The 236,408-nt window shown below is 41.6% G+C and overlaps 2 protein-coding genes across 2 annotated transcripts; both read right to left on the bottom strand.

Moving 5' to 3' along the window:
* Positions 1-5,760: 5,760 nt before the first annotated feature.
* Positions 5,761-130,759, bottom strand: LOC128834254 (nesprin-1-like). Its single transcript, XM_054022869.1, has 54 exons — positions 130,727-130,759; positions 129,578-129,805; positions 128,898-128,996; positions 125,629-125,816; positions 125,394-125,517; positions 124,138-124,304; positions 122,948-123,101; positions 122,026-122,654; positions 121,026-121,205; positions 117,086-117,236; positions 114,612-114,770; positions 113,178-113,360; positions 110,638-110,739; positions 109,656-109,859; positions 107,990-108,197; positions 107,312-107,424; positions 106,374-106,579; positions 105,288-105,443; positions 103,701-103,992; positions 103,057-103,229; positions 98,300-98,609; positions 95,304-95,468; positions 93,080-93,436; positions 90,118-90,254; positions 86,928-87,105; positions 84,524-84,706; positions 77,672-77,815; positions 77,167-77,322; positions 73,810-73,974; positions 71,847-72,019; positions 70,045-70,198; positions 68,730-68,873; positions 66,914-67,078; positions 62,713-63,030; positions 61,932-62,087; positions 60,508-60,678; positions 58,936-59,262; positions 55,665-55,817; positions 53,815-53,982; positions 52,366-52,542; positions 50,277-50,423; positions 41,822-41,947; positions 40,153-40,329; positions 33,945-34,210; positions 30,301-32,461; positions 29,524-29,861; positions 28,533-28,677; positions 25,590-25,808; positions 20,516-20,778; positions 19,515-19,680; positions 18,522-18,677; positions 18,157-18,309; positions 15,264-15,446; positions 5,761-5,910 (listed from the first exon to the last, which is right to left on the bottom strand). Exons 1-54 carry the CDS (start codon positions 130,757-130,759, stop codon positions 5,761-5,763), a joined length of 12,300 nt encoding a protein of 4,099 aa, XP_053878844.1.
* Positions 130,760-132,986: 2,227 nt separating this feature from the next.
* On the bottom strand, positions 132,987-220,082 carry LOC128833815 (nesprin-1-like). Its single transcript, XM_054021968.1, has 29 exons — positions 220,004-220,082; positions 216,497-216,580; positions 211,401-211,493; positions 202,733-202,911; positions 200,245-200,441; positions 200,003-200,109; positions 189,008-189,115; positions 186,674-186,811; positions 185,109-185,273; positions 181,302-181,414; positions 180,577-180,745; positions 178,139-178,235; positions 175,128-175,330; positions 170,347-170,511; positions 168,019-168,171; positions 167,414-167,557; positions 165,429-165,602; positions 163,572-163,730; positions 158,417-158,581; positions 157,757-157,891; positions 153,224-153,382; positions 152,651-152,859; positions 152,254-152,362; positions 147,568-147,732; positions 145,679-145,846; positions 142,878-143,054; positions 141,328-141,468; positions 139,892-140,052; positions 132,987-133,352 (listed from the first exon to the last, which is right to left on the bottom strand). The coding sequence occupies exons 1-29, from the start codon at positions 220,043-220,045 to the stop codon at positions 133,295-133,297; spliced, it is 4,137 nt and encodes a 1,378-aa protein (XP_053877943.1). The 5' UTR covers positions 220,046-220,082; the 3' UTR covers positions 132,987-133,294.
* Between the last annotated feature and the right edge of the window lie 16,326 nt (positions 220,083-236,408).

The following is a 236,408-nucleotide window of genomic DNA, read 5'->3' as shown; positions in this document are numbered from 1 at the left end:
TGACAGTATGAGGTACAGACACTCGTCCCTTTTCCCCTCTATTGTGCCCCCAGGGTTACGGCAATGGAACTGTGGTGATGGGCTAGGGGAAGACCCTGAAATCTGGGACACCTAATGTGTTGTGGGTTATTTTTCCTTTTATGAAGGAGGGTGAATGAACTAAAGGTCAGTGGTGCATACCTATTTCTTCTCTCTGGCCGGCTTTGAAGGGGAAAGCGCCACTTCTCTCGGGCCGCTGGCTGCGCGGCTGCCCCTGATCCTCCTGAGTCCTCCGGCCCATACTCGCAGGGCCGCATTCCAAAAGGAGCTTTAGAGCTGCAGGCCAGGGCCCCAGGTCCCCCTTAGCCCAGGGCCCTGCAGCCCCTAAACCCCCTGCGGTCTGGGTGGCCATGCCTGCCCGGGGGGGAGGGGGCAGCTTCCCTCCATCCCTCCCTGAAAGTCTGGGGAAAGTGCTGGGAGGGAGGGAGGAGGAGGAGGCGGAGAAGAGGAACTTGTGCAATGCTGTCTTGACGTTATAAGGGAGCACTGCACAACTTTAAACGAGTATGTTCCCTAATAGAGTAGTGACGTAACTTCGAAACAACGTTAAGCGGGAGGACGTTAAGTGAGGAGTTACTGTAGTGCCTTACTCCATAGGCAGCCCCACTGATTAGAGCTGCTCACTTCGCTTCTATGTTATCTTTGTAGCTTAACCCTTTTACCTGTCTGTGAGATAGCTGTTCTTTTAGACTCAAACGCCCAAGCTCTGGAGAGGTCAGGGTAGCTTGGGCTTGTTCCAAAGCAGCCTGTAGAGTTTTCACTTCAGCTTCAAATTTCTTCATATCCTGCAAAAAATAAAATTCAGGGACAAACAAGAAAGAAATGAACGCCATAGATGTCTCTGGCATTATAGTATCCACTATGTAATCCACACACAACACCAGTTTTTTTCCAATATAAACTACAATTTTAAGTTATTGAGAGTGTGAAAAATTTTTACTCTTATTACACCCTGGGATGGATTGGAAAAGGAGCTCTCCAAGACACAGATATCACTGACCGTATCTTCTCAAGCAAATTCAATCTGGACCTGATTAAAGTGATGCCATTCACTTCCACGATACTTCAGAAATCAGACCAGTGTCTGATTTCTACCATAAACAATAAAATCAGCCTTGACTTTATGAGCATTTGTGTTTTGACATGTTTTGTGCCTCAGATTTTATTTAAAAGTTCTGTATCACCTTCCTGTGCTTTATTACAGAACATCTGCTACACTGCAATATATGATCGCTGAGCTCAGATTACGTGATGGGTCAAGGACCGCATTTTAGCTTTAGCTAGAAAAAGCAGAGCTATCTGCCATACCTTTAACTGAATTTACATAACTTTCCCATATTTATCAATTTGTATCTTTTCTGTACAGCATCAGAAGAAATACCATAATTGCAATGGAAAACCCTCTCCAGCACCAAGAAAGCTGCATTATGATAGAGCAGTTTCTTGTTTGACTATTGGCTTAAAAAAAATAAATCTTTGAGCCATTTTCTGGCCATAAAAGTGATAGTTTTAAAAAAAAATTTCTAGTGGGTGCACTGAAAAACATTTCTGCCCTTTTGCACGTGCCCTTGCCGAACTGTGCAAATCCCTCATGCACATGCACTAGGTAGGGTTAACACACACATTGAGGAGTTTGCATATTAAAGCATGATACATGTGAAAGTGCACACTCTTTCGGGTACACCCATTTGGAAATGGGGACCTTACACTACAGTTTTGCCACAATCCAACTCCTAGTCAAATCAGCAGAAAGCCTCCCAGGGACTTCAGTAGGAGCTGGATGAGATCTTGTAGAAGGAAGAGCTAGGAAATGGCACAACATCAGTTCCATTTCTTTTTCTATGATAAACTCTTTATAAACCACAGATGACCTGTTCTACTGCTGCTCCTACAAACATGACGACATGAACAGTTACTTCAGTTATGAAGGGCACTTCAAGTACCTTGGCTGCATCCTGGAGATTTTGGAGCCGCAGTTTGATAATTTGCTGGAGCTCTTCCGTCTGCCGCCCCAATTCTGACACTTGCTGAGTCATCCCTTCAGTATAGTAAACACTTGAAAGATATTCTATCTTCTCATTCATGGACTCGAGATCACCATGAATCTCTCCAGACTCCTCAAGCATGGTCTGAATGGAAGAACCATATCACCAGAGTTAAGTTTCACCGTTTAGGCCCTGATTCAGCAAAACATGTAGGCATGTATTCGACTTTAAGCACACCTTTATTTAGCACAGCACTTAAAAACCTACTTATTCTTAAGCATGTGATTAAGTTCCATGGACTTCAATTAGACTTAAGCAAATCTTCACTTTGAGCATGAACTTCAGTGCTTTAGTTTATTGTGGCCATACAGCTCTAGCATAAAATTTATCATTTCAGAAGCTGTATCTCTCCATACACCAGTTTAAGAATTTCTCCATATACATTAGCATGTTGCTAGATAAATATAGAATACACATTAAGTATGGCCCTGATTCAGCCTGAACATCTGCTGGGCCTACGTAGCAACAGAAAGATCTCAGGTGGAGCAAACAGTGAGGTGGCAGAGCCAGTGGGTGTTAGCTCTGCCTAAAAAGTAGATGGCCTGCCCAAGAAGTAGGCAAACTCAGGGTGTCTTGGGGTGTGTTCTGAATCAGCACAACTCCTTAGTAGCCTGTAACAGCAGGGTGGGAAACTGTCACGGATGGCAGAAACAGCAGCTTCCTCAGGGTGAACTCCCTTGGAGCAGAGCAACTTCACTAATACAGGGAACTGTAACTTATACCTTCCTGCTCTAGTGAGAATTATACACCTGGGGCCAGATTCATCAATACATTATTTTCCTTTGGTCTTGGTCAGATGACAGCACCTGATGTTGGGTCGAATTCATTTTCTATTGACAGATTGGGATGGTCTGATTCTCAGAATCATGCAACACTCCACTATTCCCATGTATGCACAATCCACACTGACACACACACACACACACACACACACACACACAGTTCAGGGGACATCAAAACTTGTGGATAAGCAGAGATGTGGAATATTCAGGGAGCAACTAGGAAAGTGGCTACATTTCCCTAAGGATGGGTACCAGATAAGAGGTTCAGCAGGGCTTGGTAAACGGGTTTGCTGTATCATCATAACTGTTACATTTTTTAAAAATTGCACTAAAGCATGTTTACAAAATATGCAGTGGAATGCACATTTGCCTGCAGAGTCATTTAATTACACATATTTACTGTAACTCGTCAATCTGTCAAGAATTTTGGAACACTTAATATGAACGTTGCCATATGAGACCAAAGTCTCTTATTTTAGTTTACGCTAGAAAAATACATCAGTGCATGTGTTACCAAATATATAGAAAATGTTGCTCAGCATAACTAGAATTTATAATCTGCTGCTACATGTGCTGTAACATCTATCAACAGGAATCAGAGTGATCTGTTTCAAAGGTGAGCTGCCTGCCGTGAGCCAATCTCTATGTACTTCACACTATCCACTTACAGCATCATACCCAGACAAATGCTGTTAGTAAGCAAATATAAAAGCGAAGATGAGGCCAGAATCATATGGGGACCTACTGCATTGAACAATAAATATATTGTTTTTCCAATATCTGTTAACCCTGGAAAAAAAAATCATCTCTTGTGGCCACTGCAGTCACAAAAGCCTAACATTTTTTATTTGTTTTATTGAAATGGGGTGATCCTAATTGAGCCTCAGTGCCACCTGGTAGAGAGCCCACCATACTGTAACTCATCTCAGGACGGACACACTCACTACCCCCAACACATCAAAAGGTGTCATGTAACCTTTCCTATGTAAACTAATGATTCACTGGTCCCAAAAATCACTGTGTAGTTTCTGTATGGGTTATGTTCAAAGAGTTATGTGTGTGCTGGAAATATGTTCTTAAAAAGTGTGTTTGGGAGGCAATGCATACTCCACGCCTAACAAAGCCTAGACAAATGAATCTGGATTTACCTGTCTGACCAGCTTGATTACAATGAAATTATATTTACATATAAGGTAAACAAAGCCATCAAGCTAACAGGTCGTGGAGGAGACAACTTAGTAAGTATGCCAGGGGACATAGTCTACATCCCAGGAAGGCTTCTCAGCTCTTGAGACCAAGACAATGGACTTGGGGAAAATATAAGGGGAGCAAAAAGACATTTTAATTATCCATCTGTAGTGAGTCGGTGTGGCTCCCCGCCGCCCCAGAGGGGGAAGAGCCCATCCGGAGGCCGGAGTGGGCGGAGCTAGGGAGCCCACCCCTCAGGGGATCAGGCGGCAACCTGGAAGTACAAAGACTCGCCCTCAGAACTCAGTCAGGCCCCAGACGCCGGAGTGACCAGACGTCTCCAGCCTAGCTCGGTGCTGGGAAACCTTCGCGGCCCGGGGCACCCGCTACCCGGAGGAGCCGCCGGGCCTGCCCTGTGCCCGCTACCTGGAGGAGCCGCCGGGCCTGCCGAACGATCCCTGGCCTGCCGAACCCACGGTCCAGGATCTCCCAGAGGCCGACACCAGCCCCCAGGTAGGCCCCGAGGGGAGTGTGGAAGTAGCCCAGGGGCAGCTGACCCCAGTCTGGCTGCAGCACTGCCAGAGCCTATGTCAGTGTGTTGTGGCCAGGATCCCCACTGACTAAGCAGCGGGCCTTCTGCTGCTGCTAGGGCCCCGGGCTGGGATGCAGTGGAGTGGGAGGGCCTGCATCCCCCCTGCCACCCAACCCGTGAGTCTCCCCCTCTCCCAGGCCTTCTGAGGCTTAGGCCTACTACTGTTGCTCAACCCTGACTGAGGGTCTGAGCTCCTGATTCAGCGTTTGTTGCCCCATTCTGACCTAGGGCCTGGGCTAAATACTCCTGCTTGCTGCTCAGCCCTGACTGAGGGCCTGAGCCCTGACATAGCATTGGTGCCCACCCTGAGCCAGGGTCGGGCTTACAGTGTCTTCCAGGATTGCAAGGGCTGTCGAGGGAGACCCTGCAGCCGGACAAAGTACCCAAGCACCAGTGGGTAGTGAGTCGGTGTGGCCCCCCGCCGCCCCGGAGAAGGTCGAGCCCCGGCAAACTCTTGTACACCATCTCTTAGTGAACATGGGGTACAGCACTCTGAGCCTGTGAAAGGTGGATTCCCTATGCTGGTAGCTATATGTAAGTAAGAAAACTGCTTAGGCAAAGACTGTAACTTGCTAAAATGAAGTTTTAGTCACTAGAAAGCTAGTATTGTTTTGTTTATTACCATACCTGTCTCTTTCTCTTGCTTAGTAGCACTTAAATCTCTGTTCCTTGTTAGGGTTCAGAGTAGCAGCTGTGTTAGTCTGTATCCGCAAAAAAGTACTCCTGTTCTTGTTCCTTGTTGGTAAACTTATTCTTAATTTTACTTATTCTAAAGTTCAGTGCTGTTATAACTGAATTAAAGTGTGAGTCCTCAGTTAAACTAACAGGCTCGGTCTCTTTGGAAGCAGCAAACAATGATTTCTGTGAATGTCCAGTGAGAGGAACTGAACACTGCAGAGAGCTGTCTTTGGGAGAACTCGGGCTCACTGTATGTTACTTGCAAGGCAACGCTTAGACTGGCAGAGTCTCAGGGGGTTGCTGGTAAAGCAGATAGACACACACAGTTCAATCTCTCTCTTGCTGAGGCAGAGGGGTAACACAGTGGCTTATGGTTCTGGGTATCCTGAACAGAATGTCACAAATGGGCATTAAACTGTCCCTTGAAATCTGTAGCTCATATAGTCACCTGATATGCCATAAACTGGTCACGAAGCTGGGAGGCAGAATTCCATGTGATGCTACCATGCACTAGACTTTTAGCTTTCTCGATCCATTTCAGTATGAACTCCAGCATCTCACTGTATTCTTCCAAGTGTGAAGCAGCCTGAAAATAAAAAGATCAATTTTATAAACCTGCACAGGTGGTCTCTGAACATTTTTTAAAAGTGACAAAAGTAGATCAATCTACCTATTTTTTGGTGGGGAGGGTAATTTGTAATATTTTTCCAATCACTATTATTAATTATTATTATTACTGAATTTAGTAAAAATATTCCACATTATGAAGATAATGTATGTATGCCTCTAAAGGCTGGAGTAACTATTTTTTTTTTAATTCTTCCTAAAGAAACTAGGACACATTAGGAGTATGTGGGTGGATGTGCATGCCTGAGATTGTCACACATGAATGTATTCTCTCTTCTTGCTCATCTCAAGACTCCCACTTAAGTATAGTCACTTATCTTTGTGCCTTATCTTAGGCTGTCCCTTATGTCTCTCTTCCCCGCCTGTGATCCCACACATTTCCCCCCCTCCATTTAAAGCCTGCTTTCTCTTGTCTGTTACAGCTTTCCCCCTATTCCATTTTGTTTCTTACAGCTGTCCTCTTATTCCATTTTGTTTTTGTTCTCCTCCTGTGGCCGCCCCTCCCTGGCTGTTAAGTTGTTTACCAGGGCCACTGCCCTTCTCAAAGGGAGGGCCCCTTAAGTTGTTTACCAAGAGCCATTGCCCTTCTCAAAGGGATGGCTACCTATGCTGCGTGCTAAGTAGGACCACTGCCCTGTTCAAAGAGTTGGTTCTGTTATCACCTTGTTAAACCTGGGCTTGGTGTAGGGTAGGCAATGTCCAGAGCTGCAAGACCTAATGTGTTTTTGAGATCCTGGGCATGAGGCATAGGCCTCATGTGCTTTTGAGTCCTGAGGTGGGAACTCACACCTATGGTCCAGGACTCTGCCCAGGTACGTCTCTATGCTCACCTGCAGTTTTTCCCTGTATCTCCTACCCTGTGACAGAAGGAGCCTATCAGGGACAGGTGGAAACTGTCTGAGATTGCCTTTAAGAACAGGCATTGAAACAAACATCAGAAAGGTTTCTGCATTGCTACCTGGTATGATCAGCCAGGGGTTCTGGGGGGGTCCTTTCTCCGCTCTTGTTTTATTTTTGAGCGTACCCCCGTTTTTAACCCCCCCCCCCACGAAGAACGAATTGCTGCCTGAGAGACCTCCTGATTATCAAGACCGTACCGAGCCCTCCTTGCTTCTTCTGATGTTGTTGCTGCTTCTGCCTTTGCTGCTGCCTTGGGGACTGGTAAGAATCCCTCTGTGAAACTTTCTATACTTTTATTACTTTAGCTTCTGGCTCTGTTTCCCCAGCACACAGACTCAAGCTAAATCTTGGTCTGTGTCTTAAAACCGCTCTTAAAAGAACGGTTACTTACCTTCTGTAACTGTTGTTCTTCGAGATGTGTTGTTCACGTCCATTACACATTAGGTGTACGCGCGCCGCGTGCACGGACGTCGGAAACTTTTTCCCTTAGCGGCTCCCGTCGGGCCGGCGGGGCCCCCTCCTTCCCGCCAGAGCAGCGCCCCGCTCCAGGGTATATATATCCCTGCCGACCCGACCCCTCCGGTTCCTTCTTGCCGGAGACTCCGACAGAGGGGAAGGAGGGTGGGAAGTGTAATGGACGTGATCAACACATCTCGAAGAACAACAGTTACAGAAGGTAAGTAACCGTTCTTTCTTCTTCGAGTGATTGTTCACGTCCATTACACATTAGGTGATTCCCAAGCTTACCATTGGAGGTGGGTAGGAGTCAAGGTACAACTGACTGTAGCACAGCCCGACCGACCATCGCGTCCTCTCTGGTCTGATGATGGATCGCGTAGTGGGCTGTGAACGTATGAACGGACGACCAGGTGGCTGCCTTACAGATCTCCTGGATAGGGACCTGCGCCAAGTATGCCGTTGAGGACGCTTGGGCTCTAGTCGAATGGGCCCGGATCTCCGGGACCGGAACATTGGCGAGCTCATAACAAGTGCGTATACAATGCACAATCCATGCCGACAAGTGCTGTGTCGAGATAGGCAAGCCTTTCATATGTTCCGCAATAGCAATGAACAGCTGGGGTGTTCTGCGGAACGACCTGGTCCGTTCCAGGTAAAATGCCAACGCCCTTCGGACATCCAGGGTATGTAGGCTGCGGTGGTGAGGGTCCGTATGGGGTTTAGGAAAAAACACCGGTAGGCAAATGTCTTGCCCCATGTGAAACTGTGATACCACCTTTGGGAGGAATTTGGGGTGCGGCCTCAGTTGCACCTTATCTTTATGGAACACTGTATAGGGCGGTTCCGAAGAGAGGGCCCTCAATTCCGATACCCTTCTGGCCGACGTGATGGCCACGAGAAACGCCACCTTCCACGAGAGGTGCATGAGGGAGCAAGTGGCTAGGGGCTCAAAGGGAGGACTCATGAGTCTTGTTAGGACTAGGTTCAGGCTCCAGGCCGGGACAGGCGGGCGCGAGTAGGGAAACACCCTTTCCAGCCCCTTGAGGAATCGGGCCACTGTGGGGTTGGAGAATACTGACACTCCCAACTCTCCCAGATGGAAAGCCGAAATAGCGGCTAAGTGAACTCTTATTGAGGCGGGCGCAAGCCCTTGATTCTTGAGGTGCAGTAGGTAGTCCAAGATCGACGGAATTGAGGCTTGTAAAGGCTGTATGCGTTGAGGCTCACACCAGTGGGAGAACCTTTTCCATTTTGCCAGGTAGGTCGCTCTTGTAGAGGGCTTCCTACTATTAAGGAGGATTTGCTGAACTTGGTGAGAGCACCTGTGTTCTGCATCATTCAGCCAGAGAGATACCATGCCGTGAGGTGTAGCGAAGACAGGTTCGGGTGGAGTAGGCGACCTTTGTCTTGCGTGACTAGGTCGTGATGGAGGGGGAGGGTGATTGGATCGGCTATGGACAGTTCCAGCAGGGACGTGAACCAATGCTGGCGTGGCCAGGCCGGGGCAATAAGTATGATCGTCGCCCTGTCCCTGCGGGTCTTGAGGAGAACCTTGTGTATGAGTGGGAACGGAGGGAAGGCGTATCTTAGGCTCCCTCCCCATGGGATCATGAAAGCATCTGCTAATGATCCCCGGCTGAGGTTCTGGAACGAGCAGAACTGAGGGCATTGACTGTTGTCCCTGGTGGCGAATAGATCCACCCGGGGAAAGCCCCACCTCCGGAAGATCGAATGCAGGACGTCTCGTCTCAACGTCCATTCGTGCATTCGGTAGGATCGGCTGAGGCGGTCTGCTAAGCCATTTTGAATCCCCGGAAGATACGTCGCGATGAGGTGTATCGCATGGGCTATACAGAAGTTCCATAATTGGAGTGCCTCGTGACAGAGGGGAGAAGACCGGGACCCGCCCTGCTTGTTTATATAGAACATGGCGGTAGTGTTGTCCGTCAGGACTGCCACGCTGTGACCTTTTATGGAGGCGCGGAAGGTCTGACAGGCGAGGCGAACCGCTCTTAGCTCCTTCAGATTGATGTGAAGCAGCTTGTCTTCTCTGGACCACAGCCCTTGGGTCCGCAGTTCCCCCAGGTGCGCCCCCCAACCCAGGTCCGATGCATCTGTTACCAACGTCAGAGTGGGCTGTGGGGCAGCGAAGGGGATCCCTTCGCATACCTGTTGGCGATCGAGCCACCAGCGTAGCGAGCTGAGCACCTGGTTTGGGATCGTGACTACCTGATCCAACGGGTCTCTGTTGGGGCGATGCGTGTGGGCGAACCACAACTGTAAAGGCCGGAGCCTCAGGCGGGCATGTCTGATCACGTGTGTGCAAGCTGCCATATGCCCCAGAAGCTGCATGCAACACCTTGCCGTTGTCGTGGGGAATTTTTGGACCGAGCTTACGGCTCTGTGAATTGACATGAACCGTGCCTCTGGTAGGCTCGCTTGCGCGGTTACCGAGTCCAGGGTAGCACCTATGAAGTCCAGCCTCTGTGTGGGGACTAACGTGGATTTGGGCACATTGACCCGGAGGCCGAGCTTGTCGAACGTCTGCAAGGCCAGCGTCACGTGAGATCGGACCTCGGCCTCCGACCTGCCCGCGAGTAGCCAATCGTCCAGGTACGGGAACACACGCATCCTTCTTTTTCAAAGGAAGGCTGCTACCACGGACATGCACTTCGTAAACACCCATGGTGCTGACGCCAGGCCGAAGGGCAGGACCGTAAATTGGAAATGGCGCTGGCCGACAACGAAGCGCAGAAAACGTCTGTGGGCCGGATTGATTGCGATGTGAAAATAGACATCTTTCATATCGAGGGCAGCATACCAATCCCCCGGATCCAGGGATGGGATAATAGTTCCAAGGGAGACCATACGGAAGCGCGCTTTGATCAGAAACTTGTTTAGATCGCGCAGGTCCAAGATAGGACGGAGGCCCCCTTTCGCCTTGGGGATCAGGAAGTATCTGGAATAGAATCCTTTTCCCCTTAGGTCTGGTGGGACCTCTTCTACTGCTCCTGCAGCGAGAAGGATCTGTACCTCCTGTATGAGGAGTTGCTCGTGAGAAGGGTCCCTGAAGAGGGACGGGGAAGGAGGATGGCAGGGAGGGGGCGAGGAAAACTGGAGGGTATAGCCCGCCTTCACTGTGCGCAGGACCCAGCGGTCCGATGTTATGCGCAGCCAGGCCCGGTAGAAATGGGCCAGACGGTCCTTGAACCCCAGAGGAGGATCCGGTATATGAAGTGGTACGCTGTCCTCGGGCGTAGCTTCAAAAGCCTGGTTTATTACCCGGCTGTGGCTTGCCCTGGCCGTGACTCTGGCCCTGGTTAGGCGTGTTGTTACGTCTCCGCCTGTTATCCCTGCCCCGACGGCGGTACGGCTCGTGTCGGGGCCGAGGGTGGTATTGCCTTTGCGGCGGCTGAGGTTTAAAGGGCTTACGCTGCGTTACCGGCGTGTGCATGCCCAACGACTTAAGGGTCGCTCTTGAGTCCTTAAGGCTATGTAGTCTGGCGTCCGTCTGGTCGGAAAACAAGCCCGAACCTTCAAACGGGAGGTCCTGCAGCGTGGTCTGCACCTCTGGCGGGAGACCTGAAGCCTGCAACCACGCTGAACGCCTCATCACGACTCCCGATGCAATTGTTCTAGCCGCAGCGTCGGCTGAGTCTAGTGCGGCCTGTAAAGAGGTCTTGGCCACTGCCATTCCCTCATCCACCAGGGCCGGGAACTCCTGATGCGCGTCAGGTGGGAGGGAGTCCTTAAACTTGGTGACTGATGCCCAAGAGTTAAAATTGTGCCTGTTTAGAATCGCCTGCTGATTGGCGATCCTCAGTTGAAGGCCCCCCGATGAATAGACTTTCCTCCCGAATAAGTCCAATCTCTTAGCTTCCTTGCCCTTGGGGGCAGGAGCTTGCTGGCCATGCCGCTCCTTTTCGTTGACCGCCGAGACCACCAGCGAACAGGGGGACGGATGTAGAAAGAGGAAGTCAAACCCTCTAGATGGGGCGAAGTATTTCCTCTCCACGCCTTTTGCAGTTGGCGCACTGGAGGCCGGTGTTTGCCACACCGTCTTATAGTTGGACTGTACTGTCCGTATAATCGGGAGAGCGATTCTGGAGGGGCCCTCTGGGCTCAGGATATCGACCATGGGGTCGTCCTGCTCTACAGCCTCCTCCGCTTGCAGGCCCAGATTGAGGGCTACCCGGCGAAGCAGGTCTTGGTGTGCCCGATGGTCAATCGGGGGAGGGCCGGACACCAGTGTGCCCGCTACCGCCTCATCTGGCGAGGAGGAAGAGGTCGGGGCCTTCTGCCCATCCTCATTGTCTTGCAATCCGGCATCAGCCAATTGTTCCTCTGCGGCCTGACCCGCCGCGTGGGATTGGGACGGTACCGTACTCGGTGCCGAGTCCACTCCTTCCCGCTCCGGTGGTCTAGAGACCGTTGCCTCCCTATACGATGGCGGACGGTGCCGCGGGGAGCGGGATCGGTACCGGGATGGCCCGGATCTTGAGGCCCTCCATGGGGGCCCTTGTTGGTGGTAGGCCCAGGGTCTCCAGAATGGCCATTGGCTCGGCTGGCCCCATTGGGACTGACCGTAGTCCCTGCTGGCCTGTGACCTACGGGCATACCCGCCGTATTGGTCTGAGTCAGTCCCCGAGACCACGGATGGTGACCTGGAAGGCCACGGTGGAGCCGTAGGACGGTGCCGGTCCGGTCTTGGGGAGTAGCGCCTCCGCAACCAGGACCTGGAATAGCGCCTCGTCGACCTGGACCTGGAACGGTACCGGTGATCGCGGGACTGGGAACGGCTACGGCTGGTCGGCCTCGGGTAACGAGCCGCTGATGCTTCGCGGTGCCGACTCGTGCTCGGTTGCTGAGTCGGTGCCGATCGTTTGCTGAAGCCCGACTGCTGTGGTGCTTCTTGCGCCGAGGGCAACCGGGAGTCCACCGAGGCGGAGCTCGACTGGGACCGGTCCCTGGAACGGTGCCGAGACGGCGACCGTGATGGGCGCACCATCGCCGGCTTGCCTCTGCGCGGCAGCATAGGCGGGGCGCCTTCAGCGCGTGCCGGGGCCTCGACGGACAAGGCAATGAGGTCCTTAGCTGCCTCAAACGTGTCCGGAGTGGAGGGCTGTTCCACGAGCTCCTCCAGCCCTTCATCCTCGCTCGACGCGCTCATCCCGGGGCTCGACGGGCCTTTCGGCGCCGGAGCCACTACCGGGGCCCGTGTTGGGGCCATATCGGCCTTAGGGGCACTCGAGGTCTTTACCGGTGCCGCCTTCTTGTGCGGGGAGCGACCTCGGGCCTTAGGTTGGCCCTTCACTTTCGCCGGCGAAGACGATCGGCGTCGTGCGTTTCCCCGCTGGGTCGGTGCCGCGGTCTTCGAGTGACCCGCCGGCGCCGGTTCCTGCACCGAAGCCGGGGCGCTCCGCACGGAGGCGGACGGTGCCGTCGAAGTGGAGGGCTGTAACGCCGTCTCCATGAGCAGCTGCTTAAGGTGAAAGTCCCTCTCTTTTTTAGTTCTGGGCTTAAAGGCCTTGCAGATCTTGCAGCGCTCTTTCTGGTGAGCCTCCCCCAGGCAACGAAGACACGAAGCGTGGGGGTCGCTCAATGGCATAGGCCTGCGGCACGTGGCACAGGCCTTAAAACCTTGGGCGTGTGGCATACCCCACCGCCCGGGGCTGGTGCCGGGGCTGAATAAACAACCCCGGCAGGAACTTTAAGTACTCTAATGAGCCGTTAACTACTGACTAAACACTACAACAACTAACTGATAACTGCTAGATAACTCTAATGACTATTGCTAAGGGACACTCTCAGACGAGAGACAGAGTTGTTCCAACGCCGCCACGGACGGTAAGAAGGAACTGGAGGGGTCGGGTCGGCAGGGATATATATACCCTGGAGTGGGGCGCCGCTCTGGTGGGAAGGAGGGGGCCCCGCCGGCCCGACGGGAGCCGCTAAGGGAAAAAGTTTCCGACATCCGTGCACGCGGCGCGCGTACACCTAATGTGTAATGGACGTGAACAATCGCTCGAAGAAGAACTCCTTGGTCTGTATCTGTAATCTGTTTCTTGCTTTGCAGTGCCTTTGCACTGATTTTGCTGTGTTTTGTAGAATTGTCTCTCTGCTGTTTAAACTTGCAGCCTGTCTGTTATGTGTCTCCCTGAGTTTAAATCTCCCTCCACCACGTGCTCCTCTTCCCCCATCCCCACTTCTCTACCACTTTCTTTCTCTCTCTCTTCCACTCTGCTGTTTAAACTTACAGCCTGTCTGTTCTCTCTCTTTCTAGCATAAAACCTCATTGGTTACCCCTTTTCTCTCTAACACACCTCACATTTTACATTTACACCACTGAGACACATTTTTACCTAAAATTGTTGGTTATTTAACCCATTTTACCCATACTGTTAGTTGGTTATATGCTGCTGTGACACACTCTTTACATAGAAATTGTTAGCTACCTGTTACATTTATACTTCAGTGTTAATTGGTTACCAACTGTATTGTACCCCATTATTGAAACCCCCTATCCCATTTACTAGAAGAACCCCTCCATCATTGTCTATTGTAAACACCCTGTACACCCCATCCCATCGTATTCCATTGTTAAATTCCCACCACTTCCTTTTTCCTTTAAGAAAGAAATTAATTGGCACCCCACCTGTGTGGTAATTGCTCCCCAAGATCCCATATACCTGCTGGCAGGAACATCTCTGTCCAGCCTATCAATGTTAATTTTCCAAAAGAAGAAAAGTGGTATACTTATTTTAAAAATACAAAGCCAAAAACTGCACTGATTTCTGATACACCCACTTTTCTGGTTAGCAAGTACATTATAACTCTGATTCTCTACTCACTTAACAGGAATAACTCTGCTGAAATCAATGGATTTGCACTGTGAGAATGGAGACAGACCCTGTGTATCTGAATTGTATTGTTTGTCTAAAGCACTTAGACTGTAGGCTTCTTGGGATGGGGAATGGAGTTTCTTCTGTGTTTTGTACTCGACAACCCGACAACAAATAACTCTTTCACCAAGAACTTTTTGCTAAAAGTAACATTGATTGAAAATTATTCTGACAGATATTTCCGACCTTCTTTGGCGAAAAAACTTTCTTGCAGAGGCAATGGAAAAGCATACCATGAAACACTATCCACTTCAAGTTCTGTAATATCTTCTCAAAGCATTTTGAAAATGGGGCTCATGACGTATCAGGATTATGGATGGCAGAACCACAAAAAGTCCCTTCCCTCACTCTTATCTCAACTATTAAAAATACCAACATGCCAAGATGGTACCTCAATCTCCTTCCTTGTTAGCCCCTTTTTCTATGGCTAAATTGCTTGTACTGATCCAAATTTAACAAAGCATGTGCTCAATTAGACTTTGCATACTGAAGTCAATAGGACAAAGCATGTGCTTAAGTGCTTTGCTGAGTAGGAACAGACTGCTGAATTGGAGCCATTTTTAATAATTTTATTTCTAGACTTTTCTATTGCTGTATACAGGCTATGATCACCGTTCCCCCCTCATGTGCAGGACATTACAACTTCCATCCAAACGAATATGAAGGGGGAGCTGTACTAGCAAGATTTAACTCCAGAGGAGGAGGCAGTACTGCACTGGGCATGCTCTCTGTTTGAAGGCAGCTTTAAAACCTGGTTAGATCTCCATAGGAACTTTGCTGACACGTTTCCTGGCAAAGGTGCTGAATCAGCATCTCTCCAAGTTAGAATTATTCTGCCCTCCTGACTTGGCCACACTTCATTCAGCCAGACTTACATCTGCCTAACGCCCATCCACAAGGAGTGAATTTGGCCCTGAATATGCACATTACACATTATTCCAAGAGACAATAATGTTTTTATGTAACTATACAAAAAATAAGTAATTAATCAGAAATCGCCATTTTCTTGGAGCCTCTAAAAGGAAATAAATTAAATGATTTGACACCATACCTGGTTGAGTTTGGCTGCTCTGTACTCAGCCTGTCTAATGGTCTGTTGGTGTAACCCAGTCAGTTTCCCTATCCTATTAGCCAGCTGTTTAGCCAGCTGATTGTTCTGCTCTGCGAAATCTTGTACAGATGCGTCCAGTTCCACCAGCTTTATATTGCAGCTGTCCAATTCCTCACCTAGGATCTGGAACAGAGAGAGAACATTTTACTGACAAAATCAGTGAGTGGGGGTTGGTTTTTAACAGCCTTTTTGTGATTTTGACACAAAGTTTCCATAGTTTGTTCCATTTCTATTTTGGCTGCATACCAGTAATGTTTCTTTAAGCAAAAAGGCAGAGCAGGATGTGTGATCATCTCTTCAATGACTGTCATTGCTGTTTCTTCCCCGTGTTCCTGTACAAGATGGATAACATTTTCCCTCCCCCACCAGAAAAATGAGTCACTTAGTGTTACATCTACTAGTGTTGGCCGTGGTCCTATGTTTGTCCTCAAACTGAGAGGTCAACACATTGTTGTCATGATGAAGGTTTGGGTTGGTCATATGGAGTATGGATTGATTTAAAAAAACCTTTTCTGAAAAATTCAGAATGTGTCATTAAATATCAATGTGTCCAAACTATTTTGTTTTTGTTTCTATTAGCATCATCAGTTTGTGCTGTGCACTAGACAATTTGTTCTGGTCACTGGAGGAGTTTGGACAACATTTCAGTAGAAAAAAAGAAGACTTAATCAACAGAATCTCTTAGGTAGAAATAGACTTCATTGTGTATAATGAAGTGTGGTGTAATAACAAATATGTTATAAGAGTTTGGGAGGAATCTACTACAACAGGAAAAGCCATCAATTATGCAGTTCAACTTAAATGAGTAACAATAAAACTTTCTAACATACCAGACCTTAATGTATTTTGTCCTCTGTGGATGTATTTAAAAATATATTGGAAATGTTTTATATAATAGTGTTTTATGTACCCCACCACATGCAAAGGCAAGTGTCCTAGTTATCTATGATTCTTATTGCACAAATCTATGAAGGAGAGAAGAAATGTTAGCTATTCCATTTTAGAAAAGTTAATTTTTTAAAAAAGATCTAAAAGTTTTTCTTTACACAGTGACATATTACATCTTGGAATCTTTCAGGGCTGCAAGAATATTACATGTATTATGCTGGAAATCACTCACTTCTGGTGGCACAAAGTTCAAACAAAAAAAGTTCAAGGTACCCTTTACAATTATTATTACACAAATCAAACAAAGACTAAATCTGGTCCAGGACTGAACATTGTCCACGATGCATCTCAGAACAGTTTTATTGTGGGGGAAATTCTAGTTTGGATTGTTTTTCTATGATGGAGAAGAGTCTGGGAGGAAATTAAACATTTCTCTGGCAGGTTAATCTTTATTTTTAATAAGATCTGTTTCAAGCTATTCAGAGGTGCGGAATATTCTGGAAGTGATGGATTAGAGTGCAAATGGGATGGGTAAAGGTTCATGGTAAATCAGCATCACGAAAGTGACATAGCTAATCGATCTACCCATAGATATACATCTACCTATTGCAACACACACACTATTGTACTATAGGTGTGCATATGTTCATCTCTACATTGCAGTATTGAAAGCTGCAGAATTTATATTGATTAAAGTTCCAATTTTTAAAAATGGAGCAACTAGAAATAATTTGAAACTAGTTTGTATTCCACATACACTTCTACCTCGATATAACACTGTCCTCGGGAGCCAAAAAAATCTTACCGTGTTATAGGTGAAACCGTGTTATATCGAACTTGCTTTGATCCGCCGGAGTGCGCAGCCCCGCCCCTCCTCCCCCAGAGTGCTGCTTTACAGCGTTATATCAGAATTCGTGTTATATCGGGTCGCGTTATATCGAGGTAGAGGTGTATATTACAGCCATAGTTACATCATTAAAACAAAACTATTACTGCTGTGATAGAAGCCAACCTTGTCGCACAATTAACAGTGAAATGCAGTTGTGGAAATATTACTAGATGTCCAATGATGCAAGAACATTTCATCTAAAGTTGGAGATACAGGAAAACACATAAAATTGGTTTTACACCAACTTAACTGGGGCAATTATGAACCAGTTTCAGTGGGATGCATTTCAGTGACCCTATACAGCAGATAAATATACTTGGGAGGCAAAATTTTAAAGCAGCATACTGAGAGATTGGTGCTTTCTGTCACGTCAGTAAATTTTTCTCTGTGTGCAGCACTTTGCTCACTTCAGACTAGTGACCAAGTCCATCTTACCTTAGTGTAGTTTTAAAAAATATGTAATATTTTGTGACAAACTTAATAGCAACTCTTTCATACAAATGAGCATTTATGAGCACAATACATGTCTAATAGCCTCTGCAACCCAGCAAAAATCATGAAGGGCCAGATTGTGTCACCCTTAGTCAAACTGAGCAGCAAATTGAGCACTGATATCAATGGAACTACTTTCTGAGAAAGGTACTAATCAGCATGAACAAGGATGGCCCATTGGGATAACTCATGCTGTTTTGGTGCCGCCTGAATAAAGGGGCAGTGTGGTTGTCTCATGAGGCTCCCTAATTGCACTGGGTATGATGGGGATGATTTACCACACCCCTTTTTGGGGGGAGCAGGTGGGAGCATACTCTTCTACATATGGCCTGACAGCTCTGCCTGCTCCCTGTCCCTCTCACCCACTTCATATTTGTTCCCATGGGAAGCATTTGGGGGCAGCCCTGCATGTGCACATGTGCAGAAACCCTCAGACAGCCTGGTAAAAGGGAACCTTTACTCCTTCTAGCTGCATAAGGCAAAGTCACCATTCAGCCCTTTGTGAGCTGGAATGTGTCAATTCAGAACATTCCACCATATAAGCAGATAAAGTGTTTTTCTTACCTTTTGCTCTATTTTAGCTTGTGCTATATTATTGGTCTTCTCCTTCAGCTTGGACAGAATTACATTTAGTTCTTTTGCTATCACCTGGATTTTCTGACCAAACTCTTGGTTTAATGTTTTGCTCTGCTGGACTTCCTTCTCTTTGGCTTGAATCTGCCAAAAAGAGCAGCAGTAAGCAGCAAACCAATTAATCATACACTTTTCTTTCATAGGAGGATTCTCTTGCAAAACTAAGGAGATAACGCTTTAGAGAGTTTTAGTATGATCACACTTGGAATATCACAACATTTCATTCAGTTACTGTTCTTTTGAAGATTATCATAGTATCATGGATTTATATAGTGCCTTCTTCCAGTAGGTTTTACCTGGTCATGTATAGTTACCAGGGCCAGTCCCACTTCTGCTAACTGAAGAGACAGTTCAGAAGGTAAAATGGTGTAAAGCCCCAGGTACTTATTCTGCTGCTGTTCAGCCATTTTCTCAACAGCTTGGCGGTGAGTAGTTACTTCACTGAGGAGAGCCTAGAGGATAGAAAAAAAGGTGTCATTCAGGAATATTGTAAAAGAAAAACAATAACTTTGAGAAAAAATATATTTCTTAAGACTGAATAGAATTAGCTTGCAGGTATCAAGAGTAGAGGCATGAGAATTTTTGTAACAAAGCCTAGAATCACATGAAAATCCCCAGTTTTTGAGTTTCACTAAAAACTGAAAATTCAGACCAGTTCCATCTGAATGCTTGCTAGCTAAAGTAAACCAAACAATTTAGAATTTTGCATCAAAGCATCATGCAAATGTTTTCTGTTTCATAACATGGTTTTAATACAAAACCAGCAGTTTATACTGAGATTTTGGGTTCATTCATACATAAAATGTAAATCAATACTCAGGTAAACTGGTGCTGAGATTATTATTGTGAGCTCATCTATATTGAAACATTTTTGAGCATCTTGATTTCAAATGGTTCCCCCCCAGAAGAAAATACCTTATTATACTCTGTCCATACACTTTGAGCATCTTCATTTAAAATTTCCCCCCCCCCCCCAGAAGAAAATAAATACCTTATTATACTCTGCCATCCATATTCTAGAGTTTACTTTTATTTGAGATAGAATGAAGAAAGCTGCTAACTCCTATCCTAGGTATCTAGGAAGGGAGAATGTATCATAGCTCTCTTGCTACACACCATTTCTGAAGCTGATGGTATTGTTTTATACATTTGTCCAATCGCTAGTGCAAAGATTTCATTCTTATTGTATAATTCCAATTCATTATAATTTAATCTGATTTAGTGCTCATAAATAGAAAACACCAAAGATGTTTCACAAGGGGCATGAGAACATTACAAGTTTGATATACCTGCAACTCCTCAAGTTGAGCATCTATTTCCATGGTGGGGTTTGGCAAATATTCTCTAGTTTCCTGAATCCAAGACTTCACTATATTAATCTCTAGCTCCACCTCCTCACGCTCCTTGAGTTCCTGTTTCACCAACTTCCCACTTTTCTTCACCTTCTGTTGCATGCTGCAAAACATTAAAAAAAATGTATTTGTGAAGAACTACAGCTTGCTAAAAATTTCATTATATTTTGTCAAAAATTTTACTGAATGATACAAAGAACAAAGGGAGACTGTTGCACAACATTATGCATTTACAGCGTGACTAATAAAAAATGAAGTGGTGTTACAGAACACAAAAATACTAAGTTTCAGAAGTTTAACTCCACAGATTACCCATTTTACTTAGTGTGTCTTGACTGTATATATGCAGTCTTGTTTTAGGCGTAAGAGTCCCAGGATATTAGAAAGACACAGTGGGTGAGATAATCTCTTTTATTATACCATCTTCTGTTGATGAGAGAGACGAACTTACACAGAGCGCTTCTTCGGGTCTGGGAAACATAGTATGAGTGTCACAGGTAAATACAAGGTGGAATAGAACTACTTATGCTAAACAATCTGTTCCACCTTGTATTTAGCTGTGACACCCTGAGTACATTTCCCAGACTTGAAGACGAGCTCTTTGTAAGCGTGAAAGCTTGTCTCTCTCACTAACAGAAGTTGGCCCAATAAAAATTATCTCACTCACCTCTCTCTCATGACTGTATATTATTGACACACCCAGAGAGGGACTGGTATTGATAGAGTAGCTGTTATAAGACACAGTTTAGCCATTTGGACTTGCTACTTGATTAGGCTACCCTGACTTTAAATACATTTACCACACTCCCATTGAGGACTTGAGTCAGAAACTGGAGTTTCTGAACTTTTTATTGGTATGTTGCCAACAGTACACTAATGTAAAAAGAACATGACTTTTCTAGGAAATATACTTTATTTAAATACTGTTTTCTCCTTACTTGTGGCATCGGTCTTGCATTGCTTTGATTTCTTGCATGAATGGTAGATCCTCTTGAGAAGAAGTCTCCATTTCCACATCCTGGAGCATGCTCACTGCATGTTGCTTGAGCAGACCCAAAGATGACAGCTGCTGTTCCAGCTCCAGAATGAAAGTGCTGTGGTAACCCAGAAGATCCAGAAGCTCTGTCTTTGATGCCTTCTCAACTGAGCTCTCTGGTAAGCGACCTTGTAGCTGATCTATCATTATGGTGGCTTTTTGAATCTAAGGAAACGATACAGGTTTTGACAATAAAAGTAAAACAAAAGGTGGATACAGTTGATAGGAAAAGATCTAAACTTAGTGCTGCATCATTAGATCAGTAGCGCATTATGATTATACAGGACCTGGGGGATTCTAAAGCTATGTTATGGTCATTAAACCTGAGCACAACACCAGGCAGTGAGTTCAAATCCAACCTATAGCAGAAATCGGAAGTAAAAAAACCAAAAACCGTCATGTTGTTCCAATCTGCCTCTATCAAAGCTGGATTTTTTTTAATCGGTAAGGGAGGATACAGCTTGTTCAGGAAGGTCAGGCAGGAAAAAAAGGAGGAGGTGTTGTCTTGTATATCAAAGATGCGTTCACTTGTAGTGAAACTGAGATAGAAGTGGGAGACAGACCTGATGAAAGGCTCTGGGTAAGGATAAAAGGGGTAAAAACAAGGGTGATGTCATGTTAGGTGTCTGCTATAGACCACTAACTCATAGACTCATAGACTTTAAGGTCAGAAGGGACCATTATGATCATCTGGTCTGACCCCCTGCATGCTGCAGGCCACAAGACCCTTCCCTGGACTCTGCCGTTGAAGTCCCCAATCCTGTGTTTTAGTGACTTCAGTTGGCAGAGACCCTCCTGCTAGTGATCCCTGCCCCATGCTGCGGAGGAAGGCGAAAAACCTCCAGAGGCTCAGCCAATCTACCCTGGAGGAAAATTCCTTCCCGACCCCAAATATGGCGATCAGTAATACCCCAAGCATGTAGGCAAGAGTCTCTAGCCTGACCCTTGTTGGCCATTATGCTATTTACGTACCATTGCTTGGTTTTCCTTGGCTACTATGTTTTACCATTAAACCATTCCCTCCATAAACTTATCTAACTTAATCTTAAAACCAGACAGGTCCGTCGCCCCCACCGTTTCCCTCGGAAGGCCGTTCCAATATTTCACCCCTCTGACGGTCAGAAACCTTCGTCTAATTTCAAGCCTGAACTTCCCCACGGCCAGTTTATATCCATTCGTTCTCGTGTCCACATTAGTACTAAGCTGGAATAATTCCTCTCCCTCCCTTGTATTTACCCCTCTGATATATTTAAAGATAGCAATCATATCCCCCCTCAGCCTTCGCTCTGTCAGACTAAACAACCCAAGCTCCTCTAATCTCTTTTCATACGACAGGTTTTCCATTCCTCTGATCATCTTAGTCGCCCTTCTCTGCACCCGTTCCAGTTTGAGTTCATCTTTTTTAACCAGGAAGAAGAGATGGATGAGGCTTTTTTTAAACAACTAACAAAATCATCCAAAACAGGAGATAGTGATGAAGGGGGATGTCAACTATCCAGACATCTGTTGGGGAAACACTGCAGCATGGCAGATTATCCAACAAGTTCTTGGAATGCGTGGGAGACAACTTTTTATTACAGAAGGTGGAGAAAGGGACCATGGGTGAGGCTGTTCTAGATTTGATTCTGATCAACAGGGAGGAACTGGTTGAGAATTTGAAGCGGAAGGCAGCTTGAGTGAAAGTGATCATGAAATGATAGTGTTTATGATTCTAAGGAATGATAGGAGAGAAAACAGCAGATAAAAACAATGGACTGCAGGCAGACTTTAGCAAACTCAGAATTGTAGGTAAGATTTCATGGGAAGCATGTCTAAAGGAAAAAAGAATTAAAGAGAGTTGGAATTTTTCAGAGAGACATTATTAAAGGCACAAAAGCATGTTGCCAACAGTACACTAATGTAAAAATAGGAAAGACAGGGAGTATCTATGGCTTAAATAGGAGATCTTCAACGATCTGACATTCAAAGTCATATGATAAGTGGAAACTAGGTCAAATTATGAAGGATGAATATAAAAAAACCCAACACAAACATGTAGGGATAAAATTAGAAAGGCCAGCATATAAAACAAGATTAAACAGGCTAGGGACATAAAGGGTAACAAGAAAACATTTTTCAAATACATTAGAAGCAAGAGAAAGACCAAGGACAGGTGGGCCCATTACTCGGTGATGAGGGTAAGACACTAAAAGAAAATGCAGCAATGGCTGAAGTGTTAAATGCCTTTTATGTTTCAGTTCTCATCAAACAAGGTTAGTAGTGACTGGATAACTAACATAGTGAACATCAGTTTAAATGGGGTAGGATCAGAGGCTCAAATAGAAGAGTTACTTGGACAAATGAGATGTCTTCAAGGGCCTGATGAAATACATCCTAGAATACTTAAGGAACAGGCTGAAGAAATATCTAAGCCATCAGCAATCATCTTTGAGAACTTATGGAGGATGTGAGAGATTCCAGAGGACTGGAAAAGGGCAAATATTTCCCTTTTTATAGATAGGTACTGTAAGTACAATCCAGGGAATTAAAGACCAATCAGCTTAACGTTGGTACCCGGAAAGATAATGGAGCAAATAATCAAACTATCAATTTGTAAGCACCTAGGAAAAAATAAGGAGATAAATAACAGTCAATATGGATTTGCCAAGAACAAATCATATCAAAGCAACCTAATTGCCTTCTCTGACAGGCTAATAAGCCTTGTGGATGGGGGGGGGAGCGTTAGACGTGGTATATCTAGACTTTAATAAGGCTTTTGATACTGTCTCACATGACCTTCTCGTAAACAACCTAGAGAAATATAGCCTAGATGAATCTACTGATTGTAAAAGCATACTCCGAGAGTAGTTCGCAATGGCTCAAAAATCAAGCTGCAATGGCATATCAAGTGGGGGTCCCACAGGGTTCCATCCTCATCTGGGTCTGGTTCTATTAAATATTTTCATAAATGATTTGGATAATGGCATAGAGAGTACACATATACAGTTCACAGATGATATCAAGCTGGGGAGAGTCACAGGCGCTTTGGAGGACAGAATTAGAATTCAAAATGATCTTGTCAAACTGCAGAAATGGTCTGAAACAAATAGGAAGCAATTCAATAAGGACAAATGTAAAGTATTACACTTGGGAAGGAATAACCAATTGCACAAATACAATATGGGAAATCGATGCCTAGGAAGGAGTACTGCAGAAAAGGATCTGGGGGTTAAAGTAGATACAAACTAAGTAAAAGTCAATGTAATACTGTAAGCAAACATCATTCTGGGATGTATTAGCAGGAGTGTTGTAAGCAAGACACTAGAAGTACACCTCTATCTCGATATAACGCTGTCCTCGGGAGCCAAAAAAATCTTACTGCGTTATAGGTGAAACCGCATTACATTGAACTTGCTTTGATACACCAGAGTGTGCAGCCCCGCCCCCCCGAGCACTGCTTTACCGCATTATATCTGAATTTGTTTTATATCAGGGTAGAGGTGTAATTCTTCCACTCTACTCAGCACTGATAAGTAGGGATCATAGAAATCTTTTTGCCATGGAAAAATGCAGAATTTGTATTTTTACAGTGAATCTTTCATTTTTACATTTTGTAAATATATAAAAAATATATATTAACTACAGGGGACCCCCCATTTATCCGATCTAATTGGGACCAGGGTCAAATCGGATAAGCAAAAAATTCAGATAATCTGGAAAATGGGAAAAGAGCTTCAGCCCCAAACAGTGGGACTCCCTCTGTCAGACCCGGGCAGCAGAGCTCAGCTCAAGCCCCACTGCCTAGAGCTGAAGCTCTGTGCCCATTCTCTGGATTATCCAATTTTTTGCCTATCCGATCTGGACCCGGTCCCTATTCGATTGGATAAATGGGGTTTCGTTGCATATTGTGGGTAAGGAAACTAAAGTTCAGCATTTCATTTTAATTGTCGAAAAACAGATTTTTAATGTTTTTTTAAATCTGAGAATGTTGTGCTTTTTAATCACAAAAGAAGTAGGATCCCTGAAGATAAGGCCTCAGTTGTAGTACTGTGTCCATTTCTGAGAACCACACTTTGGGAAAGATATGGACTGGAGGGTAATCAATTGTTCTCCTTAACCATGGAGAACAGGACAAGAAGTAAAGGGCTTAACTTGTAGCAAGGACGATTTAGGTTAGATTTAAGAAAAACTTCCTAACTGGAAGGGTAGTTAAGCACGGGAACAAATTAACTAGGGAGGTTATGGATTCTCCGTCACTGCAAGTTTTAAAGAATAGGTCAGACAAACACCTGTCAGGGATGGTTTAGATAATATTTAGTCATGTCTCAGTACAGGGGATTGGACTAAATGACCTATTGAGATCCCTTCCAATCCTATATTTCTACGATTCTATGATACTGGGCTGACCCAGTAGTGATTGCGGGAGATCTCATTTGGGTTCAGAGACTGTACTTTCACTCTGGTAGTTGGTAGTGATGGGGAGGATGGTAAGGGAATGCCTTGCATTGCCATTGAGTATTGAGTGACATCTTGTTGTTGATTCAGGCATTGTACCCCATTCTCTATATTCAGAAGTAGTCAGCCTAGAGTTGGCCCTTTGGGAAGGCCAAGGAAAGAATGAGGGATTAGAGAGAACTACCAAAAGTATCAAAAACAAAAAAAGGATTGAATTTACTGTACAGAATATTATTTCCATTCCATTTCAGGAGTGCAATATGGTCTGGAGGAATAGGCATAGGTGTCAGGAATTCTGATTCTGCCATTGTTAATCCCTTGCTGTTTGGCCTTGGGCAAGTAGCTGGGCTTCTGAGTCTCAGTTTCCTCACACGTAAAACGGGGATGACAACATTAATGGACCTATGTAACTAATTCAGCCTTCAGCCCTGTGAGGTAGTGTCTGTACAATGCTCTGAATCTGTAACACAGATTTTTATATATTACAGGTAGCAAATATGTACAAACAATGAAGTAGAAAGGAGTTACCCAGCCCCTTATACCTTATCATTAAAGCATTTCCACTTCTGCACTGCATCTTCCAATATCTTCTCCTGCTCTTGGGCCATGCTCCGGAGCCGTGCCCAGCGCTGCCAGACAGTTGTCATTGACCTGCTTATGGTTGCCTTACTGGCATCATTTCCGATTTTTTCCAGCTGAGAGGCCTTTTCCTCCAGAGCTGTGATCTTCTCATGGAAGGCGTTTACCATAGACACCAGGGACTGAAAAAGCAAAACAAATGGCAGGGTTTTCCTTTATATAGCAATGCCTAACAGTACCAGAGTAAAAGATACATCAACATTTCCCTTGTGAAGTCTATAGCACAGCTATGGGCTGAAATGAGGCTTTAGCTTCAGGGCAATTATTTTCAAAATAGTTTTCTGCCATTATAATGTTTTACATACATAACAATTTTAAAAAGTGTATCCATTATCAATATTTGCATGTGAAGATTTATATTCAGTAACTTCAAATTGCAAGTTTGTCTAATGAGTAGCCAACTTAGCCAAATCAGTTTTGTATATTTTAAAGCACATTTAATTTATAAAATGCCTTGTGGGTATGCCTCAGACTGTAACTGCATTTTACAAACTTGGTTTAGCTCTGTGCAGTATTTATATAGGTCTTAATGAGTGAGGAGTCCATGAGCAGAATGCAAAAAGTTTTGCATACCAGCAGTAGCTTGAGTGGAAGCTGTGTGTGCACACTAATGAGTTTAAACACTGAATCTCCACTTGGTATGAACTTGGACATAATAGACACTAGTAGCCAAAAGGAGCCAGTTTCTGCTCCTCAATTCAGGGCCACCTGATTCCAGCAGAAGTCAGAGCAGAAGGAAATCAACTCTAATTTCTGTCCCAATCCCCAACCTACTGGGACGGTGCATTCACTTGGCAAAGGAGGCAGATATGTCACCAGTACCAGCTCTATGTCAGTGGAAATTCTCTGCTGGTAATCTCCAGCTGGTCTCCAATGCTAGCTTTAAGGAATCTGGAGAATCTGGCCCTACGCATAGTTCTCTACAGTGAGTAAACATCTGAAGCTCCATATGTACCTGCTTTCTTAAGCTATGTATGCGCTAAAGCTAGGGATGTAATTTCTTTGCTCGTGTATGTGTGCTCACATTATGCTCATATTAGTTTGATGAGAGGTAAATAGCAGCGTACCTGCAGTAGCACTGGTAGCTACAGCAGAGGCATGGTTAAGCCATGCCAAGCAGAAACCCACCTGAAACCACTGGATAAGTACTCGGCACAGCTCAGCCGTGCCTCCGCTGCCACTATCCATGCTACTGCAGCTACACTGCTATTTATACTCGCACTGGCTTGATGAAAGCTACCGTGAATAGGTGTATATGAGCAGGGAAATCACACCCTTAGCTCTGTGTGGACAATCTCACTCTCAAGAACACAAGGTAAAAAAGCGGTGGGTGTGACCAAATGCACCCCTGTATTTATACCTACGCACCACTGAAATAATCCTTGTGAGGTATCATTTGATAACTAATAACTTGCTGGTCAAGAATATCATGGTGAAATGTGTGAGGCAACATTACATGTAAACTTATGTTCATAAAATGAAATTATGACAGAAATGTGTTTACCAGACAAGTCTGGGGCAGGGGCAAACCTGTTCCTCAAAGACAAAGTACAAACTAATGCCTCTAACCAAATGTCAAAGTTACAGGGCAATTGCCTGTCAAGTGGCCATTCTTTGGCAACGAAGAAGGGCAGGAACAGATGGGTCTTCATTTTAGTAAATAACCACATGGGACCTCTTTCACCAAAAGACTCCATGTTTCCATCCCCCCAGCGGGAAGGAAATTTATCTCGGGATAATCCTCAGGAAAATTCATTTCAAAGGGTGACTGGACTATAAAAGTGAGGGGCAAAAACAACCCATGTTATATCTCTCTCTCTCTCTCTCTCATTTTCATCTAAGATGACAAAGGAACCAGCCTTTGGACTTTGGGAGGGGTTCTGACCAAAGAATTTGGGCAGCCCTGTTGCTGGGAATATATGGTAAGAATTTTACCTTGAACCAAGTAGGGTTTGTTAAGTTTTAGTTACTAGAAAGCATTTTATCTTTATTTCTCTTATAATCATTTCTGACTTTAATGCCTTATATTTGTACTCACTTAAAACCTCTCTCTTTGTAGTTTATTTAACTTGATTTATTGTTTTTAATCAAAACTATTCCAGTGTTGTGTTTAAACTGAACTCTTTGGGTAATTCCAGTTAAAGTATCAAACTGTTTGCATACTGACTCCTGTTTGCATACTGACTGACCTCTAATATCTGAACTGCCCAGGAGCATGCAGAACATACGTCTTTGAGAAAATTCAGGATTGGGAGTGTGTTGGGGTCACCCTGCAAGTGGTAACCAAAGCTGAGAAAAGCCTGAGTGTGACTGGAGTGTTCCTGACAGGCTGAAGCTACACACAGACACTTAGGGTGTGATCTGCATGCTGTTTGTAAGGGGGGCCCGGGTTGGGAGCTACAACTGCAAAGCACTGTAGGGAACCCAAGGTTGCAGGGCAGGTGATGACACAACCCCTCACCAGTCTGGATTGCATCCCAGACTGTGACAGTGGAACGCAAATGTTTAAGATATCCCTGCAATACCATGAACTCAACTCAGAATTTTTAACTTTTGTTTGTTTAAAATAGATCCATATGAATAATTCAGTGCAGTTATTTTATATTTAATTAAGCCTTTTCAGAGTCTACCTTGAAAACACTATGTATAGGAAGAAGTCTTTCTTATAAATCAACTGTTATTTCATTTAGCCTGTAAATAAAAGTCTACATTATAAATCTGACACCTCATCACCTTACATATCTATCTAGTGGAAAACAAACAACAATGCAAGTCATTGACTGTCCTTGGTATCCTGCATATGGCACAAGTTTTAACTGGATTCATATTGTTTTCAGTAACCTTACCTTATGTGCTAACAATTTCTCTTCTGCTTCATGACCAGAAGGAGCCTTGGCTATAGAGAATTCAGATAATTTCTCCTCAGCCTCATTCATCAATTCAATAACCTGCTGTCTTGCTGTTTGGTACTCCTGCCACTGAGATGTATGCCTTGGAAAATGAAACACCAGCAAGAAAGTTTTAATATAACACAAAATCATTTAGAATCAAACATTGTAACACTAAGGTCTACATTTCACATATTTTGATATTAGCAAATATCTCCAATGGCTGGACACGGGACGCTAGATGGGGAAGGCTCTGAGTTACTACCGATAATTCTTTCCTGGGTATCTGGCTGGTGGGTCTTGCCCACATGCTCAGGGTTTAATTGATTGCCAGATTTGGGGTCAAGAAGGCATTTTCCCCCACGTCAGATGGTCAGAGACCCTGGGTTTTTTGCTTTTTTTTTGCCTTCCTCTGCAGCATGGGACACAGGTCCCTTGCAGGTTTAAACTAGTGTAAATGGTGAATTCTGTGTAACTTTAAGTCTTTAAACCATGATTTGAGAACTTCAGTAACTCAGCCAGAGGTTATGAGTCTTTTTCAAGAGTGAGTGGACGAGATTCTGTGGCCTGCAATGTGCAGGAGGTCAGACTGGATGATCATGATGGACCTTTCTCGTCTTAAAGTCTATGAGTCTAATACCTTTCATGAGAGAAACTCAACATTTCCTACAATCATAAATCTCTCAAAATCATGAAGCCCTGTAAATAACATTGATGGGTACCACTATACTAATTTAAAAATTAGTAAATTGAAACTTAGAGAACTTCCTAATGGTCAGACAGCAAGTCAGCAGCACAGGAGGAAACAGAATCCAGGAGTTCTCAATCACAAGCTACTGCTCTATTCAACAGAATACACTCTTTAACAAACTCCAGTGAAGTTTCTGAAGTGTCCCCCTTTCTCTCATCAACAAAAGATGCTAAATTTTAAAAGTGAATAAAAAGGTACTTCTGCAGTTGATCCTGCTGGGTTTCAGATTCTTGCTTGGTTCCCTTGCCCTTTTCTTCTAAAACAGTTACAGAATGTAACAGCTCCTCTCTTGCTGTGGCCTGGATAAACGGTTCCATCTCAGACACCAGGGCTTGTAGCTCCTCCAGATGACCAAGGAATTGGTTTTCTGTGCTGAAAAATTCACTGTGATTCCTCAGGTTCTCCTCAGAGCTCTCCACATCCAGACCATTCCTTGCCAAATGTAGCAATTGCTGGGCATCCTCAAGCCAGTCACCAGCTGTTTGTATCACTTGGTAGTACCTTTGGCATAGGCTATAGAGTTTAGTCAAAACAGCCTGAAACAACAGTGAAAATACTGCACACAGTTACAGAGGCAACTATCTACAACAGCAACAAAAAATCCCAAACAAGGTGTGACAGCTCCACCCACTCCCCACCCCTTTCCATCCTCTTGCTCATTGGGGGGGAACGGCAGCTGTGGACAGCGTTCTTTCTGTGCCCACTACTGAGACTCAAGCTCTGAGGAGGCCACAAGGAGTATGTGTGTGTGCTGGGGTGGGTCTTACTCCTTTTCTGTCCCTATACCGCTTCATAGGGCTGGGCTATGAACTGTGCCTAGGACCTCAGAAAAGACAGCATGATTAGCAAAGCCAATCTGTTCATCATGATCACAGACAATAAGCCAAGGCAACCTTATAATTATGTTTGTTTTCGCAAGAAGCAAAATAAATAAATAAATAAATAAATAAAATACAGACTAAATGATGCACTAACCTGCCTCTCATGAATGGCTTCTTGAACTTCACCATCTAGTTCCGATAGCTCAGCGAGGCTGTTCTCCAAGTCGGCAGGTATCAGTTCTTTAGCCTTTATGTACTTCTCCTTTTCTTTACGGTTCAGCGCATTCATTATTCTCAGGCTTGACTGCACTTCTTCCTGATGAATCTGAACCTTTCGGATCTCTTCCTGAATGTTTTGTAGTTTTGGGTCCAAGCTTAATGTTCCATTAAGTTCTGCTTTCACCCATCTCAGCCAGTCAAGTGAACGGCAGATCTCAGTCTGGAAATCTATGCTTTGCACCAGCCTGTTTTCACACTCCATCACTGTGTCATCAATGGCAGCATGCAACAACTTCATTTTCTCTTGCCAAGACTGTACCTGATGATTTGCCATCTCATATGTGGATGGGTCAAGCTGAGGACAAAGTGCTTCCAGATGTTCAGTAACTCGCTTCAAAAGAATCCCTGTCTCTTGCAGGCTGCCAGCCAGAGAATGGTAGCTTTTCAGCTTCTCCTCTGCTGGGAGTGTTTCTTCATTCACTTTCATCTGCTCTCTCTTTACTGCCTCTAATTGTGTCTCAAGCTGCAGGCACATTTCCTCGTGTTCCTTGTAGGCCTCTATAGTGTCTTCCAAAAGATTAATTCTCTGTTCTATTTGCCTTTTCAGCTTGTGATACAGGGTGGTGAGTTTTAACATCTCTTCAGGTTTCCATGGTTGGCCAGTGCTTCGAAAAGCCTCCTTCTTCTGGTTCAATTCATCCATTGCTGCACCAAGGTTCACCACTTCACCTAAGAGAGCTTTGTAATCCTGCTGGAGTGACACACCCTCTTTGGATAAAAGGGCCACAGGAGCTTTGTTCATGCTTAAAAACTGATCTTCCAGTTCATTTAGAGCCTTAGTTGTCAACTCAATCAATAAAGCATATTCTTTGCGAGCATGAATTGCTTCCTGAACCTTATAGAACTTATCTTTGGCTAAGGCAATGACAGTATTAAATTGCTGTGGCAGGGCATTCAGTTTTTCATCCAGGTAAGAATGATCCACTTCATTAAGTGATGGCAAGATCTCCTGACCATCTCTTTCCAGTGTAAGTAAAAGATTTTCATATTCAGGAGACTGCTCAAGAATCTGCTGATACTTTGCCAGCTGTGAGTACAATTCAGAGTTACTATTCATTAAATTGATTTCTGGAAATGTGACAATATCAGCTTGTTTTATCCAATGAGAAGCTTTATCCAAATCTTCCTTGAAATATTTCCTGGAAACCATATTTTTCTCCAGTTCTACCAGTCGTTGGCTACACTTTTGTAAAACAGTGTCATACACATTCTGTAATTCCTGGAGTCTGTTTAACACCTCACTTTTTTCTTGTTCCATTGTTTCTTTCATTAAATCCCTTCCCTGAGCCCACAGCCCAGTTATTTCACTCTGATAGGCCTTCAGGCTAGCTTGGGCATTCTTACAAGTCCTGATCTGTTTGCTCACATCTTCTGGCAACAGACAGATATGTTCATGGAACATTACCTTTTTCTCATGTTGCTGAATTTGGTTTGTAGCTTGAAAAGCTGCCATGAGGAACTGAGTCTTTTCAGATAATGCCTTATTCAGGTATTTTCTCCTCTGGCCAACCAGATCACTAAGACAATCCATGTGATTCTGTGCATCTGAAAGGGACTTCTGGAGGATCTGCCTTTCATTGAGGCCAAGATTAGTCATCACCCTATCAGCATCCTTTATAAGTGCTTTGAGAACAACCTGTTTGGCTTCCAATGCACTGCAAATGGTGAGATGATCCATGAGATGGCTCTGAGCTAGGTCTGGAGGAGGGCTTTGTTTAAGAGCCTCAGAGAGGCTAGGCTGCTGCTCTTCTGCCCACTCCATTAGTTCCTGAAACTTAGAATGCACCAAACTCAGTTCCTCTAAGGTTGTGACAGAAACCTGGATTTTTTTCTTGACTAGGTCCTCCAGCTGAGACCAGCGTTGTTCAAAATGACCAGTTTGCTCTTTCACTAATTCTTTGTCATCTAGATTCAGATGTTCCAGCATTTTCTGTTTCTGGTCTTTCAGGTCTTCAAGGGCAAATCTCCTCTCCTGCAGAGCCAATGCTAAGTTTTTCAGTGCCTCAAGGTGTACAGTCGTACTCTCAGCATCTGATCTGTTGATAAAATGCACGGTACAAATGAAACACCAGATGATATCTCAGGGTATGTTTTCAAAGGAGCCAAAGACAGTTAGGTGCCCACATCATATTGAAGTTCATTGGGATCTGGGTGCCTAAATCCCTTAGCTCTTTTGAAGATAGCCACCTCAATCATTAACTACAAGTTTAATATTTCTACTATTCCTCCCCCTCCTCCACAAGGTGTTTGTCATTTGGTAAAACATTCAAATTAGCAATGTAAGTACTGGCAGTTCACACATGTAACATATTGTATATGTAAATAAATCAAATATTGCACTAGAGAAAATATTACAATAACAAAATATACCTTTGATTAGGACCCAATCCATTCAACTCAAAGGGAGTTTTACCAATTGACTTCAATGGGAGCAGAATTGGACTGTAACTCTTTTAAAATACAGTCTTGGGCAGTGCACAAAATATTATCTCAATGATGCAGGAGAAATTAAGCTTTCAATAATCTGACAATTAAAACTAACCATTATATAAAATACAATGGAATAGTTTAGACATGTGCTATTAATATCAAAGCATGCCTTTTGGAAGTGCATTCCTGATTAATTCTGTGATGTATTCATTTATGATCACAGAATTATACATGCATGAAATTTTGAATAGTTAAAAAACTATAACCTTGCAAGATTGGACAACCCTGCAGTTCTCAGTTATGTGTGAATATTAAAGGGCTTCTAAAGGGAAAAAGAAGAACAGGAGTACTTGTGGCACCTTAGAGACTAAAGGGAAAAAGGTATCACAGGTATAGGCCCAAATCCTCAGCTGGAGTTAGTGAACACCCCTTGAAGACAAGAGCTGAGGATCTCGTCTATTTAAAAAATACAAGCATTGTGTACTTCGACCTTCCACCTCAAAATAACGAATTCTGCTATTAGGAGTTTTTATTAAGCAAGGTATAGAAAAAGGATTTTAGTGGACATAGTCTCGTAAGACACTGTAAGAAGTAGGGTTGCCAGTTGTCTGGTTTTCTACTGAAAAGTCTGCTTGAAAGTGTCCTGTACGGTGTCCGGTCACATATACTGACCAGACACTAAGATTCCAGTTACCACGGAGGCAGGGTGGGGGAGGAGGCAAGAGAGGAGGCTCTGGGTCATCAATCCACGCCAGCCCCTGCTCAGCTGGGGCTACCTCCTACCTGCATCTCATGGGCAGGCAGGCTCCCATCCTAGCCTCAGAGCAGAGGGATCCCAGCAGGTGGGAGGGGAGAGAGGTGGATGGGATCGAGTGAGGAGAAAGGGGGAGAGCAGTGAGTGACAAGGGCAGGGCCTCAGAGGAAGAGGCGGATCATGGGCGGGGCCTAAGGGGAAGAGGTGGGGAGGGGAGAGGTTCCGGCTCTTCTGTTGTAGTGTCTGGTTTTCAGAAATCAGAACGTTGGTAACCCTAGTAAGGTTTCTTAACAAGTGTGGGATGTGTCAGCTTTGTGTGAGTCAGGCCTCTCTACCTGGCCAGGTTGTCCCATTCTTTTGTAAACTTTTGCAAGAAGATTTCTACTACATTCATGCGATCATGGTAATCCCTTGTCCTCTGAAGATCCTCCTCCCGCTGTGTGAGCAAATTGTTTGCCTGAAGGCAGAGGTCCAGCCACTGGTTGCTGAAGTGACCTATCTCCTTATGCTCAGGAGACTCCTGTCCTTGTGTTAGTCTATTCACCTTTTCAGTCACAGCGGTAAGAGCTGCCTCTTTAGAATGCAGCTTCTGACTGAATTCCTGTTAGAGACACAAAATAAAAATGAAATTGAGATGTTCCATTACAAATATAATCTGAGGTTTGAATGAAAACTCTGAAAACATCGTGCTTAGAGCTAGGCTGTGGCGCAGCTTTATGCAGCTGTGCAGGTATACAAGGGGGGATAAGATCCTTTCCCGACCCTGGCTTGCTGCTCCAAGTACCGGCTGGGGGAGGGGTGTAAGAGCAATCTCCAAAAAGCTGCAATTGGAAAGAGGCTAGTAGCAAATTACATCTTTCATGGGAGCAAGGGTGGACAAGAGGAGAAATTGTGACTGAGTTATAGTCCCTTCCCTGGACTTCTCCTGGGCACACACCTAACCCACCTCTCCCACAAGGCAGAACAGTCTAGCTTTTATTAGAGTCAATTCTGCCAGTACTATATATATCTATATCTATATATCTCACACTTTTTTTTAGGGCTGCCTATAAATCACAGTTAACTCATGTGATTAACAAAAAATAGTAATAATCACGATTAAAAAATTAATTGCGATTAATCGCACTGTTAAACAATAGAATACCAATTTAAGTTTATTATATATTTTGGAAGCTTTTCTATGTTTTCAAATATATCTATTTCAATTACAACACAGAATACAAAGTGTGCAGTGCTCACTTTATATTATTTTTGTTTATTAATATTTGCACTGTATAAATGATAAACAAAGAAATCGTATTTTCAGTTCACCTCATACAAGCACTGTAGTGCAATCTCTATCATGAAAGTGCAACTTAGAAATGTAGAATTTTTTGTTACATAACTGCACTCAAAAGCAAAACAATGTAAAACTTTAAAGCCTACAAGTCCACTCAGCCCTACTTCTTGTTTAGCCAATCGCTAAGACAAACAAGTTTGTTTATATTTACGGGAGAGAATGCTGCCTGCTTCTTATTTACAATCTCACCTGAAAGTGAGAACAGGTGTTTGCATGGCACTTTTGTAGCTGGCATTGCAAGGTATTTACATGCCAGATATGCTAAACGTTTGAATGCCTGTTCATGCTTCGGTCACCATTCCAGAGGACATGCTTCCATGCTGATGACGCTCATTAAAAAAAAATAATGTGTTAATTACATTTGTGACTGAACTTCTTGGGGGGAGAACTGTACATCTCCTGCTCTGTTTTACCCGCATTCTGCCATTCATTTCATGTTACAACAGCCTCAGATAATGACCCAGCACATGTTGTTCGTTCTAATAACTCTTTCACTGCAAATTTGACAAAATGCGAAGAAAATACAAATGTGAAATTTCTAAAGATAGCTACAGCACTCAACCCAAGATTTAAGAATTGGAAGTGCCTTCCAAAATCTGAGAGGGATGAGGTATGGAGCATGCTTTAAGAAGTCTTAAAAGCGCAACACTCTGATGCGGAAACTGCAGAACCTAAACCACCAAAAAAGAAAATCAACCTTCTGCTGGTGGCATCTAACTCAGATGATGAAAATGAACAGGTTTTGGTCCACACTGCTTTGGACTGTTATCGAACAGAACCTGTCAACAGCATGGATGCATGTCCCCTGAAATGGTGGTTGAAGTAATAAGGGACATATGAATCTTTAGCGCATTTGCCATGTAAATATATTGCGACACTGGCTACAACAATGCCATGCAAATGCCTGTTCTCAGGTAACATTGTAAACAAGAAGCAGGCAGCATTATCTCTTACAAATGTAAAGAGCTTGTTTGTCTGATAGACTGGCTGAACAAGAAGTAGGACTGATTGGACTTGTAGGCTCTAAAAAGTTTTACGTTGTTTTATTTTTGAATGCAAGTTTTTTTTGTACATAATTCTACATTTGTAAGTTTAACTGTCAGGATAAAGAGATTGCACTACAGTACTTGTATTAGGTGAATTGAAAAATACTGTTTCTTGTTTTTTACAGGGCAAATATTTGTAATAAAAATAAATATCAAGTGAGAACTGTACAGTGGTATTCAGTGTTGTAATTGAAATCAATATATTTGAAAATGTAGAAAACATCCAAAATATTTAAATAAATGGTATTATACTATTATTTAACAGCACAATTAATTTTTTTAATTTCTTGACAGCTCTAATTTTTTTCTCTTTTGTTTGTAATTATAAGAGATATTTGCCTGAACATAGGATGTAAATTCCTTAGGACTTCATCAGCTCCCACCTGGATGGACAATCACACTTTAATTAGTTCCCATCTTTCTAATAGGACATCAGAGCCATTGCTACTTATCAAGTCAAAGCGGACTATGAATTCATGCGGGGACTTTGCTGCAAGAGCTGATGAACTCCTAAATACTAAAGACACATTTTCATACAAATTTTCATAGTTAAAAAAAACATAATCAAAGGGGAATTGAATTGAAAATATACAAATATAGGCAAGTAAGCCTAACATGTTTCAATGGTTTTTGCGGTGCTTTAACACGCCCTGACACTTTGCACTGAACAGCAACCTTTTCCGATTCCAAGACATATGACTATCCACAGGAGGGCCCAAGTCCTGCATTCTTTTAGAACTAGGCATTTTCACTGAAGTCAGGGAGAGTTTTGCGTAATGGGGTCATGTAGCGGGGCGGTCACCTGCTCCAGCCCTGGAAGGGCTAAAGCCAGCCCTGTGAGAGGGGTGAAGCTGTGAAGGAAAGCCTGGGCTGATTGGGGAAGGCAGTAACAGATGGGGCCACGCCCCAATCAGGCCCAGATGGTCCCTATAAAAAGTTGCGAGCCAGAAGCCCAACCAGCCTCTCTCTGCTTGTAGAGAGAGATGGGCCTGGCTGCTGGGGAGCTGAGCAGGATACTGAGAGTGGAGCAGGGCTGGAGGAAGGCTAGAGGAGCTGGGGAGCTCCAGCCTGGAAAACCCCCAGGCTGCAGGCCTAACTGAAGGCCTAAGGCAGGTACTGGGATTGCAGAGGGGCAGCCCAAGCTTAGGCCGAGGCAGCAGGTCCAAACCCCCCTTGCCTGTGATGAGTGGCTTATACTGCCGTCTGCCCCAAGATGCAGGGGTGAGTTGGTGACTAGCAGTAGCCTACGACTGAGGCGAGGTGGGGGTAGTGGGTGGGGGTTCCCCTGAGTGGGGAGACCCGGAAAAACAGTGGGGGTACTGCCAGGGGGCAGCACCCAGTGAAAGTGTCACCCGGGGTCCCGGAGGGACACGGGGGCAAGCGGTAGCACGACACTGGCTGAGAAGGGGCGCTCCGGAGGCTGGAAGCTAATTTCCCGAGACGACCGGCAGGAGGCGCCGCCGGGTGAGTCTGCGCCCGGTTACAGGTCAGCTATGGCCTGGACTCTGCTTTACATGAGCTGCACTGCCCCAGAAGACACTGGACCTCTGACAGCTGAAGAGCACACATGGAAAGTGTAGACACTGTACCTCTCCTTCAGAGTGACTCCCATCCCTGGTCTATCAACATTGCTGACTGGAGCAGTGGGGGAGGAGAAATCCATGTTCTTGTCTTCTCCCCTCCTCTTTAGTGGTCACTAGTGCCATTATCCTCCTGTCACACTCAGAGAAGTGCAAGGACTGCAACTATGCTCAGCCCCTGCACTGGGACACAAGTGTGAGAAGAGTGCTCTGTACCTTCCATCTAACACATCAATGATGAGCTGGACAAAGTCTAGTCCAAAGAATGCAAGTTTGGGCTCTTCATGGTCGTGATGCGTCAATGGAAGATAGAACATATTTCTCTTTGTAATTTTAATGGTGTTTGGCTATTTAGAGATAATTACCACTGCAGCTTTCTATTTTCTAAAAGAACAGGAATGCATACTGCTTTGAAGGCTGCTTATCTAATCTCTCCATGTGTGTAAGCAAATCAGGTTTCTTTCTAATGGAATATTTCTGTTCTGTACAGAAATAGGGTTGAATAGGGTTGCCAATTTGGGTTGCCTGTATTCCTGGAGGTTTCATCACGAGGTAGCCTTTAACGAAGGATTAATCTTTAATTCCTGAGACTCCAGGACAATCCTGGAGGGTTGACAACCATAGCTCTGAATAATATTCAACATCAAATTTAGGGCTGTCAAGCGATTAAAAAAATTAATTGTGATTAATCGCTCTGTTAAATAATAGAATACCATTTATTTAAATATTTTGGCTGTTTTCTACATTTTCAAATATATTGACTTCAATTACAACACAGAATACAAAATATACAGTGCTCACTTGATATTTATTTTTTATTACAAATATCGGCACTGTAAAAAGAAAGTATTTTTCAATTCACCTAATATAAGTACTGTAGAGCAATCTCTATCATGAAAGTTGAACTTACAAATATAGAATTATGTACAAAAAAATAACTGCACTCAAAATGTAAAACTTTAGAGCCTTCAAGTCTTACTTCTTGTTCAGCCAATCGCTCAGACAAACAAGTGTTAATGCTTGCTTGCAAGTGGTAATGCTACCCGCTTCTTGTTTACAGTGTCATCTGAAAGTGAGAACAGGCATTCATTTGCATGGCACTGTTGTAGCCAGTGTTGCAAGATATTTATGTGCCAGATGCGGTAAAGATTCATATATCCCTTCATGCTTCGCCCACCATTCCAGAATACATGCTTACACCAGCAGAAGGTTGATTTTCTTTTTTGATGGTTCAGGTTCTGTAGTTTCCACATTGGAGTGTTGCTCTTTTAAGACTTCTGAAAACATGTTCCACATCTCATCCCTCTCAGATTTTGGAAGGTACTTCAGATTCTTAAACCATGGGTCAAGTGCTGTAGCTATCTTTAGAAATCTCACATTGTTATCCTCTTTGCGTTTTGTCATATCTGCAGTGAAAGTGTTCTTAAATCGAATAACATAATCTGTCATCCTCTGAGACTGCTATAACATGAAATATATGGCAGAATGCAGATAAGAGCAGGAGACATTCAATTTTTTCCCCCAGGAGTTCAGTCGTAAATTTAATTAATGCATTATTTTTTTAACGAGCATCATCAGCATGGAAGCATGTCCTCTAGAATGGTGGCCAAAGCATGAAGGCGTATAGGAATGTTTTGTGTGTCTGGCACATAAATACCTTGCAATGGTGGCTACAACAGTGCCATGCAAATACCTGCTCTCACTTTCTGGCAACATTGTAAACAAGAAGCAGGAAGCAGTATCTCCCGTAAATGTAAACAAACTTGTTTATCTGAGTGATTGGCTGAACAAGAAGTAGGACTGAGTGGACTTATAGGCACTAAAAAGTTTTACATTGTTTTGTTTTTGAGTGCAGTTATGTAACAAATCTGCATTTGTAAGTTGCACTTTCACAATAGAGATCACACTACGGTATTTGTATGAGCTGAATTGAAAACTACTATTTCTTTTGTTATTTTTACAGTGCAAATATTTGTAATAAAATAATATAAAGTGAGCACTGTATACTTTGTATTCTGTGTTGTAAATTGAAATAAAATATTTGAAAATGTAGAAAAACATCCAAAATATTTGATAAATTTCAATTGGTATTCTATTGTTTAACAGTGCGATTAAAACTGCGATTAATAGCAATTTTTTTATCACAATTAATTTTTTTTTACTTAATCACGTGAGTTAACTGCAATTAATCAACAACCCTAGTCAAATTCTATCTGATAATAGTTTAGACTGCTTTAGAAATAGTTACGTTATTTAGTTAGTTTTCATAGTATGTCACAGATTTTTAACTTCAGACCAAATGCAATAGGCAATTAGCCTCCTGAAAGCAAAGGGAACCTAGCACAGTAAAGATTTGACTATCTGCTCTAAAACCATAGGGAAGTATTAAAGTATTTCCCTTTTTGCTTTAGCTCTCTGTAGCACCAAAATAAGCAAAAACAGTCCCCTCTCATCCTTCCTTGCACGGTTGTTACAGAATTAATGCATCTACGCAGGGGATATAGCAAGTTCTATAATAAAATGAACTGTTGGATACATTTCCTCCTTTCTTTGCTTTTAGAACACAATGACTCCTTACCTTAACCTGCAAAACCATGTTCTGGGCAACGTTTAGTTCCAGTTCTGCCCATCTCCTCTTCATATTCTGTAGTTGGTGGTCTGCATCCTGGAAATATATCCAAAGCTCAGCCTTCATTTGTTTTATCTCTTCCCAACCCTGAGCCAGGTACTGTGAGTGCATTATCTGCTGCTCGATCTACAAAAAAAAAGAATAGTGATGGGGATATTTTAATGTAATTATTCATGTGCTGTGTGACATGTACAGTAGAACTGCGCAAAGAACAGATTTGAGGAGTAGATTCTTGAGGGGACTAAGTGGAGCTTGTAGACGGCATTACTGTCCAAAAAAAGCCTTAACCTTGGAAAGTCATAAAAAAGATAGTGTCAGAGGAAAGCAACAAGAAATTACTAGGAAAGCTAATACAAAGAAATGTATTATGATTCAATCATGAAAGAGGCTTAAAAAAGAAAAAGAATCTCACAATTATTTAGAGATAATTCAGGGCTCAATGATTTCTTTAAAAGCTCAAATCAACTATACAATTAAAGTCGCTTTACTCTCCTGCTTGCACTTCATGAATCATGCCAGATGGTGACATATATATAAACACCCTCTCACCGACTTAGTGAAAACTTAATTCAATGTGTGTGTTTCATTCTAATTTGCCTAACACAGTTCTTTTGCTTGTGTGTCTTTTAGGAGAATTCCGAGAATTCAGCAAGGAGAATGCTTACCAAATCTGAGTCCATCAGTCATGTTAAACCCATATTAACAGTGTCACTTGCTTCCAATGCAACAGTGAGATGCCTTTAAGACAGGTTCTCAAAAGGCTTAAAATGTCTTGGTGCTATCCTACTTACGTTTTTTTTTCCTCCTGCTTGTTATTTAACAAGCCATTCCCATCGCTAAGACTTGAAGCACCTTTTATCTATTCTGTATATATCTGTAGACTGTAGTTTATGGGTTGCTTGGATTTGGATTTTAACTTGCTTCTCTAATATGGAATTTGGTTACTGTATGCATTAGACTGTTACACTCAATGGAGTGAATTTTAAATGTTATCAGAATGTGATTTCTCCTGGTAAAGCGTATACTGCAGTGAGATGTTTTTATGGAAGAAAGTAAATGATGATTCTTCGTGGATAACTTAGGTGCATATATTTTTAAGTTAAAACTCTGATATAGTATATTTCTACACGTCCACACGTAAAAGTATATTTTATTTAAAAATTAAAAGTACCATTGTAGAAGATTTTATGGTATACCAATTTTAGTGATAAACAGGAAAATCAGCCTAGTGTTGCTTAGCGTTTAAGAAAATGTAAACTTATGAATTAGAAAATAGCCGAAGTCATGTTTGTGCAACTGAAAACAGTAATACATTGGCCCAGTTCTTCTTTTTCACACAGCCATAATATATACTATATACTGCTGCCCTGAAGCACTGTTCCTGAATATCCCCACTCCAGCAACCTTACTCTAAGATGCTTGTGTTGCATAGCAGGATGGCAACATGAAAGTATAATTTTAAAAAAAGTAAAATTTCTTCAGTGAGAAAGTTAAGAAGTAAGTACAGAAGATGTTTCTTTAAACCATTACCTAATATGAACCTTGTATAAGAGGATAGATCAAGACAATTAACACTCTAAGGAGGATTAGAGGTTGGCTGCTGTGGTTTATCTCCTACCGTTTGCTTTGTTTGCTGAATGTCTGTTGCTGTATTCTTCACTCTGGTGTCTGACAAATCACACATAGAGCACAAGAGATCCAAGTATGTGCTTGCCTGTTCCTGCAGAGCTCGGAAATGTTTAACCTGAAGGAAGACAATCCTCACATATATTCTGGAACTCATCACATTGCATTAAAAGTTTCATTTGTCATCATTTTCAGATGGATAGTAAATGTAAGAGACCAGCACTTCAGAGAAGGCGATTTTGTCTTAACCACAAATTACCTGGACTATTTACAAATAAGCGTATGTGAAATATATTGCTCACAATGCTAAAGAATGAGGACTATATCTTGTTTATTTTTTAGATCAAAGCATTGAGGGACATGCTGTCTCCTATATGGATTATTCCCTTATAAAGAACTGGATGCTCTGCATGTTTAAACAGGCAGAGTTTCATCTAGATCATTTCCTCAGTGGAAAAGGAAACAGGATTTGCTCCACTGTTGAGTTGAGAAGGGTGGCTGTCTAGACGTAGAAGCCCTCTACACCAATATTCCACACAAAGATGGACTACAAGCTATCAGGAACAGTATCCCTGATAATGTCACAGCTAACCTGGTGGCTGAACTTTGTGATTTTGTCCTCACCCACAACTATTTCACATTTGGGGACAATATATACCTTCAAGTCAGCGGCACTGCTATGGGTACCCGCATGGCCCCACAATATGCCAACATTTTTATGGCTGACTTAGAACAACGCTTCCTTAGCTCTCGTCCCCTAACGCCCCTACTCTACTTGCGCTACATTGATGACATCTTCATCATCTGGACCCATGGAAAAGAAGCCCTTGAGGAATTTCACCATGATTTCAATAATTTCCATCCCACCATCAACCTCAGCCTAGATCAATCCACACAAGCGGTCCATTTCCTGGACACTACTGTGCTAATAAGCGATGGTCACATCAATACCACCCTATACCGGAAACCTACTGACCGCTACACTTACCTACATGCCTCCAGCTTCCATCCAGGACACACCACACGATCCATTGTCTACAGCCAAGCTCTAAGATATAACCGCATTTGCTCCAATCCCTCGGATAGAGACAAGCACCTACAAGATCTCTATCAAGCATTCTTAAAACTACAATACCCACCTGCTGAAGTGAAAAAACAGATTGACAGAGCCAGACGAGTACCCAGAAGTCACCTCCTACAAGACAGGCCCAACAAAGAAAATAACAAAACACCACTAGCTGTCACCTTCAGCCCCCAACTAAAACCTCTCCAGCGCATCATCAGAGATCTACAACCTATCCTGAAAGATGATCCTTTACTCTCACAGATCTTGGGAGACAGACCTGTCCTCGCTTACAGACAACCCCCCAACCTAAAGCAAATACTCACCAGCAACCACACATCACTGAACAAAACCACTAACCCAGGAACCTATCCTTGTAACAAACCCCGATGCCAACTCTGTCCACATATCTATTCAAGTGACATCATCATAGGACCTAATCACATCAGCCATACCATCAGGGGCTCGTTCACCTGCACATCTACCAATGTGATATATGCCATCATGTGCCAGCAATGCCCCTCTGCCATGTACATTGGCCAAACCGGACAGTCTCTACGCAAAAGAATTAATGGACACAAATCTGACATCAGGAATCAAAATACTCAAAAACCAGTGGGAGAACACTTTAACCTGTCTGGTCATTCAGTGACAGACCTGCGGGTGGCTATATTACAACAGAAAAACTTCAAAAACAGACTCCAAAGAGAGACTGCAGAGCTAGAATTGATATGCAAACTAGACACAATCAACTCCGGTTTGAATAAGGACTGGGAATGGCTGAGCCATTACAAACGTTGACTCTATCTCCCCTTGTAAGTACTCTCACACTTCTTATCACACTGTCTGTACTCGGCTAGCTTGATTATCACTTCAAAAGTTTTTTTTTTCTCTTAATTAATTGGCCTCTCAGAGTTGGTAAGACAACTCCCACCTGTTTATGCTCTCTGTATGTGTGTATATATATCTCCTCATTATATGTTCCATTCTATATGCATCCGAAGAAGTGGGCTGTAGTCCACGAAAGCTTATGCTCTAATAAATTTGTTAGTCTCTAAGGTGCCACAAGTACTCCTGTTCTTCTTTTTGCGGATACAGACTAACACGGCTGTTACTCTGAAACTTGTCTAGACCTATGAATTCTCCAAGATCTGAATAGATTCTGGGGGGATTCAAGATGATCTGTGCAGAGGGCTGGTTTCTCCACATTCCCTTCAGAGCCCTCCCAAATCTCCTTTGCCTCCATGGCAGCACAACTCTGACAGGGTAAGGGGCTCTCCCTCCAGCTACTGTCCATGGGATGCCCCTTGAAGAAGGTTCCCCCTCAGATAGGAAGGGGTTACATTAATGTTGACAAGCACTGCACTAACTTACCTACTAAAGTCATGTGTGGCTGACAAGGAAACTGTATACTATAGAAAAGCCGTCTTCCATAACTAGCCCCACCATAGAGAATGGTGGGATGACTATGGAGGCCACCCTGCCACAACGCCAGTGTGATGGCTGCAAAGCATGTAGCTGTCTGGAGATGCGGAAATTCATACGGGAGCTCCCCAGTTTCTGCACTCCACTGTCTACCTGTCTTGTCATTTATATCATCATTATCACCACTGCTACCAAGGTCTTCTAGTCCTGATGGTTGGGACAGTCAGTATTCCTATGCAACAGCCAGCATTATTTTTGTTGGTCTAGGATCTGGGAGAACTTCCCTGTGCAGCTGTGGGTAGAGGAATTGATCAGCTTTGAACTTACCCTTGTGCACTTCAAAATAAAATAAAAAAATCCTGGAAGCATCTGGGGACAGATCTTCTCTACCAACTTCCAAGTGCTGATGTGCCATGAAAAGGAGAGTGTCTGCCACCCTCTATTGTTTGGTTTCTATTGGAGAATGTGGACGGGATGCATTTTTTCAAGTCCCATACTTCTGTGTGAGGTTCTGGGAAGCCTACATATCTCCTTGCTTCTTTTCCCTGGCAGAACTCCACAAGAAAGCGGTCAGCCAGGGACAACCCAATAACCTCAGGCTGAAACCTTTTAAAAATTTTCCCATGACACCACTGTGTGCCAATGACACCATTGTAATGGGGCTGGAACAAGAACATAAATAGACAGATGGATGGCTAGGCAGACCGGGAACCTCAGTGTTAAGCTCTTCAATGAAATCTCTGAGCATGTTTATTGAGTTGCTCAACTTTAATGTTCAAATATCTTATTTTCATAATTGATGCTGGGCTAGCAAGAGTCACAGTCTTAGGCCTGGTCTACACTACGAGTTTAGGTCGACTTTAGCAGCGTTAAATCGAATTAAGCCTGGACACGTCCACACGACGAAGCCCTTTTTTTTCGACTTAAAGGACCCTTTAAACCGGTTTCTTTACTCCACCTCCGACGAGGGGATTAGCGCTAAAATCGGCCTTTGCGGGTCAGATTTGGGGTAGTGTGGACGGAATTAGACGTTATTGGCCTCCGGGAGCTATCCCACAGTGCTTCATTGTGACCGCTCTGGACAGCACTCAACTCAGATGCACTGACCAGGTAGACAGGAAAAGCCCCGCGAACTTTTGAATTTCATTTCCTGTTTGCCCAGCGTGGAGAGCACAGGTGACCACGCAGAGCTCATCAGCACAGGTAACCATGATGGAGTCTCAGGATCGCAAAAGAGCTCCAGCATGGACAGAACAGGAGGTACGGGATCTGCTCGCCATATGGGGAGATGAATCAGTGCTAGCTGAACTCCGTAGCAGTAAACGAAATGGCAAAATATTAGAAAAAGTCTCAAAGGCCATGAAGGACAGAGGCCATAACAGGGACGCACAGCAGTGCCGCGTGAAAATTAAGGAGCTAAGGCAAGCCTACCACAAAGCCGGAGAGGCAAACGGAAGATCTGGGGCAGAGCTGCAAACATGCCGCTTCTACCAGAGCTGCATGCCATTGTAGGGGGTGCAGCCACCACTACCCCAACCGTGTGCTTTGACTCCATCAATGGAGAAACATGCAACAGAAAAGCAGGTTTGGGGTATGCGGAAGATGATGATGATGAAGACAATGAAGATAGCTCACAGCAAGGAAGCGGAGAAACCGGTTTCCCCAACAGCCAGGATATGTTTATCACCCTGGACCTGGAACCAGTAATCCCCAAACTCACCCAAGGTGTGCTCCCAGATCCGGAGGGCACACAAGGGACCTCTGGTGAGTGTACCTTTGTAAATATTACACATGGTTTAAAAGCAAGCGTGTTTAATGATTAATTTGCCCTGGCAATCGCGGCCAGTACAGCTACTGGAAAAGTCTGTTAACGTGTATGGGGATGGAGCGGAAATCCTCCAGGGACATCTCCAGAAAGCTCTCCATGTACTCCCAAAGCCTTTGCAAAAGGTTTCTGGGGAGGGCTGCCTTACCCCATCCGCCATGGTAGGACACTTTACCACGCCAGGCTAGTAGCACGTAGTCTAGAATCATTGCATAACAAAGCATGGCAGTGTATGGTCCCGGTGTTTGCTGGCATGCAGACAACATCCCTTCCTTATCTCCCTTTGTTATCCTCAGGAGAGTGATATCATTCATGGTCACCTGGTTGAAATGGGGTGATTTTATTAAGGGGACATTCAGAGGTGCCCGTTCCTGCTTGGCTGAACAGAAATGTTCCCTGCTGTTAGCCATGCGGTGTGCGGGAGGGGTGAAGTAATCATCCCAGAGAATTGGGTGTGTGTGGGGAGGGGGCGGGGGGTAGTTGGGTTTGTGCTGCATGTTAACCCGGAAACCCCAGCCCCTACTTTTACATTGCAAACCCATTTTAAATGGCCAACCCAATGGGTTCTTGGTATAGGAAATGAGGGCGCTGCTGTTGGAAACCATTCCCACATGTTATGAAGGTTAAAAAAGCCAAGACTGCGGTTTACCATGCCTACCTGCAAGCCGAATTCTGTTGTCTGGCATCGCGTGAGTGATCTCTCACACCAAACCGGCAGGCCCTCGATATAAGAGGAAAAATGCGACCTTGTAACGAAAGCACATGTGCTGTGTAATGTGAATAGCAAAATTTAACGTGTAGGTGTACCCATTGCTCTAAAAAATGAGTCTTTTTTAACCACCTCTCCCGTCTACTCCACCAGCTGCAAATGTTTCTCCTTCGCAGAAGCTAGCGAAGATTAGAAGGAGAAAACGGTGGACTCGGGATGATATGTTCACGGAGCTCCAGATGTCCTCCCACGCTGAAAGAGCACAGCAGAATGCGTGGAGGCAGTCAATGTCAGAGTGCAAAAAAGCACAATATGAACGAGAGGAGAGGTGGCGGGCTGAATCGCGGGATGAACAGAGCAAGTGGCGGGCTGAAGATGACAGGTGGCGTCAGCTTGCAGACAGAAGGCAAGAGTCGATGCTCCAGCTGTTGGAGCATCAAACTGATATGCTCCCGCATAAGGCAGCAGGAGCAGAGACTGCCGCTACAGCCCCTGTGTAACCAACAGCCCTCCTCCCCAAGTCCCATTCCCTCCTCACCCAGACGCCCAAGAACACGGTGGGAGGGCCTCCGGCCACCCAGTCACTCCACCCCAGATGATTGCCCAAGCATTGGAAGGCTGGCCTTCAATAAAAGTGTTAAAGTATTAAAGTTTTAAACTGCAGTGTGTCCTTTTCCTTCCCTCCTCCCCCACCCATCCCGGGCTACCTTGGCAATTATCCCCCTAGTTGTGTGATGAATTAATAAAGAATGCATGAATGAGAAGTAACAATGACTTTATTGCCTCTGCAAGCGGTGCTTGAAGGGGGGAGGGCAGGGTGGGGTGGTTGGTTTACAGGGAAGTAGAGTGAACCGGGGAGGGGGGCGGTGCGTGGAGGGTTCATCAAGGAGAAACAAAACAGAAGTTTCACACCATAGCCTGGCCAGTCACAAAACTGTTTTTCAAAGCTTCTCTGATGTGCACCGTGCCCTGCTGTACTCTAACCGCCCTGGTGTCTGGCTGCGCGTAATCAGTGGCCAGGCGATTTGCCTCAACCTCCCACCTGCCATAAATGTCTCCCTCTTACTCTCACAGATATTGTGGAGCACACAGAAAACAGCAACAACAATGGGGATATTGGTTTCGCGGAGGTCTATCCGAGTCAGTAAGCTGCGCCAGCGTGCTTTTAAACGTCCAAGTGCACATTCCACCACCATTCGGCACTTGCTCAGCCTATAGTTGAACAGGTCCTGACTACTGTCCAGGCTGCCTGTGTACGGCTTCATGAGCCATGGCATTAAGGGGTAGGCTGGGTCCCCAAGGATCACGATAGGCATTTCAACATCCCCAACGGTTATTTTCTGGTCCGGGAAGAAAGTCCCTTCCTCCAGCTTTCGAAACGGACCACAGTGCCTGAAGACGCGAGCATCATGTACCTTTCCCGACCATCCCACGTTGATGTTGGTGAAACATCCCTTGTGATCCACCAGGGCTTTCAGCAGCATTGAAAAGTACCCCTTGCGGTTTATGTATTCGGTGGCTTGGTGCTCCAGTGCCAAGATAGGGATATGGGTTCAGTCTATCGCCCCACCACAGTTTGGGAATCCCATTGCAGCAAAGCCATCCACTATGACCTGCACGTTTCCCCAGAGTCACTACCCTTGATATCACCAGGTCTTTGATTGCCCTGGCAACTTGGATCACAGCACTCCCCACAGTAGATTTGCCCACTCCAAATTGATTCCCGACTGACCAATAGCTGTCTGGCGTTGCAAGCTTCCACAGGGCTATCGCCACTTCCTTCTCAACTGTGAGGGCTGCTCTCATCCTGGTATTCTGGCACTTCAGGGCAGGGGAAAGCAAGTCAAAGTTCCATGAAAGTGCCCTTATGCATGCGAAAGTTTCGCAGCCACTGGGAATTGTCCCACACCTGCACGATGCGGTCCCATCAGTCTGTGCTTGTTTCCCGGGCCCAGAATCGGCGTTCCACGCCATGAACCTGCCCCAGTAACACCATGATTTGCACATTGCTGGGGCCTGTATTTTGTGAGAGGTCTACGTCCCTGTCAATTTCTTCATCACTCTCGTCGCCGCACTGCAATCGCCTCCTCGGCTGGTCCTGGTTTTGCTTTGGCATGTCCTGGCTCTTCATATACTCCAGGACAATGCGCGTGGTGTTCATAGTGCTCATAATTGCCGCGGAGATCTGAGCGGGCTCCATGATCCCAGTGCTATGGCGTCTGGTCTGAAAAAATGCGTGAAACTAGTGTCTGACGGAGGGAGGGAGGGAGGGGCGACTGACGACATGGCGTACAGGTACAGGAAATTAAAATCAACAAAGGTGGCTGTGCATCAGGGAGAAACACAAACAACTGTCACACAGAATGGCCACCCCAAAGATTGAACTCAAAACCCTGGGTTTAGCAAGCCGTTGATTTCACGGAGGGAGGGGGAAGCAAATGAATACAGAACAAATCTGGTCCATCTATTTTTTACATCTTAAGCTGGCAACAGATGGTACAGCATGACTGATAGCCATCGTCATCTTCTGGGTGCTTGGAAGAAAATGATGTACTACGACTAATAGCCATCATCGTCAAGAATCAGATGCCCAGAGTGGAAAGTTTGGTGCAGTATTTCTTAGAGAAATCTGCTGAAGAACTTTACCCAGTGCCTCTGATTGAACTCACTGAGGAGTATGATGATGACGGATACCAGTTGTAATACACCATCCACTGCCAAAAGGCAATTAGCTGCTGCTGTGTAGCAATGCAGTACCACGTGTGCCGGCACCCAGATGACATATGGTGACGGTGAGCTGAGCTGAACTGAGCGGGCTCCATGCTTGCCGTGGTATGTTGTCTGCACAGGTAACCCAGGTAAAAAGGCGCAAATCAATTGTCTGCCATTGCTCTGACGGAGGGGGAGGGGCCTGACAACATGTACCCAGAACCCACCGCGACACTGTTTTGCATGATCAGGCATTGGGATCTCAACCCAGAATTCCAATGGGTGGCGGAGACTGCAGGAACTGTGGGATAGCTACCCACAGTGCAATGCTCCGGAAGTCGACACTAGCCTCGGTACTGTGGACGCGGTCCGCCGACTTAATGCACTTAGAGCATTTTATGTGGGGGGGGACACAATCGACTGTATAAAACCGATATCTATAAAACCGGCTTCTATAAATTTGACCTAATTTCGTAGTGCAGACGTACCCTTAGAATGGAGTAGGTGCATGGTGCCTAAAACTGCATTATGCTGCCCCTAGTGCATGAACACTTGGAACTGGGAGTAGCCAGTGAGGCTCTGAAGTTTCCATGAGTGAAGAGCCACAGAGACAGTTTTCTGCTATATTAAGCACTTACTTGGATTCACACCAAAAAGGATAATTGAGTGTATAAACCCAGTTTGCTCAAAATGCCGCTCATGTGCAGAACTTTTACCTGCTTAACTGCATCTGCCAGGCTGAAAGGTGGCCACATGCTTGGTTTTAACTCTGGCTGAACTGTAGAGAGCCAAGCCTGACACTGTTGTAGAGTATCCTGATGGTTAACATGCTTCTGGAGTTCATGTTCCAAACTCTGGTACACCTAGAATAAAAAGGTCATTGACACTTCTGACACGGATATAAAAAACTGAAGATAATATAAAATACTGGTCTCTCAAACTCCAACCAAGCTGTATTTTTCAGACATTAGGTAAAATTTTCAAAAGAGACTAAGGGCTTGTCTACACGGTGCCTTAGTTTGAACCATGGTGCACTAACTGGCCCATGGTGGAACTTGCTGGCATGCACTAGAAGTTCCCTAGTGCATGTTAAATTCGTTAATCTTATTCATACTTCAGATGCTTTAAAAAACTCTAAATCAGTCTATTAAAATATCCATAATATCCTGTTTCTCTACTTCAACTTCATCACATTCTAGAAATATTTATTTTTTCAATGTAATATATCTTAATTGAATAGGATGAGGCAATTTCACATACTTTTCAGGGAGTTTAGGTTAATAACTCTGAATGGCGATGACTGTTGCTTATTTTGCATGTTAATATTCATTTTTCTTAATGGGAAAGCATTTGGCTAGTGTCAATTTGTTCAGTGATGTTTAATTATGTGTTGAAAATTTAAGCTCTGGACTTTTAATAGAGACATTTTCAAATAAAGGCTTGGTTATGCCCTGTAGATAAAACTCCATCTATGTGTGTGTGGACAATGCAGAGGTCTGGGGGGCATTATGCTTTCTGGAGCAACCTACCAGGCCATAGTTAGTTAAATCGAAGTATGGAGTGTATTGCACAATCCTTTTTATGATTGGTCAGATCTGCTGGGATGTATAGAGAGGCAGGACCATGGTTCTACTGCCTGTGGAGACTGGCAGCCCTAACACTGTAGAGTCTTGTGAGAGCAAACCCTGCAGTGGTGTCTCGTCCCGTGCAATCAGGGTGTAAGAGGGAGGAAAGCTCCTCATGCTCTCACCGTACCTTGGACACTTGAGGAGGAAACAGATACCGTATAGCCCAGAGATTTCAGGAGGAAAAAAACCAGAGATGGAATGAAGTGATTATTATCTTTATTCATTAATTTTCATTTTATGACAACTTTTCTGCATACACACACCTCTTTTTAAAGAAAATGGCCCTTTCTGCTAACTGGATCAACAGGATGGCCCAGTTAAGACTCCTCTATTGTGCCAGGGAAGATAGAATTTCCTAGCACATCATCAGTTGCTAGTGCTGGATGTTCCCAAAATGCTGGCACTAAGAATGAAGTTCACCCCAATGAAGGTAACCCCACACAGGGTTGTCTTCAGAGGGGTGAATTCACTCTAAAGAGTTGAAACAGACTTCACTACTGCCCCGATCCTGTGAAGAATTACCAACATGTTTCACTTTACACACTATGAACAATTCCATTGACTTCAGTGGGATAACTCATACTGCGTAAAGTGAAGCAAGTGGGCAAGTGTTTGCAGAATCTGGGTCTATATGACTGAATCTAAACCTAAGCTTGCTCAAAACAAATAAACTTCAATAGAACTTTGACCTCAGGTAATTTTTAACACCTTTTATTATGTACTGCATGGAGCTACACACATGGATTTTATTTATTTAGCCAAACTTAACCTTTATGCTTTAAAAATAAATATAGTCAAACGCTTTTTCTAAAATTTGATAAAAAAAAAAACACTCAGTCCCTTTCTGGATGGAGACCATGTTTCCCTGATTTTATATTAATAAATTTGTATACCCTTGTAAATAGGGATTTTAAGTCAATCCGGGGTTATGTGGAGTAGAAATTATGGCAAAAAAAATGGCCACTTTAATCAATTTATCTCTAGCATAAGGAATGGTGGCACAGTTACATTAGTAACCTGTAGAGTCAGTTTTTACACAATTTCATGAAACATCAAATTATTACAGAAATTCTAATACATTATTCTCATCAGGCACAGAATTATTACAATACTGTACATAGCCAGCATGTTGTTTATAGTTATATCTGATATACATTGTTGAAAAAAAAAGACTTACTCTCTGAGCTGTGCTACAAATGGCTGAATAACTGTCTCTTGTCCCCTGCAGATGGGTTTGTGTGTTTTGCCTAAATTTTGCTTGAAGATGTTCTGCACATTGATTGATCAAATAGTCACCTTTATTTTTAAGGCTGTTCAAATGGTCTTCAAATCCTGCAATCTCTTCCATCATTGCCTAAAAAAAGTTAAAGAACCCATAAAGAAATACTTTGATAGTCAAACCGCTTCTGAGTGATGACTTCTTAAAGTAATTCATTATATGCTTGAATATTTTTCTTAATTGTATTCGTCATTAGATTTAATCAGAAAACGGTTATGTTCCAGCTATTGGACCGTACAATCTGTCTTAAAGCCGTTTGTCACCCAAGAGATCCTAGGCTGTCACTTAATCAACAGAATCCAGCAAATTCACATACATAGGTATCCTCTAGACTTATTACAAACATCTTAAATGAACCAACATGATGTGAAGTATCAGAGGGGTAGCAGTGTTAGTCTGGATCTGTAAAAAGCAACAGTCTTAAAGGTGCCACAGGACTCTCTAACAGATGTATTGGAGCATGAGCTTTTGTGGGTGAATGCCCACTTCGTCAGATGCATGTCATGATGTGCTTTGTCCTAAATTGAGGAACTTTCATTTTTTCTTGTCAACAGTCCCTCTCTGTTGCTGCTTATCACCCCTTTTTCCAAGTCAAATCTAATATTAAGGTCAGATTTTGATGTTGACAGTAATTGATCCAAAAGTGGTCCCATTAAGAACAATGGATGAAATCCTGGCCCCATTGATGTAAATAAGAATTATGCCATTGACTTCAAGGGAACAAAGATTTCACACAATGAAACGACTTAAGGAGTAACATACTAACCAAAAAGTAAGTTAGGACATCACTATCTGGCCCATAGTTTGAAGGCATTTTGAGGTAAGGATTTTGACTAATCTTTAACGTCAGTGTGTACTAACCACAGCTGTGGGTTGCTAGCAATAATTATGCCTTCCATGAGAGTATTTGAGGGTATTTTACAACCTAATAACAAAAGAGAATTATAATACAAACTCTTCTAAAAACTAGGAGTTTTTTGTCCTCCCAAGAGTCAGGAATCAGTAGTGTCCCAGGGGTAGGAGGGCCCTACTCTGCCTCTTGTGGTCTATTTCTTCTCAGCATGCAAGAGAAACTCTAATACAAAATTCAGACACATATACATAACCTTCACATGTTGTCACTGCTGCTCACTGAAGGTGACATGAATCAGAAACACACTGATCTGGATGTAGACAGTGAGTGCATCAAGTGATTCTTGTTAACCCAGTCAATGTTACAGATATTCAAGTAAGTACAGAAAAGGATGATAAAAAAGTTACAGCTTCAGAACTGAGATGGGGAATTGCTGGAGTAATACTTTTTATTTTTACTGAGTAAATTACTTGTGTTCAAGCACAAAGACCTACCTTGTGGTTGGCTAGTTGCTGAGTTATTATTTCTACACTGCTACTTTCCATAAGGTCAGGAGTGACCAGCCTGCTGGACATCTGTAACAACCACTTTTCCACTTCTTGTAAGTCACTGTTATAATCTTCATGCTCTTTTACTTTCACCTCCAAGCTTTCAGCATGTGCCTGTGGGACCATATAAACCAAAATACAATTTTAGAGACACTTTCAAGAGAAAGGATGTCAAAAGTTGCTTTGAAACCTGAAAAGTTACTAAGAGACTGATCCTGCAAAATATTTATTTCATAGGAGTAGTGCTTATATGGCTAGACCACAATGAACACATCAGAAGAACTTCTTGCATCAGTATGGGTTGGGCCCAATTTTAAAAAAAAATGTACAAAAATATTAATGATAAAGAAAATTGAGTTTTTCTTTTTAAAGGGTGACAACTTGAAATGTAGTTAATCCTTGTCACTTTCAGTAATCGCACACGTTATTTTGTCTACTATAATTACAAGTAACAGACAAGAATGTTACTTTTAAATTGATGGTGTCCTTTTAAAATATATTTTACTGTGGATTTTTTCTATTAAAATTTATGTATACACGCTAGAGTTGAAATCATCCAGGTTGCCAAACAACAAATCTAACACAATAAAAATTATAACTCACACAACAAAAACAAAACAAAAAGACATCCACAAATTTGGTTCTCTCTTCGTCCGCCATGGGAAGGAGGAATAGCAATTAAAAGGGACACTACACAGTTTTACTGTAGCTTAGTACTGTTGGAGGCATCACCTGTTAAGAGCTTTAGGAATAATATATCAGCATTACATTTTCAAAATATTATATACTCATTAACTAATTAATTAAAATTACTTAAGTAAATTTTCCTTTGTGATCTCAGCCATGCCTAGCTTGTGAGTTCTGGCAGGAACACTGAAGAAGGTGATGCGATTCAAGGACATTTTTACTTTTGAAGTGTCATTTACTCAGGAAATTATTTTTATGCAATGAGATGATTAGACACAGGTCTGTGCCTTGTGCTTGTCTGAGAATTCCTTTGCTAAGTGGAGGCACTTCTAAGGTCATATGCTCGTTCCTGATAGAGTTGGCCCATTCTTCAAGTTCAGAGTGGTCACTGATATCTTTTAACAACTCTCCTTTAAGCTGTAAGTTTCAAGAGGAGACTTCTCCCCTAGTACCTCAATACTCATTTGAGCTTTCCTTGTAATATTTACGTAGGTAATCATAGGCACCGACTTCTACTGGTGCCAGTGGATGCTTGACCCCCTCTGCCCCTGACCCCGCCCCTCCCACCCCCATTCCAACCCCTTCCCCAAATTCCCCACCCCAACTCCGCCCCCTGCCTGCCCCTATTCCGACTCCTTCCCCAAATCCCCGCCTTGGCCCCGCGTCTTCCCCAGCAGGCCACGTTCCTGCTCCTCCCCCTTCCCTCCCGGAGCTTGCTACAGCTGTTTGGCAAGTGCTGGGAGGTAGGCGGAGGAGCAGAGATGCAGCGCACTCGGTGGAGAAGGCGGTGAGATGGGGCAGGGAGGGGAGCTTGGCTGCTGGTGGATGCAGAGCACCCACTAACTTTTCCCCATCGGTACTCCAGCCCCAGAGCACCCACGGAGTCGGCGCTATGTAGGTAATAATTCACCTCACTGCAGAGAGCACACATGAGACTCAATGAACCTTGTAAGCCCCACATAAAGGGGGCTTCTGCTAGCCCTCTGCCTTGGGATGAAATGTCACCCACAGGAAAAAAACCTCAACCCTTTAAACTGGAAAAAAAATTTCTCATATTGTACGTTAGTGACATGAAAGGATCCCACAGCCCCCTTGCTGATTCCTTTTACCTTTGCCGCATTGCAGAGTTCCTGGTAATTGGCCTGAAGTTTCTGAATTTTGTCCCCTAAAGTAACGTCATGCACAAGTTCAAGAAGGGCTTCTCCTTTTTCAGTCACTGATTTTATCGAAGGCTCATGGGACAGCACCGTCTGTTGTATTGACTACAAGTGCAAGCATTATAGTGAAAAAATATACTGTAAATAGAATATGGTAAGATCACGTCCCTTAAATTCCAGGCTCAGAGGGTCCCCTCTAATCATGGATCTCCCCCTTCTCATACAGTAGAGGACGCAGCCACCTCTGTGGCACCATCCTTCCTCAACCAGCCCCCAGGGCTGTATTATTTTTTTCTTGGAGCCCCCTCAGGAATTCTGCGGGCAGCTACAATAAGCTACTGAGCATGTGTGTGGAAGGGGGCAAGTGCTAGAGGCCAGAGCTGGTGCAGAGGCAGAGTGCCTCTGAGCACATGGCTATAATCTGCAGGTTTGGGGATCGACCTCACTGCCTTTTCCAGGAGATAAACTCCATCCCCCTTAATGGGATGATACAAGGGGAATCTCTACAAAGGGACACGATCTGGTCAACTGTCCCCTTATCCCTGCCTTTTTAGAAATAACAAATGACACAATCACAGTGTGTGCACGTGCTGTCAGATATTGGCTTCCTCATACGCATAGTGATGCCTGAGACTTGCAAGCAACATCTGCAGCCCTGTGGGGTGTGTTACAAAGACACTAATAAGGTGGGTGATTGGTATTGTTGTTGCAATTTTTATTTTTGGAGAGTTATTATTTTGGTACAATGGTAAATGTTAAAAAAACTATTTTTGTCTGCAATGTTATTGTAACCATGTTGTATATTAGAGACATAAGGTGAGATAATATCTTTTATTGGACCAACTTGGTGAGAAACTTTTGAGCTTACATAATGCTCTTCCTCAGGTCTGGGAAACATACTCAGACCCTGCCAGAACAACAGATGCAAAACCTGTAGACATCTCTCCGCTACGACAATGATCAAAAACCACCGACAACACACCATTCAAGATCCATGGGTCATACCTATCACAGCATGTGGTGCACATCATGCAGTGCCTGACATACCCCAGTAACTATGTGGGTGAAATCACATTCATTACACTCTTGAATAAACTCACACAGGAAAATGATAATAGACAAAAACACCCTTATCACCTGTGGGCAAACATTTTTCACAAAACTATCACTCTTTATCTGACCTCTTAGTCCTTCTTCTCAAAGAAAAACTGTACAACACTTTCAAAAGATGAGCCTGGGAGCTTAACTTTGTAACTTTGCTAGACATTAAAAATCATGGACTGAACATGATTTATGGCCCATTATAACAGTCTATAACCTACACCAACTGCCTTTTTTTCGCTCTCCCTTCCTTCCCTTCTTATGACTGAAGGGGTATTAACAAGCCACTTCTCCTGGAATGGTCTCTCGAAATATGTGTAACTACTGTGATAAACAATCTGTTCCACTACTTTATGGACTGATCAATAGTAGAAAATTAAATAGTAAAACCAATCTCGGTCAAGGATGTGAAAAATCCACACCCTAATGCGGCACTGTTAAACCTACCTAAGTCCTCATTTAGACAGTGCTAGGTAGATGGAAAAATGTTTCCATTAACCTAGCTCTTGCCTCTCAGGGAGGTGGATTATCTATACCGATAGGAGAATCCCTCTGTTCCACTGTAGCATTTTAAGTGTAGACATACCCTGAGTATGTTTCCCAGACCTGAAGAAGGGCTCTGGGTAAGCTCAAAACCTTGTGTCTCTCACCAACAGACACTGGTCCAATAAAAGATATTTCCTCACCCATCCTGTCTCTCTAAAACTATTATAAAAATATTAAGAATTAAAATGTTTTTTAAAATTAATTAAAAGCAATGGAGCCTACAATCTCCCATGTCAGCTGAACTGGAACTTTCAGGTTCAGGTTTAGTTTATTAAAAAAAAAAAAAACCCCACATCTCAGAAGAGTTCTGAATTGTGCATCTTTTATCTCAGACCAAAACAGGCTGGAATTTTTCAGACCATTTAATAAATCAACAGGTATTTTAAATTAGCCAAATGTGTGGCGTGGCCAAATTCTGCTTTCAGCTATATCAGCATAAATCCAGAGTAACCCCACTGACTTTAGTATATTGAAGAACAAAATTTGGCTCAATTCATTGTGTCATTACACCTATAAAGCTAGTAGACTGATGAGAAGGAGTTCTCATTCCTTCAATATTCAGAGTTAAAATCAGAGGCAATACAAATAACAGTATGCAGTACATTATCTATATTAGCATGTATTGCTAGCTGAAAACATATGCACTTTAGGAATACAAAGGAAAGATGCAACAGAAAGTGTGTAGTTTAGATGCTGAGTAGGGGAAGCTAAATTAGGAAAATGTGTAACTTACACATGTTATATGTGTAATTTACACACGGAGGTGGCACTGTGTAGTCAGAAAAGCACTAATTAGAGGTCTCTTGATTTCCTTTTCACCCTCCTATTAGTTGCTTTCACTGCTACATCCTTGCCCTTCCATTCCCCACAATGTTTAAAACTATAACAACTTCTATGAGTTACCACCATAAAATTTACACCATCATTTATGTCACCTCTGAATCTGGGCCTCAGTTTTCAGGTTAATTCTCATTATCTTTGTGGTAAATTGTACTATAAATACACCTCTACCCCGATATAACGCGAAGTCGGATAGAATGCGGTAAAGCAGCGCTCCGGGGGGGGCGGGGCTGTGCACTCCGGTGGATCAAAGCAAGTTCAATATAATGCGGTTTCACCTATAACGCGGTAAGATTTTTTGGCTCCCGAGGACAGCGTTATATTGGTAGAGGTGTAGTACTATAACCTATTTTCCATTATATAGAAAACTTAAATATAGCAAAAAAAACAAAAGCATAAGGAGGCAATGTCAGCAGAGACAGAAAAGTTCCAGAAGACTGCAGGTCAAATTCTATTGTCACTTAAACTAGTGTAGACCCAGAAGAACTGTTGCTATCAGTGGAGTTACTCCATACTTATTCTATTCTATGTAAATGAGAACAAAAATCGGCCCCGGGTGGGTAACCTTCAAACATGGAAGACTTATTATGGCACGGACACTATACATTTATGATTTGAGCATCCAGATGAGGGATCGCATGGAATCTATTAAGGCTCCCACAGCTGAAAACTGGACCTCAAGGACTTCTAGCTCAAAACTTCATTCATATGATGGAGTCACAGCATCAATTCTTACCTTGTATTTGGATAACTGGGCCTTCTTCTCATAGAATTCAGTTTTGGGCTCCACTTGTGTGCGCAATATGGCTTGGTACTCTGTAAGCCACTGAGTCTGTGCCTTGTACTTGTCTGAGAATTCCTTTGACAACTGTAGACACTTCTCTAAGGTCATATGCTCCTTCCTGATAGAGCTGGCCAGCTCTTCAAGCTGCTCCATGTAATCACTGATCTCTTTCCTTAACTGGTCAGCTTTATTTCCTTCCATGTATTTAATAGCCCGATCACCTTTCTCACGGGCAGATTTCAGCAAATTGTGGCCTACATCCATGTCACTCAAAAGAAGCTGTAAAGAAAAATATGGAGATTAACAGAGAAAGTAGATGGAGTCTTTATCCCTTTGACATCAAAATTAAAACAAAGGAAAACAAAGAGATGTTAGTAGCAATGTCTTTTTCAAACTACTGAGGCCAAGGAGATTGAGCAGGGAAGTGTGGAGAAGCTTGCACTTGTGCTGTTCATGCTGTAATTCAACACAATATTGTCAAGTGAGGATCTGGACTTCTCTCTCCAAGACTATCAGCTCATCACTTTTCATAAATCAAGAAATTCACTTTAAAATAGATAACTAAACAATTCAAATTCACTGTACTGTTTTATTGCAATACAATGAATGTGGACAGTAGATGTAGTGTGACTACTATATGTTTTATCACTTAGGTCAATATTTCAAAGGCTTGCTTAAGTGGAACAGATACAAGAAAATATAATTCTTCATTCTCCACTGCTTATTAAGTAGGGCTAGCTGGAAAAACAAAACAGTGTGCATCTCAGAAAGGAATTAAAGCTTTCATTAATTTAAAGAGACAATGTTTTAAAACCACAAAATAGAAATCAGCCAGTGGTGGTGAAATTTCAGGAGTTGAACTAGGAAATTTTATTTACGGAGTTTGTCAAATACAAAGTGCACAAGATAATGTGGAATAGTTGAAAACTGTTCTTTGTCACAGTAGGTTTAAATATTGCAAGGAGACAGAGGAATCCATTCACAACTCTGAGGTAAAGTGTGAGTTTTACTACTGGGTTAGTTCAGTGGGAGGAAAGGAAGAGATTTGCTCCCCGCAATCCATTTCTACAATAAAATGTATATCACATGATCGTTTGGGTGTCTTTTATTTTAAAGGTTTCAGAGTAGCAGCCGTGTTAGTCTGTATCCTCAAAAAGAACAGGAGTACTTGTGGCACCATAGAGACTAACAAATAAGTTACAAGTAATCCTGTTCTTTTTATTTTAAACTAAATCAAAATATAAACACCCTCTATTAGAAGAATGGGATTATACCATTTGGCATCATCCATGAATTTCACTATGAAGAGTTACCAAACTATTCATCCAATGTCATCGAACTCCACACACTAGGAGAACATCAAATTTTACACCCAATGCTCTCTATGCTGCTAACTACTCTGGACTGTTGGAATCAGAATTCTGAGTAATTGCGAGTATACCATTAAATGTGGACTAGTGTATGTGACTTAACTCATGAAGAAAAATGACTAACAAATCCCAAGTTCAGGTGTACTGTACATACCTCCAGTTTCTGCATTTTCTTCTCCATGGCTGTTTTATCCACTACATCAGTCTTGGTTATCACATTTTTAAAGTTCTGACTAGTGGCTCCATACCAATCTGTGTAAGTGCAGAAAGCTAATTCTGACTCCTCCATACTTCGAATCTCTTCTTCCAGGAACTTTATTTGTTCCTTCAAACAAATGTTGGAAACAGAAAGTGAAATGCGTATCATTGTGCATTTCTTGACAAAAGAATGTTTAATAAAAGCAACAAAATACTATTTTATGAAAGAATAATCAATTTACTAAGTTCATTGACTTGTAATTAATTCCTGTCATAGCCACCAGATAATTGTTCTCATGGGGGTTTTCTGTATTCTCTTCTCAATGTGTGTGTATAGCAATCACCAATGTTAAAATGGAGTAATATTTTAGCACTAAAGCAGGAAGGTACAGGTGATAAAATTCTATTTTATATTTTTAAGTGAATTTAGGCCTGATTTACACTAGGAAATTACGTAAGTGAAACATACACACCCTGAGCAATTACAGTTAAACCGACCTAACCCCCAGTGTAGACAGTTCTAGGTTGATGGGGGTAATTCTCCCACTGACATAGCTATCGCCTCTTGGGGTGCTGGGGTACCTATCCCTACAAGAGAAGCTCTCCTGTCGTAGGGTGACCAGATGTCCCGATTTTATAGGGACAGTCCCGATATTTCAGGCTTTTTCTTATATAGGTTCCTATTACCCCCTACCCCGTCCCGATTTTTCACACTTACTGTCTGGTCACCCTATCCTGTCGGCATAGGTAAATTCACTGAAGCGCTGAAGTGGTGCAGCTGTGCCGCTGCTACAGCGTTTTAAGTGTAGATGTACCCTTAGTGACTGTGAGAGGTGTCAGATTGAAAGTACCATAATCTGAAGTGATCTGCAGAATGGACCTTGCCAGTTCAAGTTTTCCCACAACGCCTCACCAATGTGCCTCCTCCATGACAACATGAAGGCACTTCTCTAAAATTCATTCAGTGTCCATGCACACTGAACCCTCAACTTGTCTGCTGGGACAGCCAAGAGAGGCATCAGTCGGTATCCCCTGTGATGATTTTTTGTGATGTAGATTTCTTATGGACAGTTTGTGTAAGTTAACAGAATATGACACCAACACATTTCACACAGATTGCTAAACACCCATGACATGGTGACAATTTATGATTACTGCAGAAGTTGGCTGAAAGGTCTGTTTCCTATTAACAATGCCCTGATCCATCTAGCCCACTGAAATCTAGAGAGGGGAGGGTTCTTGTATGTGCACATTATATGATTCAGGATTCTACATCAATGAATAATTTGTGCTAACCGTGCCCAATAAATAATACCTACCTGTGTCTCCCCCTTTGCTGACATTGCATAATATTATAATGAATTAATTTCCATTACTTACCAGTACATGAAGGATAAGAGCTTGGTACCGAGAGGTGAGCTGGGTAGCTTGATTTCCCATTCTACTGGTAGTATGACTTTCCTCCAGGATTTGCTGAGCTAATACCCCAACTTCCTCAACATCATCTTTGTAGATTGTTATTTCTTCATGCCACTTCTGAGACAAAGAAGACAGACATTATCAAGTGTATGTGATTACAACTATGTGTCTTAACACTGGAAATGTAGTCTGGTCAGCAAGGCAGAGACACTCAGCACAGCCATGAGAGAGTGCACTGGATTCAATTCTGGTTCCCTCATCAAGAAAAGGATTGAATAGATTCCAGGTCCAGGACCAAACTCTTTTCTCAGTTGTGCCTGTGCACTCCACAGGCCAATTGAATTTCAGATCCCACACTGAGATTACAGCTCTGGCAAAATCATCTCTTCACCTGTAAGCGGAGCAAGTTTGATTTGGACTCCCTAAAAGGCAATGGCAATGTCATATTTACCGTCATTTTTCATCGTAGAACTACACTGTAATATATAAACCATGTGTGATACACCTCTACCTCGATATAACACTGTCCTTGGGAACCAAAAAAAAAAAAAAAAAAAATCTTACTGTGTTATAGGTGAAACCGCGTTATATCAAACTTGCTTTGCTCTGCCGGAGTGCGCAGCCCTGCCCCCCCGGAGCACTGCTTTACCGCGTTATATCAGAAATCAAGTTATATCGGGTCGCGTTATATCGGGGTAGAGGTGTATATACAGGGTTTCTCAAACAGATGGACAGTGATTACCTTCATTTGCTGTAGTTGCATCTCCTTTGTTGCTCTGTCAGACTGCCGGCCAGTCCTGATATTAACTTTCTCCTCCAGGGTCTTAAGCCAGTCATCTACCTTCTGAAACTTTTTCTCCATTAACCTCAGTCTGTTTAGAGTAGTGTTTAGCTGGGTCCTGGCCTCAGAAAGCCTGTGCTGGTAAACTTGCCAATCCTGTCGCATGGACTCCAGTGCTCTGTCTTCTATCTGGGGTATGCCCCAAGGTATCACGTCCTCCCTGCCATGGAGCGCTGCATTTAGTAATGCCTGTCCCTCTGCACAATTGACCTGTAGTTCCTGCAAGTTTACAATTACAGGGATAACTTGTTTACATGTTTTACACTAACAGTGGTAATCATGTTTTGCAGAGTAGATAAAACCCTAGCTCCTTTGAAGTAAGTGGCAAAACTCCCTTTGACTTCAGTGGAGCCACAACATCATCCAGTGTATTTAAAGTTGAGTACCCTATACCACCTCAGTGGTAGTCTGGTCGTGAACACCTTAACACAGCCTGGCAGAGTGATTTTTTTTTCTAACATGATCACTAGTGTTGCTCAATGAATTAAGGGATATATTTATGGCCAAAATGTGCTGTATGTTCCTCCCTTAGCTGCTGAGCTTATCAGCACTTCCAAAACATATGTCATCTTTGCTGGCATGGGCACTTGGGATCCCTGAGCCAATTCAGCACATCCTTGAACTCAAGGCTTTCAGGCTGGCAGCCAGCACACTACTTGCTTGCAAATGTGGTAACTTTTAAAAAAAAATCTGTTTCATTAGATTCCTGGACCTGTTTTCCATTGCTCTTAGCTGGATGCTTATTTTTGCCCTCTGTAGCTAAAAGCCACAAAGGGAACCACATTTTAAATAGTTGATTAAAAAAAAAGGTATACAAAATCAGGAAACAGCTGGTTTGGAGGAGATTTATGGCCCAGATTTTTTAGTAATAAATATCCCTGTAAATATTTCACATACAATTACAAACAAATTCTCAGCATCCTTTATAGTTAAGCATTACAACGTGCTGGTTTTTACTCTGTTAGACTGTTGCCCGGTCCTGATATTAACTTTCTCCTCCAGGGTATGAAGCCAGTCTGGTTTTATTTTGAGACTGTGCAACTCAGGCTTGTCATAAATCCATTTGATACCAAAATGGACTAATCAAATTACAGAGTATGATGGTCCCAGTTCTGATGAAGATATTTGAAACAGAAGAGACACTTGGGTGTTTGCTGTTCATTCCAGAACAGAATGAAAATGGCTTTAATAAAAAAGCCAAGAAGGGACCATCTGTTCAAACACTGCACAAGAGAAGAGCACAGCAGCCTGAAACTTATACTTCTTTTCACATTTATTGCTATGGAACAAAGATCCCATCCTTAATTTTAAGAAACTTTCCTTCCATGTAAATATTTTTAAAAGTATAGTTTTGTAGAGAGATATATACGCATATCCACACCGACTTTAATCCTTTAAAAAAATCATGTGTAAGATAGTAGGTATTTCACATTTGCAGCCCTTCATCACAAATTGTCCCACCAACTTCATAAATATGTTATATTTGATTAATACTGTATAGCCCTTTTGTGTTATTGTTATGTCAAGAACAGGACTACAAAAAAAACCTCTCTCACTCAGTTGCTAAGTCATGAAAGACTTAGACTCAATGAACAAAATACTCTCTAATATGATACAACTTTTCTCTTAATCAGCTGAAATAAATCCATACTATCACGTTTCCTCTTCAGATCTCTTCAGTTCTGGCTTTTAGAACCTGACTATACTTTACTGTAATACTGTTGACTATATTGTAGACTGAGAGTTGTACAAAGTTTTCTTTTTAAAGACTTAAATTCAGGCCAGATTTACTGCAGTCTGCAAAACTGCAAAAGTTTTGTGTGACTGTGGTCTTATGGGCTGATATATGGGGTCAACTGGAAGTCACAAAACTCAATCCCTAAAAGTCAACAGGATTTTAAACAGGAGTTTAAAGGCACCAGGACTGAGTGCACTAGTTGGGCAGCAAAGACCTCATACAAGAGTCCTTGTGCAAAATATAAATCAATTAACAAGCCCAAAGCACACTATATCTAGAGCTCTACAAAACTTACCGGTTTCAGTTTGCAGTGGTTTGTGTGATCCACTTTGCCAGTTTTGGTTCATGAAGACATTGATTCTTTGAGTTCTGAGTTCAAACTACCCCTGAAACTCTAAAAATGACTCAGCTGAAAATACTAGGTTTTACCTGATATTTTTGCTCTACTTCCACTGCATATTTAAATAAAATAGTAGTACCAATAACAACAATAATATAGTCAGAGCCATAAAAAGGAACTGTAAGAAACTGAAGAAAGCCTTTGATGAATCACAATATGTTGGGGAAGAGTCAACATGGCTATTTTAAAGGAAAATCATGCCTCACCACTCTATAACAACATTATTTGAGGATGTCAATAAGCACGTGGACAAGGGGGATCCCCAGTGTACTTGAACCTTCAGAAAGCCTTTTACAAGGTCCCACACCAAAGGCTCTTCACCAAGCTAAGCAGTCATGGGATAAGAGGGAAGGTCCTCTCATCAATCAGTAACTGCTTAAAACATAAGAAACAAAGGGTAGGACTAAATGGTCAGTTTTCACAATGGAAAGAAGTAAGTAGTAGGGTCTCTCAAGGATCTAGGACTTGTGCTGGTCAACTTATTCATAAATAATATGGAAAAGGGGGTGACAGTGAGGTAACTCAATTTGCAGACCATACAAATTTACTAAAGATAGTTAAGTCCACAACTGATTACAAAGAGTTACAAAGGGATCACACAAAACTGGGTGACCGGGCAACAAAATGGCAGATGAAAGTCAATATTGAAAAGTGCAAATGTATATTGGAAAAAATAATCCGTACAATACGTACAAAATGATGGGGTCTAAACTAGATGTTACCACTCAAGAAAGAGATCTTGGAGTCATCATAAATAGTTCTCTGTAAACATCTGCTTAATGTGCAACAGTAGTCAAAAAAGCTAACAATGTTAGGAACTATTAGGAAAGGGATAGATGATAAAACAGAAAACATTGTAATGAGGCTATATAAATCCATGGTGTGCCCACATCTTGAATACTGCATGCAGTACTGGTTTCCCCATCTCAAAAAAGATATATTAGAATTAGAAAAGGGGCAGAATAGGACAATGAAAATGATGAGGGGTATTGAACACCTTCCATATGAGGAGAAATTAAAGAGACTGATAGTGTTCAGCTTAGAAAAAGAAACAGCTAAGGGAGATGGATATCATAAAGGTCTATAAAATCATGAATGGTGTGGAGAAACAGAAGAGTAAAGTGTTATTTACACCTTCCCGTAACACAAGAACTAAGGGTCACCCAATGAAATTGATAGGCATCAGGTTTACAAACAAACAAAAGGAAGTACTTGTTCACACAACACAGTCAACCTGTGGAACTCATTGCCATGGGATTCTGTGAAAGCCAAAAGTCTAACAGGGTTAAAAAAAAAATTAAATAAGTTCATTGTAGGATAGCCATTTGTGAACCTATTAGCCAAGATGGTCAAGGATGTGACCCCATGCTCTGGGCATCTCGAAACCTCCAACTGCCAGAAGCTGGGATTGGACAACAGAGGATGGATCACACGATAATTGCTCTGTTCTGTTCATTCACTCTCAAACACCTGGTATTGGCCACTGTCAGAAAACAGGATACTGGGTGAGATGGACCATTGGTCTGACCCAGTATGGCTGTTCTTATGTTCTTAAGATGAACTAGTAGGCTGGAGGTGAATTGCTTGTCCCTTTGAAGTGAATGGGATTTTTGCCATTGATTTCATTGCAGTCAGGATTTCACTCTCATTTTGCACCAAATGGGTGACATATAGACTTCTCATTTGTATCCAGAAATCAAGTTGTTGGACAAAGTAAATGTCATTATTTGTGCCTGCAAATGGGAGGACCTGATGAAGTCCACTTGTAAAATCAAGGTCTGTAAGTCTTTTGCATGTCTAGAACGTGTTTTAAAAAACAACAGCAAAATAACTGCATTACTGTGCATTAATTCCCCCCCCCCCAAGATAAACAAGGAAGACAACCTCTCTGTCATGCCATTATTGTTATTGTATTTTACAAGTGGGATTCATTTAGATTGGGTGCCATGCCACACATACTATACCTGTAGGTCCCGGAGTGTTGACTCATGTGTCTGAGCATCACCTTCAAGATATGATAAACATTCAAGTTTTTCCTGTTCTTTTTCCAGCCATATTTCAAAGGCCTTCAGTTTTCTTTGGTACTCATGATGTAAGTGAAGCAGTTTCTCAGATTTGCTTACAGCCTCCTGTTTGTTAAAAATACTTCATTAGAGCCACAGCCAGTTAAGAGATTACAGAATCATAGAAACATAGAACTGGAAGGGACCTCGAGCGGTCATCTAGTACAGTCCCCTGCACTCAAGTCAGGACTAAGTATTGTAAGTTATAAATCCTAGAAATGGAATACAAAGTTTGGATCTAGAGCTGCTTTCCCGAAGTTCAGGGGGTCTAGATTCAGGGGGATGGTTTGTGTAATTACAGAAAGAGGGGGACATCTATGAAGATAGAGATGTAGATTCAGATAGGAACTTTGGCTCAATTCGAGGCTATTTGGATCTGCTCTTTTGGTTTGAGACCATTTATAGTTAAAGCATTGATTAACAGTAACAATGGGCCTGATTTTTTTATTTCATTAACTTTGGTTTTTAAATTAGCACAACTCCAGTGACTTAATTGGAACTATTCCTGATTGCCATAAGTGTGAGCTCAGAATCTGGACCATTTTCTTTTCAGGAATTCAGACCCTTGTCAACTACATACAATAATAGTTCCACCTCTTATTTAGAGTATATAATAGTGTTCATTATGGAGAATCTCAGAGAGTGTTTTGCTATATCTAAAGATGACTTTGCTGATCACTAAGAACTAGACTGTGAACCTTATACTTACACTGATAAACAATCACTTTCATGAATAGTCCCTCTGATTTCACAATCTGGCCCAAAGGTACTGCCGTATCTGGGGCACACCACCATAGCCATCATATGGTCAGCAACATTACAGAATGGTGTTTTCAGGGGCAATACTAAAAGATTATCTGCAACTGAAACTGCAGGGGGAATTCTGTAATTACCAGCAGAGGAATTTCGTCAGGACACTAAGGTTAAGTCCCATGCTTACTAGATGTGGCATGAGATCTTTGCTGACTACAAGAGGGTTAGGCTTCATTTTTACATCTCATGTAAAAGATAATGACCCAAGCATTATGCTGGACTACTGCTTCAGGACTGATTGAGAATCTCAACACTATTATTGCACCTGGGTTTCCCATCCAAGTTTTGTCCAGGCCCTCACTGTTTTTTTTTTTTTTTTTAAAATCAGATGCCACAAAACCACAGCCCAATGTGGCACGACTGCAGAAGGGTTTCTGCAAGTACACATAATTTTAAAAAGTTCATGATTTTGTAAGATAGTGTATTAAAACTGCTTCAGCCTTCATCAGTCTGTGACATAAAACTTTCCAGAATCCTTTCTGGGCTAGTGCTGGAACCCACCAGCACTTACCACTGAGGGGTCATATGACATAGAAGTCAATGGGACTCAGCCCAGTAATAAGCACTATAGTAACTGTTTGTAAAATTAGGCCCTTGGTGAATTACTTAACAGTTTGTCTAGTGTTTACATTTGCTGTATGACATGCTTTCATGGTCAAACAAAAATCCTTCTTTGTATTTGCACTGATGTTTCTAAGCTTTTGGTCCTGTTGGGTGAAATCCTAGCTGTACTAAAGTCAATGAGAGTTTTGCTTTTGAATTCAAGATAGCCAGATATATTAAATCTGCCCCCCAAATTATACACATTAAAAAATTCTGAAATAAAACAAACACAAACAAGCCCTCTCTCCCTCCACCCCAAACTCAAAGAAAAACATTGGAGTACTGCCAAGATAAACTGTACCATTGTCCTGTCTTTGAGGAACCTGTATCGTTCTTGGAGGTCCTGGAGTTCAAGCTGGGTTACATAATGCTCAGTCATGCCAGTGCCTTTTGCTTCAATAGTCTCTAGTAGGCTGTTGTGACTCAACACTTCTTCACTGAGTAACTGCATAACAGAGAGTAAATGGACAGGTTTACTAATGATCAATATTCAAACAAGTCCAGAGGCAGCGTGTTTGTAAGGTAATTAGTGTGGTTTTTTTGGTCTGTTTGTTGCTTAGATATACTGCTCTTACAGATTCTGCTCTCAGTAGGTCTGCAGAGGCCTAAGTGATAGTGGAATTGTGCCCATTGAATTTATTATGGTTCAAGTTCCTCCAAGTGCAAGACTAATTTCTTCCACCTTACTATTTCTCTCAAACACATAGCAGTGTTTGCATTAGAAAAAAAAAACCAAAGCCAGAGATCACTATCAAAATAGAACTCTACTGCACATACCCCTCTCTCCATTCGGAGAGGATGAAAATGGGAATGAATCACAGTCAGATGTTAGCCACATTGCTTAATGCACTACTCAAAAGCACTCAGATATTAAAGTGGTTAAGGGTGTGCATGTGTGTAAGAAACTATCTAACATAACACTTCACTGGAGAAGTAACTGCAATAATGACACTGCATGGCAATTAATAACCACCTGGATCAAGCACCTGAGGCGTCACTTTGGGCCCTTAACTCCTTTAAATGGCTATTTACTTCAATCAAATGTCTGACTCAAAACACATTATTACTTAACTACATGCAATGTATGACTATAATGCAGAATGGGTCTGATTCATTGTTGCCCAGCACTCTGTGTAGTTATATACACCAGCACCGAAGCAATGCTGTGAAGTAAAACATATCCATTCTAATTTGGTAGCATATTGTGCCATTTTGCACAAGAATATGAGAGAATGATGAGACTATAAACTTGAAGATTTATCTCTATGGCCTTTTTTTTTTTTTTTTTTTTTTTTTTTAAGTCCGATGGCCAAAATTTGAACTTCACCCTATCATGGATAGATTTCCTGTCTAGTATGGTTTATAGTACTGTTCTCCCCCCCCCCACAAAATTAATGGCTGCTGCAGCAGATTTTAATGAGGAAACAGGACTTCAATCTGAACAGCTATCTGCCAGATTTCTAGTGCATACACCAGGGTAGCATCTAGGCATCAAACATTTATATCTGTCTGTTTAGACATCATCGTAATTTTTATTCCATTGTAACATACAATAAAACTATTACTCATACAACCAAGGAGGATTTTTCTTAAGAATATAGTAACAGTAAACAAACCCTTGCTTTGCTGAGGACAGCTGTTTTTTCCCTCAGTTCTGCACACTGTCTCTCAGAAGCATTCATGCTCGCTTCTACTTTGTCCATCCAGCTGGAAAATTTACGAACATCATCCTGGTAACTTGTCCACTTGGACAGTGCTCCGTCCAGCTGACTACAATTTAAAAATACATATCAGTTGATATTCAGTATCTCATGTTATTCTAGCAATGAGATAAGGCAATAAACAGTCATTCAAGCTTTATGTTTTTTAGGAGGACAGAACGAAAGGAGACATGTAATATGCTGAACTGCCCTACGAAAAATTGCAAGAAACTGTGGTCTGCTACAGATCTTGGCTGGCTAATATATAGAAGGGTACCAATGCTGAAGCTACTTGCTCACATCTGAAAAGGGACAGTAAAGGACATTAGTGGTGGACACAGGATGCTTGCAGTCCCAGCATATCCCTCATTCATGTGTTCATTAGCTGTAGTAAATATATGGGTAAAGCATGGTATAAAGGAATAGAGTCTTGACTCCAAGTACCCTACTTTATATCTTATCACATATTAGGGAGCAGACACTATCTACTGATAAATAGTCTTGGTTGTTTGAAACTTGGAAACGTTTGTATTTAGTGATGCTCACCATATCAGACCGCATTTTTCTGTATTTCCTATTTAAGTATTATCACCATGACTCTCATTGACAGTGATGGAATTACTATCATAACATTTTACATAACATTGTTCCAGCCTTTGAGGTCATGAGTACCTCCTGAGAAGTGCCCAGTGCCACACAGTTCTACTGAAGTCCGGATCTTGGAGGATTTTGCCCTTAATTTTCTTAATGTCCCTTTTATTTGGATTTCATACCATGATTTTCATACAGCAGAGCGATTAAAATAACTGAATGAAACTTAAAATATCTGAAAATAAAGCTTACAATCAAATTATTAATACAGAGTCCATTTTTAATGGTAACAATAACGGCCTGTTTACACAGTGAATTAGTGTGTGGCAAGCTAAGGTGTGAATCTACAGCACACCAGCTTGTCACATAATAACTCGCTGTATGGATACATGCAGTAAGAGTCCCAGAATGCCCTGCAGTAGTGTCCACATGGCAAGTTACAGCGTGGCAAGTTGGTGTGCTGTAGATTCACAACGTGGCTTGCCACGCACTAATTTGTTGCGTAGACAAGCCCTGAGATTAGAATTGTAGTAACTTTTAGTGGACCAACTTCTGTTGGTGAGAGAGAGCTACAAGGAGCTCTTCTTCAGGGCTGGGAAATGTACTAAGGGTGTCACAACTAAACACAAGCCATAAATACAGTGTCTTTATTAAGACCATGATTTTTATTCAACTATTACTTTTTAAAATATTATTTTTAATAAAAATCATGGTCTTAATAAAGACACTTGAGTTACGGCTTATTACAACAATCTGTATCTCACAACCCCCCTTTTTGTCCTATGACTACAGGGGTGTTAACTAGCCACTTCACTTTGAATGGTCCCTTAGAATTGTGCTCACTACTTAGGCTAAAATATCTGTTCCACTTTGCATTTAGCTGTGACACACACACACACACACACACACACACACACACACACACACACACACTACCTTTCCCAGACCTGAAGAAGAGCTCTGTGCAGCTTGAAAGATTGTCTCTCTCACCAACAGATTTTGGTCCAATGAAAGCTATTACCTCACCCGCCTTGCCTGTCTTGTAATCATACGACTTCTGGAGATAATGCTAATATTTTCAACTGTGTTGTCTTCTGTTACCTTTCCCCACTCACATCTCTTTTTACCTTTTACAGTGAATGCAAGAGGACAAGAGAGAAGCCCACGTTTCCTTAAGCGTCTGTAACTGTTGTTCAATGACAGGCACTCCCTCTGGAGAAGTGTTTTGCAGAACAGATTCTCCTCTTGTCAACATCATTTTCATCTCGATTTCCTTCTCCTGCTTCACCGATAACAGTCCCTAGAAAGCAAACCGATCTTGTTCTAGCCTCATTGTTGCAGCATGTATACAGTCCTTCTCCCACAAAAGAGAGGAAATGATTAATAAACATCATTAGAAAAGGAGTTGCTACACTACACCCTGAATGGATTGTACAAGCTGTTTATCGGGAGGATGGGCTTGACAGCTGGGCCTCCCTAGTGAAAGAGGCCTTTCAAAGGAAGAGTTTGGGCCATAAGAGAAACCCTAGCACTCAATGCTCCCCCCAACCGTGGTGTGGCAGTGTAGCACCCTCGATGCAAGATTCTATCTGAAAGCCACAATTAGGGTTACCATATTTGAACATTGAAAAAATGAGGACATTCCACGGGGGCTCCCGGCCCCGCCCAAACTCCGCCCCTTCCCCGCCCCCATTCCAACCCCTCCCCAAAGTCCCTATCCCATTGGACCACTTCCCCAAATCCACGCCCCGGCCCCACTTCCTCCCCTGAGCGCGCCACATTCTCCCTCCTCCCCCTTCCCTCCCAGCCACCCAAAACAGCTGCCTCCTCCACAGGCTCCAACTTTCCCGGCTCCTGCCACTCTCCAGCCCATGCGCCCCAAGCTGGGTGCTTCCCCTGCACAGCAGTAGCCAGAGCCCGGGGGGGGGGGGGAGGGGGGAAGTTGCTTCAGGCCCCGGGCCTGCCCCCGAGCTGGGCATCCCAGCCCCAACGCGCTCCCACCTGCAAGGCTGCATCCCAACCGCGGGCTCCCACTTTGGCCAGGCTGGAGCAGAGAAGTGCTGCGTGCGTGGCCTAGGCCTTGCCCCCTGGCTCAGGGGGGCCTCCACCCCGCTACCAGCTGGACTGGGCGAGGCTGTGGCAGCTCAGGCCGGGTGGCTGCGGGAGGCGCTGCAGCACGGGCCCTTCCCAGGGGAGAGGGCTTCCGGGAGCCACCGCCGCGCGCTGAGAAACTGTCCCCTGTGCCGGGACCCTCCCCCCGACCAGCGGCTCCGTGGGGGGGGGGGGAGGGGGAGGCAGCCCTGGCTGCATGGACCGCTGGCAGGGGGGCTCCTTGCACAGCCGGGGCGAAAGAGGGTGAGTAAGGCTCTGCCAGAGCCGCAGGGGATGCTCAGAGGAGGGAGAAGCAGCCACGGGTCCCCCCACCTGCAGCTGGCTGCAGAGATGCCACCGCTCCTAGCCGTGGGGTTGCAGCGCACTGGGGGGGGGGGGGGGGGCAGGGAAGTTGCAATCCACAGGCTGCAGCAAGCCTACACCCCAAGAGGAGAGGGTAGGGTTATCATAACATCCGGAAAATACGGATGTTTTTATATATTTAAAAAATCCTCCCGGATGGCGATTAACAACTAAAAAGCCGGACATGTCCGGGAAAATACAGACATATGGTAACCCTAGCCACAATCTACCCCGAATGAGCAATGCATTAGTTACTACAAAAAAACAACAAACTACGTGATCAGAACGTTATGGTTACACAATACAGCACTTAAGTCACTAGTAAAATTTGACAGAGTACGATTGTGTAACTAAAGAAAATATCATACTTTCTCCATAGCCTTAGTTAACCATGTATTATCTTGAAACTTTTTCTTCAATATTTACACCATTGTCCATGTCACAATGGTCCAGTATATCTTTATCTCATTTACAAAAGCCCATTTTACTCCAAAAGGCAACATTTTTCCAATTTTTTTTTTGACGTACATGAAAAATTGGTGTTTGAATTTTGCAAACGTACAGTGGTCACTATTTCATAGCAACTGAAATAATGGGTCCTATGTGTGTCATCTTTGTATCCATTTGTTTACATACCTCCAGCTTTAACATTCTGCTGTCTAGAACACTTTTGTCTGCTGTAGGGAGACAGTAAGATTCCAGCATATGAACTGCATCAGCCGTCCAGTCCTGGAGTTCTTTCATGCCATGAGAGAACTGATGGTGCTCTGCAACAATCCTATCCATTCTGGAAACTTTTTCCTGAAATTCATATGGAAATTAACACTCCCAATCATTTCAGTGAGTGCTCAGTATGCACTTAGAGCTTTAGATGCAGGTGGCTAAACTGTGTCTACCATATTTCATGAATATGTTGCATGCTCAAATGCGTATACGTGCAGTTATCTACTTTGCATATACAAACATGAGTGGTGCACACACTATATGCATGTGCCAATTTTACAAGTACACTCCATTTAGTCCCCCAAATTAGAAGATTTGGCTCTTCAAATGCTCCCTTTTTCAGTCTATTCAAAGTATCAACAGATCTAAAGTGTTTAAACAAATCAGTAAGTCTCCTAAAAAACGACATTAGCAAAACCATTTGAAGGACCTAGTTACAAGTGAGAATTTTTTTTTTACGTAAAGTGGCCATTTTCATTTACATTTTTTTGATTAATAGATTCCATGGTCAGGAGGGACCACTGTGATAATCTAATCTACCCACCTGTATAACACAGGCCATAGAACTTCCCCCAAATAATTACCAGAGCAGATCTTTTAGAAAAGCATCCAACCTTGATTTAAAAATTGTCAGTGGTGGAGAATCTACAACAACAATTGGTAAATTGTTCTAATGGTTAATTATTCTCACCATTAAAAAAGTATGTCTTATTTGCAGTCTAAATTTGTCTACATGCAATTTTCAGTCATTGGATCATATTATTAAACCTCTCAGATGCATTGAAAAGCCCATTATTAAATATCTGTTCCACATGCACATATCTATAGATTGTAATCAATTTACTCCTTAACACTCTCTTTGTTAAGTTAAATACATTGAGCTTTTAGAGTCTAATCACTGTAAGGCATGTTTTTTAATCCTTTAATCATTCTCGTGACTCTTCTCTGAGCCCTCTCCAAATTATCAACATCCTTCTTGAATTGTGGACACCAGAACTGGACATAGTATTCTAGCAGCAGTCACACAAATGCCAAATATACAGGTAAAATAATCTCTCTACCTCTACTCGAGATTCCCTGGCCAGAGCATCACAGTTGGAGCTCATGTTCAAGTAATTCTCTTCTCCCACCACAAAACTTTTTCACCGTTACTGCTCCCCAGTATAGAGTCCCCCATTCTGTAAGGATGGCCTATATTCTCTGTTCCTAATGAATACATTTACATTTAGCCATACTAAAACACGTAATGTTTGCTTGTGCCCAGTTTACCAAGTGATCTACATCTGAATCAATGACCTGTTTTCTTCATTATTTCCCACTCCCCAAATTTGTGTGTCATCCGCAAACTTTATCAGTGAGGATTTTATGTTTTCTTTCAGTTCACTGATAAAAATATTAAATAGCATAGGGCCAAGAACTGGTCCCTGAGGGATCCCACAGGAAACACAGCCACTCAATGATAATTCCCCATTTACAATTACATTTTGAGATCTATCAGTTAGCCACTTCAATATATACTCTTTACAGAGCTAAATACAAAGAATGATTAAAATAATATTAGATACTAGCACTTAACTCTATAAAAATATGTATACTTCATAGTCTATCATCCTTCTAGAGGATGGACACAAAACCTGACCTTGTGGACAGTAAATTCACTCCTTAATTTTAGTTACTATCTTTAACTCAACCCATTGTGTCTATGTTCTGAAGTGTCATATGGCAGAGAGATTTAGAGTTGTTAATGGACCTCGAATTGCATATAATTTCTAATTTGAATTTGTCTCACTTCAGTTTCAAGCCATTGGTTTTTGTTAGACCTATTTCCATTTTCTTACATTTATATGTGGACCTTGCCCTACCTTACCAATGCCTTCATCATCTCAGGACTGACTTACTTCAATACACTCCGTACAGGGCTGCACCTGAAGATCACTTAGAAACTTCTGGTAGTACAGAATGTGAGAACACACTTTTGTAGAAGGCATCTCACAGCGCTGTGCAAGCAGTGGCACTCTGCTGATGCATTGGGTACAGATCTTTCGGATTGCCCCATATAGGAAAGCACATAGAGCCCGGAGTGCGTGACATTCCACAAACTCCAATTCTCTGACTTTAAGATGTACAAGGAATTCCATTAGTTTCAACTTGTGAGAATTTCCCCATATTCCTTTTCCTTTCCTGTGTTTATTTTTTTTTTTAAATCAAGAAGAGCGGGATATGGCCCTATAAACAATTTTTTTTACATTATATGACGATATGTTTCATGATTCTCTATTTGTATACACTTAGTTGACAAATTAAAAAAATTAGTAATTATTAATAATAGAAATGAGATACTTTAATTAAATGGTCTCAAATAACACTTCTAATATTCATAATTGTTTATATTACAGTAGTGCCTGTAGTCTCCAACTGAGATCAAGGCCCCACCACGATAGGAATCACAGGAATGATAGTCCTTGTCCTAAACAGCTTACAATCCAAATCAACAAGGAAGACAGAAGATAAGAGGGGAAAGGGAGGCACACAGTGATGAGCTGACTTGCCCGATGTCACAAAGCAGGTCAGTGGGATAGATGGGAATAGGATGCAGGTCTCCCAGTCTCAATCCAGTGCCCAAGCCACTGGAGAATGCTACTTCGCTCTGATAACTCAAAAGCACACTAACAGCTAACAAATGCTTTTTAAAAATGCTGAAACCAATCTACCAACTTCTAGACACAGAAATTCATAATGCAGATAATAAACTTTAAGATAAGGACTGGCTAAGTATTAGCAACATTTCAGTATTGTGACTCTGTATAAAATACCCCCAGGTTTTGAAAAATAATTACAGGTACCTTACATGCTCCTGGGGATACTAATTATCAAACTAAATTATCCTAAATGCTGTAAATCATGGCTTGCTTTTATTTCCATTCAAAACACCCAAATTTGTTTCATTTCAAACATAACTCCCTACAAATTATCACTTGGGGGGGAGGGGGTAGGAAGGAGGTAGGAGGAATTATATACCATGTATGTGGACACTCAGTTTCTCTTCTCAGACCAATGCATTGGAAAAAACAATTAGCTCAGCGTTCAATCAGGTAAACGATCCACACATACCTTTCCCCTCTATAGCACAAGCCTCAGACATAGGATAGAGCAGACATACCGTACAATACAGCAGCAAGACAGTTGCGATATTTCAGAATTCAACCATTCATTTTCACATCGGTCACATTCACAAGAACTGCCGGACAGCGCGCACGGGGGGAGCATTACCTTGGTTAGATTGCTTAGAGCTAGGTATTGAGAAGATAGCTGAGACACTCTGCGCATAAAGCTTTTGCTGGCAGCTTGCTCCTCCCACAGCTGCTGAGCTTTTTCTTTTAGCCTGTTGAGCTGAGGCTCGTGGCAGCTTATTTCCTCAAGGACAGACTGTAAAGCACAAGCATGTTACTATTAAGTGCGGGTGCGAAAGAGCAAGCAAAAAAGAAAGCAAGCAGCCCTGTTAACATGGAAATTCATGCCCTGGCCGTTAGTAAGCATCTTAAACAAAGGCAACAGTTGATCATTACGCACATGATACAGTCACAGAAAGGAAACAACACATGTCATCAAGAAGTGCTGCGACATAAAATCTGCCTGAGGATTGAAGTAGGCCCCAAAATTGGATGCAGCCTTTAGTTGATCATGCTGGCACCCTGATCTCCAAGCATTTATTAGGAATTCATGATACAGGAAACCAGGCTAGGGATGGCTTGATGTGTTTTTAGGCCCTTATCACCTGTAACTTTTGTTGTTCTCTCCTCTTTGCAGGGAGGTCATGAAGTCGACTACTGCTTTCTTGCACCATCTTCTCAGTTGTGTTCAGCCAGTCCTGGAGAGGCTCAGCATTTGCTTCAAAGTCCTTCATCTGGATCTTTAAGTTCTGTGGAGACATGTGATGTGCACATTTAAAAAAAAAAAAATCAATGCACCACTATGTTTGCTGCAATGTTATTATGCAATCTAAAATCCAAACACAGAGGTATGCATACACAGGTATGCTAAGGTGTGAAGGGTTCATTTCAGGTCTGCTTTCTCCCCTATCCTGAACAAATGCTCAGGGGAAAGGCTACGTTTGGTAGCCAGAGTGGGGAAAATGATTTGAAAATGGATGTCTTCACAGCCAAGAGCTGTAGGACTTGGACCATTACTTTCTGATTGTAATTTGCTTTACTTCCAAGTCCTTATAAATAAGCCTTAAAAAGCCCTTGCTGACTGCATTTTTTTCCCCATGGACTCATTCCATTGATTGTTTTAGATATGCTCCTCTCAGCCAATGTGGAGTAAAAGCTCTAACCAGCATAGTTCAAGTAATTTAGTTTTCCTCAAGATTTTTAGACCAATTTTCTTTTCTTTTCATCCCTATCACTTCAGAATGAAAGATTTAGAATGTGGATCTGAAACTTCTGGGTTTAGAAGGATTAATCCCAGTCCATGTGAAAACAGCACAGGATGTGTCCACTGTACTGTGTGACATCTCTCCACACATCCACTCTGAGACAAGGAAGGCCTAAAATCAGTATAGCTCCATTGTCTTCGGTGCTGATTTACATGAGGTGAGGATCTGGCCCAAAGAGTTTCTTACATTTCCTGTCAATGTAATTTAAAACTGACCTAAAAGGTATTTTCTATCTCAACTAGGGCCTTGTCTACACTACGAGAGTAGTTCGATTTTACTTAAATCGAATTTTTGGAATCGATATTGCAAAGTCGAACGTGTGTGTCCACACTAAGGACAGTAATTCGACTTTGTGAGTCCACACTAACGGGGAAAGCGTCGACATTGGAAGTGGTGCACTGTGGTCAGCTATCCCACAGTTCCCGGAGTCCCCGCTGCCCATTGGAATTCTGGGTGGAGCCGCAAATGCCTTCTGGGTAAAAAAAAGGTGTCCAGGGTGCTTTTGGGTAACTGTCGTCATCCGTCCATCACTCCCGCCCTCCCTCCCTGAAAGCGCCGGCGGGAAATCAGTTCGCGCACTTTTCTAGTCAGTGACAGCGCGGACGCCACAGCACTGCGAGCATGGAGCCTGCTGCAACCATCACTGCAGTTGTGGCCGCTCTCAACGCCTCGCAACTTATCATACACCTTTCCCTGAGGCAGATGCAGAAAAGTCAGGCGAGGAGGCTACGTCAACGCGGTGATGGCCTGAAGTCTGAGAGTAGCACAGACCTCTCAGAAAGCAGGGGACCCAGCGCCGAGAACATCACGGTGGCAATGGGTCATGTTGATGCCGTTGAAAGGAGATTCTGGGCACGGGAAACAAGCACTGAGTGGTGGGACCGCATAGTGCTGCAGGTCTGGGATGAATCCCAGTGGCTGCGAAACTTTCGCATGCGGAAGGGAACTTTCCTGGAACTTTGTGAGTTGCTGTCCCCTGCCCTGAAGCGCAATGACACCCGGATGCGAGCAGCCCTGACTGTCCAGAAGCGAGTGGCCATAGCCCTGTGGAAGCTTGCAACGCCAGACAGCTACCGGTCAGTCGCGAACCAGTTTGGGGTGGGCAAATCTACCGTGGGGGTTGTTGTGATGCAAGTAGCCAAGGCAATCGTTGATGTACTGCTGCCAAAGGTAGTCACCCTGGGAAACGTGGAGGCGATCATAGATGGCTTCGCAGCGATGGGATTCCCAAACTGCGGTGGGGCCATAGATGGAACTCACATCCCTATCCTGGCACCGGAACACCAGGCCAGCCAGTACATTAACAGAAAGGGCTACTTTTCCATGGTGCTGCAAGCACTGGTGGACCACAGGGGACGTTTTACCAACATCTACGTGGGATGGCCGGGCAAGGTTCATGACGCTCGTGTTTTCAGGAACTCTGGTCTGTTTAGACGGCTGCAGCAAGGTATTTACTTCCCGGACCACAAAATAACTCTTGGGGATGTGGAGATGCCTATAGTCATCCTCGGGGACCCAGCCTACCCGCTAATGCCCTGGCTCATGAAGCCCTATACTGGCGCCCTGGACACTGAAAAAGAACTCTTCAACTACCGGCTGAGCAAGTGCAGAATGGTGGTGGAGTGTGCTTTTGGACGTCTCAAGGGGAGATGGAGAAGCTTACTGACTCGCTGTGATCTCAGCGAAACCAATATCCCCATTGTTATTGCAGCTTGCTGTGTGCTCCACAATCTCTGTGAGAGCAAGGGGGAGACCTTTATGGCGGGGTGGGAGGTTGAGGAAAATAGCCTGGCTGCTGATTACTCACAGCCAGACAGCCGGGCGATTAGAAGAGACCAGCGGGAAGCGCTGTGCATCCGGGAGGCTTTGAAAGCAAAGTTCCTGAGTGAGCACGGTAACCTGTGACTTTAAAGTTTGTGTATTGAGAAGCTAAACCTGCCCCCATTTCTTTGCCCAGTTAATGTTGACTATCCTATCCAGTTACATACCCCCTTCACCCCACTTCCAACACACGTTTCAAAATAAAAATAGTTCTACTTTGTTAAAGCACACCGTTTTCTTTAATACTGTATTCGCGGGAATTTTTTAAAACTGGGACGCAGACTGTGGTGCGGAGCGGGTGTACTGTAGTGGCGCGAATGCAGCTTCTAAACTCAAGGATTGACAGGCTCCGCTGCGGTGGGATGGTTGTTTCAACGGAGCCTGTCACCCCTCCTGATAGGGACTGTGTGTATGGGGGGGTCTATGTGACTTTGTGGCAGGGGGAGGACGGTTACAGATCCCCTGCTGTGTGGCTCTGTGATCCTGCCTAAGTACCGCCTCTTAAGATCTGTAACTGCCCTCCCCTGCCACAAAGTCACAGAGCAACCCACCCCCCACCACATAACATGAAAACAACCTCCCAGACTAACCAGGGTAACTAGTCACTGCATCACTGCACTATGTATGTGCCCTGCTGCTGTGCCTGCCCCCGACTATATACCCTGCCAAAGGTGACTGTCCTGTCGAATTACCAACCCCCTATCCCCCCCTCCTGCAAAAGAACATGATGGAAACAGTAGTTAACAGAAACGTATTTTTTATTATCAACCAAACATGGAACTGGGAAAGTGAAACTTGGACGGGGGCTTGTGTCAGGCGGGAAGGAAAGAACTTGTCAAATTTTGGGGAATGAGAGCCTTCTGCTGCTCGAGCTCTCTGCAGGGGTGGAGTGAGAGTTAGCAGGGACTCTGCCGCCTCTCCTTCTGTGCACTTTGGGTGAGGGGAGTATGGGACTTGGTGGCGGGGGAGGGCGGTTAGAGATGGACTGCAGCGGGGCTCTGTCCTCCTGCCTCCGTTCCTGCAGAACATCCACAAGGCGCCGGAGCGTGTCCGTTTGCTCCCTCATTAGTCCAAGCAGGGTTTGAGTCGCCTGCTGGTCTTCCTGACGCCACCTCTCCTCCCGATCCATGTTGGCTTGGTGCATTCGGGTCAAGTTCTCCCGCCACTGGGTCTGCTGTGCTGCCTGGGCTCTGGAGCAGGCTATAAGCTCCGAGAACATGTCCTCCCGTGTCCTCTTCTTCTTATGCCTAATCCGCGCTAGCCTCTGGGAGTGTGATGACAGGCTAGGTTGTGAGACAGTCGCAGATGGGGCTGTGGGAATGGGAAAAAGGGAGTGAATTCCTCAGAAAGATAAATGTAGTTGTGAACAAAGAACATAGTCTTTCTCTGTTAACAAGACCATGCACAGCACCTCTCACATGCGCACTCAGCACAAGGTCGAATTCTCGGCCTTCGCATTCAGTGCCTGGGGTCTTCTACAGCACATTTGAGAAGCCTCTCAGGAGAACGGAATTTCTGTTGCAGGCAGACATGGTAAGCCGTAGACTTGTGGCAGCTTAAAACTTTAATATTAGCAATGGCCTCATTTCACATTGAAATCAATGTCGGTCCCTGCTGCCAGCAATTCGGCAAGCAGGAAGTCTGCTCCTGTCCCACACCCTCGCGGCTGTCCCCGGGAACGATCCCTTTCGGCTGCCCCTCTCCCGCCTCCACCGCGTGGCTGCAAACCAGCGGTTACAGTTCTGTAAAGGAACGGCAAAGCAGTCCCAACACTAACATTCCCCTACCTCATTCAAAGCAGGTCATCATGAGCGACATCACCCTCATGAGGATCTCTGACAGCGAGAAAGAGAGAATGCTCCGGGAAAGCCTGCAAAGACCAGGGCCGTATGCCGCCATGCTGTGCAGAGCAATGATTCCAGAGTACTTGATAGTCTCGTGGCGTGGCAACGTGTCCTACTACGGAGGACCCAATAAGGCCGCTCTCCCCAAGAACCTAATGCAGCGGATTTCCAATTACCTCCAGGAGAGCTTCCTCGAGATGTCACAGGAGGATTTCTGCTCCATCCCCGGACATATAGACCGCATTTTACTGTAGCTGCTGTAGCAGTGACTAACCAGTAGAGCGGCTTGGGCAGGACAATCATGCAAAACCGGACATTGCTAGATTTTTTTTCAATAGTTGCACTGCCCATGACTGAACCGTTAAGCTAATCAAACTAATCATGAGAAACCCATTTTTTAAATTGTTAATATTCCTGTTCTGTTACAAATAAATGTTTAGATTTTTACAACACTTACTGGCTGATCCTTCCCCAGATTCTGTGTCCGGGGTAACGGCTGGGGAGGGTTGGTAGGGGATCTCTGTAAGGGTGATGAAGAGATCCTGGCTGTCGGGGAAATCAGCGTTGTGAGCGCTGTCGACTGCCTCGTCCTCCTCATCTCCTTCCTCATCTTCCCCGTCCGCTAACATGTCCGAGGATCCAGCCGTGGACACTATCCCATCCTCAGAGTCCACGGTCACTGGTGGGGTAGTGGTGGCGGCCGCACCGAGGATGGAATGCAGTGCCTCGTAGAAACGGGATGTCTGGGGATGGGATCCGGAGCGTCCGTTTGCCTCTTTGGTCTTCTGGTAGCCTTGTCTCAGCTCCTTGATTTTCACGCGGCACTGCGTTACATCCCGGCTGTATCCTCTCTCTGCCATGTCTTTAGAGATCTTCTCGTAGATCTTTGCATTCCGTCTTTTGGATCGCAGCTCGGAAAGCACGGACTCATCGCCCCACACAGCGATGAGATCCAAGACTTCCCGATCAGTCCATGCTGGGGCCCTCTTTCTATTCTGAGATTGCACGGCCATCACTGCTGGAGAGCTCTGCATCGTTGCCAGTGCTGCTGAGCTCGCCACGATGTCCAGACAGGAAATGAGATTCAAACTGGCCAGACAGGAAAAGGAATTCAAATTCAAATTTTCCCGGGGCTTTTCCTGTGTGGCAGTTCAGAGCATCCGAGCTCGTACTGCTGTCCAGAGCGTCAACAGAGTGGTGCACTGTGGGATAGCTCCCGGAGCTATTAGCGTCGATTTCCATCCACACCTAGCGTAATTCGACATGGCCATGTCGAATTTAGCGCTACTCCCCTCGTCGGGGAGGAGTACAGAAGTCGAATTAAAGAGACCTCTATGTCGAACTAAATACCTTCGCGGTGTGGACGGGTGCAGGGTTAATTCGATGTAACGGCGCTAACTTCGACATAAACGCCTAGTGTAGACCAGGCCTAGAAGTTAGGGGCTTGAAACTGGAATTACTGGGAGAGATTTTATGGCCTATGTTATGTTCATCCAGTCTGAAGTTCTGTGTCATGGCCCCTTCTGGATTTGAAGTATACTGTGTAGTTTTAAAGATGTTTAATTTCCTATGCTACTTGAATTAGACATTTTGAAAGAAGCAGACTATGTGGTGTCACATTGTATCTATGATTAAAATTGGGTAATTCTTAGTTACATTTCAGTGGAACAAACTTGCATGAAGGCCCAGATTCTGATAGTCTTACTCGTGTTTAATAGTACCTTGCTATTTGAGCTGGCCCATTTAAATCAGTCGAACTACTCATGGAGCAAGGGTATCAGAGTCTTGCCCTAAAACAATGCATTTTCATGCACCTTGGCTATTTGGTGTATTGGATGAAGCTCAAGCAGCTGAGGTTGGGCCAGATTCCACCACCCTCTACCTTGACTATGTGAGCTATGCCATTTAAATTAATGAGATGACTTGTTTGGTAAAGAACTACTCAATGGGAGTAAGGGTGGCAGAATCTGACCCTCCCAGTTTAGCCATTTTCCAGTTGCATCAAAGGAGGGGCACTTAGAACTAGTTGTCATAAAGCCATAGATTTCAAGGCCAGAAGGGAGAACCATGTCATCTAGTCTGACCTACTATCTATCACAGGCCACCACCACCACCCAGCATCTGTTCACTAAACCTCAACCAAAATTAGGCCAAAATATTACAGCCCACAGGAGATTAATTATTATATGTGATAGGCAGAAAATAGGAGGGACCGAGACACAATAATACCCATTTAAACCCAGCAAGTGACCCACACTCCATGCTGCAGATAAAGGCGACTCCCCTTGTCCCCCACAAGCCACTGCCAATGTGACCTAGGGAAAAAATCCTTCCTGACCTCACATATGGGTGATCAATTAGACCTGGAGCATGTGAGCAAGAGCCAGACAGCAAAGCTGACCTAACTCAGTAACAAAAAATGTAAAGCACTCAGTCTATCAAGATGCTTACGATCAGAAAGGCAAAAGAAAAAAAATAAATAAAAAGCTTTCTAGACAATCCATTCCCCATTTGACTGGCTCCATACCTCCAAAGCATATTCCTTCTGGTGCAGGGTGGAGAGAAAATTTTTCCAGTCTTCTTTAGCAGTAACAACTTTAGCCTGGATAACTTTAGCCTTTTCTTGGGGCAGAATAGTGCTCACCAGTTCTCCCTTGAACACCACAATGTTTAGTTTATGCTGGCCATTTTCACTTTCAGATAAGGATTCCTTGGCAAAAGAAATTAGCCAATTAGTGATAGATAATGTGCAGAAAGAGCTTTCACAATCACACTAATTCATATTTGTTTAAATGCATTCCACTTTATACCCAGTAAAAATCAGAGGCTTTAGGGACAGCAACAACCTGGACCAGAGGTACCATGAGCCTAAACGAAAGGGATTCTAACAAGGTAGGACTGTGTGTGAATTCATAAAATGACCCATTCTTTACTGGGATAGGATACGTCTTTGAAAATTTCAGTGTGTTGTAAGAAGAAGCAATACTAGGGATTCAGTAGGTGACAGGTAGACTTTGCTCAGAGTAGATATTGAACCAACACCCAGGTATGGTGGTCTCAGTTACTTTGCTACTGAAGAGATCATCTTTTAGGTGACATACACAGTGTAACTCACTTGGAATCATCAATAACCACAGGCCTTTTAAAGCAAAACAAAACAAAAAACAAAAACCCAAGAGTGTCGGGTGTTAACCCTGGTATTCGGGACAAATGCTAATTGCGGTAGTTACATTCTGCTTAGTTACTTCCGCAATTCAAGGTATTCTTCACTTCATGGAGTTATTGCATAATGTGGATATGTCAATGAACAGATTTCAAAGTTCCACTTCAGAAGTACTGTATTTCAGTTATGGGTGAAATTTTATTTCTACGTATAATTTGTAAAAGTATTTTGTGAATCTCTGGATTGAAAGGAAATATATAACTAAAGATATTTATGATGATAATGATCAGAATTTCGATAATATAAAGCACCCCAACTCAGTGTTCGCGGGCACCATGGCATTTATGTGCGCCCACCTAGTGCCCAGTGGGAGAGAGAAGCCACGGCCCCGCACCTGCCAGAGACAGAGAACTCCGGGGCTGCAGGCTGCAGGCGCCAGTGTTCTCAGTCCCTGGCAGGCACGGTGCCCACCTAGTGCCCAGCAGGAGAGAGAAGACGGGGCCCCGCGCCTGCTAGGGATAGAGTACTCCAGGGCTGCGGGCACCAGTGTTCTCGGTCCTCGCAGCTTCTCTCCTCTCTGGATTCATATTTTATGTAATATTAAATATGATGTTTTTCATATTATTTAATGTACAAATACAAAATAAGCCTTGGAAAATTGTTGGCACCCACCACACTCTTCTGAAAACATGAATGTGTTACTGGTCACAAAATGGTTGGGGACCACTGATATATGCTTTTAGCCAGAAGGTGAGCAAATGGTTATTTTAATCATGCAAGGTTTTCATGATGAATAAAAATTTCTTGCCACTGCTTGAATGATAAACTTAAAATTTAATGGGCTGACATTTCTGTTATTCTCAAACATCGTTACCGGAAACAGCCAAAGAGTTTTCTCCTTCTAAAGTGGGCTTCCTTAGATGAAAAAGTGGAGATATTAATCCAACATTATGCAAAATTTTAAGTATAATTCCAAGGGGAAAACTATCTGTTTTGGGACTTGGAATCTGCAGATAAACTATTGGAGATGTATTAGTATTATCTTTAAATGAAAAATATACAAGTTAATTGCCTGCTGGCATGATTGTGGTCATTTACTTAGATTATAAAGATTATATTCATACATGATGAAAAGTTTGCAGAAACTATTACTTTCAAATAGTTTCAGGTACCACATAATGTTCCTGCCTTCCATTTTGTGTTGTTTTACAACCATTTTTAAAAAATACGTTTCCCCCCGTCACTGTGTGAAAGACCCAGATGAAGGGAGGAAACTGACTACGAGTATGTCTAAATTTAATCGCACGGCGTGACTGCGGTGCAAGCTGACATACCTGAGCTAACATTAATGTAGCTGGCTTGGGTCCCCAAGTGATGATGCTCTGGTAGAATGGGTTTCTGCGCAGACTGTACAAGCCTATCCAGAACCCTGGCTAGACCATGCCTGCGCTACTGAGACTTGAGCTAGCTAGAGTAAAGTTAGCTCAGGTATGTGAGTTTGGGCTGTAATCACACCTTGTGTTTACAGTATAGACATATCCTATAATGGGGAAAATAGTGAAAACGGCTATCCACAAAATGAACAAACCAAACAGAAAAAAAATAATTCTCTAGTCCTCTTCAGTTATAATCATCATTAGTCTTGCTGTAACAGTAAACTAAAAATAGTAAGTAAACAAAATTCAGATAGATGAGTTGGTTTTAAGCTAATCTTGTCTCAAGCTAATCTTGTCTCTCTTAAATCACTATCTGACTGCGGTACAATTACCTGTATTTTCTGTAGACTTGCCAGTGCTTCATTGATATTTTGAGGCATGTCAAAACATTTGGCGGTGGTGATTTTTGAACTGACCAGCCACTGTTGGAAATCCCTGAAAGCTGTCCGGAATCTCTGCTGCAAAACCTGCTCTTTAGTCTGACAGCCCTTTGAAGCTTGTAGACAGAGGCTGAGTTTGTCATTTTACAGAGTTAAATGAAAACAGGGGGGAATGGGAGATTCAGTTAGATACAATGAAATAGGCATTTCCACAGGTATTACACTAAGTTTGTGCATATATTAATTATATTATATTATATATAGTTTGAGACTAAAAGCAACTGAACAATCTGTTTAGGGTTAGATTGTGTTTTTATCTTACATGGCCATGGGGGAAAAAGCCACCATCTCCTTAAAAATCTAAGAGGTCTAGAGTGCATACTTCCCACCACCACAAGCAAGTAAGAGGGAGTGAGCAGAGGCTTGGCTCCACCCCGACACTGCACCAGCCAGCAGAGCTGAGCTGAAGTGATGGCAGTAGGGGAGGAGGGACTAAAATGAACACTGTCCTTTTTCACATAGATTTTTTTCAAAAAGGTTTATACTCCAGACTGATGCTTCGGAGGTAGGCCTTGGAGTGGTCCTGTCACAAGAGCATGATGGGGAGGAGCACCATATGCTTCATCTGAGTAGAAAGTTATTCCATCGAAAGACAAGGTACTCCACAATAGAAAAAGAGGCACTGGTTGTAAAATGGGCTGTTGAAGCCCTACGGTACTACCAGGTGGGGAATCACTTCCAACTTATCACAGGTCATGCACCCCTGCGATGGCTCCATTCTATGAAAGACACTAATGCCAGAATTATGAGATGGTACCTTGCCCTCCAACCATATGAACTTGAGACACTTCACTACTTGGGCCGAGCCCATGCAAATGCAAACTTCTTTTCCTGGGTAGTACTGGTAAAGGAGAGGAGGGGAGGCAACTGTCTTATCTGGACTTGAGGGGGAAGGTGTATGATGGGGTGTACCAATTCCACACTGGGCCACGGAGGTGGACCAATCATTGTGGGCCCAGGCAGCCATGCCCCCTTTCCCCTGCTGCACATGCTCCAGGTGGAGAAACCAGATAAAAGGAGGCAGCCCAGCTCAGTCAGGGCAGTTTGGACTGTCTCTCGCTTGGGTCCCTCCTGCGGTCCTCGGGACTCCCTGGTTTAGGAGCTGGAAGTTGGGGTCCCTCTGCGGCTAGGTAATCTTCCATCAAGGACACTGCCTCAGTGAGAGCTCTTGGCCGATGTCAACAAACCAGTATGATAGCCTCCGCCACTTGAGGCCTGGTCAACTTCTCAGGTTCCAACCATCTTCAGCAATAATCACGGAGTTGCTGAGCCACCGCCAAAGGTCAGAATGTTTCAGGGCTCACCCCAGTATGGCAGCCTTCACGTCAGCATAGTTGAGGGCTTCTGCAGGATTTAAGTTCTGGTAGGCCATTTGTGTGGGTCCGGTTAGGTATGGGGCCACAAGAGTAGCCCAGTGCTCTGGAGGGCAGCGGGCCACCATGGTGACCCACTCAAATGTGACCAAGAAGGCCTCGAGGTCATCTCCAGGTCCCATCTTGGCCAGTCTCACTGGTAACCCAGTAAGACTGTTCTCTGAACCCTGGCTCACCCCAGCAGGTCTGGGTGGGCCCCTAGGTTGCAGGAGCACCGCCATCTGCTGAACTAGCTGTTCTTGCTGGGATTGGTGTTGTGCAGCTAGCTCTGTAATCACCTACTGCTGCTGCTCTTGGTGGTGGGCCATCTGTTGTTTTGTTGAGCGGCCATGTGCTGTAGCAGCTGGGCTTGTTGTTATTGTTGCTGCTGGCTTTCCAGCATCCATTTTAATATCTTGTTGGTATCTATGGTGTCTGTGTGGCTCTTTCAAATAGCTCTCCTTGGGTTCGTACTCTTAGTAGGACCCGACCAGTGCCTACATTCTCCACCACATGTGACGGGGGCCCTGCATGTTGAACTGGGGTGCCCTCATCGGCCTAGTGCAGGCTTGGTACACCCCATCACCAGGTTGTCAGGATTCCCCGTTAAGTGGGTGATTTTGGCCAAGTGGGTCTCAGGTCCCCTGACGGGAGTCACTTAGCCGACTAATCCATGGTCTCGGGATGGACAAAACGAAACAACCAGTCTGGAGCCCTCTCCTGGCTGGGCCAGCAGTGGCACTTGGTGAATTAGCCCCCCGGACAGGGCAAAGCAGCGAGCAGGCTGCAGCCCTGGGGTAGGAAAAAGCAAGCAAACAACCTAGAACCCTGCAGCCTTCTGGCTGGAGCAGGCAGTATTACTTGGAGAATTAGCCCCTGGGCAGGACAAAACATCAATTAGTGTATGGCCCTGGGTGGGGCAAAACAAACAAACAGTCTGTAGGCCTTATTTCCCTCTGGACTGGGATGTAGAGCAGGCAGCAGCCTCCTTAGCAGGCTGTGGCTTGGCTTCCGCCGTCGGCGAGTCGCCTGGAGTGTAGTTGGGCTCTACCGCCAGCAGCATTGCAGGAACCAGCAGTGTACGTCCTACCTCCTCGGTCACCTGCCCAACTGAGCTGTGCTGCCTCCTTTTATCTGGCTTCTCCACCTGGAGCATGCGCAGCAGGGGAAAGGAGGTGTGGCTGCCTGCGCCCACAATGATTGGTCCCCAGCAGCCCAGTGCAAGGTTGGTACACCCCATCACACCCTCCTCTGCCTGATGTGAAAAAGGGATGCGAACTTGGGTCTCCTACACTGCAGGAAAGTGTCCTAGCCACTAGATTATGGGATAGTCTCTCAATCTTGCCTGTGGAAGCTTTTCCACTTTGTACAAAGAACTAAATAATCATTGAAGCAGGGATTTGAATTCAATTCTCCCACATCTTTGGTGAGTGTCCAAATCACCAGGCTATAGAGTTATTCTCACTCTCTCTCTCTCTGGCCCGCTCTCTATCTGTTGTCATTCACAGTGGCAATTCTTAACCATTCAAAGCTGAGTCTTATGGCTCAATCGAGGCCTTAAAAAACAAGTTGGCAATTTTTTCAACCTTTATTGCCATCGAGTTTAAGGCAATCGATAAATAATCGATCTACTGTTTACTTGTCAATTTCTAACTTATGATATCCTAGATCAAAATGTATATGTTATACACACAGAGTATTGTTTAACTGTATATAAGATGAATGCTTACCTATTGTACTCTTTAATTAACCCTGAAACTTTTGCAGAATAGGTACTCAAATCCCTGGAAAATCTACAAAGATCATTTAACTGAGTCTTGAGCTCTTCTGTCATAGTCTCTGCCTTTGTTAGAGCATCCAGAGTTTCCTGGTGGGGAAAAAAAAACAGCAGTGTGAAAAGAACTGAAATTGTGGCTGTTCAATACTGTTGTCACCAATTTAGATGAGGTGTGCTTTACACTGTTTGTGCTATGGTAAAGTGAGATTGTACCATTGCTCAGAAAAATGGGAGGTGTACAGTTCCTCAGCGCTGTAACTTTTAAATAAACAAATAAATAAAATCAACACAGAATATTTTAAATGTTATGATGGCAAAGTGTTTGGTCCTTCTGCAAGAAATACTGTCATATACAGTTCTTTTGTAAGATCTGGCCAATATTTTTAATTCTCAGGGCCTAAAAGAAGGCTCCCAAAATCAAATTTAGGTACCTAAACAGAAATTGCCTGATTTTTCAAAGGTGCTACGCACATCCTATTCCCATTAACTTGCAATAAGATATTTACTATCTTATTAGCTATCCCTTTCCTAAAGTTTCCTATCATTTTATCTTTTATGACTGCCGCTGCACATTGAGCAGGTGTTTTCAGAGAACTATTATTTATCATGATTCCAAGATCTCTTTCCTGAGTGGTAACAGCTAATTTAGATCCCATCATTTTGTATAGTTGGGATTATGTTTTCCAATGTGCATTACTTTGCATTTATCAACATTGAATTTCATCTGACATTTTGTTGCCCACTCACCCAGTTTTGAGAGATCCCTTTGTAACCCTTTGCAGTCTGCTTTGGGCTTAACTACCTTGAATGGTTTTGTATTGTCTGCAAATTTTGCCACCTCACTGTTTACTCTTTTTTCCAGATCATTTATGAATATGTTGAATAGGACTGGGCCCAGTACAGATCCTTGGGGGACTCCACTACTTACCTCTCTCCATTCAGAAAACTATTTATTCCTACCCTTGGTCATCTGTCTTTTATCCAGTTACTGATCCATAAGAGGACCTTCCCTGTTATCCCATGAGAGCTTACTTTGTTTAAGAGCCTTTGGTGTGGAACCTTGTCAAAGGCTTTCGGAAAGTCTAAGTTATAGACTTTATAGACATTATATCCACTGGTTCACCCTTGTCCACATTATTAATTTTCCTAAGGACTTAATTTTTAGTACTTCCTACTTTTTTACTATAAATTAGATTATAAAGTAGAGGCATACACAGTAAGACTTCTGTTTTTCTGCATTCTACATATTATAAGTCAGCATATTTGTTATTAAAATAGCAAGTATATTAGACAAGTACTACATTCAGCTACAATTTGTATTCAGTATAAATATTAACAAGCAACATTTTGAATTCTCTTGAGATTTTAAGGAGTTTAATATTTGTTTTTAAGTACAAAATCTCTGGTAATTACTGTATGTGTGTTGATAATAATACAGGCTTGGTCTACACTAACCCCCCAAATCGAACTAAGGTACGCAACTTCAGCTACGTGAATAACGTAGCTGAAGTTCGAAGTACCTTAGTTCGATCTTACCTCGATCCACACGCGGCAGGCAGGCTCCAACGTCGACTCCGCGGCTCCCCCGTCGACTCCGCGGTACTCCTCTCATCTAGCTGGAGTACCGCAGTCGACGGCGAGCACTTCCGGGTTCAACTTATCGCGTCCAGACAAGACGCGATAAGTCGAACCCAGAAGTTCGATTGCCAGCCGCCGAACTAGCAGCTGGGTATAGACGTACCCACAAGGTTAAAAATAGTATGAGCCAAGGGGAATTTTGCATATTCATTCCCATAATGTTTAAAGTGGTATTACAGCCTCATCAGACCTGCTGCGGTGTACTGAATGCTGCATACTGGTACTGTAAATCTGCGTATCAGAGAGGAATTCTGTGAAAGGGGAACTAACTAAGCAGGAGATGGAGATTAATAATCTCAGGTTAAAGGAAGAATACCTCGGGGAGTTTAGAACATTTCAGATCTTCAGTGAAGGAGTCATAGTGCAAACGTTACATGGCTCTCTCACTCTATTGGGACTGCTTTGGTGCAAAGCTAGCCGAAATTGAAACACTGGGGCATATACCAGGGCTTTGGAGCTGTGCTGCAGCTCCGCTCCAGTTCCAGGTAAAAACCTGCAGCTCCACTGCATCGGAACTGCTCCGCGCTCCAGGCTCCACTCCACAGCCCTGCATATAACATTCACAGTTATAATATTACAGGAATCTTTTTGCCTCTGCTGTGGAAGATCAGCTTGGAGAGAAGTAAGAAGGAGAAAGCATTTTGACTGCCTCTCTCTCTCTCTGTCTTGAAGTAGTACTGCTGAGCTAGTTAAGGGAACAGTTATCAAGTAGATAGTAGCTTCTAATTCCTCTTCTCTAAATGTACACCGATAGTTTATAATGCACAATGCCAAGATGTTCTGAGAAATGAGAAGAATAAACTGGCAAAAAGCAAGGATTAAATACAAGGAAACATGATGCCTATGATGGCTATCTGACCTTATGGAAAACCACAACATACAATATCCATTTCTGCAATCATGTGCTTTTGTGGCTTGAAATACTGAGGGAGTTGGAAGGAAAACTCAAAACTAGCATTCACTGGTGTCTGCCCCTGCTGAAAGGCCCTGTTTTCAGTGTCGGGAGAGCTGATAAACGTATATTATGCCTTGTACAATGGAGGCCAAAGAGAAATGTCTCCATAAAAACACTGCACATTGTGACTCCCTTTCAAAAAGTTTACAAAGTCATTACTAGAAATTTCAGCTTTGAATTTTACATTTAAAAACGTATTTCAAAGCTTTCTACTTTTCCTATGCCTGTGTATTACAGTCACTTGCTGGTAAGAAGTTTTCTTCGACAGAGTACTTGTATATTTACAACCAAAAAAGGATTAGAGAACAGAAAGTGGCCTTACTTTTTCTTGGTGCCAGCATTCAATTATTTCTTTATCAGTTTGCGTGCCGTCCAGAAGGGTCAGCTTTTGAGAACAGGCTGTAAGAAGCGTGGTGAACTGTTTCAGGGCTTTTTCCAGCTGAGCAGCCTGTGCTGTGAACTCCTGCTCCGAGGAGGCCATTTGGCTAACTATATCCTCCAAGTTGTTTTGGGTTTGAAATATGCTCTCTTCCCACTGCTTCCAGTCCGACTGCAGGGCCTGCATCTCCGCATCTAGCAGTTCACACCCACTGGGAGTTGTGTTCTGTTTCACTGCAGGAGCCAGTGTCTCAACTTTGCTTAGGCGGCTTGCACCAATCTGCCTGGAATCTATCAGCTCCTGCAATGGAACATTGCCATGGTAACTGAAAGTGCTGTGATTCACTACAGCTGGAAATCTGAACACTTACAAATGGAGGGCAGCACATTCTACTGGGAAGTAACAGCCAGCATTTTGTGGTGAACAAAGCAGCAGTTTCAACAAAAACATTTTCACGATACCCACACCATCTAAAAATGTAAGTGAAAGGTTAAAATAAAATTAAAATAACAAAGCAGACAGAATGCTTTAACCAGGGTGACTCTGAAGCTAGTATACTCTTAAATTTTCAGAAGAGTAGGAGAAAAACAACTTTCCTTAGACAATGCAAAGAAGCTTTTTTAGATTAAGACGGGAAAAAACATGTTATCTTTAATATAATAAATGCTAGTGTGTAGCTGATCTCAATTGTTTTAAGGACACGTAAACAGAAATGTGAAGTGCAGAAGGAGTGCTTTGCAATTCTGCCCATAATTTGTGATGCACCATTATTGGCTGCATAATTTCTTGCTTTCCACGAGACAGCATGTTGTGTCATATTTGATTTCATACATAAATGTGAGATCACATGCTGTCATAGGAACTATAAAAGACCTCTATAACCTGGGGGAATATAGCATGGAAGAAGAAGCTCTCTAAATAGCCATCTGTGCAGCATACGACCCTAATATCAGTAGTACTTTACTGCCTCTCAATCATTCATGTATTTATCTCTCAACAGCCCTGTAAGGTAGGGAAGAACTCTCCCCATTTTACAAATTGGGGAACTGAAGCACCTGATAGATTAAATGGCACAATAAGGCTATGACTGAGGTGGGAACTGAACCCAGGACTCTTTCGTGTCAGTCTAAAAACCTGCCTACCAGACCAGCTTCCTACACTTTGCCTTAATCTAAAACTCCTCTATGAACATCTGAAGTGAAATGTTTTCATTTCAAATATATGTGAACTCTGCTCTTATACTGCATGCAGGGATACATAATTTGCTCTGGAGTGTATAAACACAGTCAGTGACAGGGCCTCAGAGATTCAAGTGGGGCAGGGAGCGTGCAAGGAGACTCCCTCACTCTACGGGCCCCATGCATCAGCACTTCCCCAGTGCAAGGATTGATCTCTCTGTGCACCCCAGGGCACACATTGCCCTAACAGGACAGGAAGGGGTGTGGCAGAGGGGTGGCCCTGCCCTTGTCTCTGTTTCCTCTCCATATAGCTCTGCAGATGGGGCAGGCATACTCGGAGGACCAAGGTGATGCAGCCTGTGTATTGGCCCATTAAGACAGCGGTTCTTAACCAGGGGTCTGCAAGCAGGTTTCAGGGGGTCCACCAAGCATGTCCACTGTTAGACTCGCTAGGGCCCAGGGCAGAAAGCTGTGCAGGACTGCAGCCTGAGCCCCAACACCTGGGCCTGAAGCTGAAGCCTGAGCAACTTAGCTTCATGGTGCTCCTTGTGGTGTGGGGCCCTGGGCAATTGCCCTGCTTCTTACCCCTTAATGCTGGCCCTGGGTTTTATATTGAGAAAAACCGTTGTGGCACAGGTGGGCTGTGGAGTTTTTATAGCATGGGGGAGGAGGGGCGGCTCAGAAAGAAAAAAGTTGAGAACCCTGGCATTAAGGCACAATTGCTCTCTGAGCCCACTGAGATGCTGCTGCTTCCAGTGTGGACCTGTGACTGAAAGCCTCAGTTTTGGTTTTACTTAAACCACAGGCACAGCAGCTGAGAACAGAGTTTGGCATAGCAAGTGCACTCTCAGCTCAGTGAAAAGTAACAACCATTTCAAACAAATAAAGGGAAACAGTATCTTTAGATCCCACAGCACTTCTGGCCATGTCCTGTTTTAGTGCCCAGGGACAAAATTACAGGTAAAACCAGTCCAGTTGACTTTTCTTACCTTAATTTTGGCTAGTTTTTTCTGTATGGCTGATGTATCTCCAGATGCATCTGACCAGCGGTGCAGCTCTTCCTTTGCAGAATGGAGCCAGTCTGTGAATTCGTGGATGGCATCAAGGTATAGCAAATGGTCCTTCACAATGTCTTCTACTTTCCTCATTTTCTCCTGTCAATCACATGGAAAACAGACTCATTTGTGCGCTTAAGGAGTAGCATAATCTTTGGTCTCTCCTCCCCTTCAGTTTGCAGTGCTGTTTTGCACGCTGTTTGCAGGGCTGCCTCCAAAGTATTCATGTTAATAATTGCCTTATAAACTATCCACAGTAAAGAGTTATTTTTTGCCTGGTCCTCCTCTTCCCCATGATGCCTCAGCATTAAAGATGTGCACAGTTTGGCTGAGGAGAGGCGAAACTAGCTTCCCCAAAGTGCAGGAGAAGGGGAAAGTGTGAGAGCAGAGCCATGGCCCTGCTTCCCTTCTGCACCGGCCAATAGGGAGGCTGTAGGGGATGGGAGAACACTTGGTATATCCTTTAAAGGATGGCAAAGCTGCTGCTGTGCTGATGCAGCATGTGCTCCCTTGTAGACCCAGACAGCATTCTGGTAGAGTGAGCAAAAGTTGCCAACTTTCACGCTGTAAATAAGCAACCCGGCTTTCACAATAAGCCAAAAAACAAGCTTATCCCATTTCACTGGCTGTAGTTTAGATGCACAGCCTGGCCTATCCTCCAAAGTACTTGCAACCCCTCCCAACTTGGTATTGTCCACAAACTTTATAAGTGTACTCTCTGTGCCATTATCTAAATCATTGATGAAGATATTGAACAGAAACAGACCCAGAACTGATCCCAGCGGGACCCCACTCAATATACCCTTCCAGTTTGACTGAACCACTGATAACTATTCTCTGGGAATGATTTTCCAACCAGTTATTCACCCACCTTATAGTAGCTCTATCTAGGTTGTATTTCCCTAGTTAGTTTATGAAAAGGTCATGCGAGACAGTAACAAAAGCCTTACTAAAGTCAAGATATACCATATATAGGCTTTTATATAGGCTTTTATATTTTATATAGGCTTGCAGAATTCAATTTTTATTTATTTAAATTTTCAAAGTTGGGCAAAATTATGGTGTTTAAAGGATTTTTTATTTAAATTTTCAGTTGTGCGAAGTTATGGGGGGGTCAGACAATAACTATTTAAAAACAGTGGATGTTGAGATTCATCAAGTTAAAGCTTTATAACCATTAAAACACAAATTGTCAACTTCACATGTCAAAACATACAAAGTAAATATCCTTAAATCAAACTGTAACAAGTTCTCAGCCAGCATTTTTCTGATTTTGCCTATCTGTACATTTCTATTATTATTGGTGGAAACATTTTTTCATTGTGCCTGTGTCTGGTGAGTCTATCAACATTTACTAATAAATATCTAATCCTTCCAGGCCTAACCTTATGGAGAATATTATATTGCCGGCCCCTCCTTATTAAATGGAGTAAATTCCAGTTTGAGTACTTCTGCTGACCGCAGCTGAGGCATAATGGCATGGGGAGAGAGGTAGTCTCTCAGACAGGCAGGTCCCAACCCATTTAGGGTATACAGGGCAGAACGGAAACATACATAGGTTATTCACCTACCACTAAAAGCCCCTCAGGGATGAAACATGTCAGCTGTGCTGCAATGTTACATAGCTTCAGGACAGGAAGGAAAAACAAAGAAATATTGTATCCAATAAGAAATTAGTTCTGTGGCCTGTGTTACGGAGGAGGTCAGACTGGATGGTCACAGTGGTCCCTTTTGGCCTCATAATCTAGACATTTATGAATCTATTGCTTACAATCCAACTTTGCCTCCGGGACACTGCAAAGAAGGTGGGGAAAAACAGAAGACCTCCGAAAAATTGGTCTAATGCAAAGAAAATCCTCCCTGATCTAAAAACAGATGATTTGTCAGACCTGCAGCACCTTAAAAAAAACACAGCTCCTACACTACACCGGAGGGAGGGCAGCTAGCAGGAGCAGGAGGCTTTTGAAAGGACACAGAAAGTATAAATATGGTGTGGGGGGGGCATACAGGAGTCAATTAGCTAACCTGGGTACTCACCCTCAGCCAATGGGAAAGTGGCAGACCCTAGGGAGGGTGGGCTCCCCCCTTTGCCACATATGCCCCCTTGCGCGTGCACGCGCACACACACACTCTTTCTCTCTCTCTCTCTCTCTACTTGGGCACCAGGTTGCATCTCCTGCAGTCTGTCAAAGATCCCTCCCTCGGTGAGCTTGGGGGAGGACATTGGCAGAAGGGGTCCAAGAACAAACAGTTTGTATCCTCTTTCCTCAGAGACCATAAAGATGTGCCCTATGACATGTCTAATATTCAATGGCCCATAAAACAGATACTTTCATCTTCATCTTCTTTATAGAAATGTGTTTTCTGTTCATTAAAGCAATTTGTTCTTCTCTTGTGCTTGTGTAAAACACCCCCCCCTTCTTTCCCATACATACACAAGTGAAACATGATGGAAATAAATGAGAAAGAAATAAAGTTTTAAAAAAAGGAATTGCAGAAATATCATTGTATATAAGACCTCAAGCTTGAAATATATAGATCTCACTACTCAACATTCATAAATATTCCATCTGATAACCCCAATTTCCCAAGGGAAACAAATCGTTGCATCCCAGTGAATTACAGCAAATTAAATTAGACTCTATCTTAATAACTGAAGCAAAAAAGCCAAGAAAACGTCAACACTTACATGGCTTTTCATGCAAGTAAAATTATTGAAATTGAGTGCCAGGGCTGCCCTCTGATTATGTTTCAGCATAAATATGCAAACGGGATATTATTTAGGATGTGGTCCTTTAATGCCTTCTATGTTGGTTTTACAGAAGTGTGTGTAAATATGCTCATTACTTGAAATGGAACTGAAATCTTGGCACAAGCTCATTTATCAAAACAAGTATGTAAAAGTTTGCTTTCTCTTATGAGGCATTTACCTTGGCCACAGTGGTGATGTCACTAAACTGTGTTTTCAGTTCCTCTTCAGCTGCTTCCCTGATAGAAGCATCCTCAGTTTTCTCATATAGTTCCTTGGCTTGTTCAGTGAGTTGATGCAGGTCACTAGAGTGATCCTCTATATCAGAAACGATAGCCTGGAAGTGATCCAGTTGAGAAAACTTCTCTTTCAGACCTATCTGGGTCTGTAAAGGCTGTTCAATTTTGTGATCCACTGACTCCAACCACTGGTCGAGCTGGCTTTTCCTCTCCAGATGGTCATTCCACTGCCTAATCACAGACTCCAAACAGCTTACATTAAAGACACAGATACAGTACAGGTCAGAAGTCTTGCAGGCCTTAAGGAAAACCAATTCAGTGGCACTATAATACTCACCTGAGGAGCCCCATGGAATAAGTGCTGCCAAGGAGAGCAAGTGTTCTACAGCCTAGCACATTGACAGATGCTGTTCAGAATGTAACCCCTCTTTCACTAAAACTACTTTCACTAAAAAGTAGTATTTTGTAAGAGTCAAACTGCCTGAAATTCAATTGTGAAAATTTTCACAAACATATTTTCAGAATTTCACACAGCCCCAGAACAGTGAAGTGCAATCAAAAAGTTTTCATTCACCATTTTACTGGTAAGGTGATATTACCTGTTGTAGCCCAATTCCCTCTTCATAATTGTACTGAATACAGCAATTACACTTTAAAAAATTCTTCTGATTAGAAAGACTCTACTGGTCTGAGAGATATTTCATATATTTTAGTGCAGAATACAAACAGAACCAGTAAATGTCTGAAATCAACAGACATCTTTTAATCCACTGTACCTTTTCAAACTATCAGTATTTTACTTACTGGTAAAAAAACCCACCTTTTATAGTTCTTATTGTACACGTGTCTCATACATTTAGAATACATGTCTTCTTCCAGATATCTTCTATATCTCTCTTTAGCAAAACTGACCCTTTCCATTTATCAGTTCAAACTGTTGCTACTTCAGACCTCTTCACTATCATCTGAACTGTTACAGTAAAAGCTGTTTTATCCAGCATGTTGTGGGAATAGGGGATGCTGGTAAGTGAAAAATGCCGGTTAACTAAGAGGGAGGGAGTTTGGGTGTGGGTAGGTGTGGGGCTTGGGGCGCAGGAGGGGGTGTGGGGCACAGGTTCTGGGAGGGAGTTTGGGTGTGGACGGGGACTCGGGGTGCCGGATCCGGGGGCGCTCACCTCGGATGGCTCCCTGCAAGTGGCAACCTGTCCCGGCTGCTCCTAGGCAGAAGCGCGGCGGGCGGCTCTGTGTGCTGCCTCCACCCACAGGTGCCACCCCCAAGCTCCCACTGGCCACAATTCCCAGCCAATGGAAGCTGCGGAGCTACCGCTTGGGGCGGGGCGGGGGCAGCTTGCGGAGCCGCCTCTTATAGCCTTGGCCTTCACAATGCACAGTCAACCTGTGGAATTCTTTATCGGAGAATGTTGTGAAGGCCAAGACTATAACGAATTAGATAAGTTTATGGAAGATAGGTCCATCAGTGGCTATTAGCCAGCATGGGCAGGCATACAAAACCATGCTCTGCAGTGTCCTGAGCCTCTGTTTTCCAGAAGCTGGGTGTCGACAACAGGGGATGGATCACTTGATGATTTTCTGTTCTGTCCCTTCCCTCTGAAGCACCTAACATTGGCCACTATCAGAAAACAGGACACTTGACTAGATGGACCATTGATCTGACCCAGTATGGCTGTTCTTATGTAAAAGACCAGGATTTCACCCCAAGTTTCTGTCATAAACTGGCACAAACTGGGGTGAATTTAGCCACAGAATCAAGTGAAAATTTAGATAACATTTATCATTATAATCTTACACACACATCTCTATCAGAATTGTGGAATAGGGGTGGGGGGAAGTGCTAATAAATGAGATAGTTGGGTAACATTGACTAACTCCAGACAAGGAGGTGCTCTGCAGGTTTCACATGAAACTCCAGTGTACCTTAATCCTGACTCCTGAATAAAAAACAGCCCTTCTCTCATAACAATAATAAAAAGTGCAGCAGTTCAGTAATTATTGAAAAACTGACAATTTTTGACTGCTCAGTTCTAGTTCTCTCAGACTACCAAGCACACTGAACTGTGGTCGTTTTCTTATTGAGAGAAGTATTTTTGCAGTGACCATAGATTCATAGATTCTAGGACTGGAAGGGACCTTGAGAGGTCATCGAGTCCAGTCCCCTGCCTGCATGGCAGGACTAAGTACTGTCTAGACCATCCCTGATAGACATTTATCTAACCTACTCTTAAATATCTCCAGAGATGGAGATTCCACAACCTCCCTAGGCAATTTATTCCAGTGTTTAACCACCCTGACAGTTAGGAACTTTTTCCTAATGTCCAACCTAAACCTCCCTTGCTGCAGTTTAAGCCCATTGCTTCTTGTTCTATCCTTAGAGGCTAAGGTGAACGAGTTTTCTCCCTCCTCCTTATGACACCCTTTTATATACCTGAAAACTGCTATCATGTCCCCTCTCAGTCTTCTCTTTTCCAAACTAAACAAACCCAATGCTTTCAGCCTTCCTTCATAGGTCATGTTCTCAAGACCTTTAATCATTCTTGTTGCTCTTCTCTGGACCCTTTCCAATTTCTCCACATCTTTCTTGAAATGTGGTGCCCAGAACCGGACACAATACTCCAGCTGAGGCCTAACCAGAGCAGAGTAGAGCGGAAGAATGACTTCTCGTGTCTTGCTCATAACACACCTGTTAATACATCCCAGAATAATGTTTGCTTATTTTGCAACAGCATCACACTGTTGACTCATATTTAGCTTGTGATCCACTATAACCCCTAGATCCCTTTCTGCCGTACTCCTTCCTAGACAGTCTCTTCCCATTCTGTATGTGTGAAACTGATTTTTTCTTCCTAAGTGGAGCACTTTGCATTTGTCTTTGTTAAACTTCATCCTGTTTAACTCAGACCATTTCTCCAATTTGTCCAGATCATTTTGAATTATGACCCTGTCCTCCAAAGCAGTTGCAATCCCTCCCAGTTTGGTATCATCCGCAAACTTAATAAGCGTACTTTCTATGCCAATATCTAAGTCGTTAATGAAGATATTGAACAGAGCCGGTCCCAAAACAGACCCCTGCGGAACCCCACTCGTTATACCTTTCCAGCAGGATTGGGAACCATTAATAACAACTCTCTGAGTACGGTTATCCAGCCTGTTATGCACCCACCTTATAGTAGCCCCATCTAAATTGTATTTGCCTAGTTTATCGATAAGAATATCATGCGAGAACGTATCAAATGCCTTACTAAAGTCTAGGTGTACCACATCCACAGCTTCTCCCTTATCCACAAGACTCGTTATCCTATCAAAGAAAGCTATCAGATTGGTTTGACATGATTTGTTCTTTACAAATCCATGCTGGCTGTTCCCTATCACCTTACCACCTTCCAAGTGTTTGCAGATGATTTCCTTAATTACTTGCTCCATTATCTTCCCTGGCACAGAAGTTAAACTAACTGGTCTGTAGTTTCCTGGGTTGTTTTTATTTCCCTTTTTATAGATGGGCACTATATTTGCCAGTCTTCTGGAATCTCTCCCGTCTCCCATGACTTTCCAAAGATAAGAGCTAGAGGCTCAGATACCTCCTCTATTAGCTCCTTGAGTATTCTAGGATGCATTTCATCAGGCCCTGGTGACTTGCAGGCATCTAACTTTTCTAAGTGATTTTTAACTTGTTCTTTTTTTATTTTGTTTGCTAAACCTACCCCCTTCCCATTAGCATTCACTATGTTAGGCATTCCCCTTCAGACTTCTCGGTGAAGACCAAAACAAAGAAGTCATTAAGCATCTCTGCCATTTCCAAGTTTCCTGTTACTGTTTCTCCCTCTTCACTAAGCAGTGGGCCTACCCTGTCTTTGGTCTTCCTCTTGCTTCTAATGTATTGATAAAAAGTCTTCTTGTTTCCCTTTATTCCTGTAGCTAGTTTGAGCTCATTTTGTGCCTTTGCCTTTCTAATCTTGCCCCTGCATTCCGGTGTTGTTTGCCTATATTCATCCTTTGTAATCTGTCCTAGTTTCCATTTTTTATGACTCCTTTTTATTTTTTAGATCGTGCAAGATCTCGTGGTTAAGCCAAGGTGGTCTTTTGCCACATTTTCTATCTTTCCTAACCAGCGGAATAGCTTGCTTTTGGGCCCTTAATAGTGTCCCTTTGAAAAACTGTCAACTCTCCTCAGTTGTTTTTCCCCTCAGTCTTGATTCCCATGGGACCTTACCTATCAGCTCTCTGAGCTTACCAAAATCTGCCTTCCTGAAATCCATTGTCTCTATTTTGCTGTTCTCCCTTCTTCCTTAGAACTGCAAACTCTATGATTTCATGATCACTTTCACCCAAGCTGCCTTCTACTTTCAAATTCTCAACAAGTTCCTCCCTATTTGTTAAAATCAAGTCTAGAACAGCTTCCCCCCTAGTAGCTTTTTCAACCTTCTGACCAGTTCAGTTTACACTGAACTCTGAACTCAAGCAGAGGAATCACCACATTGTCTTTCTCCGTATTTTTTTTCTCAGATAAGCACTTCTAAATTACATTTCATTCTGGGCCAGATTCTGCCAGCATTACTTACTTCGAGGAGCACATTACATTTCAAGTAGTCATCAGTGGAACTACTTGCAGTGTAAGGTACTCATCACTGGGAGAAAGGATGTCAGAATCTGGCCCTATGTTTAAAGAGAAATACAGTGAGTTTACCTCTGATAGCTCATTGAAGTGTTGATGATATCATTCCATACATCCTTTAACGTTTGTAGTTGGGTCTGTATCATCTTCTGCCCTTCCTCATTACTGCTTCTAAGGGCTTGTTCGCCTTTACCAATGGCCATGTTCAATTTAACTTCACCTTCACCTTTCATTAAAAGGATCTCCTGTGCAGCAAAAAGGATCACATGTGTCAAATCCAACCATCCAGCAAACATAAAGGAAACCTCCAAGTTGTTACTCCTCTAGCAATATTCACCATTGTCATTTAGTTCATTTACCCCTTCTGCACCATACTCCTGTGCATCCCTAGTCAACCTGGACCATGCTTTCTCAGGACTGCCTCTATGTCAAAAGCTTGCTTCCTTCACCAAGAAAAGTTGGTCCAATGAAAAATATTACCTCGCCCATCTTGTCTCTCTATTTATATTTATGCAGAAGTTCTGTAGCAGCAAAGCATAAAGCCATATAAGTGTCACCTGGTGCCTCCTATGGCATTTACCTATTTTGCAGCAGCTAACGAATAGCTATGCCCTCAAGTTGTATGACTGTGGCAGGAAAAATCCCTCTGTTTCCATGAATTAAACTCTAATGCAATTTTGACCTGATGTGCTAGCTCATGTAGCCCTGTGCTTTACCTGAATTTGCATCAGCCGCCTCTCTAATGTGGCTTTGCTGCCGACAGTGCTCTTTGCAGAAGCCAGCTTATCTTGAACATCTTTCACCCAGGACCACATACTCTGCAGTGCTTCCTCCAAGGCTTGATGCTCCTGGAGGGCAACCTGACATGTTCGCAACTTCTCCTTGACAGTTTTGACTAGGTTTTGATAGCTGGTGAGGTTTTGCGAAGCCAGACGTACTTCCCTCCCAGCACCATGTCCTTCTTCATTTAAAGCTTGAGCCCTCTGGGAAAGTTTAGCAAAGGATTCTCTAAAAGAAAGATTTGGGATTGACAATTAATTTTAGAAACCACGTGAACTGTTATTGCCATAGTGAGGATGGAAAATTACTTAATGCTTCCAGCATAACCAAGTTTGACTGCAGTCAGACAACTCATAGTTGCTAGAAAAGTTATTTGAACAAAGCCAAATTTGAATGTATAATATGAAACTCATATATTGATTTAAAGTAACATAAATAACCTTAATGAGGGCCTACACTCTTGCTTTAACAATAACTGTTTGGTGGCAACAGTAATCAAGCTAAAAGCAGCGATCAGCACGTTCTAATTTTATTTCCCATGACATCCACCTCTACTGATATTGCCAATTCCCTCTCCAACATGTAATCTATCTTAAATATTTATCTGACTCCCATTACAGTAGTATCAGAGCACTTCACAACCTGTGAGGTAGGGAAGTATCATTATCCCCATTTAACGACCGGGGAAACCAAGACACAGGAAACCAGAGCTAAGTGACTTGCCCAAGGTCACATAGGAAGTCTGTACAGAACAGAAAACTGAACCCAGGTCTCCCAAGTCCTAAACTAATACCACTGGATTATCCTCCCTCTTGTTCCTGTATGTACTATGCTGAAGTCACATCAGACAAAAACCGTGCTGGAACAGCCCTGGAATGGATGGATGAGGATCGTGTAAGTACCTTCTTTTAGTATACTGTGAAGTTTAGCAAAACAATTGAATAATATTTTTTTTTTCTTCCTTTTCCAACAAACTATAAAATATTTGCACTACTACACAGTATACTAAAAATGGCAATTACCTCGTCCACTAGCTGATTCCCAACTCAAGTAGGATTCCATGGCTGAGAGGTTTCATGGGCACAGTGCTTGGAGGTCAGCATATGAGCGTGCAATCCAAGTGGAACTGGATGCCAGGGGGCAAAGCAAGAAAACAAAAGTTTTTAAATGGACAATGTGATAACTATTACTATCAGTGTGACTTTTGGGGGACATCTAAACCATATTGCTAAAGCTCAGGGTGCTGTGCTGTAGTGCTGTGCAGATCATCTTTACTAACAAAGTTACTTCAACTTCCCCTTGATAGAAATGAGCCTAAGCCATTAAGTTTGGATCCATATTCAAATTCAAATTTCCCCAAAGTCTGGAGCTGTTTGGACGCAGCCTCTTGTAAGCTGTTCCTTTGACAAACTGCATCCTCCAGCACCTCTCTCATATACTACCCAGTCAGTTCATTTTACTATGGCTGAACAGAAGAATTAAAGAACAGTGGCAACAGGACATTAGAAAACGTGTTTTTATACCTTGCAGCCAGTAACTCTTCAAGAAAATTTTCCACTTTCTGCACCTCATTTTTCTTCTCTGGGATGTGCTGTTTGCTCTCTCCTAGTGCTTCAGTACTTATCCTTTCCTCCATTTCATGGATCCACAGGGTCAGTTTCTTGTGCTGATCCTCAAAGCTACAGAACAGAAAAGTATCCCTTTAAAAGCAATTCCTAGGTGTGCAAAGATACTATTGAGTTTATACAGTATAATGCATACCCAGTAGAGCAGAAAAGCAGGCTGGATACCACTTTAACTTTTAGTGAATGAGAGCTCCACACACAGCATACTTCTGCAGTGACTACTAATCTAAAAATACTCAGCAAGGCTCTAAAAATGTTCAGCGAGATCATTCCAAAATTTAAAGTGACAATGCTTGTATTTATTACCATATTCAGTAAAGAAAAAGAGGCTAAAACAAAGTCTCTCCAAATCTTGCTTGTAATTAAAATTTAAACCAAGTTTGTTTTTGTTTTTTTTAAAAGATGTCTAAAATTAGGCTCTTAAAATCAAACTTAGGCACATAAACAAGTGATCAGATTTTAAAAAGTATTGTGCACCCAACAGATCCCACTGAGGTTAATAGGAGTTTCTGTATGATCAGCATTTCTGAAAAATAAGGCCATGGATTTAGGAGTCTACTTTAGTTTCCCTTTTCTGAAAATCTTACTTCAATGCACATGCAGGCACACACGAAATTTCCATCTGATCTCATCTTGCTGTTTCATCCAACTACCCATTAATACTATTCCTGTTACATTAGCAGTAAACATATTCTGAGCTAATAAATACCTTAGAGCCTTTGGCTTTTGAGTTTGTTTAATTTAACATACAGAGCCCAATTGTTTCCCCAAAATTATTAGCACAGAGATGAATCTCTGAACTTCTCTCCAGAGGAAGGGGTGAACTGGTCCATAGTTATTACTTCTTTAACTGCAAGTTTTAATCTCAAATCATCATCTATATCCTCACAGTCTGAAAATTTTAGCATCCACTGTACTGCCCCACCTCCAAGCCATTTTATAATAAAGTTCTGCAGCGCATCTGGTTCTACTGAAATAACCCACCTTCCCAGTTCTAAGGCACAGTCTTCCAGAGCCTCTTTATCTTTCAGGCATTGTTTCAGGAACCCCTGGAAGTCTTGGTGTGACTTTGCTATCTGCTCCTGGATACTGCTCACAACTGGTTTGGGTAAATAAGCATACACATTTTCTCCTTGCTTGGAGACAGCATCTAGTTTGTTCTGTCCCTCACTAATCGAGTCCAACACTCTCTGTGCGAGAAAAAAGTACAGATTAAACAAGCAGGATTAGCCAATAGCTAAGGAAGCACTGTATACACTAGGGATGGCCAGACTTCTCTAAGAAGTTCAGAGCCAATGTCTAGTAGTGGAACTGATTACAAGTGGACCATTTTATTAAAATCTATGATGGATGGAATGGACAATTCCCATCTGTTCCCAATACATAGCCAGCCCTCTCTGCTTGTTTTATGTAATCTCCAAGACTATGGGCAGACATTTTAGGGATTACGGTTATTTACAAGAATTGGAGCAGCGTTTGCCCTGTTTGCACTCTTTTCCATGACAGATCAGATCAAGGAAGTCCTAATATATCATATCATTGTATATATCATATCAATAAGGCAGTGAGCAATAAAGTGTGAAGGAGTGGGAAGAAGAAAGAAAGATATTGTAGGGAAAGATAGGAAAGGGATAAGGGACAGAGTGAGAGGAAGACAGAGACAAAGGAGAAAATAGGATATAGAAATTTGCAGACAGGAAGCAAGAAGAGTTTTAACAGAACAAAAAATCCCACAAGCTGAAATACATTTGGTTGACATCTTTTGGATGTGGTACAGTAATTTATTGCTATTTGGATCCATTTTTATATTTTCTTTCTAGAAAAAATGTATTTATCAGATTTCTGTAGATGTAAATTAGGTAAGACATGGATGCAAATTGCCAAAAGTAGCTAATTATCACCTCTTGATTTGATAACTCTACCTGCAAATCATGTAGCTTTGCTTCTATGGCTTTGCTGTCCCCAGACCTATCAGACGACTCTTTTACTGCTTCCTTCATCCCAGAAAACCACTCCTGGAATTCCTGCATCGAAGCTTTTAAAAAGAAACCGAAGATATGAACAAGTTTCCAAAAAAGGCGTTTTACGCTTGTACAATCCAAAATACCAGTGCAAATATCTTATCATCCCTCATTGGGGGCCTGATCCAAAGCCTGTTGGAGCTAAAGGAAAGACTCTTATTGACTTCAGTGGCCTTTGCATCAGGCACCATAAGACTGGCCTTGGTGATAGACTATATAGAGCATTTGTGTGCTATAAAGAGATGTTTTATAACAAGGGGGATTATAATGGGACTAAGTGGAAGATGAGAAACACAGGAGGATTTCATCAGAAAAGGCTGAATTGGAACTCCTGTCATGAGGACTGTGTGTATTAAATGAGGTTGAATTTTGTTTTTGTAAACCCTTCAGTTTGCAACAGAGATTGAAACTAGCATTTGGTGAAAGCACTTTTATGAAAGCCTCTATACAAGAACAAGAGTGTCACTGTAAATGATGTCAACGGAAACTTTCCACCAACACTCTCTGGCAGACTCTTCTGAGGCAGTCTGATTCATGGCTGTGGTCTAACAGCTCATCTTAACAAGCACTCAGACTCACTGAGGACGTGTTTCTCCAGGGACTCCTGCATGCTGGCCTGCGTTCTGGAACACAGTTGGGTCACAGCTTCATACTTCTGTATCAGTGAAGTGACAGTGCAAGCCAGAGTCTCCAGTTCCACTGTGTGGTACTTGCGGCACAGGCTATTGAGGTTCTCCTGAGTCGAATCGATGCTGCTCTGCTGGAGCTGAAGCTCTTTTTGTGTTTCCTAAAGGATAAGATTGCATTGTCAGTTCGACACGCCCAGCTAAACAAAACAGCTGCCTATTTCCTCTACTTTCCTACTCCTCTGCCCTTCATCCAGCCACTTGTTGCAGTTACCAAGAGCACTCTGCAGCAAGGAATTTGTGGAAGGAATTGAGGAACAGGGTACTAGATTATACAATTTCCTGATATTTCCCAACTGGCTCCTAGAGAATCTCAAATCAGCACAGAAAAATAGCTCTTTTTAGCAATCACTACTGTCATTTTTTTAAAATATATATTTTTAAAGCACAACTGAAAATAATGTTTATTTGCAGTCAACAGTGAGGGTTCATTTGGGGTACAATAGAGCTGTGTGGAGAAAGATAATTCCATTAATGGAGGATTTTGATATTTCTAAACTTGGTTTCATTCTGCTTTGGAACAATTTTTTTTGACATTTTCCATTAAACGAGATGGAGCCCCAGCTCCAGGGCAGTCCATCCGGTGGGCAGCCCCAGAGCCATGGACTCTGGAAGCACTGGAGTCTCTGACTCCAGCTACTGAAGAGCCAGATGGGCAAGCTGGCAGAAAAGCAGATCAGTTACTGATCAAAACCTGCCTGGCTGACAGGGTTTCACTGGCCCCAGCCTGTGTCCCATCAGAACTTTATAAAAATCAAACCATCTCTGGAAAACATTTCTATTTTGACAAATTGGCAAATTCCAGCAAAAAAAAAATGTTTTGTCGGCATTTTTCTGCCCAGTTCAAAGGTACCTTAGCAAAGCAATGTGAGTTGGGAGTTTGGGAGAGAGTGGGAGGATCATTAGCATTGCCTTTATCCATCTGGGGAACAGCATACAAAGCTAAATTTATATCAAAACTAAAGTTGAGAGTGGCTGTTTCATCAGAATTGCCATTTATTTACACCACAAAAACCTCCATGCTTTTTGTCACAATATGGCCATGTGTGGTAGTCAGTATTCACAAAGAGTCTAGGATTTAGATAGAGGAGCTGCTGTAGGTGACAACTGAGGTGCATTAGGGTAGAACCTAATATTATGCTGAGTTCTATCAGAGCTATTAGCCCTTAATTGCATGAGTTCCAAATTCACAACAATTAGAAGAGCAAAAAACAGGATAGCAAACATTCTAAAGCAATGTCTGAAAACAGTTAGATGAAACAACATTAGTTCCTGTCACAATAAAAAAGACTGCTATTCATTTCATTTCTCCAAAAGCTTTGCAATACAATGAGAAAAAATGAAGATCAGAAATGCCATTCATTTCTTTAAAAATATGACAGTGTGTTCTTCATTGATATCCTAAAGTATAAAAATAGATAGTTTTAATCTGATCAGATGAAAATTAACATGTACATTTTAATAAATTGACTGTCATTATGACCAATCACATAAAACAATGCTAGAATTAAATACAGGACCCACTATGCAATGGAAAGTATATCTTCTGTAACACTTACCTTCACTTTACCTAAACTCTTGGGATCTTGGTTACAAGCACAGTTTAACAGAGATTCTTCTACTTTTGTGAGCCAGTCTGTCATGTGATCTATAAACTTTAGTAACTGCATCTTCTGAGCACTGAAATCTTCCAGTGTCTCTTTTGCTGTCTCAGACATTTCTTTGGCATGTTCCAGTTTTTGCCTTAAATCTGCTTCTAGGAACTAAAACCAAAATTTCATACATTATAGCACTACAGTGAATCACTTGGGCCTAGTATTATAACTGATGGGCAGTTCACGTGGTATAACAAATGGAAAAAAGGGAAAGTGGGATGTAAGGCCCTTTTTTTTCTTTTTTATGTGAATGGATACAAATATTTAAAGTAAATGAAAATGGCAGACACTGAGGGTGAAATCCTGGCTTCACTGAAGTCAATGGAAGTTTTGTCATTGACTTCAGTAGAGCCAAAATTTAACCCTGAATGAATGGCTATCCAACTCTGAGAAAATTAAAAAGTTAGTCTCCCTCTCTGCAGATTCAACACTGGAGTCATTAAACAAAATGAGTCTTCATCTGAATCAGACCTCTAAAATAATAATAATAAAAAAAAACAGTAAATGGGGATTCAAGGTTCCTGTTTTGGCCAATTTCTAATAATAATTAGTTTGATGCACTGATTCTAATCCAATGTGCTGTTTCTTGGTTTTGTAAAGTAGGCCAACATAATTATGCTCCAGTGCAACATTACCTTTCAAATAAGAAGCTATCTCTAAATTCAGATGGTGGCAAGTGCTTATAAAACTTCAACCCCTCTGTATTCTACAGTATTTTGTTCAGAAACAATGTCAGTAACTAATTAAGAACTCTCTCAATAGGAAGAAAAATTATCAGAATAAGAGCAAGTGTAATATGCCCCCCCCCCCCCCAATAGACAAAGGCTATAGAAGGGGCACAATTTCAGAAGGATACAGATTGTGATGAGTGACACCTAACTCTTACCTGAAGATCTGCAGTTGACTCTTGACTATTGGTCAGTTCTTTGAGATCTGAAACTTTTGAACTAAGCTGCTCCAACTTCTGTCCTTTATTTAAAACTTCAGACTGTAAAACAGAATGTAATAAATATTTTATACTGATCATAAAAAGCTGAATGAAGCTATTGGTAGGTGCTCAATAAATAGAAAGAAAGAAAGAAAGAAAGAAAGAAAGAAGTTTTGCTATTCAAACGAAGTTAAACATCATTATCCCTTGGTTTCCTTGTCTCACAAAAATACTTCACTTCTTTCCTTTTGTATATTAAGTTCAGAAATTTTCCTCTTCACTAAAAAACCACACACAGATCATTTTAGAGTTTAAAATGTTTAACAGCTTGAGTCTCTGAAAAGTGGCTCAGTAAAAATGGGAATGTCTTTGTTTATGAGACTGGAAAAATTTACTATGGTCATTAGGCTCCACTTAATGGAATGCAGAGTATAGTGCACAACCCTCTGTTTTTTATTACTAAGCTCTGAAAAAAAGTCAAATGTAGAACTAAATTCTGTGTTGAAAAGAGTTGTAATATGACTACTACCCTTTATTCACTGACATGTCAGGATCTCTAGTTTACTGTATATATTTCAATGAAAATTCTAGAGAAACATTTTATTTGTTAAACATTACAGAGAAAGCTCATAACTTTCACTTTGTAGCTTCCTGAGATCTGAAATACTAAACAAATTTCTGATACAAATATGCATGCTATTGCAGGGAACATTAAATTAATACAGATCTCATTGATTAGAAGAGGTACATTAAGGGCTAAATTGTGGCATTAATGTGGTGCAGAACCACCTCAGCAAAAATTCCAGGACGCATTGTGCTTCAGGGATGCACAATGCCTTCCAGAGCTCCTGAGACATGCAGATGCTGTGGCACTTGCAAAGTAGGGGCAGTGTGTGCTTCTCTCTGTGCTGAGACTTTTCTATTGGCTGGTCCAGATGGCGGGGGGTGGGGGGGGGGGGTAATGGGCTACAGCTCTGCTCATTCCTTTGCAGAAGCCAATGCAGAGTAGTGGTAGCTGTGCAGAATTCTTGCAGTCCCTGAGTGTAAAGACATCCACTGTAATCAACTCCTGTACAGTTCTTGAGCTCAGTCTGTCCCTTGCACACCTGAGGCCTGGACACAGTCTGGTTCTATGCAAAACCAAACTGTTTAACACCAGTTTGTTTGGCTGGCCCCAGTGAGAAATGGAGACAATGGAATACAGTTTTAATGTAATCAAAGCAAATATGTTCCCTTTGAAGCATTTCATACTATTTACCTGTATTACTAATACAAACTCATTATCTGTTTAATTTACGATCACTTTTTTAAATTAATTCCAGAGGAAGTAGAAGAAGCCCATTCTACAATGGACCTGCTGTATATTTTTGACACAACACTATTTTCATAAATACCCATAGCAAGGGAGTGCTGTAGTACTACAGCTCCTTCACTTTTCTAGGATTTAGAGTCTAATATAGTGGCTCTCAAACTTTATTGGTTCACATCCCACCTTCTTAGAAAATTGTCGAGAAGTGAACTGATGGACCATCAAGCTCACATACCACCAATGGTCACATACCAGAATTTGGGAATCTCTGGTCTAATGTATTAAATCAACTCTTATTTAACAGCCCATTCTAGACAAAAGCCAAAGTAATGCATTAGAGTATTATTAATGAATGCGAATCTGCTGTAATTATTGTTAATGCAGAGTAATCATAGTGTCACAGAAATGAAGTACTAGTGAACTTCAACACTGGATCCACCACCTGCTGTGTGACTAAGCCATAGTTTGAAACATTCCAGATATGCAGAGAGATTTACCATGGAGTGAGACTTGCAAGAAAGGGTGCTGCATGGAATCAACAGCAAAAGGGATATAAGGCACTCTTAAACCAATTTAAGAGTGTCCACATAGGTGGGCTTGCTCTTATTTTACTAAATTAGTTTCTGAACATATTGGGTGAAATCAAACCAGGCCCAAATAATTTGCCCTTTACCTTTCAGCACACCATATCACCTTCATTGTATCTACAGGAACGTCTGACTTTTAAATTGGGATTTTCAAAAGTGCTCATCATTGACCTAACTCTATTCCTATTGAAGTTAATGGTAAAACTCCCATCAGCTCCAATGGGACTAGAGTAAAGCCAATGCTGACTGTCTCAAAATCCCATCCTTAATTTTTTGACAAGCCTCATATAAGGAGGCGTGGTTATAAGAAAGATAATGATGGAGTTAAATGCAGTTTAATGCCAGTATTAGTTCTGATACTAACAGACAGTTTCAAAAAGAGGGTGGGATATAGCTACTAGATTTTTACATTCTCCCTAATGGGTTGCTATGTTTGGTAATAGTGTAACTGAACAAAAGATCAAGAACAAAAAAAGCCAGATTCTCGGCTGATGTATATCGGCATAATTTCACTTACTTCTGTGAAGCTATGCTGATTTACACCAGCTGAGACTCTGAATTAAAGCATTTCAAACATTTGTATCATTTTTTTTGGTAAGCACCTGAAATTCCTTCAGGAAGGCCTCCATTTTCTGGCTGCTGTTCAGGTTGCTGATACCTTCATTCAATTGAGAGATGGCATTACTGCACCATGCATCAATTTCATCTCCAATGGTGAGCACATCATCCCATAGAGACACGCTTACACTCAACTTTTCTACATTGTCTTCAGTCCTCTCTGACACCTGTTGGAGTGGGACAGACATCAATATCCTTAATAATTAATTTCACATTTCTTTAAGCTTGATCCAATTGCAAGAAAAGTAGCTCAGAAACAACTGGAAAACCTAACCTCAGGTCTCTTATTTTACAAACAGAAACACATTCAGAACAGCAAGACTATTATCTGCATTTCAGGTTTATTCATGGTAAAACTAACATAAACCACTACATGCCGATGCCTCTGAATGTGTATACTTTGACTAGGAAAAGAGTCGCAAGTGGAATTAGCTGAACAAATGTTCATTGACTTTAAAATGTGTTATATTGCTAGGATCCCACCAAACATTGAAAATTCACCTTAGAGCCAATTTTGATGCATCAAAACTAGTTCATTAGTAGTGAGGGATGAAATGGGTCCAAAAAATCCAAGTCTCAAACCAAACATGAACCTTCTTTTAGATTAACTCTCTGCATACATACACTCCCCCTACACTCTCTCTCTCTCTCTCTCTCTCTCCCCTTCCCGGTTTCCCTTCTTTGACTTCAAATAAGCATCATACCTCTGCTTAAACCCATCTAGGGACCTCAAATGGCTTAGCCGTCTCAGCTAAATAGGCTGCAGTTTTCAAAACTCATGAGGCTTGCAACTAACCTGGGGTCAGGAGGTAAGTAGGGAGCAGTTCATCATGCACGCTAAGGAATTTCTCATCTGCGCAAACCCCAAATGTATGGTACAAGAACAGAAAAGAGCAGCTCACTAAGAGCTTCAGAAGGATTTCAAACCATAAAGGGATTTGCAAATAAAGTTCTATAGATATGAAATCTTAAAATATTATGTTTTGTAATATACGATGGGCCACATACTCAGTTGGTGTAAATCAATGTACCTGCATTGACTTTAAAGAAGCATCACTGATTTACAGCAGACGAGGATCTGGTCCAAATTTACACATCCCTGTATTTCAGACACCAACAGAAGTGTGCACTGGTCTGGTTTATAGTAAATTACATCCAAATAGTCAGTTTCTCAAAAAATGCCTTTTTTTAAATCTAGCAAATGTACCTGATATATATTTCTATGAGCACATACTGTAGGTACAAACCAATCCCAAAATATTTATGATTTAGCTCTCTGAGATTTATTCCAAAGTCACCTTTAGTTAAAAAAAAAAAAAAGTATTTTCAGTTCCTAAGAGAAGCACACACATTGCAACGTATTCTCGGACTGTAAACTGAGTCTGCCGTATAAGGAAAACATCATTCATTGTCCTTACATCCAGCCATTTGTCCACAGTACTGTTCATATCTGTTTTCACCAGCATGGGATCACAGTTATGAATTCTCTTCAGCTCTGCTAGCAAGTGTTTTCCTTTATTAGTGAAGGCATCCAGCTCTTTCTGTCTGTCATTTAGTTCATTCTTGACAGCTTCATGCTGTAAACATAAATGTTTGCTTGTTTAATACAGTCATAAATAAATACATAAAAATTCAGCTCCCCAGCCATCCACCTCTAGAGACCTAAAGTCACTGAACATATGGAATGTGTTTTATAGTTATTCTAGTTTCTTACTAACAGTTGTCGATGTCACTAAAGACAAGGCAATCTGTAGTTCTTAGAATAAGTGGAATAAGAAAATAATGTTCTGACAGTTAAAGTACATGAGTGGTTATGCAATAAGAGGTTATGGGCCTATTACAGGACTGAGTGGGTGAGTTCTGTGGCTGTGATGAGCAGAAGGTCAGACTAGATCAGGGGTTCTCAAACTGGGGGTCGCAAGTTTATTATGTGGGGGGTCCCGAGCTGTCAGCCTCCACCCCCAAATCCCACTTCACCTCCAGCATTTATAATCGTGTTAAATACAAAAAAGTATTTTTAATTTATAAGCGGGGGGGGGGGTCGCACTCATAGGTTTGCTGTGTGGAAGGGGTCACAATACAAAAGTTTGAGAACCATTGAACTAGATGATCATGATGGTCCCTTCTGGCCATAAAATCTGAGTGGGAGTAACAAGACCTGGGTTGTTTTCCCACTCTGCAATAACTTGCTGTGGGACCTTGGGCTAATAATTTACAAACTTTCCAAGCCGCCATTTTCCCACCTGCAAAATGGGGATAACAGAAACACATAACAGTCATGCAGCATAATTCACTAATGTTTGAAAAGTGCTTTGAGAGCCTCAGACAGACGTGCATGCAGAATGTGCTGCAAGTGAGGGTTGACACATGCTGGCATGGCTGTATGAGGGATCTTGCAAACTCCTGCATATGTTCTTTTGGCCAATGTTGTCAGGAGGTCACTGTCATAAGGCTTATATTAAAAAATGTTACCAGCAACATCAAAATAAACTAAATAGAAATAAAAGAAACCCTTTGTAAAACAGACATTGTAGCATTATGGACTAAAAGTCTTCTATGCAACAGTTTGTGAAGTTATAATTCAGAGAACTTCACTTTAACAGGATGATTATCTGAATTATAATTCCAGATATTATGATTTTTATAAAACATAGCCCATAAAGAGACATGTTTTAATACTGTGTGTTTTATGGTGCTGACTACTGAATATTAATGAGGATTTTGCAATAAACCCACTACAGGCTTCCCATCAACATTACCACTTTCTAATGAATGGAGAGAGTTTAACTCAAAACTTACTCTCAAGGCGGGTTGAGTCTTAAGAGTGACTTCAGGCCAGCAGAACTTGGAAATGTAATAAATGTAATTCATGAAGTGTATGGAATATAGGGAACCAAAGTCCTTGACACTTTTCCGTGTCCAGTACTGTATCAAAGTAACCACTTTGGATAAACTAATCCACAGGCACCGTCTTCTGATCCCCGGTTCTGACCCAGGCTCCGTCCCCCCTCCACACAAGCCCTCACCCACCCCGCCTTTTCCCACTCCACCCCACCCCTTCCCACCCAATTCCTCCCTCGAGAGTACCGCGTTCTTGCTCCTCCCCCTCCCTCCCAGCCTCTTGCACACCACAAAACAGCCGTTCATGGTGGGTGGGAGGGAGGGAGAGGTGCTGCTCCACGGGGCTCACCAGCGGGCGGGAGGCGCTGGGGGTTGGTGGGGGGAGCTGATAGGAGGGCTGCCGCTGGATGCTCAGCACCCACCATTTTTTCCCCAGGTGTGCTCCAGCCCTGGAGTGGGCACCTATGAACTAATCCCATTGCTGGGGGAAGGAGACAGAGAATGTGTCATGTTTCAGAAGCAGAGGCTAATTTGCTGATGTTGCAGCATCAATGCCATGCACTGTCATGGAAGAGACTGAAGTTCAGTTATTGGCTTGTCCTTTCATTTTGTTTTCAGATGAACAAAAATCATCCAAGAGGTTATTATGGTAAAGCATTAGAAACATGTTAGGCATTTTCTTTCTCAGTGCCTTTGAGTAGAGTATCCATCTCCAGTATCTATGCACAGCTTCTCCTTGAATACAAATGTACATTTAAAATCACTAAAGGAATGTACAATATACTTAAAACAATAGAAAAGGAGATTGAAATTGAAAGGTTTCCCTGCAAAATGTGCAGAGTGCACACTAATGGCCAGATTCTTCCCCCATCAAAGCCAATGGGAGATTTACCATTGATTTCAGAGGGAGATGATTTGGCCCCCAATACTGCAAGGAACTTTAAGCAAGGATCAGACCAACTTCTCGTCAAACACAAAAAGAAATGATTCACCAAATTTGTTGAAACCGAAGATCCATTCAGTTATTTTTAAATGAAAATATCGGAATTACCTTTGATAAAGCTCTTCTGATATCCTCCTGATCCTTCAAAATTGATTTGGTCATAGTCACATTGTCACCATTCTCTATGACTTTAGTTACTGCCGATTTCAAACTCTGATATTCTTTCATCAAATCAACCAGGACGCGGCACTGCTCCTGTCTGTAATGGAAAATAGCTGTGTTGAAAGAATGGTGTTCATTCTGACATTTGTGAATCCAGGGGATGTGACACAGGCATTTGTCAGGGAGAACTTCCCCCGGAGTGGCCCAGGGGAATCAGGTTAGAATGTTAAAGCAGCAGGATCTATGTGGTTATGTACATAATCATCCTTATCACTTATACAGCACTCTTGATTCATCAATCTCAAAGCACTTCACAAAGGAAGGGTCTCTCACTGCTATTGTACAGGCGGGGTATCTGAGCAAAGTGACTTGCCAAAGGCTACACAGCATGTCAGAGCTGGTAGTACAACCCAGGTTTCTTGATTTCCAGTTCAGTGTCTTACTTACTGGACCATGCTGTCTGAAAACCACAGTGCCATGTAGCTGGCTTCTGATTGTGCATTTTCAACCTCTTGTATCAACTAAATTAAATTCAGTGAAGGATTTCAAGCTTCTTGGTTAAAAAGGAAAAAGTAGAAATGAAGGCTGAAGAAGAGGGAGACCTGTCTGGTGTCGCTGATTTTTCAGTCAAAATATTTTCTTTCTTAAGTTTAAAATATTGTTTCAAACCCCTCTGGCTTGAGACCATTCACCTGGAAAAGGGAACAGTTTGCTGCTGAAGCCAGATCTTATGATTTTATTTTGGATTTCCCTGCCTAGACAGAGAACTTCAGGTTCAATAGAAGTTTTCAACCAATTCAAGCTCTTCACGAGGAGGAGTCAGACAGAACAGAAAGCCCATATTTTCTTTATATAATGTACTTTGTTATAAACAGTGTTCCATTGACAAAAGGAATTTGAGAGCCACAGATGGCCAAGTGTGAACGTCGGTCATTTCTGAGTTCATCTCCTTCTCAGGAGCACACCAGAGAAATAACCATGCACAGCAAGATTCCCTCTGGCTTACAGGAAAACAGCTTAAAATAAATAATTATATTTGTTAAAAACCGAAAGTTAAAATTACATTTCTTCAGGTCAGAAAGACTCACTATGAAACTGACTTTCAGGTACTTATATGGTTCCCCCTACCATAGTATCTGAGCAACTCATAGTCTTTACTGTATTCATCCTCACAACACCCCTGTGAGATAGGGAAGTGCTGTTATCTCCATTGTACAGATGGAGAGCTCAGGCACTCAGTGACTAATGACTTCCCATATAGCAAGTCTGACACAACAGGGAATTCAACCCAGGTCTCCTGAGTCCCAGTCTAGTGCCCGAGCCACCAAATCATTCTTCTTCACTGCCATAGCTGGGCTGTAGCTGGGTGAGTTAAAGGGAGCTAAATAACCCAGTTACATAACTCTTAAAACTGCATGTTTTATTCTTGGCTCTACCTCTGACTTGCTGTTTTGTGTGTCCCTGCGTAGGTCATTTTGCTGTTCTGACTCAATTTCCCCATATGTAAAATAGGGATAAATATACTTCCACAAAGGGATATTATGTGGATTAGTTAGGTAATGTCTTTTCATTGCTTTGAACATGTACGTGCTATTATTAATTATTGTTTATTATTAAGCAAGCAGGTATGGCTTTATATACGTATGGTATCTTCAGTTCCCAGGCGGTTATGTCTGGCCTCGAGACATCTGAGGAACTGGGGGGCACTGGGGCTAGTGCCTCCACAATGGAAATACTGTGGATGCTGATCTATATTTCCATTTCCGTGTGTCATTCTTAAGTGAGTTGTTTTATGCACTTAGGCTGAGTGGGGCTCCACGGCTTCTGGGAGTGGAGGTGAGAGCAGGACCCAGAGCAGCTGTCATAGCGGGAGCAGGCAGGAACTGGGATGTTCAGGTCCACCCAAAACTGGAGCTGGCTGCCCCCTCCCAAAGGACCCCAAGTCTTTGTAGCTCTCCTCACTCCCCATACAGAGCACCCACCCTGACTCCCCTTCCTATTCCTCAAACCCCAACCTCCCCCACTATCCCTGACTCTTCCCACTCCCCAGGTCGATCAGCCATGCTGACTTCCTCCCACTCCACAGGTTTAATACAATGCTTTGTGTGTTTAGATCTCACTATTCACCTCTATCCCCCCATTCAAAGTGAGCTTCCGCTGCCTGAACCATGCCTTTGCAGCACATAAAATAAAGATGAGGAGCAGGTAGTGACCTTGACAGAATAGGTATAAGAGCCTGGTAAATTAAGTCCTCCTCCTCCCCTTTGTTCAGATCTGCACACCTCATTACCAGATAGATATTGGGAAACTAGAGTGAATTCAAATGAACATAACACCTGTGGTGACTGTGATAAAGGGACTGACAGAGGATGAAATCTATAGAAGTGAAATACACATAGCTTGGCTAAGTGCCAGCATGTATACAAATATTTGAAGGGTGTCAGTACTAAGGAGAGAGAGGAATTTTATAGTGTAACCCAGAGTCATGTTTGAAAGAGCCTACCGCTTATTTCAGCAAAAAAACAAAATGTACAAGCAAAAAAACCTTAAAAGAATGTTAGTTTTCTTTTCAAACAAATGCAAATGCAGTTAAGACTGAGAAAAAAATACTGGAATATATATCAAGAGAATATATATCACTATATTCTTATATAGACGGATAGACCCCCACCATGCCCTACTGAGTATTATCTAACAAAAGGGTGGGCAAACTTTTTGGCCCGAGGTCCACATCGGGTTTGCGAAACTGTATGGTGGTCCAGGTAGGGAAGGCTGCACCTTCCCAAACAGCCTGGCCCCCACCCCCTATCCACTCCCTGACTGCCTCCCTCAGAACCCCCAACCCATCCAACCCCACCTGCTCCTTGTCCCCTGACCGCCCCCTCCCGGGAACCCACTCCCTATCCAACCCTCCCTGCTCCCTGTCCCCTGACTGCCCTGCCCCCTATCCACACCCCCGCACTCTGACAGCCTCCCTTCCCAAATCCCACACCTATCCAACCACTCCCTGCTCCCTGACTACCCCCCGGAACCTCCTGCCCCTTATCCAACCCCTTCCCCCCCCCCGCTCCCTATACCACACCCCCTTACCACGTTGCCCAGAGCAGGCGTCGCGTCGCGCTGAGGCTGCAGGGGAGAGGGGACAGCAGGGGAGGGGCCAGGGACTAGCTGGGCAGGACGGTCCCACAGGCCGCATGTGGCCCGCGGGCCATAGTTTGCCCACCTCTGATCTAACAAATGGCTTGAGTTATGATTTTACTCAAAACAATCTTGAGCTGGGCTGACTGCCTAGAGGGTGGTGCTACATGCAGACATAGAGGAGACTTAAGCTCAGGAGTAGTTTCAAGCCAGTGGAAGATTGGCATGTAGCAGAGGTAGCATGCAGGGAAACAGTGCATTATGTACATTCTAATTATATAGTATTCATGTAGTCTTAATGGACATTTCCAAACTTTCCAACCACAGGGTAAGTTCAGAAAAGCACAAAAGAGCACATAATTAATATGGATTTATTAATTTAAGATACCCTATCTCCCAGAACTGGAAGGGACCTTGAAAGATCATTGAGTCCAGCCCCCTGCCTTCACTAGCAGGACCAAGTACTGATTTTGCCCCAGACCCCTAAGGGGCCCCCTCAAGGATTGAATTCACAACCCTGGGTTTAGCAGGCCAATGCGCAAACCACTGAGCTATCCCTCCCCCCAATTATGTCATGTTTGTACAGTGCTTTTAAGATATCAAACAGTATATGACTGCGAGGTGGTATTATTGTATATTGGAGTTGATGTGGCAAAAGAAATAATATACAAATACCTAAGCTCTCTTCCTCTACCAAAAGAAAGGTACTCATTCTCCTTCATTTTAAGTATATCCAAAATCTACTTACTTTTCATGGATTAGTTTCTTGGTATCCTCCCAGGTAGCTTCCAAACGATTTATCTCTTTGTCAATTTCAGGCGCTAATGTTATATCCTTTTGGGCCATTTGTTTTGCTTTGTCCATCAACCACTGCAGTTCATGCTGGTATGAATTCAGTTCATCCTCTAGTTGGTTAAAGATCTTTAATCTGCAAATTGAAAGAGTGGATACACATTTACTTCTTAGCTTCACTGAAAATGAAATGAGAGCGAGAAAGAGAGAGATTGTATATAAAATATGTCTGAGGGTCAGTTTTTGACTTTAGATGTAACAGTGTGAATCTGGGACAACTCTACTGAAGACGAAGTTACACTGGACTGATGCTGGTGAAACTAAGATCAGAATCTAGTCCTCTGTGTTTCTATAACCATACATGCATACGCCCCTTCTCCTCAATTCTCACACAAAGTGTACTTGGAAATATTCTTCTAGAATTTTAGAATCCCTTTTAAATCAGTCTCCTTTATAATCTGACAGTTTATTACAGTTAATGGGTTCCATTCATGTCTTGCTAATTTGTGAATACACAATCTGCAATGTCTGTGCTAATGGAGGCAGCTGTGCCCCAAGAAAGGGCTAGCAGTTTTTGTACTGTCACTTTACAGTATGGATTCTCTCAGGACAAAGCAACTTTTAGTGGCTGGGATTTCACCATCTGCTTTGCCAGAGAAAGAGATCTGAGGGATGTGCTGAAACAGAGCATCTGCCATGCCCTCTCTTCTGCCAGACTGCTCACTTTTGGAACTGTGCTGGCTGGCTCCACAGATTGTGTGTAACTTGCACCACTGCAACCTTTTCCTTTGCAGACTTTCTACCACTGGAGACCTAGATTTCCCAGGAGTGAATTTAACCCAAGGAATAAAATGATTATGGAGTAGTCTGTCATCAAAACATCTAATACTATGGAATACAAGCAAAAAAACAAAAAGGCACCAAAGATCAAGTACTTCCTAATATTTTTGTTTTACCTTTGTTGTAATGCCTGAAGTGTTGGCTCCTTCAATCCTTCTTTGTCAGCTCTTTCCTCAATATCTTCAATGCTCTTTAACATCTGTTCTTTACGCTCCATGAAAGACTTCTGTAAGGCTCCAAGGGCTTCTGCTTCACTCTGTTTGGTTCCCAACAGATTTTGGACTGACTCCAGTTCTAAGCACAGATTATCAGCCATAGCCCTACAGGATGACCTCTGCTCAGAACTTCCATGTCTTAGATGATATTGTGCTTTTGTAAGGGCTCCATCCAAAGTGATTGCTGCAGGTGCTAATTTGTTAATATCTTGAACAACATCCCTCAGTTCTTTCTCCAGCAGTTCCGATTTAGCCTTATCCATGTTTCCAGTAGTCTCTACTGTCTGCCTCAGGTGATGAAGCACACTTGATGCAGCAGCATGTAACTCTAGGAACACCCCAAGCTGATTCAGAGCCTCTTGTCTTCGGCTGGTTATTTGACTGGCCTCCTGGAATAGCAGGATGCAGTCTTCAGCCTTCCCCTGTAGCATGTGGTGCTCCTCTGGGCGACTAAAAGAACACAGCTTTTCTACATGTTCCCTCAGACTTTGAAGTTCCTGTTTCTTGCTTTCCACTTCCATAGAGTGGTCCTTTTGGAAAGAAAGGAAACAAACTGATTTTCCATACAAAGGTTCAAAGAGAAGTCTTGACAAAAGAAATTAAGCTCATCAGTACGATTATCACTAAATAGAACCCAGTAAGAACAATGCTGCATTGCTGATTTGCATTAACCCAATCAAAAAAGTGAACTGTGTACTACAGACAATCAGATTTCCAACAGGTTAAGCAGCTTCATCATAATTTTAGCTACATGGTCTTTGGAATGCACTGTGCATAGGATGCTTTTCTTTATATTTTTTAATATTTCAACTGGATAGCTTACCTGATTGCGGCATACAGCTGGGTGCTGATCAGCTGTGTTTATCTCAGAAGTATTTTGCAATTCACCAAGAAACTGGTTAATCCATTCTGAAAAACTGAGCAGCAGTTCATCAAACTCCCCATGTTCAGCAACAAGAGACTGAAGGAAACTGATCCTACAGGATATCAAGTATAAAAATAAAAAGTTAACTTTTCAGTGTGAGTGAGTCACTTTGATTAATCAAAACTGCAGCTGACTAGACAGTATTAAAATACATTCCAGGTGAGAAAGAAAGAAAGAAAGAAAGAAAGAAAGAAAGAAAGAAAGAAAGAAAGAAAGAAAGAGACTCATGGGAGCAAAGGTTGCAGGAGTGGGCCCATGATCTTAAACTTGAATTTTCAGACATAACAATTCTGTTTAAAGTAACTTCAAGCAAGTGCACTTTGGGCTCCATCCTGAAAGGTGCTGAGCAATCCAGATAGATGCTCATCCTTTCACAGGAGTACTCAAGATTAAGCCATTACAGACTAAACTAAAAAAAAAAAAAAAACTGCTATATCATTTCCTATGCAGGAGAAGACTGAAGGGGGACAAGAAATGCTGCAAGATTTCCCTTGCAGAATTCCATACATATTCGCCCCGAGAGAGTTGGCATTTTCTTTGAAGAAGTAAAATGTTTAGGCTCCAAAATCAGGGGATACTTGAGATCCATATGGATCTTGAGGAATCCATGGAGACAAGAATATCTGAGTGGATTCTAACTCACAGCTGCTATCAGCATGGTTCTTGCAGAGGTCAAGATGGTAAGGGCTCCCTCACCAGCTGCTAGACCTGGGCCTCCCCACAAAAGGAAGGTTCCATCGTACCGAGCAGGAAAGCACGGTAAGTTAATGCCAATGTTAACTTACATGAGGAAGTTCCATGGTATTTGTGTGGGGACAATACTACCTCCACTGCCTGCCCACCCTCCTCCTAGCACAAAGATCCTCAACACTTCCACTGGAGAAGGTGAAGAATGATTTCACAGAGGCAGCATACTGGATCTGTTGGATTCCCATACTCTCCACTTTTGCGAGCATATGGCCCATAAAACCTAACATTTCCAGCGTCACACTGTAAAGCTGTTACTGGGGCAGGGTATTCTTCATCTGCATTGTTGATTACTATTTTTGAGCATGTAAACCATGTTAGACACACCCTGAAACACAAACCTCTTGATAACAGTCTGTGGTAAAGCTTTCCATCTCCCATCCAGCTCTTTGAACTCTTGTTTCATGGCTTTCACGCTTTCTTCAGAAGCTGTTGTGAACAGTGACTCATTTAACTGTAATAGGCTGGTATACAGTGAAGCATGGGATGTAATATCAGCTTGCAAATCCTGGGGAACAGTAGATTGCACATTTTAGGGTAAATACGGTATCATAGTATGTAAGTAAACATGTCAGACTGTAGTCAGCTGGGGAGCTCCAACACACTACTCTCAGTCAAGACTCAGGTATGACCAAATCCTTACAGGTGTTCAGGGTTTTTAGAACATCTAGACACTCAGCAAGTGCTCAGTAACTCTTGAAGGGCAAAGCTTTGCAATCATTTCTCATGTTTGTGGGCACTTATTCAAACAAGTAGACAATGAAACTGCTTGTGAGATTAAGTGCTCACACATCAGTAAATGGCTGAAAAATCTAGCTCAGAATTTGGTCCTTGTCACCAGTGCTAGAGCTGTGTGAAAAAAATCACACTTTGGCCTGAACATAGAAAAACCTCTCCATTCTCTTCAGTGCTGAAATTAAATTATGTCTTCATTGGATTTGTAAAAAAGAGCTGCTTTTGCCCAAATGTTTCCCATTAGTCCACTACAACACAGGGCATTTGTTCACGGGGGAAAAGTGCCTTAGACTTGTGTGAAATTTTACATTCAAAAACTCAGTGGAAGTGCTGCAAAATCACCATTTCCATTCTGAATGCAAAATCCCTGCAAGCGTTGCTCTCTGAAAAGTCTTCTCATACAATAAAAAAATACACAAGTGTATTACCTAAAGAAAATACAGCCCTGCAGTCTGAAGATCCTGTGGCACTCACCCTGAAGCCCCTCAGTCTCTGGTGGGTGGTAGGGTATCCTGTAGCACTCTTCCCCAGGAAACAGCATATACTAATTGCAAAATAAAAATGTTCCTTAAACCCCCCACCTCCGATTTTGCCTGCACTTTCATAAACACTAATATCTTTTCTTTTGTACAGCACCTATCACACCGAGGTCCTAGTCCCTGAGTGGGGCTCCTAGGCACTATGATAATAAATGAATCAATAAGTAATAATGTAAGCGCTTTCAGTTGAGTGAATCTCTACAATTCAACTTCAGTCAGATTGTCAGAGGTCAAATGACCAGATCCATTCCTATAAAGCTACAGAAAAGGCAGTTCATAAAAGCAGGTACACTTCTGGGCTAACTTTCAATCCCAAAATTTACCTGTACTGACTGTAATTCACCTTCCAGTTTGACTCTATCAGCGGAAACATACTGGTCTGGAGGTCTGGCTGCAGTTTCACATCTCTCTAACCAGGTCAGGAAGATAGATAGGTCCTTCTCCTGCCTAACAAAAGCATGGCATAGAACATTACCAACACAAGCGCTCCATGTTCTCTTGGACAATCTGCAGAAAAGTCTCCGTATTTGTCAAAATAAAGGCGAGCGGGTTACTCACCTCTGCCACTGTGCTAGCAGAGTCTCTAGTAAGGTTTGTTTCTCTTTAGCTCTTCCTAGCAGCTTTTCATATCTCTCCTGTAACACTGTAACCTCCTGAATAGCTTTTTCTTTGTTGGTGACCTTATGAGCAGAGGCTAAGAGGGAGGTCACAGTGTTGTTCAATTTCCCCACAGCCTGGCAGAGATCCTGTTGATGGTGATAAGGAAATACAAGACACAAATAGAATAAACAAACAATAATACCCATGAACCAACTCCTATTCCTCTACAGGAGCTCAAAGAAGGCCGTGGAATTGGTAAGGTTTCTCAACACATGAAGGGAAAAGCCATGCACAGAGAGGACTCCTCGCTCCCTGAATGGCATGGAGCATTACTCCATAAATGCTTGGATTTGATCCATGTTACTCTTTGGGAGGCAGGCCAGGGAAGTGGCAGGAGTGTGCCAGGGCATCAATAACTACCAAGATCCAGTGGCACAAATCCTGCTGAAAGAAGCACAGTATCTGCAGCACTGCTGCAGCCCAAGGATCATGGAATTCCTGCATAGGTGTTCCATGACCTCAGAGAAAGGATTCCAACACCTCTGTCCCCCAACAAAGGTCCACTGCACAATGCTCCTTTTCTCATTAGGTTGGAGAATTTGTCTTCTATTAGAAACAAACAACATGAACACATCAGACACAGAAGGTATATAATACTTGGGGTAAGAATCTCCTTGTAAACAACTTTAGGGAAAAAACCCACTCAACTATGAAATGGTGAGATCCTCTGGAGTGGACAGGCTGTGCCTGGCACAGGCTTGGTTGGGGGCCAAAGTTCCAGACTCCCTAACAGCTGTCTAAGGCTGTTCTAATTTATTTTGGCAGCTTATAGCCCTACGAGGTCATTCCAGCAGCCGAGGATAGCTACAGAGTAGGGACCCTCAGCCATGCCCTATGTGCTGGAGTGGGGGAAGGCATGAGAACAGTTACAGTGGATACACACTAACTTAGGCAAAGGGAATCGTGCACTAAACAGCTCTGCCAGTCTTAAGCAAGCCTTGTAATGTGCCATCTCAGGAGAACTGGGGCTACAATGTCTACATGAAAACAAACCAGAAACAATAAAAATGATTTAAAAAAGGGAAGACTGAACCCCCCACCCCAGAATCCTAAGCTTGCAATAGCAAAGCACTTCTACCAAATGAATTACAAGGTGTAGAAAAGGATGCAATTATAATACATCACAGAAGAATCAATCTACAGTGAGTATCTCAAAAAGAAACAAGAACGGCAGAGAAAGGAACGCTAATATTTTAAGGTAAATAAGGATGCAGAATTTGTTCTCAAAAGATAATAAATTGTCATGGTACAGTATTCATTAGTAACGCTTAAGCAGCAAGCCCATTATGGCTGCTTAACAAGCAATAATAGTAGAAACAATTTCACCTGGTGTATGGCTACATATTCTACATGCAACAATAATTTTTCCTCATTAAACCTGTTGTTGCTACTATCTACAACTATTTGCAGTTTAAGGGGTTAGATTGTCCTTGCAGATGGCTTTTCCAAGCAGCTGTCATTGACATCAGTAAGAATTATGCACACATATCTGCAAGGGCATTCTGACCAAAGATTTGTATTTATTTTCCTAGAGGAAATAAAAGAGAAGTAATGATGAATGTGTATGTAATATATAGAGAGAGGTGAACCAAAACCCTGGAGGAAACTCCCCTGAACTTTGGCTTTTTGAAATCTGAATCCAAATCCATATTTTGCTAATTATCTGTATCTTTATAATGGATGACATCAAAACCCAAAATGGAAACAGCCCCAGAGTCCTAGAAGCTAGAAATCTGGTTCTAGATCTGAATTTTCCAGCTTAAGGCCATGTCTAGTGTGAATAGTCAGTGCGATAAAGGGAAAATAAACAAAAGAAAATCCATTCCTAATCATAGATTTCTCTAAACCAGAGGTCACCAACCTGTCAATCACAATCGACTGGTCGATCCTGGAGCCTCTGCCAGTCGATCATGATCTCCGGACGCTAAAAGTCCAGGGGTGCAGCGGGGCTAAGGCAGTCTCCCTGCCTGCCCTGGCCACGCGGCGCTCCCAGAAGCAGCCAGCATGCCCCTGAGGTCCCGGAGAAGAAGGGGAGGGGCAGGGGTCTCCGCGCGCTGTTCCTGCCTGCAAGCACCACCCCCCACAGCTCCCATTGGCCAGGAATGGGGAACTGCGGAAAAAAAGAGAGCTGCGGGGATGGTGCCTGCAGAGAAGGGCAGTGTGCAGAGTCATGTGCTCCTCCGCCCCCCAAGTGGCCGCATGGACATGCTGGCTGCTTCTGGGAGCAGCGTGGGGCCGGGGCAGGCAGGGAGCCTGCCTTAGCCCTCCTGCACCACTGCCTGGGAGCCATCCGAGGTAAGTGCCACCCAGTGGGGGGCCCACACCCCTCCAATCCCCAACTGCCAGCCCTGAGTCCCCTCCTGGAGCCAACACCCCATACTCTCTCTCCTGCACCCCAAAATCCCTCCTGCACCCCAACCCCCTGCTCCAGCCCTGAGCCAACACCCCATACTCCCTCTTGCACCCCACACCCCCTCTCGCACCCCAACCCCCTGCCCCAGCCCGGTAAAAGCAAGTGAGGGTGGGGGAGAGCAAGTGACAGAAGGAGGGGGGATAGAGGGAGGAAGGGGGCAGGGCCTCAGGGAAGGGGCAAAGAAGATCCTGAGTTGCACTTAAATTCAAAAAGTGATCTTGTGCATAAAAAGGTTGGAAACCACTGTGTAAACGAAGACAAAAATTCTTGTAATTTCTCAACAGGAACATTCATAACTGTGCATTTCTTATCTTTTATGACAACGTTTTAAAATGCAGACGAATTTATAAGTTCTCAAGGCTTGCTTCACTCCTTTATCTGTGCCCTCTAGGAGCAGGAAAGTCTGCCCGAAGGGATGGGGAGATGTAGTGACAAATCCCACTTGGTTATGGGACTGGGCTGTCTGGGGACATGTGTAGATTTTGTGTATTTGCCAAGGAGTCTCCTGTGGAACACTGGCCCAAATTTAAAAGCTGTGCCTTCAGGCAGAACCCCTCAGAAGGCATGGCAGGGTAGGGGTTGGTAGCAGTAACTTGCATGCTCCTCCCCAGGTCCAGTTGCTCCATAGCCCATGGAGGTAAATCAGTCCCTCATCTGTAAGTTATTTCTGTTTTCTGTAAGAAGATCAATATAATACATATTCCCTCAATTAGTAAATAAATATACAAGCAACAATTATGGAGCATGTTTTTACCATGTGATCTTGAAGAGCTTTGTAAGTATCTGCTGATGAAAAACATGAAGTAGCTGGCTCAGCCAGTTTAGCTTCAAATCTAGACACAGCCTGCTGCACCTATGACATATATACAAAAGAGAGGTTTAAAAAAACTGCAAAAAACAAATTCAATGACACATTTTAAAATTATATATTTACTAATAAATTAAGTATCCAGAGCCAACTACAGTTTGAAGGGCTGACCCTGTGAGGTTCTCTGTGCTTCCTGAAGTTAATAGCAGTCTAGGGCACTCAGCTGCTCTCAGGAGATGCTTAAGCACCTCACAGGACTGGCCCTTTATGCAAACAATATTCATTCCAACCTGGTACTGAAGATGGACAATTTCATATGTCAAGTGTCTGGACTTGATTTACTGTTGTAGCATCCAAAAGAATTGTTCTCTGTTATTTTAAAGACATATAACACTATGGTTCTGCATTATGATTTCTCTGTTTCATTACCTTTTAAATCATTTTAAACAAAATTTACCAGTGGAGGATTTGAAACTGCTTAGCTAACTAAAAATAGACCTTAATACAATCTCTTGTATAATATAATACGGTACTGTATGTGTAATTTTAGGGTTCTACTGGGAAACTATAGACATTCTATAAATTGTCTGTGAATAAATAGTCTATTGAGAATTTGCAATGTTTACCTGATTGAGATTTTCTTCATATTTCTGCTGCTGTGATGCGTTCCCTGCAATTATTCCTTCCAGACAGTGTGCATGATCTCGAAGCTCTTCCCAGTACCTTCTGATCTGTGTTAACTTGGCTCTAATATGCGCAGATTCTCCAGAAGTAACAAACTGAGAAAAAGACTGAGCTTCCTCTTCTAAACTTGGGATTCCATTTATTTTACCATCTATTTCTTTACTAATAACCTAAAATGTAAATAATAATAAATCAGTAGCCACAATAGATTTTCAATTGATCAGAATAATCACTTTCAATTTTCTTTCTATTAGTGCTAATAGTAGTCACAGTAATTTTCTTATAAATCAATGTTCAGGACAACTCAGAGACCATCCTACACATATGGTTATAAAAATCCTTATTATATTATCTAAGCTCCCTTTCCTTCTTGGATTTAATGTTGGAAAGCTGATTTAAAAAACATTATCTACGAAAACCAACTAGTGCAGGCTAAATGAAATGTACATTAGTATAAGCAGACAGGATGATATTTAGAATCTTCTGCCCCTTAAAATTGGTTGAATAATTCTGGTTGAGATTCAAGAAGGAAAAATAAATGTAACTTAGTCAGCAATTGACATTTAAAAAAGGCTTGACAAATAAACTTAGTAAATGTACAATGAAAAACAAACTATATCAATCAGGAGATAGAAAATAAGCAAATATAAATGTAATTTAACAGTTTGCAAGCATGTGCCCTACAGTGTAAATAGGAGCACTTTATACATTGGAAAATAGGTATTTTCCATCTCAATTTTATGATCTCTCAGTATAAATCAGATTAGAAATTTAACTTGGGTGATTCTGCCTCTCAAGCACAGGGTTAAATGGAAAGCCAGATTGGAGTTCAAGATGACATTCTCCTCCAACTTGCTCTGGGTCATTGAGCAGAGGTCTGGGATAATCTAGCATTGGCTTTTGATTTCATTAACTGCTTTGCAGATAGGCACTAGCTGATCATAGTTTAACCTATTTTATATGTTTCTATGCTTATTTTCATTGGCAATTAGAGATAAGCATGAGACCTTCACACATGTTGGAAACTTGTGACACCTACACATATTTACTCATTAAACTTCTGTGCACATGGAAAACTACGTTTTCTTCACCAGGGAAGACTGTTCACTTAGACCATGTGGCATGTTCGTGAAGCTTTGCTCACAAGTAGTGAAATATAGTTATCAGAACTGGCTGGCAATGGGGAGAGAGAAGCCCTCTTTTACTAATGTTAGGAAATGCTCTATCATCCTCATAAATGGTTCTGTAAAGGTATATGTGAATGGAAGAATTCCAAAATTGTCATGAAACTGTACCATTCTAGGCATTAGATCTACTCAACCACTGTCATCATGATGATAACAAAAATACTAATGATATTTTACTTGCTATTCAAAAATAATTACTCAATTTTGGATGAATAGAATTTTGCAAGGTTAATATCTAGAACAGCAAAGTTATATAGTATAGCTAGAATGCACTATAGTAAATCAGTAGTTATAAAATCTGTGTGTAATGTTTTGAATTAATTCAGATTATGAAATAACTTTTTTTGCATGAGAATACAATGCTAATGAGAGGTACTAGATTGACAGCACTGAAGCTGTAGTATTTTTTTAAAAATATAATATATGGAGATATACCTATCTCATAGAACTGGAAGGGACCTTGAAAGGTCATTGAGTCCAGTCTCCTGCCTTCACTAGCAAGACCAAGTACTGTCCCTAACAGTTGTTTTTTTGCCCCAGAGCCCTAAATGCCCCCTCAAGGATTGAATTTACAACCCCAGGTTTAGCAGGTCAATTTGCAAACCACTGAGTTATCCCTTCCCCCTCTCTCAGCAGAACAGTAGCACCTACAGTGCACCTAAGAGGAGATGGATAACGGAGTCTGCCAACAGTGGTACCATTTAGTGATAACTGTAGTAGTAATTTCTGTGGAATTAGGAATTACAGTGAAATCGTCAAGGGTGAAACCCTAGCTCTACTGAAAGCAGTGGGAGTTCTGCCACTGACGACAAGGCCAACATGTGAACCTCATTAGACTTTTCACATAGGGGTTAGTGAACAGTCATGCAATGATAATTATATTCATCTGTTCTGGTGATCTAGAGATGAGAAAGTGTGTATCACACAATTTTTCCACTGAGCCACTCAGATTGTGACATTGTTTAATACTGTCTACTACACTATAAGCACGATTAGGAATGTGACACAAAGCAGCAAATACACTACAATACACAACACAAGTTCTTCAAATGTAGACAGAACTATAAACATTATGAAAGCAACTGAGGTGGCATCTATTTATGTCTCGATGTTGAGGGACACATGGCTAGTTTCACACTTCCTCGTGCATCGCCTTGCTTTTGTTCATTAGAAACACACTCATCTTTATTTCATGTAGCTTCATGTTGAAGAACTTTCTTTATTTTATGGTAATTCACTCAAATGTTTATCTATTTAAAATAATTTTCAGTCTGATAACTGGCATTTAGTTGAAGTGTTATACTGAATTTCTCATAAATTTACACTGGGATGGAATGTAATCACTGCTAATCTGTTCAAGCACAGCACACAAATAGGTATCAATTCTCCAATCAGATCTGCATGGATGAACCACTATGTATTTGCATAAGTCAGTTAAGCTTCATGCAGAAGAACCAGTTCAGGGACGTATTTCTAAATTATAACATAATGTCATGTGTAATTCAGATGTGCTCAATTTCCTGCATCAGAGTCACTGGGGTTCTATCTAGTAGCTGCTAACAAATAGGGATGTATGATTTAATGTGTCTCTGTGAAAAACACAGAAATATTAATTTTACTCAGAGTTTTTTAGAAGCATGGATTTAACGACAAGGCAAGAATTCAAGCAGTGTTTTATTTTTCACTGCCGCAACCAAGAGATAGATGATTTCATTTATTTAGTATATGTTAATATGATCACACCTTCAGAAATTAATATTCTGCCAAGAAACTCTTCCAGTCACCTGAATCAAATCAGACTTGGGACCCTTTCAAAATATATTGTAACAGCCTGCAGCAGCCGAACTGCAAGCCATTGCAGAGTTAAAGGGTTTATAGAAAACTCTACAGTTTGGGAACTTTGGACCCATGAGCACACGAAGGTTGAGGAGACATACCATTATTTTTTGCAGGGGGATGTAAAGTAATCCTTGGAACTGACAGCGTATTTTTGACTAAATGCAACTTTTGGAGGTACTAGGCATCTCTGAGGCCAATAAATGAATTAGGAGAAAATGTGTACCTACAATACTGTACAGATCATTTGGAATTCTGTAAATACTGTAGCAATAAAGGTCTATGGGTGCACAAGCTAGTGAGCACACTAGTTCCTTTATTATTTCAGCATAAAAGATACACAGAACATCAGGTGCTATAAAATAAGGTGCTATAGCCACTGACTGATGTACATTTTACAATACAAAGGCTTTCGACACTCTGTATAAATATACCACATGACTATTTTGTAAGCCAGTGAGCTTCATTCAAAAAAAGAAAAAAACTATTCATTAATTAAAATGTTTTAATATTACATACAATGAAGGTTTTGTAGGTATAAATAGCCACTAACAGAGAAACCAGCCTATAATGTTTTTCCTTTAGCTCTTGAAAAATCTTTGAGCTTGGTATCTTTGTATACAAAGTGTAACATCTTTACATCATTGTAGCTCTGAAACTTGAGTCAAATGTCTGTTCCTCGCCCTTGCAGCCACTAGCAAAAAAAAAAAAAAAAAAAAAAAGAAAGAAAGAGAGAGAGAGAGAGAGAGAGAGAAACAAGGTTTTAATGCTCAATGTAACATGTGAACCAATCACCTTCATTTGGCTGGTTTGCATATCCAAGGGAGATGATGATGTTTCCAAGGCATCCAGTTCTTTTTCTTTTTCAGTTATCCAGATGGACAGAGCTTCAAAATTATTGCCAAAATGATCCCACTTGCTTTTCACCATTTCCATGGTTTTAATACTAAAATTAACCAAATTAAGTAGAGAAAATAAACAGTTTAATATAATGAAACTTTTCTTTCGAGGTCTAATTAAAAAAATACTTCTTACCTAAATTACAGGCAGTTTGTATTTTCAAAAGAATGTTTTTAGAGAATGTAGATGTGTGTTTTGGACCAAGGTCATATCGGACTTTGAACAATTCCATTAATTTCAATAGTGGTACATACAATATGAGTAAGTGTAAAATCTGTGTATCAAGGAACATATGAAAGCAGGAAATAACAAAGAGAAGCAATCCAGGCACCATATACACACAATATTGTGTGGAATATGAACATTATATGGCTGTACCAGATCCCTAAAAATAAAGGGGTCTGAATTCATTTTACAGCAAAATGACTAAGACCAGTATACTGTAGCTCTGCATGTGATCAATGAGGACTGACTGCTTTATTCTCTTGTGCTATAAACAACAATCTGCCAGCCTTGCAAGTAGCTGCTTTTTTCGCAAGCAAAGAGTTAACACCGAGTGAAAGAACAGAAAACTGATGACTCCTGAGCTTGGTCCAAAATATTTTTTTGTCCATAAATGTACATTTTAGATGTGTTAAAACAGGAAGAGATTCTGCTTGATCTTGCTTTGGGTCCAAGGCTTCACACAAGAAGTACCCTTCTCCTTTCTCTCATATGCCCCCAATTGGGTATATCAAAATTAACTCCTTGGCCATAGCTTTAACTCTTCTCAAAAAATATGACACTGATTATGAAACCCAGACCTGCTTGGTGTGGCACTCTATCTCCTCTAATGGCAGCTAGACCAGCTAGTGAGTAATGAACCTGCTACTGTTTTGGCTAAGAGAGGTTTGTCTTTTAGCTCAGGCAATAGAAGGTCATGCATTAAGCTCCAGAGGTCCCAGGTTTGATCCCAGCTGATGATGACCAGAGTCTGTCAGTGTTACAAGTGGGGGAGTCTCTGAAGCTCAGGATGTGCTTCCCCAGCTAGAAGAAGTACATAATCCATGTTTGCTTGATGTGGCACTCTGTCCCCTGCAAGTGGCGGCTAGACCAGCTTGAGATTGATGAGCCTGCTACAGACTTAGCTAAGGGATATGCATTTTTTAGCTCAGGCAGGAAAGAGTCATGCATTAAACTCTAGATTTACCAGGTTTGATCCCAACCAACGACAGGGGTCTGTCGGCATTACACTCAGATAAGGTGGCAATACGTATCCTAAGTGTATCATGATGCCAGGAGGAAGTGGGCTGGGGATCAGAATACAGGAATCAAAACACTGAGCAACTGGGATCTGATTTCCTTATGATTCCTTGGACTCTGCAGTATTTCAAGGACACTCTGTGTCCCCTCTGATCAGCTACAAATCCATGTGCACAAAAAGAATGTGTGTCAGTTTTGCTGTGTAGCTGACCATGCAGAACTGTGGTTATTTTTTCTCCTCCTGAAGGTTTTCCCATAGAAGAGCAGTGTGTGAGACCTGCTGCATTTAGGTGGACATCTTCAATACAAATCTCTGGGACCACATTTCTAACCACTGGCACTGCTATTCTGCAGTGTGCATGAGCCACTCCATGACCATATGTGCAAAATATTCACTTCAATGTAAAATACGTTTTGCAGGTTCATCTGGTTCTAATGTCCAGTTATACAGGCATGCATCTTTTGCAGGAAGAAGTTATGGACTATTGGGTAAAGATGCCCTGTTCTATCACAGTACCACAGATATATTACTTGATTTTACTTCCAAATGAAAATCTATTCCAAACCTAGGCTGCATGGGAATATGGCCAAACTTTCTAGCTTTCCACAAGGCTTTATAAAATGATACCACATTATTAAAAACAAAAATGAATATATATCACTGGCAATAAGGGGCTACTCAGAATCTGTTGAATCAAAGGACAGTGGTGGCGTGCTCAATGATGGTGGGAAAAATCACACTAGCAAGTCAATTATTAAGTTGAAAATGATAAAATATTTGATAGTAAATGAATATAGTATTTCACACATTTTAGTGAGGGAGTGTGTAAAGATTGAAACTGCCAATAGCCAAATACATGCTATAGTAGCTGTTGGGATCAGGATTCACATTGAGAAGAAAAAGTGGTTGAACTATAATCAAGCTCTTTCCAAAATTTCAGAGTAGCTGGATAATGATCAATAATGAAATAGTCAACAATGTTGGCATTTGAGTTGCCTTTGGTTAGGCAACTACTGAGATGGACAGGAACATATCTTACTTCTTGGAACTATTGGGGCAAATTCAACCCAAGGGTAACTCCAATAAGGCAGCATGGGACTGGGATATCCTTGGAAGTTTATCTTACAACCAGTGGATCAGATCCCCAACTGGATAAATCATCATAGTTCCACTGAAGTAAATGGAGCAACACAGATTTGAACTAGCTGAGAATCTGGTCCACTATGCTCGGAAATGTATATGTTTAATGAAAGGTTAAATGTAGGGCTGTTGATTAATTACAGTTAACTCACGCGATTAACTAAAAAAAATGAATCGCGATTAATCGCAGTTTTAATTGCACTGTTAAACATAGAATACCAATTGAAATTTATTAAATATTTTTCATGGTTTTCTACATTTTCAAATATATTGATTTCAATTACAACACAGAATGCCAAGTGTATAGTGCTCACTTTATATTATTACTTTTGATTACAAATATTTGCACTGTAAAAATGATAAACAAAAGAAACAGTATTTTTCAATTCACCTCATATAAGTAGTGTAGTACAATCTCTTTATCGTGAAAGTGTAACTTACACATGTAGATTTTTTTTTGGTTACATGTCTGCACTCAAAAACAAAACAATGAAAACTTAAGAGCCTACAAGTCCACTCAGTCCTTCTTCTCGTTCAGCCAATCGCTCAGAAAAACAAGTTTGTTTACATTTACGGGAGATAATGCTGCCCACTTCTTACGTATGATGTCACCAGAAAGTGAGAACAGGTGTTTTCATGGAGCTTTTGTAGGGGCATTGCAAAGTATTTATGTGCCAGATATGGTAAACATTCATATGCCCCTTCATACTTGGGACACTGTTCCAGAGCACATGCTTCCATGCTGATGACCCGCATTGAAAAAATAATGCGTTAATTAAATTTGTGACTGGACTCCTTGGGGGAGAATTGTATGTCTCCGGCTCTATTTTTCCTGCATTCTGCCATTTATTTCATGTTATAGTAGGTTTGGATAATGACTTAGCACATGTTTGTTCATTTTAAAAACACTTTTGCTGCAGATTTGACAAAACGCAAAGAAGGTACCAGTGTGAGATTTCTAAATATAGCTACAGCTCTCGACACAAGGTTTAAGAATCTGAAGTGCCTTCCAAAACCTGAGAGGGATGAGATGTAGAGTATGATTTCAGAAGTCTTAAAAAAGAGAAACACTCCAATGTGGAAACTACAGAACCCAAACCACCAAAAAACTGGTGGCATCTTACTCAGATGATGATGAAAATGAACATGCTTCGGTCCACACTGCTTTGGATTGTTATTGAGCAGAACCCATCATCAGCATGGACACATGTCCCCTGGAATGGTGGTTAAAGTATGAAGGAAAATATAAATCTTTAGCACATCTGGCATGTAAATATCTTGCGACACCGGCTACACCAGTTCTCACTTTCGGGTTAAACTGTGAACAAGAAGCGGGCAACATAGGAAATAAAAACAACCCAGGAAACTACAGACTAGTTAGTTTAACTTCTGTGCCAGGGAAGATAATGAAGCAAGTAATTAAGGAAATCATCTGCAAACACTTGGAAGGTGGTAAGGTGATAGGGAACAGCCAGCATGGATTTGTAAAGAACAAATCATGTCAAACTAATCTGATAGCTTTCTTTGATAGGATAACGAGTCTTGTGGATAAGGGAGAAGCGGTGGATGTGGTATACCTAGACATTAGTAAGGCATTCGATACGGTCTCGCATGATATTCTTATTGATAAACTAGGCAAATACAACTTAGATGGGGCTACTATAAGGTGGGTGCATAACTGGCTGGATAACCGTACTCAGAGAGTTGTTATTAATGGTTCCCAATCCTGCTGGAAAGGTATAACGAGTGGGGTTCCGCAGGGGTCTGTTTTGGGACTGGCTCTGTTCAATACTTTCATCAACGACTTAGATATTGGCATAGAAAGTACGCTTATTAAATTTGCAGATGATACCAAACTGGGAGAGATTGCAACTACTTTGGAGGACAGGGTCAACATTCAAAATGATCTGGACAAATTGGAGAAATGGTCTGAGGTAAACAGGATGAAGTTTAACAAAGACAAATGCAAAGTGCTCCACTTAGGAAGGAATAATCAGTTTCACACATACAGAATGGGAAGAGACTGTCTAGGAAGGAGTATGGCAGAAAGGGATCTAGGGGTTATAGTGGACCACAAGCTAAATATGAGTCAACAGTGTGATGCTGTTGCAAACAAAGGAAACGTGATTCTGGGATGTATTAACAGGTGTGTGGTGAGCAAGACATGAGAAGTCATTCTTCCGCTCTACTCTGCTCTGGTTAGGCCTCAGCTGGAGTATTGTGTCCAGTTCTGGGCACCACATTTCAAGAAAGATGTGGAGAAACTAGAGAGCATCCAGAGAAGAGCAACAAGAATGATTAAAGGTCTTGAGAACATGACCTATGAAGGAAGGCTGAAAGAATTGGGTTTGTTTAGTTTGGAAAAAAGATTGAGAGGGGACATGATAGCAGTTTTCAGGTATCTAAGAGGGTGTCATAAGGAGGAGGGAGAAAACTTGTTCACCTTAGCCTCTAAGGATAGAACAAGAAGCAATGGGCTTAAACTGCAGCAAGGGAGGTTTAGCTTGGACATTAGGAAAAAGTTCCTAACTGTCAGGTGGTTAAACATTGGAATAAACTGCCTAGGGAGGTTGTGGAATCTCCATCTCTGGAGATATTTAAGAGTAGATTAGATAAATGTCTATCAGGGATGGTCTAGACAGTATTTAGTCCTGCCATGAGGGCAGGGGACTGGACTCGATGACCTCTTGAGGTCCCTTCCAGTCCTAGAGTCTATGAATCTATTAATCTATTAACATTATCTCCTGCAAATGGAAACAAATTTGTTTTTCTGAGCAATTGGCTGAACAAGAAATATGACTGAGTGGACTTGTCATTGTTTTATTTCTGAATGCAGTTATTTTCTGTACATAAGACTACATTTGTAAGTTCAACTTCCATGATAAAGAGATTGTACTACAGTACTTGTATTAAGTGAATTGAAAAATACTATTTATTTTGTTTTTTTACAGTGCAAATATTTGTAATAAAAAATAAATATAAAGTGAGTGCTGTACGCTTTGTATTCTGTGTTATAATTCAAATCAATATGTTTGAAAATGTAGAAAACATCCAAAAATATTTAAATAAATGGTATTCCATTATTGTTTAACAGTGTGATTAATCGCATGATTAATTGCGCGTTTAATTTTTGAATCGCGTGATTAATCATGATTAATTTTTTAATTGCTTGACAGCCCTACTTAAATTCTAAAGAAATTGTTGAGATCACAACATGGTGCAACCAATATTTTTTGACACTGAATGCCAGCTTCACCTGCACTCAGGCCTTTATAGCTGGGCTTGATAAGAGTTTTTGGTACTAACAGCCAGAACTATGTGAATCTACCAACAGTTTCACTATATGTCACTGCCCAAGCTGAAATATTCACAAACTTGTAAAAATGCATTATATTTTTACAAATGCAAAATGTCACATTTATTTTTCAGGATTTGCTCAATATTTCCATGGATCTTGATCTTTCCATTGTTACACGAATTTTGACAAACCTTTTCTTATTTTCACCAGCAGAAATACTTATTGCATTGCCAGTGAAAATCAAATTGGGACATTCACTAAGATAAAGGCACTTCTTGACATATTCCTGTGGAGAAAGTGGGAAAATGTAAAACAAACATGGTAATTGTGTAGCTTTCAAAAGGCTCTAGTACCTAGAGAACATGACTAATTCACAAGATTGTGCCTGCGGCTTAGAAATAAAAAAAAATCGATTGGTTAAATATGCCTGGAATCATTGTAGTTATTTTGTATTATCAAGCAACTATTTTCTTTATTGGTAGGTATTTGTGTTCTCAGCAATGTTTAGTGCTATTCTCCTGGTTATTATCCCATGGCAAGCTGAAATTTACAGTGCCCTTTGAGACTTAACATGAAATGTTGACAATGTAATGTAAAAATCGGATATATTCTTATAGCAGAGAGGAAATACTAGGACTTGTTAAGAACATACTCTTCTTCAAGGGTAACTTCCACTTTTTTCACTTGTTCCTGGATTGACTTTGCCTGCTGTTGAAGGGATTGCTTGTTCTTCGAGCCCAGCTGTATCTCAGAGGAGTTCTTCACAAGATTCTCAGCCTGTGCTGCAATGGCTATAGTCTGTTTAGAAAGTTCCTGTAAAGAGGCATCATAGTTATTATAAAAAAATGTTTTACATTTCCTGATCCTAAAATTATTGTTTTTTCTTCCCCTGTGGGGAGAGACGGTGTTTCCATGATTATTCATATTTATTTGTGGTATATGTAAAAACTCAGGACCTTTTTATTTTCACATTTCTATTCACAAATGCTCATTTTAGTTAACTATGCCGATCAAATTAAGGCAAGAAACTACTATGAAATGACAATATTTCAATGTACTCAGTTAAAAATCAGTGTACTGGATGGATTGTGAAGCAGTTTTATTAATGAAATTGCAGAGGTCAGTGTGTCTAGAATATTCATTACATTTAATATATTTTAGGTGCTATAACTCCTGCATATACAGTGGATTTATAGCTTCATGTAGCTTTTAGTTTCATGTTTTTCTATGTTTAGCATTATTTCCTTTCATACAAGATAATGGTGGATTGCTAGATTGACCAGATTTAGATACAATTTGCTATCATAGTCAACAGGGAAAGGTATAAGCATTGAGAAAAACAATACACTTAGCTAGGGAAAAAAGCATGCACTATGGGCCCAAACCTGCCCCGATTTAAAGTCAGTACCAAAGCTCTGATTGACATCAATATAGGAAAAGGATCAGACTTTAGATAATATGAGTTGTGTTGTCAACACCAGAGGAAGAGCAGAAAGAAAACAGAAAGAGGATTTAGAGAAAGAAAAAAGGAATTAACTAGTGTAGTTTGTTATGCTGAATGTGAGAAAAAAAATCAACTTATTTGGTCTCCTGACTTCAAAATTACTTGCAATAACAGGCTGTTGCTGTGCACGCTGTAAAGAAGAAACACATATCAGATACATGATCTCCAGACAGCGTGGTAGGGAAGTGAATATTTTTGTTCATATCTACCCTTATATTTATAATACTTGTATTGAGTAAAATAGTAAAGCTCAGGCAATTACTTTACTCTCCATATATGTGCTTCATTGACAGATATATTCATTTCAGTGGTGAAATTATCATTTAACTGCTGAAGGCACTATAATGTCTCCAACCTGCATTCACAGCTTCCACAGACATTAACGGGAGCTTGAAAGCGGTGTAGCTTGAAAGTTTGTCCCTTCCACCAACAGAAGTAGATCCAATATAAGATATGACCTCACCTACATTCTCTCTCTCATTAATGGAGAACCATATAGAGATCAAAAGACAACTTTTGGCACTACTTGTTAACAAATAAGAACAGTGTCACAATTCTACTAATTTACACAGTGGTATTTATACCTTTGTCTGATCCAGTTCTGATGAGAGGCTCTCTAAACTGCTAAAGCTTAAGATGCGTTCAAGTGCAGAGCTTGCTTGCTTAAGATATTTGACTACTGTTTCTTTGTCTCTTTCAAACTGTTCCCATTTGTTTACTGTGACCTACACACACACACACACACACACAAAGACAATAACAGAAAAGAGTTTGGTTGTAAATTACTGAAGAAGGTCAAAGGTTACAGACCTAAATGCAAAATACAGCCATAATTTTTTTTTCCTCTCAGAACCCCAGCTACAGTGCAGACACAACCATCTAGAAGACAGTTAAGGTCTGGTTGGTCCCTGGCACATCTTCTGTTTTGTTGCATAGAAAAGCACAGTTCTCTCTAGTACGTTTCTCTCTGGATTTTAAGCATGTATCTGAACCTACTAAACCTCAAGGCTATATAAGTAAAGGCGGAAGGACTGGATCTCTACTCAATGATACCTATAGAATTAGAAATAAATTTGGTTAAAAAAAACCTAAACAGGCAAAATGGTAATTATATTAATACCAAGCTGAATATAGAGAGCTATCTGTTCTGTTTATCTAATGTAAATTTTGGTTAACATGTGGCATTTGATTATTAGCTCCTCCAAGTTTGGAACCCAACCTAGTATCATCAGTGTAATGAACATATCCTTGAAATGTCAAGTTTCTGAAATAAACTGAAGCCCCTATTAAGACTTGGCAGAAGGTAAGCCCTTTTAGAAATATCCAAATTTGCTTCCACCAATAATTACAATTAAGATGTCTTCTAATACTCTGTAATGTCAATCATATAGTTTTAACCTATCGTAACAGGAAATAACTGTGGTGTCTTCAAACCTCTAAGCAAAATGACAAATCCAATGGCACAATCACCCTTGAGCAGCAAAAATTGAAGGGCGGGTGTAGTCTGGTGAATTGAGCTTAGGGTTGTGAATCAGGAGGGAGTCAGTGATTTGCTCTGTGCCTCTGTTTTCCCATCTGTGAAATTCGGATATTTCATATAGCAGTTGTGAGGCTTAATTGTTTGCACAGTGCTGTATATATGGTAGGTATTATTATTGAATGCCACCTAAATAATTTCACTATTGTACAGTGAATAAATATGCCACATAATCCCCATCTAAAAATGAATTCATAGGCATTTTGTTTATTAAATGAGAATTATCACAGTCAATTAGGACTGAGTAAGAAGCTAATAAAAAAGTAAATGATGTACTATAATCCAAAAGGGTTCACACATTTGGCTCAAACGAGGAAAGAAAAGTATCAGGAGGGATGGCTGGGTTCTGACCGTGAAGTTCCCACATACCAAGTTTCAAAGGTGAGAAACTGATCACAGGTTTGTTAAAAATGTTAAAATGTAGAGTAAATGCAACTCTCATCAGACGGATACAAGAGCAAGTTAAAGAAAAGGGCATTGACCTGTTACCACTGGAAGAAGTAGCAAGTTGTCAATCCTATAACTAAATTACATGAAAAAATGGGAAAACAGAATACAGGATATTCATTTCTGTAATGTTACATGCAGAACACTCACCTGTAATTTTTCTTCCCGTTTCTCCATATTCTGCTGCATGTTTTCTAATGTACCTTCCAGCTTCTGTAAATCTTCTTGCACTGTGCTAGGCAGTCCTCCTTCGATCTGCAGCTGCTTAGCTCGTGCAATCTGCTGTTGAACATCTTGCCTCTTTGCACAGAGCCTCTTTGTCCTTTGCTAGAAGCATTTATTCAAGAGGATTGATACAAATTTAAATGTTTCTTAGTTCAGTGTTGAAAACAGGCACACCAGAAACACACGCACAGCTTTCTGTATGTGTATATCTATACAAAGGGAATAATAGACAAAGGGCTACACTATCTCCTCCCTGAACAGAAATACAGTCAGAAGGCGAGGACACATGGAGCCCTTTTGCCCTGCTTGTGCACCCACACAGGAGGCAGGCATAAGCTGGCTACCAAGTAGTGAGTAATGGCTGGAGGCTGGCTCACGTTGCTTCACTATCCCCTGGCTCCAGAGCACCTTTGGTTGTGTTGTGGACATGGCAGTAGCTCTGCTCCTTCCCTGTGTCACTCGCCAGATGCAGAGCAGCACTGAGGGAAGCACACTGTACAGCTACACAGCAAGCAAACAGCAAATGCGAAAGCTCCACCCCTTTGCATGTGGGTGTCCCACCCACCTCCAGCCCTGCCTCGGACATGTCCCTTTGCTGGGGTTTGTGAAGGAATCCTCAGAAAGCAGCCTGCAGCTGTGTGTCTCAGTTCTCTTCTGGCCAGTTCCAGGGCTTTTAAAGACTCCTTTTGTACCACTGCCCCCATCTGCCATACAGGGGCCAGGACAGGGTGAGAATTCCACCCATAACTCTTCCTGGCTTATGCAAGGATAAACCTGCCAAGTCTCTGTGAGTAGTGCTCCTCTTCCTGCCTCTCTCAGATTGGCTCAGGTTTGCGGAGCCTTAAAACCCCAGCAGATACAGCAACTATAACACAGATGTAGTTTTTACAAATATGACACATGCTGTATAGAAACAGAGCTACAACACAGCATCCTCCAGTTACACAACAAGGCACATCCAACTGTGCAGAAACACAGGTTAATAAACACCATTTACACCATGCACCGACACTGACAATAATGTGATTCTTATTAAGGAAGTATTTGTTAGTATGATTGAAGTGATCAGGAACAGTCAGCATGGATTCACCACGGGCAAGTCATACCTGACTAACCTAATTCACTTCTATGACGAGATAACTGGCTCTGTGGATGAGGGGAAAGCAGTGGACATGTTATTCCTTGACTTTAGCAAAGCTTCTGATACCGTCTCCCACAGTATTCTTGCCAGAAAGTTAAAGAAGTATGGGCTGGATGAATGGACTGTAAGGTGGATAGAAAGCTGGCTAGATCGTCGGGCTCAACGGGTAGTGATCAATGGCTCCATGTCTAGTTGGCAGCCAGTATCAAGTGGAGTGCCCCAAGGGTCAGTGCTAATAATAATATATTGAGATATACCTATCTCATAGAACTGGAAGGGACCTTGAAAGATCATTGAGTCCAGCCCCCTGCCTTCACTAGCAGGACCAAGTACTGATTTTGCCCCATATCCCTAAGTGGTCCCCTTAAGGATTGAACCTATTACTGCGGTAGCTGAGCATCTGATTTGGTGAAAATATGACATCTTGCATTACGTATCAATTAATGTAAACTACACAAAACAGCTTTTTATAGTTTTACATACTCAACCAGAATATTAAGGACAAATTCTGCCTTCAGTTACATACACTCGTGTAACTGAAGGCAGAATCTGGCCCTCAATATTAAAAATATTAATTGTGCAAATTGAAACATTGGGTTAATTGAACCATGGCAATATAATATCATCAAACCAAATTCTGTTACTGGAGGCACAGTACTGGAAAAAATGACTGCTGTAAATAATTCCTCCAATTACGCTAAAATCAATCAGATCAGAATCTTAGCCTTTAAAAATGGTAATACTTGTAGGGTACGTCTTCACTTACCAGAGGGTCCAGCGGCAGGCAATCGATGTTCTGGGATCGATCCCGGAAGTGCTCGCCGTCGACGCCGGTACTCCAGCTCGGCGAGAGGAGTACGCGGCATCGACGGGGGAGCCTCCGTGCCACGTCTGGACCCGCGGTAAGTTCGGACTAAGGTACTTCGAATTCAGCTACGTTAATAACTTAGCTGAATTTGCGTACCTTAGTCCGAAGTGGGGACTTAGTGGGGACCAGGCCGTAGAGTGCACCTTGTCAAAAATTTCAAACTTTGGCACCTAAATAAAAATGGTCTGATTTTCAGAGGGTCTGGAACGCAAGTGAATTCAGTGAGAGCTGCTAGTGCTCATCTCCACTGAAAATCTGGCTATTTTTATTTAGGGCACCCAGGTTTGAAAATCTTGGTCTTTTTATTTCAAAACAAAGTAAATGCCACATTATAAACTAGTATCACTTAGGTCATGTCTACACTAGCACTTATGTCGGCAAAACTTTTGTCGCTCCAGGGTCTGACAAAAAAACCCACCCCCTTGAGCGACATAAGTTTTGCCAGCATAAGCACTCGTGTGCACAGCACTATGTCGCTCACTGAGCTGATTTTATTATGTCAATGGAAGAGCTCTCTCCCATCAGCATAGCATGGCTACATGAGCACTCTTACAGAGGCACTATTTCCCTATGCTGGGGCTATACTTTTTACCTGACATTGTCATATTAAATACACTGCAGTACACCATAGGAGAAGCCACACAAACCCTCTAGCTTGTCAATGACACAAACTCCACATAACAAGTACATCAAATCTGGTATGACCAGTTGTCCTACCTGATGATGCAGAAGCAGTTGTTGAGCTTGTAATAAGCTTTCTGTATCTAAGATTTTTTCAGCCTCTACTTGGGCTTCTTTTGAGTTGGTAATTAGTTCTTCTAGGGCACTTTTTACTTCTTCTTTGTATTGGACACAATCCCCAACAGTGCTTAACATCTTCTCAATCTATATTTATGGACAAAATTGAAATATGCAATAGCTGAACAGGGTTAATTTACATTTGGGGTATTTTTTGTAACACATGATAATTGTCTGTAATGCAAAACCCATACATCTCCAGGTCGTTTAGGACCTTCTTTTTGCTTTGTATTTAAAGAAAAACTAAAAACATTCATAGCCCTAAAACATGACTACCCTACCCTAATTTCTATCTGTTTGCAATGTCTTTGCAATACTTTATGGGTCATATCTTCAAGTGGTATAAATTGTCATAACTCCATTTATTTCAGATCAGTTATGACAATTTACACAATTTGAGGATCTCTCTCAGTATATTATTTGTACTTCCTATTAGCCTAGCATTCATCAACAATTCTACAATAATATACCAGTGGAAGAAAATACAAATACAAAATGTAGTTAGTCAGAAAACAGATTTCAGTTTTTAGGAATGTGTGAAATATTTCAGGCAGATTAAGGATCAACAGAACCTTCACTCTAAATTTGAGGACAACATAAAGCCAAACCATATTTAGGTTCTGAAAAAGTTTAGTAACCATTTCCTGTTTTTGTTTTAAATGTTCATGGATCTCTGCTTTTCTTGGCTCTTGCTTTTGGATGTGACAAGAGGTAAATTCACTTAAATACCATGAACAGTTATATTATGCTGTATTTCCAACCCATTCTTCCTGTTCTTCAGCTCTCTCCTCAGGGGGCTCTGAAGGTGCAGCAATGGAGAGTGATGGGGGAGATCTAAGCCTCTCTCTGTATAGGCTCGGGGGTCTGAGATAATGTCTCCTGTATGCCCTCAGGGGTCCCAGTAGGGTCACTGAGTGGGGAATGGCATAAGCAGTGGCATTCATGGGAAGCCCTACCAGGTCTGGATGTCAGCCCTGTGACGGGTTTTAGGCTATACAGGTGGACCCAGAGTAGATTCTATGGGAGAGGAATGCTGAGATAAGAAGACACCTTCCTCCTCAGTATCTTCTTCCTCACTAGAGAATGGAGGGGTCAGAGGTGAAGTGGGCTGACGTGGTGCCATGTGTTCTGGGGAAACATCGGTGCCCAAAAGATGTGATTCAGGCGTTGATGAACCATGCAAAACAGTTCTGTTTACAATGACTCATCAATAACCCTTTTCTCAGGCCAGAAAGTAGTGTTCTAGTATGCTGTCTCTTAGGGGCCAAAAACTCCCACTGACTTCAGTGGTACCAGAATTTGGTTGCAGATCAGCCAGTAAAAATGGCAGGGGGCCCAATCACTTAGAGCCTGATTCTGCCAATCTAATTCATGTTAGATGTTCTTACTTTGGAGAGCAAGGGTGTGATTTAGCCTAGTGGTTGCAACAACTGAATCCTGAGACTTCCAAACCTGAGACACCCACATCACCAGGCTGTCAATGTAAAATGCTTGATAGTATTTAATTATAGCAAACTAATGTTCCTCTTTTTTTTAGATAAAAACTCCTAAAGCACTGCAGATATTCAGGATTCAGAAATGTTCATCTGAAGCAGAGAAAGATTCAGGAGTCTGCTGATCAGCTCTGTCAATATTTTTGTTTGTTAGACTCAAGGCTTTGTTGCATCTGGAACCTGAATGAATTTGGGTTGCTGTGTGCTTCTAGTGTAATTAAAAAAAACAGCAGGTCACTTAGTCTTGTGCAGCATGGCTGATGTCACTACATATGATGCTGTAAATGTAGTGGCATTGTGTTTCTCATATTTTACCTCAGCCAGCAAATGTAGGAGTCCCTTGAAGTCACTAGAAAGTTTAGATAGCTCATTCTCTTTCTTTCTGGCTTCATCCTCAGCAGAAACCTCAGTCAGGACAGCAAGTCTAGATTTCAGCCAGTTGACATTTTCTCCTTGTTTGCTGATATCTTGTTGGATTAACTACAAAAGAATCACAAATGTACAAGCTTAGAATCAATTAAATATATCAGCGAATAATATTCATGGGCAATTTGCCAGCAATCCTATGGTTAGCAGCACAAAAGTATGTGTGTAAGAATCTGTGTACTTTCCTTTGAAGACTGCAGGATAGTATTTTTCTCTAATTCCCATGGAGTCTGTCATGTTCTACATAGGGCTGAATCCTGCATTCCTTCCACAAGCAATACAGGATTGTCCCCTACTGATTACATTGCTGAAGCCTGTTTTTTTTCCCTACAGGCTGGCATTTTTGGTGCTCATTATCCACATGGTATATACTATTGTATATATTTTGTCATATATTGACCATACAATATCCTGCATATATGTATCTAAAATAGGATTACACTGCATATTTTAAAGCAGGGATCGGCAACCTTTGGCACTCGGCCCTCCAGGGTAAGCCCCCTGGCGGGCTGGGCTGGTTTGTTTACCTGCTGTGTCCGCAGGTTTGGCTGATCGCGACTCCCACTGGCCGCGGTTTGCCATCCCAGGCCAATGGGGGCTGCGGGAAGTGGCGCGGGCCGAGGGATGTGCTGGCAGCCGCTTCCCGCCGCCCCCATTGGCCTGGAGTGGCAAACCACGGAGAGTGGGAGCCGCGATTGGCCGAACCTGCGGACGCGGCAGGTAAACAAACCGGCCCAGACTGCCAGGGGGCTTACCCTGGTGGGCTGCAGGCCAAAGGTTGCCGATCCCTGTTTTAAAGAGTATTGGGATTAGCCAAATTAGCAACATTTTATTATGTTTTCATCTGTTTTCAGATACTTAGGCCAGAGTTACAAAGAAACTTTTTTAGAGCACTCACGGGTTCAAATCCCTTCTCCCTCTCAGGTGGCAGGCTCTCCCACATCTCAGGTGAATACGCTAACCACTAAAAGTTAAGAGGGAGGTTCACCCCTCCATTTTGTGTCAGTTTGTCTATAAGTGCCGAATTTGGAAGGTGAGGACTGAACACGCTTCCCGGGTGGGCAATTTAGGAGGAGGAACACTGATCTTGTCCTGGATTGTGCATTGCTCTGAGGCTTAGGCATCCAGACCCTTGGAGTGGAGCTGCTGTGATCTTGCTCAAAGGCAGAAACATAGGCACCCAGGGAACTTTTACTGCACAAATGTAGGTGCCTACAGGGTTGGAGGAGGGGGTTTTGTGAATCCCAGTGGTGCCTGATTTTGGGAGCTAGGTGCCTAAAGTGGCAATTAGGCACCTAAGTCCTTCTCTGTATTAGCACTCACAGTACAAAAGGTAAATGAAGCACATTTTCCCTACATATAAAAACCCATGCTTTTAAAAAAATATTGATGTGGTCATTTTAGGGACCAATGGTAAAGCCTTTCCACATGTGAGAAGTCCCATTGACTAAAATGGAACTGCTCAGAGGTGTAAGAGCTGAAAGGCTATTTACCAAAAACACCACTATTTTGCCATTTTTACAGATATGGCGTGTATACCTTCTCATCACATCACAATGAAGTCATTCAATGAGATATTAACACCTCAGTGCAGTGTTAATAAACTGGTACTTAAACCAGTCAAACCTTGCCTTCTATGGCATGTAGAAATCACCTGCGAAATCAATGGGGAGTTCCGAATAAAACTGGATGGCATGGTATGCAAAGCATTGCATTAGCTTTAACTGGTTTTTATTAAGTACCAAAAAAATGGCTTTTATCTATAGGTGACCGCACCAGCTCTTCTATTCAACATAGCAGATGTGGAAATTAGGAATGACCCGAATAGAAACAAAATGTTTCTGATTACACCTTCACATTTTTTACAAGGTGAAGAATGTTAACAGCACAAGAAATCTCCCTGCTGCTTGTTAAAGAAGCCATAGTTATTTATAGAATGTAATAAAGATTTTAATTATAATTTTTAATTAATAATTTATTTTTTATTGTTAACTCTGATTTTCTCTAGAGTGTTATTTGTTGAATAATATTTCAAATTATATAAGCATCTATATCCTTTTTAAAATTTCTAAAATAGCAATTTTTTCCAATTTCACTCACTTTTTCCCAACTGTTTATGTCTCTAAGCCAGTGCTAATAAGAGGATATAGCAGAGTCATGCCATTAATCCTCTGACTTGTGTGCTTTTTCAAGGTCACTCAAATTCCTTTTCTCTGCATAGGTAAGCCTTATAATCCGTTAATGACTTTCATGAACCTCGATAAACTGTACTAATTTGTAGTCCTGTTCTCCCTTCTACTGTAAAAAAGAAAAAGGGTCAAATTCTGTCCCGATATACACCCTGAGTTATTAACCTCAATGAATTTAGTCAAAGGTTCAGCTCCTCAATCAGCGCTCTCCTCTTAAAGAGCTTAATGCTCTAAAGGGGGGAGGGGGGAGGAAGAGACTGGATAATTTCCATCCCAAAACACTGAAAGAACTGGCATGATAGCTTGCTAGCCTAATAGTAAGGATTTTTAATACTTCTATCTATTCAGGGGTAGTGCCATAAAATGGCACAACAGCTAACGTTGTAGGTATATTTAAGAAAAGGAAAAAAAGTGATTCTGGCAATTACAGATCTGTTAGTCTGACCTCAGTTGTTTGCAAGGCTTTAGAACAAATTGTGAAGAAAAGAATAATTAAATTCATGGAGGCAAATGGAAAAGGGGATATAATGCAATATGGGTTTACCAAAGACAGACTATGCCTAACTAACCTGATTTCCTTGTTTGAGAAAATAACTGATTTTTGGATAAGGGAAGTGGAGTAAAACTAATATTTTTGGACTTTAGGAAAGCATTTGACATGATACCACATAGGAAATTATTAGTTAAATTAGGGAAGGTAGGGATCAAGAGAAGTATTGTAAGGTGGAAAAGGAACTGGCTAATGGGGATAAGGCAACAGGTTCTGCTGAAAGGTGAATTACCAGACTGGAGGGAGGTTACTAGTGGAGATCCTCAAGAATCAGTCTTGGGCCCAATCTTATTTAATATTTTTGTTAATGACCTTGGCATAAAAAGTAAGTCTGCGCTAATGAAATGTGCCGATGATACAAAGTTGGGAGGCACCATCAATCCAGAAGAGGGTGGGAATATTGTACAGGAAGAGCTGGATGACGCTGAAGCCTGGAATAACAGAAATGGGATGAAATTCAGTACTACAAAGTGCAAGGTCTTAGGCTCTAATAAGAATTTCTGCTACAAGCTGATGGCTCATCAGTTGGAAGTCACAGAAAAGAAGAGAGCCTAGGTGTGTGGGTCTATCACAGGATGACTATGAGCCACCAATGTGATGCACCTGTGAAAAAGACAAATGCAGTCCTAAGTTTATCAGGCCAGGCATTTCCAATAGGGATAGAGGAGTATTAATGCCATTGTACCAGGCCAGGGTAAGAACTCATGTGGAATACTGTGTACAGTTCTGGTTACCCATGTTCAAGAAAGATGAATTTAAACTGGAACAGGTGCAGAGAAGGGCTATTAGGATGATCAGGGATATGGAGGGCCTGTCTTATGGGAGGAGACTGGAAGAGTTTGTAAAGGACAATGTTGGCACAAGAACAAATGGATACAAATTGGCCATGAACAAATCCCAGCTGGAAATTACAAGAAAAATTTCTAACCACCAGAGAGGAGAGGTTCTGGAACCACCTCCCATTAGGAATTGCGGGGGCAAACAACTTAATTAGTTTTAAGAGCGAGCTGGACAAATTTATGAGTGCAATTGTATGAAGGGGCCGTTTGTGATGGTGGAGGGCAGGCTTGGCATCCCTTCCAGTTTATGTCCTATGCTCCTAAAATCTCATGTTTTGGGGGTTCAGCCAGTCACACACAGGGGTCAGGAAGGGACTCCCCCACCCAATATGTATTCTAGGGTCTTTTGTCTCCTTCTTCTGAAGGCCACTGCTGAAGATGGGACACTGGCCAGGGTGGGATGTTGCACTGAGGTGGTGCCCAACTTTCTCTCTTTCAGGCTGGCTGGTTCTTGTTCACATGCTCAGGGTCCAACTGATGGCCATATGTGGGGTTTGGAAGGATTTTTCTCCTAGATCAGGTTGGCAGTGACCTTTGGGGGGTTGTCCCAGTATGGGGTGTGGTTAACTGTCCAGGATCATTAGGGTATGCCTCACTATATTCCCTGCCATTGCAGGGGTCTTGGGCATTAGTGCACCTTGGTCTCTCCTATTCTCTGCTTGTGGCAAACAACAGTTTAGTCTTCTGGGGGCTGTAACACTTTGGTCTAATTTTGGTTGTTGGGTTTAGTGTGCAGGTGCTGGGTGATGTTGCTGTGATATATAGGAGGTCAGACTAGATATTCTGGTTGTCTCTTCTGGCCTTAAACGCGATGCCTCTGTGTTGCCAGCCAGGTCTGCTCACTGATGTGAAGGTAGGTGGTGAGATGGACCCTGCCTCCAGCTTCTCTTTTTGTATAGGCCCTAGGTGCCGACTCTGTGCAGTTGAACTGGGGAACATCGTTGAAGTCCAGGGAAGAAATCACTCTCCTTTAGTTGAATATAAGCTAAGAACTAACCTCCGTGGCTGTTTTAAATTGTTTGTATTTGGCAGTATCATTGACATCATGCTTCATCTTCTTTAGCTCACTCTCCTTTGATGAAATCCAACTTGCTAATTCAGAAATTCTGAAATCAAAGACCACACAACAGAAAACAAGTTAAAAGTTAGCTGTAAACTAGCCTTTATCAAGCCACAGCAGATAATTATTAGCTTAAATAAAAAACAACAAGGAGAAGAAAAACAGATTATTTTGGACCTACTATATAAAATAGAGTTTTCTGTTTGTGAACAAAAAAAGCATTTACTATTCCTTGAATTGTATTTTTCTATGACTGGAAGTTTTAAAGAAGAGCACATATACTAATTGTTCTGACCAAGGTTCTGTCATACCCAGCTAACAACAGAACTAGTACCTATTATTGTACTCCTTCCATTTGTCAGGATTCTCTTTTAGCTTCACATAGGTGCTATCAATCTGGGATTTAAGTTCCTTGAGGGTTTCTTGGCTGCTTTCTGATGTAGTCTTAAGTTGATACCATTCTGGGAGTTTTAGGCACAGTTCTTCAATCAGCTGCAGCCTTTTCTCACACAACTGATAGGGTCCCTTATCACTGAAGAAAAACTGAAAAGGGGGAAAAAGCAACAATAATACAAACTGGCAAAGCCACAAATCACATTTATTTTTTATATAAAATTAAGTAGGCTCCCAGCTTTTGCATATCAGTACAAAAGTAAATCAAATTCACCTTTCCTTTCAAGTTTCAAATCTTAATACACTTAAAAGTTGTTCAGAGAACTTATAGAACCTCCATCCAGGGGTCCAATTTACTGCCATGTTACACCAGTTTCACATGGCTGAAATCAATAGAGTTGCATTAGTGTGAATCTGGAGTAACTTGATTGTGGTCAATGAGACCTTGGTTTTTATATCCTTTGTATTTGAATGCATTTACACACATATCCACTTGGTGGCACATGGTGCATACCTTGTGCTCTTTGATGATCTTTTCACTGCCCTTGCTGGATACCAGCTTGTTCTCTCTAGCAAGTTCAGATCTACACTCTTCCACTGTGCCTAGGAGTTTGCTTTTCTCCACTTCAATCTTCAGATGGACCAAATGATATGGGGCTTCTGCCTGGAGATCCTATACTCCATAGGGAAAAAAACAAAAACAGAAAGCAAGCATGATTCTCATTCATCCAATGTAAGGCTACTAAATGAGAATTATAGAACAATTTTTAAAGTGCAACAGAAATCACATACATGCTATAACACACACAGAACAGATGTTTTTCAGCATTCATGTATGAAGGGAAATAAAATAAATCTATTACACAGAATTATTAGTTATATACTTAGATCACAAGCTCTTTAGGACAGGTACCTTCTTTCACAATATTGACAGGTTTCAGAGTGGTAGCCATGTTAGTCTGTATGAGCAAAAACAATGAGGTGGTACCTTAGAGACTAACAGATTTATTTGGGCATAAGACTGTCCAGTTTGGCCAACGTACATTGCAGAGGGGTATTGCAGGCACTTAATGGTATGTGGACAGTCTCTATGCAAAAGAATAAATGGACACAAATCTGACATCAGGAATCATAACATTCAAAAATCAGTAGGAGAACACTTCAATCTCTCTGGTCAATAACAGACCTCAAAGTGGCAATTCTCCAACAAAAAAACTTAAAAAACAGACTCCAACATGAAACTACAGAACTGGAATTAATTTGCAAACTGGACACCATCAGATTAGGCCTGAATAAAGACTGGGAGTGATTGAGTCATTACAAAACCTAAACCTAAAATCCCCAATACTAATTTCTCCCTACTGTTACTCACACCTTCTTGTCAACTGTCTGAAATGGGCCACTCTCATTACCACTTCAAAAGTTATTTTCCTCCTTGGTATCCTGCTGTTAATTGATTTGTCTCGTTAGACTGACCTCACACTTGGTAAGGCAACTCACATCTTTTCATGTATTTATAGCTGCTCCTGTATTTTCCACTCCATGCATCTGATGAAGTGGGTTCCAGCCCACGAAAGCTTATGCCCAAATAAATGTGTTAGTCTCTAAGGTGCCACAAGGACTCCTTGTTGTTTTCACAATAGTGTGTACAGTGCCTAGCACAGTGAGGTTCTGATCTATGACTGGGGCTTCTCATAGACTCATAGACACATAGACTTTAAGGTCAGAAGGGACCATTATGATCATCTGGTCTGACCCCCTGCATGATGCAGGCCACAAAGCCGTCCTCACCCTTTCCCTTGACTCTGCTGTTGAAGTCCCCAAATCCTGTGGCTTAGAGACTTCAATTAGCAGAGAATCCTCCTGCTAGCGATCCCTGCCCTATGCTGCGGAGGAAGGCGAAAAACCTCCAGGGCCTCTGCCAATTCACCCTGGAGAAAAATTCCTTCCCGACCCCAAATATGGCAATCAGTAAAACCCCGAGCATGTAGGCAAGATTCTCCAGCCTGACCCTCGTTAGCCATTATACTATTTACCTGCCATGGCACAGTATTCTAGGTGCTACCTAGAATGATAATGAAGATAATAGTAGTGTGGCTACATTAGCAACAGCCCCCCAAGGGCACCTGCTTTTGTGTATATGAAAAGCCACAAGCTCACACAAAATGTGACTTATTAGGGGCAGGATTTTCCAAAATGGCCAGTGTTGGCCTAATATTGCTTGCATTGCAGTCAATGGTAAAATTCCCAGAGAATTACGCCAATGCTGCATGCTTTTGAAAACCCCACTCTAGATATTTAGCTCCCCCAATGATGTATGCAAGATGAACTCAAATGGAGAGCTTTGTGCTTCCCCAGATGTTGAACCTGAATATTCTGTAGGCATATTCTGAGAGGACTATTTGAAAACTTGGCCCATAAAGTATAATAAAATTATTCCGTGACTTATTATCAGTCTTTGCTCAGTCACTTTAGTCTTTGGCAGTAAGCACTGTTTAAACTGTTTAAACTGAAAGCCTAATCTATTAAAAATCTGTTTTATTAGTGTTACTACAGTAACTACAGGCAGCTCTGCTTCAGTGTAAAGCATGAAAAGATTAGGTGATATTAAAGGCAGCACTAGTAGCAGCACTGGTACCACCTCTTATTGCTCGACACTTCCCATTATAAAACTCAGTTTTCAGCTGCTTTCAACTTTTCCAGACTTTAACTGTTCTGGCTGAAATTTTCCATGTGAGATGTCTGTCTCAGGCTGATGGTGGGTTTTTTTTTTTTAATTTCAGCCAAAACAGTTCAGCCATTTCCAAGAATGATACTAGGGAAAAAACAAAGTCTGGGCATTAGAAATGAGAGTTGGGACGGGTTCAGCAAGGAGACTGGAAATGCGGGATGTGAGACTGGGAGCAAATAGATGGAGTGGAAAGACTGAGATTGGATGAGGACCCTGGGAAGAGACTGGGACTGGCTGGGCAGTGGGAAGAAGGTTGAGTGGAGGGGAGACACATCTGACAAGAAGCTAGGATGTAAGGGGAGAACTGGGACAAGGAGATGGCTGGTTCAGAGACACTGAAATTGGAGTTCAGGGAGGGAGGGAGACTGAGACTGGGAGCCAATGGCGAGGGGGAATGTGGGCAGGGGATGACTGGAGGCTGGGGGAAGAGGACTACTTCAATGAGGAGTTGAGAGGGGGAAACTGGTACTGGCTAGGCAAGGAAACTGGGACTAAAAACCTGGGGAAAGAACTGGAAATAACAGGGAAAGGAGACCGAATCATGGACACGGGGGGAGGGAGACTGGGACTGGTATTCCAGTGGGGTAGACTACAACTGGGTGGGAACGGAGACTGGGACTGAGATTAGAAATCTGAGGAGTGGAGATTGGGTAGGTGAGGAGAATGAGATTGTGATGAGGAGTCAGGGAAGGGAAAGAGATAGGACTGGAACAAGAAGAAGTTGGAAGGGATCAAGCTAGGGAGGAAACAGGCAGAAGAGTCTCTACCCACTAAAACACACATCCCTCCTGAACCTGAAATGGAGCCCAAGATTCCTGGGTCTCACCATTCTTCTTCTGTCAGGAAATATCTGTGAAACCCACTGACAAAATGTGTGTCTCTTCCCCCTGTTGTGCTGGTCCATATAGAGGAGGATAACCTACTATTGCTATCAGTTAGTCCATTAGCTCAAGTAGCAGAGGATTGTGTGGTGGAATCTAAAGGTTCCAACTCTGCTGATGATCCATGTGGGTGTCAACACGATGCCACATGATGGAATTTTTTTTTCAGTTTGCTTTTTAAAAAAAAACTAGGAAATTACACACAAAAATCTACATTAAAAGAACAAAGTCAAGTACTCAAAAGTAGAAAGTGCCAGAATTAAATATGTCTTAGAAATCTTACTTTAACCCCACTGTGTATATACATTATGATACAGTCCTTAAATACATGACCACATACTGTGTTTTCCACATGACCCCTGCATCATTCAGTGCACAGGATGGACCTGCTCTGGGAGATGAATCAGGGCTGCATAGCAAAGGAGATTGTCATCTGTAGGACACCTATCTCATTTGTTTCAGAAGTTGGAAGGTGTGTAGTGAATGAGGCAGAGGATTGCAGGAAGAGAAAGGTGGGTCTCATGATTTAGGAAGCTGAATGTTGCCCTGGAAAACTGGCCACCAAGTTTCTATATGACAGTGGGCAACTCACTTACACTAAATTCTTCACAGGTGGTCACTAGCTGTGTGTTCCTCATTCTCTGGGTGCCCAACTTGGGTTTGATTTGCAGAAGTGCTAAGTACTCACAGGTGCAAATGAAGACAATGGGAACTGTGTTCAAATATATAAAGATATAAAGCAATATACTACTAAATACTCTGAAAAATCAAGTCCTCAGTGTTTCAAATTGAGCAATATGTTTGACCTAATCCTCAGTTGTGCCTCAGTTCCCCATTTCTCTAATGGGGATAACTTCCCTCACCTCACAGAGGTATTGTGAAGATTAACTCATTAATGTCTACGAAGCACTCAGATACTATAGTGATGGGTGACACAAGAATGCCCATGAAGAAATTAATAATTCTGTCTGTGTTTGAATAGTACAATAACTAAGGTCTAGAGCCACACATTAAACAATGAGGGGAAAAGAAAATATTGACTAGCTGCTATTTAAGTGAACACTGTCCATCCTGTGTTCTGAATGATACAGGCATCCTATGGAAAAAGTAGTTTGTGACCATGTAATTAATGACTGTATCATAATGCATATTCACAGGGGGACCAAATTAAACTTGCACTGGCAAGCTTAATTCTGGCATTTCCATTACTTTTGAGTGCTCAACTTTGCAACTGTAATAATATTCTTTTAACATAGTTTTGTGTAATTTGTATTTGATTTTACAGTCAATGGGTCTTTTTCTCTTATTCAGAAAGAGGAAAAAGGAAGAAGAGGGACAAGATGTCCCCAGTTTCCATCCACAACATATTGCTTGGACAGTTGGGCCTCTGGAGCTATTCAGTTTACAATTCCAGAGTTCTAATTTAAATACTAACCTTCCACTGCTTATGGAGTTTCCTAACAGCTTCCTGCAGGCTGTGTTGTTCTTGCTCAGGAAGGATGTCAGTAAGTTCATCACAAGCTTTCAGGAAGGCATTAAGCACTCTTTGGTCCAACTGGCTGAAAAACTCCTGATATTGAAAGTAAAGGTTAGAAGATTAAGTTGCTTAATGTTATTGCTATGGAAAGCAGCAGGAATGAAGTTCAGAATTACATATTTTATACCACCACATACAAGCTCTCTGCAAGTTTGGAAGATAGCTGCATTAAAAAGACTGAATTCAAGTTAAGAAATGGTACAATATTTAGCAGGGGAGGAGTTAGCAGGAGATATTCCTGAATAATTTCTAAAGTAGAGTATCAACTAACTCTTGTACATTTCAGCAACTGTACAGAATTGGTAGCTTATACACATAGGATTCTGCACTGAAACAGTATTTTTAAAGAAGAATAAAAGTAGTAATATTACCAATGAGCTCATTTACTTAATAAGAACTCCGATATTTTTTCTTGCCACTACGTCCTCCTGAACAGTATCATTCTAACATCAGATTCCATGTCATTTATAAGATTAAATAGACTTTGTACTAGTGTAACATATGTCTATTGTTAAAGCCTACATAGTGACTGCAATGAATGTCAGAGAATCTACTCACAGTATGTTTCCTGAGAAGTTCTTCAGGATTTCCTTTTTCTTCTAGGCATCCATTGGCAATCTGTAGCACTTTCTCTAGTTCTGCCCTGGACTCCTCAAATTTTTTCATCAAACGGCTATTTGCTTCTACATTTTTTCTCCAGTCACCAGTCTTCTTGACCATATCCTAAATTACAAGTGAAGAAAAAATGATCTTGTATTTTTTCCCCAGATTATTTTCTGAATTATGATCTTTATTGACTATACTATCCACAGTCCTTCATTAAAATGTTTCCTGCTGCCCTTTGGGTTTATGGTGTTCACAGCTTCTCCTCTGGTACCTATAAATGTCCATGTTAATCTCATTCTCCCATTAAAATAAAATAAAACTAATGTAATGAATCTGGGGGATTTCCATATGACCTATCATTGTGACCTTTTTTAGACCTTTTTTATGCAAAGCAAGTCTTGAAATGTAAACTGGCTGGTACTGTAGGAAGTTTGTCACTGGGATTTTTCTAAAGATCACAAGTTATTCATGGTCCCCTCCTATCAGAGACACCCTGGTTTGGCATTTGAGACCCATGAACTACAGGTCTCTTGATTTTTGAGGGTCCTAAACCAACCTCCAGATGTGGAGGTTGGCAAAAAACTTATTTCCATCTAGCTGCCTGCATCTGAGCATTGTGAATACTGCTCAGTACTGTGAAAGGCAGTCACTGTTATTGTTTAATCCCAACTCTAACACTCAATCCTTCTGTGGTCTTAGTCAAATCACTTAACTTTTTTGCTTTAGTTTCCTAATCTGCAAAATGAGAGGAACAATACTTACTGATGAGAAGAAGAGAATGGAGAATATATTGTGTTTGTGTTAGCTAATGTTTCTAGAGTTCAAATACACAAGTTCTCTTATTCACCAAGTTGCATAAAAAACACACAAAGGGCTCGAAGCGATAAGCCCCCACAGAAAACCAACAATCAAAAAAACTTTTCTATAGCGTACCTAGCTGCACTTCTCTTGCAGCAAGAAGCCTGAAGATACCAACAATGGCAACAACCCCTGCTTACCATAGACACTTTAAAGAACAGTGGTTTTCAAACTTTTGGAGCAGAGACCCCCCCTCTGAATTACAATTTTTGGTTGTGTCCTCCCCCAACCCAGACAAAAACAGACACATGCTTGATAGCCTATTCATAAATCTAACAGAGATCTTAGCACAACTTTAATTAAATTACAAATACACCGATATTTTAATGTGAAGGGTGTGCCTGTTTCTCTGTGGACAGTTTATCAATTTGTAAGGATTTTTTTGAAACTGACATTCTGAGGTTGTCCTCCACTTCCAATCTCAGATGGTACTTTGTCTTTAGCATAGCCAACACAGAGAATCTGATCTCACACAAATAAGATGAACCAAACAATAAAAGGGCTTCGATCACACACTTTGACAAAGCAGGATATTATGAGCAAACTTTCAACCAAAAATCCCCTAAAGACTTTTTTTTAAATTGACAGTCCAGGGTGCTATCACTCTGAAGTTCAATCAGCTTGTCCTGAATGTCATTTGAGAGATGGGACAAGGTCACTGCTTCAGCTACAAAACTGGCTCTGAGAGAAGTCAAGTGATTCTCAATTGGCTCCACAACACTGAATAGTTCAGATTCTGTTTCGTCGATAACATCAGTTAACAACAGAACTGGAATGCTTAAACCAGTTTTGATTTTTGTTTTCCAGAGATCTAGTTTTCTCTTGAATGCCGATATTTTGTTGTGCAAGTAAAAAATTGTACTTTCTGCTCCTTGCAAAAAGACAATGCAAAAAGAATTCATTTTATCAAAAAATATCAGCAAGGTAAGCCAAAAGCACAAGCCAGCAGGGATTACAGCAGGACAGTGTCTCTGCACTGGTGAAATTCAAATCCATCAGAAAAAGTCAAATTTCGTTTCGCAGTTCATAAACACGTTGCAACACTTTCCCACTGATAGCCAACTGACTTCCATGTGAAACAACAAAGCATCATGCTCCACTTCCATTTCTTCAAAAAGCATTGCAAAGAGAAGTACCTTTATGGGCTGTGTCTTGATAAAGTTCACGATTTTAACAGCAGAACTATAAGTACGTGATCCGCGTTTCGACTTGCAAGGGCTTTGCAGTGTATCACACAATGAGTCCACAAAATATGTGGCACAATTTCAAACATTTTGGCCTTTAAACCTGCCCTACCTTCAGACTTAGAAGGGGCTCTATCCATGCAGAGTTCCATGCAGGCTTCCCACTTCAACTCGTGAGAAGTTAGAAAGTCATTTAAAATGTTAAACAGTTCAGATCCAGTTGTATGAATCTTAATTGGCTTCCAGAACAAAAAAAATCTCCCAATATTGATGTTCCGTGAGAGTACCAAACGTAAGCAATTAAATGAGCTTTGGATATATGCGTTGCTTCATCCAACTGGATTTCAAATAAACTGGTTTGCAATCAAGAGATCAGCTGTGCCGTTATATTTTCTGACATGTCAAAGATTTGGCAGCTGACTGTGTTGTCTGACAGCAGGATCATTTTTAACTTCTCTGCCACACTGTCACCAAGCCTAGTCCTGCCAACGTCAATTGCTGCTGGGAGAATCAGTTTTTCCCTAATTGCATAAGGCTTTTTATTCTTGGCAATGTGGTATGCAACTGGATATGATGCTTTTAAATCACTTGCAGGGATGGATACCACATTTTTCACTGTGTTTTTTTGTTGGTTAATTTCTTGTAGCTTTCGTTCGAAAAAATCTCTGTTCTTAACTACCAGATTCCATGTTTTGTTTCTAAATGGCATCTTAATTCTGTTGGCTTCAGGCTATTGTTTGCTAAAGTTACTGCACACACTACACATTTGAGGCCTGATTTCTCTGCTAACAGCAATGGAAGTGAAACGAAAATGCAAATATGCTTCATCATATTTTTTTGTTTTTGCAGATTTTTTGTTTGTAATGACTTTAGCCATTTCAGTTTCTGCCTTTCGTTTCGGAACACTACCATCCTTTGGCAATAACTACCAATCCATTTTTCACCAGCAGAATAAGCACGGCATAACTGCTTGCTGTAATGACAGGATACGATATACTGAACCGGAAGGTGGGAAAGGTAATTATTGATATAGAAATGATCACCGGCTTATAATTAAATACAGGGCAACACTTTCCTGTGTACTGCATAAGCAGCCTTGTATTGTCCAAAAAAGTCCGTCTGATTAAATCAGTTGCAAAATGTTTACTCCTACTTAAGGCCACACTTAATTTGCAATATTGCAGAAATTGCAGATCCCACAATATTAGGACTCCACCGCAAATTTGCCAGCCGGGTGGCTGACAGCGCGAGTTCTACTTCAAATGTAAACTGAGATAAAACGAACTACTCACTCTTATAAGATTGGAATAATGTATAACATGAGCTACTTATCAAGCTCCATCAACTGAACCTGCCTTTTAACACTTTTAAAATGATAAGTCATAAAACGACATCTACAGATCTTTGCTGAGAATCCAGATGTTCAGAAACGCTCAATGATAGCATTTAGACCAGTGGTTCTCAAACTTTTGTACTGGTGACCCTTTTCACATAGTAAGCCTCTGAGTGTGACTCCCCTTATAAATTAAAAACACTTTTTGAAATATTTAACACCATTATAAATGCTGGAGGCAAAGTGGGGTTTGGGGTGGAGGCTGACAGCTTGCAAGCCCCCATGTAATAACCTCGCAACCCCCTGAGGAGTCCCGACCCCCAGTTTAAGAACCCCTGATTTAGACAATCAGCATTTCAGTGTAGCTTAAAATTCAAGACACTACATTTCATAGAGTAATTAAGAGTCCAATTATGCCACCCTTATATTGAATAGTACATTAAAAGGAGTGTCGTTGAAACCAACATTTGGAAAATCTGACCCTAAAACCATACTGGATAATTATGTGCCAGACTTTGTTACACTTACTAAAGTTGTATAAGTACTCTACTACTCAAATAGTCCAGAAAATATCAATGAAACTATTGACAGAGTAAAATACTACTTCAAGTGAGTAAGTGAGACAGATTTTGGCACTAAATGTGGAGTACTATATAAACCAACTGTAACTGTGATTTATTTCCAGTGGAAAAACAAACCCAGCAACACTGAGTTTTGCAAAGATCGCCATGCTCCATTCCTTGAGTGGGGTGGGGTGCATGAACAGATGGTTGCCAATGAGAGCCGGGATAACACATGTTGATAGAGAGGTCTGGGCAGTAACACAGAAGGGCAGTCCCTATGTGTGGATCTTCAAACCCCGTGAACAGATGGCCTGAAATCTGTGGGATTTCTCTGTTGATCTCAGGTAATCAGAGGGGTGCAGAGAACTTCTGACACCTCTAGGTCATTACATGGAGAAGCAGACCCCAAGCTCCCTGAGCACAGGACACTGTGAAAACCTGAGAGTCTCAATTCACAGAGCTTTGTGAAGTATCTCCTCCCCTCCCACTGATCTAGTCTTTATTTCTACTGCAACTTCAAATTCTAAAAAAGGGGAATTATCCCACTGCATCATGGCACTGTTGGTACAGATGGGAGTAAGGGAAAGATTTCAATGAGAATGAGCATCTGTGGCTGTGTATAAGTATCTTGTATTAAAGTATTAAAAGTATATTAGATTTTAAAGTAATTTAGTTACATCAGTGCAAGTTTTATAATACAGATAAGCTCCGTGTTTGGTTTAAAGAGTATGTGGGTGTCAGGAGAAGAGAAAAACAAAGGAAACTTCTTTGTGCTCCCTGTGGCAACAGCTGAAGACTGATAGAAAGCGAAGAGAACACAGTAACAAGTGCATACTAAGGGTATGTATGTATACACAGCAACTAGACCCCTGTGGCTGGCCCATGTCAGCAGACTCAGGCTCGCAGAGCTCAGGCTGCAATGTTGTTTCACTGCTATGTAGATGTCGGGGCTCGGGCTGGAGCCTGGGCTCTAGGACCCTGTGAGGTTGGAGGGTTCCAGAGCTCGGGTTCCAGCCCGAGCCCAGAAGTCTACAAAGCAATGAAACACCCCTGCAGCCCGAGCTCCAGGAGTCTGAGTCAGCTGGCACAGTCCAGCCGCAGGTTTTTCTTTGCTGTGTAGACATACTCTAAGAAATTCTCAAAAATATACTAAGAAGCAACAAAACTACCTGAAAAGCAACCTGGATCTCTGTGACCTTCTTCTGAAGCATCAATGGATTGAAATGTTGTAACACCTTACTCGAAGCCACAAACTTCAGAATGCCCTGACTGTTTCTCTCAATCAGGGACAGAGCTTTCTTGCAGTTTTCTTGGTATGCTACCAAATCCTGAAAGAAAGAAACACAATTCTGTTCTGGCCAGAAACAAAGGAAGGAAAAGTTCAAGAAAAAAACCTAGAGGGGCCATTTGTGGCAATAAGAAAATGGAAGTGGTCAGGCTCCATTAAGAACAATTTAAACAAGACATTAGAGAGAGAATAATATAGATCCTGCAAACTTTTTCCAGGGGTCTCAGCCCCATCCACAGGGATTCAATCATACAGCTTTCAGGACAGGATCCATCCGGGTAGTTTCACAAAATGCCAAGGTCTTTTCTGGCTGTGTGATTCTGTCATTTACTCTTGATTTGGGTATTATTAATATCTGTACCCACAGTATCGATTGCAAAACAGATGCCTTCATTTATTCAGTGAGTAGATAAAAGAGTGACAACTCTCCGTAGCTTGCTAAAATGCTTACACATATGGTCCTTGCCGTCTATCAGTCCCGTTATTGGAATTTAAATGACCACAACAAATCATTAGACAAGAGAATCAGTAACTACAACTACACAAATAAGAAGAAAAATTTCATTAATTCTCATGAGAGGAAAGCACAGTGTGTCCCTTTACTATTTAATGAACTATCTATTCCATGATCTACTCAGCAGAAATCAGCAGCCTCTGTATAATCTGGCAGACTGCCATGGATCTCAGTTCCATGGTTGGTAAATCCTTTTAGAAGAAATAAGCCATTTACTTAAATTACGAAGTCTGGGCTATGGTAATCTAAAAGCTGGAGACTCCATGATAATGCACTCTCCTCATTCTGCAGCTCTGACACCTGTTTCATTTGGTGTCTATGCTCAGACAGGACAGGATTTGTTCAGGACAGTGAGGGAGTTTAGATCAAGGCTGGACTGGCTCACATGCACAGTCAAGCTCAGCAGCCCAATATTATTTTTCTTCCAAAAACAAAGACGTAGCTTCAAGTCACTAGTGGAGCACAGGCCCTCCCTGACTGAAGTGTGGCTCACATCTCCATAGTCATTGCAATTATAAAATAATTTCTAATTGTTCTTTCATATACTGCACTAAGTCCATTATTTTGCTAACAATATTATCTCCTTGTACTTGATTCTAAACAGCCCTTTAACATTCCAGCCTTACATTACAGATGCAAGACATTTTCTTCTGGATCCAATATGTCCTTCCATTGTCTAACACTGAGTTCCTGCATTTCTTCCTGCAGGACAGGTGGAAATTTAAGGCTCCATTACATTATATCTCCCCACCCCCAATGACTTCAAAGAAAACTCTTGTCAAACACATGGGAAGCCCACCAATGTCCATGAAAATCAATGGGAGTTCCTAAGCATTCTCAAGGAAATCCCAGTGTTCACTGATGCTGTGTGCAATTGTATAGGGGCCTGATGTAGTTTCCGTTGAAATCAAAAGAAAGTCTCCCACTGATTTCAGTGAGAGATGAAACAGGGCCCATATAAAGAGAAATCCACTTTCAGTTTATGTGAGTTTGTGGGAAAGTTGGTGGGCAGAGGTGAATTGTAGAGCTGGCATCTGTAGCCCAAAGAAAGTGTTTAAATATTATTAAATGAAGATTAAGAAATTGCCACTCAATTAAGAATTGTTCCTCAATTCTTGCTGCTGCAATCCAGAGTCCTAACAATCTAATGTGTTGCATAAATGCTTACAGGGAGTCTCTTATATTTTCCAGATAGGGTTTTGGGTGGGTTTTTTTTAAACTTACCTGGTGGTTTTGTTTAAAAACAGCTGCAGGTTGCACTTCAGGATCTAGGGCAGAAATTATTTCATTGACTTTCTCAAGAGACTCATAAAAATATGTAATTTGCTTTTCTAATTCTTCCAGAGGAGACAGCAGCTGCTGAGCTTCATAGAGCAGGACAGGACAACGCTCCTTAGTCTTTTGGCAACATAAAGAAAAAATCTCATTACAACAGAAAGTTACTGAAATGCAATAAACAATAAATAACCTTTCCATGTACACTGCTTTACATAAGCCCCCTCCCTCTTTTAAAGGTAAATGGACCTGATCTTTAGTTCTTATTCAAGCAAAAATTACCATTAATATCAAGTACTTCAGGATCTGGTAATATCTTCTTGCTACTATATTCTACCCATAGTTATTTTAACATCTATGCACTGAATAGCATTTGAACTTTTGTGTGGGAGATCTTTTATTCTCCGTTCATTATTTGCTATCTTCTACCTCATGGTCTCTCTCCTGCATTTCTCTTCCTCCCCTTCCAACTCCCTCCTTCTCTCTTCCATCCCATCCTTCCATTCTTAATTTTTCTACATACCCATTCCTTTTTCCATTTCTTTTGATTCTCTTTCTCTACATTGTCTCTGGCCCAATCCTGCATCCCTTACACAGGAGTGTTGCATATATATGATTTGCAAGATCATCTATCTCTCCCCACTGTACCTCTTCAGTTCTCCATCACTACTTCCCACTCAGCTTCTGTCTTTCACTACTCCATCCCCTTTATTGAGGTGAGTTTGAACTATTGTATTGGTTAAGAAGACAATGTTGACAAAGGGTTGTTGCTGTTGGGGTGTGCGTGTTTTGTTTGGATTTTTACACCTATATATTTCTCTGTATTTCCCAACAATAGAGCAATCAGGGTGGGGCTCTCTTTTGAGTTGGACAAAAACACTCACCCTTTCACAATAGAAGTGTGGGTGTGTTTTTGGGGACAGCCTGTCAGTTTAGAAGTAGTGCAATGGTAGTGACACAAGCTGAGGTTCCATGCTCAGGCTTAAGCTCCAAGAGATGATAAGGTAAGAAACAACAGAGGGTCCTGTGGCACCTTTAAGACTAACAGAAGTATTGGGAGCATAAGCTTTCGTGGGTAAGAACCTCACTTCTTCAGATGCAAGTCTTGCATCTGAAGAAGTGAGGTTCTTACCCACGAAAGCTTATGCTCCCAATACTTCTGTTAGTCTTGCATCTGAAGAAGTGAGGTTCTTACCCACAAAAGCTTATGCTCCCAATACTTCTGTTAGTCTTAAAGATGCCACAGGACCCTCTGTTGCTTTTTACAGATTCAGACTAACAAGGCTACCCCTCTGAAGGGTAAGAAAGAGTATCTCATATATAATAAAACCATCTATTCAACTCAGGAGGAGTGTTAATGACTTCAGAAAAAAGCTGCATACAACACTCTCTGACTGTAAGGACAGGTCTGACTAATGCAGAGCATTTGGTGTGGAGAGGAACTTGCATATGAAAAGTGTGCACTGGTCTATTGTATATATGTACTGACATCCTGGTATGGGAGCTAGCACTCAGTCTAAATCCATACACCTGAAACATTATAATATATATAACTTCAATGATTTTTTCCAAGTTTATGCATTAGCTCTAATACTTCAGTTATACCCAAAACAAACAAACCCGATTTTATCTAACCCCCTAAGGTCTGGAAGGGGAGAAGAGATGTTTAACATAAATAGTTTAGGTTTTAGCTCATGTCCATTGGAAATAAAGAGGGGTCAAAACCAGAGTGTAGGTTTGGCTTTATACAAACTCATTGTGTGAAACAAATCATAAGCAACCAACACAAGGCCTGGTTCAGATATGGGTCCCATTTTATTGAGTCCCCTGAGCTTGGGGTTGGTGTGACACTTGGCTAAATGCCTGTTTGGGCTCATCTTTAATTACTAGTCCAACAGTAAACAAACTGCACAGCAGAAAAGATATTCCAGGACCTTGCTTATCTGTGCTTTGATCCCTGTCATAGTTGCAAGCATTTCATTGACTTCTTCTTGGGGAATTTCCTTTGTAACAAGCTGTGCTGTCCTTGTAATTATCTTGTACTGAGCTTCCATCACAGGCACCTTCTGTTTAATATCCTGCAACAAATATTTTAACAGGTACTGTTATGAATTCATGTGGCACATTAGCTTGTTCTCACAACAGCTGTAGGCAATAGATTCAACTCCCATTGACATCAATGGGATTTTTTCCATTGACTTCAACGAGTGTTGGACCAGGTCCAGAATGTAATTGATATATACTAAGTGGAGGAGTTCATCTGCAAAGCTCTGTATTAAAGTTCAGCATTCAGACGAAAATCTAGTGACACCCCTGCTTGTTGCATTAGAAATGTGTTCCTGAAATGTCACTCATAGAATGCAATCTTTTAGATTACCTAAAACACAAAATGCACCATTGTAGTATAAAAATGCTGATAATGGCTATGTAAATAAATAACCTTCTGATCCTTTCATAAAATTAAATAGTTAAATAATTCTCTCTTCTGGGAAGAAAAAAGAGAAAAAGAGAGACAGACAGACAGAAGGAAGAAACTCACCTCCAAATCTTGGACAAACATCTTGACATTTAGAAAGGACACTTCTACAGGCACAGAAATTTTTCCATTAGTGCCATCAGCAAAGGTAGACAACGTGGCAACACCATCCAAGTATTCCTTCCTCATTCTGTCAAATTCATCTGCCCGAGCATACTATGAAAAATGGAAAATAAAAACAGAGAACATGTCAAAATATGCAATGTTGCTGTCATGAGGGCAGGGGACTGGACTCGTTGACCTCTGAAGGTCCCTTCCAGTCCTAGAATCTATGAATCTATAAGGAAACTAATAGGTTCTTGGGTTTAACTGTTTAATTTTTCTTTTCTTTTTATTCAGTGTGATTTGCTAGTGATCTTTTACGCTAAGGATCCAGCAAGTCATTGGTTGGTTGTTTTTTTAAATTTTAGTATTGATTAATGAAGCACATAGTTCTTTTTAGAAATGGGAAACCTTGTTTCCAATCCCCCAAAAGGCCCTCACTTCAATTCCATCCATGAAAGAAAACCCAAACATATTTTAAAATTTGGATCACTTTGAGAACTCCTTTCTCTCTCCAGTTTCTGAAGTGGACCTAACTCCCCAACTCACTACTCCTGACCTACCAGTAGCCTTCCTTTTGAGGCTTCATATTTTACTCTTTACTCGGTTTTGGCCCTAGACCGGGACACATCCCACCTGAGCATCTAGGTTCTCTCAAACTGTGATTTGCTAGTTTATCAGTTCAGTGGGTAAAATGCAAATAGTCTCCTAGTATTCTCAGTCACTGCAACCCTCTAACAGTGTCTTTGGGGATCTGATTTTAATGATACAGCAAATATGGCAGCCTCTCCACTAAGGTCCTGGTGCCAGTCCATTCACATTCTCTGCATTGTTGACAGCATTTGACTGTGAAGCTATTAACATCAGGAAATATAAATGCATCAGCATCTGCAGCTCAGCAGGGAGAGAGGCAGCCAAACAAAATTGGGGGAGGCTGGGCGGACTGAGGAGAGAGAGAGAAGTCAGGGAATTAGTTGAGTGCTGGGGTGAAGGAAGAACTGAGGAACTGTTGGATGGCACAAAATATACTGGAAAGAACTGAGTGGGAGAATTGTTAGGTTTCAGAGTAGCAGCCGTGTTAGTCTGTATCCGCAAAAAGAAGAACAGGAGTACTTGTGGCACCTTAGAGACTAACAAATGTATTAGAGCATAAGCTTTCGTGGACTACAGCCCACTTCTTCTATATGCATCCGAAGAAGTGGGCTGTAGTCCATGAAAGCTTATGCTCTAATAAATTTGTTAGTCTCTAAGGTGCCACAAGTACTCCTGTTCTTCTTTTTTTGGAGAATTGTTAGAAGGTCATGGAGAGGGATGGGGAATTCTCAAAATGTGCAGGGGAGCATTCAAACTCTGGGTATTAGTGTTTGCAAAGTAAACTACTCTGCCCATCACTAGTAAATAATAAAGCTGTGACTATGCTACAAGTAACAGTTTGAAAGGTTTAAAAAAATAAGATCCAAACGATGACCGCTTTACTTATGTGATATATTGACAGCAATGGGAATACTCATGAGAGTAAGAAGAACAGGATTTGGCCTCAGGTGAGTAGTCAAAAGTAATTAAATAAAAAAAATTAATTAGCCATATGATTACTTCAATGCAGCTATTTTTAAATGTGTATATAAAGCTGTCAAATACTTTGGTACAAGTTATATCTCTCATCTTCCCTCACGCCATTTCGAATAACTTCTTAAAATAACATTTCTTTTCCAACCAGGTGAGTCTCTTTCCTGAAGCGAAGTTTTTTGTTCTCTGTGCCTTGTAGAGCACAAGACAACAATGATGTCAGAATAGCTTTGGGAATGGGATTGGTTGATTAATGTGTGCTGCCTCTACTGCTGACTGGCTTTAGCCCTATGATAAGTAGGTGCAACTCCCATTAAAAAGCATTAGATGAATCCACTTACACTAGGGCTAAATTTGGCTCTATAGATTCTACATAAACAATGGCTATTTTTTTGAAAATGATTTTAATTTCTCAACTATAGAGAATGTGCATTTTTTTAAAAAGTCAAGGTCAAATATTATGGAGATAAGCTACAAAGTATGTTTGCTGATGAACTTGAACAAACCATCTCTATCCATCTTTTTAAAAAGGAACAAATGCAACCAACTATTCTGGTGGCATATATTGATTTACAATTTACATATTATATACATTTACATTAGACATGGCCCTTGGGCTCCTGGTAAATTGTCCGTGCAGGCTTTAGTGGTGCAAACCTTAGGCAGCCTTGCTGCACTGCAATGGTAAAATAATTATTTAAATATAACCATAACAACACATACTTGCTTAACTTTCATAAACAACTCTCTCCATCTTCCATTTAGTAGCAGCAGCTGTTGTTTAAGATCTCTGGAAATAGTCTCATCACAAGTTTCAATAAGAAAGTTACCAGCATCATTCATGGCTGTGTGCTGCTGGATCCAATGAGGTAAATGTCGGAAAAAATCCTAAACACAATATAAGCAACATTGCTAAACATTTTGCAAAAGTCAGTATGTTACACAATAAAATATAAACCTAATCACCAACTAAGAACATGGATAAACCTTTTCCCTACAAGGCACATTATCCTCTGAAGCATCCAACATTGGGTACTCTGGTAAATTCTTATATTCCAAACTAATATTTTAAAATAGAGCTATCAAGATAACCTGCTGTGTTAATGGAGGGGACTCTATATTGTATATCTATAATATAGATATAAACAATCAGTGCCTTCTCAATTTAATCAAGTAGGTAGCACTACTGAGGTCAATGGGACTACTCTCCTGAGTAAGATAAAAGGATTTGAGTCTTAATTTATAATATTGTCACTGCTTCATCTAATTTCTGTTTAATTTATACACACTTGAGGATTACTTTTGTTCATCTGAAGCCAATGAACTACTAATTCACTATGGGCTGAATTGCAACTTGGACTTCCTGCCAGCACAGTAGTAAGAATCCCCCTTGTAAACCCAGGGCAGGTAATTGTGGGCCTCAGAGCAGAGGGGAAAACAAGTGCTTCATGGCTGCTTACTCTCACCTCAGAGCGGGTGAGTGAGGAGGGAGAAGAGACTGGATGGAGCCTTGGTTCTGTCCCACTCCAGTATTCTAGGCTGCACAGCTGAGCTGGGGTGGAGGGGAGGGGAGGTGTGTATGTGTGAGAGAGAGAGAGAGAGAGGTGTGTGTGTGTGTGTGTGTGTGTGTGTGTGTGTGTGTGTGTGTGTGTGTGTGTGAAAGAGAGAGAGAGAGAGAGCATGTATGTGTTTGTGTTAATTTTCTGCTGTGAGAGGTCCCCAACAAATGATTCCCCACCTTCCTCTTTATTCTGCCCCAGGAGCAAGGGGGAACCAGGGAGGAACTGTGCTTCAAATGGCTGTCTGAAGTACAATTCTTCCCAGCACTGCTCCAGGCATGGTGCCGTTTACACATTCCCTCTTGCTCATGGCTGTACCAAAAAGCGCAATCTCAAGGTTTCAGAAAGTCTTGTGACAACACAATAATTGATGCAGATGTCATAACTTATCCACATTTAAAACACCTCCCATATAGCTACAAAGAAAATGTCAAATGAAGGTATATTGCTTAAATGTGCTGGACAGATAATTGAACACAATGTTATTTAAATCCCTAAAGAAGACATGAGTAAAGAGCACTTGTACTATGTACATAGACATATTAGTGAATAAGCTTCATCTTCTCTGAGTAGACTGGGTGTCATCTTCCATCTTCTTTGAGTTTAAGAATAGTATTGCTTTCCCCGGGTGCCCAAGATAACAATATTGATTTGTCAGGAAATACCAACAGCATCCCAGATATATTATATAAACATTTCCTTGTTGTTTTTTTAAACTGCTGTACACATGCCAGGTATGCTAGAAGGAAAACAAAAACAGCAGTCCTGTTCCTATTGTTCACAACAAAATAACCCCATCAGAACAGGCACTGACCAGTTCTCTTGTTGGCAGACTTAGCAAAGAGGTCAAAGAAGAAATGAGATGGGAGAATGAATTACTCTGCAGAGGCAGACGTTCTTCATTCCAGGTGGGAATCTCTTCTCCAACAATGGGAAGCAGGGCCCGGATGCCTCTGAGTCACCGTTTTCCACCCCAGACCCTGCAGAAGTTTCTCTGCAGAGACCCTTCAGCATGAAGGAGGAAGCAGAGTCAGGGCAGGCTGGGGGGAGGGGCACATATTGTCCCTGACCCAAAGGAAGACTTAAAAAAATGAAAACCGTCCCACGCTATACTATTTTCAGATTCCCCCCACAATCCCTATTGGGGCCTTGAATGAAACTGCCAGGTCAGAGGCCCTGGGAGCATGGCTCCAATGGAGCTGTGCTGGGAGGGATCTGAGAGGGACTGCTGGGGTTGAAAGGGTGTGGGGTTTCTCTGTGAATGGCTGAGGCTATCTTCAGATCCTCAGGAATCCACTAAGTTGGAAGGCAGGTCTCAGCAGGTGACAAACCCTGCTCCTCCTGACAGCATGGTGCAGGGGCATCACAGATATTTCCCAGTAAATAGCATCCTTGTGCAACTTTGAAATTACTGGGCCAAATTTATATTTAGTTAAAGTTCCTGGTAGTTGATGGAGTTACCAAAAAAAATCGATTTGTTCAGTGATGAATTTGTTCTGTTGTATTTCAATTATTTGTATGAGAAATATGAGAGTCAAGGATGGTCACTTCTGGCAAGTTTCAAAATTATTTAGGTTAATGAGTTCATGGTAGAATCCCTTAAACTGGGGTAACCAATGGAAAACAGGAAAGACCCTTACATTTTAGCATTGCAAACACAGAAATTACATAGAACTTGTAATCAGACAGGGAGATAAAAGAGAGTGAACGCATTATGGTGTGGTATGAAGATTTTATGGCCTACATTTGGGATGCACCATAATTCTCATGAGTGATGAACTTAAGAGTGAGTTATGTAGGTCATTCCATGTGAGTGCCACAATATCATGCCACAGCATCGGGGATTTTATATGTGACACATAAATTACAGAACAAATATTTTGGAAATATTTCAGTAAGTTTTACTTTATGTTACTGATGCTATTTAATTACCTCTATCCATCTAGAAGCCAGAATGCCTTTGTTAACATTAGTTGAACTGTACAAACCCCAGTGAGAGTGAAAGTTATAACTGATAAATTATAAAAGCCTCTCAAATGACCTAAAATAGATTTGCCATACATGATGATGTCACTCTCTTAAGGTCTAGTACAGCATCTTGAAAACACCTAGGACCAGAAGCAAATTCTGTTACCTTCTCATAATTGGGAACAATTCTGATTCTTGAGCCAGTGTAATATGAGGGAGAAATTGCACATTCTGGGGGAAAGGGAGTAATATTCCTGTGTCAGAGTGCTGTATGTATTTATTTATTTATTTATTTACTTACTTACTTATTTAAACTGGCTATTTGAAGCTGCTGAGAGATTTGGAATAGGATTGCCAACCCTCCAGAATTGCCCTGGAGTCTCCAGAAATTAAAGATTAATCCTTAATTAAATATTATATCATGTGATGAAAACTCCAGGAATATGACCAACCCTAGCAGTCAAAGAGTCCCAGTGAAGACAGATTAGTGGAGTGAACAGAGTGCAGATGGGATGGTCAAAGTTGCATAATGAACACAATTCATCACATGGATATCAGTAGCGCATGCGGCACTATACACACATGTTCATAATCTGCTTTAAGGTGAAACTGTAGAACAGACTCGACACACAGATGTTGACTTAAATGTTCATATACAAAGAATATATCAATATTTAATTTTAAACAATATATACACACAAACATAAACCACATGTATAAACCACTGACACCCATGTGCATTTATCATGTGTATGACCATCTCACTTGCCCATTAGTCTACCATTGACAGGACAATTTATAAGATGCCAAACCACTGAGACAACTTTTACAGCCACAAATTTTGTTTAAACATAAGAAACACTCCTTTCATTCCCCCCAACTCAAAGTACTGAATTTCTAAAAAAAAAATTAAATTGGCTTGTGGCCCACAATGTGCAATATTCTGTCCTTAGCTAGTGTCAGGATTAAAGTCCGATATTTTTTAAATGGGAGATATTTATTATTGGTAGCCCCAAAGATAATAGATATTAAAATTGTGCCATTAAAATTGTAGTGTTATCATTGATATGTGTGAAAAACTATTTTAGGTCATTTAAAGACGTTTCTAAAATGTATTTGTCATAATTTTTCACCCCCTCTGAGGTCAGAGCACAACTCATGATACCAAGGCAGATGGCCTTATGGTGAAATATATAAATGCTCACAATAGTGGGAACAACTTTTAGAACTATTTAAATCATTTCTAAAATAGTTTTTAAAACATCCTTATTTTTTAATTTGCTGGACAAACAACTACATATATACGTAGATAAACTGGCTGTAGGCAGAGTGGTTATTCAGAGAATAACCTAAGTGGTAAACAAAAAGGTAAAAGCATCATATTTACTCTACATAAATGCTTGTATAAGCAGACCTTATTAAAACATCTCACTTAAACTCCTAAACTGTTGCAAAGAAGAAAAGGGATTAAACCAGTTTTACTATAAAATATGTGGCATATACAGAACACATAATGATGCAGTGTGATATGGCACTTGTTTTGAGTCAGCTGCATAACAACACATTCTTGGTTTTGCCATTTGTGAACAATGCAGCCATCCTAAATTCATGCAAATAAAGCCTTTACGCTATAACATCATAAATGTGCTCATTCTCTTTCCATATTTATACATGCATACAGGAGTGCACACATGGGCACACACACAAACCTAAGACAAATATGCTCAGATAGAAAGTGTACTATTCATCTGTGAAGGTTTCTGATAGTGAAGAGAGTAAGGTAGGAATTATTCCATGCATAAATCTCAACCTGCCACAACTCTTATCATCAAGGTCTTCTCCCCAGTCTTCTGCAAACAGCCCCCTACCTGGTCACTGATGGGTTTTTTAAACTTGTTTCCTGTAGGTTGAAAACTTTTACTGAATTGTCATAAAAGCCATATGCAGGGGTTGGATGAAGTAGCTAATATTCCTTACCTTTTTGGCATGTTCAGGCTGATTCAGCATTTTTTCCGCATCCTCCAGCCAGGCCTGCAGACTGGCCACAGTGCTGCTATATCGATCCCAGTTAGCAATCACTTCTTCTAACATGCTCCTCACACTTCTCACCTCTACCGACAGGTTCCTCCACTGGGCTGTTGTTTCATTCATGAATTTCATCACATTCTCTGCTTCTTCCACTAAGACACAGAAAGCATATTGAATTTTTAAACACAACTTAAAGTCTTGGAGCTGCTGGAAGTATTTATGCAAGTATTTAGCATGTGTTTCTTTTATTACAAATATTATTAAATCTCTTTTATTATTCTTGTTAAGTAATTCTATTTTATATTCTTTTCAGCATCAGTAGGTTTGTTTAAACATATATGAAATGCACAACCTAATCACAGAATCATAAAACCATAGGGGTTAGAAGGGACTGCAAGGTCATCTAGTTTAACCTCCTGCCAAGATGGAGGATTTGTTGTGTCTAAACCATCCAAGACAGATGGCTATCCAGCCTCCCCTTTTGAAAAACCTCCAGTGAAGGAGCTTCCACACCCTCCCTAGGCAGTCTGTTCCATTGTCCTACTGTTCTTACAGTTAGGAAGTTTTTCCTGAGGTTTAATTTAAATCTGCTATGCTGTAATTTGAATCCATTGCCTCTTGTCCGGCCCTCTGTGGCAAGAGAGAACAATTTTTCTCCATCTTTTTGTAGCAGCCTTTCAAGTATCTAATGACTGCTATCATGTCCCCATCCCTCCTTAATCTCATCTTTTCTAAACTAAACATACCTAGTTCCTTCAGCCTTTGCTCACATGGCTTGCATTCCATCCTTTTGAGCATCTTTGTCACTCGCCTCTGCAACCTTTCCAGTTTCTCTACATCCTTTCTAGACAGTGGTGACCAAAATTGGACCCAGTACTCCAACTGAGGCTTAACTAGTGCCAAGTAGAGCGGTACTATCACCTCCCATGACTTGCATGCTTTGCCTCCGTTAATGCAACTTAAAATTATATTTGCTTTTTTTGAAACAGCATCTCATTGCTGACTCATGTTGAGGTTGCGATCCACCACAACACCCAGATGCTTCTCAGCAGTGCGGCTGCCAAGCCAGTTTTCCCCCGTCTGTATTTATGCATTTCGTTTTTCTTCTCTAAGGGGAGCACCTTACTCCTCTGTCTTTGTAGAATTTCATTTTATCTATAACCCAGTTCTGAATTTTAGCTTTATCCTCCAAAGTATTGGCAATCCCCCCAAGCTCTATGTCATCTGCAACATTAAGGTTGAGAAATTAAGCATACATGGTAAAAAATAAAGTATACAACGAATGTCACATTAACTCAGTCATGTTGCATATCTTGCATGTTATTGGTGTATGCATCTAATAACAAAAAAGTAACATAGGAAGGGTTATATTTAACAAGGAAAGAGAAATAGAAAACTATATGTGTGGCTGATTCAGTGCTGAGTTTGCATTAAAATATTAAGTGAAAATCTATTCTCATTTACAACTATATAAATCCAGATTAATGACATTGGATTTTTGTCATCTACTTTTTTAATTTTCTGTAGGTGGTGTACTTGATTTCTAGGCCATACCATTGCAGTTGATTCCCTCTTTTTAAGGAAAAAAGATAATGCATCTGCAATGCAGGATCCTTTAAGAAATGAATTCATAGCTTAGGTGTCCTTAGTTTGCACTATTTATGCTGCAAATAACTCAGGTGAATATTTATTTGTTGGAAAATGACTTATTGTTGGGTTTTTTAAAAAATCATGGAATAGTTTATATTGCTCTTACATTTTGTAAAGTGTATTTTTACAAAAATCTAACTTTGGGGACAAATTTGAGTTGAAAGTGTCACTTTAAATGGGTAAGATATTCCTTTTCACTCCCTATCCATAAACCATTTTAACAACTGCAGCATCTCACCCCAGAGATTTCTGCACTATTATTTGACAGTGTTTAAAGTAGTCCCTATCAGATGCCTCCAGAGCCATCCATGCAACCTCACTGTACCCAGTGGGGTTGTATAGGTGTAACAGAGAGTAGCCGATCCATCCATAGGTCATCGTATACTGCATCTATCATTGTGTTCATTCTTTGTCATTCTGGAAGGCTTGTGAAAGGTACTTCAGTGAATACTGTGCTGCTAATGATGATACTGGATGAGACTGCTTTGCATGTAGGTTCAGAGGCAGAGTAATACAAAAGATCCTTCCACAGCTTGCACCCCAGGAATAAAAGGCCACTCCTTGAGCCTGGAGATAACAGGATGGTGCAGCTTCCCGCTGTGTACTGGGGAGTTTAGCGAGGGCTAACAATCCTTCTACAACTTCCCCCTGGATAGCTGCTGCTCTGAACTGCCCCAACACAAGGCTGTTCAAAATAGCACAAATTGCATCATCATTATTATTATTGTTGTGACTGTCGTTAAATCCCCATTCCAGATATTTTGAGAGGAGGTTGTTGCTTTTTTACACCGCCCTCCTCCCTCCCTCCCCCAAAAGCACAGATGACCTATGTTACTCAGTTCTCAGATATTATCATTTCATAACTCCTTCAAGTTATTCAAAGTGGGTGAAATTCACCCCAGTGCAGAGGGCCCGTACAAAGTATGTGAGACTTATTTGGTGCATGGGCATTGTACTAGCCCTCTGCACTGGAGTGAATTTCACACTTTGTGAATCAAAATCATCTTCAGTTACAACCAGGGCCGATTTTCTACAAGTCAAAAGTAGAAGAACACTTTTACAATTAACACTTAGATTTCCTCATGTTCCAGTAGCATATTCTAACAATCACACAGTCAACACACACTGGCAGAAATCCACTGGATTCTAGTTTTGTCAGATCCCACGTGGTTAATTACAGATCCAGTACAACTGTATTGCACAGAAGGAATTGGCTTCTAAATATACTCTGAGGAACTAATTTAAAAAGGATATTAAAATCAACAGGACTAAAATGCCTTCAGAATTGCAACAGATACAGAGGTATTTACCTGAGCCATTAGCTTTGGCATACATCTCAGCTGCCCTTTTCAAGATCTGGTATGTAACTTCATACTGCTCAAAGAATTTACTGTTTTCAATAACAGACTGAAAAGGAAAAAATGGTTATAAGAGGCAAAAGTAAATGTCACATGGAATAATGATAATTCCTTTGAATTACAATTGCATTAAGATACGATTTCTCAAATTTCACCAAACCATCCCCCACTTAATTTACAATGTGCTATCCAGAGCTCCCTTTGACAATGACAGGACAGGATAGTCTCCTCCCATAGGAGGCTCTTTTCAAGAGTACATTTTGGATGAATATTTTTAACATGCTCATAAGGCAACCTGTTAATTGCTCTTTCTTGCTGGAATTCTTCGGACTTCTTCATACTTAGAATTCAGCAGAAGCCAAAGAATTGCCTGAAGAGTCACTATTTATTAGATAACTCCTCCTCTGCTGAGATCTAAGTGAAAACAATTCAGTAAGGGCAAAATTCATCTTCATGCAGACAGCTACCACAAAACCTATGCACTATTTAAATCTCACTTAAGCCTTCAGAATAGCCCTTGTACTGACCCTCTGCAAAGGGACAGATTTCATTCAAAGAAAAGAAATATATTCCATCAAACTTCAGTTTGCATTCACATCTTCCAGAAGAGATGGAACAAGATGTTAAAGAAATCCTACATTAAGTGATCCTGCTTTACAAAGTGTTGCATAGGTTTTTACCTTCGTGGTTAATGCTAAAACTCTATATTCTGCTTTGAACATTTGCTCTTAAACAGAGCTGGGTAAATAATTTATAGGGAATACTTATTCAACAAATGTTGCCCCTTTTTTTGTTCATGGATGGTCAGTCACTTTGATTTTTTTTTTTCAAATGTAATTGTTTTTCAAAATTATTTGTTGAAGTTGTTAATGTGCTTAAGAGTTTTCAAGGTTGAGTTCTTAGTTAGGCCAACTGTCAAATGGAAATAATGTTCTCCTACCTTTGTAAATTCCTTTCAGATATGTAAGTGCAAGAAATATTAGCCCGGTTTTTCTGATAGGCTAACCAGGCTCACTGCTTTGTCACTGACAGTGGCACCAAAAGACTTGGCTCCCAGTTTTGTATTGGACACATAATTTGTTATGATTTTTAAACACTTTTTGCCAACATTTTGAGAGAGCATATATTGTACAATGAAGGCATGTTGGGCTAACTTAGCTATGCAGTATACAAGCATACTTTATGTCATCAGATACATACTGAAGCCCCACCCCAATCTAGCAAAGCATTAAGCACATTAGTAAACTTTAGGAATGTGAGTAATCCTACTAAAGTAAATGGGAACACACATTCTCCAAAGTTAAGCACATGATTATTGAGTATACTCTACTCTAAAAAGTTTGCCCATTCCAAATTAGCATTAAAAGTATGGAATTCTTGATGTGCAATGGCTAGAGAACTATAATAATTAATACCATCAGTGAGCTGCTTTGATGAGCACTAAAAACATAATGGAAGTGAAATAATTGAGAGAAAGATGCTTTTGGATCATTATTTTATAGTAAGCAGGAAAAAATCTTATTTTTAACTATTAAATGAAAAGTTATCTCAGGTAGTGAATTTGTGTTTTATTTTGAATTACTGATCTGTTGCTCTGTAAATTGAGTTTGGCATGTGTATGCATTCCAAAAACAAACAAAACAAGAAGTTATTGAAAAGGAACAGTTCATATTGCTAACAACAGTAATGTGGGGAACTATCACATCATTTACAAAACTGAAACACATCAAAGCAAGGGAATAAATATGTGAGGACTTCATAAATCTTACATGGACACATAATAAATACATTGGGCAAGAACCTCAGCTAATGAATGTTCAGCTCAGCTGAGGGGGGCTCAAATGTGCCTTATGTGTTTCCCCATTCTTAGAGCTGCTCTGCCCAGGGTGAAGCCCCCAACACAGGTTAGACTGACCTGAAAGCTGCTTTATTCTCCATAAGCCACCAGTGGTCTCAAGGAGCCAAGTGTCAGCTGGGCACTACGGTGTGAGAGATCCCTGACCACACCCTCTTCCCCAATTCCCTGGGCAGCTGTCTGCAAGGAGCAATGATGTGGAAGTCCCCAAAGTAGTTCTGCACCACCCAAAGAGCCTCCAATTTGAGAGGCTGGATCTGCTGGGTTTAGAAGAACTTTGTACCATAGGAGCACCATGAACCAGCTGGAGCGCAGCCAGGATGGGGGCCATCTGCTGGATTCTCTGTTGTCTTATACATTCTGTGGTCCTTTACACCTCTTCAAATTGGGTGCAAAGTAGATGTAAAATGCGTCCCTTCTCTTATGGTAGCATTTTACACTGTCTTTACATAAGTGTGAATCACAACACAAGGGGCAAGGCACTGGAGTTCAGATGTAGATGCAACAAAATTAAACAAAGAACAAAAAAGCTTACAATATAATTTTGTAGAAGTAGTTCTACCGACTCTCGTCTTCCATATTTGATAATCCATGATTTTAACTTGGATTCTGCAAGGACTAACAGTGACAGCAGACGGTATTTCAGTTCCAGAAACTCCATTTTCAACAGATGGAGTTCAGACGTAGATGCAACAAAATTAAACCTAGGAATGAATCACACTATAGTAAAAAAGTGCAACATTCAATATGTAGGAGGAACGGAAGGATTTTTCTATAGGTTCAAGCTACCTTGTTATGTGTGAGATATATCTCTATTTTTGATCTAATGCAAAGCCCAAAGGCATATTTAATTTTGTATGATAGCCACTCTGAAAGCTGCTCATTAAAATAAAGCATGTTATAATTCTGTTTATACACAGAAGTAAATCATCAGTTTAGGTCTGAGACTAAGTTTTTTTCATTACCAAAGCATCCCTCTTCCAGTTTGTTCATAAGCATTATGTTGTTACATAATGTCCCTTCCTGTGCCGAGTCTGTCTGCAAAATTATTCCTTTTTGAAAATCAATTGCTTGTTCAAATTGACCATTATCAATTATTAATATCAGGCTTTTCAATATATTTCTCATTTGTTGCTGCTCCCATTCTTTTTAACTAAGAACCAAATGTAAAATCTGATTTTTACATGAAAACATTATAAAGCAAACAGGTTCTCTGTCATTCACAGAGGAGGTTTCATTTAAGATTGAAATTCTTCTTACCTCTCTGCCATATCGTCTAATTGCTCCAGTGGAACAGGGACTCCATTAACAGACCTAGCCCGGTGGATCCCTTGGAATGCCTTTTTGTGACCATCTAGGTTTTTAAGCAGGTCCTGGTTTGATTCAAAGAGAGAGAAAAGGCTCACAGTAGACTAATAAGCATGATTTTAAGGCTGCAATGATGAGTCAATGTAGTTAAGTATTTGAACATGCTGTCACATTTGCATGCAAGTTAATGCCTAATATAAAAGCATTATATAGCAGCTTGAGCATCTGCACAGCGAAAGTACCTTATGAGATGTTCTGCTAAAGCTGTGTCTTATAATTCTGGCAGTTTTTAAAATAGATGGCACTTGCACTGCCTCAAATAAATCTTTCAGAGATTTAAAGAAACACGATGAACTCTGGTTATATGTGACTAATCTGAGATAAAGTCTGCAATTGCTGAAATTTCATGAGTACATAATTTTGCTAAATTTACTGTTTATGTCTTTAATACAAATACCAGCTTTTATTAATTGCTATTTCAAATATTACACAATTAGTCTAATCCCGCCCGCCCCCCGCTACAAAGCAGCAGATTCAGGGTTCCTGATGTTGTTGCATATTCAATGTGAAGTGAACTCCTGACTCTCGGCATCAGAAGCTTCAGTGATTATATGCTATATATTACTCAAACCTACACTGAATGCAGTACCTAAACCTGTAGGCTTATGATAAGATACGAACAAGCATAAGCCTCATAATAACAGCTCATTACTATAGTAACCAAGCAACACTACTTCAAAGGATTTCCTGGAGATTACTTATTAAAATGAATGACTGGCAACGGTTTCCAAAGCGGTAACCATAACGATGTCAAGTCTTCAGAAGGCTGCCAGAATGTGAGGGAGTAGATAGCTTATTGTACAGTCCCTTGCTGAACCTGATTAGTACTGTACTGACAAAGAAAATCATGCATAGCTCCTCCTCTCCCCAGGCTGAGGGAGCTGGGTTAACAAAATGCAAACTAGTAAATTTATCTCAAATGTCTATTTTTTCAATGTATTAAAATATCACCTCTCCACAGACTGCTCTGACTGAGCACTTGTGCAACAGCAGAGATAAATATACAATTCTATCGGCTCAATTCACAAAATTGTACCCAATATCCCCCATGATCCTCCACCAACCCTCCTGACTCTACTCAACCCTCCCCTTTGGAAGAAAGTTTGAAAGAAGAGATAAAACTCTCAGGCTTTGTAAGGCAAAGGGGATAAATGAGTTTAAGAATCAAGAAACCCTTGCTGAGAATTCCCTGCAGCTAGCCCTCTCGCATTTAAATGAGGGATGTTACAACACAGCACTTCCGTGTGCACTTCTATTCCCACCCCCATAGTCCAAACTGTAGGCATAGCCTGAGATCCTTAGACAGAAACAAGTTTTTTAGATCCTTATTAGTCAAAACCAGTACTTGAAACTTCACCCACTAATCTAGTAGACGCCAGTAAAAACTCTGACTTTCACATGCAATTCGCTCCCCAAGTGAATTACTAATTATTAAGGTCCTGAACCTTCAAAGACTAATATACGTGTTTAACTTTGAGTTAAACAACTGTGAGTAGTCCCACTGACTTCAATAGGACTACTTATGGATGTGAAGTTGAACAAAGCAAAGTTTGTGCAGGATGGTGCCTAAGAAGACAAAATACACTTTGAAATATACTGATAAAAAGCACTGTATAAAAGCTAGATGTTATTATTAATAATAATGTATTCTGCATTAGTTGGAAGTTCAGAATAACCTTAAGGGGCCATATAATATGCAATGTCATGTAACAACTTCTGGAGGTGATAAAGGTATGGATAATGTGGCGAGGTTCCCAGCAGAGAGAAATAAAAAAAAATTGTAAAGCACAGCTGGAAAAAACACATTGAGCCATTGCTGCTACCTAAGTAGCTGAGGATCTTCATGACCCCTGCGTCACGAACCTGAGTGACAAAGATGAGCAAACTCATACAATACAGGGAGCTGATTTCTACTAATTCTTCTGATGCTTTCTCCATCCCACATGCACGACATATAGGGCAGTGGTTCTCAACCTGCGGCTCGAGGGCCGCTTGCAATCCATCAACACACAGCTGCAGCTCATGTGATATCCTCAGGGCCACACAGATAGTATTGGATGTGGCCCACATAACACAAATATGCATCCTACAGTGTTAAATAGGTTGAGAACCACTGATACAGGGCTTGAAAAATTTACCTGACATCTACTAACCTAAGGATTAAGTTTACTTGTCAGGGTGATTAATTAAGATGTGAGAGCTCAAAATACATATCTCTAAGACATCCAGGAATTGTTCTAGCAAAAAACAAGGGCTGACATTCATGATATTGCCAAGATTAACAAAAACTTTTTTTTAAGAAACCTTTCAGGCCTTCATTATACTGTACACCATAAAGAAGCTAAAAGGACTACAAATATAATTTTAAATAAATCCTTGCCAGATTATTTTTGCAGCAATAAAACAGTTGTGCCTTGTATTTCTTTATATCATGCTGTCAAGTATCAGGGGGTAGCCATGTGAATCTGTTTCTACAAAAACAACAAGGAGTCTGGTGGCACCTTAAAGACTAACAGATTTATTTGGGCATAAGCTTTCGTGGGTAAAAACCTCACTTCTTCTATGCATCTGAAGAAGTGAGCTTTTTTACCCACGAAAGCTTATGCCCAAATAAATCTTTATATCATGCTGTCAATCAAATTTCAATATAAAACATTTTAAAATATAACTTACTACAAACATCTCTCTTGCTTCTGTTATACCTTCTTTCCCTTGCTGGTTCCACTCCAATTTTTCTTTCTTTTCTATCCCTATATTTTCAGTCTCTGTTCTCTCTTTTCTTCCTCTCTTTCCCAGGTTATATACCCTTTTTTTCTTTCCCTACATTGTGTTCTTTACTTCATCCTCTATATTTCCTGTCTCAGCTTTCTTCTCCTACTCCGCCCCAAAGATTTTTATCTGCCTGTCTCTCTATATACAACTTACTTTTAAATGAGAGCTTAGAATCTGCAGAAATTGATGGCACTAATATTCAAATTTGCCTATGAAAGCTTCTTATTAACCATAGGAAAGTGGATTTTTCAAGCCCTGTTCAGGCGCAAAATGATCTAGGTTCACCTCATTCTCTTCCAAGCCTCAATCTTGGTTAGGCATTGGTTAAGACCAACTGCAATGCGGGTTATCAGCATATTTAAAGTATTGTAGTCTCTCCATTACCTCACTATTTCACTTGGCTTCCATACAGGTTGAGTAACAGAATGGTACAGTGTGGAGCTCTGTAGGAGAGAGCTCCTGGAGCAGATGAACAGCTATGGAATATTACACTCTGGGACCTCTCAAAAAGAAAGGAATAAGAGCCATTCAAAAATAATTCGAACTACTTCTTCTAGGATCTGCAGATGTGTTAATAAAACCTCATAGTCAAAGGTATCATCTGATAGATCTAAAAGAATAGGCACGGACACTTGAGCTTCATCTACCACCACGAGGAGATTATCTACCAATATAACTAGTACATGTAGCCTCCTAACTACAGCATGTCAAAACCCCAATTTGTATGGCATCAAGGAAATCTTAGGACTCCATATGTTGTCCAAGTTTCCGCATCGTCACAACTCACTTTCAGAACAAACCCATTAACAACAACCACGAAAATTTGTTGTTCATACAGCATGAGTTCTCGGTCACCCACAATCCTAGGAACAGTGGCCCCACTGAAACTGGAAATGTCATGCATAGAGATGTCTCATACAGAGTTACCTTATGCTGTTCAAGCTTCCGATGTATCGTATTTGCTGTTTCCTCATGAGCTTGCTGGACAATTATTTCTTCCCTAACGGCAGCCTCTGCTCTGTAAAGCCAGGCACCTATGGTACCCAAAGGCGCAGGAAGAGATTTATCAAGATATTTGTGCCAATCTAGTAGCTGGAAAACAAAATTAAGAATACTGAATATCCTTCCAGGATTAATTGCACAAGTAACTATCCTGAAAATCAGACTCCTAACAAACCTGGCGCTGGATAGTTACAAGGCCAAAAAGAAATTAAAAGAACAATAAGTGATGTATAAAATGTAAATGTTAATATTCAGTTTATGGCATTACAATATTAAGTATGGTAATTTATAATTTTCTATTACAACAATTTGTTCTGGATAAACTATGCATGGCATCATTACTCATTAATGGTGCAGGTTACCCTAAATGTACATTAGTAAAACTTGTCCACCACCAAAAGCAATCAGATGTTCTATATTTATACCACAGATGTGGTGATGACAGGTTTGTGAAAAAAAATTGAAACCATGTCATAAATTGAACTTCTCATACATGTTAGATAGTTTCATCTGCCCTCTGCTCATTACCCCATTTCAGAGGAGACAAATGTCAACATTCCAGGGATCTCAGCAGTTTCAGACAGATGCTTACAAGTTGTTCTTGAGAAATGCAACTTTCTTCCACCTATTTCCACCATGTCTCCCCAAATTATAATTGTCTGGCATTATGCAGACTTGAACCTGACAAGCTTAAGCTCCAAATGTCATCAGTTATCAGGGATAGTAACACTTTCCTTATCCCACTGAATGCCAAGAATGCTTTTTCCAATGGGATTCAGCACTTGTTTCTTACCCTGGTAGACTGTGAAAGTTCAGATCTGAAGATTTAATATTAACTATACAAAGAAGCTATTTTCAGTAATACTGAAAGGCCTCTATTAATTTTTCTCTTCCTCAGAAGCCTATACATTTGGATCTATAGAAGTAAAGTAGCCTGTCTTACTGGAAGAGTCCCAATTAAGAAAGAGGAAAATAATGTCAATAAAAATTATAAAGCTTCAAAATATTTCCATTATAGTTTATTTTAAATACATGACATAGAAAAATTCATGACAGCATGGTCATTTATAAAGGTTTCATTGACTCTCATTTGGAATGACCTACATAACTCATTTGTTGCTTCACCACTCATAAATAATGTGTCCATGCCAAATGAATACCATTACACTTTTACAACACACTGCAACATTTAGTAGTTGGTAGGCGGACACAAATTGTTCTGTAAATGAACAGATGTAGAATTTTACAGGGCATTCAATATTGTTTAAAACCTGTTCTGTCAATCCAGTTTGAGGGGAGCTGTGAATTGTACTATTAGTTGTGTTTTCAAAATACTCAATACTACTATGTTTTTATCAACATATTTTCTAAGAAAGGGCAGTTCAAGGTGGGTGCCCTATCCTAAAGACCTTATTCAATCTTTGCTTCATCAAAACTTAAAGATTTATGTCTAATAAAATGTATTTAGTGTATTAATTTTTTTAACTTACCCTGGAAGAAACCCTGTCCCAAGCTTGCTTCACCATAGCTTGATCAAGTGACAATTTACCATCTTTACGTGAAGACTGGATTACAAGTTCAATCTGTTTCCTCTTTATTTCATACTGGACTCGGAAGTGTTTAAATGACTGCATGAAAAGAAAATCAGTACAATGAGGCATGGAAGGAAAGAACAGGACATGTGTGGGGCAAGGTTGGCCATTTTACAATTCTGAATTGATAAAAGATTCTATCCTTCCCAAGTGGGAATATATATTTAATTATGAACTTCCTTGAAATACATTTTTATTAAACGTTTTAACAGGGTAAGAGACTCAAGGGACCTCTGTAGGGAGACAGGACTCCTCTGTTTTCCTCCAGTTATTAGGTACCTGAACCCTACATGAAAGGCAGAAATTACTGTTGAGCAAAACTTGCAACTACATTCAATTAGCTTTTAGCAGGTTAAAAGAGGGGTTGGAGCCTCTCTCAGGCAGAGAAAACTAGGTTTTGGTACAGAGATGGCCTGCATGGAAACTCCTATGAATAACCATATTTGAAGTTTAGGTTGAAGTTTATGATGTGGTGTTACTAATAATGCCAAACCCCAGGAAGGAGCAGTACTCTGATACTGCAAACATTTATGTATTTGAGTAATTTTACACACAAGTAGCCCTAAATGCGCTGGGACTATTTGCTTGTGTGCCTTTACTTATATGCATAACTGTTTGCAGGATCAGGGCCTCCATTTGGAATTCAAACATTGTACATATAATCTGTTCAGCAGAGGATGGGAATTCCATCTGCTTCAAAGATCTACCATGATTTTTGAACCAGCATCTTACAATCAGGAGCTGGTCCTGAAGCAGTCCTATGTATGGCACTCCCACTGAAATCAACAGGTATTTTGGCTGTGGTAGGACTCTGAGAGGAAGACTTATGCAGGGCCGGCTCCAGGCACCAGCTTACCAAGCAGGTGCTTGGGGCGGCCACTTCGGAGAGGGGCGGCACGTCCAGCTGTTCGGCGGCAATTCGGCAGACGGTCCCTCACTCCTGCTCGGAGCGAAGGACCTCCCGCCGAATTGCTTTTTGTTTGTTTGTTTGTTTGGCTGCTTGGGGCGGCCAAAACCCTGGAGCCGGCCCTGGACTTATGGTATCAAAAACATACAATTGGGACTTCACTGCTGAACCTGACAAAATAAGAAGCTAGGCTGTGAGGTAAAAAAACCTATGATTTAACAAAAACTGCTGAAATCCACTCTTTAGAGTTAAAGCAGTTTAAATCCAGAGTCACACATGAAGTTCAACAGACTTCTTCAGGATTCACACCAACAACTGATTTCAGAGTAGCAGCCGTGTTAGTCTGTATCCGCAAAAAGAACAGGAGTACTTGTGGCACCTTAGAGACTAACAAATTTATTTGAGTTACTCCAAATTCACATGATTATAACTGAGCAGAATGTGACCCAAATACATATATTTAATGATAGAAGGAAAATACAGTAAAGTGCAGGCAAAGAAAACTGCCTCTTTATTTCAATGATTTTAGGACCGTTGTCAGGGCCTAGATCATCTCCACCCACAGCAAACCCCAGGGCAGGGTTTTCAGAGGAAGCAAATCTCTACAAACCTCCCTGACATCATCCTGTTAGAGGGGCAGAATTAACCGATCTAGAAAAGGTGGTAGGATCTGCACCCAAATTAGGCAGGGGAGACATATCCACTGGAGACAGATCCTATGCCTCCATATTGACTCTGGCTCTTATCACACCCACATATTCCCCCCCTCCCCCAGTGAGCCACACTGTCAAGGCCTCCCCTGGGGTATGACTGCCCCAGTGGAAGAAGGGTTTTCCATTAAAATATAATACAGGCCTATTCTGCATTAGCCATTTTGACTAATTTCTAGGACCTGGCTGGAGAGGAGTGAAATGTGACCTTCACCCCTGCCCAAGGCCTGCCAACTCTTCCTCTTGGCCCACCTCCCCTTCAATTATTCCCCATCACAGAACCTCTATCATACAGAGCAGCCTCTGCAGCATCCGGAATGTATGTTTGGGGAGAGAGGACTTAGCTGCCCCTAGCTGCCCACCTAAGGGCAACCTAGTCCTTGTTCCATCCTGCAGGAGGCAGATCTGTGTTAGACAAGTCCCCTTTATTTGAAGATCTAGGGGGCACAATGTGGGCATCTGCAGACTTAGATTTGTTTCAGCGGTGAAACACTGCATACTTTTATACAGTCAGCATACTGTATTAGTTATATGGAAGAAGGATACAAATTCAGGGGCACGTTACATCAAATCATGACAAAAATCTTCCACCATTTAAAGTTTTCCACGGCTTACCTGGTATTTTTCCTGTAAGCTTATTTCTGCCATCTGTGTCCTGGTCAGGTCCCTTTCGAACTGTTCGACCCAAACTTTGAGGTCTCTCAGCATCAGTCTATCTTCTTTCTGTGAGATGGGAAACCCAAACAGCATTGTAGATGGTTATTAGTCAGTGCCAAAAATAGGCAATATATTACTCTTTCCTAGCAGGCCAATTTCATTTACAGAGAAAGTCAATGTAGACATTTGGGTCAAATTCGACTGTCTATTATCTGCATGCAACCTGAATGAGTGGGGTTGCCTGGATGTGAGAGTAGAATTTAGACTCCTAGACATGAGGTTCATACTAGCAAGGGGTACTGCAGTCTCACATGGAACATAGTGTCACATGGAGTTCTCATTTAAAGCCAATTTAATGTGCAGCCACTGCAATAAATCACAACAACTAATTTTAATCTGCCACAGATTAAATCACAATTTGTTCACAGTGAATTTAAATGAAGGTCAGTTTGTTTGGAAAAGGGGATTATTATTCCTGATTTTATCATTTATTATCACGTATGGTATTGATGATAAACTGTGTCGTAATGACATCCTACATTACCAGACTATTGGCTCCCTGATTTAAGTGCACCATCTGGTATCAAATAGCAAGTTGGTATAAATGACAAATGCTTACATATTCTACCGTTTTAGTTAGGACAAAAAAAAAAAAAACATTGCAAGTTACTGATCGTCACAGTTTCTTTTGCTTATATACCACAACACACTGATCTTTCTACATTCAATAACAGTATACTGTTCTATTAGAGAACTTGTTTCAACATTGCTTTAGTACGGTGTACTGTCAATCACACAGTTCTTATTAATGTTGTGTCCGGAACAATGTGATCAGAGAGTCAGCAACAGAAAAATACCAACAGGAAATCACAGGTCTGTAAGCTTGTCATATCAGGATTTAGCATATGATAGAAGAGGCATTTGTGCAATGTGTAAACAGCCTAATCCTTAAGCGGGATGTAAGTGACTGATTGAGATTTGCACACAGTAGGCCACATGCACCTCTCACTAATACTAGTGTAACTCAGGAGTAACTCAATTGAAATGAATGAAGATACACTCCTGTAAAACCAGTCAGAGGAGAAGCACGCCCATTAGATTCAACTAAACCCATATTATCTAGTATCCTAAAGTATGTGAGTAAGTTTCAAACATCATACCAAATTAGTGGATTCATGCTTACAAAACCTAAAAAAATAGGTAGAGGAAATACCTATATGTTTTTAAAGCAACTGAAATGTACTAAGGAACAGTCATTTTAAACTTAAATATTTAAGGTTTAAGGTTCCCTCTTTTACCAAAATCCTCTCATTACAGAGGGTTGTCAGGGAGTCAGTTATAGCTCTCTAATTCTCAAGCTGCCCTCAGCCCAGAAGTAAATTAGAGCAACCCTGGGGAGGCTATTATTTTACAACCGTTAGCTATGGTCTCTTTGGACCATCCATGAGGTGAGAATTGCTGTATGGGAATGGAGCAACCCACTCCCTCCCCAGTCCCTCGGTGCTGAGGCGGCAGGATAGGCAAAACTAGCACAGGAGCCATTTCCACTGGCTGTATGCCTGATGAGAATTCCCTTCCAGATTACATTCACTTTGCATGCATCTTGTGGAATCATTTATAGCTGTGCAAAGTATGTACAAAGGGCTTGTCTACATGGTCTGGCAGTACACAGAAAACGGGTATAAATCTATAGCGCTCTGGTCTGCTGCACACTAAACAGCTATGTATACCCTGCTACCGCACACTGAAAGTTCCATTGTGTGCTGTGATCTACAGCAGTGGGTCAAAGTGAACTACGCAGGGCCGGCTCCAGGGTTTTGGCCGCCCCAAGCTGCCAAAAAAAAAAAAAAAAAGCCGTGATCGCGATCTGCGGCGGCAATTCAGCAGAAGGTCCTTCACTCCGAGTGGGAGTGAGGGACCGTCCGCCGAATAGCTGGACTTGCCGCCCCTCTCCGGAGTGGCCGCCCCAAGCACCTGCTTGCCAAGCTGGTGCCTGGAGCCGGCCCTGACACTATGGAACTTCTAGTGCACGATAGCAAGGTCCACACAGCAACTTAGTGCACAGCAGGCTAGTGATTTGTACCCCAGCTTGCAGCACACTAAGTGTTATAAAGACAAGTCTAAAATGGGTGTAAAACACTACCATTCTGACTTGGTGACTGACTCTATAAGCCACAAAGCCATGTGTGGGAATCAGGCTCAAGATTCTTTGAAACACAGAATCAGCAGCAGCAAGAACATGTCTACATTAGCTGAAAGTAGACTTAAGAGTTAAAATAAATCCTTCCATAATGTCCTTTGAAGTGTACAATCTTGTCATCTAACAGCAAAGAAAAAAAAGTAGCTACTTCTATATGTAGTAAGATTGATTTTTAAGACATTTCAGTTCTAAAAGAATGACAGGCATCAAGGTTTTGTATTATTCCTCAACTGGGCTTCCATACAGTCTGTATCTGATGTATAAATACCAATGGGTGGGAGATACTCAATAGGTTAGAAAACTTTATGTGATCTTGTGTGTAACACAGAAATGATATGCTCACTTATGAATATGAGAAGAAATAGTACCTCCCCTGCAGTCAATGGGAGTCTTGCCAGACGGCCAGGATTTAAGCCCTGAAGTTTAGCTCTTTACTCCATATAGCACATTGTATAGTGGCACACAACCTCTGGGTGAAATTCCTGATCCACTGAAATCAATGGAAGTTCTGCCACTGATTTCAATGAAGCCAAAATTTCACCCTATATGTGAAAAGAAGAACAGGAGTACTTGTGGCACCTTAGAGACTAACAAATTTATTAGAGCATAAGCTTTCGTGGACTACAGCCCACTTCTTCGGATATGCATCCGAAGAAGTGGGCTGTAGTCCACGAAAGCTTATGCTCTAATAAATTTGTTAGTCTCTAAGGTGCCACAAGTACTCCTGTTCTTCTTTTTGCGGATACAGACTAACATGGCTGTTACTCTGAAACCCTATATGTGTATATTCCAATACCGTATTTCATAGAAACCATAGAAATGAAGGAATAGAAGGGACTCAAGAGACCATCTAGCTCCCACATGCTGAGGCAGGTCTAAGCATACATAGACCATCCGAGACAGGTGTTTGTCTAATCTGCTCTTAAAAACTCCAATGACAGGGATTCCACAACCTCCCTTGGTAACCTGTTCCCGTACTTAATTATCCCTCACATATTTGAAGAGTGTCATCAGGTCCTGCTTCAGTCTTCTTTTCTCAAGACTAACCATGTCCAGTATTTTTAATCTTTCCTCATAGCTCATATTTCTTTTGAGCATTTTTGTTACTCTTTTCTGGACTTGCTCCAATTCGTCCACATTTTTCTTAAAGTGTGGCACCTAAAACTGGACACATTACTCAAGCTGGGGCCTCCTCACCAGTGCCAAGTAGAGGAGGACAATTACCTCCTATGTCTTATATATAATACTCTATTAACACACCCTGGTATATCTGCCTTTTTTGCAACTGCATCACATTGTTGACTCAGATTCAATTTGTTATCCACCAAAACCCCCAGCTTTTTTTCAACATTACTAGTGCCCAGCTAGTTATTCTCCATTTTGTATTTGTTCATTTGATTTTTTTCTTCCTAAGTGTAGTACTTTGCATTTGTCTTTATTGAATTTCAGACCAATTCTCCAATTTACCACACTATAAAAAAAATTATTCATGTTGATAGATATGGCCCCACTATAGAGAAGGGATCAAATTTATGCTGTAAAATCAGCCTAAAGTAAATGGATTTGTATTTACTTACACAAGTGTTGAATTTGGCCCAGAATGTTTTTGCTTAGGAATAATCGTTTGTTAATTTCTTAAACTTTTAGCCATGCTCCTATTTTACCACTCTGTTTTTGCAGCCTGCTTCACTGGACTCTTTTTTCTTTCTACACACATTGGAATATATCCTCAGTAACTGTATCTGAGGCATCAATATAGCTCTCTGTGTCTCAGCCCCACTTGTCAGATGAGAGGTTCCTTGGTTGATATATAAGCAGTTCGAAGACCCCCTTTTGATTATAATGGTTGCAAGTACAACTTCAGTGGTAGTAGATGGAAATGAATCACAGTTTCTTAAGCACCAAAGGACCTACCATTCATACCTCATGTCTGATGAACTATCATATTTAACACAAGGGATTTATCAATGCTTAGTGCTCTGCACGCTCAGTCAGAAACATCAAAAGGGTACATTTCTAAATAGGCAATTATATTCTGAAGACTAGCCATCTTGAACAGCATATGGACTGGAGTGTAAGCAACTATAAATATAGCTGGCTAGTGGAACTAAAATTATTCCTTTTAGGTAAGAGATCTGATCTCTGATCACATTTGCTTGACATTTAATTTTTCTAATTTTCTGCAGTTTATTCCCTGCATGTTAACCCTAAATGACATTTTAAAATAATAGCTTATCCTGTTATCTTTCCATAAATATTCATTGATTTTGCAGAGAAAAGCAACTGAATAAGAGCACAGTGCTAAACAGCCAATGACAGCTAAGGCATGTAATTAAACAATGGAAAAGTGTTTCTGGCTTCACCTATGACAAGAAGGTGAGGCAGTTTAAATTAATCCAGAATATTTTTGACCCAGCCAGAAAGTCAAAACAACTTATAACAGTTTTTAAATTGATGCCATTGAGGTTAATTTGAAAATTACAAAACCAAGACACTTTGCTAGACAGCTAAGTATATACATTTGTGTATCATAAGGAGTTTAATTACAGATCGAAAAAGGAGTACTTAGTTGGATTATCCAGTTTTCTGATATGTAATTATGAATTTGTTAGGCTATTCAAGTCCAGCAGCAAAATTTTCAAAGTTGGGCCCTTACAGGTCAGCTCTTAAATCCATATTTAGGCAAATAAATAAATGGCCTGATCTTCAGAAATGCTGATCTATGACAGATTCAAGAGCTCAGCTACTCTGAATATCAGGGCACTTGTTAAGGTGCCTAAATATGAATTTAGGTACTCAACTATGGTCTCTAGTTTGAAAAATATGAGCACATAAAATTTTTACAAAGACATAACACTCCTGAATTTTCTACACTCAAACATATGACTTTACAAAGCTATATACCATGAATACCATTGCAAGTAGAATCCTGAGAGGAGAGTTATGGGCCAGATTCTCTAGTCCCCTACAGACACTTTGCACTGCTCAAGCAGCACAAAGTAGTAATTTTTGGCAGTAGCTGGCCAAAGGGAGAATTCCCTTTACATAGAGGACCGTTACACTGACATAAAGCTGTCAATGTGGCAGAGTCACCTCCTGCACTAGCCACTTGCCACACTGACACAAGTGCGGGGAGGGGTCATGTCAGGCGGATTCTAGAGCACGGAAGCTCCTCTATACTATTCTGTTCAGCCTCTGGTGTGAGGTCAATGAAGGAGCTTACACCATTGGCAGTGTAACTTAGAGCTGCTCCTCAGTAACTCTAACTTACACCAGGGCTGGGCCATGCAGCACTGGGGAGTTGCAACAGATCCCTCATGGATCCTTTATCTACCTGCTCGGGTAGGGTGGAGAATCCAGCCCCTACCTATACTGATATACCTATTTTATCTCTAAGTCTAGTATATAAAGTACGGTATAATTACTTGGTTATATGTAGTATGAAAGCAATCCTGACTGATACTTAGTTGAAAATAGTCTTGTGTTGAGTTAAAAAAACCCTTAGAACATGTTCATTAATCAGATGACATAAGAAAATAAATGTATCCTGGTTGATTGCAGTGACCTTAGTGATAACCATTATTTACCACCAAATGGATTTTTTTCTGGACCCCTAATTTCATCTCTCATTTAGAATGTTCATTTCAAAACAAAACCATCTGTTAAACTTATAAATTCAGAATTTCAAAGCTGCCTGAAAGGCCCAATTCCCAATAGAAATTAATGAGCATTGGACACCCAAATGCTAGGCACCTTTGAAAATGGCACCCTCAAAATCATCACAGACATATGGTAATAAAAGCTTCATCAAACCTCACACTGTTATGCATATATTTTCTCTTTCAAACACATACAATATATACCACAGGTACGTGAAACAACCTAATAGCTACCCAGTGGTTTTCAAACTGTGGGCCTGAGCTCCACCCCCACCTGGGGGCAGCAGGGCTCGAACTCCAGCCCCCTCTCCCCTCCCTTCTCCCCCCACCCAGGGTCGTGTAGTAATTCATGGAGGATAGGTCCATCAATGGCTATAAGACAGAATGGGCAGGAATGGTGTCCCTAGCCTCTGTTTGCCAAATGTGGGAATTGGCAACAAGGGGATGGATCATCTGATGATTACCTGTTCTGTTCGTTCCCTATGAAGCACCTGGCATCGGCCACTGTCGGAAGACAGGATACTAGGCTAGATGGACCTTTGGTCTGACCCAGTATGGCCGTTCTTATGTTGTCAGAAGGGGGTCATGGTGCATGCTGAACTCTATCTATCTACAAACATAGATAGATAGATCTTTTCATCTATCTATCCAACCCTGTCTTTCTATATATAAACTTAGATTTAACAAAACCATAATGAAGCATGGCCTGAGATACCCTATGTATAAGTTGATCTGCTTTTCTACCATATCGCTATAGAATTATTTACTAAATTAAGTGTTAGTGAAAAAGTTTATAGGAGTAACTGGTGTGAAAAAGTAGCAAGCAGTAACACTCAGTTGAGGGATACGTTCTTATTCCAGAGTATTTAAACCTTACTTTTAATTTAGGAATAATAAGGGAAAAAGTTGGGATTGCTTGAAGTGTGTCCTGGCAGTATGAAGAAACAATGGCTAGCCAATTAAACCAAACCAAACCAAAAAGCAGAGCAGATACAAAGAAGTACAGAGAGAAGAAGTACATTAAAAAAGTCACTCATCTAAAGAAACAGAAGTGACCTTCTTGGAAAGAGAGGTTCATATTATCTGAAACTTCTCTGAGGCAAGTTATTAAATATTAATGTATTTTTGTTATCTCAGTAAATCCAATAAAGGAGTTTGGTTTGCAAACCAAACCAATGCTTTTGGTCTATTAGCTACTGCTAGTTTATGAACATATTTTATAAGGAACAACTAAATTTCCAACCACCTTTTAAGTGAAATTATATAGATGGACAAATGGGTTATGTCTGAGAAAAGAAGACTACGCTCACTTCTATACTCTCACTCTAGCTCATTCCCCTTGCTGTGTGCATGCATTAGGATGCTGGCTTCTTTCTGGCCAATCAACGGCAACAGCATGAGAGATGGCTTTGGAAGAAGTTACTTTTATGGCTCTTATGGCTGGAAAAGCAGTCCCTTGGCTGCAGTGGTTTTTAAGAAAAAGTGACATTGTGAGGTCAAGGTCTAGAGCTGCTATAAAGAGTAAAACGCTGGTTGCCTGTGGTGATTGCATCACAAAAACAGCACAGAATGACTTTTACATGCTTAATTTATTTTGTTTTCCACAGTGACCTGACACATTTGCGGTTTTACACTCAGTCTCCCTTTTCTGGAACTGTAAATTTTTTCTACATTGCAATAGCACAGCCCAGTTATTGGTCCAAAATACTATAAAACCCTGTATCTCCACTCTTAGTTTCTCGCCTCCATAATACTAAGTACCAAAAAAAAATGGTGGCTGTATTATGTTTATTTTAAGCAATCATTTTTTACCACAATTGGCCTCTCTAAGCTCTGGTAAAATAGAAACTGTGTATGTTCAGATTCAGCAGTTCATGAGATCAGTCTCTGGTTGCACATTTGCTGCTCTGTGTAGCAGAAATGGCATTGCCTTACAAATTCAGCTGTCCTCCCACAGATATTGAAGCAAAATTACTACTTACCCCATTCAACTTTTCAACTATTTAACTTTTTAGTCTGACTTAAAATGTAAACTGTGATATTTAGTCTGAGCAAGCCTTAGCTTGCAAAAAGACCTCTATTAATGCAGAGTGGTAGTGTTAAAAAGAGAGAAAGAATCAGCTAAAATCATAATGAAATTCCGTCACTATTTAGACCAGCTGCTATGGTAGCCCTCCGGAAACCAAACACTTACTTTGCAGATTTCAATCCACACTTTGTCTAATTTTCACCAACCCTTTAAAAGTCAGAAATTGGGCAACCCAAATGAAAATCATCTTAATAAAAAAAATGAGATATTTATTTTAGATGATATAATTTCATAGTTAATCTTGGCCTGCTATCATTTCAATTTTCCTTTCACCTGGCTAATCATTTACCATATAAAAATGTAATGCAGTATATACATTTTTTCATCGTTTGATATATTAGTCTTTACAACACTAGACTCCCTATATGTGCAACATGCAATGTGAATTAAAGATACTGTGTTGCACATAAAAGAATATCCGGGAAAGCATTACAACTAGGTATGATGTTGCCAACAGGATTAGCCATACACTCCCAGCTTCTTTCTGTGTGTGTAAGAACTGCATAAATTAAGATGCTAATATTTGCTGGAATCTGTGTGTGATGCTCTTCCAAAGTCATCATAATGGGCTTGGCAAGGACAGAGAGAACATCCTAAATTACAAGAATCTGCTATCCTGGCAAATATCCATTTTAATGTTGATGATACTCTCTGACAGATCATGAGTAAATCAGATCCAAAGTGTTTGTGGTGCAGAGTAAGCCTCTTAATCCTTTGTCTCACAGAAATCCTTTACAATAATACAAGTGTGGAGGTTGCCAAGTGAAGGATCTCAAAGCAATAAACCAAGAGACTGTATATCAAAGCCAGACTCTACCAAAGCATTGCCATTCTGTTGATATTTGGCTTTCTCAAAAAGCCTCAGCAGCAATCAGTTCCAGATTAACCAATCCATTGGTGATGTGAAAAAGGGCAGCTGGTGAGTTCTTCCTCAAGGGAATTAAGATTTCTTGGAAGTAATAATATAAGATTAATGATAGCTAAAATTAAAAATGTTGGTGTGCTACTTCTTCTATCATTTATTTTTCTTGGACAAACCCACAGCCTGCCAGCTGACATTCAGTAAAAAATATAGGCTTCCCCCAGGTTAGTATAATCCGGGTGGTATCTCTGGAGTGGTCAGAAACCAGACAGCAAGCCATGGCTCCAATGCAAACCCTATTGAAGTCAAAGGCAGTCCCTTCCATGGACTTGAATGGGCTATGTTTCTGGCCCTATGTTCCTGGAATTTAAAACAGATGCTAATAACTCAGAATTTCCAGAGTCTAATTTCCAAACCATTTCCCATGCTTGTATTTTAACAAAACAGGATTACAGGAAATGTCTATTAAAGTTCAGCTGCATCTTTTTAAAACTCCTTTGAGAGTAAAACTAAAAGGCCTTGACAGATCATAACAGGCATCCACAGCAATGATTTAAGCAGTGCAACATTTATTCTTTACAGTTCAGGGAAGTGCTAGTTATATCAAAGTACCTCTAAATCTTTCTTAGAGAAGAGAAACCCACAATGAGAAGAGGTGATTCTGGACAGACAGGCAGACATTTGACTGATGTCAAATGAATAATAATTTTGTTCTTAAGTATCAGGGGGTAGCCATGTTAGTCTGTATCTACAAAAACAACAAGGAGTCTGGTGGCACCTTAAAGACTAACAGATTTATTAGGGCATAAGCTTTCGTGAGTAAAAACCTCACTTCTTCGGATACATCCGAAGAAGTGAGGTTTTTACTCACGAAAGCTTATGCCCTAATAAATCTGTTAGTCTTTAAGGTGCCACCAGACTCCTTGTTAATTTTGTTCTTGTTATTCCAGATGATCCATTAGGGCACTTAGTAGGATAAATCAATATCTTCCTCCTTTTCCAACTCATGCATCACAGTCACTGGTGGTTTAGCCAAGGAAGATCAGATTATGCTCCATTCTGAGCTCCTCAATATCTCTCCACAATCAGCCACAGGGACTGTGGCTGAAAAGTATTGGATATATCTTCCCTCTTCTCTCCTTTGTCAGAGGCTGAGCAGATTGTCTCTGCAGTGTTTCCAGCCTCTGACAACTCAAGGAGCAAACGATCAGGATTAAGAACTAAGCCAGGGTCTCTTGCATAGAGCACTACCATTTAGAAGGGAGGCCAGTGCCAAAGAGCATGTGTAAAATTGAATCAATAACAAGAAAAATCCTTGACTGAAAGCACCTTTTTAAGGTGAAAAATCAAGCCAGACTGGGCAATGGAAAGGAGACCTTCTTGCCATCATAACTAACTCCCAAGTCCAGAAGATCTTGATGGAAAAAAGCAGTGATGGAAATATAGCAAAAATAACTCATTCCTTCAGGTAATACATTATTCCACTTTCACTGCCATTATGTTTGAAAGCCACCTACAATTTCTTAGGGTTACTCAGGCCTGGCCTCCTCCTTAAAATTTTGGTCAACATAACTACAGTGCTCAGGGGTGAAAAATCCACACCCCTGAGCACCATAGCTATTCTAACCTAATCTTTGGTGTAGACACAGCTAGGTTGACGGAAGAATGCTTCTGTCAACCTAACTACTGTCGCTCGGGTAGGTGGTGTTTCTATAGCAATGGTAAAACCCCTTCTGTGACCATAGGCAATGTCTACACTATGGGGTTATGCCATCATACCTATGGCACCACAGATATGCCACTATAGTCCCTCTGGTGTAGACATGGTCTGAGATTGCTACTGTTCACCAGAGCTACTCCTGCTCCCTCTGCCTTCTGCTGTTATCTGCAGGGTCACTATTTCCACCATCATTCTATTCTCTCCCACTTCAAAATTGTTACTAGTGTCCATTTACAACATTTGCTTCTTTTATAGTCAGCTAGTCTTTTCTGGACAATGGTCTTTCTAGCTCTGGTGGTTCTTCACTCAGCTGCCCTTTTAAAAAAAAACAGAGATAACCTATATGTTTTGAAAATAGATGTCAAAATATGCCCATTATGTGCATAAGCAACTGATTAAAATGGAAATGTAATGGACACCTACATCATTCTCCTGCATTTCAGTTGTATTATGAAGATCAGGATAGTGTTTCAGGAACTGTGCTACGTAGGTCATGATAGACTTTTCGTCTGGCTTGTCAACATCCACATCTGGAAAAGTGCAGAATATATAGTAAATTAATTCATAATTGAACAGCAAAAACGTTACATACCATTGAAAAACTTTCAAACAAAAATTAGCCCTCCTAGTCCAAAATTTGATGCAGTATAGTTTACGTAAAGTACCTTCTGGATCAAGAAGTCTTGGGATTCCTAGTTCTGTTTCTGCAATTGTGAAGGCCTCATTTAGGTTTTCCCTATTAGATCTTCCTTTCACTTTCTCCATGTCCACTAGCTCTGGACGAATAGCATGAATAACTGAATGAAAGGCAACACCACTCCTCCAACTTCGTCCAAAATCTTTGACTTCAATTCCAGCCTGCCTTAAAATTTAACAAAAAGAAAAAAAAGAGACAATATATCAGTCTAGTCATATGAAGACACAGGATACAAGGTTATGTTTTCTATCAGTGGCCAAGAGTGCATTTTCCAATATGCCTCAAGCTAAAATTTCTATTTCCAGTGAGCTGTTTGGTTACATTAAGCCCCATGTGTTATAAGCAAATGAACTACAACTCTGGTTTTTGTATGTGAGACACTACAAAGTATGTTGCTATATAAAATACTACTCACTATTCCCTCCCCCCTTACTGAATCCTTCCAGTCTTCCTTCACTATAAGTATACTTACCTCATTATCTGCATCTGGATTTTTAAAGTAAATGATTACAATAATATTTTTCTCTTTTAAAATAACATCCTAGGAAGTAATGTCATTGTGGTTCAGTCCAAAAAGGTAATGTGGAGTACTTTCTTACAGTTCTTGTTCCGTGCATGAGCGATAATGTCCTCTCACGGTATCCAATCTGCCTACACTACCACTGTGAAAGAGGGAACCCAAGGGCATGTCTACATTACACGCTGGATTGACGGGCAGTGATTGATCAAGTAGAGGTCGATTTATCGCGTTTAGTCTAGATGCAATAAATCAACCGCTGAGCGCTCTCTTGTCAACTCCGGTACTCGATCAGAGCGAGAAGGGTAGGCGGTGTCAAAGGGAGAGCGTCAGTCGTTGACTTACCACAGTGAAGACACTACAGTAAGTAGATCTAAATACATCGACTTCAGCTACGTTATTTGCGTAGCTGAAGTTGCGTAACTTAGATCAATCCCCTCCCCAGAGTAGACCAGGCCTAAGTGATTAGCACTATCCTAAAGAGAAAATAATCAGCAATGGGTAATACTTAAATTTTTCAAAGTAATTCTGAAAACTATGTTCATGTCCAGATACTGAGGTCCTTACCCTGCTTTTTATTCAGTCCTTATCCAGGCAAACTTCCAGTGAGGCCATCTTGCGGCCTTCAGGTGCTTGCCCTCTCTTTGGGTAGTGTGGAGTCGCAGGGGTAGCTTAGAGAGATTTGTTTTTCATGGAGGCAGTGTCTTTCTCTGAGGGCCTTATCCAAAGCCCACTGAAATCTTTGGAAAGACTCCCAATCCCTTCAGTGGGCTTTGGATCAGTTCCTGAGGGCTGTTCAGGGTACCCCATGCTTTCAAATGGCACAGCCTGCTCCTGCAGTGCAGCCATTCTACTCTGTGAGTTTGTATAGAGGGATGGGGACCATGATGCTCCTTCCTCTCCCCATGTTTGAGTCAATTTGGTTGCTGTATTCACCCATCACTAGAATTTTTCACTTGCCACCTGTCTAGATGGTGCTGCTATCGGCTTGCAGTAGTCTGTCTCTCACTGCAAACAATTTTGTAGGAAGAATACTATGCCAAAGTAGATTGCATTGAACTGTAAATTGCCTTATACTGACTGCACTGGTGTTATAGAGACCCGGGCATAGAGTTCTATGACATTATGATCAGATTTACTCTCTCTGGGGCTCCATTCTATTTCTCTGTGCTGGTTGTTCTCCCTCGATATTTTTGTGGATGTCTGTATGTTCAGATAATTATTTACTTTATTTGAACAATTAAATACAGTTTATTCTTTTATGGCTTTGGGGGGAAGGATCTGTCTTTTTATTTTTCTTATTGTGGAAGCAATCAGATCACTATTGTCTCTTTGATCTAATTTCCTTTTTTTTTTATGCCCTCTTTGGAATTGGCAAACAGGAGAATTGTACCAAATGAAGATAAATGTTTTGAAGCTAACAAGAGGGTGCCCTGTTAAACCTCTGAGCCAATTTAGTTTAATAGGAAATGAAAATTAATGCAATTTATATAATAATATGTAACTGTGTACCAATGCTTAAAGCATGATAGTCACGATTTTCAACAACTCGCACTCAAGTACAATTGTACTCACTCACTGAGACAGAAATGACAGAAAAGCACAGTGGGTAAAGAGTGCCCTTTCAATATGGGACAAACGTTGTATGAAAGGTTTTGGCAACAAGAGCCAACGCTGTGCCATTCTGACAACATCCAACTCCCCTTCCGGTTTTTCACTGTCTCAGGGATAATTCTGCTTCAAATACCATAAAATGGGATTGCTTTGCAAACGTAATCTAAATTATTATTCATTATTATTATTTGTATTATAGTAACACCTAGGAGCCACAGTCATAAGCCAGGAACACATTGTGCTAGGCATTGTAAAAACACAGAAAAAGAACTCCAGTCCTAAGTAAAAAGCTTACAATCTAAATTAATTTGTGAGTTTAACTTACTTTGCTGCTGTGTACTGCACCCACTTTAACAAAGCCTTCTTAGCGTTTCCTTGAACTTTGGTTACTACCTTCCGTTTTGTTGGTGGACTTGCAGCCTCAGAGCTGACAACACTGTCCACAGAAGACGTACTGCTAGACAATGACTGCAGCTGTGGAAGGTTGCTTGTCAGCTCTTCAATCTGTGTTTAGAATGATTAGTTTATTGTAATACTGATATTTATTTTAATCATAATGAACAGGACATTAACAGGATTAGACATGGGCTAAGATTAAAAAACATAAAAATAATGAGCAAGATTTAAAAAAAAATTCTAAAAGTCACTTCATAAATCCTTATTTAAGTGCCTAAATAAATGGCTCTCTTTTCAGACTTGCTGAGCATCCAGCAACTGTTGACTCTTACTGATGTCCTATTGCTTGAACAATGTGTAAATGTATCACTTTACATAGCATTACACTTTACATAGCATTGCATAGTAATTGCAAATTACTAGTTCATTGTACTGAGATACTGGCGCAAATTCACCACTAGCACAAAAAAAATACAATTCCATCAACTTAAATAGAGCTGCATCTCCTGATGCCATTGGTGAATTTGAATCAGAGTGAACACTGGAAAGGACCTTTCCAAATATGCTATGTTTAACCAACAATGGCCAAAAAAGAGGGCATTTGGTGGCAGCTGGGGAAGTTAACAAGGCCTCGGTCCTCTTGTCATGACCTCCTCAAAATAGTTAAAGTGACTCTGATGACCTCATTGTAGTAGTTTCATTTTCATCCCCAAACTAGTCCATTGTTATGGCTTGATTCTGAATGACTGGATGTCTCTAGTTAGGAGAAGTCTTGCAATGGAATAATACAGGGGTGTACATTAGCAAATACCGGTGAGGCAATTCGCAGAGCACTTATATGCCCCATGCCTGGCTCAAATGAAAACCATTAGTTCCACACTTTTAAGAGCATTACATTCACAACTTGGTTTTAATAGGAAATATATATATGGTTGGCACATATTTGCCTACTTGAAGAAACAAAGATTCAGAGAGTTTAGACTGCTCAGAGAACATCACAGAACAGCTCAGTACCTTAAAGAATCAGGCTCTCCTAGAGAGTATCAGGGATTGGCAACAGCTGCTACATGCCCATACACTGTACCAGCACTTCTCTGGTGCAAAGGTTGCTTTAGAGACAGCTTGGAATAACAGCTCTGCCAGGTGAGAAGTGCCCCACTCATCTCAGTAAGACATTAACTCAGTTGCCCAGTGATGATCATTTAAATGTCAACATGGTTAATTATTGCATTCCTCATGTCAGAAACGAGAGGGAGAATCTCAGATCTGCACAATTTACTGTTGTAATGTTGGTGCCACATATGCTTTGCATTTGGGAGATACCACCACTTTTTTCCCCTGGTCAAGAAGGAGCCAAGCCCAAGAAGCCTAGCAAAGCCCATGGGCCAACTGAAGCCATGCCAAGGGGAAGCCAAACTCAAGGAGCCCTGTGGAGCCAAAAAGGACACACAATCATCCCTTTGTGAGCAGTGTTTCATTTTGTGAGCTCCGAGGGGCAGAGTCTGAAAAGTAACACCATCTTTTTCCCCATTTTGACCCCTGGAGAGCATAAATGATTTCCACTCTACCACCCACAGTGTTGCAGGGTGCATTCGGCCTTTACGGTTCCCTACTGGAGGCCCCATGGTCCTATCATACCCTGCCCCAAGAAGCAGTGAGCTGAAAGGAAAAGAGCAGCTAATGTGGGTCCTTCAAGCTTGCCTAAAGAGGACTCTCTGGAGTAGTCATTTTGAAAGCTAGAGAGATGTGGCTCTCCAAGGGATAGAGGGGCTATCACAACCAATCAGGGCCCTCCTGGCCTAGACAAAAGGAGCTGCCCCTGGGACCAGAGATGCGAGGAAGGGGGCTTCTCTCTGGCCACAGAAACTTGAGGGATAAGAGAAGGTTACTCACCTTGTGCAGTAATTGAGGTTCCACTTTAGGTGTCTTGGCACCCTGTGCTTGTAATCAGAGATTTGTAGTAGCTGTGCCCCGGTTGGCCACGCACGCACAGCAGCTGTCTTGCGCTGCTCCGAATGGCCACTTAGCGTGCGCAGCCAACCATCCTTCTCTATGCCAAAGAGTCAGCATGAAACTACGAAGTAGAGGGGAGAAGAGAGGGTAATGGAGCACCCACAGGGACGACCATCTCGAAGAACCACAGTTTCTGTACAAGGCGAGTAACAGTCTCTTCTTCTTCTTCAAAGAGTGTCCCTGTGGATGCTCCACTTTAGGTGACTATGGAACAGTACCCCTCGATGGAAGGAGGGGCTTTGGAGTATCTTTGTCGATGGTGGATAGCACCGAGAGTCCAAACTGAGTGTTGGCAGAGGAGTGTTATTCCAGGGCATAGTGTTTGGTAAACGTGTGGGCCGAGGCTGCCCTGCAAATGTTTACGATGGGTACATTATTGAGAAACGCTACTGACATGGATAGCACTCTGGTGGAGTGCATACGAACCCCAGCTGGAGCTGGGGTGTTGCTCTGATGCTATCACAGGTGGATACAGCCAGAAATCCACTTAGTTAGTCTTTGTTTAGAGATGGCCTCACCCTTCCGTCGCTCTGTGACTGATAGAAAGAGACTTGACGATTTTCTAAATGTCTTTGTTCTAGGTAGAAGGCCAGAGCTCTATGGACGTCGCAAGTGTGAAAGGATGCCTCCCTAGTGTCGGCATGGGGTTTCAGAAAAAACACAGGTAAGTAAATGGGTTGGTTTAAATGAAATGAGGAGGCTACCTTAGGTATAAATTTGGGGTGGGCTTTTAGGATCAGTTTGTCTTTATGGAATGTGGTATATAGCAGGTGTGCCATTAGGGCCCCTAGTTTTCCTACTTTTCTTGCTGAAGTGATCGTGATAAGGAAGGAGACCTTCATCGATAAATGTAGCAATCAGCAAGTCGCGAGGGGGTCGAATGGTTTGCCAATGAGGGTGTATAGCATGAGGTTAAGATCCCACATAGGAGTAGGGTCTTTCAGAGATGGGTAGATGTTAGTCATGCCCTTTAGGAAACACTTACTTGTTGGGTGAACAAAGACGGTGGTTCCGTCTACCTTATCATGTAGTGAGGTGATTGCAGCTAGGTGCACCTTTGTGGAACGAAATGAGGAGACATGTGGTTAGCCTCACATCAGGTGCAGAATCGTATCCACTTCCGAGTGTATGTTTTCCATGTGCTCGGCCTGCGGCTATTCAAGAGAATGTCTTTAACTTCCTTGGAGTAGTCATTGTCCAGCCCCATTAGCCATGGAGTAACCAGGCCTTGAGGTGAAGAACCGCTAGGTTGGGGTGACTGACTCAGCTGTCATCCTGTGTCAAGAGGTGAGGAAGTAGTGGAAGAGTGAGAGGTGGTTTCACCACCATCTGCCTCAGGCATGGGAACCATGTTTGCCTGGGCCATGTGGGTGCAATAATTATGACCCTGGCCTTATCCTGTCTGATTTTGTGTAGCACCCAGTTCAAAAGAGGAATCAGGGGGAAGGCGTATATTAGTGACGCCTCCCATTTTGTAAGAAGGGCATCGCCCAGGGGGTGCGGACCGAGCCCCACTTGGGAGCAATACTGAGGGCATTTTGTATTGTGAGCCATTGCGAATAAGTCTGTAATAGGGAACCCCCACCAGTGGAATATGATCAGGAGAGTTGGGTAGTCTATCTCCCACTCATGGGTTTGTGAGAAATGGCTGCTCAGTTGGTCTGTCGTGGTGTTCTGAAGCCCTGGCAGGTAAGATGCGGAAATGTCTACATTGCTGGAGATGCACTATTGCCATAGGTGTAGTGCCTTGATGCACAGAGGATATAATCGATCTCCCCCAGTCGGTTTATATAAAACATGCAGGCTGTGTTGTCCGTGAGGACTTTGATGGTATTGTTGTGGATGAGTGGAAGGAAGTGCTCGCATGCTTTTCTGATTGCTCTGAGCTCTAGAATGTTTATATGTAAGTTGGCTTCCACGGGACCAGCATCCCTAGATAGTGTTGTTGTCCAGATGAGCTCCCCATCCCATGTGGGAGGCATCCGTGGTGATGGTTATGGTGGGAGCTTTTCATTGAAATGGGATCTCCGAGCAGACGTTTTGCAGTTGCAACCACCACTGGAGGGAATCCTTCACCTTGCGGGACATTGTGAGTCTTTTGTGGAAGGAATGCCTGTGTGGTATATAACAAGTGCAAAGCCAGGCCTGTAGGCATCCCATATGTAGTCTGACATGTTTGACTACATAAGTCGTAGCAGCCATATGTCCCAAGAGTTGTAGGCAGGTCCTGGCGGACGTTTGAGGACTATCTGTGACCGTAGTTATCAGCGTGGCTAGGTTGAGGAATCGCTGCTGGGAGGCAGTCGAGGTAGGCCCCTATAAACTCTAGTTGTTGGACAGGGACCAAGGTGGACTTTTGGACGTTTATTTGAAACCCTAGGTTGGAGAAGAGGGTTATTGTGGTTTGTGTAGCTTGGACTGCTGCCTGTTGTGTTGATACTCTTATGAAGCAGTCGTCCAAGTATGGGAAGATCATTACCCCTTACATGCGGAGGTGAGCTGCAGCAATGGCTAAGACTTTGGAGAATACCCTGGGGGCTGTCGATAATCTGAAGAGTAGCACTTTGTATTGGTAATGTTGATGTCCTAGTGTGAAGCACAGGAATCTTCTGTGCGCTGGATGAATGGTGACGTGAAAGTAGGCATCTTGTAGGTCGAGGGACAAGAGCCAATCTCTTTTCTCTAATGCCGCAATTATGGATACCAGGGTTACCATTCTGAAATGCTGAATCCTCACAAACTTTTTGAGTTTGTGTAAGTCCAGAATGGGTCTCCATCCACCGTTCTTTTTCTGAGTGAGAAAATAATGGGAATAAAACCCTCTTCCCCTGTGTTGAGGTGGTACTCGTTCCACGGCTCCCAGTTACAGGAGGTGGTTTATTTCCTGCTGTAACTGGAGCGTGTGAGAGGGTCCCTGAAGAGGGATGGGGAAGGTGGGTGGGTAGGAGGAGTAAAAGTAAATGGGATAAAGTAACCCTTCTGGATAATTTCCAGAACCCATTTGTCTGTAGTGATGTTGTTCCAGACTAGGTAGTGTGGTAGCACGCGGTCTCCAAATGGACTGGAGGTCATCTGATATTCCGGGATGGGAGAACATAGAAGTCTCGAGCCCTCGACCGATATTTCAAAACGATTGATATGATGCTGAAGCTTGAGACATGGCGGGTTGATCTTAGTTCTGCCTGCACCTCAATTATTTTTGTTTGCGGTATTGATCGTAATATCTCTGGGGTTGGGTGTACAGAGCAGGGCAGAATCTTTGAGTGTAGAATCTGCCCTGTTTCTTCTTGTTTGGGGGGATGTAAATACCTAAGGTCTTCAAGGTGGTTTTCAAGTCCTTTAAGGTATGTAGAGATGCATCAGTGATTTCCACAAATAGTTTTTGTCCCTCAAAGGGCAGGTCCTCATCTGTGGCTTGTACTTCCCTAAGGAATCCAGAGAGGTGGAGCCTTGATGCTTGCCGCATGACCGCAGGCGAGGCGATATAACAAGCTGCCATGTCAGCGGAATCAAGGGAGGCCTGTAGGGCTGTTTTGGCAATTAAGGAGCCCTCCACAATGTTAGCTTTGTATTGTTTTTTTTTTATTCCTCCAACATTTGTTCATAAAAGATGTAATTTTATTAAACAAGTTGTAAGTGTATTTCACCAACAGAGCAGAGTAGTTTGCTATGCGAAATTGCAGTGAGGCCGAGGAATAGGCTTTGTGTCTAGAGAGGTCAAGCCTTTTCCAGTCTTTGTCATATGGGGTAGTTTTTGGCTAGTGCTGTTTTCCCATTGGTTTACTGCCTCTACAACCAGTGAATTTGGAGCCGGGTGAGTAAATAAGAACTCAGCCCCTTTCGCTGGTACATAATATTTTCTGTCCGAGCATTTACAGGAGGGTGGGACAGTGGCAGGTGTCTGCCATATTATCTTTGTAGGATCCATTATAACAGCATTGATGGGCAGAGCTATCTTTGCTGATGGGGATGCCTGCAGGATGTCAGTAAGTTTGTGCTGGGTCTTTGGCAGCTCTGCTAGAGAGATGTCCAGGGATTCTGCAACTCTTTTGAATAAGTCCTGGAGGGACTTGAAGTCATCTCCTGTGGTGGGAGGCGGTGGCATAATTGTTTCATCTGGAGACAAGGATGAAAAATGGGTGGGTGGCAGTGTGCCACCTTCAGGAGCCTCTTCCGGCTCCCTCTTCCTCCTGGGCCTCTGATGGTGGTGGGTTCGTGGGTGAAGGGAACCAGGTGCCCTTGATGCTGGTAGGTTGGGGGGGTTTAAGATTCTGGGCTCTGTAGATTGCCCATGAGTCCCAGTATGGCCAATTGGGTGGCATAACAACAGGCAGTGGCATCCGTGGTTGTGCCTGCTAGCTTTGCCCTTGCATAGGTGGTTGTTGGTGAGAGGGTCCCGGTTTCGGGGAGGAATGACAAGGGGGTATAAAGACCTGATTCATCCTCTTCATCCTCATCACTAGATAGTGGAGGTACAAATCCACTAGGAGTGCTTATTCGGCTCAGTGCTGGTCTGACTGGGGTACCATCGGTGCTGAACGAGGGAGTATGGAGGTGACTAGGAGATCTGTGTGCCTGCTGAATTGGCACAGTACCGGGAAGCTCAGTGCCGGGGATGGGAGTACACTCTAACTTGCTGTTGATGTCAGAACTGTCAGTACCGCAGACTTGCTATGCTGCGTGGGTACCGAGGGTGACCTCACTGCAGTACTTGGTGCCGAGGATTTCCTTGGCTCTGCCGGTGCCAAGGTAGATATTTTATTCTTATGGCACGTACCTGAGAGAGAGCTTACCTGTGCTGGGTCTTTAGCGCCGCGGGATGTCTCCCTACCGAACATTCCCGGTGCCTCCCGGTCCAACGGTTTCGGTGCTGTAGATACTGGGGCAGATTTTCCACCCAGAGATCACTTTCTTTTGGGCGAATCTCTCTGTGGGGATGTATGGGTCCGCTTTTTTGCATCCTTTTGGAAGCAGGCTCCTTGGTAACAGGCTTAGAGGTAGAACCCCTGTCAGAGGCTGCCGATGGTGATCATTGGCCTGGAGGCATTTTGGTCTCAGTGTCGGAGGCTGGTCTGAGGGATTTTTCCATCCTTAACAGTTTAAATTGGAGATCCCTCACCTTTCATGTCCTAGCAGTTGACTTTTTACAATGCGGACACTTCTGGGCAATATGAGTCTCTCCGAAGCAGCGGACACACTGAGCAGCATTTGAAACCAGGAGAGCCAGGCATGCCTGAGAGAAGGAGATGAGTCCCGCACTTAGCCGTTGTTATTCAAAGTGGGGCCTGCTGGAGGCAGGGTGAGTGAAAGAAAGAAACTATAAAGAAAATGAAAGGAAAGGGTAGCTATTTACGATTTGAGAGAGGCGCTGCTGGCGGTCCAACTCAAGCCAAAAGCAATAGAAAAGGAACTGAGGAATGGTTGGCTGCGCACACTAAGTGGCCGCTCGGACAACCGGGGCACTGCTACTACAAATCTCCGATTGCAAGTGCAGGGCACCTTGACACCTAAAGTGGAGCACCCACAGGGACACTCCTTGAAAAAGAACCAAAGTTTGTTTCTGGCTGCATTTGCTTTATTTGGGTTTGCAGGGAGAGGAAGGGTCTAAGAACCTTACCCTGAGATAAGCTAACATGGACCAGGTAGGGAGAGGGCCAAGGAAGAAGCAGCAATGAACTGAAATCAAGCCGTACGTGGCTGCTGTATACAGGATTACTGGATTGTAACTCAGAGTAGTGGGTGGGCCCAGGCTCCCCCACTGGCCATAGTAGCATCAACCACAAGAAGGGGGCAGGACTTATTTGAGAGCCTGAACACAGGGCTGGATTTAAAGAGGCCAGGGACTTAATAGAACTGTTCATTTAGTAGCTCTTGACTATTGCGGTAGGGATTCATTTGGACTTTGTGACTCAGTCAAAGGGCCAAGCCACAGAAGATCCCAAAAAGTCAGCCAGCAACCTACCGGGGGGTGGCAGGAGCAGGAAAAGGCATGCAGTACCACACCCAGCTACAAGAAAGTGCTCAGAAGGTGAGTGTCTCATTACACACAGGATCAAATTTTATCCTTGAAAGTATCTGCAGCTCCCAGTGAAATAAGTAGGTGCCACACATGTATATGTGAGGCCAGGCTTCAGCCATTAAATAGTAAACTATGTTTACATATTAAATGTGCTGGACTTGAAAACGTGGTACATTCGCTAGCAGGCTCTCTGTTAGTATAAATAAGGCTTACAGTGATTGATGGTGCTTGTTTACAACTAGTCTTTTTTTCTTTACTTGGTTTTATATATATATATATATATAGTTTGCTTTCTTCAGGAAAAGAAGTGGGAGTGTATGCCAATAATAACTTGACATCATCTTAAAGGTACATTCCTGAGCCTCAATCCTGTAAAAACTTACACACACGTTTAACTTTATACATAATGAACAGTCCCATCCTCATACATACATTGGGCCAAATCCTCAGGTGGTGTAAACTGGAATAGCTTTATTGAAGTCACTGGAGCTACACCAACTTATGTCAGGTGAGGATCTGGCCCATTACTTCAAAAAATAATAGTCAAATGTAGAAAATACAATACCTGGAAATATAAAATTATGGTCCACATCAAGCCAAGTACAATAGAAGGCCTACCATCAGCAATATCAGTTGAATTGATGTTGACTAGCTTAATCTGTTTAGAAAAGAAAATACACATTATCATATACAGGAGAGAGTGACAGTTATTACATGGATTCTGAATGGTGTGTAACAAATTTATGCAAAAATAGTTAGTTTTTTTATTCAAAAATTCAGTGCAGTGACCAGAACTTCAGTTAATATATTGCACAACTACAGTAATGACTTAAAATGAAGCAAGATAACAAACGGAAGTATAACAAAATTAATATATTTTTCAGTTTGTGATTAAACATGATTTATCATAAAATCATAGACATTACATGTAAAAACTAATCTAAACTACTACCTTGGCCAATACAGGATTGTTCCATTAATATATTCAACTTCAAATGGAAAAAATATACCACTTAATTTATACTTTTTGTACTTATGCAAGTTTGTTATAGAGTTAAAAATTCCAGAAAATCTTTGTACCAACCGGTGATCCTCTGTACATGGACTAGCATGAAAAGCAAAGAGGAAACAGTGATATATAAAATCAGCTTAATGTGATAAATTAATTCATTTTACTGGTAATTAAATTCTGGATTGTAAAGAAAGCACTGCTATAACAAGTCTAATCAGCAATGCAATGCATAGAATCCACAGTATTCCATTCTTGTACTCACTTGCTGTTATCTCAAATTACTCATTTAGCTATGAACAAACTGTTCTTGCCATATTTTGTATGAAGATGATCAGGGAAAGAGAGAAGAAGGGAACAGGAAATAAATGGGGAGCAAGAAAAGAATAAACAGACGTTGAAAAGAAAAGATGAGATACGTGTCTAGTAGAGATCCTTTCATCCAAGCATTGTAAAGGACTTTAACAACATTAAGATTAACTACATCCCTAGTGAAGTCTGCATTATTATGTATCTTTTAAACATAAGTAAATAGATGCACAGAGAAGAATGAATGACTTTCCAAAGTCATGCAGTAAATTAATCACAAAGACAAGAACAGAATCCAGGATCAGAATCCGATTCAGGGCTGGTCTACACTACCATGGTAAATTGACCCAAGTTATGCTACTTCAGTTATGCGAATAACATAACTGAAGTCGACGTAGCTTAAGGCGATATACCACGGTGTCTACATCGATGGGTGATGCTCTCCCATCGACTTCCCTTACTCTTCTCAGGGAGGTGCAGTACACAAATCGATGGGAGAGAGTTCTCCCATAGACTTAACAGGTCTTCATCAGACCTGCTAAATTGACATCCGTTGCATCGATTGCAGCAGTGCTGATCTACTGGTAAGTGCAGACATGGCCTCAGGATCCTACACTAACCAGTAGACATATGCTCACCAAAATAACGCCAAAAGACAAAACTCAGTAAAGAAGAGGCTGAATATACAATAGACTGTAGAATCAAAGAAAATGTAACAGCAAAACAGAAATCCATGAAACAGAATAAGAGAGAATATCCACAGAATTAGCATTTAAAAGCAAAGATAAATACATAGTGGGTCTGATTCTTCTGTCAGTGACGGTGATGTAAATCATGAATAACTTTTCTGAATTTCATGCACTCCCAAAATATATGAATGAATTAATTAATTAATTTTATGTCAATGTTCTGTATCCTCGGGCAGACAGCTCCTCCTTTTTTCTGTAAAAAGCATTAGTACTGCCAGTAACCACCAATAATTTTTAAAACACTCCTTGGGTGCTTCCAGTCACTGTGTTATCTCTGACCATGGACTCCCAAGGTGTTCATGTTAAGCAGGTATGTTTGTGAGAGGAAGATGGGGATGATGGTGGGGGTCGGTGGAAGAACCTTCAAATGTTGGTTGGCACTAATAGGATAGGAAACTAATTTCATGTGACCTTTAACCATATGGAGAAAGGAAATGTCCTTTGATCCAGCAACAGAGGCGCCACAGAAGCTTCAATAACAGGGGTGGGCAAACTACGGCCCACGGGCCAAATACGGCCCACCAGCCATTTTAAGCTGGCCCTCTAGCTCCCGTTGGAGAGTAGAGTCTGGGGCTTGCCCCGCTCCAGTGCTCCAACCAGGAAGTAGGGTCGGGGATCGCTCCACGTGGCTCCCAGTAGCAGCCACACGACCCCGCTCTGGCGCTGCAGCCAGGAAGCAGGGTCGGGGGCCACTCCACGTGGCTCCCAGTTAGCAGCCACATGGCCCCGCTCTGGCACTCCAGTCAGGGAGCAGGGTCGGGGGCCGCTCCATGCGGCTCCTAGAAGCTGTGACATGGCCCCCCTCTGGCTCATACATGCTCCAATGGCCCCCGCCGGTGCTCCAATGTGAGCTGCAGGGGCAGTGCCAGCGGACGTGGCAGCATGCAGAGCTGCCTGGCCACGCCTCTGTGTAGGAGCCAGAAAAGGGACATGCCGCTGCTTCTGGGTGCCGCTTGAGGTAAGCACTGCCTGGAGCCTGCACCCCTGAGCCTCTCTCCCCCGCCCACATCCCGCTGCCCCAGCCCTGATCCCCCTCTCCCCCTCCAAACCTCTCGATCCCAGCATAGAGCACCCTCCTGCATGCCAAACCCCTCATCCCCAACCCCATCCCAGAGCCCACACCCCAACTGGAGCCTGCACCGCTTCCCGCACCCCAACCCCAATTTTGTTAGCATTCATGGCCCGCCATACAATTTCTATTCCTAGATGTGGCCCTCGGGCCAAAAAGTTTGCCCACCCTTGTGCTATAACATTTAAAGCAAAGGATCACGGTTTGTTTGGCAAAACTTTCATGTAGGGTTGTACAGCTAACTCCCTCCCCTCTTAAAATCCCACAGAAACCCTAGAAAGAGCCCTAGAGGAGAATTCCCCACAGGATATTTTGACAATCCACTCCACAAAAAACTGGTATAAGTCTCCTGGGGAAACTAGGATTCTGTATTTCTTCTACTGGTTAACTGTATATAGCCTCGCTCAAAAAATATATATTTGGGGGCTCATCCCACAAAACTGCCTCAAGCCCCAATAAATCTTCATTTCCTCTAGAGAGCGAAGCTTCCCTAACAGATCCCACAGATAAAAAGATTGACAGGGCTCTCAAAAAAGCTTTTGATTAGGCAACTGCTCATATGAACATATCCTTTCAAGTTCTGTATTTTCTTTGGCTTGTACCCTATTAAAGTTGATCGAGGAATTAGAAAGGAAATCTTCCAGGTCCAGGGCAAAACCCAGTTTTGTCCAGAAAGATATTAGGTTAGTGCCAATTAGTTTTCAGATTTTTGCACAATGCAGTACATGACTCACTCAATTCTACCTCCAAATATATGAAAATGGCAAGCAATGCTGTAGCTCAAAGGGAACTTTGGGTGAATCCCTAGTCCCAGCCTTACCACAGAAATATAATATATTAGCTGCATTTTTAAAGATGTCCCTGTAGTATTTGTAGAATCACTGGATAAATTCATAAAACTTATCTGACAAAAGCTTCGCTACCCCAACCGAGACCAAAGACAACATTCAACAACAGAGCATAAGATGGATCCCAGGGCTCCTTCAATAGATAGTCCAGCTTTCCTTCTGTACAGAAGGAGCGTTTTTTGATGAAATAGTGGAAATCACATGAGATTGCTTTAGGTTATATAATGTGTCCTCTACTAAAGATTACGCAGGCCTTTCTGAGAGAAGGAAAATAGGTATGTCTTTCTTTTTGCACCCCGGGTTCTCTCTTTCCCTGGTTCTAGTCATTTTTTTGGTGGCACCAGTCTGAGTAGGCAAGGCAGCCCTCACTGCATTTGAGCACAAAGTTCTCAGGGTGAACGCCTGCTATAGCTCAAAAAGAAGAACAGGAGTACTTGTGGCACCTTAGAGACTAACAAATTTATTAGAGCATAAGCTTTTGTGGACTACAGCCCACTTCTTCGGATGCATCCGAAGAAGTGGGCTGTAGTCCACGAAAGCTTATGCTCTAATAAATTTGTTAGTCTCTAAGGTGCCACAAGTACTCCTGTTCTTCTTTTTGCGGATACAGACTAACACGGCTGTTACTCTGAAACCTGCTATAGCTCAGTTTGTATTAACAAACTTCACTAGGTCAGCTGAAGCAAAATTTTGTTTTGGGAATATTTTTGTCTTTTCTTGAAATCTACCTTTCCCACTCACGACTGAGCCAAAAAAACCCAACAACCTGAGCTGGATTTATTTCTACAGGGAGCTGCTATGACTGTCTCTTGTGTGGCAGAAAAGTAATTAGGTCAGAGATATCATAGTGTGAGATGGAAGCAAAATGTGCCAAAAATCACTGATGGCAACTGAGGGCGGCTGGTTCATAGGTTTAATCTCTCTTATCACTATGCTATCAAATGCAATCTGGTGTTGCAGAAATTTTAAAAAAAGCCAAATGTAAAAAGGAACTAAAGACATCTAAGCTAATAAAAAAGATAAACGTCAGTCAATAGAGTAAAGCTAGCAGGAGGAGGAGACCCAGGAATACATGCAGAAGTAGGATTACTTTATTTGGCATTCATACCAAGAACATTCTGAATTTTATTTAGTGTGTTTTGTTTCATTTCTGGTACTAAAACGGCAACAGTTCGGTTTCTCCAGAATCAGGCAGGATCTTGGCCTGAATGCCAGTAAGGGAAATAATGACCAGAATGTTTTCAAGTTCTCACATCTATTCTTTTGGGGAATTTATTTTTGCAAATATCATTTAATTAAGTTTGGGGATGTGTTCTAATTGCAGATGAGCTGCTTACCCCAAATGTATCAACAGGTAGGGCAGCTTTTTATCTGTATTAATAAGGGGTTCTAAGAAAATTAACTGAAGAACACATAATAATTGAGGAGTCCATTAATAGTTGCTCAATGTCCAAAAAAGAAAAGTTGCACTATAAATATCATACCTTGGAAGTTGATATTGGGATTTCATTGTGTCATACCTTTATAGCATACCTATGTACAGCACATAGATACTTAGGATTCTGTGTAGCCCAGACTCTTCAAGATTACAGCAATTAGGTAAGATAGAATATGGACTTCAGGAAAGAACAACAGGGGGAAACAAAATGGTGCTGACAGAATGTTAATTAAACTTACCCGCCTTCCTTCTAGAAACTTAAGGGCAGAGCCAATATTAGCCACCCAATGGATTCTCTTCAGATGACGTCCCTGCTCGCAGGGCTTAAAGAAAGAATAGTGCAAATTACAATCAGATTTATACCAACGTTCTTACAAAGTGACGGCCATGTCACTATAAAAGCACATGTACATGTGCAGTGACCTGATTGATATGTGAAAATATTATTGAATGCACTCAAATTAGGATTTTTGTATATGCAAATAGATATACAGCAAATATAATAATAGATACAAATATTGAAGGCGAATTTTACAGCTTTGCTTAAATTTTAAATCTATGTATTGCAATCCAAAAGTATAATCAAGTTCTATTTAGTTAACAACCTCACAACACAAGCTAGTCAAAAACAATATTCACTAATTTCTCTATTCTTTACTACATTTTTTTCTGAACATATAAATGCAGAAGATTCACTGAAGATTAAATGACAAATCACAATTCCTATAATACTAATAACTATTTTTCTTCCCAATAACGCTTATGTATTTAAGCAGGTTTTGTTCTTTGGACACATAAGTAAGGGAAGTGAACATGCCATCTCCAAAGTATTGTTTACAAAGGGAATGATAATATTGGTTATTACTTCAAAAATTCAATTTGAAGTAGATGTTTTCACTTTTTCCACGGGATTTTCTCCAACGGGGAGACATACAAGTCTTTGAATGTTATCAAGACACAAACTTTTAAAATTTGAAAGTGAACATTAAAATTTACATCTAATCATCCTGTGATACATTATTCCATCAAGAAAGATAGAGAATGGTTGTATCATTCTCAAGAAATCTCTTCAGTAAATTTTAAAATCAAAGTGTAGTCTAGACAAGTTTTAAGATCATGTACATTTCATATCTGAAAAATGGATCTCTGAGACCCAGACCCATAGGTTTCCCCATCTTGAACAACTCATTCTACAGAATGCACCTAATAGGCAATCCACATTTTGGTATCACTAGATCATTAACTATTTCCATTTTCATTCCTATTCAGAAAATCATAAACAACTTTAACAAAGGTCTGCTATGGATCCTAAAATTCCCCCTGCAATTTCAGTGGGTTCTAATAATCTTCACTTCTTGTCTTAATCTGTAGAGTACTGTTGCTGTGCACTGTAAAACACCAACTATGTTCCACCCCAGGAGTGTCTGTATTTCCATAGATGGTAATCCTAACTAATACTTATATATACATTATAAAACACTCTGGGATCATACTGGATGAAAAGTCCTTTTCAACCTGTAAATTATCTATTATTCTTTTGCCTATCCTTTCAGTAAACCTGATACAGTGGCTTTTTAAAAGTCTAGTCATTTTTCTGGGTCTACGTTGCCTCTTTTCTTTCAATAGTATATTTATGTTGGCTTTGATATAATTAATTTCAATGTCACTATTGACTAAGGTAAAGTTCCTTTCTTGGATCATGAATAACGTTTTACCACAAGGGGGAGACTTCCCTTCTCGGAAAAGCATAGACCAGAGTAAAAAAACTAGTGCAGTTCAACACAGCAGAAATCCTAGTAACCCTTCAGAACACATAACTCAAATTAAGCAATCCACATTCAAGCGAAGTATCCTTAAGCATGCTTACTGTCAGACTGGCAAGTAGTTTAGACCAACAATCAGAATGACTTTAAAGCTGTTATAATCTAGTGTAGGTTGCCATCTGGAATCAAAATGCCTCCCTATATTTTATGGAAGCAAATGATAGCTAGATACGACTAAAGAATAACGGCTGAAGTGTGGCATTTAGATACTGACTTGAGTAGGGGGCAGAGTGAAATGCCTGAGCCCTAGAGTGAGTTCAGGGAAGGATTCTATCTCTACCCTTTAGGAGCTTGCAATCTGATCCCTGGGCTGGTTGGGAAGGGGCTGGCACTCCTAAGGGATAACCCTACTCACCTCTGCGGCCCCGCATAGGGCCAAGTTGGCCCCAGAATTAAAGACTGATTCTCAGTTACCCCAAAGCCTCTTCACTCAACTCTAGAAGTGCAGAGGGGCCTTCAAATGGTGTAAATGGGGGCCCTTTTCGCTAGAAGAGCAGGACAAAGGGGCCTTAGTGTAAATGAGAATCGGACCCTAGATCAGTGGTTCTCACAATTTTTTTTGGTGGGTCTTGCTGGTGGCTGCTCTGACAATTTTTCCTAAAATACTTAATTAACTTTAGGAAAAACAAATAAGTGTGTCTATATACATGTCCAAATCATTGTAATTTTTATATGTAGTGTTTTGTTTGCGGACTCAGCAATAAAAATAATGTACAGTTGTCTCTGTACTTTACTGGACCTAAACAGAATAGAAACACAAATAAGGTACTTTGCATGTTCTTGTTTTTTATTGTTGTTGTTTCTTTTGCTTTTTTGGTTGCCCTTTTTTTTTAAAAAAAAAAAGACTTGCTAGCTAGTAAGTCTGCTAGCTAACTGGGAGGCCCTCAAAAGTGATATTAACAAACATACCAATATCACTTTTCACAGCAGACTTACTCAGCCCCAGCAAGCCAGGAGACAAATTAAGCCCTGGATGAGGAGGTGGGTAGGAAGGCAGCAGAGGCTAGGGGCAATGAGGAGGCTGGATGGCAGGCTAGGGAGATAGTGGGGGCCAGGGACAATGTGTGTGGGGCCGGCACCTGAAGCTAGAGTCCACTGCCAGGTGCCTAGAGCCCACCGACCCGCAGCTGGGGGAATGGAGCCCACCGACCCAGTGCTGAAGCCAGAAGCCCAAGTCCTACTGCCACCAGGAAAGAGGAGAATTCACACTAGCTGCCTGCTCCTCTGGTGTTTCTGGCTCTACAGGGGAGAAGGGCCCAACCGCTGCTGGCGGCCCCAGAGGAGGAGCTACTGCTTTGCCCGTCCCGTCCCCTTCCAATCACCGCCCAACCCCGGGTGGCCGGTGGCCACATTTGAGAAACGCTGCTCTAGATAATATTAACTATTCACCACTCTCATAAAGAAATGAATAAACTAAACAAGTAAGATAGCCACTATTTCTGTGAAATGTACAGAAAATGCTGTGTGTTCTTATTTTCCCTCTACTGGCTCTAATGATTTGTGATTGTTGTCAACTTCAGATGCTGATGATGCTGGTACACAAACAAAACAAAAGTGTCATTTTAATGTTAAGCTCCAGTGAAACACGTACCCACTGATAGCTAAGATGCACATAAATAATCAACATTTGCTGATTGGAAAAAGACAAAACAAAAAGCAACAGACACTGTGTGCATATTTTCAGCATATCACAAACAGGGAGTAAAACAAAAAATGTCAGTCTATAATAAAGTATTCCCTATACCTTAACCCGGCAGACCACACAGCTAATAAGCTTGTTTTATGCTGTAACACACAAGCACCTGTTGTCTTTCATGTATTACAATGTAAAACAAAAAACCCAGAAAACTGTTTAATTATAATAATCAACTTAGAAGTTCAGAGAGCCATCTTATCTCAATTCAAATGGAAACAAATCCTTACCAGTTTCTGACCAGAAAGAACCTCCAAAAGAGCAAGTAGCATAATCCCATCTTTGATATCTTCAAACAGATCATTGACCACCAAGGGGGGATTGCGCTGAAAGGTGAAAAGAAATCAGATATCATAACTACCAACACTACTACTTTGTTAAAATAGAAAGGGACAGAAAATTAATCTGGTCTTTGTCAGCAATGGTTTAATGGGCCAGTTATCATTTGGCAATGCTGGCTCTGGAATGTAATACAAGATGCATTAATATCATAATGGAAGGACCTGAAATAAATCTACTGCCCCGCACAGGGAAGGCATGGAATGTTGAACATATAGGGCCAGACCCCAGCTGATGTAAATCAGCATAGCTCCATTGACTAGCCGTAAGATCCAGGTAAAAATGACAAGAGGGACGGAGAATGAAAGGGAGCTATATTCTGCATTAGTGAGATATGCAGCTGCCAAGTTATTCCCACCTACTAGCAGCATTAAGGTCAAAGAGAGGAGTGTATAGTTACATGTTCAATTTTCATGCTCAGGATCCCACTTCAGCTTAAGTCTGTTCATGCACACTAATTTGCCCTCCCACAATTAGTCCTGTTTTTGATTCTGTGTTCTTGAGAGGAAGGGAACATGCAAACAATAGGCTTAGATTCTCCATATGAAGGACTATGCCTACTTTTTAATCTTATTAATAATGCCCATGCATAGCTTCCACATCCACTTGCAATGAACACATAGACTTGCAGGATACAAAGTTATTATACAGATGTGCAATGTAAAAAATAATACGGTGGCACCTTAAATATTCTTAAACTTTAAGCCCACATCACTGAACCCTTTACCTTAAGTCCCAGCTTTGAGTGAATGTTTACAATTTCAATAATCACTACTGATTTCCAAACCTAAAAACATATTTCATCTACATTTAGATTCACCATCATTTTTGCTGTAGAAACTCAAAAATCTATAATTCTTATTAAAAACTGTAAACTTGGGAGGAATCTACAATTTTGACATGCACATTAAGAAACTATTAAGTAAGGTCAAACACACAGTTCCTGAATACAAAATTACAGCCATATTTTGATTTATCTCATAATCCACCTAGTATTCAATACGGTATAGGAATTTCAACTGTTTCTAAACCTGAAACATACAACTGGGTGAGTAGTATGAAGGGAAGACAAGGTGTGGCAGGAAGTGTTTAGTGTGTTGGGGCTATTGGAGTGACAGTACTACTTTTACATTGCTGACAATTGTTTCAGAAGGTTGCCATATTTCCCCCCCTCTTTCTCCTTGAGGCATTGCAGTTCTCCAACACTAAGTTACTCAGAATATCAGTTCCCGCTCATGACAAATTACTGTAACACATGCTATTAAATTTTCAGAGACAACATGATAATATTGAAAATATACTTAAACAGATTTTGTTTCCAGATATTCTGAACAAGATGTCATCATTAAACTCTACTTTCTCAACTGCTTTGACACTTCTTATGCCATTTTATGTAACTCTATCAATTGGATAGTACAATAACAATTTCATGCATTTCCCCTAACCTAGCAGATCAAAAAATATAGTGAAATCCTGGACCCATTGAAGTCACTGGAAAAATTCACACTGACTATACTGAAGCCAGGATTTCACCTCAAGTTTATAAGCATCCACATGTTTTGTTGCTGATAATTGTCTAATAGGGCAACAATAACATCGATTTTTCAGGTGCATACTTTTTTTCTAAACTTTATTTCTTTATATAAAATATAAACATAATGAAACAATAACAACATTCAGTCTTCATTGTTTGTAAACCCTAGAAAAAAAGAAACAAACAAAAAACCCTGAGCTCACAGAAGTCATGCAGGGCAATAATTGTTACAGTGACTAAACAGATAAATAAGTGAGAACATAACCTATGAGCATCAGGGACTAATATACACTAAACGGTAAAAGAGGTGCCTATTTTGTTTTATGGTTATATCAGATGTACATCTGAAAAATCATGCTTGCACAACTAACTTGATGTACTGCTCTTGTACAGTTAATACAGAAAGTAACTGAAAAGCTGGAGATTAAAAAAAGAAGCATTTCCTTTCAGGAGCAGTGATGATATAACAAGGCAGGAAAATGCAAAGCATCCCCAGGTTTGTAGCCTCCAACACTGAAAATACTCTCCCTTTGTTGTTTAATCTAGATTATATATTTCTTCTATGAAAAAATACTTTTAGCATTAGGTGAAAAGAACATTCTTTTGTTGAAATGAGTCTGTACATTTAAGATTTCTTATGTGGTTATGCTCTGACAGCTACAGTAAGAGAACTTCAGGTTTCCTTTAGATTACTGTACACCTGTGTTATACAATTTTAAAAAAGATGATCAGAATAACATGTGCACTTCTTTTCATTCTGATATGCCAGTGTCACCAAATACCGGCAGGTAAATTTAACAGTATCAGATTAATGAATAATTTTGTTTAAAGAAAAACCCTCTGCTTACCACACTTACATTTCTACTAATACCCCGATGCTAGACCAAACTCTTCCTCACTGTGACTCCAGTGAAATCAATGGAGTAACAAATTCACTAAGAATGGATTTGTCCCAGGCAATCTTGAATTACATGCTACAGATACTGTAGAGATACAATTCATTTCCTTCTGTGATGTTTTTTCCCATGTAAATTTTGAAGCAACATTGTACTTCTTTCAAGTATTTGGATTTAGCAGTGAAGATAATGATCCATAAGGGCGGTCATCACATCAATAACAGTGAGTGAAATCGTGTCATTTTGCCATTGCCTTCAATGAAACCAGGATTTCTCCCAGAAAATTTAACTTCTAAAATGCTGTGCTTTCCATGCAAACTAAATCTCTGAAGACAGATTTCATAGAACTTGGAAAAGGAGACAAAATATAAAGAGTGCTGGAAAAGATGAGAAGTGGCAAAGAAACAACCAAATTATTGACAGCAAAGATTTTGAGACCAAATGCTGAGAAGTAAGGAAACCACAACAGTTCCTCTTAATTTAAGAGACTGCAATTCATTTCTTGCTGGTGCTAGCTGGTAAAAATAAACCTCAACGTATTCTATTGACTGAAGTTGTCTTATTTTTTTCTCTTTACAATCACTAACAGTGCATAGCAGAAGAGAACACGTGCATGGAGCTATAAATAAAACCAGTACAAAAGGGATAAAAGAGAAGTAGAAAACACAGATACGTGACATATGAACACTTAAGAACTAACTTTTGTGCAATACACAATTACTAGATTGGTACCATTCCCTTATAAACTGGAAATTAGATAGGTAGCTTGCTTCCTAACCCAAAATGCTTGGTGCAATATACATCATAATGTAAAGTCTTCTACTGCCATTAAAATGTTGACATCTGTTTCAAAAGAGAAAAGCATCTAAGGACCCGTTTAAAAATAACGTGTATGCATAGCTAATAACTCAAGACTCTTTCTTACGAACGATAAGTAAAGGACATAACAACTTTTTTTGTTCTGTTTTTTTGTATGCTGCCGTGGACACGCTGCATTAGTTAAAACATTACTGATTTAGCAGAAACAAACTTAAAAATATAAAGCCAAATGCTTTGGCAGCTCTTACTCAGAGTTCTCACTGACTTCTGTCTGTATTCTGGTTATATTGGGGCAGAGTGTGGTGAAGTGAATTGGGATTTTGCCTGAGTAAGATCTAAGTCAGAACTGCATGATTTGGCACATTGCATTTAGAAGCACCTATATGTGAAGCACGTATATAGTCTGCGATATTTAACTTCAAAAAAATCCAACACGCACATCGATCCATCTCCAATGTATTTATTATCAATATACAGTGGTCACAAACTCAACATTTCCCCCACTGTTATGCCTGTGATACCACAATTATCTCCTGGAGTATTTCATGCCAGTGTGAGAATGGTTAGCAAATGTTGACTTTTTAATGGCAATCACTAACTCTTCTTTTTAAGGTTGCTGTGGACATCAGCCTTATTGTAGTTCAGTTCCGTGTACCTATGAAAATCAGTATATCCCAAGTAGTATGCACAAACTTCTTGACACTTAAAAGTTTTTAGATATTTATTTATATATTATTGTATATGCACCACTAAATATGATAGCTTTAATAAAATTCCTGTTTTTCATGGAAAAACTTTCCATTCACACTAACACAGAGTGATCCTTTTGCTAGAATAGATAAGCACATGTCCCTTGGCTGCATATGTAATGTCAACTTGAATAATGTGAGTCAGCTAACATGTACTTTTTCCTTGGTAGTCTCCAAGTCATTACCTTTTGTTAAAAATGTGAATAAAGTTAAAATCTACTGAATACTATTTATACTAGAGATGGACCAGAACTTAACAAGCATTCCATCCAACTACCAGTGTGTACTGTCAAAATTCAGACTTGCATCAGAAGTGAGGTTCTTACCCACGAAAGCTTATGCCCCCAATACTTCTGTTAGTTTTAAAGGTGCCACAGGACCCTCTGTTGCTTTTTACTGTCAAAATGTTAACATGAAATCTGTAGAAACTCGTGGTACAAACATACCTGAACTTTAGAAAATATTAGATCTATATCCAGACACTGGCTTTGTGATTGGTCTACAGCTATAGTGACTGAATCAATAACATTGATCTTAACATGCCATATGTGCTGCAATTATAGAAAAGTTAGTGTTGATATAATATATATGCTTTACTATTGCTTTGATACTTTGTTATACTGGAAGCAGTAAGCAGACAACAAAGGCCTTGTCTTCATTAGGAAAAGGGGTGTATTTTTAACATATATTAACTAACATACATTAAAATCCTAGTGTAGCCAAGTCAAGTTGTAAACATATAATTTTCCTCAATCACCTAACATGTATATAAACTACAACTTGCCTTGTCTATACTAGGATTTTAATACATCTTAGTTTGTTAGCTGATGTGTTAACACCCTCTTTGCCTAAGGAAGACAAGGCCTGAGGTGTCTGCTTACTTCCTCCAAAATATCAAAGCAACAGCAAAGCACACATATTATATCAACACTAACTTTTCCATAACTCCAGCACATACTGCATGATGGTTACACTTGTGGTAATAATGATATTTAAGAGTGGCTGTGAGGAGGCAAGACATGAGTGGTGAGGCACACTCACCACAAGTAAATTCATGAGCGCTGTGGGAGGCATATGAATTAACTGGGAAGCTTTTTAAAGGTTAGCAAACTGATATTTTCCCATACTAAGTATTTTATTTAAATATAGATTAGAACTGATCACAAATGTAACTTAATGTGGGAATTTTTTGGATAATCCTGTTGCTCTTTGAAACTGACCTCTCGTTGTGCTAGTATTCAGAAAATGTCTTTGAACATTGAAAGCAATACAATTTAGAGTATACTTAGTATGTAATTATTAAAATCAGAAAAGCAGATTTTTAAACAGCCTACAAACTGTAGTCTCTCCTCTCTCAGAAGTATTAAACTAAGTAACAGAAAACTTTTTGAAAAACCCAGACAAAAATCATGGAACAAACAAGACATTTGCTAAACTTCTCTGTTCTGGCCTACTGTTTTTGGTCGCATTGCATTTCCTTTTCTGTATTTTTCTGTTGTCTCTCTAAACGGTAACTGCTTTGAATCTTTCTTCACACCTGAGTACACTGCCTAAAAATCACTGTTGGTGCTGTACAAATGAAAACAATAGTGTTCTGCAGATCCTCTGTAAAATGATCTCTAGAATGTTGTGAGACTTCTGTTACTAAAATAAGTGGTAGCTGAATTTTCAAATAGCTTCAAAACTGTATGAGCAAATCTGGCACATGCACTCATTCGCACAAATTGATATCTGTGTGTACAATTACCTGATTTGTTTGCACTGATTTGTCTGAACAAGCTGATGTGCGTAATTTCAAAGGCAGTTTTGAATATCTGACCTTTACTCCTCAATGCCAATTTAAAGGATTTATCCTGAAGCCTCTAGGTCACATGCCCCCTCTCTACAGGCATGCTCATAGCTTTGGGTGCCATCCATGTGAGTAAGGGCTGCAGGATTAAGCCCTAGACTTAATGTGGCAGTTTTTTTTCCAAGGATATCTTTAACCAATGTTTAATTATTAAAGGAAACATACCATAATTACTGAAGCAGGAGACTGGGAGTCAAACCTCCTGGGTTTTCTTCTCAACGTTAGATTGCTTGTTTTTTGGCTTATTGCGTGACTCCATGCAAGTCACTTAGTTTATCCATGCTTCAGTTTCCCCATTTTAAAAATAAATATAATAGTACCCAATTCTGATGGTTACTTATGTAATAGATGTAAACTATTCAGCTCCTTGTATGAAGCCACTACATATTCTAAGTGCAAAGTATTATTACAATTAAGCTCACAGTTGACTAGATAAGACCTTGTTATGGTCTCAAAAATTCAGTAACTATTATTATAGATGACAATATTTATTCTTGGTTATATTTCTATTTCCTTTTCTTTTCTAAACCTATAGAGGTTTTTTTTTTTTCCAATTTACAATCCTGAATATAGAGATACATCTATAGTACAACACGACAATGAAGAGTAGTGTTTCATAAATATATCCTAAAAACCTTTCAATCTTAGCTTTATTTTGGTTTATTATCCCTCATCTGCTTTTGTTTTATGATACTCTCCATTCTCCTTTTTATATAATTAAGTGAACCATATTAGTTCATTTCTGTGGGTGTCTGTTTCAGAAAGTAGCCTGTTCTGCCTGACACTTGGTAGCAGAAGTTAGATAAATACTGTAGGTATTCCCAAAGTTGGGGGAATGAGAAGTTACTTACTGTGTAGAGTAACTAGGGTTGTTTGAGATGTGTTGTCCATATGCACCTCATGAGCCAGAGATGAGAGGTTTTTTGGCCAGCAATACCCATGTGTTCTTTCAGACCTCGTGCTTTGAAGTGAGAGCAAATGGGATGAGGCCCACCAATCATCATTTGGCTCCTTCTCACTGTAGAATCCCTGGAGGTAAGGATTTTGAGTTAGAGGGGATGGAAGGGCAGGTTGTGGAATCTGCATATGGACAATATAGCTTGAGGTACTCCAGTTACTGTACACAGTAAGTAACTTTTTGCTCTCCTTCAAGTGCTTGTCCCTATGCACATTCAACTGATGGTGACTCCCAAGCAGAAATTTTGTTAAGGAGATGGGATCTTGGAGTAGTTAGGTAAACAACGACTGAAGAAGGGTTTTATCAAATGCAGCACTGGACCTGGAGGCTTCAGTCGGAGCATAGTGTCATGTGAACATGTGGATTGAAGCCTAAGTCATTGCTTTACAAATGTCCAGTACTGTTAAGTTTTGCAGTGATGCTGCTGATGCAGCTTGTGCTCTAGCGGAGTGACCTCTGATTGTGGACTGTGGATCTACCTTGGTCACCTTGTAGAAGGTTCTATTGCAATTGGAAATCCTGTTCAATAGTCTCTGGGATAAACTGCAGAACCTTTTGTCCTGTCTGCAATAGAGACAAAACAGTCCTGCTGATGTTCTAAAGGGTTTTGTTCTGTTTAAGCAGCAAGCCAAGACTCTTAATGTATGCAACATTGCCTCAGATCTGGCTGCATGGTGTTTCGGGATGAATATTGGTAGATGTATTTGTTGATTCAAATGGAATACTGTCACTACTTCTGTGAGAAATTTAGGATGCATTCTCATGGACACTGAGTGGAACACCATGTGTGGCGGGGAACCAGCACAAGACTGAGTTTCAGCAGGAACCATTCTAAGCTGCAAAGTCCCAGATGATGTTCAGCACCAGGGGAGGTTTTCTTCTCAGAGGAAGCCTTGTTCAGCAATCTACCTCTGGGGCTTCTGGCTCCCTGCAGCTTGTCAGAGGACGACTCTGTTATCATGGCCATGGTTCTAGTCGAGGCTCTCAACAGCAAAAAGCCTGGCACTTTCGCTTTTGGGCTCTGAAGGTCCCTGAACTGGGGGCGGGGGAAGGGGTGTCATCTAGCAAGCCCAAGTTGGAAGTGGGTCTCATAAATTTAGTCATCAGGAAGACCTGAAGGTGGGCCTTCAAGTGCTTCCTAACATAGGAGCTGAAGGACTTACAAATTGCACATTTATTGGGAAAGTGTGATTCTCCCAAACAACAAAGGAACTCTGAGTGTCCATCTGAGGTTAGGATAATTCCTTCACATGAAGGATAATGTTTGAATCTGGGAGAACCAGACGACGCCATACCAGCGACAAATAAAACTCTAAGACTAAAAGCAACTGAACAACTATAATTACTGGTTAACTATGAACTAAACTGCAAAAGTAATAAGCTATCAACTATACTAGAAAGGCTGGCAGTATCTCAGACAGTCAGGGTTCCATCTCTAAGCCATGAGGAAGCGAGAGGAACTAGCTGGCAAACCTCACTCTTATATGATCTCGCTACAGAGCATGAGGACTGAAAGAGTGCATGAGTGCCCTACGGGTACTGCTGGCCAAAAAGACTCCAACTTCTGGCTCATGAGACACATGCACACTGTCACTGGAATGTGCATAAAGACAAACACTCAAAGGAAAGCTGACATTTCCTGACTGGTTAAGCTTGTGTCTAGTTTATTGCCTTTTCTAAAGCTTTGAAATTACTATTTTCAATCACCTTCTGCCAATGATAACACTAGCAGAAAAAGATAGGTCTTTTGTTTTTTCTGACAGTGAACATCATTATTTCCTCTTCTTTAATCACTCAAGGCTTATCTAAAAATTCAGAATAAACACTGAAATGGAAAACTCTTGAGTAACTGCTGTCCAGAACTGCTGTACTAAATCAGTGTTGCAAATATTTCAATTTAACTTTGCAGTGCTGTTAAACTCAGGCCTTAGATAAATTCATCAAAATCAGGAACAGGCAGCTTTCTCAAATTATTTCAGATTTATTTTTACGCCTGCTCTGGACAGAGATAAATAACCTAACTCCAAAAACTTTGGAGTACATTCAAACAATTTGATTTTAAGGCCCAACCCCCAATCCTGTGCAATCATGCATATGCCTAATTTTATGAATATGAGTAGTTCCACTGTCTTCGTGGGTTTTCTCATGCACAAAGTTAAGCAGGTATGTCTTCACAGGATTGTAGCCTTAAATTTGAAATTATCTCAAGCTTTTTAGTTAGTAACTTTTGACTGACTGGAGATTTTAAATATGCATTGTATACTGAAAATATTTTCAGCATATTTTGTATCTATTTTTTATCTATTGTGAGTGTTTCAGTGATGTTCATCTTGAGCTAGAATCAAATAAGTAAACTAGAGGTAAAGCAATTCCATATCTCATTAACAATCCATGGAGATATCCATTCCCCTTTTTACTTTTATTTATAACTTTGTATAAACCTAAATTCTATAAATTTAAAGATACATTCATTCACTTATGATTTCATAACTAAAAATAAACCTAACCTTACATTGATCAACTGTTACATTACACAAAGCAAACAAAAAACCTTACATTTCATGGAGATTTATTAAGGACTCAGATACCACTCATATTCAATCCTCACTTACCAAGGTGATCGACCTGTTATAGATTAGACACACTTGATAAAATAAGATTAGACTAAACCACACTAAAATAAGATTAGATTAGACAAACAGAGTATCTTACATTTCAGTGGGAGCTTGTGTCCAAAATAACAGTTGCCAACATTTAAAGAAAAATCCTTGGACCAGTCTGCGAATGGTACACCTGACAGAAGGACAGAACAGATTTGATGCTCAACGGGCATAGCAGAAGGTGGCTTGCTGGGTTAGGGGAGCAGAAAGGATTCAGTAAATTAGGGAGGCAGAAAGGGGGATGCAGATCTGCCCAGCCACAGTAGTATTGTAGAATCTGGCCACAAGTATCTTCTTTGAGGTCACCATATTCTAACTCTCCTCTCCAAAGAGAAATTAAAAAGGAACCAAGTATCAGAGTGGTAGCTGTGTTAATCCATATCCACAAAAACAATGAGGAGTCCGGTGGCACTTTAAAGACTAACAGATTTATTTGGGCATAAGCTTTCATGGGTAAAAAACCCACTTTTTCAGCCTCCATGTATCTGAAGAAGTGGGTTTTTTACCCACGAAAGTTTATGCCCAAATAAATCTGTTAGTCTATAAGGTGCCACCGGACTCCTCATTGTTTTTATTAAAAAGGAACTAGCCCTAAGCAACTTTTCTGGATCAGCAGAGCTATCAGTTGCTTATAATCCAGGATACAAGGCAGAAATCAGTTATGGTGAAACTTTGTAGTACACATCCAAAAAAAGGCAGAAGGTATCAATCTGATGTATCATGAAAATGCTAAGCAGGCATTTATTGAGAGCAACAGGAGGCAAACCAATTAAACTTACAGCAACACTACAGGACCAGTCACTGAACATAGCAATGGTAAATCACACATCCCTGAACCAGCCTAGCCCCATGCGGCATTCACTCCAAGAGTGGTCAGGAAGTGATACCACTTCCATGTTTTTAAATTATGCTGGATGCTCCCAAGGATGCTCACAAGTGGAGCAGAAGCAGCACATCACATACTTGGCCTGGCCATACCGCCTTCTGGCAATGCTTTTTGGTGTTTTTCCTGTACATGAATTTTGCATAATTTTCAGTCTTTTTTAAGGTTTTGGGGAGGGAGGAGTTGTATAAAATCCTTCTCTTCATTCCTCTCTCTCTGTTGTCACCTTCTTCTCCCCTCTCCCTACCAATGAAATATGAAATTTGGGGTGTTGTGTCCCTTTTTTACTGCCACCATATAATTTCGGGGTTTGAAAACTTCTCTCTCTCCTGTTCTCCTTGTCCTTGCCTGCCACTCCATGAGAATCCAGAGGTTTCAGCTGCTGCAGTACCTCAACAGAGAAATAAAATAGAGGGGAGAATAAAGTGGAAGTCCTCTAAGCCCAGTGCAGCCCTGAAGCACAGCTAACAATTTAGATGAGGGCAGTTTATTTTGTTGAGAAACAGGGACATGTTTCTTTGTTCACCATACAGGGATGTTTTAGTGAATGCTGCCTGCACTTATTGAGGCTCCAGGGATGGGAGGGTTTGGCCCCACCCACATCTAAAGGACCCTCCCCTCAGCCTAAAGGGAGGAACCACTGGACCTAGGCATAAACTCTGCCTGCAGCTGAGGCGGCAGAATGAAACTAGGGTGTTTTTTAGTGGAAGGGATGCTGCCCTCCAATATACAGGCCAGCTGAAGACCTATTGTTACAGAACTATGGACCTTACCGTGACCATGACTATCCAACCAGGATTCTGGACACACCTGTTTTCAGAAGTACCTGCCTAGGGGACTGGTAATGGAATATGAAGCCTTCCATCTTTGGATCCAAGTTTGATTCTGAGCCATGCTGATAGTGTCAGAAAGTCATTACCATGTAATGGCTGTTTGGTGAGCAATGTGGAATAAGGTGAAAATATCAGTCCAGTTCTTAGTGCCCATATCGTAATAGGCATCTTGTTGCAGGTCTCATAGACTTATAGACTTTAAGGCCAGAAGAGACCATCATGATTATCTAGTCTGACCTCCTGCACACTGCAGGCTACAGAACCTCACCCAGCCACTCCTACAATAGATTCATAACCTCTGGCTGAGTTACTAAAGTCCTCAAATCAAGCTACAGAGAATCCACCATTTAAACTAGTTTAAACCTGAAAGTGACCTATGCCACATGCTGCAGAGGAAGGTGAAAAACCCCAGGGACTCTGGCAGTCTGACCTGGGGGAAAATTCCTTCCTGACCCCAAATATGGCGATCACTTAGACCCTGAGCATGTTGGAAAAACCCACCAGCCAGACACCTGGTAACTCAGAGCCCTAACTGCCTACAATGTCATGTGGCTCCTCTGTAACTGCTATAGCAAATATCCCCAGCAGCTGGAGATGGGACACCATTTAGTGTCCCATCTCCAGCTGCTGGGGATATTTGCTATAGCAGTTACAGAGGAGCCACATGCCATTGTAGGCAGTTTCAATATACCATCCTCTCCATAAACTTATCAAGCTCAGTCTTGAAGCCAGTTAGGTTTTTTGTCCCTACTGCTACCCTTAGAAGGCTGTTCCAGAACTTCACTCCTCTGATGGTTAGAAACCTATGCCTAATTTCAAGCCTAAATTTGTTGATGGACGGTTTATATTCATTTGTTCTTGTGTCAACACTGGTGCTTAGCTTAAATAACTCCTCTCCTTCCCTGCTGTTTACCCCTCTGATGTATTTAAAGGAAGCAGTCGTATCTCCCCTCAGCCTTCATTTGGTTAGGCAAAACAAAGCAAGCTCTTTGAGTCTCCTCTCAAAAGGTCGCAGCAGAGGTCACAAAATGAATTGGTATGGAGGCTGAACTACCATTTCATCCTAAAGCAAAAGTTGTTCTTTCTGGGACAGAGGAAATCAGACTGTAGGGCTGCAAGTACAACTGGTACTAAATTCACTTTAAACAGAAAAATAGATTTCTGCATATATTACTTGTTGAATGCAGATTATCACAAAAGTTAACATTGCTCATACCAAGATCTTTATCATATTTTCATTGTCCAGCACTTTAAAACTTGGCATTTACAGTTTTAGTACAGCATTCAAATCTCTGTAAAAATATTTCTGTCCTAGAAATCATCTGGAATTTGCTATAAAATGTTTCTAATCAGTTATTAAATATATTCACATGATGCCAGAATACCTAAAATGATGTGTGATTTCTTAGAAGAAAGGAAATAAAAACATTTTGTTTCACAGCATGATATTTTTGCTATTTTCTTGATAAACCTCATATCAAAATCATGTTTACCTATGAAGAACAATCAATGTATTTTAAATTTAAGTACTTATTATAAGTCCATTATCAGGAAAGTTCCCTATCTACAACCTCAAAATAATATTGCCTCCTATGAAACCTAGTTAGAACTGGATTGTGCTTTACATGTGAGGGATATAAAAAGACAAGTATCGATCAGATGCTAAATCAAGACTTCTGAGAACTATAGTATGTCACAACAAGCAAGACAGGTTTCTCAGGAGAGGAACAGGGTAATACGGAATGAAGCTTGCTTATTGAACAACCATCATTATAAAAAACAATTCTTAGGCAATAAATGTGATGAGTTTTATACTATTTGCACTCCAAATTTATTTACTTTGACATCTAAAAAACAATCTCCTTTTAAAGGCTAACTTCCCAAGTTTCAGAAAAAGATTATTAACTCAATAGAAGGCAAAATATAACATGAGATAACAAGAGGCCAGTTTCTGAAAATGAAAAGGCTAAAAACACTAAAGATGTAATCCAGGCCCCACTGAAGTAAATAGCAAAACTCTCACTGATTTCAGTGGGGCCAGGTTTCACTTTGAATTTCTTTATGAGCTTTATAGCGAGCTATATTCTCTGCCAAAGACTGTAAGCTTACAACCTCGAGGTAGTTGGTTTTAATTAACGGTAAATGTAGTATTTAGCTAGTAGTGAATGCTTTAAATATATTACATACAAAAATTATGTTAACAATGTTATGTAGGTTTAGAAGTCAAACACTTGAAAGTTAGAAAATGTCAGATTTACAGTTGCCCTTGAAACGTTAATTCTTCCTATTTGTGTGTCCATCCTCTCCACTGAATGAGGCAGGGAAAAAACAGTATGTGATCATGCAATTCAAACCGTATCCTAATACATACAAACAAGAATGCAGAACTAAGATTGCATGGGTCAGGGGTTCTCAACCTTTTTCTTTCTGAGGCCCCACAAACATGCTATAAAAACTCCACAGCCCACCTGTGCCACAAGAACTGCTTTTCTGCATATAAAAGCCAGGGCCGGGGTTAAGGGATAGCAAGCAGGGCAGTTGCACAGGGCCCCATGCCACAAGGAGCACCATGAAGCTAAGTTGCTCAGGGTCCCAGGCTTCAGCCCCATGCAGTGGGAATTTGGCTTTCTGCCCTGGGCCCCAGCAAGTCTAACAGTGGTCCTGTTTGGCGGACCCCCTGAAACCTGCTTGCGGCCCCTCAGGGGACCCCGGACTCCTGGTTGAGAACCTGTGGCATGGACCATGTGTTTGGGCTGTGATGGTCTAGTGGAATGGGGCCTGGCTGCTCCCCATCCCCTCACTACAGCTGCTCTGGCTGTTCCCAGGATACCATGAGCAGTTTCTATGGTGGAGGCATGACCCCAATACTTTAGAATGGTCAAGATTGGCTATTATTCTGGCAGATGGACAAAATTTAAAAGTTTATATCTTCACCAAACCTGAATGGAATTTCATGGGGAAAAAGAAAGATGTATCTCCAAGGCTTTCCCCTGCCAAATGTCAATGGTCTACTGAAAACAACAGAAGTGTGAGAGTAGCTCAAGTAAAGGTCACAAGAATTTTTTATGTGGGAAGTGTTAGACAATCTACACATAGGAGTCTTTACTTTCTTTCCCTATATATCAAGAGTATGGGTGCATTCCAGGGGGTTAGAAATCTCATCAGCAGATACTACAAAGTATGAAGAAGTTGACGTACACATTTTTTACACTATTCAAAATCATGTTTGTGACTAGTGTGATAACACTTTAACACTCAATAGAATATTCAGCATATTCCTTCTGTTTTTCTGAATCTAAACTTCGTAAACTAATCCTGTTAAGGGACAGACAAACACTTGTGGGCCTGTAGAGATTAGGGATGTAAAATATTAAAATATTAATGGTTAAACAGATAACCAGTAAGTATTAGTCTTGCTGTTAATATACTGCAGTTAACGTTTAAAACAGATCGGTAAATCAGGTGCCTCTGGGTTCCCCCTGCTTCCAGCAGCTCCTTCTCCTCTGCTGATACCTGGGGGAGGCGGCGGTGGTCGCTGCAGGGACATGTACCAGGCAGGATGTTCCTGCCCTAATAGAGTCTGCTACTGGGCCCCCAAGTCCCTGCCAACTTCCACCCACTTGGTGGCGGCCACCCGAGTTCTGCAACATGCTTCCCCCCCACACCCACCCCCCCATCCGCCACCTCTCCCATGCACCCATCCCACTCCCCACCTCTGCCCTGGCTCCCGGCACCTCGCACGCACACACCACTCATGTGCAAACAGCCTTCTCCGGTTGCAGATGGCTGAACTTGTTAACGATTAAACTGTTAACCAATATAATTTTAATAGTTTAGATGGGTACTTTTAAAAATTGTATTTACATCCCTAATGGAAATGATCAACTGTTAGCAATGAATAATAATTAATAAGTTTGTCTCAAAAATAGAAGAATCCCAAAGAAAGAGGTGAGTTTTTCCCCCTCCAGCAAATCTTTATGGTCTGATTCATCTAAGCACTTAAGCTCATGCTGAAGTCCCCCTGAAATCCAATTGAAATAAATGTGACTTCAGCATGTGCTTAAGTGCTCTGCTTAATCATGGCCTATGCTCTGCTATTACAGGAGGGTTGGGGAGATGAAGCTCATTCCTACTCCAAATCCTGAGCACTCAGAACCAGGATGGTTTAAAAATGCCCTTGCTCTTGCAGCTGAATTCTGCAAAGCCAAGTCAATTCATTTCATATGGGGGGGTTTCTTATTTTTTCCTCTATGATGCAAGTAAGCTTTGTTGATCCATTAAAGTAACGCAGTAGGCCATATCAGATGGATGTATTTGATTATCTAGAATATATAGAATTGAATATACCTTTCAGCCTGGACATTTTTGAGAATGTATTAACCAGTGCATTCTATAGAGTAAAACATCTCTCCAGGCTTTTAGATACATGACTTAGAAAATATGACCTTCAAAATGCACTGCCTGTATTTAAATATTGTAATTTACCGATTTAATTGATAATCACAGATACAGCTGTGTGCTGGAGCAGGGTCCTAGAGCCCAGGCTCCAGCCCGAGCCAGGAAGTCTATTCAGCAATGAAACAGCCCTGCAGCCTGAGTCTGAGTCAGCTGGCACGGGCCAGCCGCAGATTTTTCTTTGCTGTGTAGACATACCCTATGAGACTGAGCACCTAAGGAGCAGCTGGGTCAAGCTTTATCCTACTATACTTTGAGTGATAGTAGCAACACTGCTCAGCTTGCATAATGTCCTGTTTTGTACAAGGCAGTCACACATTACTTCCTACTGACTGTAGTAGCAGCTGCTGTGCTACCCTTTTTTCCCAGGCAAGGGGTTTTGGCAGGAGCACCGCCAGCTTTTTTGCCACCCTAGGCGGCGGAAGGTCCCGCCCCCGAAATGCTGCTCCCAACAGAGGCGGCGGAAGGTCCTGCCCCCGAAATACCGACGACGACCGGGACAGCCGAAGATCTGGCCGCCACGATTGCCGCCCCCCAAATGTTAGCGCCCTAGGTGACCACCTAGGTCGCCTAATGGGTTGCGCCAGCCCTGGGTTTTGGCCAGTGAAGCTGAGCAGTTGTGATTCTACTGGCCATGCCACAGATCCCAAAACCATTGTC

The sequence above is a fragment of the Malaclemys terrapin genome, chromosome 3 (genome assembly GCF_027887155.1).
Source record: "Malaclemys terrapin pileata isolate rMalTer1 chromosome 3, rMalTer1.hap1, whole genome shotgun sequence".
NCBI lineage: Eukaryota > Metazoa > Chordata > Testudines > Emydidae > Malaclemys > Malaclemys terrapin.
Note: the sequence above shows the minus strand (reverse complement) of the source record. Positions and strands in the feature narration are given on the sequence as shown.

Coding starts and splice junctions, on each gene's coding strand:
- LOC128834254 (XM_054022869.1), bottom strand. CDS start 130,759: ATGCCACATGGTCTAAGTGAACAGTCTTCCCTG. Junction 87,106..90,117: donor TTAATTAAAGAGTACAATAG/GTAAGCATTCAT, acceptor TGACAAACTCAG/CCTCTGTCTACAAGCTTCAA. Junction 55,818..58,935: donor CCCAGTTATCCAAATACAAG/GTAAGAATTGAT, acceptor TTGCACTTGTAG/TCAATACAACAGACGGTGCT.
- LOC128833815 (XM_054021968.1), bottom strand. CDS start 220,045: ATGCTACTTGCTCTTTTGGAGGTTCTTTCTGGTCAGAAACTG. Junction 200,110..200,244: donor AAGACTTCTTGATCCAGAAG/GTACTTTACGTA, acceptor GCACTTTTCCAG/ATGTGGATGTTGACAAGCCA. Junction 168,172..170,346: donor TGTTTATGAAAGTTAAGCAA/GTATGTGTTGTT, acceptor CATTTTTCATAG/TATGCTCGGGCAGATGAATT.